Below are 258,090 nucleotides of genomic sequence, written 5' to 3'. Positions count from 1 at the left end.
TAATTGCATGGTTTAACATATGTGGCTAAAGCCAATAAGGCTTTGCAATTTGGTTTACCTGTGTTTTGCACTACTTGGCTTCATCTTTTATTTTGGTAAGGCTGAATTCAGCTCCTAAGAACTGTCTGGCATGCATACTTGGCTTGACTATTTTGGATTGTGCTTACTTAGATTGACATGTTTCTAGAGAAGACTTTTTTTTTTTGTCATACAGGATTTTCTTTTCAGTGGGCAGTCAGGTAGGAAGAAAAGTTAGGAGTGTGTGGAAGAGCACTTTTTTGCCCTACAAGTCAAGCTTATAACTTTAGGAGTTAAGCAGAATCAGCAGGACTGATATAAGCAGTATTTAAAATACCATAGGATAGCATTTATATGTGTCTTTGCATTTAAAAAACAACTAAATCTAAAGATCTGAGAAGGTGAGCTAGCTCAAACCAGTGGGCTGCCATTCATATCTATGCCTGTAGGGATGAAGTTCACCAAAAGTGTGATTCAGAGCAGACTTACCTGTCCTGTGAGTTGAGCGGCTTGTTTGCAACTCAAGCCAGAATGTGAGCCAGCAGACTGGTGGATAGTAGAAATGGTAGGTGAACTTGGTGTATCAGCTTGAGCCCCAGCTAAGGAGGCAGTTTAGAAGTGGCTTTTGTATACTTTCTTCTCCCTTGGCAAAACATCCTTGTTACTACAGGCCTTTTTTTTTTTTTTGTCTTATTTATTGCATGGCTTGGTTGTATAAGAAAACTCTGGGATGAAACTTTACATTTTATTTGTAAGTGGAGCTAAAGAATCACAAGCTTGGATGATTACCTTTTTATTAACTTAAAATGCACATGAATAGCAAAGTAGAGTTTCCTCTTCCTGCATCCTGCTTTTACTATTGACTTGTGAGTTGTATTGACAGAACATGTTAGGCATGCAGCTGCAATGTGTGTCCTCCCCCACTTCTTTTTGTTAACACTTGCACATAGTCTTTGTTTTCTTTGTTACTGTCGTCTTCCATTTTTTTTTATTTTCCTCCTCCTCCAGATACTCATTTAGTTTCTAATCTTATTGTTATTATCACGCAACGTGGTGAAAAGCAGTTGCAGTATGAGGTTCTGTTTGTTTTTAAATGGACTGCACAATTCTCTGCTCTTTGAGGTATTGTTTTGGCCTTGCACAGGCACTAAAAGACATCAGTTCTTGTTTCAGACCTTTTTTGCATTCTTTATATGCAACAGATTGAATTTCTTTTTTAAGATGAAGCTTTTTACAATGCTTCCTTAGAAATCAAATAAGCATTGATTATCACTGTGGAATTGGCAAGAGATCAGTTTCATGTTACTGCAAAAGAAAAATAACCCCCCTTCCTTCAAGTTTATTTATCAGGTTATTTTACATATTTAATATGGTCTTAATATGAAAATATGAGCAGGCATTGCTGGCTTCTGCTTAAATCTAGTACTATACAATCAAATTTAAATTTAATAGAAGTGTTCTGTTTAAATACTCCTGAAGAAGAATGCAGTTACACTAAAAAAGTTACAGATCCTACAGGGCCATTGCTTTGAACGTTTTTGGTATCAACTTTCAGATAAGGCAGTGGGTGTATTGTGCACACTGTCTGTCTGATTTCTAGAACTTTTCAACTATGGAAAGAAAGCAAGCTTGTAAGGAACAAAGAAAGAACCTGAAACTTGTAGAGAATTTTAAGACTCTAACCAAAGAGCCTGTTAGGAAGGGCACAGCTGCCTGTGCTGGCAGGTGTAGAAGGCACAACCACCAGGATTTTTGTGCCAGGCAGCTGTTCTCTTGCTGGTCAGGAAAAGCACCCTGCCTGCCCCTATCCCAATTCTCCTGACCAGGGAATCAGGCCTGAGTTTTAGGGTATGGTCAGAACAACACGTTTCGTTTATTGTCTTGCCCCAGCTGTGGTGATGAAACCCAGGACTGCCTGTCAGGTACCTCTGTGCAACACCAGTAATATGAGTTGCATACCTTACTCCTTTCGCCCTTACCTGGCCCGCCTTTTTGCTGTCCTTTCATGTCTGTTTTTCCATCCCAGTCTCCTCCCAAATAAACAACCCACCCCTAATTACTTATGTGCAATTGGTCCCAGGTTTGCTACATCTGTACTCAGATTTGGGTTACTTGGGTACTGTTACTTAGATAATCTCAGCCTTATATGGTATTACTGATATGGTTACCTTGGTGCTGTTGGCCTTGCATGACTTTACTCCCTAAAATGTCCCTAGTAGTCCTTTCCAATTACCTCTGATGTCTGGCAATTTCTCCTGTAACTCCTCCTTAAGCACCTGTGGGATCCAGCTACCCTCACAGCACTATCAGTACCTTTTGTCACCGTCTCATAGTGTTATTTGTAATTTCTAGGGATATTTTTTTTTGTCATGTCCAGTAGTTTTCCACATTTTGTTCAGTTAACTGAATCTCATGCCAAAACCTAGTCAGTGGCCTGTCATTTGTCTGCAACCCTAATTAAATACTTTTAACTGAGTTTTTTTTCTTTTTTTATATATAAACACTTAAGTGCTGTGCATTTTTCATTACAAAATGAAAGTAGACATCAGTAAAGAGGGGAACATTGGCAGGTAGTGTCATAATAAGCTCAGAAGACTGTAGTGTAGGAGTTTGTTAAGGAGGTGGGGGGAGGGAGGTAGCTTAAAGGATTTTCCTTCTGAGTTAGCAAGAAGGAGAACTTACGGGGTTCTACATTTTAAACGCCAAGTTATTCAGGCAGTTGGGCTCTACTAGATTTTTTTCCATCTGAAGGATATGTGACAAATCTTTTTTTTTCTTGCCAGTGGAGCATTTTGAGTTTGGATTTAGGTTTTGTGTGTGGTGTTTCCAGTTTTTTTTTGTTACTCAGGGAAATTATCCTACTTTTTGCCTGTGTACAAGCTGTTGTCAGAGATCACAGAGCTCCCAACAGATCCCATGTTAGCAACTTGGGAGGGAGGAAGGGGGTTCTTTAATTTTGTCCTTACTGAAAGAGATTTCTGTGCGATGAACAAACCATGTTCAGTGTTATGTATAGACCTTTTTGAAGGTTGGGAGAGATCAGAAAAATCTACAAAAAAGATTAATCAACTTTATCTTTTATCTTCCCAATAAACTCTTGGTCAGGTACCTTCCTCTGTGAGCCAGAGAAAGATAAATTGAAAGTTTCAACTCTAGATTGACATACAGTTTCTGAGCTAAAGTTATGAAGTACTAAGTTAGATTATCAAGCTGAATTTGTAATGGTCTTTAGCAAGGTGGAAACACTTTTTTTCAAAGCTCAGGAGAAAGCTCAAAAGAATTCTTATTTTATCCTACAGTAAGAGCTGGATGAGTAAAGAAAAAAAAGTGTGCGTGTACATTAAAACCAAAAAAGTGTGTGTGCATAGATGTATTGAAAAATTGACATTGCAAGAAGTTTCCTTCTCCTTTGAGTTGCTGCTACTTGGAACCCATATCACCGATTTCTTTATAAGCATTGTACTAAGCAATGTCTTAGAATAAACTGTGTATTTGCATCCGTGCCTATGTCTTAACGCTAGGTAAGCGTTTAACACACTAAGATTCCAACTCATTATTCTAAACATAATTTTTGTTATTATTTGACAGTTTGATTATCTTGTGTATTTGCTTGGCTTTTCTGGTCTGTTGTTCCTCATGTTCTAAAATTGCTTTGGGGGGATTTATGTGGACTGCTGAGCTTACTGCAATAGAAGACTGATACAAGTATGTTATATGAATGTCAATAGTAAGAAAAAGGGTTGTGAAAATTAGTTTGGATAAGGAATCAAAGCTTTAGCTTTGAAACAAAAAGAAGCAGTGGTTTAGAAATTTTTCTTAATACCTTTTAAAGAGATTCATTTAAGACTTCATGTTTGTGGGAAGTTTTTAGTTGGAAAAATAAACCTTTTCCAAGTTCAGGTTATCCAGTGAGAAAGAAATGCCACATGGTTAACTGGCAAAGAGAGCAAGGAATTAATAGTACAAAAATTTATTCACAACTCAGGTATACACTTAATTTTTGACAAAATAATTTCTAAATTTCAAACCCATCATTTGTATTAAACACCAAAGCAAAACACCTTTGCTCAAATAAAATTTTGGAGGAAAAGGAAAAATCATAATGCTGAAAAATCAGCCAGCCCTGTTGTGGTCTCTCTCTTTATTATTTAAATTTGTGAATGAGGTCCAGCTTCCTTCTTTTTCTAATGTAAAGATCTCAGTGTTACTGGAAATTGTACTAGACAAAATTTTTTTTAATAAGGCTTGTCTTTGGAAAAAGTATTTAAGTTTATTAGGATGGATAGTGCATGTAACAGCTGAGATGTAAGGCCCTTGACATGGTGTGAAGTGGCCTTGCCAACCATTGTTCTTTTTAGTTATGTTTTGTAATATAACCGAGTTATGCTTGCATTCACTATTTTTTACATAAGAATTTTCTTTTTTTCCAGTGTGCAGCAAATCCAGTACTATTCGATACAAAATGAGTGCCTGAGCTGTAAGTATCTGATCTTTTAATTTTACTAACAATTTAAATTCACTTGTACGCTGAGAACTCTTTATGTGCATTACTCAGAAGTCCTGCTGGTTGTGTAGACTTCTGCTCTTAACTCTGTGTGGAGTGGGAACCAAAGGCATTCTTAAGACAAAGGCTATATCTTGTGAAACGTGCAAAACCACAATCTCTGTATACAAAGACAGATTTACACAGGTATTATATTTTCATGCTTGAAATTTGGATGCAACTGAAGTTTACATATTCTTGAACTATATGCTTTTAACAATCTGCCCTATTAGGTCCTGTTTTCTGTAATACATGCAAACATTCTCTGTGAAGAAAAATATACTCTTGTTTACCACTTTGTGTTGTGTCTATTTTTTAATTGAAGGCCTATTCTCAACAAAGGGTTTCATTTCAAAGGAGAGTAACAAGGACATTTTCTTGTCACATAACTGTAAAGATACTGTTGTTATACCTCTGTATCTATTTACATTTTTCCTGAAGTATGTTGCAACTGTTACAAAATAGACCAGGCCCTCTAAACATAGTGTGAGACGGTAACAACTGTGAAGAGTGGTAGCTAGGTAGTGCTGAACAGACTGTGCAAAGGTTTAAGCAAGGATGAAATAAACTATTGGAGAAGGTAACTGGGGACATAGAGCAGATGTTTAATGTTTACTTAGAAAAGACGACTTATTTCTGAGAATCATCCTTACATAATCCCTAAGCAGTCATATGGGATTTAAGTCTTTCCAGATGCAGTTAAAATACAGACGAATAATGACTGGCTTCTGAGCCACAGAACTTGGGATGATGTGCCGAAGCCTTCTTTATATTGCCAGATCTACCTTATGCTATTATGGGGTTTTTGAAGGAAGGAGAGTGAGTGATTGTGTGCACGTGTGTAGGTACGCTAAAGAAGGAAGTACTTTCATGGGTGGGGGAAGGAATGGAGAATGGGAATTGGGGGATGAAGAAACATTATACAGTTTCAAGAATGCTTTAGTGAAAAAAAAAAAGTAAAATGGCTTCTAGAGGTAATAAGCTGCCTCTGATTGTGTCCATCTACAAGAGTGTATACGTTTTTAGAAGAAAGGAGACAGTAAAGGAGCAGGTAACTAGCTCTTTATAATATTTTGAGGCTAAGACATGTATAAAATGCAATGGAAGTATTCTGTAGAAGCAATCAGCTATTTACTCAATAGCTTATTTATTCTATAGAAGAAACCACAACTGTTCATTAGTCTACCAATAATGTGTTAGTTAGTGGCTGTCTTGAAAGAAGCCAGTCCAGCTTTTGATAGAACCTTGTCCTTGAACAAGGTAGATGCATTCCTGAAAGTTGTTACTGAATTCCAGCTTGTGACTGACCATTTCCTCAATGCTTTGAGCTTATGTTTGTAATTAATCTTATTACAGCCAAGAGTCAAATTATTGCTAGATCAACACTTTTATAGTCTATGTTTAAGAAATGTGGAAGGAATTTATTAAACTGTTGGATATCAGCTTTCTAGATATTTTCCATTGCACCTGCTCTCTCCATTTATATTGTGTCTCTCATAAAATAGTTAACATGAAATATTTTACTATAGTTATTTCCATGAGTGCAAAGACTGCAAAACAAATAACAGGAAATAATGCTTTACTGTAAGTTATGAAAGTATCTGCATTTTCTTTCTTCCTTTATATAGCCAAGATTTTGATGCCTAGAGTTATGTGTTATTCTGGAGAGAGATCATATGATAAAAGTTTTATGTACAAGATATGTCTTTGCATTTAGATAAATTTGTCACATTTGGAGCTTTTCAAAATGAAACAATTTTAGAAGCTGGGGCTGTATTTCTTGGCCAATTTAAGAGTGCTACTTCAAAGCTGTGCACTAAAGGGCAAATCTAACCTCATATATAGATTTTTATGAGTTTGTTTAACCATCCACCAGTATCTATGAGATTATTTGTTTTAGTTCTAAAGGTTACTTATAACTTTAGCTGCAGTCTTGCTCCAGTTGATGTCAGTTTTACTGTTGATTTCAATAGAAGTGGAAGTCTGGAGCCTTACCAAATGTCTGTCTAAGATTTGCCAATTTGAAACATGTTTGAATAACAAGTTAAAATGGGAATAGCTTTTTATCTGTCACTGAATTAATAATGTGGACATAGTATCTGAAAGTATGAGATGTCTGCCTTTCAGTTACCAACAAACTCTTTAGCCTTTGGGAAGAGTATGTGACTTAGTGGGAAGAGTATGTGACTTAGTGGAAAGAAATATTAAAATTGTCTTGCTGATCCTCTCTAGTATTAAAAGTAGAGGTTTATTCATGTGGCTATTACCTTTGTACTCTAGGAAAATGTGAAAAATAACTGTGTTAATTTGTCATCATACTCCTTCACTTGAATAATGACTCATTTCTGACATCTTATGAGAGGTTTGGAAGGTGGAAAGGTGAGGAAATAGAATCTCTTCCTGTGTTAATTAATTACCTTTTTTATAATTTGAAGTGGGGGAAAAAAGGCCTGAATAAAAAAATGAAATTGTTTGTGAAACAGTAGTACTTAAGATTTTCAGACTTACAATCCTCAAAGATGGTGCTGATGGTTTAGAATCATAGAATCATTTAGGTTGGAAAAGACCTTTTAAGATCATCAAGTCCAACCATTAACCTAACCTGGCTAAGTCCACCACTAAACCATGTCCCTAAGCGCCTCATCCACACATAACCTCCAGGGATGGTGACTCAACCACCTCCCTGGGCAGCCTGTTCTATTTGGTCACATGGTTCATGTAGAAGATTGGGAGATACAAGATCATCTAATCAAACTTCCCCTGAAGTAAAGGCTATAGCTTCCCTCATTCTCATCTAAGACTATTTGCGGCATTAAGCTGCCGCTCTAAGGAACGTGCCCCAATTACGCATTTTGGTTAGTGCTTTAACAGAGCACAGCAGTTATCCCTTTCAAGAGACAACTGTACTGTCTCTAGGTGAAATGTGAATTGCAAATGAAACAGGAAAGGGGAGGAGTCCAGGCAAAAGGGGACTGCCAAGGGAGGCTGGCTTTTTTGTGTGTGAAACTTTCCTGTCTTTTAAATGTCACTTAAATAATCTGTATTATGATGGACATGTGTTGTGGTTTAACCCCAGCCAACGACTAAGCACTGGGCAGCCACTCGCTCACTCCCCCCTGGTGGGATTCGGGAGAGAATCAGAAGAGTAAAAGTGAGAAAACTCATGGCTTGAGCTGAAGACAGGTTAATAGGTAAAGCAAAAGCTGCACATGCAAGCAAAGCAAAACAAGGAATTCATGCACTACTTTCCATCAGCAGGCAGGTGTTCAGCCATCTCCGGGAAAGCAGGGATCTATCATGTGTAATGGTTAGTTGGGAAGACAAACACTGTCACTCCAAATGTCCTGCCCCTTCCTTCTTCCCCCAGCTTTATATGTTGAACATGACATCATATGATGTGGAATATACCTTTGGTCTGTTGGGGTGAGCTGTCCCAGCTGTGTCCCCTCCCAAGGTCTTGTGTACCCCCAGCCTACTCACTGCTGGTGTGGTGTGAGAAGCAGAAAAGGCCTTGACTCTGTGTAAGCACAGCTCAGCAATAGCAAAAACATCCCTGTAGTATCAACACTGTTTTCAGCACAAATCCAAAACATAGCCCCAAACTAGCTGCTATGAAGAAAATTAACTCTACCCCAGTCAAAACCAGGACAACATGCAACTCAGCATATCACAAGGTATTGGAGACTTCTTCCTTGTTTTTTTTTCCTTCCTTATCTCACCTCTGTAAGGAATAAGGGTATTTTGCACTTGATACCTGTGAAGAAAATGGTGAGAGAAAATACAGAAATGCTTAGGGCCACTTTGTTTATCTCTGCAAGTAGATACCCATTGCAACCCCCTGCAAGTTTCCACCAACATCCCAGCTCAGTTTCTCTAGCATAACTGTCTCTAAGCAAGTACCTGCGGCCAGGTTTTTTGTGTCTGAGCCCTGCTGAACTAGAGATGGAGGTAATGTACAAAATACCTCTTGTCTACTAGACGTCTGAGGCTTGAGAAAGGTAGACTTTTCTCAAGGCCAGAGTTCTTCCCGGAATACTTTCTAACCATCCCTTACTAAAGCTAAGGATGGTACTTTCAGCTACTGTGCCAAAAAGACTGCCATCATCAGGTGGTACGCTTTGTGTTACATTGCATGCTAGTGGTTCCCTTTATGAAAAGTCTGTGGTAAAGGACTTTAACTCCTGTCTCTTGCTGCTTATTGAAGCAGGAAAACTTTTTTTCTGGATCTCAGAAATATGCCCTGTGGAGGTTAAGCAGAGGCAAACTGCCTCTGTGTTGAGGAACGTGCATATTCCCAGTACTGTGTCAGAAGATCAGATAATGTACTGTTGAAAATAGTGTAGGGTGGCCATGCTGTCTTGCAGAAGTCTTCCTGTTCTGCCTTGGTTATTGGAGAAGCAGTCATCCTAGTAAAAGAACAGTTATTGTGGTTCATCTTGGATAGCTTCAGACAAACTTCTGAACTCTGAGATCTGTTATTTCTATCAGTAAAGAAACTAATCCCCCTAAAGCGAGATGAAATGGGCATACTTAATTTCTGAATAGAGTTGAGGTATGCAGCTCAAAGAACATTCTTCTTCCTTTCTCACTTTTATCAGCAAATCTTGAAAAAAAGGGGAGAAAAGCCTGGTATTTAAGTGTTGCGCTTTTCTGAATCTAAGTAGTTTTTTTGGTGGTGGTGGTTTGATGTTTTCAAATCCTGTATGTGTTGTTACAGTTTGGGATGCTGCTGGCCTTCAGAATTGAATTTCGTTGCCTTAAGGTTGTGAACTTCCTTATCTTCTGGTTACTATTTTGTGGCTCTTAATTCTTGTCTCCTCTTAATGAAAGGAATTATTTTCCTCTGTGCCTGTGTTCTTGTAACTAGCAGGGAGGGAGCGGCAGTAGGCAACCGGGGGACGATCCGCCCGTGGGGGCTGTGGGCCGGCCGCGGTTTTCATGCCGGTGTCACTGGGTCGCCTTTCTTGTCGCTAGAGGGCGCTTTTGCTTCTCCGACAATTCTGCTCCCACCGGTACGTGCCTGTAACGTGCCCCTACTTAAAAGCTCCCTTAAAAAAAAAAAAAAACCGAAAAATTTCACTTTGTCAAACTAAACAGTTTTCATTAAAATTACTCATCTGGAATTGGCTGTCAGTTATGACAGAAGTATCAGGATGTTGAATTGTTTCCATAGTGACTTGAAAATAGGTGCTTAGGAACACAATCTACTAAACTGACAGTAAATTAAATTGGGAATAATTTTGGTAATTATAGTGAGTTTTTTGAGACTTCTGTGAATTCAATAAAGTGTCAGTTTGAGCAAAATCTGCTCCATGCTGCCTGCTCAGACAGCTCTGGCAGTTGGTTATATTGCACTATGCGGGAAACCTGTTTTATTACAAACCAATGTTTCCACTTTGGAGCTGGTAACAGAAAGAACAGTGAGAAGAATAAGGTCATGCTTTTACAAAAAGGAAAATAATAGAATTTGAAACCTATAGGTAACAGCTGAAAAGGAGGAAAAAAGATTTGTAAATAGCAATGGAATTAGAAGCTGACATATTTGCTATACATTTTGCAGTAAAAGGAAAATTTAGGTAAGTGCTATGTCATACAGAGTGGCAGCCAAAGCTACTATTCTGTTTCATTTTAGGCCAAGTGTAACAATCTTTTTTGAGTATCTCACGAACATAGCTAGGACTTGTAACACTCTATGTTGTCTTTTAGTAGAGAACACAGCTTTCTGTGTTAAGGGATTTCTTAACTTCCTGATCCATCACTGAGGAAACAGGAGGAAAAACTCATTCCTTTTAAGAGTGTAGAGATTATCTGCTAGGGAACAATAAATAACTTTATGAAGAGGCCTGTATCTCCTAGCCCTCTTTTACATTACTTAGGTGATTTTTATGTGGAATAGTTAATCAGAAAATAATTTTGAACTTGAACGCCCAAAATAAAATTTTCTGGTTTCCTACTGGTCTCATTGGTAAGAATTAATGAAGACAACCTATTGCATTTTGCAGTTCTAGAAACTGTGAATAAATATTTTGCGGAGACTTCAGCTTAACTCAGAAAATGGAACTAAGGAACTAAATGGAAGACAGAGGAAGATTTTTTTGCCTGGTATCCAAGAAACGCACATTGGCAATAATCCTGGGGCTTCTAATTACTAGCTGAAAAGAAAAACTTAATTATTTAAAGTACAGAATAGACAGAGAAGCTTTTTCTGTAGTATTCTTAATTGTAGGAATGTAGTCTGTCATTTATAGAGATAAAGCACTCTTCTGTCAAACCACTGGACGGGGAAAAACATGAATTATAGAGTAAAAAGTCTGAGGACAAAAGAGGATGATGTGGGTTTTTAAATTCTGTTATTGTGTGTATGCATTTAAAAAGCAGACAAAGTAACAATTTCAATAATATTTTAAAATACCCTATAGAATCTAGATGACTTATTTCTGTCTGTTAGTATCAGCAAATGCTTAAGGTGGCCTCCTGAGTGAGTTATGATCATATAGTGACCTTTTGAGTCTAGTGTTGTGATATGTGATTTGCTGTGAAAATTTTTATTTGTAGGCGAGTATACCTACTGAGGTGATGCTAACCTAATTTCAAGGGAGTTCAGGTATTGTGGACAGACTTTTAAAAATACATCCTTTTAAGAGAGTCAGCTTTACTCTTTCATCTTTCATAACCTATATAAAAATGCAGCTAAGATTTGTGGACAGATCTGCTTTTTATTTTGATATTCCAGACAAATTGTCTTTGCAGATGATTTAGATTCTGTAGAGGAAAAGCATAGAACTAGTGTAGTAGTGGTTGCAGACTGGCTTCCTGAATATATTCACTGAACAGTGAAAAAGAGCTTTTTTTGACCTGCATATGGGAACACAGTATGTATTTTGCTAAGTGTTTGTTACCTTATTAAGCTTTAAAACAGTTTGGCTTTTCATACAGGGGGGGAAAAAATATATTTGAAAGCTTAGGGCCTTTAATTCATTCAGTTCTATTAGCTCAAACCAGGAACAATCTCAATTAATAAAACAAGCTGATTTTGCTCAGTCAATAAAATCACAGTACATGGATTTGGCATGCTGACAATTAAGTGAGCAGCTGGCTTACACTGAGTATATTGATAATCTCAGAAATAATATGCCCTGGTGGAGGTAAGGTCTCATAACAAGAAATATGCTGTTTCCAGATGGAGAAGTGGGTAATGAGCACAGATGCACTCCAGCATTGCTCCAGCTCACAAACATTCTACCTTCGGCATTGCCTTTTCCTGTCAAGTGTAGGAACCTCTGGGCAATAACAGCTCAGTGCTCCTGACAGGAAGCATCTCGGCTAATGATGTGCGACAAAGGGGTATATACTAGCACTGCCATAACATGTAGGAGAAGGATAGTTCATTGCCAGTTCTGAGCTGACAGAGAGGGCAAAGACGAGCTAAATCAGATAGTATTTTCCTACTACTACTGGCAAAAGCTGTATCAAAAGAAGGGTGATGTGACTAGAGGAGGGAGTCATTCCTTACAAAATGATTTCGTAATTCTTCGGAAAGAAAATGTGCTGGGTTAGTCCTGAGAAACAAGGTATAAAATAGAAATAACCACATAAATGTGAAAAAGGATTGATTTATTTTTTTCTATAGTTGCCTGACGTCTTGCAAAGTTAGAGAGTGTGCTCAGAGCATGCCTGTATATGTCTGTCTCTTTTTTCCCCTGCTAGTTGGCCAGCAATACCTTTTCTTAGTTAGTTCTCTATCTCTGTTGAACAGAGATGAAATTACTAAGCTGAACTGAATATTGAGTAACTAGGCTGGCTCTCACTTATGAGGTAAACTGTATGAGAACCTCTGTCTCTGGAACTAATGTATTAGCCAACTGTTCAAAGCAGAAGATGGTAATGTGGGTTGTAGAGTACTTTACAAGCATAAGAACATTTAAGGGTTTCTAAATTTTGAGTAAACACTTATCTCATAGGGTTGTGGTGTTCTAAAGAGAGGAGAAATCATAGCAGACTGCTTTTTCCTAAATTAGGATTTTTGATCCTAGTGTCTGCTGATATCCTGAACAGTTACAGTGAGCTCCTCAGACCTATGCACTAAGTTTCCCATCACTTCTACCCAAGTAGTAAATAACTTATATTTTCAGAACAGTAATGAAGTGATTTAAAATAGCTACTGAAGTAGCTTAAGATCTCTTGCGCAGCCAGCTTCACTTCATTCTCCACTCCAGCCCAATATCACCATGGATAGAAATAGCAAGATTTACATCATGTATATTTGTTTTGTCTTACGATATTTAATTTTCCTTCCAGTAAAACTAAATCTAATAATTTGAATGTTCTAACCTATACACTGCTGATAAATTTATACTAACACTGTTCAGATTAAAATTTTGCTGGAGGTAATAATGGGGAAAGGAAGACTGAGCTTTTTTACACCTTACTTTTTTACATTAAGTATGAGAAGGATTCAGCAGCTAAATGATACTTCTGCTCTGAGTTCAAAGACTGACAGTCTAACTTCTCTATCTATACTAAAGCAAAATTCTAGTTTGGGATTAAGATGTGTTGTATGTACTTAACCTGAAAGCAAAAATTGGCACTTATGCATCTTAATATTAATTGGTGAAGTCTTAAAATATTGTAATTGATTAGGCAACGAGTAATTTTTCCTGTTTTATGCATGAGTAGGGTGAGACAAAGAAGTCATCTTAAGACTCTTTGTGAAGATCATACAGAAAGTCTTTGTAAGAAAAAGGAACTTGGCGAATATTTCCTGTTTCTAGTCCTGCTACTCTGAGCACTTGCCCATGCTATCTCTTTGTCCTAGCTGGTGAGAATATATACATACATTGAAGCATGTCCTCTTGGCTGCTTCAAGGAAAATGAATAAATTTGATATATGTACTCTTTAGAACGCACACACATGGCCCAGAATTGACCTGTTGCTTCCAACAGGTTCTGAATGAACCAAGCTTATAATGAAAATATCAGCTAGAAGCCTTTTTTGCCAGTTATTTTCAGTCTTGGGGTTGTGATGGGTATGAATGGGATTATAAACCCCAAAAAAATTTATGCTAGAATTTTGGGGCAATAAGGTATCCATAACCGCAAAATCAGGCACTTGTAACTTGGATCAAAAGCCAAAAAGAGGGCTGCCTTCTTTTATGGGGTTATATAGCTGCAGGAATCAAGGGGTGAGTGGAGTGATGGTTCTGTATCCCCAGGAAATGGTGGTGAACAGCAGGACCAGGTGTAAGGCAGTGCAAGAGACAGCCCTGGTCACTAATTCTTGCTTGTGCTCTTTGTCCCTTATTGCTATACTTGCAGTACGGAATTTTGGCTGCACTGGTAAAAAACTTTGAGTTGGTTTGGTATATACCTATGTTAGCAGCCCAAAGTCAATGCATCAATTTGTTACATACCATGCACAAATTGTCAGTCAAACTAGACATCCATCAAAATAAAATGAGTACAGAAGAATTCAAAATGTGCCAGGTATTTTACAGTATATAATTTCACTTTAAATAAATGTACACATCATGCACATCAGCTTGCTTTAAAACACACTGAAATGAGTTTAAAAACAAACCAACCCTCTGAATTGCAGGAAATAAGAGGAATAGCACACATAAAATTTTCAGCATGTTTGAATTCTTAAGTAAAAAATAAAAATCTATAGAGCTACTGGTCTTGCATGTTAAAACTAGTAAGCAAACCATTTATGATATGCATATGTCCCAGAAATTAGCTTTAGAGTATATTATTATCTATAGATGTTTGTTGTGGCAAAAAGGACCTGCATTATTAAGAGACTTAAATATAGTGTCTCTCCTTTTCCTGAAAATACTTTTGAATGTGTGGTTTGTCTAGTGGCTTGGCGTCTTTGGGAGGGGGTTGGGAGTAAGGTTGCTCTAGAATGTATTTTTCTTCGTCTTTTTTTGTCCTTACAACAAAGAAAGTAGTATATGATCTGGGATGGTATTTACAACTTATTTAGAAAATTTGGATTTCATATAAAAATAAGTGTAAATGTGTACCTGTTTTACATGTATTATACAGACTCCTCTTGACTTAACTAATAGCCATCCTATTCATTTTTAGTTTAGTGAGGACATGAAGACTATCGAGATTATGCTGATATTTACTTTTTTCCTGAATGTCATATTTTCTTTTAAGTACTATGCAATAACCTTTCTTTCACTGTAGTTTGTTTTGTATATTAAGGCAAAATTGATCCCTGAGCAGGAAGTTGACACAAGAGTTACATGCCCCTTAAATTCTCTGTAAACTCCACCTGGTACATGGGATTTATAGTGATATTTTGCAAACTGTTGAACTTCACCTTTAAGACCTGGTTAAGGAATTCTTAACTTGATATCAGTAGGCCACTTGTGACGAGAGACGCTGCTTTATAAGAGTTGAATCAAGCTTCAATTTCTTTCATGCTTAATTCATTGAAATTTTGAGTAGTGATTGTAAACAGTAATCCCTATTTTCTCATTGTCGCAAGACTTTGTTCTCATCATCTGTTACCTCATACTTACCTACTGAAAGGGAAAAAGAAGGTGTCATCTTTATGTCCATGGCTATTAGCATACTAGATCAGACTACCATTTTTTCCGTCTCTATGTCCTGTTTGACATCATGCCTATAAATGAAGAAACTCCTGAATAATGTGTATCCTTAAAGGCTGAATTCAAAGATATGAAATTTGGGGATTTAATTAAAATTTGAAATTGAAGCTTTTATATACTTTGCAATCCACTTACGTTGATGAGTATTTTAACTTGGACTCTTATCTGTGCTGTCAGTCAGGCATGCTTGATGTGCTTAACTGTTGGTATCAGTAAGTTCCACAGCTGAACTATTTTATGTTCTTACGAATACAGGCCGATTCTTAAACTGTTTAAGGAGCTTCTCAGGTTTGTGCTTCTACAGTCATGAAACAGGACAAGTTTTTCTGCTTTTGCACTTGCTTTTATTTATTGGGATGGGGATCTTTCCTTTCATTTTTGTGTTAGTTCTTGTAACCAAGGCCTGAATTTAGTCCAAAGCTGTATTAGTATTAATTCCAGATAAAAATAGTCTGGAACACAGTCATGGTTTAGTTCACTTAAAGACTCCAAGTTGCACAATAATATCTATTATTTTATTGTACTGTCATTATTCAGTGCAGAAAATAAATTCTGTGTTATCCTTTAAAAAGCTATTGCAATAAATCATTACAGTGGAGGAATCATAGCTGGCATGGTCCATCTCAGATTCCCCCAAAACATACAAGAATTTCTTGCCAATTTCTTTCTTCTGCAATCATGGACCAGTATAAACATTGGAAGAAAGGAGCATGTTTCTTTCAGCCTCCCTGTAAGCTCCATGAAACACCAAAGGAAGTAAACTGGTAGCTAAAATGGAATGCAGAGCACTGAGAATTGGGGAAGAATATAGAGGTAAGAGTATACACAGCAGTCTTGCAAGCAAGAAATTTAATTAGGACTGGGTTTCAGAAGTTTAGACCTGAGCCTGTACATAGGTACACTTACATGTCTTGTGTGTCATTATAAACAAAATTGCCTTTAATAGATTTCATAAAAGCTAAAACAGCAGAGGTGATTACTGCTTTGGTAAATTTGGACAAATGCATGAGTATTTATGAGTATTTGCAAAAAAAATTATTTGAAAAAATAACTGAATTTGTGCCTCTGACAATGCTTTTAAAACAGCATTTATATAAGACTGCACTATCTGATCAAACATTGTCTAAATTACAAACAGTCTTGCAGTATTCCTTGCACAACGTTGTTTCAGGGAAAGCTCATTACTATTTTTCTGACCTTTGTCTATAGCTTGGATCTGAGATTATGTCCTGGAAGGCTGAGTGGCTAATACATCTTTCTGATTTAACAGGATTCCCTTGGTGTTCAGGCTTTTTTGGTTTTTTTTCTCTGAACTATGCCAGTGGCACGTGGACACTGACACAGCACAATTTTAGTTCTGTACCAAGATATCCTAAACATTCGTCTTCTGCCAATTTACTGTGGAGAAAAAATATTTGTCCAATTCACATTGCTTAGTTATTAAACTTGGTTTGTGCCGTCAGTGGCCTTGGTCTCTTAGAGTTCCAGGTCAAGAATAAAATAGATAATGCAGATCAGAACTGGAGATGAAACTTATATAGCACCCATCAGCAATTTGCCTGCTTTGAAATTGTCACTACATTCATTAGTGCTGAAAGTATCCTGCTGATCTGATACTTGAATAACTAAAGTAAAAATTATGATAAAGGAACAATCATCCTTGCTAACTTTCTATAAAAAACTAGCACAGAAAGTACATCAGTGGTTTGCATCTGTGTCCTTTTAAGACTGTATGACATCATAGAACAAGAGTTGTTTTTCTAAGAAAACCACTGTTGGTGATTATAGGAATAGCTTCACACTATAAATCAAACATATTCAGAAGTTGATTAATGCTTTATAAATCTCTGTTGTCTTGACAACTTTATATGCTAAAAGGCAATTCTTATTTTTATAAATATTATTGGTTTAGAATTCAAACTTCTTGAAGTGACTACTTCAGAGGAACGGTAAGATCCACTTGTGTAGTAGAGGCCTTTCATTTTAGCAGAGGTTAAAAAAATAAAATTACTGTACTGGAAACTACTCATAGGATTGCATCATCCAAGTCTGAGATATATCTGTAGATAAATGTTACAATTACCTTCTAGGATATTTATTTTCTGTCTGTTCCAAATCTGAGTACATATCCTATAGGAGGAAAACAGCTTGACCCAAAAACCGATGCATTATTTTCTATGGCGCTCTCAGTTGCTGCACTGGGCTGCTAGGTCATCTGGGAGAGGTGGGATAGAAAGGTCTATTGTGAGCTTACTTTGCAGTCCTGTCTCTTCTCACTGTGTACTTTTGAGTAGCTTTCTTCAGCTGAGTTGCACAGATAATGACTGCTCATACTTTTCTGCCCCTGCGTGGACTTTGGTAACTGTTGTATTCTTCCTGAGTCTGCTTAAAATCTTTAAAACGTATTTTTCCAGCATCCTATAAATTCTAGATCTCCTTTAACTTGAATGAGGCAGGGAGGGAGTGGGTACAACTGTTGCTGATAAGCTGTTTACTGTCATATGCTTTGTTAGTTCAGCTTTCTTTTTCTCATCTCAGTATTGTTTGTAGCTTATCTGTAAATAATGCTGAATCAAGAAAAAGAAAACAGGCGAATAACAATAGAACTGGTTTTATCCACTTTTGCTTTAAAACAACATATATATTTTTGGGACTGCTAGTGCTTAGGATACATTGCTTCACAGTGCACAACTTGGACAGATGTGATATATGGTGCTTTGCCAAAACAAAGACTGTAATATTTGACTATTATCTCTAAAGCCTGTGTTTGGAGGTTGGATAAAGTAGCACTGAGACAGTTTTGTTTTGTCAGGAAGTAAAATTTTCAAAGTAATAGGGATGGGGAATGTTATATTTTAACTGTATTAGAACAGCATTGGTAAAATAAGCTAGAAATAGCTCATAGTAGTCCATATTTTGTTTTCATTTAATACAGTATAATTTAGAGGCATTCTTTTTACTGGAAAAATGCAGACTCAATGTCTAATGCCCAGTTTTATGGTAAGAAAGAACTCGGGGAGGTGAAGGGGAGGCAGATGGTGCCTGTTTTTAATGTCATTGAGCTATTTATGTCGTTTTAGTAAGTAGTACTGAATGAAAAGAGCAGGAGACCCCACAACGTTTCTGTGATTCAAATAGATTTTTACTTTTTGTGCAATCAGCTGTTAACTATTTTGTTACATTGATCATGCATGAAATGTTAACACAGAATTATAAATCCCAGGAGGAAGTAGCAAACTCCTATGACAAAAACAGTCATATGAGCAAAGCATCACTCTGTTACTACTCAAAAAGACAGTAGTCATGTGACTTCTTGCTTGGAGGTGCAGATGAGCATAGAATAGGGTAATGTGGACCCAGAATGCCTACTGACAAGAGAAGAAAGCCTTGTCCTGTGCCATTCTTCCTCCTGTTCTCTGTAGAAGACCCCTCCTGCTAGGTTCTCCAGCAGCTGACAGATACGGGTAAAAAGTTTGTTTTGTTTTTGTAATGTGCTTTTGCCTGAAGGAGCCACATTATTCCATGATCCCGTGGAAAGAAAGAAAGCAAGCAGGTTCTTACAGGAGGCATATTTTCCTTATGGAGGTGAAGGCATTTTACAGAATTACTGTGTAGAATCTCTCACTTTTAAGGATGAGACATTTGGAGAGTGAAGAACCTCTAAGCTATAAAAACCCCCCACAAACTCAACTGTCAGTATCTCTGTGTAGCATTTACCACTCATAGATAGAGCAGATGTATACAGCCTCCATGTTAGGCAGCCACCTGCTTCGCCCATGCTTAGAGCTATCTCTACTCTTTGGTTAGAATATGGAGTTATTTTATAAGCACCTGAAAATAAGAGTTTCATTTAGTATAAAAATGATACTTGTTTTTACACAGTTGTTACTTATGTGACTAGATTCATCAAGGACAGTAGACTGCTTACACAAGTAACTGCTTAGCTGAGTAAGTCGTAATATATCCCTTATTTCTTCTCAAGCAGTTGGTGTCTTCAATTGAAAACTGCTATAGAAACTTGATTACCATAATTAATTGAGACATTAATTATGACACTGTCTTGTATCTGAATGTTCTGTCACTAGCAATAAATGTAGAAGAAAGGTTTGAGAATTATTAAAGCATTATTTATACTAAATTTGATATGCTTCTTAGGATTATTGTTTTTTAAGAGCAATCTCAAATGTTTCCAATACTAAAGCATCTATTATATATTTAGTTTTTTCATCTATCCTCTTGATACTTGCTTTAAAAAAATCTGTTGTTGAGCCATGTTTTGAAAGGCATGGGATCATCTATGGAGTTTAAAATTTCTGTTCTAGTCCTCTCTTTCCCTGTGAGAGCAAAAATGTGTGCGTAGCCTTTTCAGCCTATTGTGGCTCAGGATAAGCAACAGTGGAACTTGCAGTCTTTCATCTTCTTTTTTTAATCTCCTTTCATAGCCACAGGTATAAATGAAATCTTTGTTTCCATTTTCTCTAATTTTCTGCTTAGTTTCCATCAAAGCAGGCTCTGCTTGGAGGCTTTAAATAATCCATTACTGTGATGCTTTTTTTTCTTGAAGTGTGATGGGCTTTGTTCCATCAGGGAAGGGACTGTATGTTTTGTGCAGTATTGTAACCTATAAATTACCTTCTTGCTGGAACTGCTGCTTTTACTTTCTACCTAGAAGATGACTGGTCACTAGATATAGACAATCATTTCCTGCCTCATAATGTAACAGTTCCAAACCAGTGGTACCCATAATTGTATTGTATTTCAGGCTTTTTCTAGTCAGCCTGCCATACACCTGCTGAACATAGCACACAGCTAGTGGTAACAACATGCGCAGTCCTGTGCTGTGCTGCCTTAGAGGGACTCTCCTGTGTGGAAGCATTGGCACATAGCTATCCTGTGATAGTTTGCATGAAGTAGTTATAATGAAATATTTCACTCCAAAGTAAACATTTTTGTAAACATTATCTTCCTCTATAGTTAGTATTAGGTATGGGAGGAGAGAAGGGAACATAAAGGTTTGCATGTGAAAGATCCCGATTAAAATTTGTAATGAGTTTCATATGTGCTAAGTGTTAGATACATTTAGTAACGACCCAAATTTGCCCAGTGTTCCCATGCATTAGTTGCTTTGGCCAGAGGCAAGCTGAATCTGAGCATAAGCTTAAAAAAAAAATAAAAAAATAAAATAAAGCTGAATAGATCTAAGCCAGCAAAGTGAGATACTTCAATTTAACATCAAGTATAGTAACCCTTGCTGCCATTCTCTGTGACCATTCCAACCTTTATGTAATTGTGTTGATTGACTCAAAATTCAAAGTTACTACAAAGCCTGGATTTTTGATGATGCTATAGAGAAGATGAGTTTGTTCTTTTTCCCACTCTTCTCTGGTTTTTGGTGGCTTTTTTTTCTGAAAGACAAAGGAAACACAATTCCCTTAACTTTATTGACTGCCTCTGCTCCAGAACAGATTTTTGTCATTACTGTTATCCTCCTTTCTGTGTCAAAACAGTTTAATATATTTTGTGACTATGTTTTTCTTTGGTATTTCTAGTATCATCCCCATTAGAAGAGGGAGGAACTGTGCCCAAAACCAGATTACATGCGTGTACTCTTGGCTAGGAAATGACAGTTTAAACAGTAATTTGTTTACAAATGTTTACTCTAGAAGAACATGACCTGAATAATGAACATCATCGGTTTGTATGCTGTCGAAAAGCTACTGTCAGCATAATCCCTATAGCAATAACAATGACAGTATTCTGGTTGCAGACAACTTGAAAAGATCTGTCATTAATGGACAAGGTGTATTTGCAATTTTGTGTGGATAGTTACTTTTAATTTTTTTAATCTAAATATCATTTACTTAAATACACCCTGATTTCTCATATTTAAGGACCTGGGTAAAAGAAAAGTAGAGAGAACTTAGAAAAGATGTGATACTTATGTAGTCAGGATCCTGCTAATGTCTTCAGATACCTTAAGATTTTTGCAAAGAGTTGTATTTACCTCCTTGCTGGTTTGGTTATTCACTTTGGACAGTTTTAAATCTAATTTTAAAGAGACCTTGTATTAATTACTTTCCCCACTGACCTGTCTTTTGTTTCTTTAAATTGTGAATTTCCTGCCTGTGATCCAGACTTGTTAAAAGCATCATGCCTTGCATCATGAAAGAGACATTGTGGTCAGATTTCTTTCTGCTCTTTGTCACTTATATGCCACAAAAAATTAGACTTGTTTTGCAGCACAAATGAGAGTAGTGGTTGCACGTTGCTCAGAGACAGCAGGAAGTAGTCATATGCATCAAGTGGAAGATGGTTGGCTATTCAGTAAATGGGTAACTTCTGTGTGTTGGTGGTTTTTTTCCTTCCTTCCTTCCCTCTAATCTAGATAAAGCAGTTATTTGTAAGTGGTTTTGAATACTCCTCTTTCTTTGTTGTTTTGTTTTTTCTGTGCTGGAAAAGTAGCTCTGGCAAATTGCCACAATCTTGTTTTGGAGGAAAATATAATGAGAAAAAACACAGTTTCTTTTCAGTAATGTGCATGCTGTCTTGTTTCAGGAGTTCAGTACAGTCTAAAGTTGAAAAGCTTAGGGAGAATCTTTCATGTCTGCTGTAACATTGTGAAGTAAAACTGAATTTTATAGGAAACAAGTATCTTCACACCATTAGAAATGTTCAGGGCAGACAGTTAACCTTTTATTGCTGCATCCATGAAATTGAGAGACAAATTTGATCACTTGATCTCAAATGACTAAACCAAGAAAACACAGAGAACAATGGCAGAATTGGGAAGAAAACCCATGACTCCTGACAGAAAAATAAATACTCTATCTTTTGCATCTTGACTACATCAGTACCCCTTTCCAATTAGTATTATGTTGTGATTTGATTGTAGTACAGTTGTGTGCTTAAAATTACAGTCCACAACTGCAGACAAAAATCATCCTGAAATTGTTGAAATAGTTGTAGAAAGGCACATACATAAATGTACCTTTATTCAAGACCTTTACTAATTAATTTCCAAGTTTGCTAATGTAATGTGTACAGGAATTAGGTACTTGACTGATGAGACTCTTCTTCCATATTAATGCTATGACTTAGTACCAGTTATTACTAGAACATCACATCACTGCAAGTAAGTTTTCCCTGTCTGTTCTTTGCTTATTTATTTGGCCCTCAGTGTGCTTTAGCTGGCATTAATGGAAGAACATAAGCCTTCCATTTGTAGGCTTATCAGGATGTACAGAGAGCATTCTGCTCGCACTTCAACCACTGTAAGTTGTGACCAGCCTAATTAAATAAGTGAGTTATACAACTTCTGTAAATGAAGTAAGAAGTATTTATCTTGTCCACTCAGTCTTGTTAGTAGAATGAGAAATTTAGATACAGTAAGTAACTTTTCCACAGAGATGGGAAAAAATCATTAATGTAATTGTAAAGGGGACATAGCATGCCCTTTTTCTTGATTAATTTCTGCCTTGGCCTCCTGACTTAAAAGCCTGAAATGTACATTGATGTAGCAATTCAGTAAACTACTGTATAGTGAAAGAATTTTCTAAAAGCCTCTGTTTTGGTAGGGGTGTAATTGAAGCATAGTTTCTTCTCCCAGAGTAAGTCAGAATTTAGAGGAATTTTTTTTATGTTCTCTTTCCCTCTGTATGAGCTGTGTATCCAGCTTAAAGGATTTATTAAGAAGTCTTTTCAGTTGTTCATGTTCAGGAGGGGGACTTTGATGTTCCCAAGTCTTGCCACATAACTGGATTAAACCCTGAAACCATGTTAAGCAAAAGCTGTGACAGTAATGTACCCTAATTTGTTTCGCTAAAGAATGATGTGATGGGTTATTCAAGCTGACCTCTCTCTTCAATTGTTTGAACATCTTTCATTTCTAGATATCCATATGTTTAAGTCTCTAATGCTGATAGAAAGTTGCTAATAAAACCAGAAATACTTAACTCCTTTGTTAGATTTTCCAATGTCCTTTTTGCTGTCCTGTATACATACTTTTTTAAATTTAGGTTGTCCAAGATGAAAATATCCATATTTTAAATTGTATGTGTAGGTTCTTACAGGGTTGCTGGATAACTGTTCAGCAGACTGCCTCTGCTATTTGCTATAGGTACTAATGGGTTAGTATTTTAAATAATTGCTACAGGGACATAATATCATACTTTCTGATGTTTATCTGAGTTTGAATATGAATTGTTATCTGCATGAAGATAGGAGAGAGCAGTAGTCTCTGAGCTTTTGGTCAGATGGAGTGGAGGACAAGTAGAGTGGAGGATAGAAAGCAGTTTCACAATCAACAGCTTTAATGTGTGTTAATACTGTAGGAAAAAGCAGAGCTGGCAGGCTTTGGCAGCATATTCAATCTGAGGTTTATATTTTGCTATTATTTGAGTTAATACTGACATGAAACTCTAATGAAGATGTGACATTTGTTTAGACATGCTGTATATAGGTGTTACTGGACACAGGACCCATCTGATGAGGAAAGACGTTTAGCTATTTTTTCAATGTTGTACCAGGCTAAAGAGGACGATATTCTTGAATAAACAGATTTGTCTGAGCTTAAGGGTTTTTTCACTAGAAACTAAGACCTCTGTCTTTGATCTATGTTAGGCACCATCAGGATCATGAGTGATGTGAATATCTCTGCAGCCTACAGTTAGTGTAAAACCTTCAGTGGTCTCAATATAGGAAAATTAGATCATTAGATGGGTGATAAACTTCACTGGTAATAAATGAGACAAATCTTGTGGTAGAAGAGTGCAGTATTTCAATAATGCTGTAGGTTTTTTGAGCTCTAGAAAAGTAAACTTATTTCCAATTTCCAGCTTTATATTGGCATCAGAGACATATGAGTTATGCCTTGAGTTATATATAAAATTGAGTTTTTCACCCCGTTGTAGACTATCGTTGTGTGGTATCTCTTCCGATACCTTTGTAACTTAACCTTTCTTTTTCTTATACTTTCCTACCTAGCTTTTCCCTATCTGAAAGGGTTTATGACAAAGATTTTATTTAATAATCCTTTTAAAAAATAGTAAAAATAAGCATGAGATCAGATGTGGCATTTTGCTTATATAGCTAGGCTGCTGGGAACAAAGAGAACCTGGTTTAATTTAATTTGCTAAATTGTCTTTCAGTTCTTCGATTCTAGGCTTTAGCCATTAATATTCATACAAAGTCTTACTTAAAAAGAAAAAAAATCAATAAGCACATCTGACCTTAATAACAGGGTTTTGCTCTTAGTCAATAGGATCAGCAATATAATGTATTACCCTTTAAAATAGCACTCTAGATGTTCAGATCTGTCTCGAAATCTTTCAACTTGAGTGTGGATTAGTGTTGAAAAGTATTTCAGTATGTTCAATGAAGCTCATCTGTTTTTCATAGGGGATCCAGACCTAGTTCCTTAGGAGATTGCATGATTTTTTTGATCCTCTTAAATAAAACAGAGCTGACATATATCCTACTTTATAATCAGACATCTTAAGGTGTAAAGTTGTACTGGACAACATAGATAATGTTCCATGCTGAGGGGAAAAAAAAAAAAAAAATGAAAAGTGGGGAAAAAGGAGAAAAATAACTGTATCTTACTGGTTTATTTTTCTTTCTTGGAAAGATTGGATAGCCAGAGAGCTAGACATAGAGAGGATTGATTTACAACTATGCAAACCCCAACAGATTTGCAGAAAGTCCTTCCAAAAGCATGGATGCCAGGACAGCTTTATTGTCCTTCATGGTCTCCCCTTCTCTGATGCTGTAGCTGACTGGGCAGGCCCTTGATTTCTGGTTGCTTATCCACTGTATCTGGTGGGCTTTATATTAGACCCTAAAATTTGACTCCTGTCTGAGAGGGAATCAAAGACATACATTTTCATTTTCTCCTGGATATATCCTATCAGGTATTTCTGTTAAGGTTTGGGGCCTCACAGGCAAGATTGCCATTCGTTTAAGATATTCTCCCATCATTACCTAAAGTGCTTCCATGATGAAAGAAGAGAAGGCAGCCTCATGGTTAGGCAAGCAGAAGACTATTTATTACATTTTCAAATATAAGGCAGACAAGTTCTTCTGCTTTGAGGTAAGCTTGGATTTCTGCCAGTTCCTTCAGTCATTGTAAATTGCTCTTTGTAACTCAACAAGGCAACCAAATAATCTGCATTTTCTTGCAAACTTACATAAATAATTTTTTATTATACTGTAAAACTCTCCTGTATCTATTTTTTTTGGCAATATTAATTTCTGTGTAGTCCTGTAGTATGGATAAATCATGACCTCCAGTTCTGATTCAAATAAAACTGAATTCAATTACGTATTTTTCTCTTAGTAGTCCTTGTTTGAGCACCCTGGGTATTTTTGTTTGTTTTTTAAATGGTGCACGATCTTTTTAGGAATAGGAAAATGAATGTAGAAATATCTTCTACACTCTTTCTGCTTCTCATTAATGTTCCACTAAGCCTTGAGGGCTGCTTTGTTAGCTTGAGCTTCCTGTTTGGTACTGTTGTTGAAGAACAGTTACTAGCCTTTATGTGTGTTCCTGAGAGGAGGAGAGAGTACTGAAAAAGAAGTGGATTTGTGCTTTTTATTTCTCTTGTTGAGCATTAGTATTTGTCAGCTGTACTGCAGTAGCATTATAGGTGGTGCTGAAATGCTGTCATTAAATCCTGATGTCACACATCTGGCAACTTGTTGTAATGTAAACTATTCCATGAATGTATGTAATGCAGCTTTTGATACTTTTATAAATTGACATTAAAATCAGGTATTTCATAAGTTTAAACACAGTAATGCAATATTTAAATCTACCTATTATAACTCTTTGTGGGCAAGAAATCCATATGCTTGCTTTAGAGAACATTTATCTTATGATGCTAATAATTAAAGGAAAGTTGGAACTACAATTAAAAAAACCCAAACAAACTTACCATGTGTGTTTTAAAGATTAAAAAGAAATCACTCATGTTTGGATTCTGCTAGTTCAAGTAAAGGATGCGTTTCCCTTATGCTAATGTCTGTCCTTGCTCCTACTCTGTGCAAAGTGCAGTACAGTAAAGCTTTCCAAGTCTGCAGCTTTATTAGTACTGGATCTTAAAGGCAAATAACTTTAGTTTTCTGTTATTACTACTTCTCTTGCACAGATTTAACATTTTAGTGCTTGTATTCAAATTTGTCAAAACAGACATAAATGCAGAAATGTCTGGGAGAATATGATAACCTTAGGAGTAATACAGAGCTCTAAAAATTACCTAATATATGAGATTATTTTAAGTATCCATTACTTCTTGATTTGTTTACTATACACTTGAATTTTACACAGATATTTTGTGCTGTTCTTGTATATTCCAGAATTCCCTTCACTGTTATGGATAAAACTTAATGATGACAGAAGGTATAATGTCCTGTGCAGAATCTTTTGCCTCTGGTAATTGCAAAGCAAACATCTTCACTCTACTAGAGCTCTTTGTTTTTCATTACTACAGAAAAATTAAAATTATTTGGCTTCGCCTCAGGCCTTAAATTGCTCTGTTGGGTTATTAAATATAGAGTGGAGAGCCAGTAATGAGTAGTATTGCTTATGTACCTTGTCTGTTCTTTATAAATAGAAGATTCATTACAATGTTTAAGAGACTTGGGATTTATTGACTTGTCTTAGAATCTCTTATTCTCATAATTGTTTTCAAGAGTATTTTCCTGCTTTTTTCACCCCCATTAATCACTGACTCATCTTTTTATATAATAATCAGTAGTAATTGAGAATGCTATCCAGTAAACTCAGTACTAACAGCTGGCTTCTTCCAAATTATCAGGAGTATTGAGGGTGTTTACTGAAGTGAGGGAACCTAACATATTGGTTAAGTAGAATTGTGTGCATTATTACCTTGGGAGTAACTTGAGTGCATTCAAGGGTAGGTTAAACATTGTATCAGAAATGTCCAGTTAGTATTTTATTGTCTTCCATTTTGTATTTAAAACAAAAAATTCTTTGATTTTTCAACTCCTCTCCTGTCTCTGCGAATAGCTTTTTTAATTTGTGTACAATTTTATGTGCTTTTCCAGTGGAACTGAAAGGAAGCTTAAGCTCTGGCTTCCTGTGTTATTCACCAGTGAATGTAGTAGTTATTAAAAACAAGTGTTATAAGCAAACTATGTGTGATAACCAGGGGCAAACTAAACCTTCTCACATAAAAAACATGTGGTCTTTTAATTCTGATATTACTTCCCCATAAAATACTAAACCCTGATTATTAAAACATTGACGTACTCTGTTCCAGTTTAGCCATATTAATTTGAGGTTAAGGAGATAATCCTGTGATCTTTGCATTTTCCTTGTAGTCTCTTACTTTTCAGGTGAAAAATAAGCTGCAGTATAAACTTAGAAATTAACATAATGCTTAAACTCTGAAATGCTGTGGTTTAATGATAAATACTTCTACAATATAATTCTTGCTCCTAAATACATCTGGAAGGAAGACAGAAGCAACTTTTATGTAGGTGATAATGTACTTTGGAGCTAATTATATGATGTAAATAATATGCTTATATTTCTATATATAAAGTTATGAAATAAGATTTAAAACTTTAAAGATGTCTAGGAAATCTGTGTTTGGGAAGAGAAGTAGTTGTTCAGAGAAGATGGTATGATGTGCATCCTTTAAGTACACTGGCAGCATTGACAACTCTTACCCTTCAGAAGTCATGATTCAGATTCCAAAACAGCAAATTATTTTGAATTTTGAGGTGTGTGGGTCTTATGTACCTATTATTTGGTTTATTATAATACTTTTCTTTTCTTGAACAGAATTTGACGTAAATTTTATGGGTTTCTCCAGTATAAAAGCTATTACCATAAATTACGTGATGGTAGTGGAAAGACATACGAAGACATCTCGTTCTGACTTTGTTTCTCCCTGAGCCTGGCTCTGTAAGAACAGAGTTACGAAAACTAAGCTGTTTTATCTGGTATATGGTAGATTATCTTCAATAGCTAGACAAGAGGGAAAAAGTTGACAATTGACAAATGACTGTTGTTGGTGTTGATTTATGAAACAGATGGAAAACAGATTTTTGTTAAGCTGATTCTGTAAAATGGAGTGTAGCAAATGAATTTGAATGTGAAAAGATACTTTCAGTTCCATGGTGACACAGAACCACAGATTAGAACATACTGACATGTGATTTATTTGTGTATTTATAGGGGGGATTTACCCTCCACAGAGATGGTTATTGGAAACCACAGGATGAGAAGTCTTAAAGATAGTAGCTTTTATATTGTTAGATTGAGATAGGTGCTATAAATACTAACTTTCAAAGCATGAATCAACTCAAAGATAAGTTTTTGATTTTAAAATCCTTTCTCCCATTATAATTAATATTCAGTTGTGACATTGTGATCTCAAATAATGTAAAATCAGCTTATCTAACATAGATTAGGAATCTTGTTTTGGTAAACAGTCTACAGACCTTCTGAGCAATCATAGGGCTCATACATAAACTTTGGAATAAGGACATGTAAAAGTAAATGGATTTGACTGGGTTTTACTGTGAACAGATACATAGAGACTAACCATACAGGAAGATCAAACTGTAGGTATATTTCAGTATATCCATATGAATTAAGTTGTTTCATTTCAAGCAGTTGATAACTCTTGGCTTCTCAGGTGTAGGTGCTAAGATCATTTTTATTACTTTTGTATTGGTAGCCTTTTAGATAAAGGATTATACTTAAATAGTTGGAAACTTAAATGTTGTTATGATATTATGTGTATAAGAATCTTCTTATTTAAGGACTAAATTGATTTGAAAATAAGGCAAGTTTCTTTACCTCATTTAGTAGGAGATTTGCTGCTAATGCACAGAATTCTGTGTACCAAGTAAAAAAAAAAACCAAAACAAAGTATATTTTAATGACTTAAAAATTCTGTGAAGTGTTCACATGACAAGCACCTTTTCTTGTAAGTCAATGACAGCTCTTTTTGTAACCTTTCTTTATATTGATTTAGTAAAAATAGACAGTAATTCTTATAATATGCCATTATAATTTGTATGCACTATAAGTTAAGGGTCGTGTTGTCTATGGCAGACAAGAGAATGTCATGCATTTTAAGTACAAATTAGTATTTCTGTGATCACCGGAACATTTCAGAAACAGTCAGTAACAGTGTTCATTCTGAGTTTCCTATACCACTGTCATCGTATCTGTAAATGCAGACGTCTCCTTACAGAACTCTCAAGAATCATGGTTCTCAGTCACTTTTATTCTTGTGTTGGCTGGAAGTTTATTTCTACAACTTTTATCCACCACAAATCCTGCTTCATGTTAGATAGTTTGATGTCTAAGTTACTATGATAAAAGGTAAAAATTAATTACAAATACCAAAAACTAGTTAATGCTGTTGGCCTTTTCCTGGTCAATGTGTGTCTAGGGAACCTATCTTTGCTTATTATGTGCATTCAGCGTTAACAGAGGGTATCAGAGATAGGGGTATAATTGAATGCAAAACCAGGATGCTCCTAGAAATGTATGAGTTTAAGACGGAGACAATGGAAATACACTAACAGTACTTAGATATTGCAAAAGTATAAAAGGTGGTGGTTTTTGCTAATCCCAAAAAGAACGTTAAAGACCACAACATTAGCTCCAACTGGATTGAGACTCCAAAACCAATACTAGATTCTTTTGCTGAAAATATCAGCTTTCTGCACTCTGAGTAATACTAAGCAGTCCACCCATTTTTTTCTGTAGTGAAGAGAATTTGATTATACTGGATGTGGAATTATGGCTCTATTAGTTACCACTCATTTCTTAAAGCACAGCTAAGTAACTGAACCCAACATTAGTGAGATGTACAGACATATTATTTTTGAAACATATCACACACAAGTTTTCCTTTCAGATTTTTAGGTTCAATGTTAATTTCACCTTGCTTCTAATAAAACAAGTACTGATATTTCATTTTCCTGCCCTTACTATTTAGAGAAGCCTATAGAAATCATTATTCTTTTGGGTTTCTCTGAGATCTGTTCTAGTGTACAGCTATTGCCGCAGCAAGGGTTGGGTCTGCCATTACAGTAATACTGCAAAGCTCCCTCCAGGGGAGTTTTTGCTCTGTATTGGGAATCAGGAGCAGGTGTTAACTAGGCAGGAGTATCTTGTGTTTGTTTATGCTAAAGACAGAAAAGCAGATTGGAAAGCAAAGAAGCAGGGAAAGTGAAGCTCGTAGAGTTGGGCTTAGTGATATTGGAAAAAGATATACACAGAAGACACGACTGGTTATGGGAGCTCACCTATATGTTCTGGGGTAGCCAAAAAAGCAGCTGTGTTCTGACTATGTAATCAAAAAGTTACAACTGAGACTGAAATATTATTCAGGCCATTTCGGAACTTCAATAGAACTTTTCCCCTTTTCTCCACAGATGTGGGCTTTGCAGGTTTGCTATTTGTCACAAGCTGTGTCCCCCAGGGCTCAGTTTTGGGGCTGGTTTTAATATATTTACTGACAATCTGGATGAGGGGGTTGAGTGCTCCCTCAGTAAGCTTGCAGATGACACCAAGTTGGGCGGGAGTGTTGATCTGCTTGAGGGTAGGAAGGCTCTGCACAGGGATCTGGACAGGCTGGATTGATGGGCCGAGGCCAATTGCGTCAGGGTCAACAAGGATGAGTACCGAGTCCTACACTTGGGATACAGCAACCCCATGCAAGGCTACAGGCTTGGGGATGAGTGGCTGGAAAGCTCCCCTGCAGAAAAGGATCTGGGAGTGTCAGTCGACAGCCAGCTGAGTATAAGCCAGCAGTGTGCCCAGGTGGCCAAGAAGGCCAATGGCGTCCTGGCCTGTATCAGAAATAGTGTGGCCAGCAGGAGTAGGGAGGTGATCGTGCCCCTGTACTCGGCGCTGGTGAGGCCACATCTGAAATACTGTGTTCAGTTTTGGGCCCCTCACTACAAGAGGGACATTGAGGTGTTAGAGCATGTCCAGAGAAAGGCAACGAAGCTGGTGAGGGGTCTGGAGCACAAGTCTGATGAGGAGTGGCTGAGGGAACAGGGATTGTTCAGCCTGGAGAAGAGGAGGCTGAGTGGGGAGACGATACCACTCTCTACAATTACCTGAAAGGGGGTTGCAGACTGGTGAGTGTTGGTCTCTTCTCCCAAGTGACAAGTGATAGGACAAGAGGAATTGGCCTCAAGTTGCGCCAGGGGAGGTTTAGGCTGGATATTAGGAAAAATGTCTTTCCGGAGAGAGTGGTGAAGCATTGGAAGAGGCTGCCCAGGGAGATGGTGGAGTCACCCTCCCTGGAGGTGTTCAAAGAATGTATGGATGTGGCATTGTGGGACCTGGTTTAGTGGGCATGGTGGTGTTGGGTTGATGGTTGGACTTGATGATCTTACAGGTCTTTTCTAACCTTAATGATTCGGTGATTCTGTGATTATTACAAGTTTACTGTTCAAAGAAACATCACTTAGGAAAGAATACGGATCATATTATTTTTATCACATGGACAAATATACCTTAAAAATAAAACTCAATCATGCAAATCTAGCACTTACAAGAGTTATATGGACAAAAATTACTTGTGTAAAATTATGTATTACTTGTTGAAAGAATCTGGAACTAATAAGACTGCCACAAATAACATTCTGTATCATCTAGGTCATGGTGAGGTGTTTATTACTGAAATCAATGAGAAGTAAATGAAAACTGTCAAGAAATGTTTTCATTAAACATTAAAAAAAATTCAAGTCAAAAATTAACTAGATTTTTTTTAACACTATCTTCTGCATGAAGTGCATCTAAAAATATTGTCCATTTTCATTCTTTCAAATTGATATACATTCTGGGACCAGCACGAAAACTGACACCAGGATACAGCCTTAGGGGTCTGATCTATGAGCTTCTGATTAAGTTCTTTCTAGTCATCAGACAAGGTTAATTTTGAATTTGGGAAGTGTTGAAGATACTTAGTTCCCCTCTTTTTTTTTTTTCCCCCCCTTTAACCTTCTTACATTCTAAGCACTTGTAAAAAAATTTTTTTGTCATTCTAATGCAAATCTGTGATTACAGCTGTCATTCATCTTTTATTTTAAAGAAAATATTTTTCAGTTGCTAGGGTGGTATATTAAGATTATTTGGATTTTTGTACTACAGTCAGCACAACAAACATTATGGTTTTACATACGTTTGTAAATAAAGGATATGCCCAGTGCAAGCTGGTAGGTCACCTTTAGTGAAAGGTTTCCTGGAAACAAAATACCAGAATAAACCCCAACAAACTACGGAATAAAATGCAGGCTAATGTCGAAGTCATTAAGGATTCTTGGCAAATTCCAATGTAAGCAGATGCCACTGCATGTTATTCAGAACTGCTAATAGGGACACTGAAACAAGCCTGCTGTACAGGTGCTAGATTTTAATTTAATAAATAGTCTGTACAGTATCAAACTATATAAAAAGTTTAAAAACCACAATGAGAATTACTGTATTTTAAAAATTTTTCTATATTGTAAAAATTTTAAAATTAGATCCAAACCACCATTAAAAAAGGTATGAAATGTGCAATTTTGCAAGTGGAAACAAGGGGCACAAGAGGGTTCCATAAGGGTTAATAAGAGTTGCTTTGTGATTTCTTTGTTTCCAGTATCTTCATATACCTGGTAATCACACAGACCTTAGAGCAGTTCTCTTCAGGCAAGTAGGACATGAGCTAAAAGTATCATCACTGCTTTCAGTAGGAAAGATTGGCTGCAATAAGGAGTAAAAGGCTATTTTAAGAGACAAATGTACAGTACAGTCTATTTATGTAACTACTTGGAACAAAATTGTTTTCTAACTATAGAGCTATGAAATCAGTGAGCCATATGGATCTATAATATATGGCAGAATATTTTAAAATCCTAAACCTTCTTGAAAGAAAACTGTTGTAAGCCTGCATCTAGAATAACATGAGTACTTACTTGTGTTTTAACCAAAAGCTGCAAAGATTAATTTTAGTACATTTGGAAATATATAATGTAACTCAGTATTTTTTAAAGGCAGTAATCCTTTACACTTATTTCTCACAAAGCATAGAGTGAGGAACTGATAATTAAAGGCAATATAAATGGTAGGCAAGATGAAACAGATGGCTGTAACATAATTCTTTAGTCTTAACTGGCACTTAACACTAACTCTACTTTCAGTTTGACAAATACAGTAAGACACCTATGTTGACATACACGTGGTGCGCTTAACTACTTTTATTTATGTAACTGAGGTATTAAAACTGTCTTGAAAAGCAGACGTCTAAAGAAGAGAAAATGATATGAGGAAGAGAATAGTAGTCATTGTTTTCAGTGTTCAATGATTAGTAGTTGTTTTTTTTTTTTCTTCCAATATCCTTAACTTATAATTTCCATGCAAATTCTCTTATTCCTCCACTAGATAGGTAGCTTGGGAAGATGGGAGGAAATCCACCATTTTTCAGCAAGAATTAATTAAAAGACTTTTTTTAATGAAGTATAATAAGCTAAAAGTGTGTGCATCTCACACGCTGCATATAGTACACTTTTAATATATACACTCTCATTATACACAAGCATCTTGTATATACACTGATACCACCTTCACTAGGAAATTAAAAGTCAATAGACAATGACCCTTGTGCCGTATCTTCTCTTCCTCTAACATATATTTCACATGGAATCTCCTCCATCACCCTGTCTTCTATGACTTGCTCAGGGCAGTCATGCGCTTGTTTGAAAGTGTAACTACTTTTTTTGAATGTGCTATTAAACGTTTTCATTGGCTGAGGCTGCGCAAAATCATTGTGAAAGGGAAGTTCCATGGAGCTGAGGTTTGTCCTGCTTTGTTTTATATTAGAAGCCTGGGAGCCACAGTGGTGGTCATGAATGCATCTGGAAGCTGTTGAAGGTCGTCTCATTTTCTGATAGTTTTCAAGTTCTTCTGATAAATCCGCCAAATCTGCAGAAATTTCTTTGTCCCTTAGTGAAAATAGTTCATAATGTGGAGGATCAAATACTTCTTGGAAACCAGTTTTATTGAAAGCAGTCTTGCAAGCCATAACCTTTTTGCGAGGTTGCTTTACTTGTACTAAAATTGAAATTATGAGTAGAACTAACACTATCCCTGACGTGATGCCAATGATTGTTCCATGAGTTTTGGTGATTTGTTCAAACAATCCATTTTTTTTTTTCTCTGCAAAGAAAAAATGAGGATTATGATAAGGCTTTTATTATTTATTATTTTCCACACTTTTTATCATGTATTAAAACAAAGCAGTCTGTATTGTGATTGCCATATAAGCACTGCATTAATGAAATGACTTAATTGCACTAGAGACTAGACCGGTAAGTCAATGGGATTTATCATACTGGATCTGTGCATTGTTCAGCAAGTCTAATTCCTGCATTAGTAGCTACCATATGATAATTAAGTAGCAGGTGGAACTCTGTGGCCAGTGCATGCTGACTCAGCAGGATGTGGCTTCAATCCTGAACCTCCACTGATTGGTTCATATTCCAAAATCCATGAGTTAAACAGGAGTTTATACAGCTCCAGCTGATGCTTCTCTTACCATGGTTTGCTCCTGCTGGTAACATTCCTATTGATGTCAGTAGAAGGAAACCTATATTTAAAATTATCTAGTTCTTCTTTAAAAGTGAAATATTATCATAGTGATGATGTAAGATTGACTATACTATTTGTTTTCACATCTCTTGGAAACTTAATGACTGTAGCTATTGTGTAAGTCTCTTATACCTGTGTCAACACAGGGAGCTTTAGCATAAACATATTCCAGTTTTAACAGTCCAGTAATCAAGTCAGTTGGAAAAAAGAAAGGGGAGGAGGGTGAGGGGAACCAAACAACCCAAATGATATGGCACTTTTGGCTAGTACTTCATATGAAAACACACAAGATGGCAGCATCAGAACAAGATGGTTTTCCATGCTTAAAATTCTTATTTGAAGATCAAAACTTTCCAGTTGGATTTCTGTTCTGTAAATGTAGTTGTCCTAGGAGACTAAAAGAATTCTACACTGACACTCTGCAACGTCTGCTAGTGGTGGAGAAAAGCTTTTAAGACTACGTAGAAGAAAATATAGTAGTCTAAATGTTGCATATTATTTTCAGGTATCTGGCTCCTGGCATCTGGATATGTGTGTTATGCACCTAAGTATTCCACACACAGTGCATGGAGAGTTATATACATCATATGCTACTTGAAACAAACCATATACTAAACAGAGTCCCAAGGAATTGGTTAATAAGAAGTTATGTCTGAAATACCGTTCTACTACTTAAACTGTTTACTCTGAGTTACATTTATATCTTTAATGTGAAGGAGGATATCTCCCCTTGTCCTGCCTAGCTTAGATCTTAGTGTTACCATACTTTGTGGGAGGTATGAATTTCAGTGCTACGGCAGTTCCCTCATCTGCATGTAGGTTTCTTAATTCTTGGAAGATACTCTAATCAAAACGTTGTTATGCAAAAGGTGCTGTCTCCTCCAGTCTCTTAAAAGAAATTGCACACAACCGACTTTTCTATCAATTTTTGTGTCACTGGGCTTAGGCATAAGGTAGGCCACAATATGCTCAGATTTAGATAGCTGTCGATGTGGACTAAATGAGAACTCTGGGTGCCTGCAGGAATTGAGCACAATTGTGAGAAGCTTTCTTTTTAAGGCTAGGTATTGCTCATTTGGTTGCATCAGTCTCCCTTCAGTCTACCACAGCTGGCAATGCAGATCCAATCTTCATCTGTCTCTTAGTTATTTGCTGTGCAAGTATTAAAGCAAATTTAGGTTGTATTCAACATAAAACATGGTAGGTTATTCAGCACCAGATTCCCAATTTTTATAAATTGCTGTAAGACACTTTCTTCACATTATGATACCTTTTTTATGTAGTTCATTTTAAATACTGCAGTACATGAGTGAAGTGTGGATTCTAGGCAAGGTTCTAGAAAGAAGTTGGTAGAGATGGAAAGAGATCTAGAAATTGCACTTAAGAGGGAACACTGAATATTATCGAAGTTAAGGATTGATAAGAGGAAGCTTACTTGTACATTGAAAACTTGGGAGTTATGGATCAGTTTTGTTAACTGGAAAGCTTCCATAATATACTTTGCATTAGAGTACTCATGAGTGGTGTGAATTTTTTTGTTTGTCCAAAATGCAAATTCAAAGTATTATTTTAGTATTTACTTACTAAAAAATCTAAGCTGGATTTGTGTGTTGAAAAGCCATTTTATTTCAAGATTTTCTGTAGAGAAGGTTTTGACCCTTCCTGCAGGGTCTATTTCTCTTTGAAGTGGAGTACCTATTTAAATCGTTCAGGAGTTTTGTGTTCAGACCTATTTATGCCATTCCATTTGTCAAAAAAACCTATGCTCAAGTTTGTTGTTTTATTGTTTTCTTTTAGCAAGAAAAATAGTTGACCTTAAACTGGTTTCGTTCCAACTCTGAAAATTCAGTTATTGTTGAAGCACAGGTGAATGTATTTGTGCTTTAGCAGAATAACAATTTCCTCAAATCAGAATTTTTCCTACAAAACCTGATATTGAAACAAGTCTTTACTGTAGTTATGATGGTTTAAACAATACTCCCCTACCCCATGTTCTAGAAGCAGTGATTTAACGTGTCTATTTTCCATAAGCAATCACTTCTTGCTTCCTAACAATTCCTCCTCCCTCCCACCCTTTCTGACACCATACGCAGCAGTTGCATTTACTCCGAGATAGTCTGTGATTAACAACTTGAAAGAAATGTTTTAAAATTGTATTTGTCTTTGAAGATTGTTGCTTCTATTTCAGCCCTGAGAAAGGCTTTTTGTGCATGAAGGCTTGTCTGTCTTTTTTCCAGCTATGGTTTTTTTTCTTCTCTAACAAAAGGTGTTACCTGTCCTAAAATCCTTGCTTCATTTAAAGTTTAGAAAAGGATAGGATGCAACCTGGCAAATACTAAATTCTATTTCCTATTAAGCTGCCACCCTTTTAAAATAGAGAGTATATGCTGAAGAGGAAGAAATTTAATTATAAATCAGTAAGATCAATATTCAGGATGCTTACATGTCTCCTGAGTTTAAATAAAAAATTTGGAACACCTTCCTGAGACTAGTAGAATAGCTGTCTTCAGCATATTTCCAGGAAAAACATATTTCATTACTTCCTTGAAAGGCAAACTGACCAGGCTAGCTCATAAACACTATACTTTGCACTATATTCACCTCTGCAGTGATTTTCATCCCAAGGGTATGCACAGTTTTGAATGCCATTGCAGACTAAAGAATTATTGATGCACATGTTGCTATGGCAGAAGTAAGTGTTACCTGAGCAGGGAGCTGCAGGAAAGAAGAGAAAGAAAACATTAGGATTTTTCAGTAATTGATGCATTGCAATAAAACTAGTAAATTCCTGATATTTTTTAACAGGAATACTCATTCTTTGTCTCTGTTTCAAACACAATCACTTTTCCTGCACATCACTAATTATAGGATGATTTACTCTCTCTTCGTGTGGTTGCCTTCAGGTGTATTATCAATGCTACAAAAAATAATCTTGCTCAAAATGTGTAGCAGATAAACAGTCACACAACACAGATAATGGAAGAAGGCTTTGATACTTGTCTGTAAAAACTTAATACTTAAAAATTGCATGCTCACTATCAATTATATAATTATTAAATCTTCTGTGCATCTGCTATGTAGATGGTATAGCTGGTTGTGAAGCAGTTCCTGAACATCTGCATTTTAGAGCCCATTAATATCTTAAGGCAAATCAGATTTCAGCTTGTGGAGGACTGTTTCAGTAACTGCAAGCGATTTCAGTAACTGGAGGCATCTCAGTCATTCCTGCTTGTGACTCAAAGCTCTTAGATCTTCCTATTAGAGCTAATGCAGGGATTAAGAGAGTACAGTTTAGCTTTTTATCTATGTCTATATATAGTTAGAAATTTGAAGAAATAAACGAACTAGAAAGTTGCCCTAAAGATCTTATGTTTCCGTGAATGTTTGTTACAGCTCCTTGACATTAGAAAAATATATTAAAAAAAATAGTAATAATTCTTTTCATGATGCTGTATATTATACATAGGGAATTCTTTATCAATTCAGGGCATTGGGCAAGAAATTGATTTTCCCTTTCTGTCTCAGTAATGTAGTATTTTCATGAAATGGCTATTATTAATGGAGTTGGTTATATATTAAACAGTAAAGATGTGTGATAGACATTCTACTATTTGGTTTCATAGAAAGAATTTATTCTTGAGCAGTCTGCGTTCTCTGAAACATAATGCAAAACCCAAAGGGTACAGCAGAGGAGGGTGACTAGTCCTGAATACAGTGTATTTCTCACTTAGTCCTTCTGTTTAGGCTTCAGTCTCAGTGACAAGAAGAGGAGTTATGCCCAAGAGAAAAGAAAATTCCAACCTTTAATTCTGAATTTGCGTTCCCTAAATCTCACATGTATTGTCTTCCCATTTCTTACTCCACTGACTTTTGGTAACCTATGCTCTTTGGGTGCTGTAGTAATTCAACATAATAGAGGATGTATTTAGAGTGTGTTTTGGAAGAGTTTATCTATGTCATTTCAGTGTTTAAAAATGTCATAGTAACTATCACATGTATCTTCCTCACTCAATTGAGTAGAGAATTTAATTGTTTGGCAAGTAGATTTAGTCTGAAGAACGCTGCTTTAAAATATGATCAATGCTTAGGAAGGTATAGATCACACCCATTGTATCAATCATGAATGAGATGTCATGTTAGGTGTAAGCAGGGTCAGGTGCCCTGGGAGGAATACAAACACAGTGAGTGTGCAGGGATGCAGCTGAGAAAACCAAAGCCTATCTGGAGCTCAATACGGTGAGGGACATGAAAGGCAACAAGAAAGGCTTCAAGTGTATCAGCAATAAAAGGAAGGCCAAGGAAAATATGGGCCTACTGCTGAATGGGAGAGAGGGGAGCTTCCCTTGATGCCTGGGAAGGTGATAGAGCAAACAATCCTGGAAGATGTTCCCAAATGCATCAGGGATAAGAAGGTTATTGGGAGTAGTCAGCATGGATTTATGACGAGGAAATCATGCTTGACCAACCCGATTGCCTTGTAGGTTGAAATTACTAGCTTAGGTGAGGAGAGAGAGAGGTGGATATTGTATATCTTGACTTCAGCAAGGCTTTCAAAGTTGTATCCCATAATATCCTTGTAGAGAAACTGATGAAGTACAGACTACATAAGAGGTCAGTGCAGGGGACTGAAAACTGACTGAACTGCCAGGCTTAAAGGGTTGCGATTAGAGGCATGAAGTCCAACTGGAGGCCATCACTATTGGTGTACCCCAGGGGTCAATAGTGAGGCCAATACTGTTTAACTTCTTCATTAATGACCTGGATGTTGGGACAGAGTGTACCTCAGCAAGTTTGTAGATTATACAAAACTGGGAGGAGTGGCTAATAGACTAGACAGTTGTGCTGCCATTTGAGACAGGCTGGAGAAATGGGTCAACAGGAATCTCATAAAGTTCAACAAAGGGAAACAAAGTCTTGCAGTTGTGGAGGAATAACTCCACATATGTGTGCAGGCTGAGGGCCAGCCAGCTGGAAAGCAGCTCTGCAGAGAAACACTTGGAAGTCCTCATGGAGAATAAGTGGAACATGAGGCAGTGATGCACCCTTGTAGCAAAAAAAGCCAACAGCATCCTGAGCTGCATTAGGAAGAGCATTGCCACTAGGTCAAGGGAGGTGATTCTTCCCCTCTGCTCAGCACTGATGAGACCACATCTGGAGTGCTATGTTCAGTGTTGGGGTCACCACTAGAAGAGAGATATGGGGGGATCCAGGGAAATGGCATGAAGATAAGGATCTGGAGCATCTGACATCACTGGTATAGGTTGCCCTGAGTGGTTGTGGAGTCTCCGTCCTTGGAGATGTTCAGCAACTGACTGGCTATGGTCCTGGGAAACCTGCTCTCCTTGATGCTCTCCACCCAGAGAGACTTCCTAGTTAGGTTTCTAAATCAATAGCCTTTTTTCAGGAATGTTTTATGTCTGCTTTCTTTCAAGGGCCAAACCATTTTTTCAGTGGGATGTGGCTCAGTGGGATTTTTTTTTAAGTTCAACCATGCAATTACCTGGTAAATGGAAAAATAAAATAATTTTCCTACATTCAGACTTAGCTATGTCTTTAACTGTTTCCCCAACTGCTACTGTTTAGGAAAGAAAATATAAAGGAACCTGGTTGTTGTATTTGGTCGGTGTGCCAAACTAACACCTACAATGTATCAAGAGTGGATGCTAAGACAATTCACATCATTAACGGTTTAAGGCACAATGTAAGCATTATTCTGTAAGCATCATACGAAATCATGATACATCATGATGTAAGCATCGTCCGTAATTATGCTGCACTTAAATTCCAAAGGGATTCACACCTTCTCCCAGAAGGAGTAAACGATGACAGGCTAAAATTATGCAAGAGTATCAATCCAGATATGAAAATAGGTATCCCAGACAACCTAAAGCAATTCATAGAAACAAGAAGAGGTACTCAACATTTCTAACCATTATATAATGGAGAGAGACTAATAGTTAAAACGGAAATATTCACGATGCACACTACAAAATAAAAGGCTTTTGGCCTTATTAGCACATGTGGGGAGAAAAGACTTAGGTAGTTTTTCCTTCTGAATTTGGAAAGGAAGATTGTGCAAGCTTTACTTTATAAAGGATAAATAGGATCATTTTTGAAACAGAATAGCTTAAAAAGGCTATATAATAGGCTACAGTATCTATAAAAATATTTCTGACTGTGAGATAAAGGAGGATCTATGGAATTTGCGTCCAGAGTGGTTGTCATGGATCCATGCGTATCTGCTGGTGTTTCAACATGGATCTGTATGAAGTTGTAGTTCTTTTGGAGGCACAGAGGAAGAATTATGATGTAAGACTCATTGCCCTTTCTTATTTCCCTGAACAGGGGATTTTTTTTTATGTTTCTGTATTTTTGGATGATGTATTCTGCTGTTGCTTCTCCATCTGCCAGCACAATCTCTATTTTTCATTCCTGTGCAGTCTCTTTAACATTTTTGGGGAATGGCTTTTGTTCACAAGATGGGACAAATGGACTTCATTTTCCTTTTGTTTGTTATTTGGGGAGGACAAAGTCTAGAAGTCACAATGATTGATTGGTTCCAGTCCAGGACTTCGAGGACATAGCTGGAGTCTTCTCATAACAGCTGCTTAAGACTGGCGTAATGTTCACAGTGTTCTTTATATCTAGCATTATTCACATACTGAATCAAGCCAGAAATCAAATACATTGATTTTTAACATTGCTGTTAGCAGAATTACTTAGTCAAATCTGCAAGCAGCACTAGGTGTGCATTAGGTGACTGTCATGCACAATTAGTTCATTTATGTAAATCTCTTCAGAAATATTGATTGTTTTCATGGTTGGCTTCATATAATTACAAATCATTAGTAAGGTATTAGAGAAAAATAGCTTAACGATCTGAAAATAAGATAAGCACTGATTCACTTTTTTCAGTTAGAAAAATTGCTTATCACGAGATTATTTAAAAATAAATGAAAGATTTTTCAGACACATACTTTTGAATCACCCTGTCCAAGACAGACAGTATCTCAAGTTAGAAGATAAATAAGAATAACCACATACCTTGCAGATTTTCTTCTGCCAATGACTTTTGAGTTGCTTTAAAACTATAAGTTTGGAAAGTTATCTAGCTTTAGGGGCAGTTACCATTTCAACCTCCTGCACTCAAAAAACCCCCGAAATAAAACCCCCCAAAACCCAAACTCAACCCCCCCCCCAAACCCCACTCTAATATTTATAATATAAATATTTATAATATAAATGGATAATTTCCCTGGCAAATTTCATAGCATTTTCTAGATTGAAAGCTGGAATAACTTGCACTATGACTAATATTAATAATTGTATTGAAATAAAAGCTACTGGAAAAGCAGTTATAAATTTTGCAAGCAAGTTGTGCTTAAAACGGATATTTACTGAAATTCACAATATCTATAGTTTATTAAGTGCTTATTGTAAGTGAAACAACGGACTAGTTTGAAACATGCAATTGTTTCTTACTACCATGTACGCAAAGTAAGCAATAAGCTATTTCTCTTATAAGTATCTGTTACTTTAGAAAGATTGTTTTACAGAAAGTAACTTTTCTCCTGTGTTAAACTTTACTGTTGTATGGAAGAGAATATAAAATCTACTTGTTACCTGCAACGTGAACCTTTTTTGCAAGGTGGTGACCAGGATACCTTTCCGGACTGGCTACAGACATATTAGTTCCATTTCTTTGACAGCAAATCTGTACCATTTGTTCTTCAAGCAGAACTTTCTGAAAACCTCTAGCACAAGCATAGGTCTGATTTCCTGAAGTGGCAGATATGTCTTACTCTGCTCTCCCCGTGTATCTCAGATCTGCTTTGCAGTTCTAAACTTAGTCTACTTTTGTGCTGAAGATGCCACTAATTTTCTGGTTCTGCAACGTGGACAATTTCATCCTTTGGAAATATGTGAGGCAGCAAAGTTTTCCATTAAGTTCAGAGAGAAAGCACTTAAAAGACAATCTCATGAAAAGCATGCTTTCAAGAAACAATTTACAGTGAGAATAAAGATTATCTCTAACCCAAGCTATAGAATCTGAACAGAAATCCAGACTGCATTTACAGCTCTGATTTTAATATAGCATTCTTAAATAAATTTGAATTTAACTGCTTATCCACGGCTGTGCAACACAAATGGCCTTTGCTAAGGGAGCATGTGTTGGATCATTTAGAGCTACATGCAGCTGAGAAGGAGGTAGCAGCTTAGGTGTAGCTTGAGTGGGTGTAGTTCCAGATCCAAATTTGAAGGTAGGGCAGTGGATAGGAAGAAGATGCAGACTCTGTGGGGTCACGTGTGTTTTCTAGCCTTCTGAACATCCAGCGTGGGCTTAAAGAGCCTGTTGTGGTATCTGGCAGGGAACTGGAAGATGGGAGCTAGTAGGAGAGCACACTTCAGTCCCATTGCTGTCTTTTTATGTAAGTCTGTGCTCATTTGTAGAACTCTTTATGAGAAGGACATAGCCTAGGGCTCTATTATTACTGAATTCAAATGAAAAATAAACATTTTAAGAATAGAGGAAAGCTTTTCTTCAGGAGCCATGCTTATAACTGTAATAAAGCAACTATTTAATTTACCTGCTAGTATGTGAAGGAAGGAAACAACCTTTTTGTGTGGTTCTGCTGCATAATATATAGCTGATGCTTTTCCTAAAATACCTGAAGTACCCTGATATCAGGAGAATAGGCACTTTAAAATCTACTTACGATCCACAAATGAAGTGAACAGCATTCTGAATCTGCTTAGTCTACTGCCTTCATCTGCCCACATTCGTACCACACCTGTCCCAGTCTGCAGCATGACATCGTTTGCTACGGTGCTGCAAAACTTTGCCTTCAGGTTTTCAATAGAACTACTTCCATCGTATACAGCAACAAAGTTTCTTTTGCATTCATTTGAATGCTCCATTTGATAGTCGAGAAATCGCAAATAAATCTGTTAGAAAAAAGAAATTAATGTCTCTAGGAAAAGTAATATAGAAAAGACAGTTTTCTTTCTTAGCAAACCTTGAATAAGATGTTTTGTCCCCTTACACATGTGTAACTTCCCATTCACGACACTTTTAAACTTATATTCCACATTGATATTTAATGAGAAAATATTACTTGAAATTTGTCTGAAGTATCTGTTTCACTTCTCCCCTTCCCCAAAACAATCTTTACTTAATAATTTACTCTGATATATTTCCGCTCCCCTTGGGAAAAAAGTAAAAAGCAACGCGCTTGCTGAAGAAAGCACTAAGCAGCTCTGCTAAATGTGCAGTCTGTTACTCTAGAAGAGATACAAGGAACACATAAATGTGCTAAAAGAATTTTAATGGTATTTTGACTTGTTCTCTTTTCTTTAATTCATAAAATCAAGGTTAAAATATAAGGGAAGGAGTCTAGTCAGAACAGCTCTGAAGTAAAACAAGGAAATTAAAATTTGTTGCTTCAGAATGAAAGCTAATTACTGAACCACAGCAATGTTACGAAAGACTTAAACCATAAAGTCAGGAGTAATTTGAATAAAAATGGAAGCCGGAGAAAAGTAGGAAGAGTTAGTAAGTTTAAACCAATCTTAATTCCTCCAAAAGCAGAAATCTAATCCAAGAGAAGGCAGTGTATGTGGTAGACTATAATGCAGCAAGGAAATTAGATGACCAAGATGATGCTTGAAGAATAAGCAAATAATTTATTTTGCTAGAGCAGGAAACTTGTGCAAGATTGTAATTCAGTTAGAATTACATTAAAAGATCATAGGGCTTTCTTATCTCTTGAATGGTTCTATTGGAATTGTCAAAATTCTAGTGAAAGTTGATAAGTTATGTAACTAAGTCATCTAAGCATGCTGCAAAGTCCATCTTTAAACTTCAAAAATTCCTCAGCCATTATTTTGACAGAGAAGAAATCCATCCATGTGGAGGCTGAGGTCTCCTGCTCTGTGGGAGAAGCAGCATTCCTCCTCTATCCATGAGTTCTTCAGTATGTTCCTCAGACAAGCTTGGGTCTAGACTGTATGTGTTTTGAGAACAGTTTACAATTATCTCTCTGGCTGATACTATGGGTGCTAAAGACCTTTTGCACAGTGCAGTTTATCATGCATCTGCTTAATGACAAGAGTCTCAAACCCTTGTTTAGTTTGTGAAGCAGGGAACACAGGGTAGATGAATACCACACTTACTGCTACAGTAACTATTTTTCTGTCGTTTTGCTGTTTCTCGCTTTTAACCTCGGCTAGTGCCAAAGCCTTTTAAAACTGAATTTTAAAGAATTCACAAAAACAAAACCACCCACCTTTGTGTGGGGGGAAAAAAGATATCCCCCACATACACTTAACAGGCTGTGTGAAAACACAGTAAAAGAGCACAGTAAAAGACAGGTGACATTCGTATACCCTGGCTCTTCCTTTCCAGCGTTTTCCAGAGGCAGATTGCCAGCACTGTCTCCCCTTGTGCATTCTGTGAAAAGGTGCAGCCTGTGCTGTATTATCTCATGCTGCATCTCACTGTTTTGTGATTTTCAGTATATATTTTTTTTTTCTTTTTCTTCCTGCTGTCTTTGTTATAGATTTACTGTCTGAAATTCTCAGCTACATTGAGAACCTGTCTTCCATTGTTGTCTTATCTCACAAACATGGGTGTGAGCTATAAGTGCTATTATTTGGGCTGGGAGATGGTATTTTCATTTAATGATTGACATTATATAATCTGCTGTGAAATTACAATGGAAGCTAAAAATAAATCAGCACACTTTTAGGAGAGCTATTCTGTGTATGAAAACAAAAGAATAATTCCATTAAAAGAGCTCATCTCTGCAAAAGCTCCTTATGGTTAGTGTGTTAGGCAAGTAAATATAAAAGGTCCTCACTCTTAGATTATACTGATTATTCCAGTAATTTTCTGAAATCTGGAGGTAATTTATTAAATATCTGTTATGCAGATTTTAAAAATCCTTTCATTGCTGCAGTTGTGTCAGTTTTAAAAATTTATTCTTATTACAAAATCAGATTGAGGAAATTAAAAATGTCTATGCTTATTTTTCTCAAGACACTGCACCATATCAGATCTAATGGATTTTATCATCATAATTCTGCCAGAATTGAAGCTTGAGAAACCACTGTCAGAATACTAAGAATTATTTTTCTGTAATGTTTTAACTCAATAATTTAGGATGATGATCTAATCTCAGGACTGACCCAACTATAACTCTGCCTTCTGGCAACATTCAATAATTTATTAAAATACTTAAGCATAAGACCTAGTGCACTCAAGTGGCAATGTAGAGAGAAAATGGTTTTATTATTGTTTCTGGAAGAACTGCTACTATTACTTAGACTAGTATAGGGCTCTTGGGAGTTGAGTCACTTCCTTAAAGGCTCAAATATATTAATGGCGTTTTAGTTTCTTTCTTGTCTCATCCTCTTATTACCATCTTTTAGGTTGCTGTTCTAGAACGAATTTGGAAGTTGGTGAATAGAGCTGGTTAGTTAACTATTAGGAGTGTGTAAGAAGGCATAGAGTAGGTTTGGCAGCTCCTGCTTAAATTTTTTTTAATTTTTATGGACGTGCAAGCAGTGGTATGTGCTTTAACACACATACAGAAGCAAAATTACAGATGTGTATGCTATATGGAGAAAAAAAATGTATTCTTCAGTGCAACTCAAGTAATTAAGAAGTATATGATTCTGAAACATATAGCTGTTGAGGTTTTTTTAAACAGGCTATAGCTATTGTAGTTTGGAATTATGAATAGGATTTTATCCTTCTTTCTGCCCAACAATAAAGTTCAAGTTGGTTTTAATGTGCAGAAGATAATGATGTTTTCACAAGCAGTCTTTAGTTCTGCAGGCACAATCATAAGTATCAGGTACCTCAATAACTAATGCCGATTTTTGGCTCGAGCAGCTAATATGCCCCTTTAGAGCTTGGGCAGAAAAGCTCTAGCAAATTTTATTGTGGTACTTTAAAAGGGTGTGATCCTATAGCTAAGTCAGAAGAGAAAGAGTGGTAATTCCTCAGCTGTTTCCATGTAAAGCCTTTCATTTTAGCTCAGACTGCTGATGAAAGTGGGTTTTAAGATGCTGCATTGCTAATTAGACTGGGGAGGAGCAGGTATGTGTTCTGTTGACTTTGAACAGAACCAAATTCTCCAATAGAACCACTGGAGGCAAAATTTTAAACCATGGTAGCAAGATTTACTGGAATTTATCAAAGCTGCTAGCCAGCATTTTTGCCTGTGGTCTTCCAATAAAACCAGAGTCCAAGTCAAATGCCCTTGAAAATTGTTGCTTAAACAGTTTTCACAGTTATATTGTATTTTAAGTTTCAAATAATAGGAAGACAACGCTATGGACTTGCTGTATAAGTTTAATTTCAGAAATAATCCTCTATCTGGATTTCCTAAGCCACTGATACATAATTCATTTCAGTTAAAGTGAGACATTATGCAAATCACAGCTAGTGACTATTACCTGCTACTAATGACTTGGAAACCCATTATATGCTGAACGATACGAATGAAACCCACCTTAGCATTTGGAGTAGCTTTAATTGTCCATATGCAGTCAACTGCTTGTCCCGGTTTTGTTTTTCCTTCTTGTTCTACTTGACTGGAACGTACTATTCCATCTGCTCCTGAAAGCTCAAATTGGCAGTCTAGGGAGAACATATACTTTGCTGTCAAATGCAATATGATACTAATTTAAAATTTCATGTATAAAGAAATTGTTACTGTAATACTAGACCTGGAATGGGATTTAAAATGCCTCCTAGGTAAGTGAAGTCAGGATCTGTAATAGAAAGAAGTGATGAGTCACAGGGGCTCTCAATGCTTCATAATCACTTCAAGGTTTAGTATAATCTGAAGATTATGTCCATTTTTTATTATGACACAATAAAAATGCCCAGAAAGTTTATTGAATTGATTGGAGGGTACAGAGACAACTTTTTTTAGATAAGATTATTCCACAAAGATTGACCTTATCTGAATAAGGTAATGCTATACTGACAGCTCAGATTTCCAGCATAACACCAAAAATTACTATTCACTATTTTGTTCTTATATTACATTCTGAATTTAACTATGCCAGTTTTCACTGAAATCACTGGAGCTCCACGAGAGTACAGGGGATCTTTCTGTGTGCATCATTTTTATCAGATTGCTGTCTGTCCAGTTCTGAACAATTTGAAGTTTAGTAGAATATATCAACACTTTGAAACTGATAATCGCTATCAATAAAGAATATAAAGAAGGACAGTTCAACAGTAAAGATAATTTTCCCTTGGGTACCCATGCCTCTTCTATTAGGCCAGGTGGAACAGTTCCAGACATTGTTTATGAAGGCAGAATTTCACTTTGATTGCTCCTCTATCTTCTCTTCTAAATGTGATGTGTAGGTAGTGTATGTATCTGTAGTACACGCTGTAGTAGTATACTGGATGCATACTACAAGTGAGTTAAGAATATACTTTTTCATAATGGGTAACTGATGGTACTTGACTTTACTGGGACTAGGGCTTGGCTAAAAATGATTCTGTAACGGGCTGGGATGTCCAAGGCTTACACTTCAGTGATCAGGTTAGATTTCCTCACAAATCAGCATAGAAACTCACAAGATGCACCCATTTGCAGCTGTGCCATAGAATATCACCACAGAAATCATGCAAATCATAGTGTGCGTATGTGTGTGAAATGTTAGTCTATGCAAAGAAAGCACTAGTTCATGCAAAAGTGCATGCCTGTTTTCTACAAAATTCTTTTCCAAATGAAGTTCCAGAATTTGGCTCTTTCTGTGGGTCCTCTAAATGGTTTTCTGTATAAGGAGTTTATCACTTCCCCTAAAATGTCTCAGTCCTGAGCTTAAGACTCAGTACAGTTGAGAAAATGCCTTCTTTGCCCTCCTCTATTTTAGTTACCTAGTGAAATCTATGATCACTATATGCAAAATTCTGCAAGAGATTTTTGACCTTCTTGGTGAACTGATTTTTTTATGAAGTGTGGGTGTACATGCATGTCCCCTTCCATTTTCACAATCCCAAAATATTTTACCACACTTCATGTAAATGTAGAGGAAAGACAAGAAAAGGAAAGAAAAGTATCAGTCCTTCTATTGCTGCAATCTATTGTGAAAATAATATACGGTTTAAATGTATATTTAACGTTCCAACCTGGAACTAGGCTAAGTTAGTTTGGAAAGGGATGTTAATGAAGTAGCTTTGGAAAAGGACTTAGCAAAATGCGTAAGTACTGTCCCTATGAAAACATTTTAGGACGTTATTCCCAGTGGACTGGTCACCATGTTAATCTGAAGAGTTTCCAAGTCTAAATCCCTAGCAAGTTATACAGTTCTAGAAGCAGTAATATATAATCATGTGTAGTGTTTTCATGTGCTGTAGGGGCAAACACCAGTTGGGTAAAGATGACATTAAGAAGTTACGCCTGTGTATACATTTATAGTAGTAGCAGACCCGACATTTGTGTACTGTCTTTTGTCCCAAAGGACAAGAAAATGCTGGTAACTACACGTATAGTATCTATGAAGTACAGCAGTCAAGCATTGCACAGGGACATCAGGCCAAATTTTCTTGTAAAAAGAATGCCCTGCCAGTTTTAAGTGGCCCCACAGAGCAGATGTACTTTTTGTTTGTCTAAAGGCACTGTCAGCATATTATCCTCTCCTTCATACCCTGTAAACTACATCGTACTTTGAGCAAAGAACAATTCTGTTGTCTGAGCCTGCGGTTTGAGGGAATCTAGTTAGACTGAGAACTGATGATTGGACTGTATAGATATTTCCTCCAGCTTTTCAGAAAGGAGATTCAAAATGTTTTGCATCTGGCTGGAAGTGCTATTGTAGATTTGCTTCAGGTGGTTTTGTTGTAATGTCTTCTATTCCTAGAAGATAGGCGGTTAAAAATGCCAGCTATTTGTCTACATAAATGCTCTTTCCATTACTACCACTGGTGAAACTCGTACAAGTTAGAGTAACAAAGAGGGAAGTTGCTAAAGCCTTCAGCATGAACAAGATCAACTGACTTCTTTGCTAGTAAACTATACACCTATAATTTCCTTCAGTCAGTTTTCCAAAGTGGTTTTAGTCAAGTATGTTGTAGGATTAGCAGGACTGAGATTGTAACTATCACACTGTCACTTTGCCTTCATAAGCACTCACGAAATACAGCTCTAGACTGCCAGCATAAACACATCCACAGAGTTCACTGGGAGTGGATGGTCATTACCTCAGTCAGAATTTTAGGCATCTTTACCTGGTATAAATGAGTACTTTGCTTGAAATCCCTTTCCTTCCAGCTCCTCATCAGAAGTAAACTTGATCCACATAAATCTCCCTGTTGATCTAATTAGTGCAGGACTTTTCAGACCACAGTAACGATTAATGAGAGGGGAGAAACCAAAAGGTCCATCTCGAACCTCCAGATGATCAAACCGACATTCAAATGAGGGTTCTATGTAATAAGGTTCATCAAAGGTCAACTCAATTCTTTGTCGTGGAGCAGCTAGACATAAAAAATCAAGCAAAAGGTTAAATGAAGATCTATATAAAAAACACATGAAGACATGAAATAATGAAGAGACAGGCCTCCAAAACAGCAAAATAAAAAAAGAGACTGGAAAATTCTCAGAATACATCTGGCAGTCTGCTACAAAAACTCAGATACACTGTAATAAAAATCTAAAAAATGATTGTGTAGAAGGTAGTTTTTTGTGGAATTTTATGGATTTTTTTTGCTTGCTGATCTTTATTGTTGAACATTCAGAAATGACATAAATTTAACGCAGTGCATGTAACAATATTAATATATATGCAAAGGTATTCAAACAAGTTTTAATATTAAGATATAAATTAAAACCAGTGTTCTGTGAAAGCAAAGTACACAAAAAAGGACAAAACATTGAGGGACGCAGAAAAGAATGGAAAAGAAAAAGATACCAAGAACTACTCACTGGTATATTTCCTAAACATTAAGCCCAAATTTGCAGATCCTTTGACAGGAGACATCTTTTATTAGAATATTCAAAGTGTAAATGCTTCATTCATATTATTAATGTCCAGGTGACTGCAGATGTTGGTAAGTCTGAACCAGTGGCAGCCGAACATCAGGATTTGGATCAGACCCCTAAATCCTGATTAGATGCAGCTATGGCTACTTTGCAACCGGACTTTCACATCTGTAGTTTGGAACCGTGACTTTATATTGTATGAATAGCTTTAGTGTTTTTTGTTCTTGTTATCTATTGAGCTACATGAACTTTCAGATACTAATTGGTATCTGGAATGACAGCATTAAAGAATCACATGCTGCCTGCTTTTTCTGAATGCAAAAAGGATTTACTTGTATGTCTCTAATGCTCTGTTTAGACCTCATGCCTTACTTATACGTGAGTTAAAAACATTCGTAGCTGTTTGCACATAGCAGTGGTCTGCAGGAAGGGCCATATCTTAGCTAGAAGCTCTGGAGGGCCTTTGTCTCACTTCTGTATAAGGATGGTGAGGACAGAGGCAGGGAAACCGATTCCATGCCCCATGGAAACTGCCTTGCGCAAGGGAGATGCAGCAATGGATCTGGTATGTCCGAACTCTGAAGCTGGACAGGATATCTGCTCTCCAGTGCCTTCACTGTCACAGAAGATGCAAAACTTCAGATGTGCATGCATACAAGCAAAAATGAGGGTGTCTATGAACCAGTACTATACTACAAATAAAAACTCACTGAAACATATTACTTGAAATATTTCAATTAATTGATATGAATCTGATGATTAAGCTAACTAACATTTCTAGCTGACTTGAGTGGGTTTTAGGTGCATTCTAAAAAGAAGAAAAAATAAATAGTGTGCCCCAAATCTTGCAGCCTTTATCCAAGATATTCTCATTAGAATGTGGTTTTATTCTAGTTAATGAAATTTTTTTGTCCTCATCACATAATTTTAATAGTGACCTCGGCAGTGCTAACAAATCTCCATATTTTTAGTACAGTGCTATGGCAGTCAGATGTAGGTTTTTTGTTAATAAAGGACAGCATAAAGATTTTCTGTTTGTGAGATAGACAGAATATAATCTTCAACCATCTTTTGCAGTTTATTATCAGCAATATTGGAAGTGATATTAAGATAACAAGCTACAATTTTTATCTCAATAGTTCTGTGCCTTCATAGATTACAGTAGATCTGATGCTGCTTTTTTCTGGCTGTGATGGTATGTCTTATTCCGTATGGCTAATTCCTGAATGTTTGCATTTTCTACTAAGTTGTTATTATTACTTCAGAGAGCAAATGTAGCTTCTTGTTCAACCAAATGACTGCAGAATTGATTATATTACCAGTATGGCTATACAATACTTGACAGTATAGTAAAATGACACAGTTTTAACAGTTCCAAGATTATTCATTTAACAATAAGATTACAACACAACAAAACAGAAATACAGCATGTACCTTCTAAGATATAGATGCACTCTTGATTTGGTGGGTACATGTTAGGGTAGTTTGGTGAAGCAAAATGTCCTCCATTACTCGTCCGTACCCAATTGTCACACTGGGTAGGAGGAATGCGATTTGCTCCAATATTTTGCCCACCTTAAGCAAAAAAATAAGTGATCAAATGAATTTCTCCTGCAAGCATGCAAATTTGATTTTGCAAAAGTAAAACACTGGCATAACGCATGCCCTAGAAAAGAAGAAAGTAATTTATTTTGGTTAAAAACCCTCTTATATGCCACTTGTTACTATCTAGCTTGGAAAATCTTATGTTTAATTTAGTGATGTGGTATATCCTAAAGAGTTTTTGAAAATCAAACACGTCCAGTAATCTTGGGAAGGGAAGAGAGGGAGTAATTTTTTTTTTACCCAAGTCAGTTCAGATCTTTTGATGCTCTTCTTTCTAAGTCAAATAGTCATAGTGGCTGCCAATACAGCAGCATTATTTTATGGCTTATGTCTTCTCCATTCCTATGCAAATATAATCTAAAATATTTGTTAGCTTTTACTATTTTTGGCCCTGATTCCAGAGTATACTGAAATACATGGCCCTTAGATTGAATTTCTATTTACAGAAATTTGTTGGAATACAGAATGCTTATAACAGAATTAATTATAATATGTAAATACGCTACATTCAGCAATGATAGTTAATAAAATGACTAGTAATAGGTAGATTGCACTGGTAGCTAAGGGTGTCATTTAAGATCAAGGGTCGTCTTCTGGGTGTACAGGGAAATATGATCCTTGACTGAGATTATGCAGTTTACTAAGCTAGTGGACCATGCTAGACCATTCGCAGGAGCTTTGTTAGTTCAGATTTCCTTATCCAAGGAGAAAGAAGTTGGGAATAGTATGATCTCTCTGACATTCTTCTTAAGTACCTTTGATCCTTCTCCTTGAGACCAGCAGAACTGGACAGAATAAGACACAGGATACGTGGTTTCTGCTAGATTCTTCCTAAATCTCACAGGGTGCTCTTGTAATGTTATTCATATTTATGCAGTTCTTCTTTGCAGACCTTTGAGAGGGAGTCCATGCTGATACAGGTCTTAGGTGCCTCCAGTAAATTACATCGCCTTCCACTGGTATCTTAGCAGCTTTTTGATTTATGGGGGTGAAAACCTAGTCTCTCCTGCAGAAATTGTTCACGAAAATTCTGTAGGTGTCAGTTCAAGGAATTCTTCTCTCCTTTGTGTGGGTTAATCCCACACATGAGAAAATAACGTTTGTGAAACTGATGCCTTCCCCACTCAGCAGGCTTCAAAAATGTTTGTGGGTGGACTATATGAAAAGCTTGTTGTCAGATACAGAAAACATTAATGTCCTTGGTGTTTTTTTCCCACCTCTAAGGTCTAAAACCATAGAATTTTAACTGGGAAAGTGAACTTTCATGTTCCTTGCGACTGGATAGCTTTGTTCAGTTGGAAAAAAATGCAGTAAATGGGGGGAAAATGGAAAATACTGAAATTCATATTGGTACTTCAACAGCTATTAATACCTGAACACAAATACATTCTTTCACTTACATTGCTTAATTAAAAATTATAAAACTCTTAAATTTTTTGAAAGAAAATCATCAAACCAAAATTGTACCTTGTGTCTTCTGTGCAACGGCAATCCCTTCCACTACAAGGATTGTTACTAGCAACACTGATGAGAGAAATTGGACAGGAAAAACATCAGTAATTCATCAAAATTATAGACCATTTTCTGCAGTCTTGATTCATGCAAATCCTAGAATCACTAACCAAAACAAATCAGAACATACAAAAATATATAGTCCATTTATGTGCTTTCTTAAAATTTCAACTTTAGAAAACCAGGGCAGTCTAAGTGCACCATCAGTTCTTCTTCCATGTTCCTTAAGAAAGCATATATGAGAATAGCAATTTATTGCTTGAGGGGACTTTAAGAATATTTTCTAGAGTCTCTACTAATTTTCAAGCATTTTATAAAATTAAATGGTATATATCTTCTATATCCTGAAACGAGATGTTTCACTGCAATATTGAACCATATTTATCCTAAAACTCCGTATGCATCACGTGCAGACTTCTCCGGCTTCCAAGAAATTAATCAGGACCACAGGAGACACTGCACAGTCTTATCCCTACATGGATTTCAGGAGCACTATAGAACTGTGCTTGCAAGACTGGTTGTTGTGATGCTGCCACAACACTAGTGATTTCTGCAAATGACGTGGCAGTAGAAAATGAGCAAATACAAGTTCTGACAATGGAGAGACTTACTCTGAGCAGTGACAACATCTGGGATGTAGACACTATTAGGATGTACACTGTTGCAAGCACTCTGGTTTGCTGAAATGTTGTGTTAGTCTCAGATGTTGGCGTTTTCTAGATTTGGACTGACTAAATACTGGACCTGTTAAAGATTTTGTTACACTCTTTCCCCCAACCCTCTTTCTTCTTCCTTCCCTAAAAAGAAGCTGTCTAGATGGTTTTGCTTTTGGCCTTTCCCTCATGTTTACACTCTCATTGCACCCAAGAAGTGTCAGTCTGAACAGCACATATTAAAGATTTCATATTCCACTACTCTTCAACAGTTTTAAAGCAGGCTTAATGTCCAGATTTTCCAAAAATGCTTTGTCTCCTCAAATTGTTAGGGATTACCGGGAAGGGAAAAGAGAATGAAATAGAGTATATAATTATACCACTCTTCAAATCTTTCATTTGCTTCTGTCTTGAGTATCTCTACAATTCTGGACACATACCTTAGAGAACTAGCTAAGTAGGCTAGGACTCTGCTCTGGACAGAAGCTGGCTGAGGGGAGACAGGATACAAGTTAGAAAACCAAAAGTGTCATTGAGATGGTGAATAGAGAGCAACTACTTGTTGTCTCTTCCAATACGAGAATGAGGGTGTATCAGACAAAGCTAGTAGGTGCCATGTTCAAAGTAAATGAAGATTTTATTTATTTTTTTTTAATGCACATACTTCATAATGCATCCTTAAGGTAGAAAATTCTGTTTCAGAAACCCCTTACGCCATAAGTAGTTGGAAGTCTGGGATAGTATTTGGGGCAAATATAATTTGCTCTACTTTTATATTCCTTCTGAGACCTCTGCTTTTGTATCTCTGTGAAAGAGGATACCAGGCTAGATGGACCTTTGATTTGACCTGGTACGGCCTTTCCCATGTTCTTAATCCACTTGTTAATACTAAGTCAGACAGGCATGGCCTCACCACTGCAGGAAAAAAAAGATTTCAGCAGGAATTTTACTGTCACATTCAAGAAGTTAATTTTATTTTCCCAATTTTCCACTCTCGTTGCTCAGGCATTGTAGTTGTTCATGCTGAAACGGCATTTTCTCTATCTCTGATTTTCCTTGTGTTGCTGTTAGACTTTCAGCCCTTCAGACAGTTCCAGAGTGAGCATGCACTGACTGTGAACTACGGTCATCTTGACTGAACTCATCTAGATGCTACTGTAATGTTGGCATAGATATATTATCTTGGGGAAAGACAAAAGGAATCAAAGTCTGCCCCTAAAAGTGTCCATCTAGCATTTGTGTTTTATTAGGTACGTTTCTGCTGCCCCTTCTTCTCTCTACCCATATTAAAACAGATTGTATATCACGACGAGATTTTCCTTACCAACAACAGCTTTTTCCCTTGTAAGTCTAGTTCACAACTGTGGGTGTTCTAAAATACCATATGGATCTTGCAAACAAGTGTTATGTTCCTAGAAGCTTATTTGATTTTTAGGGATGGATTATGAGGTAGTAGGTTAAGACTTACGCAGTTTTGTAATTTCCATCTTTGCGATAATGCCGTATTTTCATCGATATTAATATATTGAAAATACACTTCCTAACTGTCATTATCCCAATCCAAAGTATCAATCGTTTATCATTGCTGACTCACCCTAGATTGAAAATTCATCCTTCAGAAGAAAGTATCTAGTACCCATTACTGGTCTTCAAGTTACGGATGTTCACCAGTCTTTAAAGCAAATAAAATAAATACCCCATCTTTATTAACATATGATTGACATTAGTTTTCAGGTATTTTTTAGTTTTTAATATTTCTTATGCAGATATTACTATTTCAAAATTATTTGCAGTTTATTTTTGTGGCTTCTGTGTTTAAACTGTGCACTCAAAGATCTGAGTTTAAGTGCATGAACTGACACTGCATTCGTATTCCTGAGATCGCTTGTCCCTAACAGAGAATCTTGATAGTGGTTATAGGGTTGTCTGTATTTTCTTTGGTTTTTTTCTACACTGGTTTTGGAGCAACACTTCAAAGTTGGCTTTTGTCATTGAACACAGTTTCCACAATCCTATATAAATCATGTGTCAGTATGTTCTTCTATTGAATTAACCTTTCTTAAAGATGTGCTATGCCCACTCTCTATTTTGCAAGGACATAGCAATCTCTTTATAACTTGTTGTGCTGCTTCTTAAAATGCAAAACGGGCTTTGTCTTTTTTTCTTAAAGCAAACAAACACAGAAATATGAGCAAGATAAATACTTTCATGACTAACAAAATTAATGCAGATAGTCACCTTCAAGTAACATTGGGAAATCTGGGGGTTTGTTCATTATTTTTTTTAGTATAGCTATCTACTATGGCTAACACTGGTACAGTATACCTTTTTTTTTCTTTTTCACCTTGCAAATATCAGTAAGCATCCACGTTTATTTCAGTGATTGTGCTCTCTTGTGCAGATAGAGACAACGTAAGAATAGATGTTCAGTTACACTAACCAGTGATTTCCCTTCTTGAAATGATGTGGATACAGAAAGAAGCCTCCGAAAAGGACTTCAGAAAATCTGATTGGCTTTCACTAAAGCCTGTGCTGTTTCTATAAATAGTCCAGAGCTGTGTATGCGTGTGTAAGTGCAAAAGAACAGTGCATGTTTCCTGCAGAACAGCATAGATATGCGGGCAATTACAGAAGATAAATGGGCTGAATATTTGTCTTACTGTCTTCCTTTTGTCATGTGGATGAGTGTATATAATAAGTATCGGTCACCTTCTTTTTGTTCCCTGCCCTTTTCATCCTCTGCTTTTTTAATCTCTTCCATCTCTTGGCTTTCCCTGGCAATGCCTATCCTTCTCATGCTCTCAACAACCCTTAAGATGTATTCAAAGCAGCCTAGGTAGCAAATGTTTTTAAGGGCCTTCCTTTGCCATTACTTTTATCCTGGGTGATAGTACAATAAAGAAAAGAGGTGTCTCTGACTAGTACTCTGTATGTGTGCTGTCCTTATCTCTGTGACATTGCTAGCAAAAAGGTGGAGAGAGGACTTATCTCTGTTCTTCCTCAGAGTACTGGGCAGGGATGCCTGAGGTAGCATTGCCTTAAATGGTGTGCATTTACATGACACAGTATAATGTGGGATAGCAAACAGGAGTTTTTTGACTGAAAACAAGGCCTGTCAATGTTCAGGATGAAAGGAAAAGAACGAATGAAAAAAAATCAGTCAGGATATTTTTAGACCTTTTAGACTGCTTCCATTAACCCATTTTTGTGTGCATTTTAAAAACAACAAAGCAATCACCTGATGTCCTAGATCCATACCACTTCCCTGAAAAAATATTTTTTGAATGTGAAAGAATAATTTGGACCATACAAGTCAGTAAGAAGGAAGGAAGATGTCTAGAGAAGAGACAGATCCTGTAGGATGGTGCAATGGAGAACCAGTGTACTGGTACTGCATGTGGGGACACAGACACAACAATTAGAACAGATGTGAGATACCGAACTACTTTCACGAAAAGTCTTGTAGCACTTTCAGAAGGATGAAGAATGATCTTGTTATTTCTGATAAATGGAAATTCAAATAGTTATAATGCACCTGAATTTGCAATGGGACAATATTACTCTGCTCCTTCTTTTTTCCTCTTTTAAAGTCTATTACAGATCACTGTGACATGACTGTTCTTCAGCGTGGCTGAAAGATAACTCTAGACTTAGTTCCATATTCTATTATGGTAAAGGAAGCGGTAGTATCTAAAAATGCCATTTGAACATGGCTTGCTAATGTAAGCAACAGCACAAACAGTGCAGGATTGCATAACTGCATTGAATATCAAAGGGACAGAAGGGTGGGTTTGATTGGTTTGTTTTTAATGGAGGAGTGTGGTGAGACTTCCACTAGAGGGAATATGGGAGACTGACCTTATAAACTCAGAGATATTTAGCTGGTAAATATAACAGAGGTTAGTGCTTCTGCACCTTATATTGAGCTTCTACTTCATATGTACGCTGTAGAAGAGGCTATCATTAAGCCAACAGCAGCATAGCCACTGAGGCAGACAGATTAAGAGGGGCTTCTTTTATTCATGAACCTGGTATTTGCTACAGACTTTTATTCCCCAAATTATGGTGCATACTTTTGTACTATCATTTAAGATCTGACAGTTTTTACCTGTGTGAACATCAACTAGAAATAAAGAAAAAGTAGCAAGCTTCTGTCTCTGTTTTTAAAAGAATCGATTTTTCATCTTCTTCACTTCTTTGCATGAAATACGTTAGATCATATAGCCTGCCACAGCTGTATAATTTTTAAGAGCAAAGACACGAACCATACATTGCGAATTGTTATTACTGTTCTGTTGTTGAAATAGGCTTATGGAATAATATAAAAGAATCCCCTGAACTGCTGTAATAAACTATGCACTGTTTGCAGGAGTCAAGATTTTTTTTTGCTGGCATTTCTTAAAATTCTCTAAAATTAATCTAAGCTGCAAAACCAATTTGTTAATTTGTGTATTGAAGTATATATAGAGAGATTGACAAATGAGTACCTCCTATTTCTCTTTAAAAATGAGAATATAGTTAGTTTTATAGTAAACAGGTGCTCAACCCAATATTGAGAAATCAGTGTGTTGCTTAGAAAAACAAGTGCTTTAGGCTGCAGATCTGACATATGCTTGTACTTTCTGGCAAGATGCATTCTTCAGATTTCATGGGACACAGTGGTGCTCTGAGCTCCCTATGGTATGTCTTTCGTCTGCTTTTTCTGCATACTTTAGGGATCTTCACATATAGAGAAAACAGACTAGATCTGCTGTGTGGCTCTGAGAGCAGTGCCTCCCTTCAGTGATGACAGTGGGGGATCTATGCATGCAGGGCAAGCTGAATATCAAATTGGGAAGCAGTCATGCACAACTGAGAAGCAGAGTGAAAAATTCCACCAATTTTTTAAATAAAGACTTAATAATTTAGAGTATTAGACTTTCTTAGTATAGTGGTAGTCAGCATCCTAGGGATAAAGATGACAGACATTGCTTAAAGCAGGATTCACTGTTTTATCTCTGTGCTGTACTCCCTGGATTAGGCAGCACCTTGTATACACGTAGTCCAAATAGACGGTAATTGGCAACACACGGGTCATGCATGTTAGAAAATCTTGCCAAGATGCCTGCTTCTTTCTGGCAGATACAGCCTAGAGTAACAAATGCTTGATCTTAATTATATACTATGTTTTGCCTTATGGGAATGAATCCTTTTCTGTGTACTATTCTTAAACCTAGCTCCTCATTTGCCCTGTGTGCTAAAATTAATGTTACTTTCAGTAACTGCTGCTCACAGTATCCCAGCTCTTACGTGCATTTTTTTCCCCGTGTATGTCTAAACATTAACGTTAGCTATTAATGTGGTGGGGATATTTGTGATGTCATATCCTCTCTTATTCTCTGGCCAAGATTATATATACAACATAGATTACTTATATGTGGTTTTGGTTACTTTTAAGGACTCTGATCAGGTATAGGGTCCCATGATGTTAGACGCTGCACAAATTCAAAGTGATTGACCAGTCTTGTAAAGAACTTCTGCAATTTAGACAGACAAGGTGAAGTGGGGGAAAGAAAACGGAGACTCTGGATTTTATGCAATTCTATGTGGATGGTCACCTCCTTTTCTTTCAGAAAGCTTAATTAAGTGCGTTTCTGATTCAAGCCATTTTTAGCTCAGAAACACAAACTCTAAATTCCAGGGAATTACATTCTTCTCTCTCTTCCTAGCATTTGGTGACATGTGCTAATTGATAAAAGGAATACTGGATTGCATCTGTTACTGCTTTTTTAGGCAAACAATTCTATTGCCGAGGACGAAAACACAGCAGTTTTTGAATCCTACATGCTCTTATAGTTCATAGTCTGTATACATGCCCCAATCTCTTGTGGTCTCAACAGGACATTTGCAGATTGTTAAAATGAGTACCAAAGAGCAGTTAAGGTGGCTGCCTATAACTTAGCCTATTAACAGCTCTGGTGATTTCCTCATATTGGAATATACCTCAGGACTGCCACAGAATAAAGTGACAGAGGTGAAGGTGTGCATCAGGCAAGACATATTTTAGCTGTTTTGTAAGTCTTACCCAGAGCATGCTAGTGGAGCTGCCAACCCATTTTTCATCCTCCTCACAAAAGCCTGATAGCAGAAGTGGGCTTTGCCAGCTATTAACAGTGACTCTAGTGCCTTTCTAAGATCCAAATCTTGTTAGCCATTAGCATGTCAGCAGGATATCTGAATGCACTCAGGTCTATTCTCAGATATAACAGTTTCATCTCACTCCAGCTGTTTCCAGTAGGGATTCCTCTCTTAAAGATTGCCAAAGAAACAAACTGGGAGTCCGTATCTCTGTAGAGAAACCAGGTTAACTGATTCAGGAAGTAAATGCAGCTCTCCCACGTCCCTTTGATCAAAATCACGTGCAGAACAATCCATGCTTGGATGGATCTGTGGCAGAGCCCCCTCCAGGTTTGCTCAAAACATTTAACATTTCTGATCCCTTCCTCCATTAGAAATGTATAAGCAGCTGTAGGCTGCTTCATTTTACCAGTTGCTCCACATCCTGTTACTTATAATCCATTCCTGGGTATGTCTCCCAGCAAAACTTCTGCCACAAGAATGATATCTTTCATTTTTAAAATAGAAGCCTTTCTTTTTATATGGAAGATCTTTTTTCATCTCCAAGCGGTGTGCAGCAAGAGGTGGATGAGAAGGCTGCATGTGCAAACCATGTTGGTGAGGGATTCCAAAAACCTTATTAAAATATATACAATGACTTAAAGTTTAGATTGTTTCCCTGTAGCTGACAGAACTGATCCTGCTGTACATGACTGTTGTGAATACATCTTTCCCAGAGATTACTTATTCCTAGAACACTTAGGTAGTGATACTTTGACTTAAAAATATATCAGATTGTACCACACTTCTTCATCTCTTGTTCTTTATTATCGATATAGCGTATTTTTCAGTGGAAATCGTTTCAGGAATGTCTATTATGGAATTAACATTAAATGTTCTGCTGTCTTCTGTCATGGCTGTCAACAATTTGTGTACAGAGTATAAACGAATACTTTTTTCTAGCTCCTCACTCTCAGTCCCTTTAAGAGACTTCTCTGTGTTTGTGGATTTCATTGTATGCTAAAGAAGGAGGTTTGGTGAAATGTACTGTTAACATATTGGCAGTCCCTTCCTGCTGCATAGTGGGTCAGCTTTGTAATAACAGAAAATGGAATGAAGCACAAAAATAAGCTAAAAGAAATGTGAATTTTTTCCATTAAAAGTTACCTGCTGATTTTTTTGTTGAAAAATTTACACTGTCCTACCCCAATCACTTCCAGTATTTGAGGCAGTTGTTGTCAGTCAAGTATCAGTAGTAGTAGCAAGCTATTTAAAGGTAGCAAGCTATTTAAGTTGTCCAAGACTGTAAGTGCTCCATTAATTAAAAACCAAATTGGAGTATATAAGGTAGAAAAGCACCGCATTTTTTTGCAGTGTTAGTACCCCAACTGTATCCAAGATACTGTAATTAAGATTTTGCTTCGGTCCAGATAAGCATGTCCATCACTACATGTGTAACCTGTTTTGTATGTAAACAACGTGTACAAGAGTATATGCAATTTCTGGTATAATTGCAGACGTTTATCAGCTCTCTTCTCCATTCCTGCAATGAATTACATTGTGAATTTCTGACAGGTTCATAAATGATGAATAGCTTATAAAGTTTCATTTTGGGGGTAATTTTTCTGTCTAATCTCTCTCTGTGAATTAAACCTTAGGGGAGGTGCTGAAAATCTTAGCTTTTTCATTAGATAGGGATACATAATTCAATAGCTCCTTCAGCTTCAATCCAGTGTTATTCTGTACTCTGGCTACAACTTATATACCTGATTTATACACTGAACTTTTCTATTAATATCAGTGTAATTATAACCAACTTGTTCTGTAAAAATTTTAGCGGTCATATGTATTAGGAAAACTAGGGAGGTAATATTTTTGAAGTTATTCTACTCTGGAAGCGGTACATTTTGGGTATTAAGTTTGTATATGTATTAATAGCAAGGCATAATACATACCACCAAATACTTTCCTTGTTTATAACAGTAGCTTTTTGAATCCTGTTTTACACTTGAGTTACTTCTGCTTAACTGCTTCGCAGAGCAAGCTGTTTGGTGCTTAGCTTTTTTTGAGTGCAGCAGAAAAGGTAGCAAGTAGATTCTGTTTTTAAATAAAAAATGAAATTCTGACTTACACTTGATACTGCCTTTGTTAGGGCCACTGTAGCCTCTGCAGTCAGTACTTTGCTTTTGGTTTCAGTGGACAAATCACAAAATCATTAAAAGATTTTTAGATTATCTTTTTTCTCTGCTTGTTTTCAGCTTTTGGGGCCATTGTTACACCTTTTGATTTTGGAAACAGGAGGCCATAATTCCTAGCTTTTGTGTGGAAGGAAGCATTACTTCCTAACACTACTTGTTTGTGAGAAATTAGCTATTAAAATCATGCCAAAATGCAAATGAGGGGGCTGAGCAGAATGGCAGGAAGTTAATCGTAGTACTCCACATTCTTGCAACCTGCCAGAGTTGGAAATAATTCTGTAGCTCATTGGAAGGCTGGGAAAGTCAACTTTCCAGAAGTAGCAGTAATTTGTTCTAGCCCTGGCTGCTTGTTGCATTATCAGGACAGAAACTACAGAATTCTCTTTTTGGCTTTTTAAGTTAATCCAATATAATAACAAAAATAGTTCAAAACTAATGTAGAGTCAGGATTTAAGTTAGGGTTTGTAGTTATTTTTTAACCAAATAATAGCATATGGAAATGAAAGAGGGAGCATATTTGAAGAATGAGAACGAGCTCTTAGCAAACACATTTTGGGGGAACATCAGATATGAAGATATTAAAGACAGACATATTTACTTCCAAAGCATAACAGTACTGGGCTTTATTAAGAAAGCAGCTGCTTTTCTCTCTTGTATGAAGTAGAGGGTTATAATGCTTTATTGTTGTAGAGCAGTTGCATTTTGCAAGCAGTGCTAGGATTAAAGAATGATTCTAGTGGGTTTAAAATCTCATTGAGAACTGATAACAGGAGGAAAAGGCTTTGTCTTTCAACAACCAAAACGCAGCAAGCACCTCAGCCTCCAACGGGTTACATGCACCACTGAGAAAGCAGGTGGGCACGGGCTGGGCTCCACTTCAGCAAAACTGCAGCTATTGCAAGCTCAGTGCTGTTGTGGTCCATCGCTTCCGCCCAGCACTGCTGGCTGGGAGATCCAGATGAGAGCAAATAATCAATGTAAGATGATGGGATTCAGGATGAGGCTTTTAAAAGTTTTGCTGAACAGTGTGGACAGAGGCAGTAAGAATTATATTAAGATGTATATTTAAATCAGCCCTTATTACTGATAGCTGAGGAAGAACATAGAGTAGTTCTGAACAAGCGTAACAGAAGAAATTTGAATTGCCACAAAGTGAGTATGATGGGCTCGCTTCTGCCCTGAGGTGTACCGCCAAAAAATATAACCCTTGTGGATGACAGTAATGTATATATGCGTTCCATATTAAGAACAGATGATTAAACTGTTTCTAAATATTATTAAATTGTATTAATTTTATATATTAAATTTTAATTAAAATTAATTAATTAAAAACTTTTCACAATATACTGAGCTTCATCGTACTTCATATATGGTTTAGCAGAACTCTCGCAGTTCTGCACACAAAGCTATTTGTACGGAGAAAAAAAAATTACTGCCACTGTAGGTAGAGCTTCAATGCATAATTTAAGATACAACTTGTAAAATACGGAGGCTTACTTTGAATGTTATTCCCAACAGCTTCCTTTTGGGATTAAATCTATGTATCTATTTATAGGAATCTTTTTTCTTTCTGATTAGATGTAACAATTGGACTATATGAAGACTTCTAGGTGAAGAAGAGATAAAAGGGAGTGTATGATGCTAAGTAATGATAGGTTGTTTCTGTAGTTACAGCAAGTGATGCATTTAGAATACTAACAGTTTATTGACTAATGGCTTTGTGCAATTTATAGATTCTAAATACTGCAAAAAACTTCCTGCAGAGGGACTTTTTACCTGGACACTAGTGTGATTATAAAAGATTGGCATGAGGTCTGATCAGGAACAAACCTGTATAGTCAAATTTGCAGCAATCATATTTCTGAAATATGATTAAACTTGCATACGTAAAAAGTAATTAATAAGTAGAAATGTCTGTTCTATTTTATGGTTGTTTTATAGTGGTTTATGGTATTTAACTATGTTACTTAAAGAAGAAGTAGAAAAAAAAAAATCTAAATGCCCTTTCTCCCCCACGTAAGCCTTATGTACCTATGTTATCCAAACCCAGCGGATGGTTAACACCTATATATGAGAGATGGACATTTATTGAGAACAAGTATCTTCTCTCAATTATTATGCTAGTAAATGAAAAATATTTATTTAAACCCTCAAGACACCTGTCCTTCAGGCAAGGAACATAGGATTTTATGGGCCATGGAAACATTCTGGATTTAAAACAGACTTCTTTACAACTTTCATAGTGTGGGAGGACATCAATGCATATCAGAAACAGTTCTCCACTCTGCAGTAATGCCTTGTTGGCTTTCATAATGCAAGCAGATACTCCAAAATTTCCTAATGGAATAATTTAATAAAAAAAAAAATCCCGTAATGGAATAATTTAATAAAAAAAATCCCTTATGGTTCAAGTCTAAAGAAGATACAGAATGCTGGAAATAATCTCTTGAGGCACAACATTAACTGCCATATCTAGCTTTATTTTCTAACAGAAAACCCTTGCCCACTGTAGAGCTGTATAAATAATACCACAGACAAAGAAATGCTAGGATGAGGAGCCTTCGTCAGTTGTTTACCTCTGAACCTGAAGAAGTTAGAAACAAGATTTAAAAGCCTCAAGCAGAAGAACAGCACAGGTGAATACTGGTCAGGCAGTAGCTTGTGTCTCAGGTAACTGATTTCGTGAAAACCTTGCTGAAAACTGATCTTGCTCCCGATAACAAGTCTGATAACCTGATCACTGTTAGGCATCTCGTTAGCAGAGTTCAGAAAGCAGAATATTTTTACTGTGAAAAGACTGGAGCCTGCGAAGGTCTCGGTGTGCCTCGGGAATATACCGGGCACTGGGGCAGGGTCGCTGGCACCGTGACCCACGTTTCTGCAGGCTGGGACCCCCCCAAACCGAGGTGCCGAGGTGTCCCCGCCGCCCGCCCGCGCCCAGCGGGGACGGGAGCAGCCCGGGATGGCTGCGGGCTCCCGGCCCGCCACGGCCCCGCGCTGGCCTCCCAGCAGCACCTGCCCCGCAGCCCCGAGCCGCCGCCGACACGGCAGCCCTGGCTTTCGCCTGGAGCAGAGCGGGGCCGAGGACCCGCCAGCCGCCCAGCAGGGAAGCGGAGCGGTGGGGCAGCGTGGGCAGGCGGCAGCTGCCCGGGAGGAGCAAGCCCCGGGAGCAGCCCCCGTGCTCCTCGTACGAAAGTTTCCGCTGGCGATGGGAGGGCAGCCGGGGCAGAGAGGGGGCCGCAGAGGGCAGCCGGAGGGGCGGGCACCTCCGGGAGTACCGCGGTCTCCCCTCCGGCGGGGCGCGGGCAGCTTCTCCCGCGGAGGGCGCCGTGCTGCCCGCGGCTCCTACCTTCCAGCACCGAGCAGAGTTTGTGCAGGGCCATTGTCTCCCGACGGGCCGCGGCGGCGACTCCGCGGCGGTGGCGGCGATCACCGGCGCTCCATGGCCGCGGCCGGGGACGGCGGCGGCCCCCCGCGAGGGCGCTATGGCCCGCGGCTACGGCTCGGCCGGCCCCCGCCCGCCCGCGGCCATGCCCGGCGCCCCCGCGCGGGGCGCGCTTAGCCTCCGCCGCCCGAGCCCGGAGCCTCTGCCGCCGCCGTGCTCAGTCCCATCTAGAGCGGGGCGCGGTGGGCTCCGTCGGGGCTGGCCTGCCCCGGGGGAACGGGGAGCGGGGGTGGGGGCTCCCCTGAGGCGGTCTGAGCGCAGCCCGGCAGCTCCCAACCCGACTGAAGCCGCTGCTGGTAAATGAAGCTCATTTAAGATGTGAGGGGTGTTTGCCTGGATGAGCCGCTTGTACGCATGTGCCCGCCCCCCACGGAGCCCCGCAAGCAGCCGCAGCCGGCGGGGCCGCGGTGCTCCTCCCGCCCGGCCGGGCACCGAGCGAGGGCGGCGGCCGTGCTCGCCCCGTCCCTGCGGGGAGTCGCTGATGGCCTCGTTGAGGCACCCCGCCTCGGTCCCCCGCCGTGCATCATGCCCCAGGCCCCATCCTCCCCGCCCGTCTGCCGGGATTTTCCCGTCTGCGGAGAGGGGCCCGGCGACCAGGGCGGAGCAGGCGAGCCCTGCGGCCCCTCCGGGACACGGTGGCTCGGGTGAACCTGAATCCCGGCTGCCTGCCTTTGTTTGGGATCTGAGTGTGGTCCCGGTGGGGTAAAGGAGAACCGGTCCTCCCTTTCGTCTTCTGTTCCTCCCCTTCTTCCCCTCGCTCGTGGCAGAGAGCCCGTGCGGCTCCAGCCGCGCGGCGTGCCCAGCTGCCTGCCTGGCTGCAGCGTGCTGCCTGCAGCTCAGGCGCCGGGAAGAGCCCATCACACGCTATTGTGCGGCTGTTGTCTGACAAGAGTGACGGCTAAAATGGAGCTATTACTTTAGAAGTTAGCCTGCCGCCTGCCCTGGCTCCCATCCCTCTGGTTATCCATCACATCGGGTTAGCTTGTGAGGGGAGATGTTACTTAGGGAAAGGGCCGGAGGTGGGGCAGGTGGCGATGTCGCGGGAAGGCATGACAGTAACCCCCGGGAGAAGGGCCTTTCGGCGGGTGGGGCGGGGAGGGAGTGCCCCCGGCCAGCAGATCCCGCCGCGGGGGCACCCCGTGGCGGCCGGGGCTCCCCGTCCTCCCGGACACCTCCGAGCTAGCGGTGGAGGTGTGTAACGGCGAGAACCGCCGCCGTTCCGGACAGCCGGGAGCATGGCCGCGAAAGGCGGCCGTACCGATAGGCTATGTGAAAAATCATAGCAACACCCGTAAGCCCATTAGACATTTTTTCAAATCTCTCACAGGCAACACGGATCGAAGCATCTCAGGGTATTTCATATAGGACGTCTTTCCCCTAGAGTTGCCGATTAGGCGAGGCTGCGAGCTTTTGCTCAGGATCCCGAGGTACTGAAGTCGGGGCATGTTTGGATCTGTGCGCGGGGCGCGTTGCAAAGCTTTGCGCGACGGGCAGGGGCGGTCTGAGCCCTCCCCGGCCCGTCCACCGCCGGGGCTGCGGTGCCGGGCGCGGCGGCCGCGGGTTTCCCGTGCCCGAGAGCAGGCTCCAGCCGCGCTCGCAGAATGCAGGAGGTCACGTTCGCCACTGAACTCAGGTCTTCTCCCCATCGCGGTCGTGCACAATGGTGCAAGCACCTGCAGGTACCCCACGCAGCACTCTGCTGTCCGAGCTCAGGCACTTTATGGAAGCAATTTGGAACCCACTCGATAGACCCAATAGATTTTACAAACTGTAAATTAGATGCATAATTGCAATTGGCGATTCCGTCTGCTTAAGGAGTAGGGCCGCTCACCGCTGCCTCGAACATGACTGTGAGAGGTGAAGCTCTGATTTCCTTGTGGTTTGGTGCTACGTGTTTGAATGTTAAATTCCTTCTACAATGTTCAAAGGTCAGCATATCCTGTTAGAAAAGGTCATTCTCTTGCTTCAGGTTATCGGTTAAATATTTCGGGCTCTTCAAGTCAATATGATTGTCAGTTATGGCGATTTAAGCAAGGAGAGACTGAGGAGCAGTCGGCCGAAGCCAGCGCGGAGCCCGGCGAGACTGCGGGTGCGGGCGGTGGCACTCCTCCCGCCGAGCGCTCCTGCGCTCTGCTCAGCCACGGGGCGCGGGGGAGACCCGGCGAGACCTTAATGTAAAGGTCCTGAGCTTTTCCGGGTATTGAAGATCCATTTCAGTCTTCTAAGCAGCTTGATGAAGTATTAAGCTTGATGCTCTGGCAAAATCCCAAGTTACATAATTATATTATTCCGCTTACTCGAATTGTCCTTTCAATTTCGAATAGAGATGACACAGTCCTTCTCAAAGAGTAGTTTTCCCATGAATTGTTAAATAGCTGCTGCATTCCAGCATTGGATAAACCAATTTTTCTCTGTTCACCTCTTAACCATGTTTTTATAGTAGTGTGATGAAACATTAAATTATATAGTGAAAACTCCTGTATTAAGAGAAGTCCTCATAAGGTGGATCTACTTTGCATTTTTTTTTCCTAGCAAAAATGTTTACCGTAGTAATTCAAGACAATATCTAACCGACTAATAATTTCTACTGTATCTGTGCATCATCCATAATTTTTTATTCTCTCTGCAAGTACATAAACACAAAATCTGACTATGCTGTTGGGCAGATTGTTAGGAGACATGGGGTTGCTTTTTTTTTTTTTGGAACGCACAGTGGAGCTGATGGCAAAATTTGGCTTGGATATTTTTATTACTTGTGATGATACAAGAAATGAGAGAACTAGCCTGATTCTCAGATCTCAAGTTGAATTTGCATTCAGGAAAACTGTTTGTGGTCAATTGTCTCACACCAAAGAAATAGGAGAAAAACCTAGTGATACCTTATGCTCAAAACAAGTTGGTAGTAATTGCAAAGACCCAATCTGCTACAGTCAATTGAACTGAAAAGTTGAACTTCCAGTTTGTCCACTAGAAGCTTTAAACAGAGCTACTACACACTTGGAGAAGTGCAGTAGCTTTTCCATCCTGTTCTTGTCCTAGGGCTGCATCAAGCTGTCAGTGTGGGAGATGCAGGTAGTAGCATCAATTCATAGATTTGGGCATATTCTGCCATCATTTACTGCTGCTTTCAGAGAAATTTCTCACGTGGACATCCCTGTCGCTTTGTCTTGCTAGAATTCTTGTTAACAGGCAGTGCTTTAAAATATTTTATAGTAAACTAGTGACAGGTTTGAAGAAACTTTCATTTCCCATTTTCTGAGCCTGCAAAGTGCTAGTTTCCAGGGAAGAAAATGCTGTGCCACCGGGTCAAGCCAGTAGTAAGCTTGAATTATTAAACTTGAGTTTGGGAGTTAAGAAAGGTTGAAGACTGCTTTCAGACAGCCAGTTGTATATTGGTCTGCTGCTCTATTGAGTCATCATGATTAATTTTGAATTAGAGTAGTTCATGGAAGGCAATGGGACTGCTCACTTTGATGTAGGTAAATACCTGCACGAGCAGTTAAAGAATGAGTCAGTTACAACAAGTGCTCTGCTGCAATAAAAGGCTTAAATTCCTGTTATTAGAACTGGTTTTGCCTCCCCCCGACAGTTCTTCCTTAAAACTTCCTTTGGTTTGCTGTTCTGCTGGAAGTTTTAATTTTACTATTGCCTAAAGTATTTGCTGCTCTTCAGTAGCAGATTGTACATCACAAATAGCTTTAGACCAGCAGTTTTTTTACTATGTTTGAGACTAGTTGGCTATTGTTTTCAAAAGAGGTTGCAAAAATACAGATGTCAACAGTGAATAATTATGAAAGGAAGTTAGGAGTTACATTTCAAATGTTCTGGTACCTGGGTTTGTCAATAGGATTTAGGTGCATTTGATAACTCTTAATTATATACAATTTCTAATTAGAAAATGATAGAAGGTGCAAGTGTTTCTTACTGTGGTAACATAATATGTAATCATACATAAATATGTATAATTGGCTTTGTTATTTACTATTGAGTTAAGAACACTGCAAACTTTCCAATAGTCATGATGAATACTGATAGTCTTCAGAAAGCTTACTGTGCACTTCTCTATTTGCTAGGCAATATAATCAGATCTGAGTATTAGAATATACCTACAAACTTTTCTGGTTTAAGTCAGGAAATTCAGCAATCTCAAAATAAGGTTACCATATATTTTAGAAATTTTATGGATTGTATCACAGATGTGATAATTAATTCCTATCTTTTCATTGAAGACAGGAATTAATTATAAAGATAGTGCTGTGTGGTTGATTATTTTCAAAGTGACAGCTGAGGCCGATATTACTAGTACCTCAACAAAAAGACCTTGTTGCCAAAATGGAAAAAAAAAAAAATAGAATGGATAATAGGGCTACTGAAACAGCATAGCAATATTTCAGATTTAACATCTCTATTGCTCTTGATTTGACATACCTCTCAGTCTTTGATCAAAAAACCTGCCCATCCCTTTAGAATGTATTTGAATTGTAGAGGTTTTTGTGAAATCACTGATCTTAATACTATTTATTTGTAAAGTTTGAGATTATTTTAAGCATAATTTTATTTTCTGGATTTTAAAAAACAACTATTTTGGTTATCAATACCTTCAAAACTGACATGGTTAATGCTTTTACATTGTTTTAACAAAACTAAGCTCTGATGATTATAATATAGCAGAAACTTACGGATTGACTTCTCTTGTTCTATTTAGGTGTCATTTATTTGAACGTAGTTATAAAAGTCCTGAATTGACTTGGTGTATTTATAGTGATTACTTTCAATTAATTGTAGCAAACATTTTTAATAAAGCCATCTGTTAAGAAAGATGGCCTCATCATAGGAGGAATATCATACTATATAGAATATGTTTATTAATCTGCGGCAGAAAAGGTGGTTCTTTTGTTGGGGGATTATAGTGCATTCATGATAAATCTGGTAGGAAGATTCAGTCTTAAAGCTTCTCATGGAAAACGAGAACAAAGAAAGATGGTATTTCAACAGCCATCTGTCAGTTGGCGTGTCAACAGTATTTTTATATAGGTGAGATTTCACACTGAAGAAGCCTTCCAATAGCACTTCTCACCAGGGCTGTGTTATGGTGGAGTGATTTTGAAAATTTATGTAGTTAGAACTATTTCTCACTTTTCAGTTACTGTGACAATCACCTGGAGCTACACTTTCTAATTGATGCTGCTTTCTCAAACTTACCGGTAGAAGAGTAATAACCTTACCCAAACATATTCTTGATGCTTATAGAATAGAAAACCAAAGTACAACATGAAACCTTTGACAAGAATTTAACAATATTTAATGCCTTAATTCAAAATAGTATGCATATACTGTTGTGAGCCAAGCTATGAGTAGTTAGAACCTGTGGTAAAGTTTAAGAAAGCTATTAAAGCACCAGTAATGTATTGTATACAATGTGATGCAATGATGCACTACTGAGCATGCCAAATACCTTAAAGCAAAAGATACCGAGTTCATTGTTTTGTTAACTTGACAACAGCTTAAATGTCAGCATGAGGTTGTTTCATTCCTAATTGTTTTTCCAAAAAACATAAGGAGGCTAATCTATGTTTATTAAATTGTGATAGAGGGATACAGACAACTTTGCTGCCACAGTGGTATTGTGCGTTTAGCCTTATTCTCCAACCCTCTGAAAAAGACAGGAAAATATACCGAATTGTGCTTCCTCTTAATTATGAAATCTGTTACTACTTTTGCTGTCAGAAGCAAATTCTATCAATGGCGTTTAAAAAGTCCAATAGCATTAAGTATTTCTCTAAAAAAATCTTACCTTTTCATGCCACTCTAAGAGAAATATTAAAGGTGTGCATTAAGGAAATATGCCATCCTGAATAGTTACAGTAATGTAATATGAAAGTCTTCTTTGTTGGAATCTGATCAGTTAATATTAGAAATATCTAGTAAAATTTCACAGCTTAGTAGGCCGCTTATCAGTACGTTTCCGATTTTTGGCTTGGTGCTGCTGTATGAATCGGTCACTGTTCAGCACTGCCATGGTAACAAATTGTTTGACTGTGATTCAGGGTGGACATAACCAGTTCGGCTTTGTACCTGCTCTCTCTTTTCTGTTCCTGTATTGACAAGCAAAGGTAGTGTTACAGGACAAGTGCCAGACCGGAGGAAATACCTACTGCAGAGGTGATTGCCTGTAAGATGAACACTTTGTAGTTTGTTGAGAAAGTGCGTTCTAGTTTATCAAACAAGAAAGTGCGTTCTAGTTTATCAAACAATATTTATCAGGAATGCAAATTGACAGATTTAAATGTACAATTAATCATGTAAACTCATATCACTAAGGAATAACTATTAAATAAAAGCATGATTATATTTAGAGACTCTTCCAGGATCCAAAGCACACTGAGCAATTGTAACATTATCACCATTTTAAATACAGAAAGTTGAGCTACTTGTCTTAATGTAATTATGACAGCCTTATGAAATTTGGGAATATTAGTGTACATAGATAACGTACATTGCTTATTCTACTTAATTTAATCTTCATCTATCTCATCCCTTAGTAATAAATTTTATGGAGTCAATCCTCATTCTCCTTCCACTACAAAATGATTCTTTTAACTTCTTTAAACAAAACCAAACAAAAAAATCCCATACCTTTCTTAGAAGTAATGACTTTAGGCCTTTCTAAAATAAATGTGGTTATAATTTAATTATAAAAAGTTTATGTAATGCTGATACATTTTTATGGTTTTGATTTTTTAATGCGTTGTCTACTCTCCAGAACACACATAAATACTGCATTTACCCCATGATGAGCTACTGAACTTGCATTAACATTGCAGGTTTCTTTCAGTTCTCCAGTTCCTAAATTCTTTAACTATTGCACATATGGATTTAAACAAAGAAAAACACAGAATACTTTAGGTTGAGCACCATTTAGTACAATCAAACTAATTAATGATCAAGTCATCTGAGAGATTGCTCAGTTTTCAGAAATGCAGGTTATTTTGCAGGAATGTATAAATGACAAGACCAATTGAAGTGGTACAAAGTATTCTGCTCACTGAAACGCTGAACTTTATTTACACAGCCTTCTTTCTATCAAATATTACTAAAGAATTGGTGGTAAACAATGGTGGTAAACAATGGTACATGCAATTTCATGCCTTTACTAAGAAAAATAAATTTACAGTTCTGTTAAATAAAGACCAAATGCTATTATATACAGTCTGTTAACTGAAAGGCCTTGCGAGACATTGAGGTCTAATTTTAATACTTTCCAAGTAAAAACCAAGTAACTCAACATTTACAAATAGCACACCAGCAGTATTTTCACAGTAATCATTTTACAAATCAGAATTTAGTATTTCAATTAAGCAAATGAGTAGCAGCTCCTTCATAAATATTAAGGCATGTCACATAGCATCAAAATGGAACCGATGAGCCTCCTGTCGCTTCTCTCTGTCATCTGCTTTCTGAAAAAAAAAACAAAAAACAAAAAACCACTTTGTGGGATCTAGAGCAATACAGTTACAGAAATGAGTTGTCAAATGTCAGAGAACAGTTGATTTTTTTTCCAAGTCACTCATTTGACAAAAGGCAAAAAGCTTAGTAAGAGGCCCCAATAATTAGCTTTTAAATTATGTCAGTTTGAAATAGCAATAATCTACTCAAAATTGGCTTCTGCTGTTAATGCTCAGCTGTTTTAGTACTTATGACCCATTATTTTCTATTACTTCTAATAATGCTTTTTTAAAAGGAGTATTTCAAAACCGAAGAATGTTTCCTAGTATGCATTTACTTAGTCTGCATTATGAATACGAGATGAAATTACTCTGGATTAACTGTAAATGTCATCTATGTTACACTTAAAAGGAGCTTCTTTTTAAAAAAATGCTGTTAAATACAAATTTAGACAAAGACGGCAGTTCAAACAACAATTAACAGCACCAAGTTGACTAAAAATGTTCCATGTTTTTGTTTGTATTACAAAAATGTAAGGTAGGATGCATTTTCCTGCTTAGTTATGCAGAACACACATTGATCTGCTGAAAGAGTAGTTTGGATGGTGCCTGGAAAAAAGCATCATATTTAAATTGTACCTATAATCCATGTAAGGTGTGAAAACATGTCCTCTCACACAAGCCTCCTCTTGTGTTCTAAAGCAGTAACAGAGTATGAAAGCAATTATTAAAGGATTTTTGAACACATAGTGTGAACTTTTATGGAAAACGGTGTTTTTGTCATGACAGACAGTATGTGTAAATCCTAGCATAAGAGAATTTAGCAAAATAGATTTAAATGCTTTTTAGCTTGCTTATACCTAACTTTTTTTTTTTTAAATTAGTAAAATGAAGAAAAGCCTTTACAGTATGCTGTTGTGTAGGCATTCAGATTTGTATCTCAGTTGATAAATATACATGACAATTTTGGTAGAAATCAGTGCATGTGTTCTGCCATGAAAGTTTGTCATCTGCTTTGGCTCAAGGCCAAAGATTTCCTCATCTCACAATGTTTATGTAGGATAGCAACTCCACTGGATTAACTATGGATTTTACTGTATTTTGTGCCAGCAGCATAGCTGTCAGTGGAGTTTAAGATCTATCTGTCTGGCTTTTTGGCAGGGACTTCATCAATATCAGTAGTATTTTGAATGTCAAAAATGGGGTGGGAAGAAGGGAGTGGCATACTCTTTCCTACATTGAAATGCTTGTCACATTGCACAAAATTTTAGTCTCACTTAAAAAGCAATTTTCACTCCATTTCTTGTATGCTTCCTGAAAAAATTACTACTTCAAATTTGACAGTAACTGATACTCTGATGAATCCATCAAAACTTCTCTAGCAGTCTTACCATCAATGTGTAGTGTTCACATGACTAGCCTCACGACCACAAAGCAACTTATAAAGAATCAGAATACAGGAATATCAAGGTCCTTAGCTAATGTAGCAGACTATATTGTTGTAATATGAAAAATGGGGTAAATTCTTCCTCAATTTCTCTTTCATTTGATGTATCAAAACTAAAAACTAGTAATTGAGATTTAAAAGCTTTTTTTTTTAATGGGTTCAAAATTTCTATGGCATGACAGAGCAACATACTATCCCTAAATCCTACAGTTGTTTAAACAATACAATACTTGGCTGGCAAACGAGTATATAAGAACTATTGTAGACAAAGGGCTCCTACTACTACTTATCTGCAGAGGTCAAAGTACATGGTTTATTTTAACTGCTGAATAAAACACTGCAGCATACAGACAGATATATCCTCTGGGGGAAAATAAGAGATTGTAACTGCCAATACATTGCCCCTTTCTTTCTTTGCTATAGGTACTCTAGAGTCTGTAAGGGAAAACGGCATTTAGGCAGAACAGTATTTTTACGAGAGGATTACTGAAAGAGGCAGTAAACCAAGAACAAGCTTAGAAACAAGGAACTTTGGAGTTTAATTCCCAGGCATGACAGCAATGCACAATACAGCCTTGGTCAAGATTCTTATTTGTTCTGTACCTCAACCATTTCTTCTAAAAATTGGGAAGGTAAAAATCAGTAGAAGGCACTGGAAAATTACAGGAATTAACAAATGTTTATACAGTAGTCTGAAAATACACACATTTTATCAAAATATTTGTGCCTATTTTGAGCAAGACGCAGCTGTTGGAAATGAGTTTATAATATAACCAATACACCACTTCACTCACGTATACCTAATGGGTTTTAAAACGGCTCAGAAAGCCCTCACTCTGGGCTTCTTTACATTATAATGCATTTATTATTATATGAAGAATTGTTTTAAATGCTGACATTAAATCTCCATTTCTCCAGATGGAATTATACGTAGTTAATCCTTCGGCAGCTCAAAGTCCAAGTATTTTTTCTGCTACTCTTGTTACTTAAGATGTGTTGGAGACAGAGTTAAACCCAGCCAGTGTGTAGTCCTAGCTACCAGTTAGCAATGCTTTCTTGGTGCAGTAGGACATGCTAAGGACAGTCATCATAAACTTTGCATTTCTTTGCTTTGTGTGTTTTATTTAAATATGAAGAATGCGCAAAGCCTATCTGAATGTTTAACAAGATAATTTTATTTCCATAAGCACAAAATAACAAACACTTCTACCATGTCAAAATGTGCAGTAATTTTATTTGACAGCTAAGATTATGGTTTGGGTATGTAGTAGCATTTATTGGCAATTCTGCCAGTTGGATATGATTGTGAGCTGAGCATAGTTAAGGAAACTGGGAATGTATTTCTTTTGTGACATGAAAGGCCCATTTCAAAATGCTTTTTCAAATCAAGGGGTTTCTATGCGCTGCATGTATAATTCAGACACAGAGAGCAAAGCAGCCAATATGCACACGATTGACTCCCTATACAGTCTTGAATGCTAATGTCAGTGCAATCGGCAAAGATAGATACAGAAAGATAGACATTTTCCTTATTTTTAGATTACCAGCAGAAATCAAGATAAGTAAACTGAGTTTATGTTCCATTTTCCAAAACAGTACTCCTTAAAACTCTGCAAAATAGAAAGCTTAGATATGAAACAAAACTGTCTCATTTAGTTAGGAATAACAGCTTAATGGCAAAAGCTTATCCACGTTGCTCTTCATTTTTAAGCGTCTTAAATCTTAAATAAAAACAATGCCAATTTTTAAGCTTGCAGCAAATACTGAATTAATAATAAACACCTTTTGGGAATTAATGCAGTCTGTGTCAGAAATTATACTGTAGAAAACTACTCAAAAAACCCCCAATGTACAAGACTGTAAAATACTAGGAAATGTTAAATAGTATAGAAAATATAGAAAAAAATCTAGTTAATTAAGCTTACCTTTTCTTGCCAGTGTAATATGCCAATTATTGCCAGGATGAAAACGCAGACACCAATTAAGGCTATAGCTGTTAGCAGCACAATGTTACTTGGGGTCAGATACAGCTTAGCACTCCAGCTATACAAAAGAAGAAAATACAAGGAAACATTAATATCTTTCATTAGGAAGCAGAAAACCGATTTAACTTATAAAGATGAAAAGAGCCTGCTAGCATAAGACAGGGAACAGCTTGGTCTACAGAAACTAGTGGCTATACTTAGAGACTGAAGCTTAATGGTGGTTATTTGGAAATACATGACTTAATATAATTATTTCCAGGAAATGCCATATCTAAATTCCGTTTCTGTTTAACTTTCCAGGAATACTATGGATATCCTCAGGGACTGACTTTTTTCTCATTAGGAGATTTATCTCTTGCCCCTGCTCAGGGCCAAGTAAAATGTGTAGTAAAACTGTCCACAAAACTGCCTGGGGCTTGGGGAGATGAAAAAGCAGGGTTAAATAAGCCTGTAAGACAGATTGTTTTATCCACATGAGAAGCTCCTCTTGGACAGGCTCATGGGATCCAGTTGGTTAGGCATCTCTCAGTCTGAAGTTTACCCAGGGATGACTGCAGTTGTAGGCAACAGAACCAGTTGATTATGGCAGGAGAATGCTGGACAGCAACAAAATTAAGCACTTTAAGGGCTTCTGGAAGACATGGCTCAAATGTTGTGGGGTGCTGAAGCTCAGTTAACGCCCTTTTTGTACTCCAGGCTTCCTATCATGGGAAAGCTGTCAGCAGGAGGCTCTATGTTGAGGGAGCACTGAGGCCTCTCGGGAAACAACATATCTATGTTAAAAAAAAATATAAATTTAAGAAGTGTTTATTATGAAATTGATTGCTTCTGGGCGTTCTAGCCTCTGCTGTTCTACAGTGTTCATAAACTTACTTTACAGGAAAGCAAAAATAGTTTAAGGATAAAACAGAAAAATTTCTGCATAACACATACCTTTAAATACCTCAAGACTATTAAGTAAATTTTCTTCATCTGGCAGATGTTATTCCTGTGGTTGTTAATTAGCAACTCAAGTGGCACATCACTTCTCAACTGTTATTTGTCCTATAGTAAAATTAACTGCTGAAACTGATGTCAGAATAATTTCTGCATGATAAATGCAACTGACCTCACTAGTAGATCAAGCGGCAAAAAGCAGCTGGAATATGTGACTAATGTTTTCTCTAATAGCGAAGAGAGAAACATGCTCTCTTTCTGGGATAAACATTTTAATTGCAAAGTGAACACAGTGTTCAAGCTCTTCTGTAACCAACCCATTCACCTTTACTTAAACAAAAACATTCATACCTGTGGCAACAAGTACTGCATTCGGAAGGGCTGAACTAAAGCTTTTATATGCAACTAGACAGAAATTGCATGTTTGGTGAAACAAAGATGCTTGCTTCAATCATTACCATGCTTGCAATTTGTCAAAAAGAACGTTGGTAAATCTAGCGTATATGTTATTATTTACAGTAGTTGAGCTGGTAATACGTTTTGATTGTTTATGGGCACTATCTAAGAGTCTGCATAAATACTTGAGAAGTATTCTGCCTAGTAGGAGGCAACTACGTCTACAGAACTGACCCCTCCCACCCTGATTGTTCTTAAATTTACTTTCTATACAAGTGACTATTTTTAAACCTAGATGTAACGCCTAATTTAAACTCTCTATTAATGTAATTTTGTGAAATGCAAATCGAAATGATGAAGTTACCTTCGAGGAACATTATGAGGATAGGGGATGACTATAAGCTGGGAGTTTGGTATGATAGCTGTCCATTCTTGTTTTCTTACGGACTGAAAGAAAAACAAAGGCTTTGTCAAATCTTAACAAACCAATGCACTTAAAAACAAAGAAATTCTCTGTTGAAACATACAAAAGGAGAAACAAAAAAATTGCTTTTTTTAATCTTAAAAATATAAGTGATTATTCGCTTATGTTTGTATAAACCTTTTATTCTGAAAGCTCCAAAGTGCTTTTAAAAAACTAAACCAAAAAAAGTAAAAAGCAAAATAACTATTACTGACATGAAACACAGCATCTGCTTAAAAAATACAAAGCAACAACATAATAGGGGAAGAAGAAAAGAACCAATTCTACAAAGGAAGCAGGCAAAGCAATTATCCAAATCAGAATTTGGCCAGCACGCTAATTCGAATACTTCACTTTTTAAAGTAGTACCATCAGATCTTTGAAGACTAAAAATCGTCAGGACCCTACTTTTATGTTTCATCTGAAGATTAGATAATCTCCTCCTCCCATCATACTGATCATGGTTTAATCACTGAGGCAGAAAGGATTATGTGAGTTTACAGGCTGGCCAGACCAACCCCAGGAAAGTCTTATAGCTGGGACCATAATAATTGGACCCTCAGATCTAGTACACATTTACCATATAAACAAGCACTATATACCTGTGTGAACATTTATAGACAACTTCAGTCACCTTTTGGTCTTAGTGTTCAGAGCTTATACACCCCCCAAAAAACAGGCATGCGAGGTTCTTTTTGGCAAACTTTTCTGTATTCAAACTTACTTATTTGATATTCTTGCTTCTGGGGGAAAAAAAAGTGTCCCTAGCAGTATTTACATCCAAACTATTAGGAAAGATAACACCATAAATATTAGCTTGACAGTCTTAAATCTCAACTAACCTTTTCTCCTAAAGGACGAGGAATGCCAACATACAAATGGTCGAGGAAATTAGCACTACGTCCCAAACCTAGCACATTGTATGGCAACTGGAGAGCAAAATGTGCTGACTGGCTAAGCTGTCCAGCTGAAATAAAATTAGAAAAGAAGCCCAGTTAACTATTTTTGGGAAAAAAAAAAACCAAAACCCAACCAAAACCCAAAAACCAAAAACCCAACCCCAAACTCACCAACTTTCTAAATGAATACACATGTCAGAGTCAGTAATAAAGACGTTTAAAAAACTTTAACCAACCACATGATTATTTAATTCTTAAAGGCTCAATCCCACATTTCCAAACTACTTGTGGGCACTCACTTGGAGAATAGCCTAAATGTTTTCGATTTCTAGGTAAAATGATTCTTTTGAGTACCATTTCTATGTTAAACTGTATCTCTACTTTTGAGGAAATTGAGAGGAAATCAGCTATCCACATTTATTTTGATATGAGTACTGCCAAGTCTTTTGCCTCATTGATTTACGAGCTCAGACTCAACATGGGAAGGTTTACATTAATTATGATTAATGTTAATCAGTAACTACTGTTTTTTCTTGTGTCACAGGATTAGCTAAGTAAATTCTTACGAACAAATTCTCAAATAATAAATTGATTTAATGACAACAGGATTACAGTCGTTGCAAGTTAGGTCCTAGTGAGAGCATGTAATTATAAATAATTAAAGGAGAGACAGTAGGGGAAAAATAACATTCTTTGTTTCCTGAAAAGGCAGCAGGGAAACAGGTAAGTGTTGCAGCCATCAACACGTTCACTAACATCCCATTTCCAAAGTATCCGATTAGTCCATTTAATTGAAAATCTTGTAATCTTTTGATTTCTGGCAAACTGATTCAGATCTTATGTAGATTCTTTGTTCATTCTTCAGAAAGGCTCTTAGTAAGTGATCTGGTTCCACAGCAGGAATAGTATCAGCACCTCATAAGCACTGCAGTGAATTCAGCCCTTCACCAGATTAATAGAAATGAGTTCAAGGGATACTTGACAACCACAAGTAGGTTTATGGATCAACAGAAACAGTTTTTCACAAAGATATGACATAGAGTCAGTATTTTTTAAGTGTCAGATTTTTCTCTGCTTTGACACCTGACAGATTATGCCTGGAATTGGAAATTATAAATTAAGCGACAAAACAACAGAATATGAATTAAAGAACATGAATTCACATTTTGTAAAGAATCTACAGCCAAGTCCTTTCTACATCTCCACAATTTCTTCCAAGGCTTGATTCGGAAAGCTAGTGTTTTGCTTCAGACAACTGGCTGTTGGCCATACTAGTTGCACTGCATCTTGCATGGTTGCGGTGAACAGAGTGGGGAAAAAACTCCCAAACAACAACAAACTGACACTTCTTTGGCAAAGCCAAACATCCTCTCAAGAAAAAACAGAAACAAACTCCCCTTCTTGGCTCCTGGAGATAGCCTGATAAGTGCAAGCATGCATTTACCATTATAAAGCAACAGTGATCCCGGTGGGAAGTCTCTGGAAAGTAACTGTACAAGAGTATTATAAAAGCTCTTACACCAAGGGACTACCAAGATATGACACCTACTATCAGAAGCAGCTCTTCAGCTTTTTATCGTCTTATGGGAGACAAACCACTTTGTATATTGGATGATGATAATTTTGAACCCCTAATTCAATACAAAGATTACTTCATGGTTCTATTTTCCTGAGCCTCCCCGCCCTCCATCAGCTTTTTAGGAAGAAGCTTGCCATATGCTGTCAGGCATATTTTGAAAAGGTCTGCTTAATCATGAAGTAAATATTCTCTATTATTGTAGTTTTAGAGCTATGATAATTTTATTTAAAAAGGCAAGATAAATGTCAACTAAATACACTTAGATGAGGTCTGAAAAATCAGGTTGATGCAGTTACCTTTTTGTTAAGTTAAAATGCCATTAGTAAAAAGAAACAATAACAGTCTTCCTAAAGATTAGGCATATTTTAGATTTACTTTTTCCGCATGCATAGCCATGTAATGAGCAAGTAGATGTGGCAATATTTAAACAGATTTGTACCCTCTGTTGTTAGGGTAAGGTGTATTGTGTACATTGTTGGGTGAGTTCCTAGATTATGGCATCTGTGGCAGACAGCATTAGCTGAGCAGCTTTTCTCTTTAAGAACGGAGATTTTTCTAATAAGTTGAGATAATAGTATAGGACTTGAATCTTGAGTCCGTCCCCGCTTTGTCACTGACTTCCCTTACATGATCTTGGCTAAATTGCTCAATCTCTAGGTCTCAATTTGCAAATGCAAAATTTCAGTAATTCTCAAATTAGAGTAAACACATAATATCTGAAAGCACTGGTTACCAGTATAAAAGTGGCAAGGAACAAAGGTAGGTTTATTAAATTTGACTTAGTTATAAAACCAAACAAGGTATGTATTACTTGATCATGCTAGAACATAATAAAGAATTTTCTTTAAAAATTTCCTTCACTAATGCTGAATTCTGAAGGACTTATTCCAAAAGAACAATGTGCTGCTGTAATATTTAACATTGAAAAGCTTTTAGAATTACTTTTTAGTGAAATATTTAGGATTATGAGGAGACTGCAACCTAGATCTTCCTTTTTTCTTTCATCATACAAATGAAATTAATTTCAACCAAATTAAAGGAAATAAAAGAAAATGTCATACACAGTGTGCAGTCAGCCTTAAAGAGGTTAGAGAGTCAGATACTGCAGCTAGAATTCTTAAAAGCTTTGAATAATTTCATGGCTACTAACACTGGTTCTTATGCCTACTAAGATAAGGATAATGAAATCTTATGCTTCAGGATGTAAATAGATCATTTGCAAAGGTTAGAAAGGAATGTTTTCTTCTACATAGCAGGCAGAAAATGTGCACATAACTTTTTTTTTTATTTGACTTGAAAATTGGGAGATACTAGCTAAGCAGGACTTGTGATGATAGCATATCGAAGGCTCTAGTTTAATTTAAAGCTGACTACAAATACGAGAACTTTGAGACTATTTCTTGCTTTACTCCACCTATATCTATCATAAATTCTGTAACTGTTTGATGGTTACTCAAATGTTCCACTTAGAATTGCAAACAAGTAATTAACAATGACAGGTGTTCATCTGAGAAACATAAAAACCTTGAACAAAGATTAAAAATAAAAAGAGAAATTACAAAGAGTACTGTTAACAGTTTATTGTCATTTCTGAAGTTCTCAGTCACTGGTAATTAATTTACTTACGAAAATATTTCAAATTTAATTTAAATAGCAACTCCAGCTATGTGCTCTGTTCTAAAACTATTGTAAACAGTTTTCTACTTGTTTCAAGAAGATTTGGAAATATCATTCCATCTTCAAGCAGGAAGGTGGGATTTATTTTTTATACTAAGATTGCTCTTTAAGCTTTTGGAAGTCTACGCAAGCAAGATGGAGAAGGTGGCTGTTGCTTTACACTTCGTTTTGCTTCATCAGTAGAACTGTTACTATAAATGAGAATTAAAAAACCTCCTGTTCATGCTGTACATTATTACTTTTTAATACTAATTCAAAGACTATTCAACACTGTCTTTTGCCTTATGCTTCTTGTTTCAAAGAAGTTATTTGGAAGCACCCAGATAACATGGCCTATGGTATAAGTGTTGGTGTTTATATTTTTGTTTTAAATCATAAGTCACTAAGTTTGTTGCTTCAAAAACCTTGGGCAGGTAGAAAAACTCAACATTTTAAGATGTGGTCTTCAGCGGCCTCAGCCCGTCAGAGACCAAATTTTTAAGAAATAGGTAATGATGTTGGGCAGCCAAACCTTACAAAATTTTGCAGATTTTGATATTCAGAAATCATTCTGAACATCTCTGAATCAATTTCTTTACTTTTGAAGTCTGGCATATAAAATTTGAGGCAATACATACCATTAACCTTTTGAAAGTCTTGTCTGAAAAACAGAATGACGTGTTGTCTATGACATACAGTACTTGTTCTTTTATATCTGAATTAAGGCATTTCCCTTCTATCTCCATTATACTGATGTAAACTTGCTGAAAGCTTAGGAGTAGCGCAATATGCCCTAGGTTAAATTGGATGCCCTCAACAGCTTATTTCAGGGTGACTACACCTAAGCAGCATACATGCTTAAATGAAGCCAGTTTAACTTTACGAAGGGAAGGTGATTGCATTTACATGTAGAAGCAATGCTTTCTATTGTTTCTTTAAACAGAACTGATAATGTGCGATACTGGATTTATGAACAGCCTAGTTGAACCTACATAAATAGATTCACAACACTGATATTGTTCTGTCAGTTTAGATAAGCTTATTTTGTGGAATAATAGAGCAGAACATACAAGATCACTAGAGAGAGTTGAAAGACTAATGGAAACTCTGCTTTCAAACCTGTGGTCTCCTGAAGTGCCAATCTTTTTTTTTTTTTTTTTATTACACTTTTCTTGACAAAATATCATTTGCATTTAAGTAGTCCACTAAAGCCATTCAGATTAATTCAAGATACAGTAATAATATTTAGGCTTTCAAAAGTCCCCTGAATTCAATATATTAGAGGACTGAATAGCTAAATGTATTTTCATAACTAAAAATGTTATGCCATTATTTCTTCCAGTTGCTATATTTTCCTCTAATTAGCAAAATGATGCATTTATTCGAAGCTTTAATACATTCACCAAAATAGTAACTGAAGATACTTGTGAAGTGTGAATCAACTTGTCAAAACCACCCCAAAATCTAACAGAGTTAGAAAATGTAACAAGGAGTTGCTTTGTTTTAGATATATATTCTTTGTATCTCTTGACAATATAGGCAGCTTTTCTGGTAAAAACCCAGTTAATTGTGTAAAACACAGTATCTGAGTTGTAGTCTCTAGTTTCAGACTTGCATCTAAGTTCTTCTGTACCGTCATCTACCTGAATACTGAGGTCAACACATTCTTGTAGATTGATACACATATGCATCCTAGAAAAACTGAAACTTATTCCAAAAAACTACATGCAGAAGTTGCATGAATTGCTGCGTAGCTGTGAAGAACATGCATGCAACAGCTGGAATCAGACAAAGCCAGTTTAAGTGTTAGCTAAAATTTCACAGTGAATTTGCATCACTTAAGCTGCATAGTTGAAACACTACAGGGATATTTACATTAGAGCGATTATCAGTATTGTGCTACATTGCACACCAAAGAGTTTTCCCATCTTTTGAAGCTGGCAGCTCCTTATTTTATTTGAAAATATGCCAGAACCACTTACTGCAAAAGAAAGGGAAAATATATCTGATAATAATGAAATACCTGTGTAATATGCATAAGAATTTACAAAGCCGTTTTCAGAAAAAAAACCCCAAAACCCCAACAACTCCAAACTTGAAAGCTTTTTAGAAAGTTAGAGAATTTGATTTCCTTGGCTTTAGTTGACAGCTTTACTTCAGTTCCCTTGTTACTGCCTTTGGAGTTATAGGTCACTGGTTGGAAAAAAAAAATATAGTGGAGAAAGAGCTCTTTTTCTGCTTAAAATTATGCAATGGCAATTTCAGCTTTCTAAGGGCTGAGGATGTCTTCCTCTTCTGACTTAGCTGCTTTCCTCTTTTCATTAGTCCACACAATAGGAAATTCTAGATTAATGCAGTACACAATTTCACCACTCAGCTTTTTCTGCAATATCTTTTCCTGCAGTTCCAGAAATAACTGGGGAAAGTGGATTGAAAGGGCACACTTGCAACTTTGATACCTATTACTTGCAGTGCTGCTAAAACTTGTGATACTTCTGAAGCCCAAACTCCAAATCTGATGCATTTACAGGAGAATATGTTTTCGTTAAGAAAAACTTATCACACCATGCAATTATAGAAGTAAAACTAGAAACTCTTTAAAAACTCTTAAAAACCCCCAAACAAACAATAAAATGATCATATTGCTGATATTCCAAATCCTTTGTACAGGGGAAAGTTGTCTAATTTGTAATGCCTAAATATTTAAAGTTTGGTAATATTGCATGCAACCTTACAAGTTCAAGTAAGTTTCTAAACAAGAGAGAGATATAGAAAAACATACTAGCAGGATATCCCCTCCTACAGCAACCAGAAAATCCCTCTTAACAGAATCCAGCTATTCAATTATTAAATGATTCCAGCTTGTTCCATGAATACATTCTTCTTTCTGTATAGTGGAATTCCACATAATGAATCCTGCAGTGTCAAATGGCTATTGAAATAAAGCTGATTTTGCTTTTGTCTGGTACATATTGCAATGTTTATGTTTAAATTTATTACTGTAATAGTTGCTAGATATTTTTGTTCACCTCACAATCCAATTTAGTTCAACAGCATGAGAACTGAATGCAACAACAGGAAAGAATAAGCAGATTTCAAAAAACCAGAAGGGCATGACTTAACAGCATGCAAAAGGTCATTCTGCCATGGAAGGTTTAAAACAAAACCAAGCAAACCCAGCAAAAGGGAAGAGCTCTGAAATGAGAACTGCAAAGGCCATTAGTCCATACAGCTTCAGTCACACCGATGCTTAAACAAATTATGACTTGATCCATATGAGCAATTCTATTACTCTATTCATATGATAATATTATGCCTGTGTATGGATATGGATCTTTGACTAAACCTTAAACATCTATTATTCTGTTGTTCCTGGCCCACAGGTTTAATATTTTTGGTAGACACAAAATGCAACTATGACCCTACTTATTTCAAACTTTAAGTCCATTGGTGTATTTTTACTTTAAGAGAGAAAATTAAGATGTCCGTAGCACAGGCTGAAACACAAAAGATATTCTCTCATTTTAAGTGGAAGTGAAAACATGAAACAATACATCAACCTGAAGCTCCAGCCAGGTTGGGCCTGGCTTGCAGGGTTCATCCGGTACATAGAAGACATGTGGTACATCAAAAAATATATAAAAAGTATTTTGGGAATGCCACACACTGCACAGCATATCAGGTCCTCCCCCCCACAGGTGTCCTTATCACAAAAGCGGCAAGAGGAAGCTATGAGCGTTTTTGCCTCAGCTGTCTGGCTAGTCAACCCACTAAGGAGTCAGCCAGTATTGCTGTGATTATGGCAACGCATAGCTACCAGTCTTACCCTTCTACCTGCCTGTCTGCAGACAGGGAGACTTCAAAGGCCAGAAATTCCTACAAAGGAGAGAAAAGAGAAGGTATCTGAGGGTTCAGATGTTACACAGCAGAAGGAGAAAGCAAGCAGGAAGATAGAAAAATTGGGTTGTGGTGAAAGGGGTATCAGAAGGAAAAACAGGGTAAAAAGACGCTGATGGGTAAAGGCAGCCTGATGTTCATAGTAGAAGTCTCTACAGGACTACCCAGTTATTTGACTTGCTCAGCCCTTGACCAGGCAACATTGCAGTAACAAATTTTAAATGCCTGTCTTGTGCTGGTGCTACAGTATGAAATCGTCCTTGTGCAGTGTCTGAAAACATTTCAGTAAATTAAATTTAATATGGAGCAGCTGTTAAAGTATCTGATCTTACTTATGTTGTTCTGGGTCCACAAGGACATTAGTTCTAAGAAAATCAGTTTGTGTTATTGGTAATAAAATAAATGAAACCAAATATATCAAGTAGGTAGCCTTCTCAAGAAAACACAAAGGATCATTACTGGACCCACTTCAGCTTGCAAAAATGACATGCCTGCATTTTAGCCAAGGTCAGAACTGTTAACAAATAGAGCCATATAGATGTTATCTGCAGTAATCTAACTGGCATCAGTCATTAAGCGAAATTCTATTCAAAACCAAAGAGGTTTAGTAGAGCTACTATTTCATTATCAACAATTATTTTTTTAGGATGCTGATTTTAAAAAAAAAAAACAAAACAAAACAAAACCAAAACAACCACACAACAAAAAGAACGAACAAAGCCCAACAACTTGCATTTGGTTAGCTTTACTAAATTTCTCCTATGTATCCTCCCCGTCCCAAGAAAAGCTTCAATCTGCTGTGTGCTCAACTTTAGATCTTACACTCTACTTTATGCTATGCATTGTTGCTTACAAGACTCAGCTGAAAAACACCATTTCAGAATGACATTAGAAATTTCTTAGAAGCTAATAGAAGCCTGGAAATGCAGATATAGAGCTGAAAATCCAGGATGACACTCATACTTAACTGTGGGGTCTCCTTAAAAATGACAACTCCAAAAGAAACGGGGAGTGGAGAAGGCAGATTACAGGAAACAGATCAGAAAGCATGACTTAAATTTGAGTTTGCGTACTTCTCCCATATTGACACCTGGACCTGATTTGATCTCAAGCATAAAATTCCTTAAATATTTGAAGAAGCTGTTACAATTGAATTTCCTCTCAGAGAGAGAAGGTCTGTGGAGATACTAACTGCAGATGCAAGACCCAGTACTTCTCAATTCTAATACTCATTTTGGCAATTGCTATTCCTTGTAGCTAATTTAACAGTATTTCTTGTAAGATTACAAGTGAATTGAGCAATGTGAAAATAAAAGCACAGAATATGCACTAATTATTATTCTGCTATCTTTTAACAACATACTGGAATGTTAATAGGAGAGAGAATAATTCTAACAATCTTTTAAAAAAACCCTCGTAATTTTGCAGATTTCCTGTAGTTAAGGCTTGGCAGATCAAAGAACCTTAAACTGAATTAGATAAGGACAGCTGTATGTGCCTTTTTATTTTACTCTTTGTATGAATATTGCATGCATGAAAGATACCATAATTCAGAACTAAAGACCTGCAGAATTAGGAAGATCAGAAGCAGAATGGTGGACATTTCATTGAGTATTGTATGATTTACTTTAGCCCAGGGCTGGAAGGATAACTTAAGGTGACTGGATACTTTGGTTTCAGTGGTCCAGCCAATAACTCTTCCCCTGCTAAGACCAGTGGTAAAGACAACAAATAGCATCAGCTGACTTGAAAAAAAAAATTGAATGGTGAGCATTGTTTTCATTAGAAAAAGAGCTATGTTGTTATATTGCTCCTTGGGAATGAGATGGATTATTTAAAAAATACGACTACAAACTATCAGATTCTCTCATTATTGCTTTCATATAATTAAAAGCTTCAGATATGGACTGTTCCATGATATTATATAAGGAATGCAAATACGTTGGTGAAAATTAGGTTTAAAGTAGTGTATCAATGCTATACTTTTAAAAGCTTAATGTGGGAAAAGATTTTTTTGTAAGTTTAGATACGGCCCAAAAATGCCATGTGGGTTTGGTACTGCCTGCCAGTACACATATATAGAAGTGTTGCTTGAGATATTTCTTGATAGTCAAACAGAATACGATTCTGATGCAGCAGTCTGTTTTTCAAGATAACAACCTGTAGGCCAGTAATTCTAGTTAAAGGAACATTTACTGAATTTTAAGAGTAGGACTTGTAAAAGAAGAAAGTTTAGCTACAAACTTAATATAATAGCTTCAGAAAATGTGACTTTGAAAAGTTCTTACAGGAATTATACAGACTCAAAAAATCTATTAACATATTACAGTTGAGAAACTGATCAAAGACAGTATTATAAAATTCCCTGTAGCAATACTGCTAGGGTCATAAATGCACTTGGAATTCATTACTGTTATTTCATAATGCCAAAACAGAAAAGGAAATTCATCATGATTGGACTCTGTTAGGTATTGTAAATAGGGTAGCAGTGAAGATAAATGGTACTACAGCAGTATTAAATCATATTTAATAGCTGTTTCTTAGAGTAAATTGTAAAAACATTGCATTTCTAGAAGCACTGCCTCCCCCCCGCCCCCCCCAAAAAAACCAAACCAAACCAAACCAAAACCCCCCAACCAACCAAACTAACCAAACCCCAAACTTTTAAGAAAATGTATTTGGTTTTGTTCTTGGAAGAGAGAACCAGAAAAAAAAATAAGAAAATGATACAGAAAATAGGTCCAAATTTTAAGCTAGCTTTATTTCCCACATATGTAAGGAATTTGTAAGCGATGTGCTTTCTTCCATGACACAGAGGTCTATAGTTGGAAGAACATCCTTATTTTGCCACTGGCTTATTTTATAAGCTTGCTTAAATAGTAAGGGCAAAACATATACAAAACTAACCCATCTAAACTTGTATTTCCTCAAAGTGGGGTTTAGAATCAGTTTATACTGCTGTGAATTAACCTTTTAATAGATATTCTGCACTTGACAAAATAATGGATTTGTGAGCTCTCATCTTCTGATTTAAATTATGTCAATTTATAAAAATCAAATTTATTTTAAAAAGCAGCATGTAATATATCACCCAGATATGCCAAGTTTCAGTCCCCTACAGTTACTATTTATGATATCCCAAATATAAAGTATTTTAAAGAATCTAATAATATAGATGCTACTAGCTGTTGAACATCATTTTAGGTGTATTGTATGAGTTCACTTAAAATATCACATTTCTAAGTCTGAGACTGTGTTAATTACAACTGAGTAGCAAGTTAAAAACTCCTCTGACTACATCTACAACAATGAATCTAAATGAGTATAATTACATCTAAGCAAAGGTTATGGTGTAGGTTTTTTTGATTTATAGCCATTTTATAGCACTTTCCTAAAGAATTAAAAAAGGGTCAGTTTGATGGCTTTACTAATGAGTTTCCTTCCCTATGGAAAAAATGTCTTTTTTGTTACTTAGGCAAACAGAGTTATTCATCAGTACTCCCGATTTTCTGATAATAAGGTTATGTGTAGGTATCTAGTCACAAGTCACACGGCCAAAGGAACTATGAAGCTGTGTTTTCATTAAGTTAGTTTATATTCACATGGGTGCACCAAATTTAGGCAGGCCTCCATTAAGTCCCAGTGAGCCTGAAGGAATCAATACATTACACTACTTTAAACCCACCAATTTCTTCATTTAGATGCATGTTCACCCAATGAATGCACTCAGCTAACTTTTAGTGGCAGGCTGGAAGGAAATTTTGTAATATAGAAAATAAAATAATTTCCAGTAACTCTGACAGCAGCTCTCAAGAAGAAGCTTTATCAATAGGTCCATATATTGCAAGACGATAGCCCCCAAGAGTACAGAGGGGCAGTGATCAACTGCAAGCAGTTTAGTTAACAGCATAAAGAGAGATTAGGGAACTCCAATCTTTATTACACAAATTTGTGAAAGTAAAAGAGTTTTTACTAAGATATGAAGTGCATTCCAAATATACTTTTGTTGTTTTGAAAAACATGGACTTATCTGTCTTTTAAAAAAGGAATAGGTACAACAAAATTGCTTGTATTTAATAGTATAGGTCTTACCGGTATCCTATCAGAAACTCAACTCTAAAGCCAATATGCAACATGGAAGCAAAAAGAGGACAAACCCCAAGATACCCAAGTCATCAAGAAAGAACAGAACAGAAAAGGTACTCCAATGTGGATTAAAGTAACATGGATAACACAGTAGGAATCTCTAGAAACCTGTCCTGAAGCAAAGTACCTTCAAAAATGGGATAGAAGCTGTGAAACTAAGGATGTCTGTATTTGTATGAATATGAATCGTGCATGTCTTTGCAAGTAGCCCTACTTCCTGTCTGGAACCTGCAGTATCTTTGAGCCTTATCTTCTATTTCCCCATAAACCCTCCGCAGTACACTCAGCTTTTTTCTGCTATGCTCCTTCATTACTGCTTGGGCAAGAACATTTCAGGCTATGGCTAATTGCAACTGCACGCGTGCTGACCACACGGCCAGCCTGAGGACAAAACCAGACCAAGTAACTGTTGATCTCTAACCGAAGTTTTTTCCTCATGTGGAATTTTGTCTTCTACCGAACTGCTGATTTTTACAGAACTGGTAGGGTTTTATTTGAGGCACATATGGTCCAATTAAAATTGGCTTAAGTAAGCTGGTGGATTCAAAAGTTATTAGGGACCACAAATAACCAAAAAGACAGCATACTGAAGTAAGTTTCCCACCCATGGGAATCCAGGCTTTTGAGGGATAAGGAGAAAGATCCTGTGTAGGCCTTTACCATTATTTTCAGACACAGTTAACAAGATAGGCTGTACTATGACTTGGCTCTGACAAAGCCTGCAAGCCTTCATCTTGGTAATTGGCAATAATGAGATACGCCAGTTGTTACCCAACCAGAACTAGCTTCCTAAGGACATGGGTCAAATAGTCTAACAGAGCATAGTGTAACTAAAAATCTCTAAACTCACCATGGGGTTTTAAGTGTTTCTAACTACATATGTAAACTCTTTTTAAATTTAGCTTATGAAGAAAACCTTTGAAGCAATGAAGCCGAGTGTACAACTGGCAGGACGATTAGTTTGTTAAAATGAATTTGTGCAATGATTAGAAAAAAAATACTCTGCGTTTTCATGTTAGCATTAATTATTAGTTTGATTAAAATGTAGGCTAATATTTTCAAGCTTTCAAACCCATATTTAAGCATGTATGAATACAGAAGTGCTACAGAATATCAGGATATGTTTTTGCAGCTATCTGGTTTGTGTTTCAGGACATCTTCTTTCTCTTTTATTTTTCCTAGGGTGGAATTAACAGTCTTGAGCACAGCATTCAAGGTGAGAGCGTTATCATTGATTTAGGACCTTAACATGTCAGCATTTTTTCCCCTAAATTATTGCTGCTATTTAAATTAGCGTTATACAGAATACAGTTTTCCCAGTGAACTACGGGAAACTTTTTTTTAAATTCTGAGTTTAATTTGAAATAAGACTTGAGTGACAGATGCAGATGACTCCCACCATTGGGAACGAGTCCAAATGGCACAACTTACAGACATGCATACTCTGATCATGTTTTGGCTTGGGATTTTTTGCCTAAGCAAGACGTGAGTCCATTATGGTCATAAGATGAACAGTCGTAAGTTAGACTAACAAACCACTTAGTACAGTCACCTGTGTCTTCTACTAGCCACTAGTTACATACCTAGGAAGGCAGCATAAAATCCAGGATATTCTAAAACTGCTCAAGCAGTGTCTAATTATTCTATTTTTGTCTACTTTGTTTTTTGACTCATGTAAACTGTGGCATCTGCAACATCTCATGCGATTAAACCTCTACTTAATCTGCAAGTTGCATGAAGCACTGCTTCTTTCCATTTATTTTGACCCTGTTACCTAATGATCTTTGATACCTTGTAGTTCTTGTATTACATGAAACGATGCAGCCATTCCCTCTCTATCTTCCTCATGCTACTCATAATTTTATAGAAGCCTGTTAGCCTGCCAGATGTAGTGAACAACTCCAGAAAAATACATCCTGTGTTTAGTGAATATTATGTTGATCCTTTTTCATGTGGCTACTAGATTCTATTTAGGTATTTCAAGGCCACTGTTGTTTCTTAATACATAATTGCTAAGGAACTGGTAGGAAAAGTAAATCATCAGAAGCTTATGCTGTTCCACAAACTAGTGATATCATACCCAACGATTTTTCAGATTGAGCAAGATACAGCCAGCTGTTCAAACCCAATTTGCATGGGACAGAAGAAAAGAAAAAAGAATGCAGTTGCAATGTTTGTAATAAATATGCAATCTGTAAAGAAAGAAGGTTAGGGGGTTTTGGCCTTGTAAACTGAAGACGCTATCCAAAACCAGTCCCATTTCACTCTGTAAACTTCTTTCCAACTCTTTAGGTTGCTGAGAAGTATATACAGACAGAACTTGCCCTGTGTATTCTCATAATGAGATTATCTTACCTGACCCATTTTTCAGGTATCCATTTGCATCTACAGTAGTGTACATGATGTAAGGACCAGGCTGATTAACACCGAAAGGCTACAAGGGGGGGGAAGGAAAAGCAAGCAAAATTTTAGGAACAGACAAAGCTATAGTTATAAAACAGTAAGCCAAAAGAAAACTGCTTCTAGATTAATGATTTCCTTTTGATATGGATAATTTCAAAATCTTGCAACTCTTTTGGTCATAGCATTATGTGGAAATTAATTTTCAAATTAAGGCTAATCAGTTGGCTAAGTAACATTTAGTTTCTTGTGAAGAAAGCAATACTATTCAGTCCTCTAGCAAAAGGTTTAATGTTTCCTTGGAAGTTACAAGTAACATAAAAAAACCCCTAAAAATTCAAAGAAATAACTGCATGTTCTGAAAAAGCAGAACTCATTTGATATTGTCTGAGAGAATGCACTAGCTTGATGGTCTTTCTGAATTGAAAAATACTACACAAATTCAAAATTTTATAATAATTATTTAGCAGTGTTTTATTTAATTAATGAAAGTGGTTGAATAGTTACTTGTCGAATACCAATATCTATTTTAAGCAAATTCTCTTGAGGGAGAAAATGTACTTAAACATCAAAGTACAGTTATGGAGAAAAAAATTAAATAAATAAAATAAAAAAAAAAAAATCAAAGGGAGTTGTGAGAGTGATGAACCGTTACAAATGCACCTAGCTGTATTCTGGCATAATATACTTTATGTTACTTTCTGACAGAGAACTTCTATTACAGTGGAGGCAATAGTGTTTCAATGATCTTGATAATTAAATGTTCACCAACATCTGTTGTGAAAATTTGCTTTTTAAACACTTTCTTTAGTTTTGTAATTAAGCTAATACTACTATCAAACTCCCTTATTATATCAGAAATTAAACCCTATGTCTTAAAATAGGCATGAAGAAAAAGTTGGTCCCATTTGAAGTAGTTTTTGTATTTTCAAGTCAAAATAAATTTCATATTTTTTCAGAGCTAAAGTGCTAATGCTAGCTTTGATTCCTCTAAGTTCCTCTTTTAGGCCAACTTTCACTGTGAATGTTGCTAAATAGTTTGCTAATTGAAAGTTTGTTGGGTGAGTTGTGGGGTCTCTGGAGATGATTAAAATAGTTGAAATAGAAATCAGCACACGCATGTGTAGCTATCTGCAGAATCATCAGAACAAAGTATATTTCCTATTGTACCCACTTACTGTATTTTAGTCCAGAAGTGGCTACATGGCTGAAATCTGTCCCATAATCAGTTTTGCCTGGCCTTTGTGACTGCCCAGAACAAGACTTGGCACACTACACAGTTTGGGCATCCAGCTGTATTACACAAGTTTTTCTTGTATCTGGTATATCCCGGCCCCCACGACGCTGGGTAACAAAGCTCACTACAGAATTAGTCAATTGATTTCGTCTCTGAGCAGGCAGCTGGTGAAAGGTAGGGGTCTCAGATATGCAGAACTTGGCCAGTCATGATTTGGATTACACATTCTTCCAGTCAATAACTGTCTTAATATGTGGAGAGTTTTTGGTATAACTAGACCTCAGCTTATTTGAAGCTAAATAGTAATGCAAAGTTGCAGTTATACTTACTGTTATTTTCCGAGGACAGTCATTAGAACAGAGGCCACTGAGAACTGCAAAAAAAAAAGTGAGCTTGTAGTGTTTATGTTCAGAAGCCATTTTACGAGCACTACCTCTGAAATCTGTTAAAGTATAGTAATAGTGTCAGGTAGCCATTAAAACACATAAAGAAAATAAATGTCTTCTATATGACTTATGTTAATGTATAAAAAAATTCCTAATCTGTTTGAAATATACTTCTTTGCAGAGATTAATCAGCTTGTCACTGTTTTATCATACCTCATTGGTTAACCAGCTTCAAAAGGAGAGACTTGCCAGTTAAAAGAATTCTAAATTAAAACATTTTTAAAATAGTGGACTGTACATTTACTAATTATTCTTAATTTCTAACCATTTAGAAATATTGGCAGAGATTCAGCTGTACTGTTTTAACTGGTAAAAATGTAAGTAAAGGCTTTTACTTCTATACAAGGGATAGTTTTACATCTTGATTTAAAGCCATTCACAAAAGCTGTAACAAACAAAAATCCCATTACCTATTTATTCTACGAATTCAAAAGTATTATAAGCAGATGTGTATAATGCTACTTAATAGCTAAAGCCTGTGACAGTTGTTCCATTACTTGTTTAAAAGTTATTAGTTTCAAAAATCAGTTAAATTACAGAAATATCTCTTAAAGACTTATATAACCAACTGAATGACGGACAATGAAAGCCATCTGTTCTATAACGTAGAACATCCTGTCACATTAGAACACCAGTACTAAAATGCCTTTAAAATAAGCAACAACACACACACACACACAAAAAAAATCTAAGGTGTCATTCTGATGCAACATTTGGACTTCAAATGACAACAGTTTGGTTGAGCAGCAGCCTGATAATGGCTATGAGCAGGGAAGAGGATACAGACCAGGCAGTATCAAAGCTAAGTAAAAACGTAACTTCTCCATGAGTTACAGTATCCCAAAGCAAGTGTGGCAGACAGCAAAAATTAAGCTTTGGACCAGATTTGAGGGCATGTCATCCTACCCACTAGGATTTTTTTAAAGCTTTTTCTGTCTACTTTAAGGCTCCATGGAGTTTCAGGTACAAAATGTTTGGGGGCAGTGAAATACTAAAAGGTGCATATAAGATGTTCAAAGTGTAATAGTCTGATGAGAAATCATTCCCTACTGGAGTCAGAAATGGCACTGTTCTAGTGAAGGAACATTTCTAATATTTTTTGTGCAAATATTAACAACTGTCATGATTCCCAAGTTATCATTCTTTGCTTGAGATTTAAAAAGGTTGAAATTTCCAAACACAGAAAAATCTATTCTTTTTATACAGTCCAAAAAAAATATCTGGACAGGTAAGATGAAGGTGTGGCAAAGCAGAATGTGAAGATTGTGTGTATCTACAAATAGACTTTTTAAGCTACAAGCTTATTTTGTATGTTATACAGAGGTGTGTATACAAGTGGAACCAACTCTTCCCATTTTGATGCAAAATGGCACACTGCTTTTGCTGTTCAATTTCACTACTGGAACAAATAATCTGACCAAGTACATTAGACATCAGTTATAATAAGCAAAACTGTTCTCATTGTCTATATGCCAAATAAGTGAACACAATGCATTTACTAACTCGCAAAAAGTATGTTTTGTTAGAAATATTCTCCCCTGTATCACAGTAAAAATATTTTTAGACTAGTCATTAATTCCCATTTCCTGGGGTTTCTATGCAAAAACAGTCACACTCTGAAAGGCTGCTAAAAAAAGGCTTGCTCCAATTTTTAAGATAGATCTACACAGAGTGGATCAAAAAGCATGTTGCAAATTACTCTTTTCCCCATTAAAATATCACACAATTATAATTCTAATATGGCTTTGTGAAGTGTAAGATTTTTCTAGAGGATTTTCTGCATGCTTGTGTGAATCACACTACCCATATACAGTATTATTTAAAAGAAGGCTTCCATCAACCTGGCAAATCATTATAGGGTATTACAATGAGAATAAAGCTCAGGCTAAGGAGAAAGTAATAAAGGCATCAGCCCCCAGTAGAAGCTGCAGTTCTGTTTACCTTATGGTGTGCAGAATGTGTGCTTTAGAAGGATTAGATGCATTTAAATAATATGAATGCAAATACAATTTTTGAAGGTGAACCTCTAGCTGTTCCTGTTTAGCTTTGTCCTCATAAGCTCACATACAGCCTCATTTTTTAACTCGTTCTCAAAACATCCAGACAGACAGAGAAGCAATGAGCTCAAACTCAACACCTTTGCAGTCTGGAAGAACACGGCAGGGCACACAACTTGAAAACCTAATTATTCTCAATTACAAATACCATAATCTAACTAGAGCCTTTTAAACCAAGGCTCTAATTAACTCACACACCCTTGACACGTTCATTGACATTCTACGCTTTTACAGTAAGGTGTGGTTTGTGCCATGTAGTGCTTTTAGTCTGAAAACACCAAACTGACTCACACCGGCGCTCAGAACAGATCATGCAGCATAAGCAAAATATACACCATGCCAGTCATCACTGAAATGAAACCAGCCTATTTTGCACTAGATTCTGCATCATTTCCAGATGATATAGAAAAGAACTCCAGTAAAGTAGGCTTGATACAACAGAGGTACAGCAAAAAAGACAGAAGTCCCTCCTGGAAAGAAAACACTGCCATCACGCAAGACACAGATGAAAATAAGTGCACTTGGCTATTGTTTCTTGCCTAGGTTTCGGAAAACAGGCAAGATAAAAAAGCAGTCATTGTAGACAAAGAAAGCATGTTCCTTCAAGTCAATACTGCTGTGATTTCTTCTGGTTCCTTTCTGTCTCACTGAGGCATACATATTTATATTTGCAAGCATAATAATATTTTTCCTCAAATTAGTGATTTATGAGCTAATCTTCCTCCAAATTTTAAATAGCATCACACATTAAAAAACCCCCAAACCTAAGTTGAATGATAGATATGTGTAGATCTAATGCTATTTTTATATTGACAACATTATGTTATGTGAGGAGATAAGTGAAGGCATTGTACAAAAGATTCATAGAAGGGGCCTCATAAGATCAGCTAGTCCAACCCTTTCCCTCAAAAACAATTAAATATACTACATAATTTCCTAACCTAGTTGTCAGGACCTCTAATGTTGGTAATTCTGTAGCTTCTCCAGGAACTTATGTTAGTACTTCACAAGCTGTCATATAGGAAATTACTATTTATTCTTTGTAGTTTGTTACTTTATGTTGCATACCTGCATGACACAGAACACTTTTCCCCCATTGTTATGCATCATTATGGATTGAAGACATGCATCTTGCTTACATTTCTCTTTTAGGCTGAATAACTTTGTTCCATATGCTCTTTCCCTGCAGATCATGTTTTTAGACACCTGATAATTCTTGTTTTTCCTTCAGAAGCCAGCTGAGAAATGAGTTTTTAAAGACCTAATATCTGTCTTTAGGATTTTGCTAGGATGCAGAAGGAAAGCTCCAGGATGAAAGGAAAGATTTAGCCTGCCTCTAGTTAATGAGTGAAATTAAGACATGCATTCTTGTTAAAAAGAAAACACACAATCAAGAGATGATGAACACTTATTTAAAGGTCATTGTGGTCAATGTTGATATTAAAAACAACTGAAGTGTTGAAAATAGTGGCAGAATTACTTTGAATTTTAGTAAGTACACTGAAATAAAACCAAGAAAAGCCCCTTTGAAATGAAACAAAACCAACTTATCCAAGTTCTGATTCTGCAACAAGAGATTTCTGCAATCCCTAATATTTTCCACGCTGTGTTTTTTCTTTTCTAGAATTATCATACAAGGAGCATTACCATAATGTTATCATATACAGAGGCTCAAATATTCACATTCCTCTCAGGGTCCCATTTTGACTTGATTATACAGTGATAACTTACCAATAACTTTAACAAAATAGGCATCTGCTTCAAAGTTATTTTTTAATGTATGGATAGCAAAGTCCTTGTTGGAGTAGCCTTTGCTTAGCACAATGATATCCAAGATTCCCTAGAGGAAAAAAAGTTGTTTATGTTAGAGTGCTGATTTGCTCTAGATAACATCTAATTTTAGCAAACAAATTCCCTTAGACATACAAAGGAAAAAAACAGACTGTGTGCAAAGTTTACACCTTTGCTACTAATTTTAATGTCTTTCAAATCTTACTAATCTATGGCAATTTAGGACAGAGTGCTCTATCCACAACTAACCAGGACAAGGCATGTGGTCCAAGGCTTACTTCTTGCCACTGAAGAGAGCAGCTCAAATGGAGCATATGCAGGGTCAGCAAACTTTTAGGCAGTGATGAGCTGCTGCTATCTGCTCACCTTCCAGGGAGCATCTCAACAGCTAATTTCCCAGGCTGAAGGCACTGCCTGCCACATGCTGTAAAGCCAACGTTTCTCCAAAGCAGTCTGCCAACGGCACACAGACAGATGCAGCAATACAGAAAGAGAGATGCTGTTTCCTGTAGTAAAGACTTGAACTTACGTCTTCATATATGTCAAAGAAGGTTGCTACCACTGCATCCTTGATTTGATTTAGATCTGAGAGCTCCCAAAAAACTTTAAACATACGACGTACGCTCTTGCAGCTTACGTTATTGCATGGGACATTTTCTAGTAAAAATGCTTGTTGATTGCTGTAAAACACACACACACATATATAAAAACCAACTTATTTGCTATAAACAGTTTAAATAATAGACATTACAAAAATATTGTAATTAAATAATTTAAGTCTGCTGAAAGTTAAGTATAATAAAAACAAACCTAGCAGCCACTGGATACTTTAAAATCCATAAGCATTTATGTTAACTTTACAGACAGAATTACAACCATTATGTCATGCCTGACAAACCAATGAATACACAAAATAAATGGTTCCAAATCAACAGGAATCGTTTTATTAACCATCCACTCAAAAGACTGAACAGATTCTTACTTTATTCTGAAACACATAGAAGTGCACTTACCTGCCATTTTCCTTAATCCTTCCACGGTCCTTCAGCTTAAACACTACTTAAAAAGTGTCAGTACTTTTTCATTATTGTATGACAATCTCTTCCCATCCCAGCTCCATTAATAAATTTTCTTACACATTGCATGATGTTTTAAACAAATTTAAGATTAAACCAAATCTCTGTTGGTATTTTCCCATTGTTTCAAAGCAAAATAGAAAACACAAACCCCAACCTACTAGCACAGTAAAAACAGGACAAGACAAACCAAACTGGACATTTGCCGACATACAACAAATACAGACATAAAGATAGGCTGTAATACTGAAACAAAAAACAAACAAACACACCAGAGTACCAGGTCTGGTATAGCAAAATCTCCCTTCTAAAGAATTTATCTAATACAAGCCCATTGGTCATTGGGAGACACAAGGTTCATACATGCACGCTGATGACTAATAGCATTATATGCTGTCTCTGATACTGTAACATTGCCACTCTCACTGGAACAGTGAAAACCTTCAGACTTTACCAACTGGGAGTCTGTTTCTTTGGCAGGTCTGTATCCTGGGAGCCTGCCAGAATCCATCACTGTTTTAGCAATGGGAACAGATGAAGTTTCCTCCTCTTTTTCTGAGCGCAGAGCCAGGAGATAGAGCAGACAATGTTCTGTAAAGCTAGCTAAGCGTGTCAGAGCCCAGGGCAATAACCAAAACCACTGCTTCGTTATGACCTTGAACATACTGCTGTTTCAGAGGGTGACAACAAGGTATTTTTCTGTATCTTAACGGCATCCAATGCCTCCAGGATGCAGTCGCACACAAGCACGCACACAAGCATTTCTCCTTAGGAAAGTTTTTATTTTTCTTTGTTTCTATGGTATATTTCAGATAATTTGCTACTCATAAGAATCATATCCCACAATATTAATATTTCTGCTCCATCCATTTCAGAAAGAGTTAGAGAAGGGCAAAACATTTACCCTGAGAAAAAACACATTTCTGACACCAAAGTAAATCAGTTTCCTTGCCTGTTGCCAGGTTAATATTTCAGAACCTGCAATGGGAATAATGTAGGACTTTGCTCTCTGTAAGATGTGTCAAAAGTAAAATGGGATACTTAAACACTTCAAACCTTATAATCACATTTCTTGAGCTTCTGTGAAAAAACCACAAGTTAGGCCTTTATTTTTCTGCCGTATGCCTGCATTTGATTGAAGCTTAATATGAACAACCCACTTTTTACTATTTCACTGTTAGAAGCATGAGTATATTGAATTAATTTCCAGCCAAAATGGAATAAGGTGATCTGCAATATTTAAGACATATGTACTGCCTGTATCTGAGAATTCATAATCATAACTTGAAATTGTTAAGTGCTCACATTCATTTCATATAGTACTTAAGTATCGTATCAGATTAACCAACTGTAAGGTAAGGTGACAACATGAGCTAAGCAAATTGTTTCAATTTCTCTTTTTTGTCATCTTGACATACACTTTTTTTTTTTAAATTTGGAGGAATTTTTACAAAGATGCTTTCTTTCAATTCACATTTTCTAAACTGCCAGAAATTATTAGATGATAAATATTTAAAAGACAGAAGATTGTCAAGCTTGCATTATACTCTACGTACAGAGTATTGTTCAAGTCTAAACTATAAGCCTTGTGAATGGATAGACACAAGAAGTTTATTTACCACAGGAACTTTTTTTATTTCCTTTCCTTGATAGTGTGCATTTAATGACTTTCAAAACATCACAAACTGGACAAACAATAACATAACACCAACTGCACTGTGAAAAAAGGAAGGTATTAATCGAAGTGGCACTGAGCAGGGAAATGCCACTTTCCTTTGACCTTCTGTATCAACAAGAGAAACACAAGACAAACAAGAGGAAGGAAAAAAAAAACATTCCCAAACCCTAAACAGATGCTGAAGACTGAGAAGTACACTATAGGAGAGCTATATTCTAGAGAGAAAAAAATAAATAAATTCATAGATGTAGTGTCACTTGTGGCAGAGCAGCAGAGGTCTGGAGAATCCCTAATCAGAATATAGCTGAAAGTCTACTAATTTTTATCTTAATATCTTAAATAATAATAGGCAAGACAAAATTTCATTTCATACTACTACTGATTTATATCCATACAGTCCCTTTTGCAACACAAATATAAGCTTGCCTAGTAAAATTAACAACTCAAAGATGTTACATATAAACGTTAAGCTACAGCAAATGTTAGCTCCAAGTACACACACATAGGTTTAGATTCACTAGTGGGTCATATATAGTTGAAATCTGATTTTTAAATTTTTCTTAAAGAGTTAGTGTTATTGCTTACCATAAAAAAAATTAAGAACTTGCATGGCAACAAAAAAAACCAATGACATTCTAAAGCTAATGAAAACTATTACTATTGGTGAGAAAGATGGGCTAAAACAAGGTTGAAATGTGAACTGCAATATTAGACTTCTTTTAAGTTTTGGGGTTTTTTTAAAATGGAATTTACAGAAAAGCATCACTTCACTGGAAGCATACAGATTTTTTTTTTCCCCCTGTTTATAAGCTAGCTATTAGTAGTTTTATAATTAAAGCTGAATCTTCTTTCCTGTCAATTTCCAAGGCAATTCCTTGGCATTTATTTTACTGATGTCTTCAAATGATTTTGACTTCTATACCAGCATCAAATTCCTCTTATACCATCTTTGAAAAGCACAATGAGAAGATTTAATAACTCTTTAGGTACATAGCTTCTAAAAAATGCTTTAACTTGAGAATATCACTCAGGTGTCTTCAACACCACCATCTTGGTTTTTTCCTTTTTAAAAAATGGGTAGTATTTATAGCAAGGAACTAAGTTATAAACTCACCTTTACCTCCAAAATGATGAAATTTTATTCTTAACTTTCTTCACATTTCTGGCCAAAATTTTGAATTATTTATCCTGTCATTAGTATTTGAAGAGCATTAGCCAACTAAAATACACTCTTCAAATATTAGTAGTTTCCGCTGAAAATACTGATTTCTGATACTTATGTCTAAGCATTTCCTCCTTTTTTGACTGAAAGTGAGTGAACATGACTTTCCTTTTCCTCAAGTATTTTCAGACCATTACCTCTTGATAGTATACTAGATAAGGACTTTATAATGAATATGTAGGAATTATCTACAACACCTAGAAACAATTTTGAAATTGCTACCTCTAAAAAGTAAACAAATTCACTCACACAGCAACTTCTGAACAGAGGAAAAAACAAAAAGTGCTCATTTGATGGTGGGGGACAGTCTTCAGGTCTGCCCCAAAAATATGGGGGACTGGGAATCAATGTATTTGCAGCCTTCCTCCCATCTGTGTATATAAACAGTCTTAGTGCTTTAAACTTCCACCTAGTTTTCAAGGTGAGCTGCGTTCCGAGTTCCACTGAAGGCTGCACATATTATAACGTGCACAAACTTAATCTTTTTTTCATATGCACAGTCAAGCGATTTCCACTTGACTCAATACAAGATAAAAAATAAACACTGAAATAAAACATTAACAAAGGATTTTAGATTTTTGTTACATAATAATGAACACTAATGGAAGCAAGAAACTATATATAAGTGTGTGTGTGTGTATATATATGTCTTAGTAATTGTTAGCTATATTATATCTTCCTTGATCCTTCTCAGTCCCAGTCCACTCCCAGGGCTGTGCTGATATGGGAGCTCCCATATGCTACATCTCAGCATGGGAGCAGGAAATCTTAGTGTATGAGCTACTCTTTTCAAAGGGTGCAGCAACAGGGACAGTTGCAGAACTTTACTGTTTGCAGAGGGAAGAGAAATCAGCTGTTTGCTGCCGCCTCAGCTGTTCAATTCTTTCTTAGAAGTACTCCTGAGGTCTGAGTTTGGCCTATGAGCTGCCAGTTGAGTCCTTAGGTTATTTAGGGCTTTAATACACAACCATCACTAGAATCACAGTATCTACCTCAATGTTTTATTTCTGCTACATACTACAATTACCAAGAGCAAGCTTATGACCTTCCTATTATTTTGAAGCAAATTTTGAAGAAAATTTTGAAGATTCACACCATCAGAAAAAGATCTCCCTCTAACAATGAAAATCATCAGCATCCTTAAAATGACAAAACAATGTCCCTGAAAGCCTATGGGAAAACACAAAGACACTGTTACAATGGTAAAAACTTAAAATCAATGCTGAAGTGCTACACAAATGTGTAACAGTCAATATCGAACAATTCAGCTGAAACACTGAGAAGCCGCAGAGCAAAAGAAGTCTGAACTAAGACTAGCATATCAGCCTTAACTTGCTACTTGCAACACTTTTAATATTTAGGTATTCACACCAATGTATACACAGAGGCACCTAGATTGTGTACTACCTGCAAAACTTTAACCCAAACAGCTTACGAATGATGCTCAATAGAGTTGCCTACAATTTGGAACCTTCTGAGCGAAGGTCATCTATGTAGCAAAGCTAAATGTAAGTAAGGCTGAATTACTGTAAGCAAGGGTTAACACCAAAGATGATAGACTGAAGACTTGTCACAGTTTTAACGTACTACTTCGCAATTAGAATTAAATATTTACTGCTTAATTTCAAACATCTCTCATTCTGTCAGTTTTAGGCTAGTTCATTTACAGTTATACAGGGGCATCTAAATGACTAATATCTTTCTCCAGACATTCAGAATAATTGGATTTGCCTCTATTTTTTAGATTTGCTCAATTACAGGGTGCTCATCTATCCTACATTTAAAAGTCCTTTATCCAACCTTACTTCTGACAAATGACAACTAACTATGATTTAGGAAGAGATAATTTGGTCAAATAAGAGTCCTTTCAAGTAGACCCATATAAAGGATTAATTCATATACATTAATTTAAAACTGAGCATGAATACCTGGAAAACTTTCCAGAAGTGTATTATACTCAAAGTTTTTCATTCAACTGTCTGTATCTGTTGTTTGTTGTCTCCAAGCTTCAGTCTTTACTGTTATTTATCACCAACGTCAGAGAGAGAGATACTGTGTTCCCAACCTTACCATTACTATAGCAGTGAAAAACATTCCCTTTGAATAAAAGTATCATTGAAAAAAAAATGCTTCCTTAGATTACATATTTGCAATGCAAGATGCCAATTATTAGCATCTAACTTGGAAACAAGTTGTTAAGCAAAATTTGTTTCATGTAATTAGGTGGGAGAAAGATAGGTGTTTATAGACTCACATACAGTACTTACAGTTTCAACGTTACCAGAGTCAATTTAAAACCAGCATGTAAAAAAAATACATTTAGATAAGAGAGCAAGTAGAGATGAACCTATGAATAACTACTGATGAATCCTTTTACCTATTATTATTCTAGATACATATGCAATTTCTGATACAGTCATAACTAGAGGGAAGAAAAATTCAGGTATGTATCTGGCCTGAAGAAAAATCTGTGGTCTGGAATTCTAATGTGCAGGTTTTGACTCAAGTCAGAAGTTAAAATAATTCATAATGGACTATGTAAGAATCAACTGTGAATTCAGCATCTTCACCTGTTGGAATTTATTGAGTCTCTGGGTTCAAGCCCCCACCACACTTGCAACCATAAGTGAGATTCCTTTTTGTTGGTGGTGCTGTTAATAAGGCATGTCTCCATGCTGTCAGAGTATTACACACTTTTATTTAAAATCAAAAGGCTATGGCAGGAGATGAAACAGTGTGGACTTACAGCAGTTCTGAGGATACTTGAATCTATTAATAATTTTTCCTGACTTACTCACCTGGAAGGACAGTAAACCAAAGTTATTCTTAACTATCATGTCTTTATTTCAGTGTTTTGTAGGTATTTTTAAGGACTTGATCTGAAAGTGCTTTCCAGCATTATGATGAAAGCATATAACTGATTTTAATCGTATTCTTCCATTATCACATATCAGTATATTTTCAGATGAATAAAATGGTTTCTGCCTCCTTTAAGTTACAGACAGCAACTAGAAGCTAGGCTTCCTAGACTATAGCACAGATTGAGGTCAAGAGTTTACAAAAATGCTGTTATCATTTAATCACAGTAATCAATCACTGAAATTAGATCTGTAGATGTAGCATGAAAGGCTTCAGAGAAAGAAATAAACAGCTTGATCCAGAAGTGTTTAAAATCAATTAAATAAGGTTTTCACTTTAATTTGCTCTAATTTAAGAAGAGCTTTTAATTTAATTCCCACACTGTTTTAATTCTTTCCACTCTATGACCCAGTTACACATTTTAAAAGGAAGTATTTGCTTAAGTCTCTCAGAAACAATGAATTAATATTACTCTGAAAGTGACATTTCATACTGGGTGCAAAAAATGTGACTTTCATTCCCATCCCAAGGTACGAAGAGTCTGTTTCCATTACTTTTCTACAAATACTGGAAATACACAGTGTTAACATGCAATGTATTTCTTAATTCTTAGTTTACTTACTCTTTTTTTTGCCAGACTTCTTCAGCTCTCTGAAACTTCCCTTTCAATAACCTGTCAAATCATCTGCCAGTACCTTCAGTCCTTATGCCTTCCCGTGTCACTCAACTTTGAAGTCAAGTTTCAAAATAACTTTAAGATGCACCCAATTGAATAAACAGTTTCAGAAGCAAGGAGAATAAAGATAAAAGTGTATCACAGTAATTCATTGTAACAAGACATAGGTAACTTCCTGGGCTTTTATAGGAGTTAACTACTTATAAACTATTTAAATATTTTACATAATATTGCATTGCTGTAATTATATATCAGCCAAAGAAGAGAGGCTCCTAAGAATCTTAAAAGATAAAATAACTTCAAATAAACTTCTGAATTCCCTAAATCTTCACGAAGTCCTTCTGAAGTGTACTAGCCATCAGGATACACACTAGATGTACAGCTATAGTACAGCTCAAAACACAAGATTTGTGGGGCTTAAGTAAAAACAAAGACAAGAACAACTTTATAGTTTAGATGTCATGGTATTTCAATGGAAAGGGAAAGACTTCGGTTTTAGTCTGCTCTCTGGACTGTTTACAGTCTTCATTCAATGACTGCTGAACAGAATTTGCAAACCCCAACTGAGCAAGGCCATGAGTAAAAAACCTGACATTCAAGGCTCGAATGCTTTAACTTTGCCTATATAAGTCTGGGCAGTAACAGCATTACCTCCTTCTCTTCTGCCATATCTGAATATAAACAGCTGCTGTGCTAGTTATTTTAAGGCTTAGAGGTACAGAGACAGAGCTCAGCTGCTCACTGCCTTGACTCTGAATCACATCACGTAGGCTGAATACAAGCACGAAACTCTTCAAACTGGGTCATTTTTAGGTATGTGTCAGGATCTGAAGAACTCTAACACAAAAATGTCAGTGGGTGACTCATGTTTAGGCAACCACTAGAGGATCTGAATTGACTACTTTGACTTCAGCATCTAAATTCTGTCTATGTACTGTTTTAAGCACCAAAGTGAGCGCCTCAGTTCTTTTCCTTACTATTAATTCAAACTATGAACCTGCACCCAAGCTCATCCAAAATACCATACAGAGGAAAATAATAAATACACCCGTAAGACAGACTTATTTTGCCTTGTAATGCACTAGTGCAAGTATTTGTCATAGATCCCAGTAAAGATGATGTTGAGACTCCATAAGGTATTGATTAAAATACCTTTTATAAGTGATGTATGAGGAGGAAAAAGGGGATAGCACAGATGATATTACATCTCTTCAGGTGCTGGAAAAGCCAAGTTGTGCAGCATCAGGCAGACCTCTAGTCAGGCCACAGCATGCTGTGCATATCCTGTCTGTAGTGAGGTTCACTGGCATCTGGCGTTATGGTCTCTAGAGCTCTTTTAAGTTTTTCTTAGAAGTAAACAAGTCTATTCATCATTTCTACTGTCAAGCAAAAGGATGTTCACATGAAAACATGCTGCTTCACTTCAAGGTAAAGACAAGGACATGCCAGTTGTATCATCACCAGGTGCCAAGTGAGAACTGCCTACAGGGTTCTCCGTTACAATTCGCTGGCTAAGTTTATCCTGCAGCCAAGTGATATGTGCAGAACAGCACAGGCATGCACCTACTCAGGTCAACTGTTATATGGATCACTAACTCCTCAATGTACAATAGTCTCCCCATAAGCATCACTACATGCCCTCGCCCACCTAACACCAGATGGTAGCAATACAAAGTATTGGGAAAGCAAGTAATGAAGAAAAAAAAAGGAGAAAGATTATACTGACAAATTTAATAGGAAAGGTTAGAAACTTTTGTTTTTAGGGGTGGGAAGTTTGTTTATTTCAGTTACATTTGGACAATATAAAATCACTGGTAAGTTATTAAGCATATCTAAAATTCCTTGTTCTTAAAAGGGGCAAAACACTATTGCATTTTTCAGCAGTGACCAATCAGCGGTCACTCCATGTGACAGAACGGAACAGGTTCCCCAGCTCTCAGCAGTCTGGTGTTACTAGCCAACACTGAAAGCTGGAGTCAGGATTTTACAAATGATGATTTGGGAAAGGAAAGGGAGAGATAATCAGCTCCTGTGATCCAGAAGGAGCGCCTAAAATGGTACTTCATACTCCACTCCTCGGTGCAATTCCCCACCGAGAGTCACAGTCTGAGCCTATACAATTATGCGTTTTGAATATACCATGTAAATGCATACCTTTTTAACAGGGAAACATTTAGCAGAAATCAAAAGTCTTGTTCACTTGATAAAATGAACGAGATGCACTAAAATTAGTAAAATTTGTATGACTGATGATTGAACATGCATTTGATTGTCTTTATTTCTAGGTTTACATATACTCTACCTTCCAGATGTGTTCTTTAGTATAGCAAGAGCATCTGGGTAGCCATCCATATTGTAATCTCCAATATGAAGTGTAATGGGAAATGAAATTTCCGTTGAAGATTTGTCATTTTGATATGGTACAAAGCCCCAGAGTGTGTCTTTATTTTTGAAGTCTTGCAAGACTGGAATCCACTGTAAAATAAAACAAAAAAAGAACAGTTAGGTAAGGAAATCCATTTTATTTACTTAAACAACCTAATCCTATTTAAAACAGCTGACATTTCCTCACTGCATCAGGATTCTTAACCATTTACAAATTTCCAAAGAGGAATAATCCTTATTTCCTAACTATGTCACCAAATGAAAAAAAAAATAATTTTAAGTCTTTTCTATGCACTGAATTATTCCAGAACAGAAAAAAAATAGATAAGGTTGTAAGAATAAAGGACCTGTGTTTTGGAATGTGTCCAGTGTATGGAGATATTCAGGAACAACTTCACTGAAATTCAGGCTTGCCTGGAATCTGTACTAATCCTTAAGTGCAGGTAAGCCCAAACCATCAGGGCCTTGAGATCCTGAGTCCATTTGTTTTTCTTGGCATTGCAAACAATAGGCAGCATTAAAGCTGGAGGAAGGATGCACCCTCACTACATTTGTGGACAACACGAAAGTGGGGAATACAATCAATAGGCTTCAGGACAGGATAGCCATTCAGAGGGGACCTAAAAAGACAAGAATGGGCAAAGAGGGACCTCATAACAAATCAACAAAGAAGTTCTGCATAGGAGAGTAAACCCCTGCAATGGTACAGGCTGGAGACTGACCAGATGGGTAGCAGCTCTCCTAAAAAAGATGTGTGGGTCCTGGTAAACAGTAAGCTACAGCAGAGTGTGGCAGCTATGACAGCAAACAGCATACTGCACTGTAACTGCTGCCTCTGCTCCTGCTGATTGAGGCGAGTTATTATTTCTCTTTATTCAGCACTTGTTAGTCTGCATCTGGATCCTGTGTCCCGTTCTGCGCCCCACGGTTCAAGAAAGATTTGAGAATATTGAGTGTGTTTAGGGAAGGGTCACCAAGATGGTCAGGCGTTGAATATTTACTCAAAGGACAAGCTGAGGGCACAGGGCTTGTTCAGCCTTGAGAACAGAAGATTTAGGGGGGACCTAACAGTGGCCTTCTGATACCTGCAAGGAGATAACTGAGAAGATGGAGCCAGGCTCTCTACTGAGATACATGGCAGAAGAACAAGAGACAATGGTCACAGACTGACACAAGGGAGGTTCCAACCTTGTTTAGAGATAAACAAACAAAGATTCACTATGATGATGATAATTGAACTAGGAAAGAGGCCCAGAGAAGTTGCACAAACTTTGTCCTTGGGGGTTTTCAAAGTTTGACTGGACAAAGCTCTACACAGCATGGTCTGAATTCAGTGTTGACTCTGCTTAAAGCAGGAGGCTGGATCTCGTAAGGTTCATTTCAGCTTGAATGATTCTATTATTCATGGATATTTAGAAGTTCAAGAGCTTCAATTCCCCTCCTATCTCCCCAACAGCATCAGATACTGAACTGTTTGATGAGAAATTAAGATTAAAGTATCAAATTGAAAGTACAAAAGAAATGCAAAGTATAATTTCTCCAGGACAAAAAATAGAATGTATCTATCTGCACTTACTTTCCACAAAGTGCTGCAGAGGTGCTAAATAGGAATTTATCTTAATTAAAATCAAAGTAATTTCACAAGTTGGTATAAAGCTGAAGTACCAGAGTTAACATTTCAATACTACAGAAAATTCAGTGCCATTTTTAAAGCCAGGAGTAATTTTATATGTGAACTAACTAACAACGCCTTCAAAAGGACAGAAGGGTGCCATCTTAAAGGATCACTATCACCAACATCTAAAGCACTTAACAGCGTCTTAAAATGTCTCTCATCCAAGCCTTAATTTAGCTATTTCAGGAAACAGAATGAGATCCCTGACAGCATAATTTTGTGCTGTGGAGAGACTCCCTCACCAACACAATCCAGTAATCAACAACATTGCTGCCACATGGCAATTGCGTGCGACACAGGGACTGGTCCCTTGAGGTTACATACAACCACGTTCATATTAGAGAAGCCCCCAAAATTATTAAAAAAGTGCACTAAGGTCAACTTTGGATATCACAGATGGCTTAGAAGCCTGGAACAGTTCTGCCAGATACTCCGTATACACAGGCAGACACGCACTAAGTAAGTGATGACATTTGAACTGCAACCATGATCTACAACACTCTTGATGAAAACTCAAAGTTGAAATTAAACGTACTTTGACCCTCGCCTCCCGCCCAACGTATGCATGCCTATCAAGTTACTGTTAGCTGCTGAAGGTTTGGAAAAAACCCCCAAAAAACACCACCTAAGGAAAAAACAGAAAATAAGAGAGAGACTCTTAACCTGAGGGAAATTTTTCAAAGGATTAGATTTCTTAGCACTTATTTGTCATGCAGAAGACAGATAAAACAGTATCATTGCAAAATACTGTAATTTTGAAAAACACTGATTGAAATCAGAACCATGAAATATAATATAGTTTTTACTTTACATGGTATCATTCACGCAGTCATTGCAATGAAATCCAATTATACCCATCATATACTTTCTAAATGTTCCCATGTATGGTAACACTATTTTAAAAAAACCAAAATTAAAAATGAAGTTTTAGGTGCAAATCTGAATCTGTATTCTGTTTTTACTCTACTCAGAGTGATTCATAGAAAGCAATTTTTGAATTATAAGGTCTACAATGAAATGCAGAAATATAAAACAATAGGTGAGCAAAACAGAAACATCACGTATTGCTACCAAGCATGCTACAGAGTAAGATTCATCCGTCTCAGTTGTGGGACTTTTTGTAACAGCGGTTGTAGAACATTTCAAAAATATCACTTTTGTTCAGTAGGTAACCAGAGCACATTCTAGTACCATACGTAACTTACTCCGACAGTTTAAATTCAGAGTAATCCACACTTTTGGTGAAACTCATTCTGTATGTTTCTATTCTAAACAGCAGTATTGTGTAATGTAATGCAGAAGTAATTGTTCATGTGCCTCAGGACATATACGTCAGTATAGAATACAAAAAAATGAAGATACGTTTGTCAATAATATAAATCTCTTACTTCTTTTGTATTTGACAATCCAGACAATTACTTGAAGTTTCATGTTTGCTGTTACTAACTTAATAGGAAAAAGACTAAAACTAATTTTTTTTCCTTGTACTCTAAGATAGAAATAGGTGGGTATAATCAGGACACACAAAGCTATTTTTTGCTGTTTTCTGATCATATGATTTCTGTTACCTAGCTCAGATGAAAAAGCAGATTGAAAAGTGGAATGAGAATATCTCAAAAAAATTAAATGAACACATAAAATTCAGTTAGGGAAATCAAAGATTTACTTCTTCCCCTTCTGTTAAATTCCATTGCATAGCACCACTAATATCATTACTTAAAACATTTATATAGATATTTTTACTCCTTCAATTAATGATTTTGTAGACTAAAATAAGGAAAATACCTTTATTTAAGTGCTTGAAAATTAGTTTTCAAACTCTCCAAATACTTGTTTTTCAACAAGTAGAAGAGAGAATGCTTTATTGCCCTGTGAAAACAGCATCCTTTTCATTTTGAAAAAGATCTTGGGTACTTGAGAAAAATTTAAAACTAGTTGTACTGATCCCACTTAACTTGAAAAAGGCTCATTTCTTTCAGAGTCCACATTCTTCTATACATTAAGAAAGGTAGTTCTCTTGCTCTAGAGCTTGTTAACAGGTCTTTGAGCCAAAACCGTGGGATTAACACATCTCAATTTTTAAACTATGGCCAGAAACCTATGAAGCACAAAAAACCCCATCCAGCCAGCTGCCCACTTCCAGGCCACCTAACACAGGCAAGGAGCCACCTGTGAGTCAGAAAGCATTTGGAAATTGGTAGCCCACTCTTGGCTAATACCTTTTCTGGAAATGCCAGGTTTTCTCCTCCTTTCTATGACAAACACTATCCCATCCTATAGAAAGATGAGTATCGAGAGTGGCGTGAAAGAACTGGGCACAACAACAGAAGTCCTTTTCCCTGGGGGCTCCCCCTCTGCTGTACATGTGCATTGTAGTTCAGCTGCACATAAAAAAATAAATCCAGTGCTTTCAGAATGCATTAGGCTTTCAGTGTGTACAAAGGTCACCTGAATTTCACATACAGTTGGGTAACCACTATTGCATAAAAATAAACTAAGTAAATTACTAAATACATTACACCATTAACTTACGGTGTTCAAAGCCTGGAATATGACAATCCCCAACACTGATTTAGCAACATCGAAAAAAAGTAACCAAAGCAGTAAAAGTCATATTTTTGATGCTGGAATGTGGCTCACAGCTCCATAGCTGCTTTGAGAAAGACGAGCAACTTAGAAATTATGAGAAGATCTTGTAGAATCTGAGATGTCTGGAAATTACAGCAGCTGCAAGCCCCCTCCCCTGGCTTTAAACTGTTACAGAGGAACGAGGAAAAACTTCTAACAGTGACCAACTGCAGCTGATAATCAATGCTGTCAGATATACCTCTCTAGCCTAGAGAATGACACCACAAAGACCTGTGATTTGCTGTAGGATGCATTGCTGTATTCTACACCAGAGCTGATAGATTTTTAAGAGGAATAAAGCTATAACCTTTCTATTGTACAGAGAAAGTTTATAAGAATCATCAAGCCCACAAAGAAACTCTCAAATGAAGGGACTGAAATAATACTGTTTGCCTCAGGAAACAAATGAAAAATCATACTGAATACGTGGCAAAATTAAAAGAAAGATTAGTCATCTCTAAGAATATAATAATATCTAGAGTTTCTACAATAAAGAGTACCAGGGACTTTAAAACAAGTTTCAGGGACAACTCAGTCTATTTTTCAGAATCTACATGAGAGCTCTATATCAGCTACCAGATCAGTCTGTAGCTATTGCAGGTGAATTTAAAGAGGTCTGAGGTGTCCTGACACCTGCCACAATCTGAAACAACATATGGAATTCTCCTTCAGATCTGACAGCAATTATTCTGTTGCTATGGAAACATGCACATTCTGTTAAAATTTTAGTTTGTCTGTATCTCCTTAAGTCACTCATGTATTTTGTTGGCCTTCACTTTTGCTCCATCATCCAAAAGAAGAAAATTTCTAATACTTACAAAGATTAAATCATCAAATTAGTTAAAACCTATGGTGAAAGATCATCCTTGAAATAATTCTCCTAGAGCTGCTTGGCTTTCCAGTAGCCATCCAGCTGTGCCAAAGACATAATGAGAAATATACTGTAGACTGACAGACATCAAACAAGATCTTACCAGAACAACTCCAAAGCCTGACATGCCATTGCATGCCTTTTTACAGCATAGTTTTTAGAACCACAAATTCTACAGATGCGTATTTCTGACTGTTATGTATTTCATCCCAATCCATCATACACTACCATGGAACTGCGTTAACTGTTTTTCATTTGGTTTCATCAAATGTCACAACAAGCAAGCAGGAGGGACAGAACTAGGTCCAGTTACCGTAGGCAAAGTATTTTTTGTAAGACAGTCATCTAGTTTGTGATCTTTCAGATGTGAGATCAGTAAGGTTTTTTAAAAAAAAAATCTGGAAACCAGAATTCTTAGCTATACTCTTTACTGAAAAACACCCCACAAAACCCTACAGCAAAAACTGAACCAAGATAATAGATATATAGCATCTTCTACGTTTTCAGTAATAGACTTGCAGTCTCTCAGTTTCCCATGGATTCCCCATAATTACCTACCTGTTCCACAAGGGATACCATCCCCTTGTTGAACCACATTCTGCACCACAAGGGCTCGTTATTATTTCCCTCAAATTGTAAAGTGATTAAATAAACCAAAGGAATGGATCCTAGTCTGTTGCCATAAAGTTTAAGTTTAAAATTTCTCTTGAAGATTAACTTATTTAGTCAAAGCTCAGAAGCTGGGCCATCTGATCTCACAATGACCAAATTCAATGAAACTAAAACATTTCACTTCCAAATAAATATGGGACGTAACGTGCTTGAATAGATTTCTACCTGAAAGAAACATGCAATACATGGGAAAAACTGCAGACATATGAATAGTGAAGATACTGATATTTCCCACTGTTCAGAACGGAAAAGATAAAATGCTTTAGAAGAAAAAGCTTCATCACTTCTACATGAGTGTAACAGTGGAAGAAAAGAGTATTCTAGATATAATTCTTTAAAAAGCTTAGGCCAGAACAAGTCATTATTGCATGCCATTTGATACTGTCATTTTTAATTAAAAAGTAATTCTAAAAATATGCAGTGAAAATTGCTTTAAAGTTTCTAGGTAACCCTTAATACTTTTTAATTCTTTTTTCTAGCAGGATGAGAATCTGTTTGATTCTTACTTTTAAAAATAAAATTACAATACTTGGCTGCTAATTTTTAACTCAAGTGTCATCATCTTGGAAATTATTTTAAAATTGAAATTACACAATGAAATTGCTAAATTAAGTATAAAAATTAAATATACTGATAAGTATCAAAAGTGGTATGTTAAAAATCTGATGTATTAGTAATTGAATAGTTGACCTCTGTCAAAAAAGGAAATAATGAAGGAACAGAAAAACTGTCTATGTGCAATGTTACTTCAGAGCAGGTTACAATAAAAGACTCTACTTTGGCAAAATTCGGATATTATGCAAATTGACCCACACCTTCCTCTGCCACTACTGCATCACTTCCTTCTAGAAATGTACCATGAACAACAGATAATAAAACTTTTCTTTAGCACACTGCCCAGTCATCTGCTACTGTTAAGTAACAGCTTTGATCTCTCAATGGTACATGCTATTTGTGTCGTTGATTTTCTACAGTGAAATTACTTTCATTGAGAACACTTGTCTCAAATTTACTTGAGCAGAAAAACCTCAAATGTCTTTTACTTCCTATTTTATCAAGAGTAAGGAACTAAAATTAGAGCTAAAAAGCAGTCGTCTTTTGACATAAGAGCACCCCAACAACTCAGCAGTGTAAGCAGCCCATTACAACAATATCACCAGTGTAACATGCTTATCAAAAGTCTGTGTTCTCCCGTGACCAGAAAACAATACAAGTATCATGAATGGAGCATCCACTTGCTTTATACAAAGGCTATGACCTGTAAATCAAACTCTACTGTAACACTGTGTATACAGCAACACTATAATCCATGGCCTCCATTCTGTGTTCACAGGGAATTAACGTAAAAAAATAAACAAAAAAAACCCCCAAAACACACAAAACAACCAACCCACAAACAACCAAACACCATGTGCAAAGGAAAACATGCATTTCTAAGAACAGAGATGCCAAGATTAGAAGGCTGAAAGAGATACATTACCAAATTTAGAGTTACTTACTCTTTCTTACACTGATGGTATATTCTGTACTGGTTATACTTCCTTAACTAACTGGTAACTACATGCTTTCCTTTCCAATACAGAGTGATTTTCGCACTAGTAGAATGTATGCTATAGCCTATCTAGAAATTCTGATTCTTTAAATGAGAAATCTACACCATAAACTTGGGCTGCAGACTGCAACAAGAAGCACCTTATCAAAGTATGTACTGTTCCTTGAGCATACAGTACGTTCACCTATAAATTCTGAACTATAGTTCAGCGAGTGTACTACTTTCACAAAAAAATTCTACTTTTAATTTGTCAGTAAAGGAATACTCAGTAATTCATAACCTGGTTAGAAACATGTATGGCATACATTACAACTTTCTGTAAGTACACTACAGTGGGTTTTGCTGTCAGCTATAAGCAAGTACTCTATAGATCACCTTGGCCTTTAGGTTCACATTCCTAAATATGAATTCAGTAAAAACATTTATTAGGGCATCAAACAAACATTAGGTTAATTCATGGTAAGCTGTAAATTTATAATAAAGCAGGGCATTTTAAATACTTAAAAAATATTAGCACACATTTTAAAATAAATTAACACATAGTAATCTATTACATGAATTACGGCCATGTCTCTCAAAACAAGTAGTGTTGTGAACAAACGAAGTTGAAATAGTTTAATAGAAACCCAATCCTGAAGATACATAGCCTAAAGAAGTCTTCATGGACCATTTGGAAATATACTTAACTTAATTAATAACAATCAAAGACACAGTAAAAATAAGGGGTAAGAGGTATTGACTGGTTCAACTTGACATATGGGTGTGTGTATATAGATACTTTTTTTAATATATATATATTTTAACTATAAAATAACTCCCTAACTTAAACTGAAGAAGCTTATTTGAATTAATTAGAACTGTTTCCAACTCAACACAAACCTTGTTTATCATCTTGTGCTAGGACAGTCATGGTGCTTAGAATGCAGTGTTTTGCAATCAAGAAAGCGACTCATCAAAAACATCCATAATTTTCTTTAGTAGAATTATCCATTATATGGAATTGTAGATATGCAACTTCTTCCACCAAACACTTTTTTTTAGATAGGTAATAAATAAGTAAATAAGTCTCTTATATGCAATAATTACAGGTGAGGAAGTTTCATTTTTCATTCCTGAAAAATAATTTTCCTGTTTCCTACTAGTTCACAAAGCACAGTATTTTCCTTTGTCTTTGCAATTCCAAGCTCACAATACCTGATCCAATCCTAGCTTAGTTAAGTAGATGGCACTTTTTTGACATGTTGTATCTTCACAGACTGGTAATAAATGTTCACTTTGTCCATCCCCATCTGTCAAAGAGAAAAAAAGACTATCAGCTTTGTATTTGCAAAATCAGAAACCCCGTTTTCAAGAGATAATCAACTGTGAATAATTTATTATTTTTTTAAATGTGAAAAATTAGGTAAGATAAACTAGACCTTTTCAAAATCCTTAACCTAATCATCTAACTTGAGTCTTCTGTTTGAAGATTGTCTTTGTTGATGCATTTCCATCTTGACCCATAATATAGAAAAAGTTTTAGATTTTATTTCTGACAATAATTCTGACGATGTATTTAGAAGAGTAAGTGCTTAGTAATTTACTCAATCCCTGTGTTTAGTTTGGAAGAAAATTAGCTTTTATATCAATCTACCATCACAAATCTACCACACAAAAACTTACTTAATTTTCTAAACTAGTTTTAAACTCCTGTGCTGCCAGCAAGACTTTGAGAGGAGTCATGAGTTCACATGTAATATGTTAACCTATATGAAAAGATAAAAAAACAACACTGGAAAGTTGACTAACACAATGGCTACTAAATTCCAGGCTTACAGAATTAGGCAAACCTGAGTAATTTACAGGTTTTCAAAAGTGTTCTTCAAGCGCCTTTAATCCATGCATTTCCAAAAGCTTTAGTAGAATAATGACCTTTTAATGTTTAAACAAGCAATGTCTATTTGCATCTAGAATTCTGACACACAGAGCTTATAATGGAAAAAAAAATAATGTTAATTTACTGCTTCTTATCTACTCCAGGAGAAACCTCTATGTTAACATTTTGACCTTGCAGCCCTGCCTAGCATATTCAGAAATACACTGCCCTCCTACTAAGAGATAAGCCACCACAAGTTACCTTGTATGGCCTGAGAAGGAAGAACAGAGAAGTAGTTGAATGTAAGCAGCCAAAAAGCAGCAGCTAGAATTGCTGCATTAATGACTACTGCTGCAAGTCCTGATTATAACCAAACTTGACTTGCTACAGAGAAGATATGCCCCAGCCCAGGGAAATTTCAGGGAAGCTGCTTTTCCAGGCTATGAAATCAAAGCTCACCCTGTAATAAAAAAATCCGTCTTCCCTAATTGCTCCTTAGCCCACATAGTTCTGTGGAGCTTGGTATCAATATTTTAAGTGGATTTTTTAAAGTTGCTTGACAAAGTCTCCTTAGTTAATATGTAAAAACTAGATCATCTGCCAAAGTCACTGAATCTCTTATTCATTTCCAAATACACTACTGACTACAGCCTAAACGTTCCATCATACTTTACCCGTACTATAAGAAATGCTTTCTTACCCTGCCAAATTACATTTTTATGAAACTGAACCTCCTTTCAGTGTGTGTGTATCTATCTATCTGTCTATGTATAGTTAAGTTTTCTAGGTCCCTCCCTTATTAGAAAAGGAAGTCAGGAGATGGAAAGTAGGATTATAAGGGGGAGGAGGAGTGATGAAAATATCAGACTTCCCCAAATATCTCCAAGTGATAAAGCCAACAGTCACCTTTAGTGGCTTCCTACATCCCATCTGCCTCAAATTATTCTACCTCACCACTAAATCCCTCCCAAATTATCATGGCAGCTCTGTTATCAAGGATAAACTATTTAGGACGCGGGTAGCCTAGGTGGTAGAAATCCAGTAAGTTCACATCTAAAGAGATGGGAAAGGAAATTACCACTGAGTAGAGAAATTAACATAGCAACTGTTGAACTTGACCAGTCTGAAATCAGCACCAGTTTTTGAAGCTGTTTGTTTCCTTCTGCATCATTCAAGAACAACAATTTAAACATGTTACTCACTTTAATTTTTGCTGGTTTGACTATTTAGAGTGCAGGCTTTTTCTAAACATAAAATGGGAGAAACTGTTTAATTTGCAAATTATCAACTATGGAAGTGTTGAAGGCTTTGCTAGAACAGAATTAAGTTGCAGAGATGTAGGTGCTTTGTGAAATAACAAATTTAAATTAAGCCCTAATCATCTAATCACATTTCTACAGAAGTTTCAGTCTAAAGTAATTTTAGAAGATTTTCAGTAACGCATGAGGACAAAGAATCTTCAAATACTAACTTCTTTTCTTGCTCTATGTTAGTTAGAAAGGGACAAGGACGTTCTCATTTTAAATTATGCTGTGGAGCAGAGGAGAATACAAAATGTTTGATTCTACTTAAATTGCAAACATTCATCTTGTTATGCTGATAACTCAGTTTGATATTTTTGCTAATTAATGTTCAGTAATGCTGCAGTACATTGACAAGAACAACCTATGTAGCTTTGAAGAATAATGAAACTATAGGGCAGTAAGAAGGATGGAACTTTCACATGATTAGATATGAAGCCACCACCTTGCAGATGCAGGTGTTCTAGATAAATTACAAGTTTAAGAGTAAGATTTGATTAAAATCATTCAGTACAATCAAAGAATGAATAGAAGGTAAATATGCATTAAACAACATACCCTTGCCCCTGCAACTGAAAATAATATGATACATATTCCATATTAGAAGAACACAGTTTCCCCAGTTCCTTGGACCAGAACCTACAGGTCCATTTATGTAACTTTTATTATAGGCTCATGTTTTCAGTTGCAATTTCTCTTCAAATCTGTGTAACATATATTTAAGAATCCAATAGTTAAAAATTAAATTCGTAAGATAAGAGAAAAATCTGTTGGAAATTTACAGCACAGTTTTAAGAAAAAAGTTTATTTTAAAAATAAATTTTGTCAAATAAAATCCTGAAGACAAGGAGTCTGTGGAGCCATTCTTAAGCTCATCTAGATCTCAAATTATTGCTGTATCTGCCCTCCAAAAGTTTTTCAGATAGAGATAGCCATCTTATGGATACTGGACTGGTTTTTGGCAGTGGTTTTTTGGTTGTGGTTTTATGTTTTACTGGGGTTATTTTTTGTGGTTTTTTTTTTTTTAAAACACTTGGTGCTCAGCTGAATTTAAACACAACAAAGAAATTAGATATAAACCTATTAGTCCAATAAATTAGTACAATTACATTTGACTTAAGCATAGATGTCAAACTAAATTTTAAGCTAAGTTCATGTGTTCTTGTAAATTTTCAATTCCTTAAATCAGTTAGTATTTTAAAATTAGCATTTTAATAAAATCCCTTTTATATGGCTCTACAAAACTATGGCTTTACAGTATGACACTTATTTTGAAGTGATATAGGCTGTGGGGTTCAACTAAAAGGTGACCACATGGTGAGGTAATTGAGGATGCTGAGCTGTCTAAAATAACTTCCATTTCCTTCCCTCCTCCTCAGCAGTGCTTGGCTCTCATCAGCTGATTCAGCTCTAGAATGGCTCAGTGTGGAATCAGGTAAGAATGAGCACCAACACATTGGAGAAAGTAGAAATATAGAGGCAGGGAAAGGAAAGGATAAGCTTCAACCACATAAGTATATTTATAAGTGTTTAACATGTTGCAGAACTGCCTTCGCAGTTGAGCACAGAAAAACTACCAGCTTCAACAGCAGGTATGAGAAAGCAGAATAAAAGCACTTCCTTTAAAACGTCTTCATGTGGCTCCTAAGTGTAGAGTTTTCCATGTATTTCATGTTCACTTTAAAAAAGTAATTAAATAGTTCATGTTGCTTTTGACATGGTACCTGATAGACACAGAAACTACTTCCTGACATTTACTTGTCTTACTGGATGATTAAAGTACAGCTGCAAGTATTTTACCTATTATGTGCTTAGCACATAGGAAAAGATTATTTTTGAAAATTAGGTATTTATTTAGACGTAATTAAAATTAATATGTTTTATATACTGTGAATGAGAATTGTACCCATTATTGCTGACTAACAGAATGACCAAGAAGAACATAGCAAAAGAAAGCTGGAACAATTAAAGCATCTAACCTTCCAACAAACATTTGTAACATTTACAGTATACATGATAATGGGCACTTCATAAATCTGCCTCACTGAAGAACTTCGTAACTGGTAGCATTTTTCATCAAAAGAAAGGGTTCGGTACATGTTTGTACTGTAGAGCAGGCAAAACAAATTTTAAACTTAAAAGGCATCAAGTGAAGAACCAACAATGAGAATGTAGCTGGAAATAGGACATCAATGAAACAAGGATAGCTTCTGAGTTGTAGCAGTGTAGTTTAAGAAAACCCACAATTAGTTAAATACTGTATTACAGAAAAGTAGCGATCAAAAGAAGTTAAGCCCAACATTCTTCATCTCTATCATACCATTTTCTCTTATTTCTTCTCTAGTCTCTATTTCTAATGCAAATTTTACGATGTATGGATCCATCTTTTCCTGTTGAGATTATTTGATTAAAAGCAATTTTCTGAAGAAAAATCAGAGATTGTCAAAAAAGGGTAACACACATTCTACAAATAAACTGCAGCAGTTTTTGACAAAAATAAAAAAGAATAAGGATAAAACCCACCTAGAATACTGGTTAAAACTGTACAGTAATTTATTTAAATGCAAATCTTGCATCAGTCTTTGTTCAAAAAGCCCAAGAAGAAAAAAAACCTCCCCAAAAAGCAGCCCTAAGCATAAAGCTAAAGCAGAATCTGTTTCACTATCCATTGCCATTTTAAACTGTCCTCATCTGTAATAATGAAAAATACAATGTTTTCCTGTATCTCTGAAGCTTTTTCAAAGGCACTATGTGAAACCAACAAACTGATACAGCAGCTTTTCCAGTTTTGAAAGAAAATAATTTATTCTTAATCCTTATGTGATTCCCACCTTAGAAGCACCCGCTGAAATACAAAACTTTGGAACAACTCTACTGGTCTTGAAGACCACACAAAAAAAACCCCACAGCAGTTGCTCACAGAAGAGCTCAATCTCACTAACAACAAACTTACCTTGGACCTACAATGCTAACTCTTCTCATCTTCATGCTTGGTTTCAATCTCAATTTGAATAAACATCCTTCCATTTTAAACTCTAATCTTGAATCGGTCAATTCTGTCTGATAACTAACTTATCACCTACATCTGTCCATAATTAAAGAGAAAAATATATAAAGTAACTAGGCTGAATAGGCAAATAGGCAGCAGGCCCTACATCAGAGAAAAGTCAGAATGTAACCCTCCCCTACCAAACTGATTATTTTTTTTTTCAAGAAAAGACTGCTAGTGAATTATGAAGTTCTTTCACAGTTTAAGAAAAAATGCTACATAAATAGTGAACTTCTTCCCAAGCCAAGATGTATCAGAGATATGCTTCTAAAGCAAACATGCATATAAGTTACTTAGCATGAGTAAACATAGGCAAAAAATACTCAATCCAAATCTTCGAATTTCTTTAAAAACATAGAAGAAGATGCCAGAAAAGTGGTATTTTGCAAACAAGTTCAAGGGTTATTAAACTCATTACACACACTTGTACAATGTATTTTCCAACATGGTCTTTGAAAGAAAAATGGAACCTGGGGAAATGACAAGTACCATGATCACTCAATTCAAAACTGGTTTGTAATACAGCAAGATGCAGTTGTAGTTATGAAAAGCAAAACAGCTTTCGGTGGGCATATGATCCAAATCTTCTTAAACAGCTATGTATTTCTGCTGCAGTGTAATCTTACTTCTGCTCCTTTAAAAACAAAAATTGAATCAACTTTTTTTTTTTTTTGAGATGACAGACATTATTAGAACTTATTACAGTTGTGTTAAATAAAAATAAATTGTTTTCTGGCAAATAAATATAAGCTAACTATGCAGGCTAAGACAGCGAGAACAGTCTTACTTTCATAATTTTGAACCTGATGCTACATAAAAGCAAGAGACTTCATATACCACAAAGTCCTCATGCCTTGAGAACCTACTGTTCTTTCTTGAGAATACACATTCTAAACTAGCCATGGTCCCTGTATTATTACAGACCTTTTGTCGGTGCAGTTTTCCCAGTTCCATTCCAAAAGGTGAGGAAAAAAATATCTTCAACATAGTACAATAAAAGCCAAATAGTTTTTCTCTGCTGTTGATTTAAAGTCCAAATAAGTATGAGGCATCTCTTGTTTAATACAATACAGTACATCCTAATGAAGCTTTATATGCTTTTTATTTCACCATACACATAGCTTGCTCACATCTCTCCCTCATGGCTTTGCACAGTTCTCATTCTCCTTTGTCATGAGCCTTTCATTTGAAGTCCTAAAGAACAGTAAGAAAATAAGGAGGAAAAAGCCCCGTTATGGTAGTGCTCAAAACAATACCCTTCTGGGGCAGGCAAGAAGACTACAACCTTTACAACTGAGTTTGATATTCAAACTATGTAAAGGTTTGTTTGAAAGCTGATTATCTTAAATTTATCTTCTGAAGTAATAAAATGATTAGAATTCTTTTGTCACTCTCTGCCTTTCGGTGTTCAATGAGATGGTCATGACAGAGACAATTATCATAAATTACTATGATAATTACGCATTATTAAAAGAATCAGTGTCAGCTGCTTTTAGAAAATGTGAATCACAACTTCAAAAAACAGATGTAAAGAGCTTTTACAGATGATTCCAAGTTCAAGAAACCCTTTTTGTGATTCAAGAAACCCTTATAACGCTCTCCTTCACACTAAATCAATTCTGACTTTACGTCCGTTTATATCCTTCCGAAGAATCCATATTTACACCTCCACTGCAATAAAAGCATTTAAACACAGCATGCCAGCAAACTGCATAAAGACTTCCAGGCTGCATCTGATCCAACAGTACGGTCTATCTATCTTAAATGGAAAGACTATATCAAATGTACTAACTGGAATCCAAGCAGGAAAAAAAAATTGTATTAAATACAAAATGAGACACCCCACACACACACTAAACAAGAAGTAGCACTGAAACTCCTGTTGTAGTTTATGCTGAAAACGACTAGTTCCAACTATCTCATTGTTAAAACAGAACCTACAAAACCTGATTGCACAGCTTGGAATTAGATAATGTTACATATTTAGAAAGTTCATACGGCATCAAACCTTCATATGCTAACAAATGAAGGGGAAAACACTAATTAAAGAAAGCCACTTGTGTGACTAAATTTTGGGTTGAGAGTTCTTGTTATATTAACCATGAACACTGTAAAAGAAAAATTCAATCCTGAGGAGATGAAGTTGTTCAACAAAGAACAGAAAGTGGCATGCGCACCACTCCTCTAATTTTGTTATTGGAAAGAAAGCAAAGTAATTCTTAATGTACGAGCCCCTTTGACAAAAATTAATATGAAGCAACATAATTTTTTTTTTCCAGGAAATGTTAGCGTTTGTCAGCAACATGTGAAAGAACTTGGCAAAATAGGGGAAACAGTCGTCTGTCTGGCTGTCCCCCCAGAAATGGACACTGCTTTGGAACAACATTTAAAACTAGGTGCACAAAAATATCTCACTATATCCAAGTCATAATAAAGACTTGGAGAGAAAGAAATAACAAAATTAGTGTTTATAGTTTGGAAGGAGTCAAGAATGCATATAAAGTTACTTAAGAGTACTGAGTAATACATGTTATCTAAGGCTGTAGCTCCAGCCAGTCTCAGCCCATCACACCACACTCTCACAGGTGCCGGGACATGCCAAAACGCTCTAAAACATTTTGCTCTTGCAAAATTAGACAATTTAATCCCAACTATATCTTTATTTTATTATTTATTATTTACCCTGTGCAAATTCAGGGAAAACAAGATCTATATTAGAAAAAAAAAAATCTCTTAGATTTTCGATAATACCATTGGTACAATTGTACCTGGCTACCATTTAGTGGCAAGGGGATGGTAACAGTTCAGAAATGTGGAATTTCTGTGGATGTCATCAGGACAGATGCCTCAAGGATCAGGAAATGCAGCATTTTAAACAGCAAAAGGAACAATATGAAATGATGGTATAGAAGATTGCTTCCTAAATGACTACATGATAGGGAAGAACAGTAAGGATGAGATGCACAGAAAAATAATCTCCCAAAGGGGTCAAAGATGAATTTGAAGGAAGAATTTGAGGCCACTGTATTCAAAAGTTTCCTAGATGGACTTTACACAAGCGCTTTAACTTAATGTCTTCCCTATTCTCAGGACCACACCATGACTGCAAAAATGCATGATGAAGTTACTAAGGTAGTCAGATGGGGTGCAGTCTGTAGAGCAATGTGATCTATTTATTCTGAACATGAATTTACACTTTTTTGTTTGTTTGGGGGATTTTTTTTAGTGTGTGGTTGGTTTTTTTTTTTTTTTAACTTAAAGGAACTGCAAAGGAGTAACACTTATAGCTATGACCTTAAACCTCAAAATACAGGAACTTTTTCTAGAAAGAACTGTCAAAAATGCTAGAAATTTTAAAAGTAGGACTAATATTAAAATTAAAAGGTATCACTGAACAGCATTGCTGGTTAACAAATAAGACAAACTTAACCTCTAAATACACTTTCATGACTCAAAACCACTTTCACAAACTCAAAACCCAAGTGGCATTTAACTTGGTATGTCTCTATGCACGGCAGTTTCAGATGAACTGAAGTGCATCTGTTACTAAAACAACTTCTTCCTTATCTAAAATCAGTCAGAATTCTTTATTACCATCAGCTTTCATATCTTTTTGACCCAAACTGATCACAGCAACAAATGCAGAGTGTTTCAAACACAGAAGTATTGTCTTCCTGCATCTTAAGGTTCTTAGAGAATCCTTTTATTGACTACAGGAGCAATAGTACATTTTCACAATGCAGTGCTCAAAAGACAATTGCTTTATAAAGGAGTTATTTACTGAAATGCACCATTAAAATTTGCCTTTGATACATAGCTACTACACCTGAAGATGCAACATTCTGAAGAAAAGGAAAAAAATAAAGAAATTCAGACGCTAAAATGAAGTTGATACATAAAACTAAAAGCTACAAAATTGAAATGCAACTGCAGGAAGAAAAGCAGTGTATTCAAGATACCAGCTGCAGAATAATCAAAGTCTACTTTAAACAAAAATCTTCCTCCAAAATGCATTTTGCAGTTCAATGAATGGCTTAAAAAAAACCCCAAAGGTTAAGCTCTCTGTTATCCTGCTTAAACATAATTAACTGGCAACAATGAGCTATCATTTCCTACGAGAAAAATGATAATTTCTACCATATGTCATACAAGTAGTTAACATATGTGAAACAGTTTGATTACTTGATAGGGAGAAGAACAGAAAAAATTGTCTTGGTTAGTTGGATAACTGGATTTTAAACATGAAAAAAATTTGAGTTCAAGTCCCTAAGAGACTTGGATAGAACTTTAACAATCCCAATCCATGCTTTGTCAAAAAGTAAGCAAGTTTGCATAGTAGGAGTAAACACAGACTTCATAAATTAGGGAAGACTACACAGATAAAGGCTCAGTAGCACCTAAGAAAACAAATGGTGAGTAAAACATAAAGAAGTAAGGTGGAGTTGGCTAAATGCAACCTTGAGAAAGTAAGAGTTGTGTTGTATTTACTTATGAGGACACTATCAACAGTATGATCTAGTTTGGTTTCAAAAAGCTATTTTTTATTCTCTTTACATGCAGGCCGCAATAAATTTCTTTGCCTAAACTAGGTAAAAATCAGTGACTGATTAATCAAACTTTTACATTCTTAGATCAGATATCACCAAGTATGATTTATTAATCTCCACTAAACCAACTAAACCAATCATAGTTGAATAGCAGTTATAACATTAAACATTCCCAATAAAAATGAATTAATAGACTGTATAAACAGCACAATATTCTATGCTAATTGCTTCTGGGTCACTACTTTGAAGACATATTTCATTAATCTTCAAGGTAGCAAGAAAATAGCAGGTTTGTGTGTCCAAAATATGATTCACATGCATCTCGTTACTAAAAAAAATTGGTTGTTTTCAGAGTGTCCCACTGAAATCCTCAAATTTCTTTAACAAATACAAAATTTTCAACTATTTCAAGTGACAATTAACATTCTTTATAATTGCAATTATTTATCAGAATTCTAGCCTCTAAAGACAGTACGAGCAGATCTTATAAAAAGCCTCTGCTAGAATACAGATAACAACAACGGAAGAGTAATCATTTTTGCTATAGCAACCACTGCACTGCAATTACCATAGTGACATGAGAAGAATAGAAGAAGTAATAATGAAGAGCTGTTACTTGTTTGGAGCAATGTATTGGACAAGTAAGTGCAGAATTCTCTAGTGCCCAGCTCTGCTCACCCTTATCAGTTGAAATGCCATTTGTAATAAATATGTCACAAAGCATTTTGATTTATTTTTAAAAGTGCAATACAAATTTGTCAATTGTTCTCTGTCCTTTGGTCAGGTTAATGTACCAATCATTGCTATCATGTAACAGAGGGGAGTGCTACTTATTTTGGAGTTTCCAATTTAGACATAAAGTCTAAGGTCTCTTACATTACCATAAATATATTGATATATATACACCTGCTTTGGCATATTTTCCCACTAGAATATATACACGTATGTGTATACAGAAATGTAGTAGTCCTTACAGACACATATATATAGATGTATACAAACATACATTTGTGTATCCTTTTCATGGGAAGAAAAATTCTCTTATTATTTGAGTACTTCAGGAACACCTGGTGCTAAGATTACACTAACATCTGTGACAGTTTCTCATGAGTCACCTAATTGTTGTTTTTTCCAGCTCCACTTATTTAAATAATTTCTACTTGATAGCTGTTGTTCAACCTGCTTAGTTTAAGAAAGGAAACCTTACCCAAAATTAGTTGCCTTTGAAGGTTGTCAGTCAGGATCTTATTCAAAACTCCCCCCTTTTTTCAAATGAGAGGTAAATACTTACACCTGGAAAGAGTACTTCAAATAAAATTTTTGGAAGCAGGAAGTAATGTTAGACAAAGTCATCGGTTGAAACAAAACATGTTTTGCTAAGAGGTAGGTGTGATCAATAATCAGAATCTTGGACTGCAGAAGTGTAACAGTGTACAAATAGAAAGGGGGGTGTAAATGAGAAGGTGGCAGCACAAGTGACATATTCCCAAGCTCATGTCTGGACCTGACAGCGTTCCAGAGTCTAATATGCACAAGTTCAGTAAATGAGGAGTGGCAGAGAGTGAAAGCACAGAGAAATATGGAATCCTTTGAGACCTACAGCTAATGGCAAGGCTGGCACATCATCTACGAGATACAGAAAATGTCAAGAAAGGGGAAGAAAAGAGGCAGGCAACACAAAAATAAGACTGTTATAGGCTTGTGGCTGTATATTGAATGTGTTTCTAGTCACAGCAGCTGTATGCCAGTGCCAATAGAGAAGATGCTTGCAGCATGCATAGAGCAGAGTGAGAGCACTATGGTATGTTCCGCTTAGTGTATCACACACAGTTTGGCAAAAGCTACTTAGGTAGAAGGCAGTGCAATCTTCTAATGTATCTCATTTTACATTTTCACTGTGCTATTATTTTGGTTTGTTGTGCAATGAAACCTCTTTCAGGCCCCATTACGGAAAGCCAAATTACCATTTCAAACTGCAAACCATCATACCTTAACTTCCTTTGACTTATGACAATCACTATTTCATCATTTTTGAAACAGAAAACTGAAAACAGGAGATGTTCAAGTCTGACAAACCATTTCTATTAAGTCATTTTATTTAACTTCAGCTCACTACCAGCAGAATCTGTATGATAAATGCCTACCTTCTGAAGTATCTAAGCATATGCAGACATAGCACAGCAGGTAAATGTAGTTACTCTGATACAGTGTTATTCTAGTTATGGGAGGTTTTGCCTCTTTATTGTTAGACTGGTGCAGAACTAAAAATACTGGAATGAAAATTAACATGAGCAGAACTCAACTAAGATACTCCTTTGTATTAAAAGTTTTTTTTCCTCCTACCAATTCCTGTATAGCCACTCTTACACAGAACTATTTTGCTGTAGGTAGGATTTTTTGATGGTGGTGGGATATTATTCAACTTCCTTCAGACTGCATTTCATAAAGAACATGGAATTTAGAGTTATATCCCTTTGTTACTCATACACGTTGTTTTAGTACCACATTCACTTCAATATTCTCTAAAACTTTGTTTAATGAGAAAATAAGTATTTGTTGTCTTGATTATTTTGAATTAATGCTGGGAAGGTAAAAAAAAGTGATGCACCAGTCTATTTCCTACCCACTGTTACAACAGAAGAAAAATTAAAGTCATAATAGTACTCAAATAGTAAATTTGAAATCAGAGTCATAAGTATTTCCGTAGTTGTCAGAATAAACTTTATTCCTCTATCAAAAATACACACACACACACATTTATAGCACTCCTTTCACTCACTTAGGAAAGTTAACGGGCAGAAAGACCATTAAACCATTTCCCATCCTTCACCCTGCACCAATTTGAGTGATCTGGAATGAAGATAAAGATGATAGTGTGTATGTAGCTGTTCAGGAAGAGGAAGCAAGACCCTCATACTGCAAGATCTGTGCTGGGTGTTCTTTTAGAGATGAAATGGCTGAGATCTTTCAGAATCACCAGTTCTAAAAAGTCAGCTTCTGAAAAGCCAGTATCTCCACCCATAGATGACACTGATGATTCCTTGCCTCTCCACCCACTTTGCCATATATGCTGTCCCTCTACATTTATTTGCATGCATTTCTTAAGTCCCTGAATGCGTTTTCTCCCATTATATCCATCCTTACTAGAAAGATTGCTCCACTATTGCCTCACACTAGTGCTTTACCTATGAATTCGATGATACTTTGCAGAGCAGGGTATTAACCAACTGGTGAGAGAACTCCAAAACAGCAGCCCCCCCTGGATAAGGTAGCCATACTGGCCATTGTCTTTCATAACCTTGGCTGTATCAAAAGCACATAGTGTACTGAACCGTGCATTCAATTTATTCACATTTTCAAATGTTAAAATTTTCAAAAGTTAACATTTTCAAAAGTTAACATTTGAACAGTTCCACATCTCTTTGCAAAGATATGCCAGGGTTTATTGAATTTCCATTAATTACGATAAGTTTCTACAATTATGATATATCATTTGGGCTCATTAGCTACCTAACATAGAGATAAAGTTATCCTACATAAAGATTGCTTTCCACATTGCCATTGTTTAAAAAACAAAACAAAACACTCACAGATTTCTACTTAGTACCTATCAAGGCACATTATTCAGAACATCAGCTTGGAAAATGGTAACAAAAAACCCAACACCCTTACATTTTTTTTTAACTGCAAAAACCATAGTATTCTATTCTTTCTTTCAGATATTATATGCACAAGTGTTTATATTTGTGGATAAACAGTAAAAGATTTTACAAAAACTTTTACAAAGATTTTAGAAAATGTGTTAAACATTTCACAGAAGAACCTAGAGCACTGTTCAGCTTCTACCTTATTTCATTTACTATAGATCTGGAAACACATCCATAGTTGCTAGACAAGGATCTAAGGATAATTAACTATCTAGCAGAGGTGTCTTCTAGTTACATGTCAGTAAACAGCTTTGCTAGAACTCTTAAGAATACTTTAAGTGGCAACATAGAGCAAGAGAATCAGACTCTGGGTCTAATATAGAACCTGACAATTTAAAAAATTGTCATTTTCTTTAAAACAGATTTTAAAACAAAATAATGCAACAAGGCTACCTTTTGACAACATTTAAAGACAGGCTTAATCTCACAATTAACAAGCATGTTATATAAATATAGTAAATCAGTTCTTTTAAGAAATTATTTACATTCAGTAGTGTCAGGAGAATCAGGCCTGTAGCACTTTTCCTTGGGTTGCAAAATTCTTATTTTAGAGCACAGAAAAAAAGTATTTTTTGGACTACAAACCCAACACTTCCTGTTCTCTATAAGATGACACACACCTTGAAAAAATAGATTTATATATAAATCAAGTTTTTCTTCTGTTCAAAAGCCTTCCAGAATTCTCAATTACAACCATTAAGATTTTACCATGTTTCATCAATCTTTATTCAAGTAATTTTAATTCATTTACATTTTGGCTTTATTAGTTTGTAAAAGTGAAGAATTTATGAACATTTACTCAAATAGTATCTTCTGAACAGGATTAGGGAAAAAACCCAAATTCATGACAAACAAAATACATGTCTGATAAAAGTAAGTTTGGCATTGTACCATGCCTCAAAGCAACAGTCCTTAAGTGTGGCACTCAAAAGTAGATACATGTGATGCAGAATGTACTGGAATAGCCAAAGTTGAATTTAGTTGAATTTATTAATAATTACTCCCAGATATTTCAAGATTTACAGTCAAATAGATATAACACCTTAAAAAACAAAAGTAAAAAAAAAAAAAAAAAACCTAAAACTTTTAGAGCTTAACATCTTTCTTTATTCTTTGATTTACAGTAGCTAACCAAAATATGAAAAAGAAAGAAACACTCAGGATAGTTTAGGAGACTAAAACTCACCAAAATCTGCAAACACGGACTGTCCAACAACTTTCACACCACTAGGCGTTTCCTTACTTGTTCCAGTTTTAGAGAAGTTCCCATCCTATCAAACAGGACAAAGATGATGGAAAAACTGAATTGCAGACTGAGTGATAAAATGTGACTTTTGAACCAAAGAAAATACACATCAATAAAAAAGTGCCTAAGTAGATAATAAAGAGACATCTCAGCTATGGAAAAAAAAATGCATTCTCTGAAAATTGGGACTGAGTTTTTGCATTTCTAATACTTCATGGAATCTTACAAAAATCCAGCAATAGTAATATTCAGATACAACTGTCCATATATTTTGCTGTGTTATGAGGAAGAGATTGGGTTATTTCAGCAACATAATGTAAATCATAATTAAGTGATTATGAATACTAATGTGCATTTATGCATATTGACATGTGATTTTATATATCTATGTAATATATAAAAATACACTTGCACACCTGTTAAAAATAGCTTCTGCTTTTCCTTCTAATTAGGAAGTAACTTGATTTTACATTCGGCCTGGTTTAGGTCTTGTTTTAATCGTCTATTATTAAAACCTAGGCCTGCAGAAAACAGTATTCCAGTATTTCATCATAAAGACAGAAGAGGAGTGCTGGATCCCTGTTTATTGTAGAACTGGATCACAACTGGAATAAAAACATTTAAAACATTAAGTGTTCGTGGCCAAGTAAGATGACCTCAGGCCCATGACCTAAGGCCCACTTTTCTAGTCGTTTCAATCAGCTCATATAAAGTGTTATACACACAAGTGTACGGAAAGCCATTGAGACAAATGATACTGTTTTGTGGATTATGTATAGTTATCCCTATTGCTTACTCATGTCATATTCAGTTTGTAGACTTCAATGCTGTTGAAGATGCAACTCTGGAGACAGTTAGCATGTGGATGTTCGACTGCATATCTTTATCTTGACATATAATTTATAACAACTCACATGAGGGAAAAAAAAAAGTTATGCAAATCATCTCCATACAGAAGAGAAGACTAGGCCCTGTGCGCTCAGTTGGCCAGTAAAGCATATATCATATAGGCACATACTTTTAAAGCATTTTATGCTGTATCAGTGAAGGGAATTACTTTGCCTAGGTTTGTAGAGCAACTTAACAACTTTTAATGGATCAATTAAGATATTTTAAGATAGATATATATGTACATATATTCTGTATGTATGACATATTTTACTGGGTTGATTGATTCCATAGAATAGAATTCTTTCTTTCTAAAGATACGCAAAACTATGCATACAAAATATATAATCTAGAATAATGTTTAGAATACATGAGTTTCAAAAATCCAAAATTTCTAAGAAAATTAAAAATACACCTACAGGAAACAGGTTAAATACCTTGTGTAGTCACTAACACTCCAACCCTCAAGAACTAAATTCATCAAAGTCAATAACTGTTCATTTTTAAGTCTATATAAAAGCTAGAAATATAGAATTCATGACCTGCTGCTTTCAAAAAAAGAAAAAAGGTGTCTAGTACAGCTTTCATTGCTTTTGCCTAAAAATTAGTATTTGGAGACTATCTGGCAGCTATTTTTTTTTTATTTACTTTTTCAGTTCAGCAGCTGCTTGAAGGTGGCCATGTTGTCACAGACAAGACTACATTCTCCGTTCTACAGTGACTCACTGTGATATGATGGATAAATTTTCAGGTAAATAAAGTCTCAAAAACTCATTCCTTAGCTAATAAGAAACACATTAAGCACTTTCTATTATAACACAAAAAGTAGACTTTTAACATACACATGCTAAGATTCTTAACTATAGTCCTTTTGGATAACATATTTAGTATGAAGGATACACTTAGTTTCAAACCAACTAATTTCACTAATTGCTATTAACATTGAGGTTCTTCACTCACCCTGGCCAGGTTAGGCAATACAAAAGCAGAATCTCAATAAATAAATAAATAAAACTAACCCATTGACCTAATTCTCCCCAACCTTGAATTGCATTTGTGGTATTTGGTTAACATAGGACTCAGGATTTTCTCAACTGTAACTTGCATACATACTGTTAACAGTCAGAAGTGAGATTTTGAACCTCTGCTCCACAAAATCTTACCCAAGACCTGAAGTCATAGATCTAAGAAAGCTTACTTAAATCAAATCATAGAATCACAGAATCACTAAGGTTGGAAAAGCCCTGTAAGATCATCAAGTCCAACTGTCAACCCAACACCACCATGCCCACTAAACCATGTCCCACAATGCCATGTCCACACGTTCCTTGAACACCTCCAGTGAGGGTGACTCCACCACCTCCCTGGGCAGCTTACTCCAGTGTCTCACCACGCTCTCAGTAAAGAAATTTTTCATAATATCCAGTTTAAACCTCCCTTGTCGCAAGTTGAGGCCCTTTACTCTTGTCCTGTCACTCGTCACTTGGGAGAAGAGGCCAACACCCACCTCTCTGCAACCTCCTTTCAGGTAATTGAGACAGCAAGAATAAAAAAATCTGATCAGCCTTTTCTTCATAAATCACCATGCTAAATGTCAGTAACCTCCTAGAGCAGCTGATGACACACCAGAAGTCCCGCTAAGGTGTACCTTAATGATTCTGTATGAAGGCAGTCTGATTGATTTACTTAGTAGTCATGTTAAAAAAAAAAAAAAATCTGCAGTGGCACTTATGCTGAGTAAAAGATTTCCAGTGATATTCTGAAGTCTAAATGCAATAGTGCAGTTAGTGCCTCAACATCAGTTCCACTCATTCCTGAAATAAGGAGTATCAGATGACTGATGTGGGGTTTTTTTTGTTTTTGGTTTTTTTTTAAACTTGTCTATGTTTGAACAGAATGGTTATTTAGGTTCTCTCTTACCTTATTTACCCATGTCTCAAACTGAATGTTTTGTGAATTTGGTGATGTAGTAAGGAACAAATCTGCAAAGAAAAAAATGTAAGACAAAAAATTTTTAACATTAGATGACACACACAAATATTTGATCACGCAAATAAAAATATATTATATAACTTATTTAAAAATATATTACCTATATAAGTTATAAATGTATTATATTCCAGTGATGTTTAGATATGTATATATATTAAGCAAGAAAGATTAAAAAACAAAACCCCCAAAACCTATTTTCATCCCTTATGCTCCTCTGTATAAATAAATACACCTTCTGCACTCAACTTTTGCATTTTTATAGTTTATACAGAAATTAAGTTAGCCTCACATGAGCTAGGAAGTGCTGGATGTTATATATGCACAATGAAGAATGTTTCTTAATGGTAAAGACAGAGACAGACCTCAAAGCTAGAAAAAATTATACATAGTTATATTTTTAGTAAGTCAAAATTAAAAATAAAAACCTATCAACCACCCTTTTACTTTGGGTATGTTGAATTAAGTAACAGATATACTGTTGACAGGAAGAGAAAACAAGATGGAGAAATATTTCAGGCTTCCTTTACACTAAAATTCTCTTAACCATCAAAACAGTGCAAAAGAGCGCTTCAGAGGATTTATCTGACAATGCCTACTTAAAGAGGAGCTTGTTCATTGCCATTTAGGAAAGCACCCAAATTAGGAAAATGGGAAGAAAAAGGTTTATAAAGGAGGTTAAGAAAAAGGGGGGGAGGGGTGCTTAAGGAAAAACTAACAAACAAATTATTAAGTCCAGTGTTAAGAAATCCAGATTTTAAGAAAACTACTCTTAGATTTAAGCACTTATTTTCCTTTTCATTGTCCTCCTTCCCCCCTGCAATTTAAAATACCGCTATTTGAGTTAAAACACAATGGTTACTTTGTAGGCAGAAAAAAGTTTGTTTAAACAAAAAAAAAAAAAGAGAATATTAATGCTTTACTCTAAGGTGGTTTACTGAATAAGCAGGTGGACTGCTGTACAGGAAATTTCAAATGGCACAATAAGGGGTATTGTCTTCCAGGGAAAAAACCCAAACCATAAAACCCACACCAAAAAAACAAAACGAAAAGCCACATACACACAAAAAACCCCCAACAAATATTTTGCTTACAGATTTCTCCCCATCCCCTCTGGCTTGTAATTTGTACCATTTAATTTTATTCCCCTGAATACCTGAAGTGGCAATTGCTTTTAGAGCATACATATGAAAAGCATGATAGCGTGCTTCATTGGAATGAATTATATTGATACCTTTATTTCTTGAGGGCAGGAGACAGAAGTTAAGTTAGGGCAACAATCTGAAGATATCATAGATGTAACTTAGAAAACATATATAAACTTTCCAATTTTAACTTTGGAAGTTTGTGCAATATTGTTGATTACTATCAAATATAAACCAGAAAAATACTAAAAAAATCTAATACATTCACAGGGAAAAAAAAGAGAAACACGGAACAACAGAAGCCTTAACTCACTTTTCCTACAGGCCAAAATGCCACTAAACCTTTGAAAAGAGTTTCTGAGGTTCAAATAAGTATTTCAAGTAGGGTTGTAGTATATCCATGCTGTAATTTGTACTGCAATTTGCAACTAGTTATGGGCTATGTTGCATACAGATTATGCCACAATAGGCTCTTTAAGTGTTATATTTAAATACACAGCAAATGACTAGCATTTGATTAGCAAATATAACAGGTTGCCTAACCTTCAGCAGACATTTTGTTGGCACTATTGTAACTGTTTTCTCACCACATCTCTGACTCAGTTTCACGCACTGCAGAGCTGACCTCTCCCCTTTAATTGCTAAGTCAATCCTCTCTCTGCCCAGTCCTCTATGCAAGGAGAGATCTGGGGGAGCATTAACTCAGCATTCCCACTGGTAATGCTATATTTATACATGTTTTGTGACTCTATCCTAGAATTAGACAAAACAGCATAGCTGCCAACACAAGATATAATTCACCCAGTATTATGATGCTAGGAATTCAGCTCTGAACAGTTGGTTATTACTAAGTAAAATAAATGCATCAAGTTTTTATGCAACACAGTTATGCTTCTAGGGTGGAAAAAACAAATACAAAAGGCAGATGTGAGTTATGCTAGGGGTATTACAAAATCCTTAGCTCTAAATAATTTACCTAAGGTTAAAACAAAGTTCATGAAAAATAAAAACAGCAAAAACAAAACAGCACTATTGCTTGGCTAATTTAACATGCAATGGAATTTAATTTAATAATTATTCCTAATTCTAAAACCTATACTAATGCAGCATACTATGACAACTTTCAGTAACGGGAAAATGCAGTACCACCTATAGTATCCTTACAACAGAGCTTTTTGAATAAAGAGAAATGAATGTTCATAACATCCCATTGGTAAGTCATATAAGCACTACTACAAATTGAACTATCTATAAGTAGTAATATATCTTGTTTTCATTTGAGCTTTACAGAGTAAATTTATCAGTTACTGTTTCTCAGACAGCATAATGGCCACATTTGACTCAAAAGTCATTCCACGTTGTTCATCCCAGAGTTACAACAGGCCACAGAAAGTCAGGCACTCAATGTGAGTGGACAACAACAAAAGCAAAGTCAACTAACCCTGTCTTTGAGAGACAGCCATTATGAACTCACTCAAGTACTAGTGAATTACTTGTAACAGACTATGTATGGTTACTGTATATTACATATACACACCTATTTTGTAAAAGCATGTAACAAAGAGAGAGAGATTTGCAATGGATTTTTCTTATCCATTAAAAAAAATCCATTTTTTTTCCATTCTCAGTCTGAAGCATATTAGTTGTTTTTCCCTCCTCTTTTAATCTGATTTCATAGTAAGTGTATAGAAATATTCAAAAATATGACTGCACAGGGAATTGAAATAATATAGGAAGGCAAGGAACAACAGGCATATAAAATCCCAGATGTTAGTACCAGAATCAAAAGTAGGTTTAAAATAAACTTTAAACTCCATGAGAAAAAAAAAAAAAAAAAAAAGATGAGAGAACCACAGTGGCTGGGATGTCACACAACTTCATGAAATGAAAGAATACATTTAGCTATCTGCAGTGTAGGAGGAATAAATCAGGATAGTAAATGCAAATCAAACTACAAAGAGCTAATAGAAAGATGATAATTTAAAACATCTAAAATGTTTACTATGTTAAAAATATGGAGGTGCTTAAAGATTTAAAGTCTTTGTTCAGCCACTGTACAAAGCTGATATTTTAATGTGAACACTTGTTCCACATTTTGAGAGTAGGAAAACAGAGCTATGTTTTCAGAGGAGGCAATCTGCCATACATCTCTTTGGTTTGCAAGAGATCAGTGCTGAATACAGCCCTCTACAGTAGCTTAAAGTTGATTACGTTCAGCAACATGCCCGTTTTGCACTGAACTCCCTCCCACGTCCAAAACAGCTTCTCTTGAAAGTCAGTAAATTACTTTTGCCATTTGTTCCTCTTCATGTACTCCTCTGTCTCTCCTCTTTCCTAACTTGAGGCATATAACATTATATACAATGAATGGAACCAACACACCAAAGCAGCTCCAAGGCTGCTGTAATATTACACTGCACTGGTAAAATGCAAAAGCAGGCAAAGATAGCAGATAATCTTCCAGAAATAGTATAGAGGAGCTAGTGTCAGACTGCTCCTAAGTTAAAGCAACAAGCTGTGATTTCCCATAGAACAACTTAATACAGGTACAGCAACACTGCCTCTAGGTTCTAGAGCCCGCTGAACCAATTCAGCTGGTACGTTATTGCCAATTGTCCTCCTTTTTATCCTTAACCCTTCTTAGAAGCTATGTGTCTCCAATGCTCATGCATATTTTTGTGATTAAACCCTCCTGCACTGAAATCACATCGAATGCTTAATATTTTCAAGTAATTTTCCATTTTGACCAAGAATATCAGAGATTTCAAAGCAAGCAAACCAAAAACATTTCTTTGCGGCAGCAGTGTAAAAACAAAATGTAATTCAGACACTCCAAATAACTGTTTACAAATTTGTGTAGTTCAGGATTACAAATGTTTTCCCCAAGTTTGTAGGAAAGAAGCCTGTCTAAGCCCTGCCTGGTATAGTGTTTTAGACCAGATGATTTCCAAAGGTTACTTCCAACCTAATTTATTCTATGATTCTATCTGGCTTTATTACATAAGTTGTCCGTAAGAGCCAAAAGCGTATGAGAGAGGAAACAATTACGAATCTGTGCAATTTATAAATATATTTTTCTATACAGCCATAGCAAAAACTCCTTGCAAGCATCTCCTTCCCAAAGGAACGGTGTCCATGGCAGACGTCTCTCACCACTATTGCTATAGCTTTCCATGTTTATTATTACTAAATTTTTTAATATTTAAGAGCTGCAGGAGAAGACATGGAGCCAAAAAATGCATTAAGATCTGTACGTTCAGTACTCGGATTACACAACAATGAAGACGTACACAGCTCATTTCTACACTTTTTGTATTTTAATCATCTTGAAAACTGCAACATTTTTGTTTTGCTTCTGGCTATACCAAGAAAACCCAACCCCTCTTTCCTACAAGGAATGCCTATCATATTACATATGCTCACGAAAAGTCACTCGCCTAAAGATACGCTGCTGCATTGCCTTTGAAAGGCAATTCTGGTTGCATTTTCAGGTGTAGAAAACAAAATCGTTTGCACACAGATTTCTAAGTTTAAAAAGCACGGACAAAGTATTGAGGGCTGTATCATAATGCTCTGTTCAAATGCTGATGAACTTAACAACAGCACAATGTGAGATATTCACAACCTGAGGTTATAAAATCAAATCATCTGGAGCTTAACAATCTTAATTATTTACAGAATACAAAGGTGATACTCTGGATGCTTTTACTGGACAATAGGTACGTAAAGGGATACTAAAAACAATAGGCAAGGATGTGCCTTTAACAATCCTACGCGAATTGTAGATTCTGGAGATACACAATGGAAATAGGCAATGAGAGGAGGAAAAAAAATCAGTCTGACCACTTTCCTACTGCCACTGCCAGAGAAAGAATATTGGGTTAGCTGGATGTAGTAAAGATACGTAAAGTCCTTGATAGTTGGGATGGGGGAAGATCTTCATATCAGACTCAGGCAAATTTCCTGAAATGCAACACCTACAGCCTAAGCGAATGGCTAGAAATAAAAAAAAGCAGTACTGTCTGAGAGAAAATGCTTAAGAGAAACAAATGCAAAGTGAAGTGTGTTCACATTTAAATATGTTTTCCTATTTTCAATTTAACAGGCAGTGATTAACATAAAAACAACATACGCAATAGGAAAACTCATAAATAAAGTTCAACAGCCTGAGAATAAGATAAAGAATCAAGGAGGTTACCCAGCATTTTAGATCCACAAGACTGAAAAACAACCTAAGTATATACCAAACACTTGATACAGAAGATATCTGACGCATGCTGTGACACAAAACCACACTATATTAGCATTTTACTCACAACTTTACTTTCCCTAAGAAGTGAGTTGGTGAGCAAATCTGGCTATTCTTTAATTTGAGTTAATTGGCTTACTAATAAAATGCTGCTATCCAGGCTCTACTACATCTTGTCAACAGTAGATACACATACTGAAAATCACTGAATTCAGCATTATTTCTTACAAAAAACAGGAAATGGAGATTATTAGAATTTATGTTTCAGCTTGAAAAAGGGAAGATATTCGAGCACTGTATTGCAAGCTCCAGTAACCTAAAGCTCATTAGAGAGGAACCACAGCAGTTCCATCCATCTTTATTTGATGGGATCCGCTAATTTTGACATTGTATCAACATATGGCCCAGTGAAGACTGAAAAGTCTTCGCAGAGAGTTATGTAAAACTTGTACAACTAAACTGCACAGAGTTTAGTGCCTTTAGATCCATCTTGTATCAGTGCCAAAGCCATCCCAGATACATCTACAAACACTGGAATAATAATTTGACCACAGTGCACCCATATCTTGAGCTAGATCCATTTCTGATCATTTTTATGTAATATCTCTAATGGAGCATTACACAACTACTTATGTTTACAGAGTTCCATCTTGGGCACCAAAAGCATGGCATTCTTGCCACAGGGGCTCAGAAACCAGATATTTACAATAAAGATGCCCGACAGATTATCATCTACCGAGAGCCCAACATGTAATTGCAACAGGTTATTGGTCATGACAAAGGAATTCCATAGAAAAGATGGATTAAAATGCAGGACAGCATTCAAACACCTTGAACAAGAAAGCATTTCTACTCTTCCTGCGATCCCTAGCTTCTTACACCATATATCTTACAATTTTTGCTGCAGATGTAGAAATAATCGTACAGGCAGTTTCCAACCAAACAGCTCTACACCCAGCAGTAGGTCCATCTCTGATCCTCATCCCACAGTATTCTTCACACAGACAATCCTAGACTGCTCTCAACCCAGTCTTATGCAAGTATGCTTCTCTTATTCCACACACCATGAGGTCAGTCCTCCTCTAACAACTTCAAGTCCATCTGTTAACACGCTCTTCTTGCAGAAATTCATCCAGTGTTTGCTTCTTATCATCTCCATCTAAATTCCCTACCTTCAGCCTAGATTTCTTCCCCACCTACCAACTTCTATTCCCACTCCCTGTGCATCGTCTCTGCCTTTTGCCCCCTGCTCTCAGTTAAGCATCCAAACAATGGCAATAGTCCAGGGCCATAATGGAAGGGAAGGCTTCGATAATCCCTGTCTATGGTATGTTCACTACTGATGGCTGTTTTAGAAAGGCAGTAATAGCAATTAAGGAAAACAACAACGACAAAAAAACCCCAGTTGATATTTCTAAGACCTGTTTCAAACTGGCTAAATTTGGATGGATCTTTTAATTAAAACAGCAAACGGAAAGAGACCTTGCTATCTTTCAGGAAGGATGTTTCAAAAGCAAGTACTAGGTCACTAAGAAAAAAGTTGCCTAAGTTATCAAATATCAAAACAGCTCCACCACGACTTCAGTTTGTGGAAGTAGCTAAGCAAGTATACCTGAAGGTTAGAAAAAGTTCAATGTGGAGGTAGGTAGAGAGCTTAGAAGACTTCAGCCCAACTGGAAAATTGCAGACAATCTTATTAAATAAAGCAGATAGTATTACAAACTGTACTTCCAAACATAACTTTTTCTTATTAGGATTACTAGGAAATTGCAATAAAACCTAACTATACAGAATCTGCTCCAAGTTCACTTCTGACTATGCTTGTTATTTTCCTTCACTTTTGAGTGTTATAAAAGACGGTACTATTTATAGATGGAGCGTTTATTTCACTAATGACTGATTTGACCTTTCTGTTTAATGTCAGAGGGCTTTACTTCAGAATTAAACCCCTCAGCATCCACGGTTGTCTTCAGAAGCCACCAGGGCATGAGCAACATTCTTAAGTTACAGCTTGATGTCACTTTTACTTCAGTATTAAGAGTGCTTTCAGAACCCACTTTCACATTCTTGCTTTCTAAACAAAATGCTGTTTGGAGCAGAACCAATTTACTTCTCACCTATAGTAAGTTATTGATTCCCATAAAAATGTCAGATTAGTACCCCCCAGTGTATATAATTATATCAGTATATAATTATAAATTTCAAAAGGAATAGCTTTTGAGACACTTAATAATGGAAATTTTAAAATTAAAACTGCTAAGCAGATAGCACAGGTCACAGGTTCTTTCAGAAAGACTAGGAAAAACTTAAGTTAATATAGCTACTTTTTTTCTTCTGAAGATCTCTAGTCATTCTTTAATTCTCTTTGTGAGGTAAGCTGTGAGTAAGAAAAGTGGCATTGGCAAAAGTAGACCAGTCTCAGCAGCAGGAGGAGATGCAGCTAATTTGAGCAACTCTGGTTTCATCTTATGAGCAGGAACTTCCTGTGGCATTGAACACTGTGCAGGAAGAAGTGGAGGAATAGAGGTAACAGGAGATCATGTCACACAGAGCATTTTTAATTAGCGAGAACAAATCTGTAAATAGTAAAAATAAAAGTAATAAAAAGCAAACAAAACTTTACAAAGATTGATGTCCTCCAAAATATATCCTGTGTATCTTACATGATACATTTTTTGCCTCCATTATTTGCTGTAAACTCTCAGGTAAGCTCTGTTATCAGAGCTTAAAACAGTTAAATTAAAAAGGAATGTAAAAGTGACATGCATTACTGAATATTTGTTTTGGGGAAAAACATAAGGGAGGACACAAAACCAGAGAGAACAATTTTACTTCAAATATATACACACACCCCAACAGTTTTAAAATGCCACTCAGACAAGTTTTAAAAGGACAGATAATTTGTTTGCAAACATAATGAGCGTGGTTATTTTAATAGAGAATAAATGCAGATCTAGTGCATAAAATAAGCTTTGATGATAGTATTATATGCGGAGAGGCTACCAGCTTCCATCAAGAGGAAACTCACCAAAAATAAAATCAGAGCGCCTGACATCAAGCATTACAGTGTCTTCAGAATCCAAGTTTAAATGATTACAACAAAAAAATCACCTGTGACTTGAATGATTGGTTTTCAAGAAGAAAACTGTCTACATTTATGCGTTTAAACTAAGAAGTGGGAATCAAAAAGAAAACACATTGTAAACATTCTGGTACATTAGGTTTCTAGATTCCCAAAGCAAAACAACATAAGAAAATTAACCATCAGAAATCAGTAAAGAGACTAGCAATTACCTTATAGCAAGCTGTTTCTGACTAATGATTTTTCCACTTTACTTTTCCCAAAATCCCCTGATTCTATATAAACAGTTCCAGAAATATCTGCAGTTATACACACCAGGTGCTAGCGTTCAACACAAGACAGGTTGTAAAAGCAGTATTTCCAAACTTTGTAATCACATAACCAAATAAGGCACAGAATATTTAATACATGAACTATTTTTCATAGCATTCAAGGATACCTTGACAGATTTACAGTATGAAGTTACAGTATGATTCAGAGTCCAAGGCACTTTGTCTCATACATTTGAACATTTTAAAAATACTTGCAGGGCCATGGCCTGATTTCTTGGTAGATGACTTGTAACTTTGCATACACATTTATTGTTTATTAATAATCCTTTTTTTTCCAAGTAATTAAGTACTACAGTTTTGGCTTAGAAAGACAGCATTAGTCCTAAATGAACATCTGACATTTTAGGACATTTTATTTAGAAACAAATAGAGTTAACCAATTAGAACAAAAAATTACACGTAGCAAAATAATTGCTCTCCTAAAAATTTCAACTTTAGATAAAGCACTCTCGATACACCTATGAGAGCTTATGTTAAGACAGTCTTAACCAGTGTTCACCTAGTGACCCATGCTAAATTTAAACTTCAGCTTGGTCCAAAGCGTATACCTGAAAATGCTGACTGTGATGCAGATCAACAATGGCATAAACAACATATGTTTGTCTATCGTCTAGCTTTAAATAGATGATCTGTGTTGGTACCCATCTCCACATCACTTCTGGGTGTTCTTTATCAAGGCCTTTTACCTATCTTGGCCTCAGTTTCCAGCTACACCACTTTTTATCCATGGTTCAGTTCATGTATTCCAGTTGTAAAATCTTCAGTATAATGACGATATTGCGAATAGCATTTACTTAATTAAACAGTATTCTCTCCATCTCTTGACTAACACATCTGAAACACATTTCTGAGAAAGTCTGAGTTCCTTTCTATTTTGAATTGAGTGGACTAATGCAAAGAGAAGTTGCTTTTTACCTCCTTCACTGTAAGTCAGAAGAGTTAAACCCTGTACAAATACTTCTTTTCTTAAGTCACGTGATGTAAATTTTTCAGTTTGAGGATATGATGTTTTTAAGACAGGCCTCTTACTCGAGGAGCCTGCTTTGGAAATGCTCACCTGGACTGTAATGTTCTATGAAATACACCTGATGTTAATCTGTTCAGACAAGCCTATTATTATTAGCATCAAGATTATTTTCCTAAGCTAGCTGTCAAAAAGAACTAATGAGAAGTGTGAGTATGTATTACTAGACACTCAGTAGCCCTAGTCTAACAAGCGTCACCACATTTTCTCCTCATCTTTCAGTCTATCACAGTACATGTACTAACAGTGACATTAATGGTAGGTAGGTTGACTAGACCATTTCCAGACATGCCTTCCAATCTCAGCCATTCTGTGAACTAGATACTCCTCCCTGGAGCACCACATGTTTAATACACATGCAGAAGACACTTGAAAATTTTGTATTGACTTTATCTGTAAAGCAGACATAGACCCTTTGGTAAAAGTTTTATACTGCGAGTTTTTGCACAGATTATAAAATTCCTGGCCTAACTCAACATTACTTACTGAATTAAAAATTCTAAGAAGCTGAGATTTCTACATGAGGATGCCTTATTTAAAAACAGCAGCAGCACTATGTGAAACAGCCTAGTTTATATCTCACCAAGAAAGATTAGTATTACCTTTGTTCTGGTTAGTGGATTTTTGGATTATAAAATCCTTACACGGTTAACCTTTCATGAAGCACTGTTAGGGATTAAAAACATCTTTACGAACATGTTCTCATATAATGAAGTCATAACAATTCAACTCCATTTTACCCAGAGCAGGAGAAGCATGCCAATTAAAAGCTTTGTTTTGAGGGTTTAATATCAGCAGGTTGAAAACGAGTTAGGCAATAAACTAGCAAAAATATTCTCAGCCCAGAGAGGATTTTTTTCTTTTTTTTATGTCAAGCACACTTTAAATCTCCTAAGCTGTTTATAATGATAGAGTTGCCAAAAATAGCCCAGCTAAAAATCTCGGAATTGGCTGCATCTGTTACAGAATACAAAGAGCCCCAAAACATTGCAGAATATTAGAAAAAGGTCTTAAAAAAATCCCAAAAAACAACAAGTAAAGATGGCATCTTCTGGAGGTTTGTTTTTTATTTGTAAACAAAAAACAGTGCATCCATTTGAGGTACAACTATATCTTCATATTCATGAATAGTAGCATTGCCTGTGAATAAATACTCTGAATTTTTCAGTCAAAATGCACCACAGCAGCATCAAATGTCATCATTACCAAGTCTTTTGGACAACAGGATTTCAGCATGCAGACTACTCCCCTGCATCCTCGTCAACGCCTCCCTCCTAATTAATATGGTTCTAATGTGTACCAGGACCTATTCTTAATGAGGTTTTGTTCCAACTCAAGAATGGTAGTGCGGGTGAATACTAAGTCACAAGAATCCTCTCCTCTTCACTAGCTCTACCTGAAACAACCAGTAAGTAATAGACTCCAGTGACTCCACTGAGAAATAAAAGAACATGAATTGCACTCCTCTCTTTGCTGGTGTAGTAAGGCTGCACTGCCCCAGCTATGCTAACAAGGAAGAGCTAAACAAACAGGAGCAGCATTTAGCTGACTTCTGCAAAGTCTATTCAGACTTCACAGAGCGAGACACAGGACTAGTTGAGGATGTACTACTGTAGTATCAGCACCTTATTTTGGCCCTGTTTGGCAGAGTGCATTTAGAATCACAGCACTATCAGTACTGTATAGACAGTTACATACAGGTAGTTTTTTTGGTTTGCCTTTTATTTTTTTTAATTTGTATCAGCTGACTACTATTAGGACTATGAGCCACTTGCCCAACTCTGTACAGGCTAACACAAATTAAAGGATACACGGCGAGAACACTAAACAGGTATTTTTTTGAAGAGGCACAATGAGACTCAAGGTGCAATTTTATGCTTGGTTAAAGGCAGGCTACAACTGTTGCTACTAAAAGAGGAGTCAACCTTCTCTCTGTGCTTTGGCATTAGCTCTGGCAATACTGAAGCTGCATGGCAAGTTGGATCAGCTTAGTAACTCAGGTGAAAATGAATTGTGTTCCCCACCAGCCCCAGTTCCTGAGCAGTTACTATAGCTGATGTGAGGGAACTGCCGTAAACATGCAGACAGGACCAGACGATTGGTGACTTTTCATTTTGGCAGCAGGCAGTCTTGGAATAACACATCAGTCATTAAATACCAGATATCACTGATAAGGTATTATCTTTCAGCAACATATGCCTTGTTCCCAGTTGGTCCAATTTTCATAGGGACAGCCAAAAAACAATTTACCATTCCGATCTTAGAAGCAAAAAATTATTTTCAAGAAAATAATTCTATGGTAATATTTTCTCCAGTTTTCTTCTCAGAATAAATTATTTTCCTTGAAATATTCCTCAGGTTGCTGTAACATAATACATAGTTCAGCCTGAGGTGTTATATCCTTGCTGTTACAAGCGAAAAAAAGTCAGGATCTTTCTAGGGGGACTGCTTCATAGAAGCTTCTGTTCACATCTTGAGATATGAATATAGATGTGAATCTATAAAAGCTCCCGGCACTCCCCACACAAAGATCCCAACTTTCATTTTTATTTACTAGAAGAACTTCCATATATCACTAGCACTAACTGGAACTCTCTGGACATTTTTTTGTCTGTTAGCTGTCATAAAAACCTTTGTGTACTCTTGCAAAAACTGATCAATCTGTGATTGATCTATGTAAGCAACTTAGACTTCTAACCCTTACCTACCTGTGAATTTAGATTTCAATATATTAACCTTAAAATGCTACCTGGAATGCTCATTTATGCTGCCCATGCCACTAAAACAAAATTCCAGAAGATTTATAAAACTAAGTGCATTAGAATTGGTTATTACATGACACTGATTATGGTAAGCAACCGTATATTTAATTTTCCAGTTGGAATTTCCACTTGACAGCTTCATGCAGCAATGTGCCAGAACTGAATATTAAGGTTTGACTACGCACTAAAGCAATTAACTTAATCCCCAACATTTATAAGCATCTTAATTAAATTTATGTACTCTTTCCTCTCTCATTCCCATGCTACTACATAAGAAAAATACAAGCTCTCCTTCCAAAATGACCAGATATGAATTGACATACATTGCATATTAGCAGAAGGTAAAGCATTTCAGAATTCATTTAGTGTGTGAGGAAATTGAGTTTAGCACAATATTTAAATGTGCTTGGAGGTATGAACCAGATATCTAAGTGATAAAGAGATTCATCGTGGTAATTGAAGGCTAAATTGCATTGCATATTTCACAAAAAAACCCCAAACAAAACAAAGCCACCACCACCAAAGGAAGAATACAGTTAATCTACCATAAGAAAAGTTGTCTCCAATATTTATTTGTGAACACTGAATTATAAATAGGTTATAAGATTGCTCATGTAGTAATAGAAGAATAAAGTCTCACATGCTATTTTCTCAATCAGTGATAGAATTAATGACAACAAAATAGAATGAAGTCGTATTGAAATCTTCAAGAAACAAATTATAAGTCCAGTCTTGGAAACATTCTTTCGAATGAACTATAAACTGTTTTCAGACTCAAGATGAAGAAAACGCAGCCCTGCTTCTGATTCAGTTGCAAACCGAACACTAGAGAACAGCATCATGAAGAACAGGAAACAATGCTTTAATGGTGAACATAAAATTATTCAGAACAAGCATTAGTTATGATTAAATTATCATCAAGAGGTAGAAAACGTTATTAGGGTATTCATTTTGGCAGTTGTTTTTTAAAATGCAAAATTTTGGAATTGCAGATATTAAAATAATTGAAAATAAAAAAAAAAATCAGAAGTAGCAAAGTCATGTAATTACTGAATACAACATTACAGAACCAACTCTTTACAACCATCAATGAAATTTACTAAAATATTAGAAGGAAATTGCAACACATTACATTGTATACTTAGTGATAAATATTTTAGGAAGGTATTTAACACTTTTATGACTTACCAGCAGTGAAGTCATTATTTAAATCTATAAATGCATGAGAGTGTGGTATATACATTTTACTTTGAGTTTCCAAAGCAGCATGCCATGATAAGTTCCTACAGACAAGAATAGAAAGCAATATGTTTCATCAATACTTAGGGACCATTAATCATGATAATATACTTTTTAAAAAAAATTGTGAAAGTTTAAATAAAATTGAACAGAAAGCATGTTCTCCTAATGCCAAGCTAAAATTACTACTTAGCTTACAATACACTAAGTAACTAGAGTAATTGTTTGAAAGGTTCTGCGAAGGATGATTCATAGCACAGTGGCTTCAGTTAGATTTTATTAACTTTCTAAAGCAACTTTTTTTGTACACAGAAAAGTATCACTATCCATAAAATGGAATTTAGTGCCTAGACTTCAACTGTAAATCTTGAGACATTGATTGCTGTCCTCCCCAGTTTCCTCAAGCAGTTTTACTATCAGTACTTCTGAAATCTACTTTAGAATTAATAAAAGATGAGCAGAAATGGACGCAATCACATGCTGTTAAAGCAGCTCATGCCTGCTGCATGTAAATGGACTTTATTTTCAGTCACTTAAAAAAAAAATCAACACAAGAATTAAACTTCTGCATTATGATGGACTACAGGCTAATTATGTCATTTCCCAAGCAGGTTTCGGTTTTAAAAATGACTGAACTTCCAGCAAACCTCCTTATTAGCAGCACATTGAAATATAACAAATCTTTTGGAAGTCATAGTGGTTAAATGATCAGATATGTTATTTTCGGAACCCTTAGCTAATAGACTCAGAAAAATCTCAATATGCACTATACAAGAGCAGGACAGTGATATTACTACTGTCTGGAATGACTGTGTTTATTCCAGTGACGTTACAAACATATTATGAAAGTCCTTATCTTCTGTGACTTGTTTTATGGCAAGAAAAAAAATAAGCTTCTGATTACTTTCCAGAGATCATAACTAAGTCTTAGAAATGTTAAAAAGAATCACTTAATCTTAAAGAACTAATAAAATATTTTCCGTAGGTTTTTCTATGTATTCAGTACTTCCCCTATAAAATAACACTTTAAAAATTAGATGCAGAACATCATAGAATGTTTAAAGATACATGTGGAAATGAGAGAAGATTCATATGTTTGCACAATTCCAATTAAACATGAGTCTTATGCCTCTTTAATAAGAACAGAAGTGGATGCACAATGAGTAAGTTATTGAAATTCATGCTAATAAACAAAGCCTTAGCTTACCCGCCTACCAATATCTGTGGCTTACTTGAATCACTTGTGACACCAAAGACATCAGGAATCAAATCTCCATTAAAGCTGAAAATGCAAAACAATTTCAGTATTACCTTAGTCATTATAGGAGTTGAAATTAACTGTTCTTAAGTTAACCTATATTTGGTTAGCATTTTCCACCAAACAATGCAGAATTTTCAGCTGCGTAGTCTTTTCTGAATTTTGGCTCTTGTCTGCACTGCTGGTAGTAGTATGCTTCTTTCAATATTGTACACTATGCCACGCATTTGATTTTCCAGCTGTATTCCCCCCTCTCTTTTGTTCAGCATTCACACAGAGGGAAGTGCACTGTGAAAGGCCTATTTGCTCAGTCTGATAAGCCAGTAAGGTTTTTGCTTTACAAAATTCACCAAAAAATGAATGGGTCTTTTTCTGCAAAACACAGAGTACTGAAATTAAAAAAATTAAAAGCTTATTTAGTTACTAGTGCCAGGATTATATAATACACAAGATTTGTAAAGATGACTGTTATGTTTCATCATCTTTTTTTAGACCAGTTGACATCACACAAACCACCCTGTTCTTAAAAGATAAAAAGCATGTGTTTAGAATTAATATATACTTAAATTGCTCTTAGTCACCATTATAAATATTATTTTCTAAAAAAGTAGGTCAGACTTACTCCATTACTAGAGGCTCATCATGAAAAGTCTTATTTAACATAGTTTTATGGTTAAGATCTGAAAACAGAAAATATTAATTTTATTCAGTTAGCAATATGTTATGACATTTGCATTTTTAACTTAGACATAATTCTTCTTCTATTAATTCACAACCATCAATTTTATGATTAAAATAAAAAAATCAGCCACCACTGAACATAAACAACTAAATGGCTTCCTGAAATCATGCAGGAAGGTGAGTTAAAGTTAAAATGCTGAGGCTTCTTCTCTCTCCACGCAACTCTAACAAATTATTCCAAATACATCTTTGTGAAACCTATTTCTATGTATGACTGCAATCACATAGACACAAGAAATCTGAAATAGTTGGGATGAAGACAGTCTAAAAATTTAACATTGCACATAAGACCTCTGTTCAATGTTTTGTCACTGTAAAAAACACCCTTAATCATATACACCGAGTGTTTGAAATAAGGATTAGAGGTAGACTGCCTAAATGGGAAGCGAGGATTTTAAGTCCTAATCAGGTTATAACCTCTCAGACTTTACTTTTACTTGTAATCCAAGCTCCTTGCCACATCATCCCTATTTCCTTCATCTCTCCATAATGTTTCTCTTCTTTCCAGTTTCCACATTTTATTTGACAGTACCCTCCTGTTGACTTGTCTGTCACACTTCCATTACCCAAGTAGGCAGCACATACCTTCCCAGTAGCCTCACTACATACCAACCATTGCCTGAATTTTTAACCTCCGACTCCTTTTCTAGGCCCCACATGCTCATTTGTGCCTCTCCCAATATTTGTTTATTCAGAAGCAAGACAGCAAAAATTAATCCAAATCCTTCATATTCTTCCCAATACTACAAATACCTCCTATTCTCTTAATACTTGATCCAGTGCACTTTCCCAGGTTGCTTCTTTCACCTCTGATTAAAGCCAGAAGCAATGGTATCTAAGGCCATCACTTGCCTCACCTGTAACTATTTTATAACACAGTTGTTTAGAATAGTGATTATTCTTCAGTAGTTTTTGTAGACTTAAGAGTATCTTGTTTTGCTTTTCTGTCCTTTTTCAAACCCTAAACTCCTCCCAAAACCCTCTCCTAACAAAGTCAACAGAAAATAGAACAGACTTCAGGAGTTCACACAGTCCATTACTCTACCCTAAGACAGAATCAGCTGTATCTAGAACACTGCTGAAAGACTCTTGAAAACTCAATTCTAAAGTTCTTGAAAACTTCCAGTGATAGAGACTCTAGAAACCTCTCTCCCAAAACCTACTTTAGTATGTCACTGCCTGTAAAGAATTTTGTTTAGCAAACTTACCAACAGTAATGTAACACTCTTATTTCTAAGTATGGTGTATTTTAAAAGTTTATGCACTAAACTTTACACCAGGTTCTCAGTGCATTTTAAATTCAAGGTAAGTCTTCTGAGATAATCTTTGTGAAGCTGACATGCATAATAGGGAAGCCATGAGAAGTAGCTCTTCAGTTAGTAGGCTACTGTGAAACTATAATATTGTTTGGTTATGTCTGTTGCATGATATAAAGCAAGAGTTTTAGTTTTGTTCTCTTTCATTAATTATTGAATACAGTTTAACAGCAAGATAATATACGGGTATGAAGCTGAATAGCTGCTAATCCCTATTTTAGTTGTAAAAACAATCACTACACTGTAAAATGAGTTACAACTTTCTGACAATACTTTGAATTATTAAGAAGTCTAACAATTTTATTAATAAGTCGTCTCAGCAACTCACCTAATGTTTGGTTGTGCCCCCAGAAAATAAACACTGAAAGTTCATCTCTGCCATGATTTTGTGCCCGGGTAGTCAGGAGGACATCCATTTGTGAATCACCATCATAATCTCCAGGAACTACACTGGTTATGGTAACGCTGAGAGATCTAGCATTAAAAACAAACAAAAAACCCCACATGCAAATAATTGTACAAATGTGTGCATGACAATTGAAAGTACTTGTGTGTTCAAAGGCTTGCCTTTTTGTCCCAATTATTATTAGTTGGTCCAATACAATATTATCCTTCAACAACCTGGCTTTTTATAAAGTCCTTATCTATCGCAAAAGTAACTGTAAATGAAGCATTCTGCAGACTGTCTTCCTCTAAGGAAGGATGACATTTTTAACTCTAAACTTCAGCTAACAGGCGTTCTTCAGCCATATCCTGTCTGTTAATGCTGTCTAAACTTCATTAAATCCCTTCATTTGTTGTAGAACCAGTCCTCAAAAATGCAGGATCTTTTGGTTACATTCCAAGAGCAAGACCATAAAGCAACAGGAGCAGTTTAAGCAGCAGAAGTCAGACAGATAGCTAGATCTTTTTAAAGACAACATCATCTCCTCCTGTCTTCTGCCATGTCCCACCGCTCCTCCCGGCATTTGTTTGTTCTTTCTGTCTTTTTACTTGGTTACCTACTCAGAGACTCTGCTTTACACACACAAACACAGATCATTCTGTTAAGAATTAAAAGCAGGTAATTTCTAATGCATTAAACAAATTAGCTCCTTCCAAGATAGGAGGGAATAAGGAAAAATAAAAATATGTAGAACTATAGAAGATGAAGCTGAGCTATAGCAGCAATTTAACTTTTATTAGACGTAATACTATTAGTAAGCATTATTCATAAGCAATAACATATCCTGTAATATTATTATGGTTAAAACTATACATATACTGTACATAAATACACAGATTGTTTTACATTTATTAAAAATCGATGCTTTTTTTAAAGCCACATTTAAACTTCAGAAAGGAACAGATCTCTACACAGAAATACCAGAACACCATTCTCCGTATCTCTTTCCAAACCAGATGATATTGGCTGCATTCCATTAGTAACTACAGCAACTAGAAGAATTTCCCTGAAAACATGTCTTGGGACAGAGACTGATACTACCTGCCAAAAAGACTTAACCTACGATATGGAATGATAGTTTGCTTTACTAGGAAATAAAGTCCTGAAAAAATAAGTCAACTGCAAAAATATTCCAAGATATGGGTATATTTAATGCTAATTAGAGGACAAAAACCCAAACCACAGAAATTCCATATGGGGGTGGGAAATCACACCTGTTAGTTAACAGTATGAATGACAAAACTCATCTCCACAAAGTCTGTCATCTGACCCACAAAATCCAAACAAATCTAAACAAAAATGTCTCAGGAAATTAATCAGGAAACTGGTCAAAGAACTAGAGCTTTAAAGGCAAGCTGAACAACATAGTCAAACATATGACAACAGCACAGACAATTCCAGTCATGTTCCCGCTGACTGCAGAGATGCACTTTCCAGAAAAACGACCACTTACATTGTTTCACCATTGAACATCAATACTTACTTCATTGGTAACTTAACACGGGGCTTAAAGTAGGGTTCCTTTTGGTCAGCCAAAAAGATGATCAACTCATTTCCTGCAAAAGCAAGTAAGACAATGAATAACAGAGGAAGATTGTAAATGGTTTCTATACAAAAACATTTAAGAAGCTATGCCACAAATAGTCATTCCTCACAGTAGCAAAAACTTTGAAAGATTTCCCATACAACTACTGCCTCCTCATTCAAAAGGAAGCAAAAGGAGCACTTCTTCAATACTACCTATAAATCTAATTGCATCTCAAATGAATGCTAATATCAAGAATCTTCTTTGGGACTTAGTGTTAGACTTTCTCTCTGCTATTGTTATCACAGTGCTTAAAATAAAACGTCCTATAACAAGTTAAGAAACATTACATGTGGAAAATTAGTAGGCATCAGTTCCATACAAATAATTAAAGCTTAAGAGCTAACTCAAATTAATTCTTTTAATACTGTCTCTGACACAGTCCCAAGTTGGCTGACAAAAGCACTTTAAGTGAAACTCACAGAAGTAACCTGGTTCCCTGCATCATTTCCTCACTTAGAGGCAATGATACAAGCCACTATAATTTAATTATTTCAGGAAGATCTAAGTAAAAGCCCATATTTTATGTTGCACAAATAACTGAAATTCAGGGAGGAAAAAAAAAATTTTAACCTGAACGATGAAATGTATTTTCAGTCAGTGAACCACAACATGCATGCACTTACTTCTGCAAGTAAAATAATAGTTCACAGCTGAAGAAAAAATACAATTTTTTTTTACTCATCCTTTATTATGTTTGTTTCCTGCATTCTCCAAGAAACTCACCTATAGCATCCACAACTGGAAGAACTAGGTTACCTAACCGAAAATAATTCTACGGCTCCAAACTTCAGCTACGATAGTATATTTCAAGAGCATCATTCTGTGGTAAAGTTCACAGCTGTGAAATAGCGGAATACAAGCTATAATATAACTGCCATAAACGTATTTGCCAAGGAGAACATGCCAACAATGAGTAAATGAAAACAAACCCTTTCAAAATGGATAGGGGCCACTACTGCAGTCCCATCTGGCAAGCTAATAAAGCCTGGGTTGCACTACACATTCACAGATGATGGAAAAGTTGGCACACAGTAAGGTGAAGAAGCCTGCTGGCTGGTTAAGCTTTTGATAATAAAGCTGTGGGTTGACTGCTAAAACTTGTAATTCCGATTTCACACTATAGACTTTCACCTGCCTTTTTATCATCTATGTGGTAAAGTAATGATGATGATGAAGAAGCAAATGTGTTTTTACACATACCAGGTTCCAAGTCAATTATACCACTCAGAAATGAGAATTTATGGTCACTAAAGATAGATTTATGAAGATTTCAGCTCAGTGCTCATCAATAGTCAAAACAAACTGACTACTGGAAATCATTAGAGTAACAGAAAACAAAATCACTATGCCACTACATCAATCCATAGTGCACACATCCTAGATGCTGTTTGCAGTTCTTTTTCTCTCATCTCAAAAAGAATATAGAAGAAAGGAAAAAAGTACATAGGAGGGTGTGAAAAAAGGGAACAGCTTCCATGCAACCAACAACTACGTAGATTAGGTCTTCAGTCTGAACATCCGAGTGAGGATGCCACAGAAGTTTTCAAAATTCCCCGATGACATGCAGAAGGTGAACAGGGAAATGATTACTCACTGCCCTGGACTATTAGGAGAGGCATCAAACACAACTAGAGGGTGGTAGGTTGAACAAGCAAATGGCATGAGCTTCCCCACTTATCCCTGTTTTGTGCATAGACTTACAAAACAGGTAAGTGTATGCACAATTCCATTTATTTGTATACTTCTAGTTTCAAAAATTGACTAAACCCAGGGTCCACTGGTAATTTTGAATTGTTCTTGCAACAAGATACCTCTGGATCTAGCTTACCTCTTATGTTTAGCTAGTTCACACTCTCTTACAAAGCTCTGAGTACAAACTGATTTTTCTTTCATGTATCTTAGCATAGAAAACATAACTCTCATTCAAATAAAGTAATTCAAGATCAGAACAGTAATATAAATCCAGCAAAAGTCACAAAACATCATCCCCATTTCCTTATTAAGGGTCAGGATCATTGGGACTGGGCTTCTTTACCAGATCACTGTTCCTCAAAGCCTAGTATTATCTCCAATGCTCACTTCTTCAGCACTGTTTAGAATTGGCTACTGTTTATTCTACTACTGCTGGTCACAAGTGGTGTTTGCCAGGCACAAGCGGTGTCCCCTGGGGCTCAGTTTTGGGGCTGGTCTTGTTTAATGTATTTACTGACGATCTGGATGAGGGGGTTAAGTGCTCCCTCAGCAAGCTTGCAGACGACACCAAGTTGGGGGGGAGTGTTGATCTGCTCGAGGGTCAGAAGGCTCTGCAGAGGGATCTGGACAGGCTGGATGGATGGGCCCAGGCCAACTGTATGAGGCTCAACAAGGCCAAGTGCCGGGTCCTGCACTTGGGACACAGCAACCCCATGCAACGCTACAGGCTTGGGGACGAGTGGCTGGAAAGCTGCCCTGCAGAAAAGGACCTGGGGGTGTCAGTCGACAGCCGGCTGAATATGAGCCAGCAGTGTGCCCAGGTGGCCAAGAAGGCCAACAGCATCCTGGCTTGTATCAGAAATAGTGTGGCCAGCAGGAGCAGGGAGGTGATCGTGCCCCTGTACTCGGCGCTGGTGAGGCCGCACCTCGAATACTGTGTTCATTTTTGGGCCCCTCACTACAAAAAGGGCATTGAGGTGCTGGAGTGTGTCCAGAGAAGGGCAACGAAGCTGGTGAGGGGTCTGGAGCACAAGTCTGATGAGGAGCGGCTGAGGGAACTGGGGTTGTTCAGTCTGGAGAAGAGGAGGCTGAGTGGGGAGACCATATCGTGCTCTACAACTGAAAGGAGGTTGTGGAGAGGTGGGTGCTGGTGTCTTCTCCCAAGTGACTAGTGACAGGACAAGAGGAAATGGCCTCAAGTTGCGCCAGGGGAAGTTCAGGCTGGATATTAGGAAAAATGTCTTTACTGAGAAAGTGGTGAAACACTGGAATGAGCTGCCCAGGCAGGTGGTGGAGTCACCCTCCCTGGAGGTGTTCAATGAACGTGTGGACGTGGCATTGTGGGACCTGGTTTAGTGGGCATGGTGGTGTTGGGTTGATGGTTGGACTTGATGATCTTACAGGTCTTTTCCAGCCATAGTGATTCTGTGATACTACTTAGAATTCTACTGTTTAGAATTGGCTATTACTTTTTGTTTAGAAGGTATTCCGTAAATTTTCCAAGCTACTTTTTGTCAAGACTTTAATTATGAAAAATAATGTTTTCAACTAGGTTATTTCATGTTGATTTTTACAGAAAGTATCAATTAGGAAAACTATAACAAGTGCCGCTGTGCAGAAGCAAAGAAGAAACCATGAGTGTTGTTTCTAAAACTTTTAACTATTCACATTTTTACACGCATTCATCTGAAAGATAAAGTCAAAATTATAGCTGTTATTACTGACATTCATTTTAAATCTAATCTTTCAGTACATTTTTTCAGTAGATGAGCCAGTGGAGTATTTTCAAGGAGCCATGCATTTAAATATCTCAACTAGATAGGAAATTCACTCATGCTTTACCAAAGCTACTTATAGAAACATTTCTGAGATTGAAGGTATAAAAAAAGGTGAATTTGAGAATAAATTTATTATCTTAATGTGTAGCTTCAAGCAAGTAAAATAATCCAAGATTAACATCCACAAATAACACTAACCATTGATAATAAGCTCTGATTTGGGGTCCCCCCCATATCTGAAGCCTGAACAGAAATTCATGGCAGATGACAGCTCTATGGAACGAATTTATGGAGCCTTCCACTTTAACATGATGTTCAAGGCAAGACATCGTGCAATTTGTCCCCTTTACAACTGTGAAATGTTTATCTCTGTTTCCCAAAATATTGTGAAAGCAGGAGCGAAAAACCAATTTGTGACCATTCACTCTGTAGGACAAAGTCTTTAGATTATTTCATAACCATAAATTCAACTTCAAAGAAAAGTATTTTTTGCCCTATATGAAGCCATCTTTTAGTGCGAGTTGCAAATATCTTTCTCCATACAGAAAACACCTCAGGAGCAAAGCAAATGGCAGTTTTAGCCTTGAAAATAATTTTTTTGTTCGCTACGCTCGCTCTCAGCAGTACTGCAAAGAGACCCGCCCGCCGAGCACTGCGCTTTAGAGGACCAGAGGAGGAAGGAGCAGGAGGCAACCCGCGGAGCCAGAGGAAATCTCGAGTCGGAAGGGGCCCCTCGGGATCATCGCGTCCAACTCCCTGCTCCTCGCAGGACAACTCCCGCCGGCAGAGCCCCTCCCTACCCAGCAAGAACCGAGAAAGCACCTGTCAAACACGCAACCGGCGCCCCTTCAAGAACACGCTCCGCCAAGGGACGCGGCGGCAGGACGGCGCCTCGGAGGCCCGCCGAGGGCTGCCAGCGGGGCGCACCCGGGCGTTTGCAGGCGCCCGCCTGCCCCGGCCCCCCCGCAAGCCTCGGCACGCAACCGGGAACACAGCTCAGCGCCAGGCGCTCCTCACACCGGCAGGGAAAACCCCCAAAGCGCTCCTCGGCGACTCCTGCGACAGCCCCCAGCCGGCTCCGCTCCCGCCCGCCTCCGGACCGACGCCGGTAACGACGGCGGCCCCGCTCCCGCCGCCGGCGCACTCACCGCCTCGCAGCACGAACAGGTCCGTCTGCTTGTCCGAATTGAAGTCGCCGAAGGCCGCTAGGGTCCCGTAGGCCTCTGCGCCGAAGAGCTGGGCGGTGACGTTCTGCAGGGCCCCGCCGGGCCCCGCCAGGGCCGCCAGCAGCAGCAGGCACAGCCCAAGCCCGCGGCGGCAGCCCCCCATCCTGCAGCGGCGCGGCCCAGCTCCCCGCCGCAGCCGCCCCCGCCCGCATCACTTACGGCAGCGCAGGGGTGTGCCCGGCACAACAGCCGGCTCGCTTCCGGGACTGACCCGGCGGCTTTGCGACAACGGCGTGACGGGCCTGCGCGAGTCTCTTTACGGCTGGCGTAGGGAACCAGGCGGAGGTCGCCGCCCGGCTCGTTCGGCTGCGGCGCCGGTGAGACGAGGGCAGCTGTCCCGGCCGGAGCGGAGTGAGGGGAGCGGCGGGTCCCTATCGGGATGGCGGCGGCGGCGGCCCCTGCAGCGGCCCATATGGCTGATGTGAGCTGGAAGATGCTGGAGCTGCGGGCCCGCTCTAAACGTTCAGGTCTGACCTCTTGGCTTGCCCGAGAGGAGCTCCGTGGCTCCCTCTCCTCGCCAGCGCCTCTCCCCTTCTTCACTAACTGCCCCGTTCCCGCTCTCCTCGGCTTCCCTTTGCCCCGCCGCCCTCCCCGAGCTCTTGGCCGACGTCGTCCCTGCGGCTGTTTTCGCCCCCCCCGCGGCTCGGCCCGTCGCTCACCGCCGGCCCCGCCGCGGCCCTGCCCCTGGGCGCTCCCCTGCGGGGGGGCTTTTCCCGCTCCCCGCCTCTGGCAGCGCGGCGGGTACGGCTGCAGTCCCTCGGCGGGGGCTGTGAAGGGCAGTCTGGTTTCCTGCTGGCGCAGGACCCTAGTGCGGTGCCCTAAAATGGGTGCCCTTGGCGAGGCAGGGTTTCAGATGATTTACAGGTGTCCCTTGCCAGCAGGGTTGTCAAGGCAGTAGTGCTGCAGTTTTTTAAAGCTGTCGAACACATGAAGTATTTTAAAATTGCAGGCACTTAGACAAAAGTACCAGCTTTTGCCAGGTTTCCCTCGGATAAAGGTAATTTCTTGTAACATGAGAATTTCTTGTTCTGAACTTGGACTTCGTGGCAGCTACATTCTGGCCTAAATGAAAGGATGGTTACCGAGTTGGCTAGAATTTCCAAAGTTCAAAAAACCCGGGTTTTTTCCCTTATTTTTGAAATAAAGTACAGTCTTAGTCAGGCTTTAATTGTTAAAAGTTCTAAATGGAAGCAGTTTTCCATATGATCCCTGTGGTTTTTATTTATTTCTCATACGTGCTTGTAAAACTCAATCATTATTTCCTTATTTGCATATTTGATTAGTTCTATTGTGGTAATGGCTGATCAGACAGTGTGAAAAGAAAACGGGGCTTTATGAGGGCTCTCACAAAGAAAATTGATTGATTAAAGACTGCTCTGATTCACATGGCTTTAAAAATTCTACTTATGTATAGTACTAATTTGCAAAATACCGTTATTAAGACTACCCAGTAAATGAGTTGTTACTTTGTGGCCAATTTGATTATGCAGTACTGTTATCTGAAAACTGATTTACAAACATAGCCATAAAGGTCCACAAAATAAAGTGGAACCTGCGTGTTTGGAGTATGTGAATCCTGGGTCACGAGGCAGCACACTAACTTTGGGATTCCCATGCAGGTTCAGGCCCTGTGACTGCTGAAGGCATTTGGATGATTTTAAATGCTTGAGTTTTTCTTAACTGCTACTGCCTTCTACTTTTTTGTTAAGCATATAAGAAAGTGTCTTCTGTGATAATGACAGATTATTATTGTAGGTAATTTCCTTCTTTTCCTGTTCGTAGAGATTTTGTGATTTATACAGTAACTGAAGGAATTTATTTACTGAAGAAATAAAGAGGATTTTAGTTGAAATGCTTTTCTGACAAAAGAGCTGATTTAAAAATCAAATTTTAGATATAATCTTTCAGGTAACATTCTTATCTAAAAATGAAAATCATGTTCTTGTTTCTCAAATTTACTCCTGCATCTTTATAAGTAAGTTGAAATTTGGATAACTTCAGAGCTTTTATTCTTCCTTTCTGGCACTGTCAGAAAGAGGCATGGTAGGTATAGTCATTCAAAGTGGCTGAAACTCCCTCATACTCTTCTGAATTGGCTGAGGTCTATGCTCAAGAGTCCCAGTTTACAAACAGCACTGTTTGTTTCAAGGGTTTTTTTAGTATGATGCTTGGAGTAAGATACAGTAAACGTGGAGTATAGACACATGTGCATGAAATGCATGAGTGATTCATGTTTTATAGCCGACAGCAAAGTATCATTTAACACCCTATCCTGTAGGAGGTAATCCGTATCTTCATGTTTATGTATATTAAAGTATCAATTACATTTTTGCCAGTAAACCCAGATTTTATTGAGAATTTTTTCTTTCCCTTCCTTGAGCAATAAAATACTGTTTCATTCATTGCTACTGTGATAATTAACAGTTAGGAGCAGATTATAAAGATCTTCAGTAGTTGGCCAGTCTGCAACCCCTGAACTTTTGGTTACTTTAAAAAACACTAACTTCTTTAAAGATTTGGAAAAACTTGTCATCGTAGTTAAAAACAGTATTTTCTTATTTTATGTTCCAAACCGGAAGATGTTGTACTTCAAATAACTGAAATATTCAGTACCATAAGCAATATATATGACTGCAAGAAACATCCTAGTGTAAATTCCACATGGGATAAAAGCAGCACTATGCATAAGTAGGATTTTAGCTCCCCGTGCTTACTATGACTTAACACTTTTATATCCAGTAGTTAAATCAGTGCTTTTATTTAGTCCTGAAATATATCAAATAGACTTTATTTAGCACCTTTTGATGTTAATAGCAAATTTCCTATAGAATAACAAAGCTTCTGTCTAATGTCCAAAAGATGGACTTTGTGTAGACTGTGTCATTTTACTCAGATAAGTTTTATGGAAGTAAAAGCAAAATGAAACCCATTTTTAGAGTAGAAGAGGGAAACATAAAATGTAATGAAACTTTACTACCCTTTGTGCTGTGCACTCTGTCATAACTCCACTAACGTTGCTTTCACTTAATTTAATGCTGGTTGCCTTTAACATTTACTAAACAATTTTGAAAATTGCTGTAGCTTAGCCTGAGACGTTTGTGATTAGCTGCACCAATTTGAAATGGCCAGTTTGGATGATGACAGAACCTCTTCTGCGCATGCTTTTTTAAAATTTGGTAAGTGTGCAGTTCTGTGTTTTGTTTTTGTTTGTGGCTATTTAACTCAACAAAAAATAATTGTGTGTTTTGTGTTTCATGGAGTGTTTTGTGCTAGCATTTTTTTAGCGCTGTACAGTAGAACTTAAAAATTTGAGCTCTTTCAGTGAAAATATCTGAAAATTGGAATCTACTTAGATTGAAATCTACTGTTCAGATCTTCCTATTTTATTTGTGTTTTGTGTTCTTCTAAGTATCTCTGTGTAACAATCTCTGAACTGAAATTTCTCTCTTAAGATGATGGTCATGTGAAAGGTGCACTAAGAATGGCGTTTAGATTTAACTCCTAAAAAAACCCAACGTGACTGGTTTAGAGAAAAGAAGTAAAATTTCCAGTAAGTCAGTCATTGTTCCAAAGCTTGACTTTTGGAAAATGAATTGAAGCAAAATAAAGCCCCCTGGCATAGCTGCTCTTTAGAAGCTAGAATATATGAAGGTGTCAAGACCATTACTGTTTTAGCTCAATATATTTTTGAAAAGAGTTTGACTGGAAACAATGTGTCCACATGTGAAGCTAGCTGATCGGGGGAGAACTGTAGAGGTCTCTTGTTTAGTCTGTGTGGAAACACAGAAGCTGTACAAGTGCTAGTGAGAGTAACCAAGTAAAAGGATTTCAGCTGTCTCTTGCCACAACCGTGTCACTTGAACTACCCTGCCCTGCCTGTGGCATTTCTGTTTTGCCTCCCTGAATGTCAAAGGACATGTGAAGTCCTTACATGGCATTGTAATAAAAAAAATTACTCTTTCCTAATTATTATATTGATACTTGATGTTTCTGTTGTGATGATGCAAAATAAACATTTTTAGTAGTTTTAAGAGCTAGTGTTTTGAGTTCTCAGAAATGGCAATGACTGCCTTGAATATCCTGAATGGTTTCCTGACTTGTTTGTAGCATTTACAAGGCTTGTGTGGCAGACTTTGGCATTTTGGTGTATTTTGGTTACATGAAGCTCCTGTGTACTGGCATGACGGTCAATGTTTTATTTCTGGTGTTCAGTAACTTCTGTGTGTTGTTAGTTACTGTAAATCCTGAAATCGGTGATTTCCATTAAGTATAATGTACCGTAGAGAGAAATCACTTCAGATGATTAGGAAACAGAGAAAGGACAAAATGAATTGGTATGTATTTTTTCTTTTTCCATGAAATTCTTTCTTTTTCCATGTTTCCATTCTTTTCTTTTTCCATGAAATTCTAGTTGAATTAGATGCACAGTCTAACACATGATTTTTCTTGATAAATGATAGTTGAAAAGTTTTGTCACTTTAAAACTATTTGAATGAAACTATTACAAGTCATGACTATTACAAGTCATGAGTATTACTAGTCATTTTTACCTGTGTTATTATCATCACTCAACCCAGGGAACACTTTGTACCTTGTGTTTACTCCTAATGTTTATTCAGATAGAGGAATACCTTAATACCTTTTTCTTCTTCCGCCCCCATCCCCTCTCCTGGGATTTTCTTCCCATGTTTTCATTGAATTGTAGAACAGTTTGGTTTGGAAGGGATGTTAGGAGGTCATCTACTCCATCCTCTTGCTCAAAGCAGAGTCAGCTATGAGATCATAGTTTCTTCCTGTATGTAGTGATTAAAAATCCACACCAGCAACAGCAGAGTTGGTACATGTTAAGTTCCTGGAATCAGAGTTCAGATATTTACATACGTGAGAAGTTAATTTTCCTTCTAGTGGAAGTGCTTCTGAAAATTATTTTCTGATATCACCTTGCTCAACTACATGGGTTTGGACTTAAAACCAGATGTATTTCATGGCAGAAAACTATTAGAATAAACTGGGTTGTATCCAACAGTGTTTCTCTCCAGTACTGTATTAAGTCTAAGCTCAGGAGAGATTGCAGAAGTCTCGAGGGAAAGGAAATGTGATGTTGGGAGGATATGATTTCTTCATAGGATATAATTTCTTAAACTTTGCTGTGTGAAGAAATAAAATCCTCTTTGGTCCCAATGACTTCTGTGATGTGAAGATGTTATTGCCCATACTAATATTGGGTAATGAAAGTTCCTGTGATCTGAGATCCAGAACTTGTTCATGTCTCAAGTGTTAGATTACATCCAGGACTAGTGTCACATTCAAGGGCTGTGGTCAGATTTTATTCTTCTAAAATCTAGAAAGAAATCTGGTATTCTCAGCTTTTTTTTTTTTTTGTTTGGTCTGTGCTGATATAATTATGCAAGTAAACATTTTCTTTTGTTCTTCTGGCATGTGAGATGTTGGAAATAAAATTCTTGCCATGTTGCTTCCATGTGTTTGTGATTAAACTTAAGGGGGGAATGTTTGGTTGTTTGGGTTTTTTTAAAATTCTGTACTTTGAAAAATTTGAATAATCAATCCTTGTTGAAATATGCAAATCTTTAGCCATAGACTAGGTCCAGAATTCCATTCTGATGCCTGTTTTTCTTTAATAGCTGCAATTGCTGCCATCTTCAAGGGTGTGTGGGTGTTCAAAGCTTCTGTATGTACGAATTTGGGAGCAGGGTTTCAAAATGTTGGCCATAGTTTTTAGATCTAAACATCTAGGCAGTTTATAGCTTTTCCCTGAAGAGCAGTTAATGCTAATCTCAAGTATAACTGGAATAAAAATGAAGTGGATGGGAAAGAACTTTAACAGCAGGATGACATAATATTTTCAGCCTCCAGAGGTTGTATATACATAAGTATTTACACTGCTAATAGCTTACCTCGGAGAACTTCCCTGATTTCCTTCAGTTTTGTATTCTGCTTAAAAGAGATAATTAAATTGTAATTTTTTCCTGGAATTGTTGTACATTTGAGTTTCATCTGCTGGATAATGTTTTCTTATTGTTTCCATGTCTTAGCTAAGTCAGAAATATCTTGTCTGTTTATTAGTTTAGTTCTACACTCGTAATTGGTGTCTCTGTTAATCAGTTATTGGGCTGTTTCAGATTTCTTCCTATTCTCTAATACTTTGAAAGGAAATGACTATCCTTTTTAGTAATTCTTCAACTTGAAGAACAGTGAAATTGTATTACTTTGGAACCTGTAAGTGGTAGAAAATGAAAGGGGATTAATTTTTGATTCAAAATATGGATGTAGTGTATTTAGTCAGTGTAATATCTGAAGGCCAACAGGGATTTAATTGGACTTGGGATAAGGATTTTGAGTCTTCTCTTACCAGACATTAAATATGTTAATGCAGGAAGCAACACTTTGATTTCCTATCTCTTTGGTTTTTTAGTGATTTTTGAAGTAGTTACTGACTTGCAGCAATCTAATTCTGATGAAAGGAAGTAATGGTCGTACTTCATTCTTTGTGAAAGAAAATCTGAACTACTCTGTACCCTACTTAAATTTTGTATAGGGTTGTTACACCGGTATACAGCTGAAGAAATACTAAATCAACAAAATACTTTAGGTAAATAAGTAGGTATGCTAGGAAGGAATGAAAAAAAAAAAAACACCCCACACTGTATGGTTACAATGAAATGAGATATTTATGAAAAATAGTATTTGAAATGAATGTCCTCATTCTGTTTCTTCTGAATGCTAATGTACAAACTGAGAACTCAAGGGTACTATTTGCGTATGCCATTCTCCTACGTTTAAGTGTTGCAGAGTCTTGCTGCTGTAATTTTTTTCAGTTTAAAAACCTATTTTAAATGTGTAATTGAAAATATCTTTCTATGGCAGCTTTTTGTCTTGCTGAAATGAACTATTAAATAGATTTTGGAAAGGAGTATAGATGGGCTTTTTTTAGCTATCCTAAAAATAGCTTCCACTGGGTTATGGTCTCACTACAAAACCACATGGAAGGAGCAGCTAGCTTCATGTTTGTCCTGTCTGTTTCTTGCTTTTGATTACGTTATGATACTAATGAAACATAATTTACCACAGGATTTGTCCAGCAGAATGCTGTAGACACCCAAGCAAAACATAAACTATATAGATGCTAATGAGGAATTACTGAAAACTTTGGAAAACTTTGATTTTGAGTGTTCCTTTAAACAAGTTCTCCTACTTGTGGTTAGGAGTACTTTCAAGGAATAGTTTCAAGGCATAAAACCTTATTTTTTGTCAATTTTCTTGAACTTTGAATTAATTTTGCCTTTTTGTTCCATGAATGGTCTACTCTGGCTGTTTTAATTTATTTCTGCTAGTAAAGTTTCAAACATCTAAAAGAATATAATTTGTAGATGGTGGAGCTTTGACATTTCCGTGCTCTTTATTCTGTTCAATCTTCTTTCTGCACAAAGTTGAAATCTTTGAATGCTCTGAAATAGGAGAATATGCTTTTTGTTCATGATAACTTTATTTTGTTTCTCTGATGGCCACAGAGGGTCACAGATTGTCTGGTAAGTATGTAAATTAGAACAATTTTATTTTAGAAACTTTTGACTTGTCTGTATAAGTGTGTGTGCCTGTGAATACTCAATTGTTTTTCATGGTGCAGTATTGGGGTTAACAATCTGCAAGAAACAGACGTTCTGAACCTTTTTCACACACAAAGGACAGTGTACTATGTATGTGTTATACAGTGAACAAATCTAAGAGTAAGAATCTTTATTTTGCCTTTGAAAATCTAGTAAGTAAGTATCTTATAAATTTGCTACTTTTTATGCAATAAGTAACTTACTGAAGATCTTTTCCTATGCATATTCTGTCCTATTTTCAGTGAATCACCTTATAAAATTACAGTTACTGCAGGTCACTGTATTGTGTGCTTTTGCAAGATAACTGAATTAATAGTATAACAATGTAAATTGCAAGTTTTCTAACTGACAGGGATTCCTAGGCAAAAAGAAGTGGAAAAAATAAAATTGCTTTGGAAAATGGATTTAAATTGGGTTCAGAATGTTGTTTTTTAAACAGAAGATACAAAAGGTGTGATATATTACAAGTTTTTCTTTTCCATTACAGAACCACTTCATTTCTTTTAGCTTTGTTTTTTTAGGCAACTAAAATAAATGGGGCTCTCTGTGCTTCCCTCTCAGGCCCTTTCCCCACATGCATGTGGTGTTCGTACCTTAACCTCTCCCGATGAGGAAAGACAAGGCTGTAGGGGAAGCTCAGATGTGTTGTTACGCATTGCCAGAGAGTCCACGCACAACAGACCCACAGGATTCTGCTCAAGGAGGGGTGGATTTATTCTTTTTAAAACTACTGCAATGGCAAAGCAAAAGTAATGCTAATTTGGGGGGTGGGGTTTGAGTTCCTGAGGGGCAGGAAACATTTTCCAACCTCCCCACCACAGGACTTGCTTAATAAAGCCTCTGTCACCACTCCACACAAATTAATTTCATTTAGATGAGAGTCCTGTATATGGACAATCTCCTGTCTGATGCTTGGATATGTGCTGGGAGTGCAAAAGAGGCGACTTGAATAGGAGCACTCTGCTGCATCCTGCCAGAACTGCTTGGCTGGCTGGGCTTCCCTGGCAGTTCATTTCTCTGAGCTTTTCAGAAGGACAGCATGCAGCCCGGAAAGGGGAAGGTCTCATTCTTCCTGTTACCAAATGGCTCTGAGGGAGATCTTGCCATCCAGAACACTGAATAAAGCCAAAGTGATATATGGAAGGAGAGCAGTATGTTACTCTTAAACTAGAATTTCAAAATGGTTTACCCCAGTAATTTTTAAGAAATCGTGTCTTTCTGGCAGGTAGCTCATTTCAGCTATCAGGCAAATGGCCTTTTCGGGTGCAAATAGGGAAGCAGTCAGTATGTGGGACACTGAGAAGGAAAGATGTGGATTTGATAGCATTGTATTACTCTGGAATATAGATAATTTGGGGGCTTTATCTGTTGGATAGGTTGTTTAAGCTTTGGTAGTATGTGAGAACAAGCTAACCCTTTTTTTGATTCAAGACGTGAAATCAGCTGGGCTTATTGTGGTGGGTGAAAACAAGGTTAGGATAGGTAAAACATTAATAGTGTTTTACATGTTCACCATTTTAGAAGGCAAGTAAGGAACTAAGAGTTAAATTTGGGCTACTTTTGTCCCTCTTCCTTCTGTTTTCCTACATATCTTTAGGAATTCTGTCTGTAGCATACTTAACTTGCAAGAAAATGTTCCTAGAAAATTCTTAACATTTAATAGGCTGTCTTAAATAATGAAACCATAAATTTATGTAGCATTTGCTGTAGCTGAATATTTACAAGGCATTGGAGATCCAGATGGAGGTCTTGTTTGTGTGGACAGGTATTGTAGAAAAAATGTGTATAGAAATCTATTCTCTGAGATTACAGAAATTACAGCTTTTTTTGTTTGAATTGAAATTTGATAAATTGTGCTTTGCTATAACAAACATGAAAAAAATCATATTGCAGTAATTTTTAGCAATAGTTGAATTATGAACCTAATTCTGATCTTGATTTTGTTTTTTATCTTCTTTTTTTTAGGTTCAATTTATGAGCCACTTAAAAGTATTAACCTTCCAAAACCAGAAGGGGCAAGTCTGTGGGACAAATTAGATCATTATTACAGAATTGGTAAGTTAATAATTGTTCCTACCATGAAAGATTTTCAGTGTAACTTACTAAAATCTTTACAGTTATGGTTATGACAGTAATTAGCTTTGTCTTAAATAATATCTGCAGTCTTCAATAAGGATTTTTATTTTCTGAGAGGTAAAGGGTTCTGTCATTACAATTCCTCATAAGATTCCTGTGATCATATAATGCACGTATTTGGATATTTCATACGTTGCTTGAAAAATCATGACCTGTAATAGTGTTCAGAGTTATCACCTGCATTTGTCAAATGGTAGAATAGATTCTGAGTTGCACCTGATGGTCTTTGATGGGGAGGGGTAAAGGTAATCTGCTGACAGTTTTTGATGCTTGAACTAACCCAGATATGAATTGGAATTGATATTTACATGTTAAATATCATTGCTACATTATTACTACTTGAGAATAGTTTCCTAAATTTATGCTAGGAGTTTGAAAGTTGCAAAAACTGGAGGGCTGAATTACACTTCTTGCTGAAAATGAAAATCTATATTGGAAATCCAGTACAGATGTAAGACTGAATTTAGAATTATTTTGGATAAAGTGGTAGCCTAGTATTGTGGCATTAGCCAGATATAGCTGAGGAAACGTCTAAATGGAAAAAACCTAACCTGTAGTACTTTGAACATTTTGACAGGTGATCAGTGAGAAGTTAATTTTTGTTACCAATGGTGCCATGATGTATTTTTGTGCCGGAATTTTTTTCTGCTAGCTAGCTTATTTTAAGCCAACTTTAGCGTTTTTCTTTTCATTAAGAGATCATTTTAAGCCAAAAACATACATGTTAAAGAAGCAATGGTTTGGTTTGAGTGTTGGGGGGTTTGTCTTACAATAAAGTCCTGCCTGTATTCTAAAATGAAGTTTTTTTAATGGCTGTGCAATTGACTGTTTAAAGTTTTAGTCAGGCAAGGGTATAGAATAGTGAACAATTTTTCCATCATTCTAAAAATGTGGGATGAGACTCCCTTCATTGAAATTGCCTTCTGAAGTGAAATCTGTGAGTTGTGCCTGGTCTATCTGTAGATGCATTGCTTTTATCTTTCTCACAGAGGAGATGACTGTTCAATTTACTTCTAATGCTTGGCAGCAGCAAATCTGTGGTGGTGCTTACTATTTATCTGCGGGCACTTATGTTGCAAGCAGTCTGCTGCCTCAGTAAAAATTTAGTATTGGATTTATACTTCATTTTAGAATAATTTATACTGACTTTTTCAGGTAACATTTTATCAAAGTTCTTGTTACAAGGTATTAAGTCACTGAAGAATATAATGCAAAAAGCCATAAAACCCTGTAATTTTAATTAAAATACTTAATTTCTAATACATAGGCAATAAAGAGGCTTTTTTTAAGATGATGCTTGATAACGTCCTGGAAAAAAATTGCTTTCTTGTCTTATAATGGACAGGTTATTGTTAGAAGGGTCGTGTCCAAGGACATTAAGCCCAGCTTCAATCTTGTAGCGTGCCGGTTATTATACAATTTGAGGAAAACAATTCACAAATGCAAACTATTGAAGTACAAAAAGAAAGAAAGTAATATTTAATATTTTTTTCTAATTCAGTTTTGACAATTTCAAAATTCCTGTCTTGTTCTATTTTTATGTCAAGGTACTGAGTTAAATAACTGTAGTTGTCCTTTCTCCTTTCTTACTTATTCCTTTCCTTTTTTAAAAATATTGATACAGTCATCCGGCCTAAGTTAAAAATTTAATTTTTATGAATGTAGAGTTCCGCAGAGTTAAACTATTTAAATTATTTGGGAGGGCAGTTGACATACTGTAGCGTCCCGTGTCCCCCCTGCCCCGCCTTTTCTTTTTTCATAAATGGGAAATTGCTGGGTTGCATTGTAGAGATTCTGTACGGAGTGGGTTGTACAAGAACAGAGCCATATAAATAGTTTTGAATACGGATTTTTTTGTAAAAAGGTCTAATTTGACTGAAAAAACAATGTGACAAATGTTTTTTGTGTGTGTCTTTCTCCTTACCTTTCTTTCTCTTCTGTTTTATGTTGTGCATGCTCTAACAGGTTGTTCACATCTTGATTTATTCCTGAAAATATATGTAGAAACTGGAAGAAACGTAAATGCTGTTAATACCATTTTTTCTTGTTTCCTTTTTCCAGTGAAGTCAACGTTGCTGCTTCATCAAAGCCCAACCACAGGTCTGTTTCCTACAAAGACATATGGGGATAACCGAAAGGCAAAAGTACACGACAGTCTTTACTGTGCTGCATGTGCCTGGGCATTAGCCCTTGCTTACAGGTTAATAACTTCTAAACTTACATCTCTGCCATGTTACATTCTTTCTGTTACACAGTTCCCCGGAAAGTTTTAAAAGATGAAGCTTTATCAGAAATAGCTTTGTAAACCCATAGAGATGGTACATGTTTCCAAATCGCAATAAAAATATTTATGTAGCTACTAGGTTAAAACATGTCACTCTACTTTTGATAAATAAACATGTTTTCATATAATTTACCTGCTACCAGTATTCTGAAACAGAGGGATTAATGCATGCTATTAACAATAAAGGTTATTGTGGCAAACTGTACTCAAGGAATACTGCTCATTTTAAATGTAGTAGGAGAGTTCAGAGCAGAAATAGGCTCGTTGCAGGTAGTAACAGTTCGGGTACTCATAGGAGGCTGAATCCTTGAATGCTGAGAAATGTATATTTGGGAAATAATAGTGACTACCATCCTCGCCAGGTACAAAGGCTGGGCAGTCTCAGTTGTTAGCTCTCCTTATTTTCTGTTTCTTCTGTTTCCACTGTTGACTCATTAGAGAAGTAGGTTAGGAATTCGTGTGGTGTAGTATGACCTTAAAAACTGTGGGAGAGTTAACTCCCATAATATTGTATTCGTAATTCCCTCTCCTTTAGGTCAAGTAACTATGGAAACTGCTTTCTGAGATTTACTATTCCTTGTTTCCAGCCTTGCTATCCCAGCCACCCAGGAAAACACAGGCAGAGATGATGATGATAACTCAAATGCAGTGTTTTTAAGAAAGATGATGGTGTGCAGATGTTGAATAATTTACTCTTTTTACTAATCAACTTCTTGTATTGATGTAGTGATAATATTATTGGATGAAATTCTAGTATATTTTACAGAAGAAGGGCCAGAAATAATATGAGGAGCTACTCTTGAAGTAAAGATCATCTACTTACCAGATAAAAAGTTTTGAGTTTCTTCTTTGTCTCCATTTATTGCTTTAGATTCTAAACCTCTGACACCAATCTGAAAAAAAGTTATTAAAATTGTCTTCCAGCAAATGTTGTTAGAAAATGATGCTTTTTGAAAGAGGAAACATACAGAGATCTGTGTTTACTTCTGGAAATGTCATGCCTGAGATCTAATGGGTTTCAAAATTTTGAGAAGCTAGCAAAAATTATAAGGAAATTAACATTCAGAATGTGTACTTATTACTTTCATGTCTTACGTTGAAGTCTTTGCATCTTTCTTTTAATTCCTCTTTCTGTTGGTGAAATAAAAGCATTTGAAAACAAACAAAAACATTAGAAGGAAGAATGAAAGGGGAAGGGGTGATTAGTTTTAAATTTTCAGCAACTCATAGAAGAGAGCATGGCATAATGTTGCCCAAGTTATTCAGTCTTTAATTTCTGGTACGTAGAATCATAGAAGATATATGAAATTTTTTGCAGGTCGAAGGAAGGGCAAAGTGGCAAGATAAATAGTTTGTGTTACTTCCAGTTTTGCTCAGAACAGGGTCCTGAACTTCAGGTGCTGTGGAATGAATTTTCTTTGATGGGCAAAGGTTGATGATTGAAGTTAAATGAATGGCTAAAATCTGAAATTACTCAAGATACAAGACTCATGTGGAAGGCTGCGTTATCTACCAAATGTAGATTACCGTGCTTGACTCATGCCAGTGCTACTGTTCACTTTCATAAAAGCTAAATTTCTTGAGAGCATGTTAAGAAGACAAACACTGCTGTTGTGAATAGAGGAAAAATGTTGTAACATGAAAACTTCAGAGCTTTTACACGTGCTTCTTTGGATTTATGATAAAGTTGAGAATAAATCGTACTGCTTAAAAAATTTTTAACCTATTAATTTTGCATTATCTGGTTTTATTCCTTGGGGGGTTGCTTTCCCCCCCTTGTTTCAACTTTGTAAGTGAAAGTAAGTACATTTCTTATTTCTAAGGTTATTATTTAAATAGCATGATTTCTGGATGTGTATGATTTTTGAAGTCATCACTACCTTCCTAATTTTCAGTGTAAGTAGCAGAACCTTGGCATCCACTACTAATGTGTTAAATATGGTGGAAAAGGATATGTTTTGTTTGCAGTGTAGTTATCATCCACTTAGCTGTAATCAAATTACTAACAGCTATAAAATGGACTGAGAAATAGCAGTGAGCATATTACCCTGTTTTGCATACTTCTATCAGAGACATGTTGTTGTAAATTACAAATATGTAAGAAAACATTATTTTCACCCTGAAAGACTCAATCAAAAATTGAGAACTGGAACAGACAGAACACATGAATGCAATGATCAAGGTTGTTTACACGCAATGCATTTCTTCTAGTTAAAATAACTTGGGATTTGGCATTGTTTTTAATATACATATAGTAATATAGTAATTGTGAGTGTTGTTTGATTTCATGGTATAAAAACACTATGGTATCTTAAAACACATTTCTGGACATTCAGAGTAGTTAACTTTCAGACTCTTGTATGCACAGCTATAGTTTATCAACATCATCAGGAAAGTGACTGCTTGATTATGAATGGCAGATACTTTGTAGAGTTACAGAGTATTTGTGTATTTGCGTATTGGATCTCTCAGAACACAACAGTGGCTTGCAATGTTACAGTATCAGCAAGGATCTTTTTTCTTTTTAAATTTTGAAATAGGAATGTTTGTGTAAGTTGCAACATAAACTAAAAACTTTTTTTTTTTTTTAAATTAAGGAAGGATGGGTAGGGCTATAAATACATTGATATGAGTGTGGGCACCACTATACAACAGTGTTCGTTAAATACTTAATATTCCAAAGCAGTAATGTGTCCTGTTTTTCTCCCCCCCACCCCCAATGCATTTCCACTTTTTTTTATGAGTTATCTCTCTTACCCAGGCGTATTGATGATGACAAGGGAAGGACTCATGAACTGGAGCATTCTGCTATAAAGTGTATGAGAGGAATTCTCTACTGCTACATGCGTCAGGCCGATAAGGTAAAACATTTACTGTGGACACAAGCACTCACTTAATTCGAAGAGAGTAATTAAACTGTGAAAACTAGCTTCTAAATATAGATAAAATTAAAAAGCGGAATGCAGTAGTATTATGTCCCAGCTAAGAACAGTTACTTCAGTCTTGTCAGGTCACAGCATTGTTTTAGGGTATAATAGACATGAGCATTTTGCGAAGTAAACTGCAGGGCATACTTGAAACTTCTTTGGGTTCCTTTTGCAGTTAGTTATTCTATTTAAACATTAGACCATTAGTAATTGGGGTTTTTTGGATGTCTTTTTAATGCGTAAATGGAAAGATGTAGAATTTCTTTTAGCTAAGGCAGGAGAGTTTTCTTTGCATTGTTAACTTGGTTATTGCATTTGCAGTTATTCTCCTTACCTAGGTGATCATTTTCATTATTCTGCTTAGTTTCTTTAGCAGCCACTTTGCAGTATTCTTTGACTTAATGGTGTAAATTCAGAAGGGCAGCAATCCAAAATGAATAAGGAAACAGGGTAATTTACTTATGTTATAATACAGTTGATACATTCAGCCTGTAATCCTCTTGTAGTATAACCTGAATATTCTTGAATATTCAGGGCTTCTCCTTATCAAAATTTAGATGTGGTGGATTAATTTTGCATAGTGGTTGGCAGTAATTCTACAAGTAGTTAAAATAATGACATGGAATATAGATATTTAAGTTTCATGTCACTGACTTTTAATTGTATTATTTAAAATAATGGTCATGTGACCACATACCTTCCATCACTTCTAAGCACGCAAACGGAAATGTAAAGTCTGCAGGCATGTGGTATCAGTAGTAGTAATAATAATAGTAAGCAAAACAGGTGTATTGCCAGTTGTATTTATGCTGACATGGTGGGTTTTTTTCTCATTTTTCTTAGTCTGTTTTTTGGAGTCTTAAATCTTTAAATAATCTTGACCTAAATTGATCTTGTTACAAGTGAGGTGTTGTTTTTCTCTTTGACATGCAGTGGTTTGTTTTGAGGATGATCACTGCGGATACGAATAATGAGCATTCAATTAACACAGGTGTCACACTGCTGACATACAAGGTTGTCGGTTTTTGCCTTGATTACTATAAATGCTTCTCTCTTCCTACAATGTAGTAATAAGCAGTCTGAGGAACCTAACAGACATAAGTCAAATTGGACTTTATTCTGAGAGACTCTGTATGTGCTGGCCTCATTTAGAAGGAGGATATTTTTTAATAGTATGAATTATATATGCCCAAATACTGAGGCATGACTTGAATAGATGCTGCTGCTTATGACAAAAATTGCAGATGTTATATTCTATTGCTAATGAACATATGAGTTATGACCTAAAATATATTCAGTGCGCTCATGGACTAGACATGATGACTCCACAAAATAGTATTCACTTTCTTGCACCTGGGACACATGCTGTATGTTAAGCATGATTTGTTGGTGGAGAAGAATATCGCATGAAGATAAGATCAGTGTTGAAAGTGTTGTGAAATGTGGACCAGGTCCTGGCAATGATGGTTAGAAAATTTGAAAATCATTTGTTGGAGAGCGTAGCATGACTTGAGGAACTACAGACAAGGATCTTCTTTTGCTACCTTCATTCTTTTATTTGTGAATTTGATTTCCTTTCTCTGCCCTGTTGTCTCCTATCTGACAGTCCCAATTGTTGTCTCAAATGGTTTTGTAAGGTAGCAGACGTTGTATTTTGTGACAAAAAAGGAATCAAAACTACTTTAAAATCACTGTAGTTCTTATTTCGGTCCTTTGTTGTTAATCTCTTGTATTAGTTATTCATCTTATTGCATTCCATCTCCATTGTAAGAGACTCTGTATCATAGAGGCTTATTTTGATGTCTAGTGGTAGTGTCCATGCATAAAAAGTGTCCATGATAGTGTCCATCTCATTTTAATCTGGGGTACTATTCTTCCTACCTATAATCTTTATGTTTTCTTTTTAAGCTATCGGCTTTGCCTTCCAGTATCTGTAAACATACCACTGTATATCTGAATGTCACAAACTGTGCTCACCAAAATAAATCTTTGTTTTCCCGTGTACTCTTATACTAGATACTCTTAGCTCTTTCAGCTTCTCATTTGTTACATGATCTACATGTGGCAATTTCTGAACACTTTTGTAGGTCTATAACCCAGAAGGTTTAAAAATTAATAATAAATTTCTTTTTTCTTTTAAAAACTTTGTCACATTGTCAAATGGTACAACCATAATGATTAAATTTTACGGATCATTAGTCATAAAAATTATTAAAACTATTGTTCACAACAAAAGTTTCAGGCTCTTGCACTGCAGTAAGAGTTTTAAACCAGGAACAGTGAAGGAGAAAGAGAGTGCTCAACAATCAAGTGAGGAAGTGGTGGATGGGGTAGGCAAGCAAAGGGCCTGGGGTGATGTGAACAGAAGGCACATAGCATTAACTGAAGTGGAATTGTCCCAAGTGTACGTGTGGAAATAAGGAGCTATCTATGGGACAGCATTATGGAGAAGAAAGCTCTTGTACCCTTTCTGGGAGATCAGCATGCTTGGGTGCCTCTCAGAAATGCCCGTACACTAATGCATGCAGCATGGGGAACAAAAAGGAGGAAATAGAAGTACGTGTGCAGCTCCAGGGCTATGATCTCATGGGCTCTCAGAGGCATGGTAGGGTAGCTCAAGTGACTGGACTACTGTGATGGATGGCTACAGGCGCTTTAGGACAGGCCAGGAAGAGGAGGAGGGGAGTTGCCCCATATGTGAGAGAGTAGCCGGAATTCATGATACTCTGCTAGGGAAAGGTGGTGAGCCATCTGAGAGCTTATGGGTCAGGATTCTATATGTACGTTTCGGATCTATGAATTCAGGGTAGGCGTGATATGCTTCAACATCCTTTCTGCTAAGATTTCAGCTCCAGTAAAATGAGGTGGTGTTTGTCCAGAAGACGAACGTGACTAAGCATCTGTAGCTATCTATTACAGATTATTTTCCTACCAGACCCTAAGAGATTAGATAGATGGGTTGAATATTTGTATTCTTTATGTGTATACTCTAAGTATGTATGAAATAGTTTCTGATAAGTTTCAGGAACTGTTGTTTGTAAGTTTTACATAGTGATCATATCAAGAAATTTTGAAATACCTGAGTTTATGTAGTGAATTTGTGGTTGCCAAACATACTGAAATTATTGACTTTGATTTTGCGTTTTGCCTTTAATTCAACTTTAGGTTCAGCAGTTTAAGCAAGACCCCAAACCATCTGCATGTCTTCATTCTGTTTTCAGTGCACACAGTGGAGATGAGGTCTTCTCCCATAAGGAATATGGTCACCTTCAGGTAAAATATGCATGTGCATGTAATTGGAAGTTTGGATGATTTTAAATAATGTTATTGTTGTCTCCATTCTTTCATGATGCAGCTGTCTCAGTCTGTTTAGATTTGTGTTAGATGTGTTGTACTTGATAAAGTTGAGATTCCTTCTGCATCTTTTGGTAGAGAAGACAGACTGTTTTGAAATAGAAGTCAGAAGGTACTGAAGTAACTGGGATTTGTGGAAGTAGATGGCTATCAATAAATAATCCTGGAAAAAAAATGTTCAAGTAGCCAGTAAAGTGAAAGATCTAGTGTAATCTTACATTGAATATTATATGTTTTTGTTAATGTTCCCAGCTTAGTTTTCTATAAAGTCAGAGCAATTTTCATGAAAGATTTAATGTACACTGTCAACAGCTTTGCCTAGTTACAAATTTGTTGTTCACTATTTTGTGTAGTGGTTCCTAGTCAGATTCATTGCATAATTGATTGGTTTATTGTTTTTCATTTTTCAAAGCATTGATTTACTCTTTTTTTTTTTTTTTCTCTTTACCTTCAGACCCTTTTTTTGCATTCATGACCTTGGCTCTTTTGCATTCCATAACTCTTTTTAGTTCGGAAATTGCTAGTGAAATTATTCAGAAGTGACAGTAGGTTGATAATTGTTTAATTTCATGGTGACATCACTTAAATAGTTTGTACAGTAAATGTATTGGATTCAGGAAATGTATGTTCTGAGAAAAATGATTTATGGAGTTTTCCTAAGTCAGCATCTTGGACTTCTATATGAAGCTTCCTGAACATGCATATCTTTTATCTGCAGGAGGAGACAATAATTTTGGGACCTGGGGAGCACTGTATGATAGTTCAAAGTCTCTGGTTTTTGTGGCAACTCAACCCTTCCCCTAAACATGAATGCACATTCCCTTCTGTCATCAGCAAATTTCAATAAATAGAGGGTTTTCAGCTCTGTGGAGACAAGAGAGTAACTGAGATGGTTCAGTTGGGAAGAATGGAATATATTATGTAGCTGCTCTTCCATTATTGCTGTACTTGGTACTTTTCAGATTGTATTAAGAAACTGGAGTCAGAGGTCTTTAAATCTTTTGGAATTTTTAGAATTTGACCTTAATCTCCTATGCTTCCGATAAAGGTCCAGTTTTTTGTTCTAGATGGGTTCTCTAAACTTCATATACTGAGATTGTGGTTTTATAGCTCATTGAAGAAAGTTATTGTGATAAACTTACTTTCTCTGTTGAAGTTGTACAAATTCTCAATTATACTAGAATTCTGTGTAACAAAAGCAGTTTTCTTTGATTCATTAATACATTGGCATTATGATGCTCATCTGTACAGCTGCTGAAAGTAATTACTGTTAATAATCAATGCTATGTACAGCTACAAAAGAAAACATTTTTTCACAAATACAATCATCTGAATGTTGTAATTATACTTCTGTTACATGATAATGCTAAAATTCCAGTTAGGAATAAAATTACTTGTTTTTTAGATGTGCTGTGTACTATTCAATATGCTACTTGCCTTCTTGGTGTTCTACTTGCTAATAAATTGTGATATATGTAAACATGAAACAGCTTGTGACTAAAGTGATTGCCTATGGGTCAAAGCAGTATGCCTAAGCAAAAACATTTTAATATCATAGTTTAAAATAATTTAAAAAATGATACTGCAGCAGAAGTTGTAGAGGACAATGCTTGTTTGTGGCATGTCTTCCTATTGGTTGTTTTCACATCTTTATGTCTAGGATATTTGAAGAACCAAAACTGTGTTTTAGTGGAACCATCTTTGTTAGTGAGTAATACCACATTTAGCTTGTTTATGTTTATTGGAGTCAAATAAGCATAAGTTATTATAGCTTCCTTTCTGTCTTTAATTATTTCAGATAAATGCTGTGTCGTTATTTCTCCTCTATTTGGTTGAGATGATCTCTTCGGGGCTGCAGATTATCTATAACACAGATGAGGTACAAATCGATTTCTGATGGTAAAACACATGCTGTATTAAGTTTTGGGGGTTTTTTTTTCCCTTGGTTTTATTTAATTACCAACTGTAAAATAATTGTTCTGGAAATACACTGCAGATATTCTCCACTTTTAATGGAACTCAGAAAAGATAAATGAAATGAATAGCTACTAAAGTGTTAGATATGCGAAGAGTGAATATAACATCATATTAAAAATTTCTATAGTTCCCTGCTGTTTCTGAAAGGTACAAGGTCAAGAATTAAAAGGTCTGTTTGGACAGCTAACTTCTAGTTATGTTTTTCTCACTTTTCACCTTATTTCAAACTGTCAGTCAGTGCATGCTATCCAGTGGAATTTCAGTATAAGATAATAATAGCCACCATGGCCTTGACTTGCGGACAAGTCATGTCAGGACAGCCTGCTGTCCTGCTCTAAAATGAGGTTATGTTTTGAGATAGCAATGGAAACCGCAGATTTTTATTTTTTTTTCCCTATTTTTTTAATCTGGATTTGTTTAAATTTACTCTGGTCTGTTTAATAGTCACTGCTGTACTGCCTTAAAAAGCTGAAATGCTCTTATAGTACTACCATTTTTAAAAAAGGGAGATTTTACCAGTCAGTGTATTTGCATTATATTTCTAAAAGTTACATCTTCATTAATGTTTTTTCTTTAGATAATGAGAAAACTAAGTGATGCAACTTGGCTCCTGTCTTGCTTAGTTAGACCATATGATAGGTCTATGTTATTTTCTCTGAATTGCCTTTATGTCTGTGGGGAGGCAAATGTATATAATTATGTATTTACTTAGCTTGACTTATAATTTGTATTATCCTCCAGATGTTTGCATTTAATTGCAGAACCTGCAGAAAAAGTGCATGTGTATAGACTCTCCAGTCAGTGGATATTCTCCACTTCAATGTCAGGATGTAGTTTTCATTGCAACCGTACCCTAGAAATCTGTGGGCTGTGAAGATTTATACTAAGATTACCTTACCACAGACCGGTACATTCTGTTAGTCTCTGTATAGCTTCAACAATTTAATATATTCTCAGATCTTATTAACGCCACATAATTGTGGTATTTCCAAGTTTTCCTGTGTGTCTGGGTAATACTCAGCATAGTGGTATTGGCAGCACTGTGGATGTGGCAATCTGCTACTCAAACATCAAGCTGGATATTTCTTTCCCATGATATCATTGCATGATGTATTTAGTCTCTTTCCTTTCGTAGAGAGAGGGTTTTGAACCAGTGCTAGCACAGTGGAAGGTGCTGGCAGATGGTTGATATTTGGCAAGCTGTATGCCTGAATATGTTTGTACACAGAACTCTTGGCTTAGGAGACGATCATTGTATACTAAGCTGCTTGATGTCAGGCATGGCAGCTGTCAATGAGTTACCCTCTAGTTGCATCTGTTTGCAGTTAAAAAATTAATTTAATCGCATCTTTACATCCATAACAAGGAGAACAGTATATGATTGTGCAAGTGAATGAATTTGAGAGCAGTTATCTATGCATAGAACAGAGTAACACTAGTATTTGCAGTCATACGTGCTGCATGTGTATTCTTTATTACACCTTGCTCCCCACATGCTTGACTTCTGGATAAATAAACTTAACACACACAATCCATAATTTCCTGTAAGTGCTGTAGCGTTGACTTGGTTATAGCATTTATCTGCCCATGATATGAATGAATGCTCTCTGAAGATTTTGGTTTGCAACCAGTTATCTGCTGCCTTTTTTCTGTAAATCTGCTATTTGGAAACCCTTAGTTTCACAAAATATCTGTAGTTGACCTTTTTCTTCTCATGTTCTGAACATCATCAATGGTAGAAAGTAATTGGTAAGGTTATATATTTCTCTGTGGAGCTCTTTGCTTCTTCATTTAGCTAATGCATCTAAATTTCAGTTAATGATAAAAATAGGAGAAGCCACACTCTTAATCACTGTGTGTTCTAGCTTCATTCAGAGAAAGTTCATTTTAATACAATCAAATGCTAAATTACAGGGAAGCATAATACCAGGCATATCTAAAGAGTGGGACAGTCTGTTTGCTAGAAAGTACTAGCTATGAAAAGATGTAGTGTGCAGATAATTGTACATGAGCACCCTATAGTGAAATTTTAGCAGTGACATACAGAGAGAGACAAGTAGGTATAGAATTATATATACCGCTGGTGGACTGGTATTAACATAAAGGGTGTATCTGAAATAGTAACTTTTTTTTAAGATTTAAAGAAAAATGGAGAGAAAAAGACAAAACAGAGATATGCAGGTAAATTAAAACGGAAGTAAATACCTTTTACTAGAAGATTTGGTTTTTATCTCAGAGCTTGTAAAAAAAAAAAAAAAAAAAAAAAAAAACAAAAACAACCCAAAAAAACCCCAAACTTCACTGTAGTAAAGTGGATGGTCCTCTGTAGTTCCCCAATATGGTTGTGTTTATAGTCATTGCAAAATTCGCTTTTCCTGCAGAGTTCCCTGCTTTGTTGGATGAACCAGTGTAAATCTTGTGTTTGTGGTTAGATTTCCTGTAAGTTTTAATCTGTGGACTTGCCAGTTTAACTTTTCTACAGTCGAGCAACTCCAAATGTCTCTTTTCAACAGTGTAAATAAGGAAAAAGTATCTGCTCAAATAAGTCCCCAGCTGTAGTTAAATACCCTTAAAATATCTTTAAATACCTTTAAAATACCTTAGTATTCAGTTTAAACATGTTGATCCAAGAGGAGATTATAATTATAATAAATTGGTTCAGAGTTTTATTTGTGTTTATAAAGGAGTATGTTTGAATCTGCATAAGTATGTATTATTTGGAGCTAATATAATAAAACTTTGGCATATCAATTCTCTTAAAATGAATTAAGAAACAGCACCAAGATTTCTGTGTCCTTATCTTGTGGGATTTAATTTCTTTTGCTCTCTGATGTTGTTTTTAGGACAAATCTTTTCTAACAGATGAAAATACCACCTTTTTGGAGCTCTTCAGATATGTGTCTTGAATATGAAATAATTTTTATCCCTGGCTTTGTAGGAACTTTTTCATAAATCACATCATCGCCTCATTTGGGACAGATTAGAAACTGGTTTTAAAGAGAATATCTGAACTTGGGAACATCATTCTCTGGGGGAAAAACAACTTTGTCTTTTTGAAAAAATGAACAGAAGAAAATATGCTTCTGTTTTCTTTCAGTCACTTTTTTCTTTCTTTCTTTCTTATAGGTGTCCTTCATTCAAAATCTTGTGTTTTGTGTGGAGAGAGCCTATCGTGTACCAGATTTTGGTGTGTGGGAAAGAGGAAGTAAATACAACAATGGCAGTCCAGAGCTGCATTCAAGGTAGGTGAGCAAATGTAGCTCTTTCAGTCTAACAAGTAAATGTGTTATGAATAAAAAGAATTTATGGGGTGAGTTAAAAATAATAATGCATTAAAATACTGTTTGAACTAAATTAAGGTTCTCTAAAGACTAAGAGATGTATTTTGGGAAAGTGTGAAGCATAATTTCATCATCATACGCATGCTGAAATAACCGCATACATACTTAGCTATTTGAATATTCAAATTCCAATAATTATGTGCAGCTGCATGCATGTAATTCTGAAAATTGTATTCAGAACAGTTCAGGCTCTTGAGGCATGTGCATTAGATTGGATTCACAAAAATGTTTAGGAACATCCTGATTTAAGAAGGTGTTGAATCGTAAGCCTAGATTTTTCTCATCTCCACCACGCTGAGAGGAAGACGTTGGACACTGTGGAGGATAGCCTAGTGCACAAGTTTTTTGCCAGGTTCTTTAGATGCTACAAGTAACTGGGCATTCTGACCCCTGTCCCGTGAGACAATTAGGAATGTTCTTAGCATTTTAATATTAGAGTGGTCCAGTTCACTTCAGTGGAATTGCTCACACGCTGTCTATCTTGAAGGATCAGATCTGTAATCTGACAACTTGCTGCTTCTAGCGTTACTATTGTTTTCTTCACTTTTTGACTTCTGAGGTTTTATTAATCATAAAGATGGCTATAGCTTGGATATCTTAGGATTTTTTAAATGTCATTGATGCTTATAATTATCACGGGCTTGCAAATAATACACGAGTTTCTTCCAGTCTTTAATGTTGCCAAATGAATCTGTGTTCTCATCTCAGAATGAAATAATTTTTCTTTGTTCACATACAGGCATGTATTTTAAACTGTAGATATAATTACATGTCATTGCAGCAAAACAATTAATTTAGGTATGTTTTTTTCAGGGCTTTTGTAGAGCTTTAGTACCAGTATGAGAACTGAGAACTATAAGTTGCTTTATTAGTTTGTTGGGTTTTTTTCTTCCTCCTGTGTCTGTAGAATTGTCAAATGCCAGATTACATGAGCATTCACTTAGAGAATCATATACGTCCTTCCACATCTCACCTTGTACAAATTCACAAAAGGAGCACTGAAACTCCTGTGTCTCCTGTTGTTTGCAGCATTCTGGTTATTCAGTATGTGAATTTCCTCCAGGGAAAACTGAACATCTTTTAATAAGATGGAAATGGGCATGTGGTCTTGTCTTAATCTAGACTGACTTTTATAGGTTGGTTTTTCTAAGGGTGAAGTTTTATGAGATGGACTGAGCCAATCTAACAGATCATTGAGCTGGCACAAAAGGAAGTACAGAGCTTGGTCCTAATTTAAGAAGTAGACTTTGGTCACCAGAAACAGGTATTGCCCCTATTGATCTTTCCTTGTGTGTATGTTGATGCTCTGCTTCACTGTAGGAAGCCAGTAGACAATTTCCCTTGTTCTCATAAATCAGAAAAAACGGAAGAGGAGCATGCATCCAAAGATGTACTTAGATCTTATTGAGGAAAGCCCTGGGTACACTAAAATATTCTCTAGACTTTGTTATGCTCCTATTGTAGTGTATCTACCTAAGAGAGCTCTAAAAAAAAAAAAAAAAAAAAATCAAAAAGTCATTGTAACTAATCAGGGCTAGTCACAAATGATATATGTCTGTCTTCAGTGATTATGGACTCCAAACCAGTCACTTAAGTTTCAGTGTTAAGTATGCTGTACTCCTGGCACTTAAAACTCGCACTGTAAGTCTACAGTGTGCTTTCAGAATTAGAAGTTAATTCCTGTCTTTTATTGAAAGAGGCTTTATTTTTAAAGAAGATATTATATAATATGAAGCCCATGAATAATAACTGCAAATTATGGCCTGTGTTAGAAGATGTAGATATTTTAAGTCTTTAAACAGTCTTGGTATTCTATCTTAGTGCAGTTCAAAACACTTCTAATAAATGATAAATAGCAAAACACTCTGTGGACCAGGTCTTCATTGATGTGTGCAAATTGATGTCTTTTACTCGTTCAAAGGCAATACTTGTAACAGCTTTTATTATAGCGTGATTCCCCTTCCCATACGGCTGAACTTCTGAAAAATTAATTTGTCCTGTAACCATTTGATCAAGCTGTTCACCAGGCGTCTGCTGAGTACCTCTGCAAAGTGTCTTTGACACCTTCCATATGTACTGTGAGAATAATGAAGTTGCCGAAGTGCAGCATCTTCATATTCCAAATCTAAGACTGTAGATCCTCGATCGTGCTCTTCTCTGTAGTGTAGGTATAATATTGCTGTTTGATTTTGTTTCGTCTAGTTATGAAATTACTATTATTGTTGTGGGATTGTTTTTTGTTTTGTTGTTTGGGGTTTTTTTTTTAACATCCCGTGTGGTGTTTGATGTTCCGTTTGAACTGCACAGTTCTTGGATGGAGGCAAGAAACTGTGAATGGGACGAGGATTAAGGATGTATATACTTTAAGGTGTGTTTTGATTAGCAGTTGCTAAGAATATGCAAATTCTAGTTTTTACCCTCAGGTATTTTACTGAGAGGGTAAATATAGCAATTAAAAGTTACTGGGCATTATGAATGACATTGAAGTAAATTTACTAATGCTTTTTTAGCAAGCTGGAAGTATAATTTCTCTAGGTTAGTTTCAGCTTCCCCTGCCCCAAATGTGGATCAAGGTCAAATGTTACCCATAGTGTTATGACTGCAAGACCACTCTTCGTAATCGGTGGCAAATCACAATAATCAGTGGCTACAGTAAGGTCTACAGATTGCACCTGGGAAGGTTCAGTATGGGCATTAAGAAGAAGCCTTTTCACTTGAAGCGCAGTGAAGCACCAGAGCGGGATACTCAAAAGAAGTGGAATCTCCATGCTTGGAGGTTTTTGAGACTTGTCTAGATGAGGCTATGGTTTACTTGAATCGGTCTTGGTTATTATACCTGGCTTCAAGTGAGATTTCATGTTGGACTAGATGAGTTCTCTATGTCCCTTCCAACCAGTGACTATATGATCCTGTGAAATTTTCAGAGGAATATTTAAAGAGGGTTTGGGTTAGGCCTTGTTTTGGGGCCATCTCCAAGTAAGCATCTTTTTCTCTGGGAATAGAATCCATCAGGTTAACACAGCATGTTCATAGTGGGTTGCTGAGTGGAGGAAGGAACATATTTATTAAAATACATTTTGCCTTTAATTCATACTGTTAAAACAGTCCATTTTTTCCATTATTAAATTGCAGAGTATGAGGAATGTATTTCCTGTAGAAAGACATGAGCATATGTTTATTAGAAAACCTCTTTTCTAATTTGCCCAACAGGAAGCCATTAATCAGCAGGAATGAAACAAGTGTCAGAAGTGTGATCATAGTTCTGAAGTGTGTTATGTTCTGTGATTGTTCAGTCTTTTTGAAGACATCCTTGAGAGTACAGCTGTTCCCAGACTTTTTTGTTAAGGAACTCCCTCCTGTCAGTTAACTATGAAACTTCTAGTAATCTAAGTACTTGTGTGTATAGTGAAGAGAATGCTTGATATACCATTGTAAGGTGAAGAAATACTACATGATTGGGGGAAAAAAGCAGTATTTTAATGAAGAGACATTTACATTTACATTTTCATTTGCAAGTAATATTTGTGAGAGTATGGAAGTCTCCAGAGGCTTTGAGTAAGTAGAGGTAGAAAAATACTGATCAATTACAGTAAGTATTATTCTTATTGTAGAATAATGACTGAGTATGTAAAATAGAAATTATTTCAAAGAAGGAATCCGTATTTATCTTCAATTTTTTTCAAGCAGTGTCATCCTGTTTTGTAGATAGAGTAGTTTTACATTGTCTGAATACCAGCAGTTGTTGCTGTTGAACAGCTATTACTTCTCTACCTTTTGTCAGTAACTTTTTTCCCACTCTGAAAATATGACTGTTGGTATTAGAAGTGTTATTTGAAAGGGAAAAGAAGAATATGAGATTTTAACATGTGATACGGATTAGTGTGAGGGATTTATCTGACTTTGATTTTCTATGTATGCAGTTTGATAATAATACTTAACTCCTATGAAAAGTTCTGTTCTGAGTCATCAAGCCAATTTGTTTGATCAATTGCTGGGTGATAGTTAAAATACAGCAGTTGTTAGAACAATTACATTTTTGTTTAGATATTTGAAACAAAGCCAGAAAAATAATTATATTCACAACGCTTCTGAGTTCAGTTTATTCCTTCATCCCATTCTCCAGTACCAAAAGCTTTCATCAGCAGAAGATACCGAAACTAAGGGATTTCACCACTGTTTGATGGCAGCTGCTTGGAGCAGAACTTAGTTAACCTAATCCGCTTTCTCTTGTTGAACCAATTAGAATTAAATCCCATTAGTACTATTTCTGGCAATGTTTCAGAAAGAAAATGGAGGTTTAAAAACCTTTTGGTAATAGTTAAAAAGAATGATAGAGTCTGAAATCAGTGTCTTAAGTACTTCTAATATTAAAACCAATCCAGGTAAAACAGTACTTAAACTAAACACATTCTGTAACTCTGCACTGAAATTTTTTTCACTCTTTTCAATATTTTCTGTGTAATCATAATCAGCTCCCATCTTTAAAATATGGATTAGTTAGTAAATACTTGGAATTTTATGTTTCACATGAATAAACAGTACAAATCAGTTTATTTACAGTAAGGTAAAAATTTTGCTCTGATCCCAACATGCCCCACGGAGTATAGAAGAATTAAGGTTAAAGCACAGTCCCTGTTTGCAGTTCTCTGACAATTTGGTTGTTCTAAGTTTTTTGGGCAGTTGTTTGTCAGTACTATCACAAGTCCTCTTACACAGAAGTTGGGGATTATTAGTGATTATTTTCTGAATATTTTTTCTAACTCAGTATTGCTTATTAATTGTTTTTATAAACAAAATATCTAGGGCTGTCCTGTTCAGAAAGCACATATTCCTAACTAATGTTAATTTTACTACTTCCTTGTAAGTGGAGTACGGCCCTCAGACTCTTAAGGATGCTTTAATTTTTCACATTCATGACTATCTTTCTGTTGTTCTCATGTTATCTGGGCACATGAATCCTCTGATAAACTTTTTTTTTTTTTTCCCCATTCCTTGTTTGGCAATACTGCATAATTTTTATCCCAAACAAAATATGGCAAGAAAAAGGAAAGTGTGGTTGGCTGAGTGGATAATCAATTTTAGAGAAAAAAGGATATAAACTTTTAACTCCTTTTTTGTCCTTTTTTTTTTTTAAAGAAGTATTTGAAGGAATTACTGTGCTAATAAATAACCTGTTAAATTAATTGGTATATTCTGTTTTCCCCAGACTTTTCACAGTTCTTAAAACTTCAGACTTTTCAAGCATCTATATTTAGCAGTGTAGATGTTTAAGAGAGTTCTTTTGGGGTTTTGTTTGTTTGTTTTGTTTTGTTTTGTGTGTGTGTGTTTAGTTTGGTTTTGTTTTTCTCCAGATTTGTGTATTGTGCCCAGCTGGAAGAAGCACAGTAGCTGGATGTAAATGGTTGTTAGCTGAGGACAGTGTCAACAACTTCCTCTCCCTTATAGGGAAAGGCTTTATGGAAAGATGAACCTTTCAGTTCTTCTTTCCACTGATTTTTATCTTGCTAAGGTTGGAGGCTTTCTTCCTGCAGTGTTGATCTATGTCCTTGTACTATGTTCTGTCACTTTTGTTTACCCTTATGGTCTTTTTTTAACTCTGAATCTTTTGTCATGTCAGCCTGATTCATTCTGCTTTTTACTTTTTCAGTCTTCTGCTATATGTCTTCACATTTGTTGACTTTTAAAGATAACAGGGTAGACATCTATACTTTCCTGTTATTCTGCTGTCTTCCTTTTCTGTTGTCTTACTTACTGTCATTTTTTGACTAAAAATATTTCAAATTAATTGTAAGCTACTTGGAAAGCAGAGCTCCTATCTAAAGGAATGGGCAGTTAGGGAGAAAGATGAAACTTGATTCTGAAAGAGGAGCTTCAAAACCGGGATAGACATTTAGGGACAGCACCTTGGGGTGTCAATGAAGTCAATAAATCACTATTGTGATTTATATAGAAATGAAGCAGAGACAGATAAAGAGGCATTGGTCAGAGGCACTGTAGGTAAGTGGAGACAAAGGCATAATTTAAAGTTTTAGTTTTATGAATGAAGTTGGAAGAAATACACTAGGCTTTTTTTGCAGGATGCTCTGAATCAGTTTTACTAGATAGCCTCAGAGAATGTAAAAGGTGTTTGTTTTATTAGCTAGACTTCTGTAGTATTTCTAGTTCCTATACTTTTATGTCACCACTTACTAAGCAGTCCAAAGTCATTTCCCTACTTTGAATGCTTGTATTTGATAGCAGAACTGTCAGAAATCTGGTAGCGTTATATATTGCTTTTTTAAACTCTAGCATTGTTGGGAACTAGCACATGTAATATTTTACTTTTTGATGCCCTGTGACCTTTGCATCTAGAATTTCAGAATGAATGTGTAAAAATTGAGCTTTTTATGTGTATGTTAATGCTTTAGCTCTGCATTGCAGTTGAGTGGATGCATGTGAAGTTGGCCTATCTATAATTATGTAGTCTTTAAAACAATATTTCAAAATTCTGCCCTCTGTCATACTTCAAATTTCATATAAACCCATCAAATGCATGTAGAGTTATGTTAGCTTATCATGAGCTTTTCGAAAAAGAAAAAAAAAATCATCGAAAGTATATGTGTGCATTGAGAGGGAATGCTTATTCTCTTTTTTTTAATAGCCACAAGGAAAGGCTAAGACTACATTTTTAAAAATGAAACAGCCTTATAAAAGTAATCTTGTATATATTTTTATATGTACTGTATGATTTTTGTAATCAGTAATAAATTATATTTTAGTATATAATTAGATTTAAAGATTATATGACAATCAGTGATTTTAGTAGATATGATTAGTGCTTAATATCTTTAAACATGAACTTGCTAACTTGAAAGCTTGTTGGTAGTATTTGTGTGTCTTGTTTTCCCCATGATGGATACTAGTCATGGACTAAGTGAAATAAAAGACCTTTCACTATATGGTTGACATCAGAAAATCCTCCTTTTCTGAATCCAGATTGATGAGTTCTTTTATTATATTGAAATCAGTCTTTTAATGCTTGAGAACTGGGTTGAAAAATTGTGCTGAAGTAAATCCTCTGTTAATACACTGTTAGGAAGACCTTGAAATACATAATGCCAGATGTCTAGCAGCAAGGTGAGAGCAGTAGTGCTTGTTCCAGATGGTCTCTGACATTTGAAGGCAAATGAAAATGCTGAAAAGTATTTTTTAAAAATCAAAACAAAAATTCACCACCAAAAACCCCCAAATTTGCTGCATCATCATTTTATTAACGTAAAGATTAAGCACAAAATTCAAATCAAGAAAAGATCATAGCTCTGAAAGCTGTCAAACGTGTTAAATTTTAGTCTGGTCTTGAATTATATCATCTCTCTTTTTTGTTGTTTTGTTTTTTAATCAGCTCCGTGGGGCTGGCAAAAGCAGCTTTAGAAGCAATTAATGGCTTCAATCTCTTTGGAAATCAGGTAATAAAAATGTTTTCTCTCATTTTATTTAGCAGTAATGATTTACACTGTGGATCAGAGGACATTTAGAAATATCTAGCATGGTTTGTTACATTCCAGCTTTAAAAAATTTAGTCTGCAAACTGATTGCTCCTGTTTCAGGTACAGAATTCGTCTGATAAAATCATTAGTGCCCTTACTATCAAGAATTACTTTTTTTCTTAAAATCCAAAATGATTGCAGCTTATTCTGAAAAAGGACTTTGTTGCCAAAAACTTTTTCTTTCAGAATTTTATTTGTTGATGATAATACAGTATACCTCTACCTACAAGCATTACCTTACTTCTGTCCTCTTCCTTCATGTGGCTTTTGATTAAGACTTTAAACAAGCTACTTGTACATAATCCCACTGTTTTATTGGTTTTTAATTTCAATATGTTGCATAGTGGTAAAACCTTTTATTTTCCCATCCTTTCCCATGGCTTGGATCAATTAAGAAAGCAAGCCTTAGACTTTTGTCTCTGACTTGTATTGCCCTTCTACATGCATCTTTTTATAGGCGTTATACCTACAGTAGTCTATAGCTAAAACAAAGGAACATTCTTCCAAATTAATGGTCTAGAAAATTTACAAATGGAAGAGATACGTCATTGTCAAGCTATTGGTGTTACTAATGAATGGAAATGAAGGGTAGGAATGCAGCTAAAAAGAAAGTTGGATAGCATCAAGTGTGGGTAGAAATCCTTATAAAACTTGCTGGTGAGTTTTGTCTGTAAATTGTGTGGAAGGGTGGATAGGTTGGTCAAGCCATATTGCACTGTTTTCTTGGAAGCTTTCATCCTTTTTGACTTGTAACTGATGGACCTTGTTCACATGCACAAATGTCTGTATTTCATAAGAAGTAAACATTAATCAATGCTTTACCCCTTCTTAGGGTTGAGTAACATTCAAAACTTGGTTTAAAAAATGACATGCGTTTACATAAGTAGCTTATTTTTATACTTACATATCTTTTTCTGTAGTTAGGCAGTATATGATCCTTTTTTTTAATAGTTTTATATTGTGACCTTGACTTGAAGTATAATTTGTATATTTTTTGAGTAAAGTTTCTGTATGTTCTTGCTGTCTTCAAGACAGGATTTTTATTTTTTTTTTTTCTTTCTGTAATACCTGTGCTCTCCTTTTTTCTTGTAAGTCAGATGGAGCTGACTTGCAGATTGTGATACTTTTCTGTTTCAAATATTCAATTTTAAGAAACTTGATTAAATGCACTGGTTTGCCATAAAGAAAATAGTACAAAGGAGGGAAGATATAAATGGTAAAATGGTAAATGGTGAATAAGGGGAATTTTCAGGTGCTCTTTGTGTAAGCTAATGAGTATAAGCTAGGTCAACTGTAAAAGTGTGACTGGGAGACAGTCCAAATTACATTCCAAGTTCCTTTCTGTACTGCTTGGTTTATTAAAACATTCTTAGTTATTTGTGTCTCCATTTTTCTATTAGTAAAATGGAAGGCACGGATTGGAACAGTCATATAAAATAATTGTTAGCACTATTGGACAAAAAGTCCTTCCTTATAGTTTACATAAAAACAACTGTTTAAAAAACAGTTTAAACTGTTAAACTAAAACTTCTTTGAGCTATTCAGATGCCTGGGATGAAAAGTATAAGTTACAATTTGTTTTAAACAGTGAGCAACTGATATAGAAGTAGGATCTATTAAACAATCTTATCTATTGCTGAAAAGCTATACCACTTACTATTATTACATCCTTCTTTGTCTTGCGGCATAAAACAGGAGATCCTCCTAAACAAGGATTTCTGACTCTATAGACTTAGGCATCCATTACATTTTTGGTGGATAACTATTCATGGTGGGTTCTTTTGTCTAGGGGGGTGGGGAGGAGGATTGTGGGGTTGGGGGTTTTTTGCATCTGTGTATTTGTACTAGTACTGTAGTGTAATAGACTTGTTCTGTTTAGAATCCACTCCTCAGGAAACATTGATGGCTGTTTGCTGATGAGTGGAGAAGTATGAAAGTGCTCTTTATGCATACACAAATATACTATTTCAAAAAGACTTAGCCATTTGGTCTAGTTATGGTTTACTTCATGTACATTTTAAAAACTGATGTTATGAGTTAAGAGCTAGGAGCTAGTAAGGATCTTAAATAATGATCAGACATTATACACACATTGTCAGTATTTCAGAAAAAACATTCATCTACAATCTTTACCTTCCCAACAGTCTCAAGCACCAGTAAATGCATCTGCTGTTTGGTTTTTTTTTCCCCAATGATTTTTTACTAAATTCTGAAATGGATGAATAAATTGCTGAAGCAAAACCAGTTTCAGTGCTTTTAGAGTTTATTTCCAAGATACTTAGCATAAACAGAAACCATTTTGACCTTCAGTCTGCGGCAGAGTTTGCCTTTGTGCTTAGCTCCAGCTGTGCTCCAATAGCTTTGAGAAATCCTGCTGAGCCCCTTAAGAGGAACTTGTTTGCACCTGCAACTACACTAGTGCAACCTGCATAAATCATTGCTGGGGACAACGGGCTGCTCAGCCTTCCCATGCAGATTTTTTCACTCACGCTGTGGATGCTGGAAGAGAGTCATAAATACAAATATGTAGTATTGTAGCTGTGCTCTCACACCTGCCTGTGTGTTACACATCTTTGAGTATATCGTGATAGGGCAGTTTCCCTGTGCATTCATGGATGCACCCAGAGAAGACAAAATAAGGGTCACTTGTTGTTGATATTCACATTAAACTGTTCCTTCCCTCCCTCCCCAAATTCTAGAAAACATTAAAAAATAATGTATTTCTGTAACAGATCATACTACTTTTTGATCTGTAACAAAGCACTGCTTAAGGGATGTTCAAATAATTTTAATGCATTCTTTGCTATACTTTCTAGGTGGCTATATTTAAATACATTTGAAAATTCAAAAGTGTTTTCAACTTGATGTTGTGATACATTTCCTGATGAAAATTACCAGCTACCAGACTATTACAACATAATCTAAATAAAACAAAGAACCAGTTAGTTTCACCAGGCTATCCATCCTTTCTTCCCTTCCCCTTAAATAAATGTCGTGTTCTGTTTACAGGGCTGCTCTTGGTCTGTTATATTTGTGGATTTTGATGCCCATAATCGTAACAGACAGACTCTCTGTTCGTTGCTACCCCGAGAGTCAAGGTCACATGTAAGTAATTAAACGAAATTCACCTCAACAGAACGTGGAGCAAATAAATGGATATGAACGTAATTCTTAGTTCTGTGATGGCCATTATGTTCTGCTTAATAAAGATAGGAATTTGCTGGGAAGATAGTAAATTTTTGCTTCCTAAATGTCACTGTGATGTAGTTGTTTCTCTGAAGTGGAATTACGATGGCATTCTTTATTTTATTAATATTTAGGTTAAAATAGTAGCCTGTTGGTAGCTTTCTAAACAATTTAAAAATAAATTTAAAGTAATAATGATCTGCAGTACCTTAAGTAGGGTTTGCAGTCTTGGTGACTGTTTTTCTTTTGGCCTAGTTTCCACTATACGCTCAGTGCCTGCATTTTTGAAATGCTTCATTTTAGCTTTAAATCATTCTTCTGTCTAGAAAAGATGCCTTTAAGGTTGGCTTATAATAAATTGCTGAATATGGAGGATTTCTTGTTATTATAAGCTACTGTTACAAATAAGTATTTCCTCAATGAGTAAATCTAAATGACATCGGTATAGATTAATTAAAAAAAACCCCTATTTCAGTACTAGCATCAGAGGTAAATTTTGGTTTTTGAAAATCGGTAATTTAAAATGAGTGATAACACATTTTTACTGCTTTTTTTGTTCATTCTGGGGTATAATAGCATCTTTGTTCATGAAACAGACTATTAATCTTCAACGTTAACAGTTTACTCATTGTGTAGAGGAATTATAGCAGAGTTGTAATACTGGATAATTAAAATAAAAGGCACTGTCAGCTACTTTTTTATAGTCTAATGGTCTTTTAGAAGTCTTTTGCTGTTTATTATTTGCTGGAGACTTGAAATATTCCAGCAGAAGCTAGTTTCATAAGTTACTTATGCTATAGGAGCAGTCTTTGTGTCCTTTTTTTTCTTTCTATGGGTTCACATCAATTATATTGGCAAAAATATGGTATTTTAAATAGTTGAATATCTTAGATATATCAGCAGAAAGGAATAACACAACAGCACATCACATAAGAATTATAACTTAAAACTACATTTTCGTGTATCTGTAAGCTTACCTGTAGTGGTGATGCACTAGTTAGTAATTTTTCTCATGTTTTTAATTCATGATAGTTGCATGTGGTTCTTGAGAAACACTACTTATATTTTTTCCTGAAGTTATTCCCTTATCACCTTAACTGTAAATCAGATGGGCTCGTTTGTTGCAGCACCTGAAGAATATTCCTGAAAAAGCTTTTCAGAAATGATGATTTAATCATAGTTATTTCTCAGCATTACACCTCTATAAAATGTTTGTGATTCTTTTTGAGTATATGATACCCAAATGTTGTGTTTCCTCCAGGAATAACCTGGATGATGTTTTTTGTTTATAAAATCACAAAGTTCTAGAATGTATTAATTTATCCCTGCAGATTATCAACTGTAAAGTATGTCAGATTCTGAGTCAAATGAGTTCTCTTTTAAATCATATATCTGAATATTGGGTTTGCAGTTTATCATAGAATCATAGAATGGTTTGGGTTGGAAGGGACCTTCAAGATCATGTAGTTCCAGGTCCCCTCTCATGGGCAGGGACACCTTCCACTAGACCAGGTTGCTCAAAGCCCCGTCCAACCTGGCCTTGAACACTTCCAGGGATGGGACATCGACAGTTTCTCTGGGCAACCTGTTCCAGTGCCTCACCACCCTCATGGTGAAGAATTTCTTCCTTATATCTAATCTAAATCTACCCTCGTTCAGTTTAAAGCCATTATCCTTATACATCTTTATAAGTCTTACTTTGCACACTATTTTAATATATTAGTACTATGATTTTGATGAAGATAATGTTCCAAATGTGTATATCACTTAGTAAGTTAAAGAGTCTTTGTGCATCAAGTAATTGTCAGAGATCTAATTAAATTTGTAATGTGCTATTTCTCCTTCTCCTACAGAATACTGATGCAGCTCTTTTGCCCTGTCTTAGTTATCCTGCATTTGCTTTGGATGATGAGGTTTTGTTCAGTCAAACACTAGATAAAGTTATTAGAAAACTGAAAGGAAAATATGGGTTTAAAAGATTTCTGAGAGATGGGTACAGAACAGCACTGGAGGACAAAACACGACGTTATTATAAACCGGCAGAAATTAAGGTAAAGGAATATCTGGCCTGTATAAGGACAAATTTTGGTTTTCCAAAATGTTTAGGCAGTACTTAAAAAAACCCCAACAAACAATGACAAAACCAAAACAAAACAAAAAAACCAACCCAAAAGAAAAGAAAACAAAAATGGACACTCCCCTCAGTATTTGCAATTTGGATTGCACAGTGATTCCTAATTGCTTCAATTGAAGGAGATGCATTTTGTAATTTGGCATGTGCAGTTTTGAGAGATTGTGAAGTCAGCAAGTTAGTCGTTGATTTGTTTTGTAATGAATATGCTTGCATTTACATTTAGGGTACAGTTGATTTCGCATAACAAATAAGGAAGTTATTCATCATTTTATTTAATTTCACAGCTGACTACAGTCTGAGTGTATAGAAAACAATTTTGCTTTTGACCACAGTGTTTATCAGTAAAGGTTATCTAAATGAAAATTTACTTTTTTTTCCTCCCCAATAGTTTCTCTGTGGAAAATAAAACACAGATAAATATTCTGCTTGAGAATGAGCCACAGCATATGTAAAAGCACAGTTCAAGTGCCCATAGAATTAAGAAGCTGTAAGCTAAACGAAAAGTTGATGTACGAAAATGTTTTTGCTTTTGTTTGTTTTTTGTTGCTTTGAAATTATTAAATCGGATATTCAGATACATTTCCTTAAACCAAAACGATGAAATGTCTGATTAATTTTTCTTCTTTTCAGCTTTTTGATGGCATTGAGTGTGAATTCCCTCTGTTTTTTATTTTCATGATAATTGATGGTAAGTACAGCTTTACATTCCTGTTCCTTTAAAGGCATTAGAGAGATGAGCCCTTAGAGGAAAGGTACAAAATGATTTTCCTGTCCTGCCAAAATAGACCATAATGCAGTGACACTAAATATCTCATTAAGAGTTCTGCCTCATGGGTTAAAAAAAACCAAGCACCCAACCCCCTATATTTCAGCATTTTTAATGTAACTGGTTTTAGAATATAACTCAATAAGGGTTTTTTAAAAGCTTAAATCTGCGACATTCAGTCCTGCATTATCTTTTAAGCCTTAAAAACTTTCACAGTATATCAGAACTTTGCAGCAGCACATGAGAGAAAGTGGAAGAGAGAACACAGTGACAAACTGACTGTTGCAGCAGGTCTTTTCAAGTTGGGTATTCTGTGTTAAATGAAACAGAATTCAGAGATAAGAAAGTGAACCAGAAAAGGCCTAGTTTCTCTTTGAAATGCCTGTCCTTCCTGGCCACATTTTTCCACATAGCCAGCTAGTCTGACTTAAAAAAAACCCAAAAAACAAAAAAAACCCAAAAAACCCCAAAAAACCCCAAACCCAACAACAACAAAAAAATTACCACTAGCTAGACCTTGTCTTGAGGATAGGAGACATACTAAAAAAGTTCACAGGATGGTTTCGGGGTGGAAGCTGAAACTCACATAGAACAAAAGTCTGAATAAGAAAATGAGCAAGGGTTACAGCCATCAAAAAGATTTGTAAATGGATGAAAACCTGGCCATCTGGATTTTTCCCTTCAGTGTGTAGAATAGTTTTCAAATAAAGATGGTGAGGGACATAGAAATCTGCTATCTGCCTAGACTCCTGTGTGGCCACCCACAGATTAAAATATGTTGTTTGAAGATGTAATAAGGTTTCACAATTGATTTTTCTAAAGGAATGCTTGACATTTTTCAAAGAGTGATGCCCAAAACTGAGGAGAAAGGCACTGACATTTAATGCTGCCCACTTGCAGTTTTGGGAAGAAGAAAGATAATTAACTGAAAATAGGAGAAGAATAAAGAAAGCATTTTACTCGTCTTGTATTACAAAGAAAAAGTACAAAATACGTATTTTGCACATACCGTCCTTGTCTTTTTCCTGTACCACAATTTCATCAAATAGAACAATTCTATCAGTAGACTTTGTGCACATATCTCCAAATCCGCAAGCTTCCTTAATGCAAAATTTGAAGCGTATTCAGAGCGACTTAAGCTGCAAAAAGACAATGAAATAGGTGGAGGAGTAGATTACAGTTGAATATCTTTATAATGAAAACATTGGAAAAAAACTCTAAATGCTACATTGTGAATACTGGTTCAGCTGAAAGCCTATCTGCCCATCCAACACACTTGCTGAGTACAAAGGAAAGCCTTTTCAGCAAAGTATATTAAGCTACTGGATATCTAGGTAACTTCTGATAGCTGGATTTTTGTTACCTGTGTAACAGTGGCACAGTGCTCCATTAAATAAGGAAGGAGAGAGTCCTGTAAATCATAGTCCATAATCCTCCAATTTTGTTCACATCAGCAAAATTTCTTTCATTGTTTCCTTTTTGAAAGATGAGCAGAACATATTCAAGTAACTATATATTTACTATATATTTACTTATATTTTCTTTTGTAAGACAAACTAATTAGCTCATCAACTTTTCTGTTTTGTCAATGACAGCTTTTTAGGATTTTTAAGATATGGAGAGTTAAGACAGTTCTGGCAAGTGGATACTACAGAATTAGTTATGCTTTTCCTCGTAGTATTAAGAACACTGTTTTATTCCTCATGGATGATGATCGTTATTACCCAACTGTTACCTTCACTAGATGATTCTTAATACAAAAGCAATTGTATTACCACATGTATGTATCTTTTTATCCTCTACAGCATCTGCCAATAAGACTAAATTACAAATAGTCAGAATATCATACTCGTCATGACTGTGCTCAAGTATTTTGAAATAGTTCAGTGTGTCACTTAAACACAACCTTTTTTGTGCGCAAACCTTAATTGCATTTGTTTCTCTTGGCAAGTGATTTCATTTTCCTGATATATACACTTGCGAATATTTGAAAATGTAATGAACAACACTTGTCAAGCTTTGGTTTTAGACAGAGCATTAAAGAGCCATGGAACGAAAGAAATCTCTATACAGTAGAGCTCCAGCTTTCTACTGCACTGTGGCTTTTCAGTAGAATAATTTCTTGGATATTCTTAAAATGCTTAGTACTAATTTTCTTTTGGCATTTTTCTCAAAAGGAAATTGTTTAGGACTCTCTGGGTAGTAGATGTGCATCTATAGCTGTGGGAAAGGATTGAACTAAATAAATCAATATGACTGTTCTTTGGATAAGACATTTGAACAGCATTTTTGAAAGCTTTTTTACATTTCTGAATGAATGTGGAGGATTATGGTAATTTTCTGGGATAAGGTAAAGGAGGGAAACATTACAGCCATTTTTAATAATATGGAAAAATATGCTGATTGAAAAGGAAAACCGTGGAAAGAATTGAGTGAAAGATGTACAATGAGAAGTTTTCATCTTTTGTTTGTTCCCCTTTAATTTGAAAAATGTTCTATTTTAAAAAGTCAATGTGACTTGTCAAGTTCATCCTTGTTTTCCTTGATGAACAGAAATGCTTTTGGTATTTTTGATACATCTTTTCATGTAAGAACTTTTGATGAACCGAACACTGGTCATGTTAATATTCATCAGATTCATTTTGGGATGACTAAGTTCTGCTAGAAAAACATTTAAGGTAGTGGTACTCCCAAACCTACCAATTTCTCCCCAAAAGCAGCATCATAAAGAGTTGACTGTTCGGTTTAATATCTCAAGGTGTGTCAGCAGTTCTGAACATACATAATACGAAGACACAATACTTATATAACTTATCAATGTAAACATTCCATCAAAAAAATCTTTGGAGGGGAATTTTTCAATTCATTACTTCAAATTCCTTTTGTATTTATTTATTGGGATTTCTGGGCAACTCGCTTCTAGATCAGTTTGCAACTCTGTCCTAAAGATTTAGGACCAGACTGTTTTCCTCCACACAAGCTCTGCTTCTTCATTCTGCTATAATTAAGAAAGTTATTTACAGTTAGCTGGGCTGGTTGTCTGCGTCCAGTTCCTGAGCCTCTGTAAGTTCACAGCTTTACTATCGTGTGTAACCTGCCACTGATTTCAGTTTAAGCTAGTAAGAGAGTGGCTGATCCGTGATCCCTGGGAGATTTAGCTGTACCCACAAGTGAGGATTTACAGTTTAGTCTTTTACTTTACATGAACTATTTAGTGTCTAGGCCTTATCCCCTTGAAAAATAAACACTAGATTTTTCTTCTTCTTTTTTGAATGTTAAGCTCACGAAAAAGTTATTTCTTGCATTAAATCAATTATTGTTTGATTATTTTTAGGAGTTTTTAGAGGAAATCCTGCACAAGTAAAGGAATATCAGGATCTTCTGGATCCTTTGCTTCAACATACATCTGAAGGTATTATCTGATAATTGTTCTTCTAAAACACTGTAGCTTTTTATTTATCTGAAATTGTTAAAATACTGACATTACTGTTATGGATATTGCAGTCAGAGCACAGGAGAAGTAATAGTATCACTGTGTTTCCTGATGGCAAAATACTAATACTAAATAATCTCTTTCTTGTAGATACATTGCGTCATAAAGTGTGATAATAAAAGTAATGTTATCTGGAAAAATGCTACTGATATAAATGTAAGATTTACACTGTACCTAGTCATTCCTCCTCTCCTTCGCGTATGCTTCATTATTTACAGAGTTAACTTTTGACTTTGCAGGAAAGACTTTGCAGGAAAATATTAACTGCCAAAATTCATATTGTTTCAGTGTTGCACATGGATACAGAAAAGAATTACTTGCCTCATTCATTGTCACTTAACTTCACAAGATATAAAAAATGATTTGGTATGTGCATATGAAATTGTTTCTAGCTTAAAGCAGTGAAAGTGGCAACATGTTAATTTTAATATAAACGTTTTCTTAGTTAAATTGTGCACTCCAGAATTTTAGTGGAACTGCAGACAAGGCTATTAATAGCATACAGGCGCATCCATCCAAAATTCAGGGTTTTTTTAAAACAAAAAGACCGTAAGTGTGAGTGGGAGGGAAAAAAATGGCCTGAGAACAGATCAAGCTTCGATATACTGACAATCCAATTTTAAAATTCAGCATCTTTAGTCACCTGTTCTTGACATCTGTGGTACAGTTATACAAGTAGATGCAGAATATTTTAGTCTGACTTGTTCTTTAAACTTAAAATGCTTGTTGAAGTGAACTAGTTTCTGTAAGAAATACAAACATTTCCTAACCAAATTTTCATCACATAGCAAATTTTCTGACCTTGCTGGTAATTGCTTTTTTCTGATTATTAATGAGTATCTGAAGTTCCATGGACACTAAATTAATCTTGTGGTTCCTCTCATTGAATGTCATCATGAATGTCTCATCTTAAAATTTCTGGGTGTGTTTTGATCCCTCACTCATTTGAATAGTCTATCTCTAATAACTCCACTTTTCAATTTTTCTCAGCTTCTTGCCAGTAATTTTTTTTTTGTCTAAGCTAATAGTCAGACACTGCAACTTTGTTCTGTTTATCACCTGTTCTTTATCCAAATAAATTGAAAATTAAAGCAAATTTAATTTTGCAGAAAGCATGTTAATTTGCTTTTGTATTGCATATAATTGGTCAATCATTTGTACTTATGTTTCTAAATTCCGGACTCTTGTCCACTTAAAAAGTGTTGAAATAAAGGTTGTTAATCTACTATAATCAGTAATACCTGTGGCATAATTCTAGATACACGATATGTTATCTTCCAATGAAGAATTTATGCCATTTTGTTTCATGATGTTTCAAAATTAAAATGCTGGTTTTAACTTGGTTTTGCATACTTGTAAAGAATTATAATTTTCATTTAATTAAATGTTTGACTACTTCTGGCCAAGATTGTAGTTTTAAAAAGTTGTCTGATACTGAGCTGGTGTTAAATGCGGGGAAAAACACCCCGCAAGTGTTTCACTCTGATGCAGCTTTCATTTCTTTTGGTTATGGTTTGTTATCTGTACTGCATTTTGCTTTAGGTGAAAAATACTTTTTTTCCTTTTGCACAGTAAGGTGCTACACAAACAATGTATGTGCTCTGGGAAGAAACTTGTTTGGTGAAAAATAAAGTAGTTTAATAATTGCCCTGGGTTTCCCACACTGATGTGCTTTTGAGAGGTAACAATGAATGACAACAGTCTTTCTGTTCAAGCAAATTGTTGCTAGGGTGTAATTTTTCCTATTTTGAATCCACTTCAGCTTTATTAGGGGCCTACAATCAAATAATATGGGAAGTGGAATTTATTTACTTACTGTACTTATTTTAAAACTCCGTAGGGTGTCCTGTTGTACCCAAGTATTACTATGTGCCAGCTGATTTTGTTGAACTGGAAAAGAAGAACCCCGGCAGTCAGAAACGGTTTCCTAGTAACAGTGGACGCGATGGAAGGTTTTTCTTGTGGGGACAGGCAGTTTACATCATTGCAAAACTCCTGGGTAAGAGGCTGGGGAAATCCTATCAGGTTTTGACTCGTCAAAAGTGAAGGTTTTTTATCTTGTTAATGTTTTTCTTGAATCTGAACAAACACATTGGCTTGAGTTTTGAAGGGACTGTGGGTGGCATGTGTGTCCTCTGGTACATACATGATAGGCAAAAATTGCTTTTTATTCTTTATGTTAAAGTTTTATGCTGTGTGCAGCATACTATGAAGCTTACTGGAATATTTTATAGAATACTGAAAATCTTCTAAACATGATAGGTTTCTTTTTTGCTGTTTTTTCCCCTGGCTTTCCCTCTTACTTCCTTTTCTTCATGACAAAATATATTAACATGACACTTTCTGGATTAACTATATCAGCTGCAACTGTACAGTGATGTTTGTAAGTGATCTATAGCATTTAATTCAAATAATTTACTGCTTTAAGCAAGACAAGTTTAAATTTTGAATAGTTGCAGTCTCAGATAAAGTTAATGTTTTCTTCAGTCTGTGTTATTTTTACCCTTCAATGTAGAAGAGACTAGATGAGCATTTGAAAGTGCATTTCAAAGTTTGGGCACTGGAAATTGTTATGGTGAATTTCAGTTAGAAATGAACTCTTGGTCTCACTTGAGAGGGTTCAAAGGCTAATGCAAACACAGTTGTTAAGCCAGAAAAGTCTTCACAGTTAAGATTTTTTTTTCTTAATATTTCTTTTAGGAGAAAGAGATACTACTTTATTTTAACATGCTCAGCATTTAACTGGTAATCAGTAGATTGAGTTCTAAAAACCTTTTTTCTGTGAACACTGTAAAGGGAAAGAGGCTATTGGTAGTAAAAATGAGAAAGATTGAAGGGGAGTTTAAAAATTCCACACTTGGCAAGAACAGTGGTTTTATCTTTAGGTATGGAAGGACAGAGTCCGTCTGGTGCTCCACCTGTTTGGTTTCACTGTATTCCTTGCATAATTCCTTTTTTAGCCAACACTGTAAAGTAAATGCAGGCAATCTCACTGTTAATGAAAAAAAAAATTTGAATTTAACCTCTTAGTATTAGCCAAGTAATCCCCAAATGTGTGTGCAGGAATACTGCAGTAATTCTGCTAGTATTCAGCTTGTACTAATATTTGTGTATTTCTATGCCTGTGGAATACTGGTTAAGTAAATTTGTATTTATTGTTTGCTAAATGCTGTTTGAGTAACGTAACTTTCTTTTTGTTTTGTTTCAATTCTTTCAACATTCTTAGACTCTTTTTTTTTTTAATAATTCTGCTAAATCTCTTTTTGAAATGTTGTCATTAGTAACTGTTTCCTTTATTGTTTTAAAGCTTTCTCTCCACTGTATTCACTACTTTTCATTCCTCCCTCCCTTTTTTCAAAATTTTTTTTTTTCCCTTTTCTCTCACAGTCTTTGCAAATAGGTTCTGGAAATTTTATCGCAAAGCTAAATCTGTTCACCAGTGATTGTTATATCAGGAACTCCATTTATGCATACTCATTTATAATTGGTGCATTTAATTTTGCTCCTTTCTGGGTGAAAAACTACCTGAATAACAATCTTGTCCTTGGTGAAAGTCTTTCTGTGTGCTACTTTGCTTGTTGGTGGTTGCTAATTAAGTGGAAGCCCGACTCCAAACACTTCGATTTCTGGGAAGGTACTGGTTTCCCATTTCATCATCCATTCCCAAAATTGTTGTGTTGCCTTAAGGGTAGCAATTAATTTGTATTTGCTCAGCCTCCTTGCCTCCGTTGTGTAGGCCAGCATACAATACAACCTGCTTAGATTCTTCTTGGTCTGTGGGCCTAGTGTCTGCCTGTTGCAGACCACATTTTTCTAAATGCAGCAACGTGAAACTGAGTCAATTCTTACACATCTTGCTGCCTCCCACAGAGGGGCGAACTGAAGTAGTGAAGTCAAAATTTTGATCCTGCTTATAAAGGCTCTGAACAACAGAGGCAATGGAAGTGTCTGCCTACTGTTGGAAGTCACCACATGCTTACGCAACTTAAAAAACTGTTGATGAAAAAAAGCATGCATTTCGCAGATGCTGATGCAATTTTTCATAGAATTTCTTTCTTGCTCTGGTTGAGGAGGTTTGTGAAGCCTTTATGGTAGGGTCCTCATTTTAGAGCAAGGGAAAGGCGTGCCAGGTATTCAGCTGTTGTATGCAACTGAAAATTCTGTCAGTTTAGTCTTTCATTTAGTAGCTCTCTTATCTTTCCTGTGCTTTTCCTTGTAATTTTTATATCTTGTTCTGTGGATTCAGTGCTGCCTAGAACTAAGTTAAGAGTTTTCAGTAATATTTTTTAGAGTGTAGACCAAATGGATTAAACATTGTCACCTGATGTAAATAATGAGCCAACAAAGAAAACTCTGCATTTGGATTCTGATACACTTGTATTTGTGATAAAGGTGATGAATATTCACTGAGATTCTTCAAAATCTACAATTTTCTAAAATTGTAAATATTGAAAGTTAGCTTAAATTTTATGCTAGTCTATTGGTATAGTTGTTTTAAATATGAAATTATCTTGACTATTGTTTTAATTACTGAGCAGTGTAAATCAATGTAAGAAAATGTGGAAATACAACACCTCCTCTGGACACCGCTCTTGCTTTTAAGAACTATGAGGCAGAGACCATTGATCTTGCAATCATTTGGTGAATCAATTTTATAGCATCAGCGGTACTACAATAATTTAAGTAACTTCCATGCCTTTAGCCAGTATGAGAAGTCTGACTGTGTGGACTGGAGCTTAGATGACTGTTTTCCTTAAAATGTGTTTTGGTAACTTATTTGTCAGTATATTAATGAATTGTCCATGGCAATTTTTCATCATCTAGCTTTGCTTTCTTAACATAACCACCTGTACACGGATTGTGACTCGGCAGGGGTAGTGCAGAGCAGAGGAACAGGGTCCTTTCCTGGCAGGAGTCAAGCTGCATTCCCTCAGCAGAAGGCTGAGGACAGGAGATGGTCGCAGTGTCTCGCGGCTGACAGGGGCTGGCATAGTTCCCAGCAGCAGCAGGCTCCTTCGTGGCTTACTCGGGGAACTGCCCGGCCAGTGTCCTTCATTGTCTGCCCTTGCGATTTCTTTCCACTGCACCATCTATTTTGCTCTCTGGTCTTTCCTAGCACTGTTAAGCTTGAGCCAGGACATATTCTGAGGTTTATAAACTGCTGTCTTCATTTATTACACAGTGTAGAATTCAGAAACCAAGACAATGTTGGTTTTCTGTTGTAGCTGAATTAAGCTAATGGAGTCATGAGGTATTTCTCTTTTAGATTAATAGCTGATTTCCTATGTAGAGCCTTTTAAGAATATGTGCAAAATAATTTACTTATATATATGAGGAATGAAAATGCACTGTGGCCTTCTCTGTAGCAGAAATTAAATAAAGATTAGACAGTTTTATGTCAAAATGAGGTTTTGGTAGGAGAATGCTTATTTGAAGGGCATAATAGCTCACAGTAGATTGTGAACCTTTATTCAAAGCATTTGTTGAAACTATTTAATAGTACACTTTTACTGGAGTACTTAATTGCTTTTATTGGAGTACTTTTTTTTTTTTTTCCCCCAGGAGAAGGTTAAAATAATGGCATTTTAGGTTTGGGGTTTTTTTCCATGTAAAAAAACTCCATGTAGAAATTGCTAGGTTTCAAATATATTTAATTGGGTTTTTTACAAATGCAGCAAGAATGATGCTTGAGTCATTAGTTTTAAAATTAATACAATTTTGCAGAATGTCCTTTTGATCTATAAATCATTGATCTAACACAAAGATATTAGCACCAGAACTGACTACACAAAATACGTTTGCATGCCTCCTTCACAGAAGCTGCAGAAAGTATTCAAGTCATCCTGTGTTTTTATTATCATTTACTTTCAGCTGACAAATTAGTAAGTCCTAAAGATATTGACCCTATTGGACGTTATGTACCGCCACAAGATCAGCGCAACGTTAGCATGAGATTTTCAAATCAGGTAAGCATAAGCTTAGTATTATTTTTACTGAAAAATTATACCGTCTTCTAATATTACAGTTGAAGTGCTAGGAAAATACTAAACACATGTACATTTTCTTAGCTGATGGAGGATTGCTTTTAAAAGGAAGATTATACCATATGCAGTTTTGGGGAAGTGGTGCAATCACAATGATATGTAAAATACAAGTTTAAATAGCTGCTAATAGAGAGGTATGTTTCTTTGAGTTGTAAGATATGTCAGGATGGCAAGAATGAACCTGCTTTTTTATGCCTTCAAATTAATTGCCACTTCAGTGTATTGGTACTTTTTATATTCAGAGCTCCTGTGGGCTACAAGGTTGAGGTTCTTTTTTGGTGTGCTTGGTATATAGATGTGCTGCTCTATTTGGCTTAAATGCACAGCAGGGATGAGAGCCCAGGGATGGGGAATGCTTGAAACATTGTAATTCAAATCTGCAGTAGATAGGATAACAAGACAGAAACACAGTCTGTGTGTAGAGGACTTCTTTTATTAGAGAGGTAAGAACTGTATGTATGGAAATCGGTAGCTAAGAGATGTTTTTCTTGGTATAAGGAATATATATTTGGAAAGCTCCATGTTCAGCATGGTGAATTTGTTATTGAAGCATAAAATACGAAGCATTTATCTTAAGATTTATTCCAAGATCAGAAGTGAACAATGTTTTTCTTGTTCTATCCAAATGCTGCTTAAAACCTGTTTCCTACTATTTCCTGTTACCAAGGTAATCCAAGTGCCTGGGTGTTGACTCATTCATAATGAGACTTTCATTGTTCACGGGGCAGCACTTCTGCCATGTTAATATGAGATAAAGAAAGCCAGTGACTTCATTTGTTCCCAGTTTCTCTGTTTGTTCTTACATCATGGGATTGTGAATGCTACAGAAATTGTGAGCTGCCGATATCACCTGCCCTTTTAGGAGTGCCATTAGAAGAAGCCTGTATCGAATCAGTGTTGCATGCAGCCCATCAAATTGCTTTTTTCTTTCATTCTTGAAACCAGTAACTTTTAATATGCCACAGATGAACACTTTGAAGAAGATGATGGTTTGTTCTAAAGATGCTGCGTGACTCATCAGGGAGTATTTTAGTAGAAAAGCATTTTTACTATTTTTTGGAGTACCCGTTACGTGATAGGGGATTTCCAGATCTTTAGAGAGAAACAGCCTCTGCCCTGAGAGCTTCCCAAAAGAGATAATAAATAATGCAATAATAATTTATTTTCTCATAACTTACTCCTTGGTGGTCACTTTGTGGGTCAATATAGAACTTACTTAGTAAAATGCAGTTTCCCGGTAAAATTCAGCAATATAATAGGGACTCTAAAAGCTCAGCAGTGTTGAAAGAATTGAAAGTAACTTAAACAGCTACATTTTGATATTTTGCTTTATCTGCAAACAATGCAAAAGAAAAAGCTTTGTCACTGTTAAAAGGAAGATCAGACTACATGATTTGTCATTCTCAAGTGCTTATACAGTCCTCGTGCTCTTTCAGCACTCAGCAGTTGTCTAGGCTAGAATTATTTGAAAGAGCAATTGTGCTCCTCTCGGACAGCTTGGTGGAGCTGATGCTTGTTGATCTTTCCCTTTAAAAGCTGTCTTTAGCTGCTTAAATTTGCTAAAACCTTGGCAGAAATTTTCCATATTTGGGATCAGTAATGTTTTTGCTGTTGTCAGGATAAGAGAAAGAGAAGCCTTTCCCTGGGTGATCCTTGAGTGTATTCTGATGAACAAGACTGATGTTCTATTTGAAAGCTAGAAATCAAGAGAGGATAAGATCACTTTTTTTCCTTAAACCTAAAAATCTTTATAGAAATCTGACTTAGATCAATATGTTCAGCAATTCATGTAGTTGTGCGTATCCTTTTGTATGCAAGAGGTTGTGAGATGGATTGTCTGTTGTTCAGTGGCATATAGGTGGAATGGTAAATAAATGAAGAAAGAAGCTCTGGGATTGCCGAGGTCTGCGTATACCTCTGTTCTTCCCAGGGATGGTACTTCTTTGCTATAGATGACTGTGCATGCTTTTCTTTGCTATGTAAATGATAAAACTATCCAAGAAACTCCATGTGCTTCTCAATGTGGGTTAGAAGAAAGAGAGGCACTTCTGAATTAGTGGGAATTCTAGACGACTGTGGCATCAGGCCTTTGTCATCGTAGCCTCTGAGCAGCAATGTAGAAATTGTGACCAGAATGGTTAGCGTCCCTGCAATGCTAACCAGGTGGTTGTGGAATTTCATTGGGATTGTTTGCACTGAAACAGGTGCTGCTGTATTTTGTGTGGTTTTACTATTATATTAGTACCGGAGCAAAATGTTTGTTGATACAGATGGTGGTTCAAATTGGTCATCATTAAGAGAAGGTTAAAGAATGAAAGGCAGATGCATAAACATATTGTCGTGAGTGAGGTGTGCTTTATCAGCAAAGGTCTTGCAGTTAAAGTCAGCAAACTTCAAGTTCCAGCTGAGTCCTGACCCTGACTTTTTTTTAATCCACATTTTAAATGTGTTTAAACAGTTTGTCTGAATATTTGATTATGCCATTTTATCTAATTGAGCTAATTTATGCAAAATCAGTATTTAGTGTTTGCCTTAAAGTGCTAGGAAAATGACTAAAAATAAAATACAAAATGAGAAAACAACACATCTTAATTATGTCTTCAGAAATCAAAAGTAGTTTCTTCTCTTTAATGATGTCTTCTCTTTTCCATATAGCTAAAGAACTATTCAGTTAAATTGAACAGAAAATTGTTTCCACTTTTATTAAATTTCATTCCTGTAAGGAATAAACAAGGATATGTAAAAATCCCAGATGTCTGTGTGTATAAATTTTGTTGAGGTACAGTGTTTTGGAAGGTGACATACTAAAAAGAAGGCTTTTTTAATTTTTATTTGAAGCCTTGTGCTGAGGAAATATTTCTTAGAGAAATGCATTTTCCATGTAGGCATATTTTCATATTTTGACAGCATTGACTATAATCTCTATAAACACTTGCCATTGAAAAATGTGATGAATTTAGTTTATTTGTGGCTTTGGTGCCACTACAAAAATATGTCTGATGCCCACGTAATTGTGTAGATTTAAGCAAGCAATGAAAGTATTTAAAATATTCCAGCCTTAGTTTTGTAGTTTTGAAGCACCAGTGAAGAATATTCTAGCATTAGTTAAAGTAAGGTAATATAGACCTACAAAGGCAAAATTGCTATGAAAACTTGTATCTATAACTATATATAACTGTGCAACTACAGCTGTGAATGCATCACTCAACCTAGAAAATCTGATAAAAGAGGACAATCTCATTTGTTGTAGAAAACTGTGGAATTAAATGAGCAGTATAGTGAAAACTTAATGGCCACCAGTACTCAGATATTGATTTTGTCTGTTTATAGTTAAAAGGAAATGTTTTCTTTCCTAATTTAATGCCCAAAAAACCTTATTTCTCACTTTCAGGAAGAGGTCTCCATACGTTCTTCTCTTGGGGAAACGCCAGTGTGGATACTCTTTACTAGTTTTAGTTTGCGTTCCAAACCACAATGAAGTCTAACAGCAAGCAGAGAGGTTGTCCTTCGCACTAACAATTTGCATTGTAATGCTAAATGTTCAGTAGTGTTTCAGGTTAAATCCCATTCATGAGTTAAAAAGAAAATGGAATCATCTGTGCTCCATTTACTTTATTGAAAGAAGATAATGCAGGGAATTTTGTTTCAGTGGGGATAACTCTTTAGAACTGGATTCCTTAGAAGAACTTATTTTATTACTCCTTTTTACTGTCTCCATATCCAGGAAAGATTATATTATAACACAGTTTTGGTTGCTGCATTCTGTTTTGGGAGAATTTAGTGTAGAAGGCGGCCTGTATAGTAACAATAACGTTTGAGAAATGAGGTGGGCTGGGGATTTTCTAGTTTTGTTTTGTATTTTACTGGAGCATATGAAAGCTGATTTATTGCTGTCTTATAGTTAACTGTGTATTTAACAAAAAATTATAATCTTACTAAATTGTCGAAGTAAGACTAATTTATCTTCTGGGTTAACTTGAAATATTTCTATAGGGTTGCAATTAATTAAATTCTCTGACTGCATGTGAGGACTGGTTTACTTTGTGGCTTACTTTGTAGGCTTAGTAATCATTTGTGAGGACTTCATTTAAGTTACTGAAAATTAAGGTTAATGCCCATTGATGATGTTGGGAAGAGAACAGTCAAAATGATAGAGTGCTTATTTTATTATTTTCAGGGAAGTAGATAATGTGTAAAGAACGAACTAAACTTATTAAGTGTAGGTAGACTGAGATATATTAAGATTTTTCAGCTACCTAAATTATATTTGGGGTTATAGCATGTCTAATTTTGATGGTTTAGAGAGATGTATCATATTGGATGATTTGTTTTGTAATGTTAATTATAGGCATATTCTTGCTTTTATTTCTCTTAATACAATTGTCTACCACAGTTAACACAATTCTAAAAATGTTAAATGTTAGAATTTAAGGCACATGTGTGTCCATATTGTATTTCATTTTGAACGTCTGGTGTGTTAGTAGCAGTGGCCATAAACCGTTCAGCAGTGTTCAGATGCTTCCAGAAGCAGATGTGTTTTGTAACAATTCAGCTGTAGTTTTGTAGCACTGAGGTGGATTATTTGGGTTAAGTACAACTTCTTCTGTTGCATGCTATTTCTGCTTTCCTCTCTCGCTCCATATGCTTGGAAGGCCCAGTAGGTACCATTTTAATCAGCGTTCTTGAATACTGTGCCCACTTTCTCACATGTTCAAAATGAATGGATTTTTTTCAGAGTTCTGAGATTTCCTGGGAATGTGTGCAGAAAGGCATATAGTGATAGCATCTGTCCAGTGAGAGTGCAGCGAAAGACTAACACTGAGCTCCTTTCTCTGCTCCTGCCAGGAAGGGAGTCGGGGATTTTTCCCTTTATCCTGCCTCCAACGGTTTATAATCTTGTTAAAAACTATGAGCTTTTTTTTTTTTTTTTATCCTCCTTTTTGGAGAGGAAGAGCAACTAACGTGTCTTTTATCTTGGTCTTCTGAAAACACGGGGGTGTATTTATCATTTGCACAGCATGCAGAATATAGTTGAAACAGATCCTTCTGCCCACTGTCCAATGTGAAAACACAAGGCAGAAGGGTGAACCTGGCAGCGGGGGTCTCTTGCAGTGTCTTGGGGAGACGGTGATTGATGTTGCGTGAACAACACCTTAGCTTGCGTTATTAGACATATGTGGAATCGAACAAATTAAAATGGAACTTATAACAACAAGATTTAGTTAGTGGAATATTTAGGAGTTTAATGCTTTTCCACATCTTTTTTTTTAATACATAGCAAATGCTATATATCACTGTCATTACCGAAAAGGGTTACATACTTTTTCATGAGTATTGTATCTGTTATTTTGATCTGTGTTTCTCTAGACCACTACTTGTGATTCTCCAGGCCTTGATGTGTTAAATGACAATGAAAGTGACTTTCTGTTTAATGTTACAGCAATCCTGCAGTTGTACAGCAATTATAGTTGTATTTTTCCACAACACTTTAAAAGTCCAGCTATTTTTCACACAGATTTTGTGTTGTGCCAGTTGTGCTGCAGATGCATTTGCTTAGTTATGAGCATGTTAGAGCCACCACTTACTGGCTGCTATAAATGAGTCGTGTCATTGGGTACGTCTGTGTATGAGAGGCATTAGTACTGGTATCAGGGAAGGACATACCTCAGTGGAGATGCAGAATACGCAGATTTAGGTACAGCTTACAGTCTGTGGTTACACAGTCCCACTCAGTTTGTCATTAATACAGTAATAATTAAGTTGAGCCTTGACGTGAAGACCACTCCCCAAGTTAGATCACAGGCTGTCTATAAATCAATACAGTCTTGGAGGGGGCGCTCTTGTTTTCGGGGCGGGGGGGGGTCTTTGCTTTTTGTTTTATAAACATAATGCACTGATGATGGCAGAGAATTGGTTTGAGTTTTCGTACGGTTTGTATAAACGCAATTGATAGCTTATTCTGAGCAGGAAAATCTTTTAATGTCACTTGAACTTCTGACTTCTTAATCTGGTCTCTTTCTGAATGTACTTTCATCACAAACTTATTTCATGTGGCAAAAACGCCAAAATTTTTAGCGGAAGTGTAGTGCTGATAGACTTTTGGGACAATGTTATCAAGAATTTCTTCTGCAAATCCATAGGATCTAACTTGGTATCAAGGCTCACCGATGCCTGAACAAGCAAGCATTCACTCTGAACTTCTTGTTCAAAATCAGTATGTCTATCCATCTATCTTCACAAAAAATGCTGTATTTTTATATAATCAGTTGATAGAAGATGTATTTAACTTTTGTCATTCATGTTCTGGTAGTTTCTAGACAAAAATAGACAAAAAGCATTTTAGGAATGAAAATGTGTGCTGCTCTTAGTTCTTTTGATTTTACAGTCATTGAGTGCCAAAGACGAAATGAACAAGGAATAACTCAGACAGCTAGCAATCCATGCTGCCATTTTGAGACCCAGGGAGCCAAGTCAATGATTTCACCCAACTTGTGAATTAATTTGTATTTGCATGGTTTCCTAATGTAAAATACTATTATTTATTTCAAACATAGAGTATCTGTGTTATAAACAATGCAAGGAAATGCTGTTTTCTCCTGTAAAATGTAATACATCTTTCATATAACTGTAAAGAGTAGCTGTCTGATCAAAATATTTCAGAGGAAAGGGTTGAAATCATCAGTTCATTATTTTAAAGTGAATATTATCGGTTACCCAAATAGCTGAGTTATTTCACTCTTTACAAAAATGTGTATCAAAACATTATGTCTTATAAGGCATAAAGGAAATACATGGATTGTATATATTCCAAATTTTTGTATGAAGCAAAATTTTTTTCCTACATGGGTTTTTTAATTAAAAAAAAACCAAACACCAAACCAAACAGTGGAAATTATTACCAGAAACCTATTTATTATTAATTCTCAAAAATGCATCTTGCAAAGTATTATTGATAGGACAGTCTTCCCATAGTTTTGAGATTTACAAATTTTAGTCCTGTGTTGTTTTTTCAGTTTGTTCACACAGTAAGAAAAAGCAATGCAGACAGTGATGCCTGTCATACTCATTAATTGTTTAAATAGACATTGTCCCTATTCATGCTATATCTAATAAAATATTTAGTTAGCAATGCTAATCAATATTTTTTCATTATTTTCTAGGGCCCTTTAGAAAATGATTTGGTAGTACATGTGGCCCTGATAGCAGAAAGTCAGCGGTATGTATTTACTTTTTTATTGAACAATAGGCATCTTAAATTTGCTAAAGGTATTGAAGGAAGTGTAGAATGTAATACTGCTACTTGTGTATCTGCTGCTAAGATTATTGTTAAAACTAAGACTGTTCTGTGATTTGTCATTAAATCTGTCATTATTTCATTCGTAGCCTACAAGTTTTTCTGAACACGTATGGAATCCAAACTCAGACCCCCCAGCAGGTGGAACCAATTCAGATATGGGCTCAAAAAGAACTTGTCAAAGTAAGGAATTCTGCATTTAAAATTATTTATCTATACATTTCTCTTGTAACAACAGGAATTTATACCAAGCTATTAGACTTGTGTCTCCATAAGCTTGTTAGCCACCTTTTTGCATAACTCTAATTCAGTTGCAAGATATGCTGACACTGGTCAGTTATACATGCCTAGTTAGAGCTTTCAGTGAAATGCTGAAGCCCAGATGTTCTATATTATCTCTTTAGGTTTATTACTTGAGCCAATTTCAAAGAATAATGAATGACTAATAAAATGTTAATAATATTAATAGCACAGTGGACGAAGTGAAACTTTATGGAGAAACAAGCAAATGAGCTAGTCTAGGAAATGGATAAGGCAGTAGGCATAAACTACATAATTTCATAGTGTAGCCCCTATGACAGGCATTATGCAGTCTTCCGTAACTGTTTTTTCAGAAGTCCCTTGAGTTGACCATATCCAGGAAGTGTGGTGTTTAAACCCTTTTTGGTTTACCCCTTTAACTCAGTGCATTTAAAAATCTATGGCTAAAAATTACTGGAATGAAGGACATCTTCAGAATCCCCTTCATCCTCTGTGAAGGCTTCAGGTTTTCCTTTTTCTACACAGGCAAGCAGTCCCCTAACAGGGTACCATATCCTTTCACCTAAAAGGCTGTCCCTTTTAGCCCTTTTCTGTACTGAGCCTCGCTGATGCTGCCAGCTTAGCTGCATCTGTTCAGGTCACTGTCAATGCCAGGTGAAGCCAGCACTCAAAGATGAATGGCATCTACAGGCCATACTGGTCCATTTCAGCATTCTCTTAGTGCTACCATGGCCTTTTTTTTTTTTGTTCAGTCATTTTTAGTACTTTATATGTAGCACTTCGGCTGCATTGAATTCATGCTTCAAGCTATCCACTGCTGTTTGTCCTGGAAATGCATTTAAATAGAAGAGACTATGGCAAATTCTGCGTTGATCAGCAGTTGTAGGTAAACTTGTCAGAAGTCCTAATGAAAATCTATGTGATTACTGGGTGCCTATTTACCTCGATCTCTGATACACCTAGATCCTTCCTCTGAGAAAACCTTGAAAATAGTCCCACTGTAGATAGACAGTCCTTAACAAGCTGCAGGAAACCGTCAGACAAGTAAGCTGATGCAGAATCACAGATGTGCACTTGATATATTTCATACTTCACCACCTGAAGCTTGATTGTCGATCAGGTACAGAGAGCTCTTATCTAACTTTGAATTATACAGATTGTCTCAAACAAGAGCGATGAATTCTGAATGTCTGGGGGAAGTATAGTGAACATATTTAGTTTATCAATCCTGAAGTTCCAGTTGAGGAACAAATCACTATGCGAGTCTCTCCCTCTGAAATCAGGATCACATGGCTGATGCCATCATCTGTATCAGAAGTCTGTAGGACGCAGAAAAAAGTAAAACCAAAAATGGAGAACGTAGCAACATATTTCAGGCTTCGTAAGTTTATGAGGATAACTGATGTACCAAAACCTTGCTAGCTTAATCAGAAAAATGCTTACCCCAAATAATGACTGCCACTGACACCTGAGAAGTACTTAAACAGAGAGAAAAGAAATATCCATTCAGCCTTGTTCATTTCTCAGCCTGTTTTTGCTCACTAGTTTTCTTGATAATATATTGCAAAATTGATTCTCTCTGACTGCATTTGTCCTGAAATTCTTTGGTCTCCCTGACAAAAAGATGAGACCTTCACTAAGTTTTATTATTATCAATTAAATTCCTAGCTATGACAACTTCTGTATTAGGAATTATTTTTCAAAAGCTGGCAAGACATCTGGCAATTCTGACATTTTCTATATACTCATGATGGGTAGGTACATCTGCCTCATCAAAATTTACCTTTAAAAAGAATGTCATGAAAATATTAAATCCCCTGATGCAAAACCTCTTCCTAGTGGGCTCCTAGAAAAGGCTATGCTATAGCTGTGAAGCTGAATAGCTGTGAAGTTGAAGGAATGAAAGTTTTGGGGGCATTATGAGAACTGAGGTTTGATCTCCAGGCTTATGCAAAAAATGGATCTCAATTTTTGCTATTCTCTCAATTCTCAGTAGTATTTAATTTAATTAGAAACTTTTGAACTGGTCTAGTGGCACATGATAACAATTTAAACATCTAGATTTATAACCAGGCATGTGTCCAAAAAAGTAGGGTAAAAAGAAACAAATGGATGAGGGGAAGACTTTGATTCAGGAAAATTAGGGATTGAAGGTAAATAAAACAAAAAACTGCTTGAAGCAGCTGGACTTGCATGAAACTGTACTTTTGTTCGGATACACTGGTGCTGAATCTAAAATGATGTTTTGATTGTAACAGGTGAAGATGGAAAGGTATTACTAGAAGGTGAAACTGCTTTAGCAGACTGTAGAAAAGCACGAGGCCTCAAGCTAGAGAAAGAGTCTTCAAGGGAAGAGACAGTATTGCAATACTACTGGAGTTTTGTTTTTGTTAAGAAAACATTTAATGCTTTACATTCTAGCAAAATGAAGATCTTTTTAGTGTTAAATTATAATGTCTACTGCCATTCTTCTAGTCTCCCTTATTTAAAATAAAAAGGGGTTCAACATGATTTTGGTTTTGTTATGTATAGATGGGTTATTTAAAGCTGTTAATGTTTTGAGGTCTCCATTGTTTTCCCACTTGAATACAGTTACTTAGTTTGGATGAAGAGGTGATGTAGGTAATTTTGTTTATTTTCTTTTTTAAATAGTTCTTGGTATTCATGCAGAAACACAGGCAGTATCAGGAAGGCCCCAAGCTGACAGCAGGAAAAAGCTATTGAGCGTAATGTTTGTTCAAATGTTCACTTTCATTTGCTTCTGAGTTATCTTCCTATAACATAAAGAAGGATAGAGCTTAGGAAAATGTTCCGAGTTCTGAACATTCTGAAGTTTTAGTAATAGTGGGTTCCTTACCTAAAACAGCCCGAATAAGGAAAAAATTACAGCTTTCAGTCTGGTTTAACTGATACGTTTATACTGTCTTGCTCACAGCTTAGTTGTTTTTTATGGTTTTATTCTCATACACTGTAATAAATGAAGATTATTTCTTTAATGTGCAAGTCTTACAAAATTATATCAGTTGAAGTAATGCTAGGCATACATAATTTAAATAAGAATCAAACAATGAAAAATGAGATAATTCCCTCTTGCTTGTGTTGTTGATGCATTAATTTTGCAGGCCTTTACTAAAATTAGAATAAAGATCTTTAAAGGGTTCCTACATGACTGTTTTACCTTTGTATCCACATCGGAAAAGCATTACTGAAGGCAAAATTGGCCAGACAATAAATGCAAATGATCTTTAAAAAAATCATCCTTTAAAAAGATTATTTCAATGAGCAATTTGAAGATTTTTAATTAATTATATAGACTAGAAAAATAATAGGAGTGAGAAGGTAAAAATAAGACCTAATATAGGAAACAACAAGTTCTAGTTGAATTTTGAAACTGTGCAGATAGGCAGGATGCTGGTGCTTTGCCCAAGCCTGAAGTTGCACCCATGTGTCCCAACCATGGCATCAGGCTCCTGCCCAGCACTCCTGGGCTGGGCTTACTTAATGTAAACCAGGACTAACTGTATTTTCACCTTCATGAGTAAGGTGAAAATCCTTCATCCTTCCAAAATTATCATTAGAAGGAGGGAAGGGGAGCTCATCTACAGCAGAGTACTGGTCTGCCAGAAGTGACGAGTGTTGCACTGGAAGGAAGGTCTGACTGCTAGCGAGCAGACTGCTTGTGTCTTGCCTTCTTGCATCTTGTGTTTCTTGCTTCAATTACACAGTTGATTTCCCTTTGCTGTAAAGGTACCTGTTGTTACCAAAAGAATTAAATTTGGTCTTTGAACTGTACATTTACCAAATCTTTTGTTCTCTCAATTTATTGATTATTGTTACATAGATATATGGTTAAAAAAAAAAGGAGGGGGGGGAACAATAGAAATAATGACCACATTTTATGAATCTTGCTTTCTAATTAAAGCAGAATGCACACAGCTTTCGATGTGTGAGCCGGTAGGAGCACAGGAAAGGCTTATATCTAGGTGTCCCTCAGTTTTCACAATTCTTTCTCACAGGCTTACTTCCATTTGGGAGTCAATGACAAATTGGGATTATCTGGAAGACCGGACAGGCCTATAGGATGCCTTGGAACATCAAAGGTTGTTGCAAGAAATTTTTCTATTATTGATGTATAGTTCAGATAAATATTGAATTAGTCTCTGAACAATTTTAAATAGAATTGAAATGTGATTTTATTTTATGCATATGTCTTATTTTGAAGTCCTTGTAATGTATTTTGCTCTTATGAATGTGCCTGATCTGTCTTACTATTAAACTGTCATATGTTTCCTAGACATCCAATTACAGTAATACTTGGCCAAAACAGGCTGAATGGTGAAGTGAACTGCTTTAACTGAAATAGAATGCAGATCTGCATACCTAATAAACACCAGAGTACCTAAAATTAGATACCTAGGTTTTATTGTAATATTTTTAAATTTTACTGTTCTACATTGATTATTACTTTGATAGTTTCAAAATACCTTTTTTCCTTTTCAGCTACTTCAGGCCTTCAAGTTTTTTAAAAAAAAGATTAATGGAAGCTTTCTCTCTCAACAGATTTATCGAATACTAGGAAAGACTGTAGTTTGCTACTCAATCATTTTTGATCTAAGTGATTTCTACATGTCTCAGGATGTTATGATGTTGATTGATGACATTAAGGTATTTATCTGTAACTTTTCCTTTGAGAAACTGACAAAAATAGAGTCTGTAGAAGAATAAACTGTGAAGTTCCATAAAATAGAAGACTGAAAAGGGAACACTGTATAGTGTGCATTCTTCTTTCCAGTTTATGCTGGAAAGTGTATTAAGATGAATATCCTGTCAGCCCAGTACGAGTCCTAGTGAGTATCTGTATCTGACAAAAAACTTCACCCAACAGTGACTGGGAATGCTGTAGTGCAGCAAGCAAATTATCATTTATTTCTTTGGGAAAACTAATGCTCTTGGCTGAAAAGAGGAACGAGACTCGTCTGTTTAAGGGAACTATGAAAGCCTCATGTGGAGGAAATATTACTCAACTTTGCACAAACATTAAGAATTGCCTTCCTTCCCTAACTTTTAAGGCAGGCAGCAGTGCCAAGCTTACCTGTCAAGCCCCCTGTGCTGGAGCAGCTACTTGCAGTGCGTAGGTGGCGGCACTGGTTATTCCGTGCTAGTGGCTGTGATTCAAGCCCTGGATTCCCATCCACACTTGCTAGGTCATTACATGCAGTTCAGTACACCACGCTCTGTCTCGTGGTTTAGTCTGTGATCAATATACATGCTAGGAGTATTTTCAGAAAACTTGTGAAATAGCAGTGCTTGAAAGCAGCTTATATTCGTTGAAGAAATCTGTTAGTGGTTTTTTTTAATCTGTTGGGTTTTTCAGTGCTGTTCTTTTAAGATAGCTCTTCTAATATCTTGTACTGTGTATTCTGGTATGTTGTGCTTGTGGGTTGGTTTTTTTTTTTTGTGACTAACATATTATTTCTCACCTAGAATGCACTGCAGTTCATTAAGCAGTATTGGAAAATGCATGGTCGTCCACTGTTTGTTGTACTTATCCGTGAAGACAATATAAGGTAGAGAGCGATAAAAGCATAATTTGCAGTGTGGTATTTACCTAATTGCAAGATTAATGGAGTTCTGTTTCACATTTCAGAGGGAGCAGATTCAGTCCAATATTGGATATGTTGGCAGCCTTTAGAAAGGGAATTGTTGGAGGAGTGAAAGTTCATGTTGACAGAGTACAGGTATGATGTTTCTCCTGAATGTTGTGTTTTTACCTCCTAGTATTGGTACCTGTATTCTTACTACTTTTGTTTTTCGTGTGACTTCTGAGTATTTTATTTAGCATCATAAAATTAAGGAGTCAAGAACCAAGACTTTTGGTACAGTTTTTGTTTTATCTCAACGAAACATGGGTTTATTTTAATTCCTTTTGATGAGTCTTTTGAAAGTGATAATCTTCACAGAGGATTTTCAGAAGGGAGAAGGGTTTTTTTTATGTTCGTCAATCTTGTAAAAATGCCACCAAAGGATAAATCCACAATGTCAAGCATCAAGGGATTTCTTTTGATTAGATAATCAACAAGGGGGGGAAAAAAAGGTACTTCACATATATTAAAATTCTTACAAGAACTAAGATCCAGTTTTAACATCTTCACTGTTTGAATTAATCCTAAAGCAGGAACGTTGCCTCATTAAAATGTGACCATTACCGAGTCAGGTGCTGGTTTTAGATACTTCTTTGTGTTAGTAAATTTTAGTTTACACCTATTGAAGAACCCTTCTTTTTTGTAAGAGAGAAGCCCAAAGACACAGTTATCATTTCTTGATCCCTAGAAAGTAGTGACTTGTAGGAGAGCCAGGTCATTTGTAAATTAAATACTCATAGCTATAATGGTTTAAAACATCCTTATAATCTTTCAAATAATTATGTATTTCTACTGGTCACATGTAGGTCATGTAGTGTCTCTTCACCATTTACTTTTCCCATAGCAAATGCCATTACTGTCCATGGAAAACCTTTCATTTGTTGACTGTTTGTTGTTGTGTTTGTGTTTATTTTAAATTTAACCGCAATGACTTTCTTGCGTTGCATTTGATTAAACTGATGTATTAGCAGACGAGAAATTTCTCAATCTATATAATGTGTCCCTATTTTAAGCACTACATTGTTACAGTCGTAAGGGAGTGAACTTCCCCTTCCACACTCATTGACCTTCTAGAAAGATATTTTTTTTTAAAAAAGTAATTAATAAGTAGTTTTAAAGTATTTAAGATATTGACAGTCATTGGCCTCTGCTTTATTTGTTATCCATTAAAAAGAGCACATGGTAAAACTACAAACAAATGTTTATTTGGCTTTAAGGCAGCTTTAAAAAAAAAAACAAAAAAGCAGCTGTATGAGGTATGGTGCTTTAAAATTGTACTGTGAGCTCCCTGAGGCTTCATCTGTTACCTACAGTCATGATTTACCATTGAAAATAGTTAAGATGTGGTTAAGGGATCTGATGCCTGGCCCCTGCTGCAGAGCAGTTGTCATATTCCCTGTTCCCTGTGAGTCAGGCATGCACCAGAGCCAGCAGAGCAACCACACAGGCAGGAGTGACAGCGGGGAGGTAGGACTGCTGTTAGCCTGGCTCAGGCTGTCTTCTGGTGCAGATTAAGGCTGCAGTTACTGGAATTACTGATGAAGGGTCCAGCACGGGCGATTTCTACCCTCCCAGGTTTGTCGCTGGTCATTGCCCCTGCTTCAGTTCTGCTCATGAATTTGCATCTAACCATGCCGTAACCCAAAACTATAGAATGATCAGGTGCAAAAGCAAAGCAAAACCGGATTCGGTTAATAACAGTTAATATTGCGGAAGTGAAGAGATGGTAACTTTTGTAGGCCAACAGAGTGGGTTGAATCATGTGCAGAAATCACTTCCAGTGGATCTGCCATTGAGAGAATCATTAGTGTAACAGGGCCCTAATACAACTTCATTGAATAGTTACATACTTGCTCAATCCCCCTGTAGATTTCTGAATGAAATCTATTAAAAAAAAAACCCATAAGAATGCCTTATACTTTTTTCAGAGATAAATTCTTACCGCATCTGTAAATGCAATGTGCTAACTTCTCCATATGTCAGTACAACATGTTTAATTATGTTGCAGCATATTAATTGTTAAGATATAGTTCCTGTTACGGCATGAAGCTAAGGATATGAAAACTGGTTTGGGTTAAATGGAAATTGTCTTGCATCTCTTATTTATGAACATCCCTTTCTCTTTTGCAGCTTTCCAAAGCCTTTACATCTTTCTTTTACCCTTTTTATAAATGAATGGTAGACATTGGTGATCAGTGCATTTACTGGTGGAACAGGGTGTGCTTTGTCCATCAGTTTAACTATAATCTCTCAATCTTACTGCACAGTTGTCACATTTTGGAAATGGCCTTGTTTCATTATGGCAGAGGATGTGGGACAAGGGACATGTCTAATTCATGGTGTTTTCTTAAACAATTAATCTATTTCAACAAAATATATATTGAATCTTTGTGAATTGTATTCAGCTGCTTCATTTAGATATGTATGTGTAAACGTGCCTAGAGATAGAATGTGTGTCTCTAATTGGGTGAATGCTCTTTTTTCTTGTGCAATATACAAAATACAATTTCATTTAAAAATGTGTATGCTTAGAAGACTTGCAGCTTTATTCTGATTTTCACCTTCATTGTCGTCATGTGTTCAAGCAGATATGCAAGTCAAAGAATGAATGACACTAGCAATAAAAGCAAAGCAGGTGGTTTTTTTATATTCAATCATCTCACAGTGTAACAGATCAATATTCTACTGCAACTCATGTACAATGAAAATGGAATTTACAAGTTCACAGTACACACTCAGATTTATTTAGCTAATGAGAACCATCAAAAAGCAGTCTTAAAAATGCTGTAGTACAATACGTTTCCTCTGGAAGTATATAAATAGAAAATTAATATAAATTTGGAGTAAATGAATTGTAATGGCTACATCAGATAAATGCAGCATTGAATTTCAGGTATGTAATAGTCTGAGAGAGAAGTATTTGTAAGCTGCATTTGATGTGCAAACTTAGGGTAGGCATGCCTGGATTAAGGAATGACTACAGAGAAAGAAATGCTATTATGCTGTATTTTCCTGTAACATTACTGAGGCTGATGGGAAAACTACCCACCCTTCAGCGATCCCTCAAACAATTTAAGTATTATAATCCAGAACACGGGTATCACGCAGGACTCCGAGGAATGCCAATCCTTGATCTCAGGTGTTTTCATCAGACCTTTTTTGGGGGGTGGGGCTGGACATTGCTTGATTAAGCTGTACATTGCAGGCAAAAGAACAGCAGAACGCCAGCAAAAGAGAGACAGCAGCCCTGAGAGACTTCTGCTGTCTTAAGCCAGATTTTAAGAAAGACGAAAAATACTCTGAAAGTATAAAGATATTTGGAACTGAGATAAAGAAACTACTTTCTCAATGGAAACCACCAGCAACATATTGAGATCAAAAGGCAACTATATAGTTATGTATGTTTCTGCATCTTTTTTAATTTTTTCAATTTTTCATTTCAGACATTAATATCTGGAGCAGTTGTTGAACAACTTGACTTCCTAAGAATCACTGAAACAGAAGAGTAAGGCTATGTGTAAATAATAATGATGAAGTCTTTGATAATTAAAATATTTTCTGAGCTGTGAGGAAATGATACACTTATTTTTCAGGGCTCCTGTATTTAAGAGTTTGGAGGAGTTGGATCTTCCGAAACATTCAAAAGTCAAGAGACAGTCTAGTACTCCAAATGCTTCTGAACTTGAGCAGCAACCAGATGTAAATATTAATGACTGGAAAAACAAGTCAACATATGAGATCCTGCAGAAACTTAATGTAAGAAAACTTGATAAAGGCACAGTGTAACTTCATTCTCATGAAATGACAAATTATGTGCTGGTATTCTTTTTAACAGCAGCCAACTTAGCTCAACATGATTAGTGTCATGGTTCAATGTTAATAACATAGCTAGTAACATAAAATGGCTGATGTTCCCCTTCATACTCAGGGAATCTTCCTCTTGACAGTCCTTTATCTTAACATCACAGAACTTTCTGACCCTTCATGCTGTAACTGTTGGCTTCCACTTCTCCCAGCTACCCAGATCTTCTTCTGGTAATAAATGACCACCTAGAAGGGGATCCATTTGTCACGTGTCTTATGAATAGGTATTTTATTGCTAGACTAAAATTCAAAAGACTTCAACAGTAGGTATTCAGTCTAATAGCCTGGTAACTTCTTAATGATACCAAGGGAAAGTTTCAATCTGGCATTTTTCCTGTATCTAGAAGAAAACTACCAGTGACTGTTTCTAGATCCAGTATTCGATAGGAACACACAAAGTATTCTACTTGGCTCCCTATGGCATTATAAGCATTTCTTCTGTAAATGACAGAACCCAAGAACAGAGAATCAGGAAACATTTCCAAGGCCAAATTATTACAACTGAATTTGAACCATGGAGAAGCCTCTGCAGGCAGCAGTGACAAGGATACAGCACACATAGGGTATGAAGTAGTTGTGAAGTCCCCTTAAAAACAAAATCTGTAGACCTTTTTTTTTTTAATTAAAAAAAAAAAAAAAAAGCCCTTTGGTTTCACTTGAAATTTTTGATAGCTCTTCTGGTTTTGCTTCACTGAAAATCTGAAGGCTATTTGTGGTTATGTTGTTGCTGGTTTTTTGTTTTTTTTTTTTTAAGGACTGCAATTGCCTAGCAAGTCAAGCATTACTCTCTAGTATATTGCTTAAAAGGGAAGGACCGAATTTTATCACCAAGGAAGGTAAGAGCTTCTTTCATTTGACTATCCTGAGTATTTCAGAAAGCAGCTGTACGTTTAGTTGTAATGAACATGAATAATGACCATGCATGCAAGCAGTTGTGTAGCTATTTTCTTTGCTATTTAAAGCAGTTTCTGCATTAAATGGGACATGCAAATTCATAGTGTGGTGGGGAATGAGCTGCTAAATATATAAACTCTTTTAGATTGTTTGTAGGCAGGTGCTATATCTGGCTGTAATTTTGAACACAGATACAAAACATAAGGGATTTGATCTTGTATGGAAAACTGAAACTAAAGACAAGTTTGTGTGTCTGTAACAGTCTGAAATGTATGAAGCTTTATACTGAAGTTTTATTTTACCTCTTTGTAATCAGACTTTAATTCAGTATATCTGTGAAGCTTACTCTAATTTGGTATTATGGCTTTGTATTAGAGCACAGGATTCAGATTAATGTAAAATAATTCAGAAGAGGCTACTGAGGCTTGTGGCTTTTGTGCTGCAAGGTTTGGTGGGTTTTTTTCCAAAGACTGCTTATTAGCTGCCTTTGTGTATATGAATACTCCTCAGAAAAAGAGGACTATTAAGATCAAATAATATTCTCTTAGTTATTCATCAAGCAGTGTAACTCACCACCTCATGTTATAGAGCCCTGCTTCATAATTTTGATATGGCAGATGGTTCTTGTGATGAAGAGTTATCATTTTGACATAAATATACATTATATCCGTATTGCTATATTAAAAATGTCATGGAAGACAATGTAAAGTGGAATAAAATTCACTGGCTGATACACAGTGCATTGTTGAAATACAATGTGAATCCAAAGTCATGGTCAGAATCTAAGCGTTAGGCACGTGTAGCCTCTGAAGCAGGCTCTTTCGCCACTGTGACCTGTACTGTTGTTGGGCTTTGAAAGCCTCAGTAGCTGTCTTTTAGTCCTTTTTAGGTTGTGTCCTCCTTTGCTCTGGAAATAACTTGAGGCAGACTTCCTAACCTCTGTAAGCAACCAGCAATAACCACTTTTGACCATTAGATCATGATGATGAACTTAAAAACTACACTGAAACCATTTGGGTAAAAAACAGTACTGTTGTGCCTCTGACTGTTCAGAGCTAATTTGTACAGACCTTTTTGTGCCATCCCATATGAAATAGTAGACGATAATAACGTTTTTAATATGCACCTTGCATTAAACAGTCTGAGTCACTGACTAATAGTTCCTGTCCTCCTACGACTGGAGATTACTGAGACTGACATTAAATGATATCACAATCAACAAAACATAAATCTAAAAATAAAAGCTGAAAAACCTTGGGTGTTCCAGCTGACAGGCACAGGCTATGATTTTGTGAGTCAACTTCCACCACTGTTGTTGTTATAGATGAACTTACTGTTCACCAGTAAGTGCCTGGCATGAAAAACACTGCCATTCCATCTGAGAATTTAAAATCTAGAAGCTAAATGAAGTCTAAATAACGCAATGTTTGTCACCACTTTTATCTTTAACATAATGGTCCCCACTTGACCCCTGCACAGTTGAAGATATGTCAGAATAGCAAGTTGATGCACTATGAGCAACTATGGGTTGACAAAAGAATGGTATCTATTGTTCTGATTAGTGTAATTAATGTACTTCATGCCTTCTCTGAATCCTGGACTACCTACTTCGACCTAGAAGCAGTGGTCTTCCCCTTTCCTGTCTTCTCTTTTTGAGGTCATGTCTGTACAGCATGACGCTACTTTAATACTTCACAAAATGTACTCTTTGGGTTTGGCACACAGAAAATGAGCTTGGAGAAGGACAGTAGTAAATCAGTAATATAATGTATTATGTTTCTGTCCAACATCCCCTGTTGTACTTTGCAACAGTGACAATTAGCTTCACAAGAGTAGTGCTGTAATGCACCTGATCACCAAAGCTAGTTCACACAGTCACTTAGGTATCTTTGCAGGCACCTTGTTGTGGTTACTCAGGGCAGAGCTGCAAAGCAGTTAAAGATCCTCTCTTTCACACTCTCCCAACTTCCTGTAAAATTGAAGTCTCATGTCCCACATGATTAACTAGGTGATCTATTGTTCATATACAAAGCTGAAAACAACTCGTGTCTTGGATATCAGCTATTATAAACTTTGTCTAAACATAACACCACTTTAATGAACTACACTGTCAAGCACAGGACGTTCCTGTTGCTTCCTGTAGGTTTTAGCTCAACAAAGAGGGAAGACAGTGGAGAGAGTATTTGCATCCTGTATCCAAAACAAAATCTGCTGTATGAGCATGTACCTTATGATGGGGATGTATCTTTATAGGCCAAATTTGTGTGTAGATTAATTTTCCCCAATATATTGCAAGAATAGGCGATATCATAGGTCTCTTCATAGCATGAGCAGCAAATTTAGCTGAAATCTGGTTTGGCTTCTTGCATAACAACATACAAGTGCATGATAGGGGACTGGATTGCATCTAAATTTCAGATGTTAAGCACAATAAATAAGTGCTTTACTAAAGCTGATTCAGAATTAACTGATCTCATCAGATTTACCTTATTACTATTAAATGAAAACCTGTGCAACTTTTTTGCTTGTGTTTTTTGTTTGTGTTTGTTTGTTTTTTTTAATGCATTTAGGTACTGTTGCTGAGCATATTGAAAGAATCTATAGACGAGCTGGCAGCAAAAAGCTCTGGTTTGTATACATGTATCATGTTCCTTTTGTTTTACACCTTTTTTTTTCCTCCTGTGTTTATAGAAAGTAAAGCTGGCTCCTTACGCACTTAAAGAGGGGGAATAAAAGGACAGCTTCACTGACAGGATTGTATTGGTTTATCTTGTAAAATAAAAAAAGAGTAATAAGCGCTTTTTTATGAGTGCTATTGCCGATGTACAGTTCTTATTTAAATTCAAATAATAAGAATACTAATATTCTTATTTCTTACAGGGCATGATAATAGCTTTCTGTAGCAAGGCTGGTGATCAAATATAAATCAGTCAAGTTGATACACTTACACAGTTTGTTTATTGCCCCAAAATAATTTGCTTTGACCCTCACTTTGTCACAATAACTTTAAAAGGTTTCAGCAAGTAGGTTGGTATTTACAGGTTGTTTATTAATTTCTTTGCCCTGAAGCTCAGTAGAAATCTCATTTCTTTTTATCAAAGAAATGAGTTGAGCCTGTCCTGAATTCTGTTCTCTCACTCTGTAACTATTCCTAACAGATGAGTCTGTAAATATAAAACCTGGTTTTCATTTTTCATTTTAGTCTGTTTATACAGTTAAATGGGCCTTTGCCAATAATAAGGTAGAACCAAAATACCTTGGTGGTATTTTTTGTAAAGAATAAAAATCAAAAGTATTTTTAGAAACAAAATATGTAAACTATTTTTCATTTCTCTTCCATGATTGTCATGTGACATACATATAGGTTGGTGTTGCGCTACAGTGCTGCATTTGCACAGAAATTTTCTTCTTCTATAACCCCACATATTACTACTTTACTGGTACATGGGAAACAGGTAAAGTGCCCAGAAATCTGAAATGGAGCTCCATGATTTTCTTTTTTTGCTTATTTGCATTTTGATAGTATCAGCTAATGCATTTTTGAAATGCTTTGCTCTGAATCTTAAGAAGTGCATAGCAGTTTTCACAGGAATCAACATCAACTGTTTGAATTTTTCACTAACACTATAGAATATTACAACTCATTCATTATCTCTGTGGATAAATGATTCTTAGTAGCCTCAAAGCCTGTGCTAGAAAAGCTCAAATATGGGTCTATTAGTATGTTGTCAGGAAATTATTATTGAAAGTATTTATATCTTTAACTGTCAACTAGATATATGAAAAGATGTTTTTCTAAGAAGTTACAACTAGTTTTTAACGTAGCAGTTCACACAAGTCTCTTCTTTTCATGCTACATATGCGAAATACTACCTCAGCATGGAAAACAAAACAAAGCCTTGGTGTTACGTGTTGTACTTTCTCTTGCAAAATCTTTCTAACTCTTCCTTAAATAGACTAAAAATTTACCAGGGTTATCTTGCAAAATGATGAAAATGTCACAACAGAGAAGCTGGCATCTCTTACCTGTCTGTTTTCAAGATGATGCTGAGAAAAGAATGACAGGCTTGTTATGGAGCTGGTAGTTTAATGAGTTCTAACTAAATTTATTTTTGATCCATTAACCTATATCCATCTAGACTAAAAAATGAAAATCCATTGAAGATTACATAAAATCTGATCCAAATTCCGCTTTATAAATAATGTATGTATTTACTGAGTTAGTTTTGAGATCTCTGCTGTGGCAGACTTCAAACTTATATATGAATTCATTAAACTAGCTTTTGATACGTAGTGGGATTGCTCTGTTTTCTGCCCTCAGGTCTGTTGTGCGCTTCGCAGCAAGTCTTTTAGGTAAACTAGTGGACAGCCTTGCACCATCTATTACTAATGTTTTAGTTCAGGGCAAGCAGGTAAGTCTTTACTCCTCAGAAATGTATTAAGGAATGATAACAGAGAAACTAAATAAACTGGCTTTTTAGTTTTGAAGGCCTCTGATGCTTCTTTTAAAAGTACCCAATGGCTTAAAAAATCCTTACTGAGGAAGAAAAATACAGAGAAAATAAAGATATTTTTAATACTTGCATATACTATGGGCTAATGAATTTACTTTTATTTAATGACAGAACAGTATGGAAGAGACAGTTCAGCGCCTAGATAAGAAAGGAAGAGGCAGGATTTATGTAACTCCTTAGATTTTATATATATGCCCTCTTATTTCACAAAAGTAGCTGGAGTCAAGCAATAAGGCTTCTTTTTAAGACTTAATGAAGATGTAGCCACTCACTCTGTAACTCTGCATAAGACAACAGATGAGTGGCAGTTGAGCAAAAAGTCTTCCAGGATTTTAGTTTTCTGTTCCAAACAATGTTTAATCATTGGTGTTTCTTCCTTTCCTAAGGGGGACTTTTTTTTTCTCCCAGCATAATTTTAATGAAGTTTACGAAAAGCTGTTTCCAAATAATAGTAATTTAATATTATGTATTTTTTGTATTAAAATATGTATATGGGTATACTTACCTATGTGCAATGCTATTATGACAGATTTGTCTTTCTCCAGACTGAGGTCTGGGTATGTACTTCTGGTGCTACATAGCTACAGAGGAAGCTGCACCTGCATGCAGCATGATTTGTAGCTGTTTACTTTCAACTTTTTAACCTTGCTTGCCTTCACTGATCCCTTTATAATAATGATCTTTATTATATGAGAAAAATTAGTGTTGCTGTGTTTTACTGACTAGATAAAAGCAAATCAGAATTTTAACGAAATTCCTTTTTTGTGGTTAAACAACCCAGTACCAGCAATATATTTTCTTAAAATGAAGGCTGTAACTTTTAGGATGCTATTAGAAATAAGAAAACAAAACTATGAGTTTAATTCTGAATTTTAAGTGAGCTCTACAGCTGCAATATCAGAAATGAAAGACTATCTAAACCTAGTGTACAGTCGTGATTATACAGCTAGTTTTGAAACCAAAGCAGTGGTCTTGTATTTTTATTTTCATTTGGAAAAATATATTACATATTTACTGTGTTCTTTAGTGAATTTTGTTATTTTAATAGCATCCAACTAACTGTATTAACAAGCATCAGTCATTGACATAAAATTATTTTTGTATTGTGAAATTTTAACAAGAAAAGTAGAGTTCATGAAGATTAATTTCTGCATTGCTTCTATGGTGCTTTTATTCCTGTCCATATCTTCTGAATTGTTTTCAATGTACCATAGGTGACACTTGGAGCTTTTGGCCAAGAGGAAGAAGTTATTTCTAATCCCTTATCTCCAGGAGTGATTAAGAACATCATCTATGAAAAATGTCATTTACAAGATGAAAGAGAAGCCGTAGTTCAGCAGGAACTTGTCATACATATTGGCTGGATCATCTCAAATTCACCTGAACTTTTCAGTGGCATGCTGAAGATACGGATTGGGTCAGTAAAGTATCTATTGTTCTTACTACCAGTATTGCAGGAGAACATACATACTTCAACAGAGACTGTTGCTATATTGCAAAAATGGTTTATGTAAGATCATGCAGCAAAACTTGTGTACTTCAATTTTACATTTCTAGGAAGCCTGCTTTAAATTTGTGTGCTAAAACCAGGTACATAACTAATCTCAAAGTGATTCCACGTAAAGTGGAAGAGGGGCAGTCCTTGTAATAGCCCATTTGAAGCTCTCCTACAGCTAATACAGTGAACTATAGGATTTTTCGAAACTTGATCCATATCATGTTAGGGCTTTAAAACCAAAAACCGTGTAGTGGGGTTAGATGCATTCTGTACAGCAGATGAGCAGTGGCAAGTATGCTGCCTCCAGGTCACCCTGTCCTGCTGGCAGCCAACAGGCAGAATGTTCTGCCTGGCTCACCTGGTGGCCAAGGAGGCAGTCACCAGCTGGCTAACCAGACTGTGCGTAGCTCTGGCATAGACACAGTGAGTCTCTGTTAGCAATGCAGTGGGTTGAAGGAGTTCTGTTTTAGATTGCAGCTGGCTTCATACCCATACCTGAAAGTATGCACTTGAGTGTATTAGTGGTGCTCCTGAGACAGTTTCCTACCTGGCAGCAGGCATACAGCACACTGGGTGCCATGTAGAGAGTTCCCAGCTGCAGAGTGGCTACAAAGTCTGCTCACAGTTGCCCTCTGTGCATGGGCAGCAAGGCAGTCTCTACAGAAATCTTTTAATCATGTACTAGGTACAGGTGTGCTGCGCATGCTTAAGGCTGGTAACTAGCATGAATTTCATTACTGGTAAACACAGGATGTGGACATAGAGTCCTAGAAGCATAATGGATAACACCAAACCAAATGCTGGTTCTTCCTTTACAGTGCCCCACAAGTAATGTAGATGTACACATGGTGTGCTGCTGCCTGCCCACCTGTCAGGCAGGTTCAAGGGCCATGTCCAGAGGCTAGGGATGTACTGTACTGGCAGGAAGGGAAGAATCAAGAGGTAGAGAGGACAGTAAGAGCTTTTACTGTCAGAGACTTTCAGGACTTGAGGAAGGAAAAGGGAAAAAGTGTAGTCTAGGATTAAGGCTCCTGGATGAGGCCTTTAAAAGCGCTTTGCTCACTTGAGCAGTCACCTATGTCATGTAGGTTTGGGGAAAATGGGTAAAGGGTAGAGACCGCATAAATGCAATAATCTAGGAAGGATGCAGCATGAATTTGATTTTCTTCTGAAACCACACAATTCTCCTCCAGGTCAACACATGCTTCTAGTTGCCTTCTCTGGTTTCTAGTAGGTGCTCAGCTTGTAATATAGCCTTGTCTAAATCAGTCTTAAAAGTCTGGCAACCATGAGCAACAAATCCCTTGGCAACAGTGTCAAGACACTTTTAAACTATTCTTTTCAGAGTTTCAGCACAATAATCTGCCTAAAAAGATAGCTTATTCTTTTAGAGTGTTGTCTGTAATTGGGACTTCAGGTAAGAAAAGCCTTCTGCAGTTCAAATGTATTTACCATTTTAACTTTTCCTAAAATATTTTGAGGCACCAAGGTGTACTTCTCATACTCAGTGAATCCAAATATCTGGTATCTGGCATAACAAAGACATTGTTCAAGAGCAGTTCTCTACGCAAAAATACTTAACTGCCATGGTAAAGAAAAACCTGATTTGTCCTATAAGGTTGCTAAAAATGTCTTTTTGTTCTTCAAAAACCCCAAAACAACTCCCTCCACCTGAACAGTATCCCTATTACAGACACACACAATACTTCTTGACTGTTCATCAGCTACATAGTTGTCCAGTTCTATACTAAATAGGTTAGGCTAAGCTATACATAGCTTAGGAACCACAACCCTGAATCAAATTTAAAAGATCATTTACCTACTGGATTGTTCTATTTAGTTCTTTGATGAGGTGACCTACAAATAGTCTGTGCTAGAGTGTTACCCTATTCCATGGTATCTGCATTTACTTTGCTATCTACATAAATTATTTTTTCACATTTAGGAAGAGACAGATGCATTTGAATAAGCACCTCTTTGAAGAGGCCAGGTGCTGCTAACTGAGACTTACAGAATTAGTGAGCATGCTTTAAAACTAGAACTTAAGTGTTCCATCTTCCATGTTTTTTTCATAGAGAAAATACAGCATTTCAGCACTGGAGGTAGATTCCAGCAGTCTTTTTTCTAGCACAGAAGATTCATGCTTCCATTTTAGCAGTACATTGCAGTCATCATAAACAAAAACTATTCAAATCACCTGCATTATATTTAACTGCAAGTACATTCATCCTTTTGCACTTCAATACCTTTTCTGTACCCTCTACAGATCCATGTTACTCCTCTTTCATCCCCTTCCTCATTCTCTGTAGGTAATACTTTTTGCATATTTCTTTCTTTCTTCCAAGGTTAATGCTAGAGATTCAATTTCCTTTATTTCAGTGTTATCACCCACTCCAGTGAGCAAAATTAACCTTCCCACAGAAGCACCATTCCATTTTGATAATGATTTGATTTAGTGTCTTGTTATTGATTAGTTTTCAGGGTTTCATGTTGAAATAGATCAAGTTCCTGACAGCCCTATTACTTTAAAAACCTCCAGCCAACTGACTTACCCACTTCTTATCAGCGAAGAGTTTGGTAGGAGGTCCACTCTTGACTTTGCTACGTTTTGTAGGCCACTGCAAAGAGAAATTACCAGTGAATGACTTCCACACAGATACATTTGAGTCATCAGTGAATAAAAGAACTGATTCCTAAGCCATTTGTGTTTGTTAGTCTTAGTAACAAGAGAAGGACACTATTCACCCACTAAAATAAAAGTAGTGTGTTCTGGATAATGTAATATGTCCATGTTGCCTAATACTCTCTTGCATCTTGCACCTTCAATGAATGGTTTTAGAAACCTCAAATTTAAAGCAACCTTGAATCAGTTGGCCTGACATCTCAGAATTCTGTGTAGTTACTAAGAATCCTTGAGAAAAAATTGTGACCTGACTTACATAAACAAAAGCATTCTGTACCTTGTAGGCTAAATAATTAAATGCCTGTGGAATGAGGCTATACTGATGACAAGGTAACTCTCTTAGGAATACTCTGCATTTTCTGATAAACAGAGTAAGGCTCTTTGATGTAACCCAGACCTGATCGGGTGTTATATGATGGACTGTTTGAAGAAAAACTAGTTAAGTTTCTTTTCCCTTTTGATAGTAACACCTACTTGAACTGAAGCAATGTAGATGGTTAAGAGACTGAGCTCCATGCTGAGTTATCTGGCTTCAGATGTATCTATACATTATTTCATCTTTGGTATTAGAGGCTGTAGCACTGTTTTTATAATGTGCAGAATAAAATTCAGCATTTTCCTTCAGTAATTTGCAAAGTTCTCCCTCTCTGATACCTAAGGCTGAAAAATCTTCACCATTGCCATATTTTTATTTAATCAAATCTTTTCAAAAGGGAGTAGCAAAAGAAAGAAAAGTGTGATAGACTGGAAAAAGGAATTTCAAAGGCTAGAACTATACATAAGCCCTGAAGTCTTTTTAAATATAAAATAATTTAATTTTAATGGTTTTTTTAAAACTCATCAATAAAATGCATATACTGTCAGAGTGTAATTTCAAATGGGAATTTTGACATCAAAAGGCAGGTAAACGTCTGTCTTAATGAACATGGGACATAGGGGAATATGTGGTCAAATATCTCTTCCCTATAAAAAAAGCATGCTTCACAACATGTTTCTAAAAATCTATGCATTATCCCTTTCAGTTTGTATCATATTGCAAACAAACACAAAATGTGAGTAAATTCCACAATACAGTAAGAGTAGTAGAGTATTTGTTTGATATTTTATGCATGTCCTAAAAGCCAAATAGCAGGATCACGTGGAAATCTTATGAGCTATTTTATTAGACTAATTTTTCATCTTTGAAAACTTCATATTTAATTAATAAGTGTATTCCTCTCTTTACTTCAGATGGATTATCCATGCTATGAAGTATGAATTGAAAATCCGTGCTGGGGATATGCCAGCCAAGGACTTATACCAGATGTCCCCTAGTGAAGTGAAGCAGCTTCTGCTGGATATTCTTCAACCACAGCAGCAGGGGAGGTAATGAGATGTGTGGATTTGTGGCACCTGTTTTCATTCGTAATAGGCTGTTCAAGTAATCTTCATTTCTGAACTACTTTGCATACATCTGAAATCACCAGGCATCTGCAATCAGTAATATACTTATTCAAGGAAAGGTAGCAAAAATGCAGTTTTTCATTCTTTCACCTGTGTCCAGGTTCTACAATTGTTTCTCTTATATTGCATCTTCCGTTTTCAGCTTTATCTTTGTGGGAGTCTTACTTTATAGTAGTAATCTCTATACTTTGGCAGGAATGTGAAGCATTATATTCTTTTGATGTGGGGAGAGGAGCCAAAAATTACTCAATACCGTCTACTTAAGTAACTTTTAAGAACAGTTTGTCTGCTGTTCAGTGCCCTCTTTCTTCTAGCTTATTATATGAATTAAGAACAGATGTTCTTTAGAATTCTCAAGAGATAGTGGTGCTGCTTGAAACTTGTCATCTTTTCTCCAAGCTATAACTAGCTGCCAAAAAGAGCATTCACTGTGATACAGTGTGCAAGACAAAAGTTAAAATTACAGTATTTCTACTTAACTATATTAATAAGAGTAAAGTCAAAAGTCCTACCGTAGGTTTTACTTCAAGTTAAGTTAGATTAAACTTTGTCACATAATACTGCTGATAATTTCCGTAGCCCTTGACTGAATGGATGATGGCCTTTTTCTCTCAACAAAGAGGAAATACACCACACATCCTACTACTTCTGTTCCTGCTTAATTCAAAACACATTCTGTTGTTTTCCCCAATCTATAATGCCTGAGAAACAAGCTCCTTAAATCGGTGTCTGCTCTCTCTTATCTAATTTGTGTGGTGTAGAATCTCTCAGTCCAACTGACTATGTACTCTGCATCTCCCACATGCTTTTCGGTCTCTTGGTTGTGGTTATTAACCCTTGCTGTTTACTTGCTGTCTCTACTCATGTATGACATTATTCCTCTAAAACCTTAGCAAAACAACCCTTTCTCTTTGCAGCATTTTTCATTAAATATTATGCTATTTAGGAAACAGTTTGGTCAATCACAGTAGGCAATTCAAGCACCATTCTTCATTAGATATCTTACCTGAGTTGTCACAGTGCCTTCTGCTTTTGATTCCTTTAATGTACGATAGCTGGGTCAGCAAAGAGCACTCTGGTTTATCTTCTGTCGATGAAGATTCTTTTTTGGGGGTTATCTGAGTACAAAAGCTAGCCAGCATATCCTTCAAAACTTCCTACCTTTAACTTCTTCCTGTACAGTCTAGCTCATTTTTCCTTACCCATTAGTGACTTGTTTTTAAAAGTTCCCTTCCTGACAGGAAATACAGAACACTGTCTCATTGCATTTTCTTTCTGTGACAGTTTTTCCTAGTTGTGATTCTTAGAAAAAAAATCTCTGCTGCTGTGATACCATATATCACTGCCAATTAATTGGTCATACATGAAGGGCTAGTGGTATTTGTGTGACCCTGTCAGTCTCTCCAAGTTTTCATGAAGGGTGAAATTTTTGCAGTTTTCCTACCTCTTACACTGCGCTCCAGAATATGATACCATATAGATAAATACATGTTTTTATATATATCACCAGAGTGGAGACTTCCACAGGTATTCTTTTTGACCTATTTATGTAGGTCACAGGATTGCGAGTAGCCTTTTTAAAATGCAGCACTGTTCTTTTAATGGTCCAAACACTCATAAAACTCATTTTGCTCATACAGTTTACAGGACTCTCTTCCTTACCACAGTAATTTAGATAGGTCAGAGTAATTTGAACATCTTCAAATGCTTCTTTCTTTGTATTAAGAAAACAACCTTCTATTTCTATCACAACTTGTCGTCTTGTTTTTATGAATGTTTTCTTGTCCTAGTCCAAGGACAGAGCTGTGCAGAGAATGAGATGGAACTGTCATAAAAGGCACAAGTTTTTGGCAGTTAAGTGTTTTATTGAGAAGTGACACAATAGCTATCACTGACTTACTACTGACTTCTGATTACTTTACCACTGCCGGGATCAAGCCAATACGCAGTGTTTTTTCCTGTATAACTGTATTGGATTAACATGACAAATTAAGAAAAAAAAGTCTCATAAATCACAAGTGCTTTAAAGCTTTAACTTTAAATATCTCCTTTGTTCTCATAAAGCATATCCCAATTACCTAGAGCTCAGACCTGTTCAGGAGATGTGCCACTTAGTGATACTTTTTTTTTTTTCTTCTTTCTTTAAAAAAACCCACAAAACACCACACTGTTTGCTTGGTCTTCTAGTGTAGTTGGGAGCTACAATAAGAAGCTTAAGAAAAATGTAAGAACACATATGGAGTTGTCTGAATTAGAGTTCTCTTTTTCTGGTCAGATCTCAGAAGGAATTCTCACCATTCCTCCAGTATTTAAGATTAAGGTTTTTCAATGTAAGATCTTTTTGTTATTTCATCAGGCACACTGGTGTCTGCATAAACAAGTAATTTTACTGACAGGTGATTTTATTCTGAACATACCAAGTTAATCTAGCAATACAAACAGCAGAAAAACTAAAAACCCGAAAATATTATTGCTGAATTTCATTTGAGCTAGGCTACAAAAATTCTGCAGAACAACAACATCAACAAAGTTGACCAGGGCACTTCCTTTTTTTTTTTCTTTTTTCTTTTTGAACAGATTAAACTAAGACACAGAAGTATTAGTTGCTTTTCATCAGAGCTTTGCTTCCTAGGGGAGCTCTCACTACTCTCTTACCATATAAAAACAGATTTTCTACTTAAAATTTAAAAACCAACTCAGGACAGTAAGTGTTAGGAAAACTCTTCTGTCAAATATATGCAGTACTGCTACATAAGACTTAATTTGGTACTGTGAATCCACCAATTAAAATCATACCCATGGCTGCCACTTCTTAAAGCTCCTTTGCTGGTGTCTCAAACATCTTGGCTAAAGCCCCATTGCTTTAGTAATACTCAGAAGGAAAAACATGAAAATTAAATTCCAGAATTCATGTTTACAGGTAAAAAAAAAAGGTGGGATCAGTATGCTTCTGAAGGCAAAAAAAATTTGTAATTTATGGAGAATGTACCTCAGTTTGTTCAAAGCTTTAGTTTAACAAAACCATTCTGTCGAATTTTCTGAATTTACAGGCCACTTGTTTTTCTACACACCATCATAAAAAAACCTACCTTCAGCAATCCTGCTGAAATGCATTTTTCTAACCTGGTATTTAAATTAGAGTGATAGGTGTTTCTAATCCATTATCTATTGCATTTTGTATAGATGCAGAATTTCATTGAGCTGTATTTATATAATGAGTTGTTTTGCCTACTGTTGTATGGTAAAACAAATTTTAGTATTATAGTTAATACTGGTTTTTTTCAGTGTGTATAAATTTGGCTGTCATAGGTACCACACATTGACTTCTGTTTTATGTATATTTTAGTTTATGGCGACTTAAATTGATTAGACGTGATGAATTCAGCCTACTGCTGTTACTGTACTGCACAGATTTCACAGTTAATTCTTTTACTCCAGTTACGTAAAGCACAAACACACACATAAGAGTAACATTCTAACATCTCTGCTGAACATCTTGATTTTGTTTGCTTTAGAGCATAACTTAACAGAAAGCACAACATATACTGCATATGCATCACTAAAATGTATTTGATGTCGCTGCTTACCTTACTGGCTTACGTGTGATTGTGACCGTGGCTTGGTTCTGCATCTGTAACAGTTTTTTACTTCAAGTTCTCAATTTTCTTTGTCCACAGAGGCTGGCTAAACAGAAGACAGATAGACGGTTCTCTCAATCGAACTCCCTCTGGCTTCTATGATCGAGTGTGGCAGATCTTGGAGAGAACCCCTAATGGTTTAATAGTGGCAGGGAAATTTTTACCACAGGTAAAACCGACAGAGATGCTCAGTTATTTCTGCTCTACCTGACTATTAATGGTGAATTATTTTATAGTTAATGTCTATTTTATACCATATTGTACTTCTTAGGGTAATTTGTTCCTGTTATGATTTAAAAAAAAAAAGTATTTTCAAGTTTTGTTTTTGGTTCTGAGTAAAATACAATTAGAATAGTATGGAAGTCAGTTATTTCTATTAAAACACATTTATAAAAGCGTAAGTGTAGAAGACCCTTTCCAAGTCATGGACTCTGAAATCTGTTCCTTTTTTGATCCTACATTGGTCATATTTCTTAGTTGAGTATTATTTATTCAGCAAGCAAATAGGCTCCAGCTCGGGGTGGTTTTGATTGAGTAAAAGTATTATTTGTTTTTCAGCAACCAACCTTATCGGATATGACGATGTATGAAATGAATTTTTCCCTTCTAGTTGAAGATATGCTGCAAAATATTGACCAGCCAGAATACAGGCAAATTATTGTAGAGGTTTGTGGCCTACAATGAATGAAAATTTATTATGTACTTGAGTATGTTACAGCTTAAAAAAAAAAATTAACCAAGGCTCAAATATTTGGAGAAATGGCATTCTAAATATAAACACTTGCTTCTGTGGTTTCTCCATAGATTTTGTATTATTAAACAGGTTCCTGTTAACATGTTCAAAATACACTAAGTTTTTGATGTTCTTCCCCTTTAGCAAATAGATAAATATTAATAACAGTGCCAATACAATTAGGTCACAGCAGGTAAAAACTAGTAAGAAGAATAATTCCAAAGTAGCTTTCCTTCAAGTCCCTAGCCCATGCCTTTTCCTAACAATTTTCTAGGTGTAGGGAAAAACTGCTCTAAAATATCAGTTTGCCCGGTGATGGGTTCTTCTTTCCCATTTTGCTGAGGCTGTCTAGTAAGTTGCTTTATGCTACTGAATCGACTAACTTCCAGTTTCCTTATGTTTGCATACCTAATAGTTAAGCAAGAAGCTGTTTAAATTCCTTCCCCACCACTGCACATAATACGTACTTTTTGAACAGGTCAAGAGCATCTGTACCCTTAGTAACGGACATCTGTGCTGTCAGCAGTATTCATTGTTAGTTCCCAAGTATATGCCTCTGGTGTGTGTGAGAATTCCTCCACAGTGAAATCAAATCCATCTCAATTCTGGCTAACAACTAATGGTCACGCTGCTTGCTAGAACATCCTCAATTTTTGCTAAAAGATAACACAATTATCAAAACCCAAGATGACCAATATAGTCTACTGCCCACTTGTAGTTATTACAACAGGTCATTTGTCATGTTCACCTTCCCATTTTAAACCTCTTTCAGATATAGGGAATGTAAGTTCTCTTGAACTGACACTTTTTATTGGTGTCTACAGACTTTGTTTTTTATAAACTTTGTCATAGTACGATTATACCATATGTGATTATACCTCAAAAATATCAAATGCTGAGGTTCAGTGTTTGCTGCTTTTCACCCTCTCCATTGGCTGAGCACCGGCAGTCGTGCAGCCACACAGTGAACTGAAAAAACTGGAAAATAACTTCCCCGGCTCCCAGCAAAGTTAGATGTTAATGTCAATCATTTACGCAGTGCCCTTAATTAGGTAGTCACCAGAAATTGTAACCTTTCATAAAAGCCTGCTTTTCAGTGATTGTTTTATCAAAGTCGGAATTCTATTATCTGTGCACTATTACCTGTGCCATTACTAAATGGCTTCCTGCTTGAAAGAGGCATATGCTATTATTAACAGTGCTTTTATGTAACCTGAATTTCAACAAATCAAATTTAAGTCTTACAGTCGTCTTCTGCCTTCTAGTTGTTGATGGTTATATCTGTTATTTTGGAGAGAAATCCTGAGCTAGAGTTCCAGGACAAAGTGGACTTGGACAAAGTGGTGCAAGAAGCATTTCATGACTTTCAGAAAGATCACAGCAGTCCAAAGGGAGCTGAAAAACAAGTGAGTAAAATAGTACTGTCTTATAGAATTTACCATGCTTAGTCAAGTTGTTTATAAATGTTAATTCTGTGCAGTTCAGAATAAAAAGCAATTGATAGGATTTCAGAATGGAACACAAATAATAAATGAATATACCCAAGTGCTGCATAAGTCTGCAAAGAGCCTATAAGCAGAGATAAAAGATGTGCACTTACTTTATTGCTGAATTGTGAATTCAAACTGGTATGGTAAGGAGAACACTCTCAATGTTACATACCTCTGAAATGAGAGTCTGGGTAAAGCTGAAATAGTTGTAATACTCATTAAAGGGGAAAGAATTAATTGGGGGACACTAGAATAGAGAAGAGTTAAGAATAACAAAAAAAAGAAAGAAAAACCTGAAGTTTAGCAAGGAAGTGTGAACTTAGGCTCCTGTGTACACAGATACTAAGAAAAATTTAGTAGCCAAAGAACTCACATTGACAATACTAACGTAGGAACTTGACATGCAAAACTGTTCTTGGCTACTGATTTTTGTGTTAAGAGTTGCATTCATGACCTATCAAGCTTTTAATCTCTAAGGCTTAAAATCCAAATAAATGAACCTTGACCATTAAGTAGCTTTTAATATTTACTTCACTGGGATTTTAGGTTTTATGCTTTAAAGACCTCTAAATATTCTTGCTACAAGTTTTGGTGCCGCAAAGCTCTGAAATTCTGTAATAAAGCCAGGTTCATTGAACGGGTTGAAGGAGGAAATTTGAGTAAAGCAGTGGGACAAGTCTCTGTGTTACTGAGGATGATCTTCCTCACTCTGTCTGGCATCTTATTGTGCACAATATATTTGGAGATATCTGTGCTAGCTCTGAATAATCTATTGATTCATAACATATTGATTGCAACAGCACTTCCTGTTGCTGAATTTAGCTCCTTTAAAAGATGAGGAAGGATGTGTTCCTTAAGAATTCTTTCAAAAGTTTCAAGGTTTACTTTTTTGCTGCTAGTTTTTTGTAATAAGATTTGAAAGCAAGCCAGATATCCAGTATTAGCAACATATCACCTTGCACAATACCTTTGTTTTTAAAAGGATGTAATTTTCTTGAAATTATGATTCTTTTGGCCTGCCCATTTTGAAAGGTAACGACTCTGTGGTTGCAGCCGTAGCAAAATCAGACTTATTCACACAAATGGCTATTAAGTGCCAGCTCCGTACAGGATCTTGAATATGCTACTGACTTTTATGACAAGCCCGAAATCCCCAATGGCTATAAACAGAAAGAAAAATCCCATGCAAAACCCAATTTTTACTGGTGCTGCCCTAGCCTCCATTAAAGTGATGGATGTTTTTCCAAGCCCAGATCTACTTAGAATGATGCCTTTTTGTCTTTTAGAAAGAAATCCTAATTTATAGTTGTGAATAGTATCTTTAAGTTTGTTGTTGGAAATTCCAGCTCCTTACATTTAAAATTTTCTGGAACCTGACTCTCCCATATTTCCAGGTGTATGCCCACTGGCACGTAACTGTAGCCTATTTAGGATTGTTCTGATGATACTCTGTCTCGGGTTTTTCTAACAAACACTGCTAAAAGAAATCCTAATTTGTCTGAACTATGCTCTTCGGCTAAACTGACTTGCAAGTATTTTGAACTTTGTTAATTCCCTGTTAGCATGTAATAAATATCACAAGTAATGCATGTAACAAATATCATGTACATATCAAGTACATGTAATGCATGTAATAAATATCACTCCAGTAATTTCAAACACACCCTAAAACTACAGAAGTCTAGTATTTTCACCACACAATCTCTGCCCTTGATTTAATAAAAGTAACCAGTTTCCTGAATTAAAGAGTTGAACCTTTATTATAGCAGCCAGCATGTAATTTGAGAATAAGCAGATGGTTTAACATCATTAACTGTGCAAAACAAGTGTTCAATGAAGGAAGCTTATGTTGTTGATTTGATTAATGAATTAGTTCATGTGCTACCTGTGGTTTGGTTCTTGGATTTAAAAAAATTTGGAAACATCTTTTCCCTCTCCTGCAGGATGACATGACTGCATTCTACAACACTCACCCAATTGGAAAAAAGGGAACATGCAGCTACTTGAGTAAAGCTGTGATCACTTTACTGCTGGAAGGGGAAATGAAACTAAGCAATGATGATCCTTGTACCATAAGCTAAAGCTTGAAACACAACATAGGAGTTGTTGCTTTATTTAGTGTTCTATGTATTTTTATGCATATATTAAAATACTGTTTTGAAGAGTAATCCTGACTAGTAATACAAATGCATACTATCCTTTGCTGAAAGAAGTGCCATTGAAGATACTAAGTGCCACCTAATTTTTTCCTTTCTCAACTATGCAGCATGACACTCTGAGCACATGAAGTTAGTCCTACGATATTTGATTAAGTTGAATAGGATTGCATTTATGATCTTAAATTATGCATTTAACATAGTTGGTAACTTCAAGAGAAATGCAGTACGAGATTTTGTCTTTATACCTCTATTTATTTATAATTACAAACAAGTTTATTGTAAATTCTAAATGAAATTCAGAAAATAGCATAATTAACATGCATACCAATCAGTGTGGAAATTTGAAAATTGGTTATTTTTTTAATTGTTCTACACACAGATTGGAGGTGAAGATTAAATAGTTGTTATTCGTTAAAGTTTTTCTGTATCAGTTCAATTGACAGCGTACATTTAGGGTTTGGTTTTTTTAATTTACCAGTTCATAACTTGATATACAGGTTTCATCCTACTTTTTATCTCCAGCAATAAATATCACTGCAGTTTCCCAATTGTTGTTTAAACATCTATAAGTTAACAAGGGAAACATAGTAACAAGATAAAAGTTTACTTTAAAAAAAGGGCAAGCAAGCTGTATTTAAAATTAACATCAATGAAAAAAAAAAACCTTTGTATTACATAAGCTATCAATGCATTAAAGAATTCAAGATACACTTATTTATCTCCTAAATGTGTGAAAACACTGTATGCTATATGCTTTATTTTGGTGAAAGTAATAAAAAGCAAATGCTTGTAAAAAAACCTGTCAATAAAAATCCTTTAAGTTACATGCAAAGTTACTCCTGTTGACTTTGGTGGTAACCTTAATGTGCTACTGGAACTGCCCTGAATGGATCATTAAAGTGCCTCTTTTAGCAGCACAAAATATACTAAAACTTTAGAACTGGTCCTCGAACATTTTTGATAATTAAATTAACAGTGACCAGCTACAACTCAACCATCAATAAATTGTTGCCATATTGGTATTAAAGACAGGTAGCTTAACTTACTTTGAGGGCAAAATGAATGGCAGAAGTGGTGGAGTGAGATAGTCTGGGCACAAGAGGAGTATTTATTTGAACACATTTAGGCAGTGGTTAGTACTTCCCTGATTTGCAGAACTTCCCCAGAAATCACAGAATCAATCCTTCTTCAAACCAAAATGGTAGAAGAATTTGTTGTTGAAGGAGGACACTAAACCATTAACAAATCTCTTCTCAAATGATGTGGAGAATGAGTAAAGTTGGAAAAGCTAATTTTGGGCTAGTAGAGTAGTGGTCTTACTGCTCTTCCTTGCTGTAATACATTTATCATTCAAATAATAATGGAGAGGTGGCAGAGGAACAGGGAAGGAAAATCCCGAAGAAACACAGACTAGTTACTCAGTGTTGGGTACATTATTTTAGTGTCTTAGTACATTTAATAGTAGAATGTTGTTTGAGGGGCTGCAGCATTGCTCTAACTCCAGCAAGAAAGCTATAATTCAACAGCAGACTCAGTTGGCAGCAGTTCTAAATACTGAATGAGCCACTAGTTTAAACAGCAATCCAACATATCCAACATACCAAATTTTTAATTCATTACTGCCTTAGGAGTTATCAACTACAATAAATTCCACTTGCCTTTTTTTTTTTTAAAGTATTGCTTGCAGATCTACAGCTGGTCATGGATCAGTGATTACATAGGTAGCAAGCATGTTTATTTCTAGTGTTTTTAAAAATATTCTTTAAAATTGATGTATGTCTTGCCATACAAACACAGAGCATAACTCTTGTCTACAAACTGTAAATACTATTGAAAGGAAACAATCCTTTAAATACTTGCTTGTGATTTAAAATGTAAATGCACATTAATTCTTCAAATAGCAGGATAGCAGTTTTGCATTTTTTACATCACTTACCACTTCTTACTGCTTCTCTTCTGCTCTTACTCCTTTAGTACCTCCAGTTACTGGTAAGCCTCAAGTTTGCTGATCTTGGTCTGAACTGTGTAACTGCAAATGAATGAAAACCCCAGTCACTGCTTTTCCTTATACAAACTTGGAATGAAAATTCATGCAGACTGTTTTCCTTTATAGCCTTGAACACGTGGTTTATAAAACTGTGATTGTGGCAGTTTTTCAGCTTATACAAAATAAGGCTAAGTACCTAGATTTGAAAAGGAAGATACTAAAAATCCAGCAGAGTCCGCATTCTCTGAAAAAGGTTTTTGTGTCTGGAAGGACAATACCATTAATTTTTCTCTTCTCTTCCTGAAGCAGGGACGAGAAAGGAGCTTGATACAAATGGCTCTTACATAGCATGCCTACTAAATTACAGCTTTAAAAGACAACACAAGACATTTGGAAAAGAAACTAAAATTTCTACTAAAGTAAACATTCTTCCTACACTATAAATTGTTTGAAATCACAGAGGAAAGAGAAACTTTGGTGAGAATAAAGAGGGTAGTAGAAAATAAATGGTAAACTAGATAGTTTTTAAACAGCCATAGCTCAAGTAATTTGTGGTTCATATTTAACAAACATGGTCCTGATTTCTTTGGAAACATTCTGCCTCAAGAGGACAAGGAAAGATGCATTTGGGGTTGCAGATTAATAACCTGAGGTGCAACAATCAATACAGTCCCTGTGTACTTACTTACAAGAGCTACCGGCAATAAAGTTGGTGCAGCCATTAAAGAAAGAAGTCCCAAAGGGTTTGATATTGGTTCACACCATTCAGTTACCTTATTATACACCTTCACAGTGCTCTAAAACTTGAAAAACCATTCCACTTATCAGGGGAAGTAGGACCGATTCAAACAATGGGAAACAATAGTTGAAACAGTTTAAAGCCATTGAGTAAAAGCAGGTTGTTTTTAAACCATTTTTTTCCAGATTCCTTTATCAGATACTCTTGAGAATAAGACCGAATGAATTCCGCTAAGCAAACCACAGAAAAAATTTCCATTTTCCTCTGCTATTAGAAAGAGGGGAAATACTAGCTTGCAGTGGCAAGTCCTGATGTAAATACACATAATCCACCCCCCTCTCCAAGCCCAAACTCAATCACCTTCGATTTTGCCAAAACCATCATCTTCACACTGTGGATTACTGTGACAGTTAATAGGTGTCATGTTCACAGTACATCAGACACTTCAAACTGCTCTATTCCTCGAGAATTCAGAAGGTAAAAAGTTGATGCTATTCAAAGCTGACTTTCTTGGCCTTTTTGCTGTAAGCTTTGTTGCTTTCCTCCATATGAATTTTCAGTCTTTTTTTTGCCTACATATGAGTTTGTGCAACTGATAGGGAACTGATAGAAGAAAAAGACAACCAGATTAATAATATATCAATCTCTTGAGAAATCCTTGTCATTACTTGCTAATCCACCACAACAGAAAATGTAGTAAGAGATCCTGATTTGAAAGGGCTTTTGTTGGATCAATCCCAGAGCATCTAATGTGATGCTATCAAAACACTGACAGCTGGGGCACTTTTCTGAATAACATTTTGTCATCAGGTCTGTCAGCATGCAGTGTATTTGATAACAGCAAGTTTAGGATTAGTACGGTAATACCATTAGATAGCTACCATTCTGTTTTCGTAGTTTAGGTCCTACATATTTGTTGTTTTCATTGCTATTTAAACTACTTTCTTAAATCTTATACTTAGAGTTCATGCCATGAAAATTCTTCAATAAATTGTCAGCATTCATGATCAGTGTCATTTTATATTTATGTACCTTCCTCCTACAGTTTTCAAGAAAGTCTACCTGCTTGACCAACAGCATTTTTGAGACTTAAAATTATCCATCTGTAAAAATGCTTTTCAGGTACATGGGTATTACAGTATTATCATCGCTGGAAGACATGTATTTAACGAAAAAAACCCAATACAGTCAGAGCATATACCTAGAAGAGTCTTTGTATGCTAGTTTGTAAGAACAAAAAATAAATGTACCAAAAGAAGTGGGAGTGGTGGGGCAGTCAGATGCCTAAAATATAAATTAAGAAAATACAGAGGTGCAGTTAACTCCACTGAAGCCTGTATGTCTCATCCTAAAATCAATCAAGAAAATGGCTTGATTGGATTTTTAGATACTGATGATCCACAAAACCCCTGCCAAACATATTCTCTTCTCCAGAAGTGTGACAGTCTTTTAAACTACCCCTAATGAACTAAGCCTTGCAGCATGGGAAAAGAAAATTAAATAAGCAAGACAGTCAGTCTGTGCTCTGCCATAAACACAAAATGCAAAGCGTTGTGAAACACTGCTGAGAGCTCAAAGGATATGTGCTGGACTACTTACACTGTTCATACCTACTTCTGCTCCTTTCACACTCAAATACAAGAGAAGTCACAGGTTGTGTGTGTGAATATGGGGAGAAAGTAAGAGGGAAACACAGCTGGGGTCTTAACTAAAGAAAACAGAAAGGATTCTCCCTTGGTGGTGTGGTCTTGTGTTTTTGTAGACGTTTGTTTTGTGGGAGTGGAATAAGGAAGTTGTATTCTTTTCATTTACCTATGTAGCACTCTGACATTAGGAACTATGATAGGTACTTTTTCCACCTGAGCATGCTTTGCCATTTGCACATTAGCAAGAGCTGGAACAAAAACAAATGTAGAAACACTGTATATAAGGAATGTAAAAATCTACTTATGGTGGGTCTTTCCTGAATCAGAAAGACTCTTCTAAAAGGTCTGCAAGAGTTCATTATGTAAGCATTCTGTAGAAGTGCATGCTTCTCACAAGGGAAGGGGAAGAGGGACAAAACAACTTCCCTTGTCTTCACCCAGATACATACAGGATAATTTTTTACCTCATCTGAAAAAAAGCAGCAATTAAGTCTCATTTCATAAAACAACAACTCTCTAAGACAAAAGAGATGCTATTTGGAATAAAGTTTCCTCCTAGTGCCAGACAGTAAGGAATGAGCTCACTTAAGCCTGCTCCCTATGGGCAAGTGACATGAAGCTTAAGACAGCCCTTTCAAAATGCCACTAGCTAGTGTTTTTAGTGATGAAGTTGAGGCCAAGCAGAGGGAAAAAAAGGTGACATCATGCATAGGAAAAAAAGAATAAAATATGTAGGAACCATTTCTTACTCAACTTTCACATTAGTGAAACAATCTAAAGAAAGAGGCCTGGAGGCTCTATGCCAAGGCACATCAAGAAATCCACTCGGATTACAAGAAATCCACTCAAGTGCAAATACGTATAGGAAGAGAGGACATAATATTGGTTTACATCTGTACAAGACCACAGACCTAAAACTTGCATATCACTCCATCCAGGTAGGAAACAGGTAACTTAGCAACTCCCAAGAAAATTATTGATAAAAGCACCCCCAAAACCCACTTTCTACCACATCACTGAAGAGTGATGAATAATGCATGTGAGTCCACTCTGGATTATGTTCTGGAAATGAAAACATACAACCTAATTCCACTTTGAACTGGAATGGGACTATATATTAAACTACATTTTTTCTTACTTTGTTGCCTAAGGTAGATGCAAGCATCTCAAGCTGGTTTGCTTATGGAAGGCTACTGTATCACTACGTGTTCTCTGCAACAGGGTTGTCAGTTAGCCATGCAGCAGAATCTGAAATTACTGGTATTGCTCGTGTATGAGTCATCTGGCTGCACTTCAGACTCTCACAGGAGATGACTAATCTGACTCATAGGCAAGCAAACCCAACAATTTTCTGTGTTCCAGCGATAGACAGTATGTATTTAGTTAGGTATGCTACACAGTTGAACTTGCATTTCCTGAAGATAAATCATGCTGCAAAATTTATAAAGTAAACATTAACAACATGCTTAGAGAAGACTTTTAGCACATTCTCTTAACTGACCGTGTTTACATGCATCTGTTCTATAATCTATGAGAAGTAATAAAAACAAACTAGAAAGAAAATGTTAACAGAGATTCTCATATATTTGGAATCTATCTAACATTGCTGGCTAAGACATAAAAGCATGCAAGTAAGAAGAAACAAAACTGTCTTTCAACAATGCACATAAAAGGATCCTTAAGGTCTTCACGCAACGCCTCCAGATTGACCTAGCTAACTAAATCCAAAATGCTTTTCTTTGTGAACAAATGTGTTTCCCCATTATATTCTTTTCTTCTCAGTATTAGGGACCTCAGGGGTTTAAATACAAGTGAAATGATTAAGTACTTGCTGTGTTTTAGTCTTTTGGTGACTTTTGCCCCTTTTTTTTTTTTTTTTTTTTTTGCCTGAACTCCAGATCATTAACATAGGGTAATTCAACAAAGCTCTTAACTGTGTAATTTCATCTTCCTGGTTCTTCAAGAGTATTTATTTTATTCTTTAAATCTGGGAATTTTTATGAAAAAGTACCATTATCACGCTGCTACTCACTCTTCATTTTTGTTATCATCTGTTTTTAGAGGCCTTAAAAAAGGACTCATTCTCCTTGTGTCTGGCAGTATACAAAATGCATTCCCCTTTCTTAAAGGGCATATAAGATCTGGGTGTAGAACAAGAAAAAAAAGAGATGGATAGAGAGCCGGGCAAAGGAGCGTAAGAAAGGTATGTTGTCATGTGGCTGAGTGTGACTGCCGTAATCCCTGCAAGCACCAGGCACAGGAAAATAAATTTTAAAAACTGCTTCCTGGCCTCCTTACTATCTCAGAGCACATCTAGAAGATATGATGGTAAAAATATCAATGAACAGTCTCACCTCATCATCATTTGTGCTCCCACCACTGTTACAAGCCAGCAGAACTGCACTGGAGGTCTTTGGCTGACGAAGTCCTAAATGGGTAGCAGCAACATCTCAAACATAACATAAAAATCTTCTAATGTTGGAACCTGGAAGATAATATAGACCTGTCTTTTTATCTTAATACTATTACGACAAATTACTATTGTGCTTCTGGGAACAAATGGCCTTTTATCTCCACAGTCTTTTTTTTTTGTTTTTAAGCTTACTGTATTTAAGGTTTTTATTTTATAAAAGCACTTCAGCCTTATGCCTGTTCCTTTTGCTATCAGTACTATAGCTTCTGCTGAAATCAGTTACAGCATGGTACAAGTTCTGTGGGATTTATTCAGATTCCCAGAGCCACATCCAAGAACATTAAACTTAACCAATCTAATGAGAGCTACACAAAACATCAGTAATGAGGATTCACACTAGGCAGAAAGAATGAAGGTTTCCTGGCAAAAAGTCAGTGAATCACTAACCGAACAATTGGCTCTGTATTCCAGAGGCAGACAAAATAGGGGATTTAGTAAAACTACTGATTTTCATCTCAAAGGTCTTGTAATACAATACTGATGAAACCACAGCTGTTACAAAACTATTCTAAAAATCAACACATTTCAAGAGGATGAGACAAACCTTCAATTCTACTTGTGAACTCTCTACAATAAATGTTGGAGTTTGAGTTCATAAATTCTTAGTCTCAGCATCACAGGGGTCATTCAAGAAGATGAATTACGCATTATTTGTTTATGAAGTGTTAAAAACTTAACAAATAGCTGTTAAAGCTTCTCTTAGCTCAACTCTCCTTGTAAAATCTCAAACACTTGGTGGAAAGACTAAATTAGAGATATGGCTGGCATGGATATGGTTGACAAGTGAAAGTAATGAATTACCTAGACTTTCCCCAAGGTAAGTACTCATCTTTTCTGTGACTTAATTGCTAGCATAGTGCTTTCTTATCTGTAGATCACATGGTATTAATATACAAGTAGAGATACATTATTACATTTGACTGTGTAAGTAGTCTAAACTATATATTAAGGACTCAAATTTTATTTTTACAAATTTATTTTTAATTTTATGATGTTCACTGGTCTGCTCCATGTTCTACTTCAGATTTGCTTTGGCTTACAGTACTTATTCCCCAACACCGGCAATGTCAACACAACTGATGTTTTTGTTTGTCCCTATACTCCCCAATCCCTTTAGAATACATACACTAGACATTTCTGTATCAATGATAAATGAAGCAAATGCTCAGAAATGGGAATAGCAAAAATTACAATTAGTAGCGAATGTGTTATTTTTGCTTTTTTGGTGACTCTCTTGGAAGGGAAGGCAAGTATTAAATGATCAAATGAATCTTCTACTTAGCATTGGATTTACTATTACCGAAACCCTTAAATTCCATGTGCCCCCTGCACATGAAAAACCAGGGTATTTCTAGGAATACTTCCAATGTCACTTTCCAGGGCTACTATACATGTTTCAAGTGAGCCCAGTGCCACTCATTGGAATCATTCAAATTTTATGGCTTTTACATGAGATGCTGAAGTAAGAGTCAGAGAAACTGACACTATTTTCAAGGAACCAACTTTGATATTTCTCCATGTTCTCCTGTATCTAAGTTTGCTTTGCAGCAAAATTTCAGCTGAGTAGATTCAGAGTTTACAGGTATTTTACATTAATGAATTCATTTTTTCATTCTACAGGCAGACAAGAGGCAGAGCCATCATAATTATGGACAAGATTGTCTATTAGAAGAAAGTCCCCTAAAGCAATTGAATAGCACACTACTCTCTAAATCAAAATGAGCAGCTATTAACATCAGCTGCATACAGTTTATAATGTGATGTTACTGCTGCCTTGCCAAATTCCCTAGGAGTTAGATGAGAATTTCAACTTACCTTGTTAACTAATTTTAAAAAGGCAAATATTCTTTAAATATGAAGCCTTAAGTCACCATGCAGAGGGGGGGGGGGGGGGGGAAAGGAAAGATAAATTTAGGGGAGAACAAGATACAAGTGACAGCCTTTTTATCATGCAAAACAAATGTCAATACCCAAAACAAAAAATGATCATTCAATATACTTTATTTTAAGACTATACTTAGGTGGAAGTTTGTCTATGAAAAACTAAACATAACATGAAAATGCAAAAATATGTCTTTAGCTAGATTTAATGTAGTCATTCCTAGGTAAGTACATTTTTGCTTACACAGTTTTCTGGCTTCATTTGGCATTTAAGTGAGGAATGAGTAAACACAAAGAAAGAGCATGAGTATCTTGGCACAAATGAGTATGTATAAACTTACAAGCATCTATAGCCTGTACAATAATCAATGACTACTAATGCTGTTACCTGAATCATTTTTTTGTTATCATTCAGCCGCAGATGTATTAAAAAAATCATTTCACATTTAGATGTTCACTCCATATAGATTCAGCTCAACACAACACACAGAATTCCAGCTTCACATATTTGGAGGTCTTAACTAAGTGATCTCATTGCATTACAAGGTATAAAAAAAAAAAAAAATACCTCTCAGATGACTATACTGAATTTCTAGAACCCTCAAACTGTTAGATCACATCTAGCATACAATACACAACAGTTTGGGTTTTTTTTCTTTTTTTTCTTTGGAAGCAGAGGGATAGTAGTGGCAAATTCTATTCCTTGACACCATTTGATATCTGTGTGAAAGTAGTGAATTGTACAGACTTCACACTTGAAGGAAGACAAAGCAATAGCCAAACACATGATAAACTGGACAAAGTTATTAGTTTAGTATCTATAGAGTAGTATCATTCTGCAATAAGCTAAAATCCTTGTCTATACATGTCCTTCTTTCTGGCCTCAATATTGCTAATTTTCCTGTTCCATGTTTTCTGTTGCTTTCTTCTTGTGGTTCCACGATCCAGGATACTAGGTGTGTAAACCTCTGGATTAATCACCAACAAGTTTAATACTCACCAAGGTTACCCCCTTAAGTTTAATTAGGGTCAAGCATATGTATACAACCACATTTCTATTTTTATGGGCCACAGAACACCCTACAGAGCTTATATTTACCTTACATTTGCTGTGGGACAAGAGTTAACATGTGCTCTGACATGAAGTGGCATAGATAGTACTTCATATAACATGAAGGCCACAAGAGCAAAGTGAACGTACTAAAATACACAAACTACAAAAAAATTTAACTAGTAGCACAAGTTTTACACATTAATTCTTTTTGTGATGTTGGTATGATACTTCTGACACTGTGTAAGATGCTCTCAGATCACTAAACATGGCCTCGATTCCATCACACCTAATGCAAACTACTTGCTTCCAACAGTATCTATAGTTTACAGAATTAAGTAGCACTTTTTTCTAATCTCACAGGTCCTTTGCTCTGCTGATGATACCAGCCTTGATCACCAGATTCTCTCCTCTGTCAAGTGCTTTCTCGTTTCCTACCACACTGCTTTTTAGAAGTGTGAAAGCTCCTACTCAAAGCAGAAAACCACTTGGAGAAAATGAGATCCCCTTTAACAAATACCGTATCTTGCAACAAATTGGATTTGGTACCTAAAAACCACATTCACACTAATTTCCCCCCATTACTTTCACATTCTGTTTTCCAGTAGTCTCCTACTCCTGGCATTCTCTTTGAGAGATCACTAGTTATTATGGATAATTAGTAATTTTCTGCATATTTATAAAAGCTTTTTTTAAAATGCTATATATGATATTCTGTTTGGCCTCAACACTAATGCAAGATGAACATTAACAGTTATGAAACAGAGAAACAGGTATATTATCTAGGACTACTTTTATGTTATTTTACTCGCAGTGACATTACTCCTCAGTCCCATTTCATACAGTCTCAGAGCCCAAACACTCTTATACAGCGCTTCTAATGAGTAATGAGACTGATACTCTCAGTGCTGTTTTCAGAATTATTTTTCCTCCAGCATACCTGAGGACTGAATGAAAAAATCATTTGGCGCTGATTTAAAACAAAAAAAACAAAACAAAACAAAAAAACACAAAACAAAAAAAAAACTACAACAAAAAAATCCTAAAAGATCCCTGAAGACTGTTAAAGTAGTCAAGTACACATCCCATTCCACTTTCAAGCTATGGCATAACTTCTTCAAAAATTGTCAACCCTCCAGGTCAGTTCAGAAGAAAATACGTCTTGCTATGACAGCTGTTAGCAACAGAGCGGAGATTACACTCAGCAGACAGCTATAGAGCTTTGGCAACAAACTTTGTGGCCACTACTGACCCTGGCTAAACCTCTGATGGCAGATGATTACTTCCTCAAATTCTTACAGAAGTGTTTGTTCATAAGAACGGTATCAGATAAAAATACTGAAGATTAGCATGCCCTTTCTGTAGAAAGCAGTTTATCTGCAACTAAAAAAGTAAACAGAAAGAAAGACCTGGTTTGTGTCAGCTATTAAATCCAAATCTTACATAGCATGATAGAACACACACTTGAGAAAAAGTTTTGGTATTTTCCATGTGGTTATCACTCAAGGTTAAAACAAGCAAAAATACCCTACACCATCATCAGAAAAACAACCCCAGTAATTCTTCCAAATAGAAAATTCTCATGAGTATGTGAGAAACTAGAGTAAATGTATCCAATCTTATTCTCATATGTTCCAAATCACGTTCTTCAAACACTTCCATCACTTACTACCAAATCACTAGTTAATCTCAAAATTGAACATATATACATATATAAAAAGAAATGTGAACTTAGTGTGGAGAAAAATAGATTTTTGTTTCAATTCATTTTTCAGATGCAAACTTCCCTCCCTCAGCTGGAAGCTGTACTACAGCAACCATGCTTAACACTTAACTGTCTGTCACCATTCTACGATTTACAAATAGTGGTTGTGAGAACTACACGAACCTGCAACTGCATAGATGCTGAACGGTACTCATCTACTTATAGTCTGTGCCATGCTGTCTCTCTCCCCTCAAGAGGGATTTAACATCAGTGATGTGTCCCATTGATGCTTCCTGTTGGTTTGTAGGCCAAAAGATTTATGGCAGAATCAGAGGATACTTTGTAAGCTTTTATTGTATATGCAGTCTGCAGAGGCTACCACTAAACAGCCTTATTATGGCCTTGTCCGATGTCTGCTTTTACTCCAGCCAAAGCAGTAACATCAAAAATAACCCTGAAAGACCATACACAAATCACTGAAATGATGCTGGAAAGGAAAGTTACTGTATTCACAAGAATCCTTCAAAATGATAGTAAAATGGCAAGTCTCATTTGGCAGTCTGATTTTTTGATCTCTGCTGGAGAGAACCTGATGTACGGCTAGGATTTTTAGTTCTCCCCACAAGAAGCAACTGACAAGGAACTACACTCACAGCACCTAGTGACAGAAGTTGCATTTCTAGCTGTAATAAATAATCTCTCTTGAAAGCACAGGTGTTTTACAGAAAAGATGCACGAGACTTTTGCTCCACAACCCTGGTAGGTTACTGTGACTCTCGTTAATGAGTAGGAAGACATCTGTTTAAGTAGCATGCTAGGGAGGCTAGAATCTGTCCCAATGTATATTTTATATTTAAATTTTCCATGCCACATATAAACAAACATTACTGAAATATTTTTTAGAGATATATACATAATTTCAAAAATGCAAATACATTGTGAGACCTTAGCCTTGAAAGTTTTTTTTTTTCCAGAAAACTGTACTTAGATTAAAAATACTGATAATGAGACATCAGAACATGAAAATATGTAATAGTATTTGGATCTCATTTCTCTTTGAAATTGTTTCTGAAACCCTCTTATTATGCAGACTTTGTCATGTTGACCTTTCTGTCTTTTGATGGTATTGGCCAAGACAAAGAGAGAAAGCTCACTAACTCTTGTAAAATTAAGCTTTCTTCACAATGAAGGTTTTCAGATTCAGTCCTGTCAGCCTCTGTATCAGTTCCATAATTCACATGAGCTTTGGGTCAAGTGACAGAATGAATTTACGACTTCCGGATAGTTTTTTTTTCCTCCTATCTGCCCCCCAGTACTGGAGTATTCATTACCTTAGATCAGGTTAATAGCGTGCTTGTAAGAACTCATTTTGTATCTTGAAGCCTTTATATTAAATATCCCATTGCCTAAATTGGCTAAAAAATTATTTACCTGATTACAATTCCAAGTCCTGTATTGGAGCTGACTCTCTAATTTGCTTTAAATGCTGTTATTTCAGAACACTTTACTTGTCACGCAAAAATACACTGTACATTACTGAATACAAATAATAGAGGTTAAGAGAGCTGGAGTAAGTGTTATGTGGTAAATCGACACATCCCCTCTCATATGAAGTGCAGTGTCACTGCCCTAAACTACAGTGCAATGTGCATATTGAAGCAAATAAATCTTAGAAGAGAGCAGCAGTTTATTAATTTCAACGTAAAGTAAAGCATAGGTAAATATTTATATATGGGATGTCAGCTGTCTCTTTTAGTCCATCATGATACATTATTATTTGCTTTGTATCTAAATGACCTGTCAGACTGGAATACAGTTCTGAACCAAGCTTCAATAATAGAAATTACAGCTTTAAAAAAACATTTTGCAGTTCCTTGCAATGCAAGGATGCAAGATGCTAATATGTGACATAAGAGGTAAGATGAAGGACAAGGACAAATAAAGAATTAGTTACCTAACTTCATTATTGTACAGACAATAGTAGTTCTTGCTTTCAAACCATTTTAAGGTTTTTGTTGTTGTCATTGCTATGAAGTAAAATCAGCTATGCCTTAAGTGACAACTAAACAATCACTAAGTGACTGAAAGCAATGGCAAGAGACTGAAAAGCAGCCTCAAAAGACTTAGATTTAATTCATTCAAAAAAAACCAGAAAACACCTCATTTGCATTCCTGCATGCCCTTAAGATGATTTTTAGATATTTCAGTTTTATACATAAATCAGTTTTTGAGCTCGCAAATTCCATACATAACATTTTTACGTGCAAATACTTAAGTCTGATAGCAAAACATTTGGCTTCCTACAGGGACAGGCACAGACACAACCTAAACGCCTACGTCTCATATTAGTGTAACCCTGTTACATGACCAAAGTAATTCTCACCTGAGCTGGCACAAGCCTTTGTCTAGCCCACACTCAAAGCTGTATCTTTATTAAACTATATTATTTCACCAAGTCGTCACAACATGACATTACAGATGTACAAAATCCCATGTAGTCAGCATTAGACTTGCTCACTGATCCCATTTTTACATTTACTGACCACTGCACCTTCATCTTATGCATTTACATTGCAGTACAGTATAGCAAGACAGGCTGGAGGATGCAAGATGTAGCTAGCCTGAACAAGGCATCATTCTTATCATTTGTCTAGGGATCACACGCTAATCTCATCTACTGGATGAAAAGAAAGTCTAGGGCTGGCAAAAGTTACATCAGTGGCTACCTTTTACTAAACATAGGTCATGTTAACTCACGCCTTCATCTTGCAAAGGCTTCTCCACCAAACCCTGGTGTTAAAGAGAGACTTACTGTTTTTGTGTCACATACTCCCACATATCTACGCAAGTACAGAGAAAGGCTATGCAGGGCTTATTGCAAAATCAAACTGTGCCTGAAGAGACTGCTATCTTAAGGCATACGGCATGCCCACATTAGTTTTAGAAGGTGTCTCAGCATAAAGCCTTTAAATTCAGTTGAACAATGCAACAGGAAAAAACCTTACAAAGCAGGATGTACGTCCCCTGTTTCACTATTTAAAAATAAAATACAAATGCAAAAAACCACACCATAAGCATGGCTATACTAATAGCCACAATAACATTATCATCAGATGAGTTGGAGAGATTTTAGAGAACTTTCTCTAGTGCCAAGGTGTGTCAATTTTTATTTCAAAGCTCACACAAGCCACATGAACTATAATTTAACCTTTTAATATTCATTCAGAAGATATTTTTAGTCTATGCGGAGAACAGTATGTTCACTGCATGTCTATTTTTATTTCTGAGCCACTAGTTTCAACACTAATGCTTTACAATAATTGATGATGCTTTTGCAGAAGATGAAATGCCATCTCCATGAAGAAAAAATACCACTTTAGCACAATGTAAGAAATCTTTCCCTTTTCATTGCACTCATAACCAAGTTACACTGTAGATAAACCACAACTGAGACTTAGAGAGTGTATGCTGCAAACCCTGCCGTAGGCTTCAACCAAAAGCCAGAACTCCATCCCCAGCCTTGTCCTGAAAAGAGCTTTTGCAGGGGATATCGCCACCCGTGCGAAGGGCTCCACTGAAGACAGGCTGAATGGAAGTCAAGGAAGGAAAAAAATCCACAAAGATGTCATTGCAGGACTTGAGACTTCTTTCATTTGTTATTCAAAACTGCCACACTTATTGTATAGGAAATTATTTCTATCCTATGCAAGTAGGACTTTTATAATTCCAGAATTGGTGCTACAAATTCTACTGCTGTTTTAGAAAAACAATTCCTGTGTTCATTTCACTGACAAGATGCGGTACGTCATGCTTGCATCTCAGTCAGGGATCTATTAAGACAGTAAGATTCTTTTATTGAGAGCTTCTTACCAGAAGAGTTTTAATCAATTTTAGATTGCTGAAAAACAGCCTTGTAGATAAAGAAGCCTCTTCATACTGTTTCACTGACAAAATCACTTTCAATGTAAAGTTTTAAGACACAACACATTTAATATTCAAAACTTCCAATGAAATCAACAGTAGTTTTGATCAAAGAGTCAAATAAAAACCAATACAAACCTTACAAAGTTTGGCCCTCAGAACCTACATACTTCCGGGATAGAAAAAGGTTGCTGTTAATGCAGTAGAGATAGCTCTATTTTAGACCCTTCCTTTATAGGTGCCCTTATGCACAGTTAATGTAAGACTGGTAACACAGACTTAATTAGGACTACTCATGAATAAAGCCATGCCTGTATTAAAGTACTAGCAGGATCCAGACCTTCCTAGAAGAACTGCCCTTTAATGCAGAAGTCCACTACAGACTGTTCATGATATTTTAAAATGTCATGGTTTACATATTTGTGTTAAAAAACTGGCATAAAGTTACAATAAATACATGAGCTTTACTACAGTGCTACTAAACTAGTTTTATTAAAAATGCACGCTGGCACCATGCCAGCAAGTGATGGTATTTTTACACAGGATTTTGAAATATATTCAGTTGAACTGCTTGATGCTGCTCTTTGTTATATCAATCGTAAAGTTTCCATCAGCTTCTGTGTGAATACCAGGGAACAATTCCCCGAGTGTTACCTAATTTCTTTTCCTGGGCCTGCCACTGATTCCTCCTGTGACACAAGTCACTTCTCCCTGTACTTTGTTCTATCCAGCTGTTAAAAGGGTTATAGAATTATGTGTTTGAGGCTGTTGGCTCAAATGTGTAGTTTGTTAAATAACAGTCTACAGGAAAATATGAAACACAAAATTACTTTAGAAGATTTACCATATCTTTTACATAATCTTACAAAAATCTCAAGTACCCAAGCCTGCAGACTGGGCAAGGGCCTGTGAAGTTTTG

General features: G+C 36.3%; 3 protein-coding genes across 7 annotated transcripts; 1 reads left to right on the top strand and 2 right to left on the bottom strand.

Annotated features, from left to right (window-relative positions):
- Positions 1 to 33,797: 33,797 nt before the first annotated feature.
- Positions 33,798 to 57,846, bottom strand: NETO2 (neuropilin and tolloid like 2). The gene is given in 11 exon segments (XM_059824957.1): positions 33,798 to 34,378; positions 37,412 to 37,525; positions 43,528 to 43,756; positions 47,329 to 47,456; positions 47,546 to 47,590; positions 50,067 to 50,315; positions 52,255 to 52,395; positions 53,893 to 53,949; positions 57,575 to 57,734; positions 57,737 to 57,790; positions 57,793 to 57,846. Coding segments are annotated over 11 exon segments (1,812 nt in total).
- A 13,773-nt stretch (positions 57,847 to 71,619) lies between these two features.
- ITFG1 (integrin alpha FG-GAP repeat containing 1) lies at positions 71,620 to 158,911 on the bottom strand. The gene is made up of 18 exons (XM_059824734.1): positions 158,785 to 158,911; positions 154,062 to 154,134; positions 152,462 to 152,607; positions 150,699 to 150,756; positions 150,026 to 150,100; positions 148,768 to 148,862; positions 134,917 to 134,978; positions 132,049 to 132,133; positions 117,598 to 117,692; positions 108,923 to 109,095; positions 99,639 to 99,789; positions 99,050 to 99,158; positions 95,145 to 95,188; positions 93,534 to 93,612; positions 79,844 to 79,968; positions 78,903 to 78,985; positions 77,147 to 77,264; positions 71,620 to 73,786 (listed from the first exon to the last, which is right to left on the bottom strand). Exons 2-18 carry the CDS (start codon positions 154,064 to 154,066, stop codon positions 73,727 to 73,729), a joined length of 1,563 nt encoding a protein of 520 aa, XP_059680717.1. The 5' UTR covers positions 154,067 to 154,134; positions 158,785 to 158,911; the 3' UTR covers positions 71,620 to 73,726.
- A 314-nt stretch (positions 158,912 to 159,225) lies between these two features.
- PHKB (phosphorylase kinase regulatory subunit beta) lies at positions 159,226 to 242,592 on the top strand. 5 transcript variants are annotated; one of them, XM_059824730.1, is made up of 32 exons: positions 161,983 to 162,038; positions 166,392 to 166,409; positions 168,453 to 168,542; positions 170,685 to 170,823; positions 173,669 to 173,768; positions 177,000 to 177,107; positions 178,987 to 179,067; positions 182,292 to 182,407; positions 189,888 to 189,951; positions 193,042 to 193,137; positions 195,072 to 195,269; positions 195,983 to 196,040; positions 199,453 to 199,530; positions 201,452 to 201,610; positions 205,483 to 205,577; positions 212,816 to 212,871; positions 213,039 to 213,132; positions 217,227 to 217,310; positions 217,771 to 217,875; positions 218,695 to 218,777; positions 218,858 to 218,948; positions 222,296 to 222,357; positions 222,446 to 222,608; positions 223,471 to 223,552; positions 226,181 to 226,238; positions 227,932 to 228,022; positions 229,339 to 229,541; positions 233,536 to 233,670; positions 237,426 to 237,555; positions 237,945 to 238,052; positions 239,385 to 239,525; positions 241,553 to 242,592. In XM_059824730.1, exons 1-32 carry the CDS (start codon positions 161,984 to 161,986, stop codon positions 241,688 to 241,690), a joined length of 3,279 nt encoding a protein of 1,092 aa, XP_059680713.1. In that variant the 5' UTR covers position 161,983; the 3' UTR covers positions 241,691 to 242,592. The 5 variants fall into 5 exon arrangements, with proteins under 5 accessions (XP_059680711.1, XP_059680712.1, XP_059680714.1 ...); XM_059824728.1 differs by lacking the exons at positions 161,983 to 162,038; positions 166,392 to 166,409 and adding an exon at positions 159,226 to 159,329; XM_059824729.1 differs by lacking the exons at positions 161,983 to 162,038; positions 166,392 to 166,409; positions 227,932 to 228,022 and adding exons at positions 159,226 to 159,329; positions 226,975 to 227,065.
- Positions 242,593 to 258,090: the final 15,498 nt, after the last annotated feature.

This window comes from Gavia stellata, chromosome 15 (assembly GCF_030936135.1).
Source record: "Gavia stellata isolate bGavSte3 chromosome 15, bGavSte3.hap2, whole genome shotgun sequence".
NCBI lineage: Eukaryota > Metazoa > Chordata > Aves > Gaviiformes > Gaviidae > Gavia > Gavia stellata.
The sequence above is the reverse complement of the archived record's forward strand: the minus strand, read 5'-3'. Positions and strand labels throughout refer to the sequence as shown.

Bases quoted from the DNA above. Each gene is read 5' to 3' on its own strand.
- ITFG1 (XM_059824734.1), bottom strand. The intron at 150,101-150,698 runs GTAAGTCTGACC...TTGCATTTTCAG, and splicing joins GATGAGCCTCTAGTAATGGA to CTTTAATGGAGATTTGATTC. The intron at 134,979-148,767 runs GTAAGTCATAAA...TTTTCTTTGCAG, and splicing joins AAATAATGACTTCACTGCTG to ATTTGTTCCTTACTACATCA.
- PHKB (XM_059824728.1), top strand. From the start codon at position 159,242: ATGGCGGCGGCGGCGGCCCCTGCAGCGGCCCATATGGCTGATGTGAGC. The intron at 179,068-182,291 runs GTACAAATCGAT...TCTTTCTTATAG, and splicing joins TTATCTATAACACAGATGAG to GTGTCCTTCATTCAAAATCT. The intron at 218,778-218,857 runs GTAGAGAGCGAT...TTCACATTTCAG, and splicing joins ATCCGTGAAGACAATATAAG to AGGGAGCAGATTCAGTCCAA.